The sequence below is a fragment of the Rhinatrema bivittatum genome, chromosome 17 (genome assembly GCF_901001135.1).
Source record: "Rhinatrema bivittatum chromosome 17, aRhiBiv1.1, whole genome shotgun sequence".
Classification (NCBI taxonomy): domain Eukaryota; kingdom Metazoa; phylum Chordata; class Amphibia; order Gymnophiona; family Rhinatrematidae; genus Rhinatrema; species Rhinatrema bivittatum.
This window is the reverse complement of record NC_042631.1, coordinates 20477932-20694172: the sequence shown is the minus strand read 5'-3', so window position 1 is coordinate 20694172 and position 216241 is coordinate 20477932. Positions and strand designations below refer to the sequence as shown.

General features: G+C 43.0%; 2 protein-coding genes and 1 long non-coding RNA gene across 8 annotated transcripts; 2 read left to right on the top strand and 1 right to left on the bottom strand.

Moving 5' to 3' along the window:
- Positions 1-12583: 12583 nt before the first annotated feature.
- Positions 12584-152692, bottom strand: MRVI1 (murine retrovirus integration site 1 homolog). Of its 6 annotated transcripts, none has more exons than XM_029582749.1 (24): positions 151091-152692; positions 143985-144084; positions 141827-141896; positions 122631-122808; positions 100569-100696; positions 80824-80997; positions 71932-72032; positions 68766-68845; positions 67566-67739; positions 65913-65990; positions 60408-60457; positions 54316-54912; positions 49096-49174; positions 40997-41120; positions 34927-34957; positions 29243-29383; positions 27520-27651; positions 25863-26004; positions 25464-25513; positions 24604-24711; positions 23242-23303; positions 19453-19566; positions 17471-17602; positions 12584-13406 (listed from the first exon to the last, which is right to left on the bottom strand). In XM_029582749.1, the coding sequence occupies exons 6-24, from the start codon at positions 80890-80892 to the stop codon at positions 13166-13168; spliced, it is 2505 nt and encodes an 834-aa protein (XP_029438609.1). In that variant the 5' UTR covers positions 80893-80997; positions 100569-100696; positions 122631-122808; positions 141827-141896; positions 143985-144084; positions 151091-152692; the 3' UTR covers positions 12584-13165. The 6 variants fall into 6 exon arrangements, with proteins under 6 accessions (XP_029438609.1, XP_029438611.1, XP_029438608.1 ...); XM_029582751.1 differs by having other exon boundaries at positions 152414-152692; XM_029582748.1 differs by lacking the exon at positions 141827-141896.
- On the top strand, positions 141547-145688 carry LOC115079316. Its single transcript, XR_003853253.1, has 2 exons — positions 141547-142137; positions 144007-145688. It is a non-coding gene; the product is annotated as an uncharacterized LOC115079316 (long non-coding RNA).
- On the top strand, positions 152683-190835 carry CTR9 (CTR9 homolog, Paf1/RNA polymerase II complex component). The gene is made up of 25 exons (XM_029582747.1): positions 152683-152880; positions 155489-155587; positions 157035-157274; positions 159889-160006; positions 161531-161620; positions 162777-162925; positions 164360-164467; positions 164789-164896; positions 165284-165520; positions 166185-166274; positions 166363-166491; positions 167798-167981; positions 173973-174061; positions 175295-175480; positions 175612-175699; positions 177701-177849; positions 178279-178395; positions 179943-180088; positions 180946-181017; positions 182096-182231; positions 184383-184526; positions 184954-185102; positions 186481-186575; positions 187374-187488; positions 188569-190835. Exons 1-25 carry the CDS (start codon positions 152836-152838, stop codon positions 188981-188983), a joined length of 3498 nt encoding a protein of 1165 aa, XP_029438607.1. The 5' UTR covers positions 152683-152835; the 3' UTR covers positions 188984-190835.
- The last annotated feature ends 25406 nt before the right edge of the window (positions 190836-216241 follow it).

Here is a 216241-nt window from a genome sequence, read left to right as displayed (position 1 = left end):
CTCTCGTTGTGATTCAGTGCCTGGCAAAATCCCGAGTCTGCAGACCGGTGCTCCCCAACTGGGGCCAGCTTCAAATAATCGAAAAAAAAGAGGGAGGAAGAGAAGCCCTGGAAAGAATGGAACTGTCCAATCACAGCGCAAGAACATGTGGATCAGACAAAGCTGCTGCCGCCAACCTGGGTGAGTCCCCCAATATGCCAGACACGGCTAACAGATCTGGAAGAGCACAAATATCAATGCAGGGGATTCAAATTCCAAAGAAACAAGCCCGAGACCACGAAACAGGTGAACCACGGAAGCAAGCCCTGAAGGAATCGCTGCCTCAAGGGGCGGAAACGAAAACCACACAAGGCAAAATTTCTAGTCAAACTAGGCCGGGCAGACCTAGGAAAGTGAATCGGCTCGGGGTTCTGCCGGCCAAAGGACTGCTTTCTTGCATCGAGCAGAGGTTTGGATTTCAATAAAGGGCACCAAGAAATCACCTGCAGAAAGTGAGCTAATAAAGACTGAAAGAATCGAGCCAGCCCAATAAGGGGGTGCAGAACGTTTAAATGAAAAAAAAACCCCACTATTGTTCACGGTGGACTAAGAATGACGGAAAGTTGCCACCCTGACCTCAGAGTAAACAGCGCTCAATGATTAAAAACTAAAAAAAACTTGAGCGTCTGTTACTGGATGGTGGTGATGTAGCCAATGGGAGATGAGGACATTCTAAATCAGCATGCGTAATGTTGCTACCGTATGCAAACATTAGGGTTTAATCATCCAGAGAGTCTTACTGACATACGACACGGCGTAGAGGCCAAGCTATTGCCTCCTCCTCTTGCACCCCCCACTCTCCTCGTCTGCCGCTCTCCTTTGGGCCGTTGCTCCCTCTGCCTGGCATCCCACCTCCTCTCAGCCCAGTGCTACCTCAGCCCTCCGTCCTCTCTCTCCTCCCTTCCTGCCTTTCCTAACCTCCTTATGTTCACTGCTCTCCTTTCCTCCAATCTACTGCATTACTTCCCCTTCTCTCTTTTCTCCCCTTTCTTAAATCCCTCCCTTATTGTCCCTTCTACTTTTTCCCTCTTTCTGTCCTCCATTCCTTACCTCTGCCTCTTTCTCTCCTGCCTTTCTTCTCCTCTCCTCTTTTCACATCCTCCTCTGCTACTTTCCTTACCCCTTTCCTCTCTGCTGATCTTCTTTCTGTTTCCCCCTTTGTTCACCCTTCCCTCTGCTACTTTCCATCTCCCCTACTCTCCCCGATCCCGCTGTCCTCCTCTTTGCTGGGTTACTTCCCATCCTTTCTTCTCTTTTTGTTGCATTATCTCCTCTTCCTTCCTCTCCTTCTTTCTGCTGTACATCCCTCTTCCCCTCTCTATTTGCTGTTCTCCCTCCCTTTTTCTCCATGCTTTCTCTGCGCCTTCCCCCTCTTTCCCCCTCTTTATTTGGTTTATATTCCAGATTGCATTCAGTTGTTGCTCTCCTTCCCCGCTTCTCCCCCTCCCCTTCTGTGTGCTCAAGTTACTGCCGCTTCTCCCATCTGATTGGCTTCCTTCTTCTCAGGGGAGCCAATAGGGCTGCAGGAGGCAAGAGCTAAGCAGCAGCCTGCTGTACCCACTGGTCCCCCCCATCAGCAGGAGAAGAAGAGGATGCTTGCTTTACTGGCCCTCTTCCCCTGAAGTTGCCACCCTATAAAAATGCAGAAATCTTCCAGGCTGAAATGTGTCTGCTTTGAGTTCAGCCTCACATTGTTTGCACCTTTCTACTTGCATTCTTCAAAGACACCACAAATATTTAGTGCTCGGTAACCTCCCCTCCCCCCAAGATATCTTATACTGGAAATGCTGCATCACTAGAACAACATCCTATACCCAATGAAAACAGACTGAAAAGTGCACTCCCTGTGCTTGGCTAAAAGTACCTGTGCAGTTTTACTATGGGTGGACTTGGCGGAGGTTTTCTGGTGGGGTGGGGTTAGGACAGGTATTGAAACGATGCACATACTTTTTGTAATTTCATCAACACACACGTTTTTTAGTCAGAAAAAGCACCTGCTGAAAAGGCAGATTCAAATGTGTGCGGGGACTTTTATTTTTAATCCTTAGGCAGCTTTCAAAATGAAAGTATGCATGGGTGCATAGCCCAGAGACATTGCAGCTATGTGGACAACCTGAACATTTCCCTCCAGAAGGGGTAATTTTATAACACCATGCATAAATTAGCTGACACATATGTGCAGAAGTTACAGCAATTTTCAAAGCGGACTTGGGTGCATAAATCCGCTTGGAAAATTATCCCGGCCAAACTACACGTGCACAAGTGCACCCGCTATTTGGTGCGCGTAGTTTTGCCGAGAGAATTTCCGTGCATAATTCTTTTAAAATCAAAAGGTATGGGTGTAACTCCCACCCAGTCCCAGACCCCACCGCTGAAATGCCTCTCCCCTATGCGCATGCAGGAGTAAGTTTTCAAAGGGTTTCGCGCTTATGCTTCAAAAGTAAGAAGCCCTTCCCATTTTGGGGAGGGAGGCAGAGGCTGGTGGGAGGACTGGCGAGCTCAGCATGTCCACCAGCCTCTCCTTTCGGCAGGCCTGAGTTCCCCCCCTCCCCCCTTGTGCAGCTTACCTGGGCTTCCAGCTTTCTGCCGGCAGGATAAGCCGGTCAGCAGCTCTGGAGCATTGCTTCCTGGGTGTAGCAGCCATGGTTTTGGTTTTCCTGGGACTGACATGCTGTTCCTTGAGGAGGAGGCCCCGTCTGGCTTGTGCCCCCTTTCCGGAGAGGAGGCCCATGATCCCGTGGCCATGCGACGGCGAGCTACCTTTCCCAGTACGCTTGAGCACACGTGGCTTGCGGCCTACCCTCCGGCCCCTCCGACACTCCTGGGGGCTGGTCCTTGGCGCTGCAGTGGTGGCCGTGACCTCCAGACCTGCAGGTTTCAAGGGCAAGAGCAGAGCAAGCACGGCCTTGGGGAGTGGGGAGGAGTGGTTGATCTGCCTGGCACTCTCGCTTCTGGTGCCGATTTGGCTTAAAAAAAAAAAAAAAAAGAGGAGAGCAGAGTGGATGCTGCGGTGGGCTAGAGGTCTTGCGCTGGCCTGCCGGGTAGTGAGAGGATCTTTAATGTTGTGATTGCCAGGATGGGGAGAAGTGGCCTGCAGCCCACTCTTGGTAGCCACGTGGACCTCAGGTCAGTTCTGGCAGTGTGTGGTGCGCAGTGGCTCCCACCCTGCCTTGCTCTGGTGGTGCGGCTGGTCCCGATGCGTATGTGTCAGGGGTGTCACAGCAGGCCGAGTTCTCTGGGAGCGGCACATCGTCGGAGCTTAGCGCGCCAGGGAGCGGCAGTGTGGAGTAGGCAGCATGCTTAAGCACCTGGGAAATTAATATAATTATGATTTAAAAAGAAATCTTCCTATATGGTCAGAGCAGTGCGGCTCCCATTTGGGCTGTTTCAACTGTGGGATGCATCGGGGGGTGGGACCTTCAGCTCGCAGTCCTTTGCGCTCGCTGCGTGTGTCAGGCCTGCGTTCCAAAAAAAAAAAAGAAAGACGCTGAAGGCCAGGTCAGCTTTGCTCTCCCCTTTAGATTTGGGAGACAGGTGGCAATTGCCTTGCTCCGGTGAGAGCTTGTTCCCCCTGCCCCCCTGAGGCTAATTTAGTGGGACAGAAGCACAAGACATTTTTCCATCCCCACCAATTCACAGCCTGGCTTTCCTGCCCTGTGAATTTCTCCACACTCAATCTGCTCGCCCTTTCTCTTCTCTTATTTCCCATCCCACTGCCAGCAGCAGTAATGGCAACGTTTAGTACATTACCTTCTTGTGCTGCTTTGTGGCCTGTGTCGTGATGTAAACTGCGAAAATGATGGGGATCCATGCAGCTCATACTGTGAGTCTGACATTAAGTACCACTTCACCTGGTAAGGGAGGGGTATGAGAGAGGAAAGGTCAGGATGTATTGTGAGGGCGGGAAAATAAGATCCATTGAGGTTCATGGTGGGGTGGAGGGGGTGGAGAGGGAGAGGGACTGAAAAAGGGGATGTGATGGAGAGGGAAAGAGGACCCAAGATGGAGGAATAAGGAGCAAATACTGGGTTGGGGGGAGAGGGAGAGAGCACTGGAGACTGGGGAGTGGACTAGGGATGGGGGATAGAGGCAAAGAAGGAGAGGAAAAGGGGATTGGAGACTAAGAGAGAGAAAATCCTGGATAGGAAATAAAATGGCATAAAAGGAGAGAGAGAGGACTGAGGACAAGGGAGGACCAGGTGTGGTGGGAGGAACCAGAAAAGGAGAGCAGGAGAAGAGAGCAGAATGAGCGAGGAGCAGAGGAAGGTAAGAAAAGCGATAAAGGAATGGCTCAGCTACAAGAGGCTACACAGGTTAGGGTTCTTCAACTTGGAATAGAGATGTCTGAGAGGGGGGGCATGATAAATGTTTATAAAATCATGAGTGGGGTGGAACAAAAGACAGCTATTTACCTTTACAAATAATACTAAAACAAGGGGACACTCCATGAAGCCAACAACCAGCAGATTAAAAACAAATCATAGAAAGTACTTTTTCACTCTACACACAATCAAGCTGTGGAATCTGTTGCAGAGGATGTGGTCAAGGCGATTAGCATAGTGAAGTTGGAAAGAAATTTGAACATGTTTCTGGAGGAAACGTCCATAGCATATTATTAGCCAGGTAGACTAGAGAAAGCCATTGCTCTGCCTGGGAGTGAGAAAAAAGAAATTGATCTGCTTTTTGGGATCTGCTGGCCACTTTCATAGCAGGCTGCTGTGCCTTGGCAGGGTAGCAGGAGCAGAGGCATCAACATGCCAAGACACAGCATCCTGTGTAATTGTAGTTGGGATTATTTTCTCTATGTGCATCAGTTTGTACTTTTGCACATAAATTTAATCTGCCATTCAGATGCCCAGCCTCCTAGTCTTGCAAGGTCCTTCGGCAGGTCCCTCAATCCCTGCTGTTTTAACAACCTTGAATAATTTGTATCATCTGTAAATTTGATCATCTCACTTGTTCCCTTTTCCAGATCATTTATGAATATGTTAAACAGCATTTCAGGTCCCACTTCAGATCCCTGTGGTGATCTACTAATGACCTTTCTCCATTTGGAAAACTGACCATTTAGTTCTACCCTCTGTTTCCTGTCTTTTAACCAGTTACCAATCCACAGTAGGACACTGTCTCCTGCTCCATGACTTTTGAATTTCTTGAAGAGCCTCTTATGGGGAACTTTGTCAAATGCTTTCTAAAAATTCACTACTTGCACTACAGGTAACAAGTGTTCCGAGTTCACCTTATTATTAGGTTTATCCGGCTAACTTAACTAGCTGCTCGGCACTGAATATCAACCCCAGTATAATTTACTATTAATGGTAGGGGAAATAAGAAGGAAGGCTTCAGGGATCAGTCCTAGGGTCAATTCTGATTGTGTCTTTGTGAGCAATAGTGCAAAGTTGTTTAAAGTTGTTTAAAGCCAAGAGGCTTGCCATAAAACATTTAAACGAAAACTCAAAACATGGCTTTTCACGAAGGCATTCAAATAGTACATCTCACCAAAACTCACTCATTTTGCTCACCCTTCAATCTTCTTTGCCAACAAAACACTCTCCCTGCCACACAATGCCTCTACCCTCACCACCCCTCCTCTCCCGCGTCCCTGCCCCTAACAGATCCCTCAGTTCTAACTTTTCGATCCCTCATAAAATAACTTCCTCTCTTAGTTGCTACCATCTTGGATTTTCAACTTCATGCCTTGACTTACATATCTTCAATAATGTACACTCTGTATATAGTTTTATAATCATATATGCTACTTCCTCCCCAACGCATCTATTGTAAATAGTTCCTTGCAATCTTTGCAACTCCTCCTTTCCCTCCCCCATGCAACCCTTTCAACGCTTCATTCCCCTCCCTATATGCAATATACAACCCCTATCCCCTCTATACATTCCCTCCATCTTCATCCCCTCTCTACCCCCTTTCTTTCTTTCCCCCTACTCCATCCCCCAATCATTTCTCTCAATACCATCTCAGTTATCCAACAACCTCTAAGTCTCTCTATTTAAGCCTCGTTCATTTTATAGTTTATTTATTTAATTTTATTCACTGTTTTCCTATAAGTTCTATGTAAAGCCTCTGTTTTGCTGATTTTGAAGTTATAATGTAAACCGAACTGATGTTACCCTACGAAATCCGGTGTACAAAAACCACAAATAAATAAAGGGAAAAGTTCCTTTTTTGAAAATGACACTATAGTAGAAGATCTACAACAAAGTAGATGGCATGAGAAATGATCTAAGAAAGCCCGAGGAGTGATTGAATGATTGGCAGTTAAGATTCAGGGCTGAAACGTGCGTCATGCACTTTGGGAGCAGAAATCTGTGGGAGCAGTATGTGGTAAGGTGATGAAGAGCCGATGAGCATTGACCAAGAGGTATTAGTGTCTGATGATTTCCAAGTAGAAAAACAGTGTGATAAGGCAGTGGCCAGAGCCAGAGGGGTGCGGGGATGCATAGGGAGAGGCCCAACCAGAAAAAAAATGATAATGCCTCTTTACAGGTCATTGCTGAGGCCACACTTAGAATACTGTGTTTAGTTCTGGAGGCCATACAAGGACATAGGGAGGGTAATTATCAAACAGCTCACATAGCAGTAACGTCTGCAGTAAAGTCTGTGAAGATCCTTGGGTAATTGGTAGAGTGCATGCGCAAATTATCTCTCACAAAGGTATTCCTGCTCCAGGCAGGGTGTAACTTGTGCAGAGTAACTTATGTGCACAGCTTTCTTTTATTTGAAAACGTATGCACGTGAGTCCCAACTCCAACAGACCACCCTGAACATCTCTCATTTCACTTAAAAGTACGCGTAAAATCAGGCTGCATGCATGCTTTTATGCACACTGTCTCCTGGTTGTTTTTCAAAAGGTGATTTACAGACATAAATCCTTTTTGAAAATTATCCCCAGAGAGCCTAGAACTGATCCAGAGAGGCAACCAAAATGTTATGGGTCTGCACCAAAAGCCCTATGAGATGAGATTAAAGGTCCTCCATATATAGATACAGCCTAGGGTGATATGATAGCGACATTTAAAAACGTGAAGGTTATTAATGCACAGGAAGCAAACCTTTTTCAGTAGAAATAGGGGCCATGATATGAAGCCCCAAGGGGCTAGAATCAGAAATGTTAGGAAAAATTGTTTCATGGAGAGGGTGGTGGATGGCTGAAATGCTCTGCTGGAGGAAGCGGTGGACATAAAAACAGTAATGAAATACAAAAAAAAAAAAAGAGTGGGCTAAAGCTAGAACATCCCTGGAGACTGAGGATGATGATAATAAAGCAATGAAGAACCTGCAAGGAATGGCTGCTTTGTGCTTGCACGAAAGCATCGGGCTAGCCCACACCAGAGTGACGGCTGCAACCCTAAACAGCCGGTGTTAAGATATCCTGAATGGAGCGGCAGTTACAATCCCAAACTGCAGCGCTTGTGATTGCATTGAGTATTGATTTTCTGAGAAAGAAAGTTTGACGATGGCAGGGCTCGAAATGGCCTACCAGCAGAAGAGGTGGAGGTCATCACTTTGACCCCTTTTGGGCACGCTCAAGATAATGGTGGGAAAAGGATTGAGAGAAGAAGGTACAAGACATGTGTTGGGGTGGGGGTTGAGAAGGAATTTGGTGTCTGCGTATACCTGCATTGGATGAATATCTACTGGCAGATTGGATGGACCATTTGGGTATTTATCTGCCATTAGTTACTAAGTTACTATGTAGTCTTTGATGCGTATGACTGTTGAAGTATCGATCGCGTGCTTAAAACTGCATGCTCATGTGATTCAGCCTTTTTCACATCCCCTGGCAAAATATTGGTCCGCTGTCTCTGCCAACGCTTGCGCACATTTATGGAAAAGAAAATATTCTTGGGTCACATTTCTAGTAAGCTAACACATAAAAAAGGGGGATGAATTAGCAGCATTTGAAACTTAGGACCGGTAGCGCCAATAATCAAGATTTCAGTCGTAGCTACTGTTCATTTGTGCCCCTTTTATATACGTTCATAATTCAATGATCAAAAAAATACAAGGAAATCTGTTCACTCACCATATGCTTGGATCAGAAAAGGTTGGGCACTCTGCTTCCATGAGCTTAGAAAGTTTCCTTAGGAAATCTGAATGTCAATGGGAAAATCAATAGTTGAGGAATGTGATTGCCTGGGAGGAGAGGGGGACTAGGAAGAGAAGCACTTAAAAAAAACCAAAAGAAAAACTTTAGCTGGGATGCTGGCATGGGGATTGATGCCAAGTTCACAAAAAAAATATGGCAACATTTATATGATGCCACTGATTCTGGCACAAGCCTCACCCTCTGCCTATGTCCATTTCTAAGCTTGTTGAACTCTGGTTAGGCTTTTATGTTGCCAATTTAATTAAAAGTCCTCCTGACACTTTCGTTACCAAGTGACAGTCTCAGCCATTCAGGGAATCCATTTCCTTGGTACAAATGTAAATACACCTAGCTAAAAATGTCTTGGCGTGCATCCAAAATTTTGCAGGGATCGCACCAGCATTTCAGCCAGCAGTGTTGCAGCACCTTATTTTCTTATCTTTAGCATTCTGTTTTGTTGCAATTTCCTAATTTTCCTCTCTGCTCTGCAAAATATCCTGTTGAAGATATTATCTGCCATTTCCATTGATCCGGAGATTGGACTCAGATTTTCAGCCATGGTGGAGATGTGTGTTTCTCTGATCATGTGCGGGCTTTTCAGCCTCAGCATCATTACCATGCACCAGTGCTCTCTGGCTCCACACCATTCCCAGGTGAATATGACACTGAGCAGTATTTTATTCGACTGGTGATCTAAATTGTTGTATGCATAGAAATTAGCTGTCTCTTAGAGCAAAGTGTTCACTTTCTCAGATAATTGACGAGATGACGTTTGCATGACTGGGACCTGACCGTATCTAAAGGTAGTTTATAATTCAAATATGCTTGTACCAATATTAATTTGTCGATGTTCTCTCAAACCTATTTACATCTTGCAATTCCACACTGAAGAATTGAAGTAACAAGCTTTGTCAGAAGCCCCTGATGCAGCACCGGGCGAAACATAGCGCTATGTCAGGCCAGTTCATCATCGAAGGATAACAAAGGAGGGTAAAATTCTATTTTTAACTGCATTTTTTCAAAAAAGAAACAAAAAAAAACAAGGGCATGGTGATATGGGGTGGATTATAATTAACTCGATGCCTACAATATTTAAGTGAAAGCTCGGGTGTTATGAGCAGTCCTTCCACTATATACAAATATTTCTTGTAATTTAAAAGAAATGGTCTTTCGCTTCAGTGCCAGTTTAAAAAGTTTATAAATCATTGGCTGCTGATTAGTTTATTCATTTAACTCGACTTTGCAATATAGCGACTCAAACGTATTTTTTGGGGTGATGTCCCCACTAATACCAGTATATAAAAGATTTTAAATAAAAAATAAATAAATAAAAAATAAAGTAATTTACAACATAAATGTACAATCCAGCAAAAGTGTAATGAACAAACAAACATAAATGCCTCACCTGCTTTCCACTACCAAACTCACTGGGTAAAATCCACTACTGGCCCCTCATCCCCAGAGGCAGGTTATTTGGGTTCATTCTTTGTGGTGAGGGAATTGAAGGTCTGACCATGCTTCAGCTTTGACAGCCAAGGGTTGTCTTCTCCTCTGGCAAGAGGTAAAAAAACAGAATTGTAAGGAGGTTGCCGCACCCTACTTTTTAACTGACGGGGCTAGGACCTCTGACCTGTGATGGTGCTAAATACTGATTCAGAGATAAGAAGAGTGGCTTCTGATGGCTTCTCCACATCCAGATTACAGCGAGGTTGGGCTTCTCTGGCGGAGGAGAAGTGGGATTTACAACACTAAAGCAGTAAAAAGGCAAGAATATATTCATGTAATAAATACATCACAAGCTTGGAAACCAAAGGCCTTTGAATTGTATTTTTATTTTCAAACTCAAGTAGGTGGTACTATGCAGTACAATGTGCAAAGTTTGACACTGACATTTAAACATGAAACTACACCAAACCAGTGATTTTTATTTTTAATTTTCTCTACTCAGTGCTGTGCATAAAACAAACAAAAACAGACCCTTGTGTTTGTTTAAGCTGGACAATAAATAGTGCATTTTAGAACAATTTCAGAACAACTATAAATAATTACTAATCTCTCATCTTTATTGACGGTGCATTCTGACACCATTAAAAGCTATTTTTGTTTTCTGGCTGGAGAAGGGACATTATATTCAAACTAATAAAATAATACACAAGAACTATTCTTGAACCCACCTTTTCTTGTTAGAAAGGGGTACACACCTGATAGTTTCATTTATTGAAAACACATTACTTGTAAATGTGCACCAAAAGTTTCATCCACTTTGTTACTACCGATTTATAAACACTGTTGACAGTGCAATAAATATATGAACGTCATTTTCCAGTGGTTATTATTTTTCACCTTTCTTTCTTATCTTTGTCTCTCTGTCGCAAGCAGTGAAATTGGCCGTGCTAGTAGGCGATATCATCTGATAGGTTGGACACAGCTCAGACAAACCTTGGAGGTTTTTCTGAGCATGCCCAGGATTTCCTGCGCAGCCGCTACCACACAAGTCCCCTCAGTCTATTTTTGTCTGTGCTTCGCCGGGAAGCGCTTTATGCTGTCTCCTTGTTTTTCTTCAATTGCCACTAAAGAGAATGTTTATCCATCTCTTGTCTTCCACACCGCCTTTTCAAATAACAGTCAGCTCCCTTCCACCACCACCACACCCCCTCTTCTCCCCCCAAAAAACTGAAATACCTGCCAAGTTGCCCTGAGATTCCAAAAACTGAATGAAGATGGGGAATCCTATAGCTGAGGGTTACCCTACTAGTGTGGCTGATTATATCCTGCCTGTCAATAGCGAAAGGAAAGATGTTTACCTGTAACAGGGGGTTCGCCACAGTCAGCAGGATAAATCAGACACACCCACCCACCCTGGGAGTTAACGCCTAAGGGGACTCGCAAGGTAACAGCTGTGTGGGAGAGAGCCATCCCCGTTGGCGATTGGATGATGCCACCCATTAATGTAAGATTTATCCTGCTGTCTACAGAGAACCCCTGTTACAGGTAAGCAACTTTTCTTTCCCTGTTCTGTGACCTAGGCACAGCCTAAGAGAATTAGCCGTAAGAGTGCCAAACTCATACTCTTGTCGGATAGGTAGTTTCAAAGTTACAAATGAAGAGTGTTCCATTCTGCTAGGGGAAGCTTTAGAAATTGTGCTCACAAATATCTAACCCCCCCCCTTCCCACCACTTGTACCACCACCATCTTTCTTTCTCTTCCTTTTCAAGAAACACAATAATGCACACCAGGGCAATACTTTGTCACAAATACTGTCACTGCTCTCCTTCTGCTATGTAACCTAGTAGGGCCACAGTCAGAGTTTTAGTAATTAGTACTGCAATAGTTACAGCATAGTGTTCTAGTGCTTACTTTTCCCCATCCTCTGCTTGCTAATTACTTCTTTTGGAAAGCTGGAAGCCACACTGCCACTATGAAACCTTCCTGGCAGTCAGAGTAAGGCATTATTTTCCTACGAAGAAACTCCTTCAGTATCAGATTTCTCAGTACCTATGGCATGTCTACAAGCAACGCAGCTTTTGTGCACTGCATCATACAATTGAAGGAAGTGTAATCATTTTAGATTAGTTGCCACTTTTAGTTTCAAAAGGCAATGCAATATCTCCATTTAAAAAAACAAAACAAAACAGGAAGCTAATCCCTGTGTATAGTAGGAGAATGTTAAAATGACATTTGTTTAAGTGCATTTTTAAAGAAAGCATACATTGTATCATTACTTGGGAATGTACAAGATTTTACAGATGTTTGTCAAATTCCCGTCTTTCTGTTCTTGTGACAGGAGCGCACAACAGCCCGTTGTGAATACAACCAAAGACACATTCTCGGTAGCATTACATTATCCTTACTTTCCATCTTTCACATTCGTAATCAGAGAATCGCTGAGCTCATCACTAGGTTTTAAAACTACAGAAGTGGTTAAAACAGCCCTTGCTTAGAAAGAGTGCGGTTTGCGCTGCACAAATCGCCCATGACGTCTCGCATACGGGAAGAATCTAGTGCGTACGATGCACTCGCACCGCAGGCAACAAATTGGTTGATAACAGTGTAAAAGTGAAACAGTTGGTTTGAGCAATTTCGAATCACTTTACTTTTAAATCAGCTGGCGCTCTTTGTGCTCATTCTGTGGTGTTGGAAAGATGCTGTTTCACCGCCTGCAGTTGCGATAGACCAATGTACCATACATGCCGTCCTCTCATTGACAATGCCATGAAATTATCAAGTAGCACATTTAAGACTAATCGGAGAAAATTCTTTCACTCAACGCACAATAAAGCTCTGGAATTTGTTGCCAGAGGATGTTGTTAGTGCAGTTAGTGCAGTTGGGTTCAAAAAAGGTTTGGATAAGTTCCTGGAGGAGAAGTCCATTAACAGCTATTAATCAAGTTTACTTAGGGAATAGCCACTGCTATTAATTGCATTAGTAGCTTGGGATCTTCTTAGTGTTTGGGTAATTGCCAGTTCCTTGTGGCCTGGTTTGTTGGAAACAGGATGCTGGGCTTGATGGACCTTTGGTCTGACCCAGCATGGCAATTTCTTATGCTCTTATGCCCATCTCACTGGGATGTGATACCTGAAGCTCATTTTGAATGCTGGACTGGACCATATAGAACGGGATATCTTTTGGTATTCCAGGCAAAACCCTGCAAACTTTCAGGAAGCCTATCCTCAAGCAGCATAAAATATAAAGGCATCACCCTGTCTCTTAGTGATACCATAATAGATGTCGCAGTGTCCCATTATTAACCCCTGACAGTTTGCTTTAAAAGAAAAGAATCGAAACGCCTCCTCCTGTAACATGCACCTTAGTGCATGTCAGCTGACAAACTGCATTAAGCATGATGGCTCGGAAGAAATATTTGCTGATTGGACTCACAATTTATTCCCAAGTCCTCTACTTCTGATGTTAACAACAAATAGCAACTGATTGAAACTCTGAGAATAATAGGGCACTGTGCTGTGTTAACACTGGTGCTTTTGTCTGTATGAGGACAGTTAAAATACAAGTTTGCTTCTTAGTCTGTGCGGTGCTTTTGTTGAAGTCTTGAGTTCCACCAGGAATATTTCTGGTTGGCAGAACGTGATGCTCTTCCATGAGGTCCATCTGACAGCTCCGTACAGGAATGATAGGAGCTGTACATGCTGTATACAGCAGCAAGAAGAATGATCAATGCTATTACAATCCCCAAAACATTCCAGTGCTTTAACAGCTTAGGGAACAGAAGATGCAAATAATCTACTAGTTCTTCAATTTTGCTGAAAAATAATAATAATAAAAAAAAAAAATTATTAAAGTTTCATAATTAAAAATATGATTATTTTGATCCTTGGTAAACATTTACATTTCCTGGTAAGATAAAGCAGGCAGGTTCTAGTTAGCATGCGATTTTTACAACTCAGAACTGTATCTTACACACTTCGTCACATGCCTAATTGGTACGATAGGCCTCCCTTGTTTTGATGTGACTGATTTTAGCATTGTATCCCATTCACTCATTCATTTTCCAGGCCAGGTGGCTAGGGATCCTCAACATTTCTACAGTTTCTGTACAGTATGTGCACAGGATTACATCAGCAGCATCTTTAGAATCTACTGCAGGTTAAAATGTTTGTCCCTCTTACAATGAAAAGTATGTAAACCACTGATGTAATAGTTAGGGTATTACAAATTGTTTCCTCCTCCTCCAGATCCCTGGCATCCGTTCTACAACGATGGATATTCTGGCTCTTGCCTCCAAGTGATAGCTAAAGCACCACATGTACTTGTTTTTTGCCTGCTTCCTGGATTTTTCTTGACTCATTTGTGTCCAATTCATTCCCACACTATATAACAACTTGTCACGTGCACTGCCTTGAGTAAAGTCTGCTGAAACAGTGAAAAGCTAGTTTATTATTATTATTATTATTGCTTTAGACATATGTTAGACTTCAGTTTTCTCTGGTTATTAATAAAGATGTAACTCATTTTGTCATCTACACTGAGTTGGGAAAAAATGGAAAACCCAGATAGTCACAACTGAAGAAAACAATGGAGAAAATGTGCCTGTATGAGCAAAAACCATTTATGTACAGTACCAGGACAGGGACATCCGAAGTCACTTTATGTATAGTAGCGGGACAGGGACATCTGAAGTCACTTTATGTATAGTAGCGGGACAGGGACATCTGAAGTCACTTTATGTATAGTAGCGGGACAGGGACATCCGAAGCCACTGATGTATAGTAGTGGGACAGGGACATCCGAAGCCACTGATGTATAGTAGCGGGACAGGGACATCCGAAGCCACTTTATGTATAGTAGCGGGACAGGGACATCCGAAGCCACTTTATGTATAGTAGCGGGACAGGGTCATCCGAAGCCACTTTGTGTATAGTAGCGGGACAGGGACATCTGAAGTCACTTTATGTATAGTGGCGGGACAGGGACATCCGAAGTCACTGATGTATAGTACCGGGACAGGGACATCCGAAGCCACTGATGTATAGTAGCGGGACAGGGACATCCGAAGCCACTTTATGTATAGTAGCGGGACAGGGACATCCAAAGCCACTTTATGTATAGTAGCGGGACAGGGACATCCGAAGTCACTGATGTATAGTAGCGGGACAGGGACATCCGAAGTCACTGATGTATAGTAGCGGGACAGGGACATCCGAAGTCACTGATGTATGGTAGCAGGACAGGGACATCCGAAGCTACTTTATGTATAGTAGCGGGACAGGGACATCCGAAGCCACTTTATGTATAGTAGCGGGACAGGGACATCCGAAGCCACTGATGTATGCTAGCGGGACAGGGACATCCGAAGCTACTTTATGTATGGTAGCGGGACAGGGACATCCGAAGCCACTTTATGTATAGTAGCGGGACAGGGACATCCGAAGCCACTTTATGTATAGTAGCGGGACAGGGACATCCGAAGTCACTGATGTATGGTAGCGGGACAGGGACATCCGAAGCCACTGATGTATAGTAGCAGGACAGGGACATCCGAAGCCACTTTATGTATAGTAGCGGGATAGGGACATCCGAAGTCACTTTGTGTATAGTAGCGGGACAGGGACATCTGAAGTCACTTTATGTATAGTAGCGGGACAGGGACATCCGAAGTCACTGATGTATGGTAGCGGGACAGGGACATCCGAAGCCACTGATGTATAGTAGTGGGACAGGGACATCCGAAGCCACTGATGTATAGTAGCGGGACAGGGACATCCGAAGCCACTTTATGTATAGTAGCGGGACAGGGACATCCGAAGCCACTTTATGTATAGTAGCGGGACAGGGACATCCGAAGCCACTTTATGTATAGTAGCGGGACAGGGACATCCGAAGCCACTGATGTATAGTAGCAGGACAGGGACATCCGAAGCCACTTTATGTATAGTAGCGGGATAGGACATCCGAAGTCACTTTGTGTATAGTAGCGGGACAGGGACATCTGAAGTCACTTTATGTATAGTAGCGGGACAGGGACATCCGAAGTCACTTTGTGTATAGTAGCGGGACAGGGACATCCGAAGCCACTTTATGTATAGTAGCGGGACAGGGACATCCGAAGCCACTTTATGTATAGTAGTGGGACAGGGACATCCGAAGTCACTTTGTGTATAGTAGTGGGACAGGGACATCCGAAGTCACTTTGTGTATAGTAGCGGGATAGGGACATCCGAAGTCACTTTGTGTATAGTAGCGGGACAGGGACATCTGAAGTCACTTTATGTATAGTAGCGGGACAGGGACATCCGAAGTCACTTTGTGTATAGTAGTGGGACAGGGACATCCGAAGTCACTTTGTGTATAGTGGCGGGACAGGGACATCCGAAGTCACTTTGTGTATAGTAGTGGGACAGGGACATCCGAAGTCACTTTGTGTATAGTAGTGGGACAGGGACATCTGAAGTCACTTTATGTATAGTAGCGGGACAGGGACATCCGAAGTCACTTTGTGTATAGTAGCGGGATAGGGACATCCGAAGTCACTTTGTGTATAGTAGTGGGACAGGGACATCTGAAGTCACTTTATGTATAGTAGCGGGACAGGGACATCCGAAGTCACTTTGTGTATAGTAGTGGGACAGGGACATCCGAAGTCACTTTGTGTATAGTAGTGGGACAGGGACATCCGAAGTCACTTTGTGTATAGTAGCGGGATAGGGACATCCGAAGTCACTTTGTGTATAGTAGCGGGACAGGGACATCTGAAGTCACTTTATGTATAGTAGCGGGACAGGGACATCCGAAGTCACTTTGTGTATAGTAGTGGGACAGGGACATCCGAAGTCACTTTGTGTATAGTAGCGGGATAGGGACATCCGAAGTCACTTTGTGTATAGTAGCGGGACAGGGACATCTGAAGTCACTTTATGTATAGTAGCGGGACAGGGACATCCGAAGTCACTTTGTGTATAGTAGCGGGACAGGGACATCCGAAGTCACTTTGTGTATAGTAGTGGGACAGGGACATCCGAAGTCACTTTGTGTATAGTAGCGGGACAGGGACATCCGAAGTCACTTTGTGTATAGTAGTGGGACAGGGACATCTGAAGTCACTTTATGTATAGTAGCGGGACAGGGACATCCGAAGCCTCATTAGATGGTTACAAGTTTTAGCCTGTTCCACACTCTCACTTGTGCCAGCAGGAATGATTTGGACTGGGATCAATTACAGAATAAGGCAAAGCCCTGCTGCATTCATTTCATTTTCTTCAGACCCAGCTTTACTTAATGAGCTTTGGCATTTTGTTCTGGTGCTCTCAGCTTCGGTGGGAAGCCTTGTACAAACATACATGGCTGCAAATCAAAACACACAGTTTGGCTCATGAGCCCACCTCCGCCCACTGTCCTACCTCCCACCTTTGCCCTTCTACACCATGCCCTCAGCCTCCCCACCGTCCACCTTTACACCCTCGCCCTACTTTCCCAGCTAATTCCCTCTCCCTCCAGGCCCACACTTCAGGTCCAACTTCACTCAGTCCTTGCACTTAATGCCCCCTTCCTTCCTTGTATCCTTACTGTATATAATTTGTAAATATATGCATAAATGTACTTTGAGTTACTGTATGTTCAACAAAAGACCCTGGTTACCCTCCCCTTCCCCTAGTTCTATTATCAGTTACACTGTAAAGCCCTGTTGGCTATGTTCACGTTATATGGAAACCGATGTGATGTTTTCTTAACGAATGTCGGTGTACAAAAACTTTTAAATAAATAAATAAATAAATAAATAAATAAATAAATACGTATTTTGGGAAATATTTAACCCAGCTCCTTAATCTGGCTCTAAAACTGGGTTCTTCTAGGCAGCCTGTCATCTTACCTGCTTTTCATCTCCTGAATTTCCTCTTCTTTTTCAGCCGCGGCAGCTTCATTCAGGCTTTCAGCCATCTTCTGTTCATAGTCTTCTTTCAGCTCTTGAAGTTCTTTGCTTTTCTTCATGCCTTCCTGATATCTTGAAACAAAAAAAAAATCATGTTTTTCTCTAGATAGGAAGTAGATGCTGCCATATACTCATAGAAGGGGCGGTCACCTGATCTACTTCTTGATTTTTGTAGGATTACTAACTGGCTCCATTTTGTCAGAGATCATTACTATCCTGCAAATCTGATTGCCCTAGGAAAAGCAAAACTACAAGTCCATGCATGCAGTGGGTCAATCCACAACTGGAGTGATCTGTCCTGAAAAGTGCATCCAGTTTGTAACCTTAGGTTTGAGCAGGCAATTAGCCAAACTGATGGAACAGCCCTGTGTGACCTTGTGAGCAAGTCGCTTGACTTCTTGTGAAAAACCTCGCTCCCCTTTATTGATTTATATTCTGCCTTTTGGCATTTGAAAGTGGATGACATTCAGGATCCTTTATCCTTCTTTAAAATCCAGCCTCTTTTCTGGAAAACTCCTTAGCTGCATAGGATGGTGGCGTTCTTAGTTATATGTGTCCACAGCATTTCTTTTCTCATTTTGCAAAAGATATTCAGCCTGGCTCAGAGGGTACTGGGCTGTTATTCTTTTTTTTTTTTTTATTCCATTTTACAGAGCTAAGCTTTATGTCCTACCATTAGTTTGAGAGCAGCAAGAGCCATATCTGAACTATCCCAAGTATCTAACATATAAAACCAATACTGTACATTTTTAAGTACACCATTGAGTCCTGGCAAACATTAATCTGACTCGGACTATTGAAATGGATGCCATTTCTAATATTTGAATTAAATTATTAAAAATGTGTGATTTTCATAGCTTATGAACTTTTCAAAACAGTATTCTGCATTTTGTATCTATGGGAAAATGTTTAATACATCTATCCTAACGTGTACAACGTCTAAAAGTTAGCAGACACAACTATTTTATGAAGTAGAGTAAGAACCATTTCTTGGAATATCTTTTACTGGACTTCTGCATTTTATAGAAGTATGAAGTAACAGTTTTTGCTTTCAATATCATTTCATGTATCCAGTAAAGGAAATAACCAGATGACATCTCCGTTTATTCCTCATCACAATAACAGTTTTACTTTATGGTCTATCTAAGATGATGGATTTGGAAGCCTCTGAATATCATTCAGTGTGGGCATCCTTGTGAACTGGAGTCTTGTTTGAAGTGTTTATATGATGGGATAGAGATGCTTCTCTGTTTTTGAGATTTAGAGATATCAGCTTTTAATAAATGCATGTTTGTTTTTTTGATTAGGGTGGGATAAATGCATGTGATGCATGGTGAGTGTGTACATTTGGGAGAATGTTGATTTTATCTTTATATTGATGGTATAGTGAATTGATTTACAATCATGTTTGCATCAACTCAGTATTTTGTTAGCCTTTGTACATAAGAGTTTGTTTTGTCATGTATTTAATTGTAATAAAATACTAAAGTGTTTGCTCTGAAATACATATTAAGTGCTTTGATATGTAATATTAAATAGTAGTTTACATTGATAGTCTTACCCCTTGTTTTTTGTAATGTTTTATATCCTTTTGGGGTGGTGGTTTCTATTATAGCCAGATTGTTTTCCTATGTAAGATAAGATATCTTATATTTATTTAAAGGAGGATTATATATATATATATTTTTTTTTTTTTTTAAAGTTAAACCATGAAATTAAACACAGACATATGACTGCACAGTCAAATGGTTTTGAGAGTAGATGCTCACTGTTCTGAAGGCAATCAATATATTCTCAGCATGCCAGCAAGCCATCCACGAGACATTTTGCTATGTCTGACATTTCTTAAAGGTTGTGCTCTTCTCTAGCAATAGCAACCTGAAATAACATACTTAAATTCTGAAGAAATAAAACATTCTCACCCTTTGTTATAAGCTTCTTCCTCAATCCGGGCCTTGAATTCTGGGTTGATTTCTTCTTGGCAGCCCTGCACCGAACGAAGGGCTTCATTTTCAGGATCTCCGTTGGTCTTCCCACTTCCAAGTAAAGTTAAGTTTGGGGACACTTTTTAATTTCTGGGACTCATCATGAGTTATGCAGTTAGAAGCCACTGTGACCCATTTGTAAAAATGATTGCCTCATCAGGTTAGGTACAGATTTCTATTTCAGGAACTTTTCTGCGCTTATATACACCAATAACACTCGTTTCAAAATCTGCCTCTGGTGGAGAAATATGGTAAGATCTTTGGGCTAACTACATTCAGCTGCTATTTGATCTCTAGCTCCAACCTACTCAGTTTACTGGATAAAAGTCATTATCAGTAAGAAACAATGTTTGTTCAAAAATATTATGATGATCGTTTCTGAAGCAAGAATATAGTTTCACATTGAGAGTTTCTGGAAAGGAGCTTTAGCTTCCCCAAAAGCACTTCCTTTAAAAATGCATTTCTTTAAATTGTTTGTTTGAAAAAGAATTCTCCATTAGCTGTGCTGCAGCCCAGGCAGCCTTGGTCATTCAGTGGGTGCCAGCAGAGTTGGCAGGATTAGGGTTGGCAGTATTGAGAGAGGAAGGGGCTCTTGGAATCACTGAGGGGGAAGCGTGGCCTGCATCCTTGGGCCTTTTAGCCTGACACTATGTGAACTAATTTTGGGGTGCTCTGTCGGAGTGAGGAACACGGGCCTCCTGGCCCGAACTTACATACCACTCAGCAGGGGAGAAACTCTGGTTGCTGGCCCAGACATTTTTTTTTCTTTAAATCTGTGGGTGCTTATTTGGGAGTAGCCTAGTGGTTAGAGCAGTGGGCTATGAACCAGGAGACCAGGGTTCGAGTCCTTGTGACCTTGGGCAAGTCTCAGGTACAAACTTAGACTGTAAGCCCTCTGGGGATGGGGATAGGGAAAATACTTACAATACCTGAATGTAACTGATGTGTATATAAATAAATACAAAAATAAACATATACTCTGAATATAGCTACATAAGCTTAAAGTTATCCGGGAGCATATTCCCAAATAACTTCAGACCTGCTCATGGCCATGTTTAGAGATGGCTATAGCTATACTCCAAATATTTGGCTAACAACTCTGCCCAGAATGCCCTTGAAACGCCCCTACATTACCCAGCTAAATTGTACCCGATATTCAAACATTGGCATTAACTGGATAATGCAAAAGTTAACTTGAAAGTTATCCGGATAAATGCCTTTGAATATTGGCCCTATATGTGTAGTTCTTCCCTGACCTAACCCCACCCTGGGAATGCAGGTACATGTATGCGGGATGTGGAACTGTGCACATAATTTTGGCCGCATACTGGATAGGCAATTTTCAGACAGCCGGATAAAATGCTTTTTACCTGCGGAACGTGCACATTTTCTATTTTTGTACATATCTCTTTCCTCTCTGTGCAGAAGTATGTGGTGATACACTGCTGCTAATACCATCTTCTGGCAGCAGAAAGGAAGGGGAAAAGTTATGTATAAACATAGGAACCTGATGCATTAAATCAGTTTTCATTTAAAAAATCTATTTAATCTAAAGAATATAGAGTTGTTTGGTTGGACTCAGTACTTAGCATGGCAATTCAGGCAAGCTGTATGAATTTTTTTTCTTGCATGCACTGCTGCTTTGAAAGATTTGAGTGCCTTTGAGCCCTTGGCCAGTGGGACCCTTTTCTTCTTTGCTTTGTTCAACAGTGATGCAAACGTCTCCAATGACAAGGCACACACTGTCAAGTCCATGCATATTTGTCAGCACTCCCGCTACATCAAACAGCATTGCAGTTTGATGTAGCGGGAGTGACACTGGTAAAGGGACAATGGGGGCCTGTGCCCTAAGCATATTTCCCATAGACAAACAATGAGAAGAAACCTTTTAGAGTCTTTGATCCAGTGTGTCTTATCGAAGGTTATTTAGAATAAACTTCTTATGGGTTACTTTTACTTTTCAGCTAAAGCATTAGGGAAGAAATAGCTGCAACTCACAAATTTGTGGGAAATGAGTATCCCTTTCCTTAACTTCCTCCCCCTTTCCCCTTTTTCTGTTCCCCTACCTGCTCCCCTCTTCCCTTTCCACTTCCGCACCCCTGGGCCTGACTCCAGAAAGTCACCAGTAGTCTAATGCTGTCATCACTGAAAGCCTGGGCACGATGGAGCAGGTTTTCAGTCACTCTTGCAATTGTTCCCTGTCCGCACTTGCTTTGCTGTACTGGCGCTGTGCGTAACTTTCCCATCCCTGTGTCTAGCACAGTGTTGGGGCTGAAATCTGCGAACATGCACTGCAGGGCTGCGAGCACTTTCCGCTGGCTGCAGGGGAAACAGCACTGACAGACGGGGAACCTCGTTGAGACCAGTGTTTCCCATCCCTTTCCTGGAGGCACAACCTAACCCGTCTGGTTCTCAGGATATCTGTAATGAATATGCATGAGATCTGCAGACAGTGGAGACTAGTGTATGCAAATCTTTCTTATGCGTATTCTTTGTGGCAATCCTGAAAACTCGCCTGGCCTCCAGGATTGGGAAATACTGGTCAAGGCTATTATATACAGTACACAGATGCTTTTTTTTAGTGTGTTTACAGCTATAGGAGTGAATGGAAAGGCATTTTGCCTCCCCAGAGTTACCCAGGAAACTAAAGGACATCCCTTTGACAACAGAGCTCTAGGACATTGTAGCCAATTTTTTAAATGGGCTGCATGCCCAATCTGGCTGGCTAGATTTAGGATCATTTTCAGCTAGGTTGTACGGTAGACGCTCTGAGTTAACGGCTAAAATTAGTGGCTAAAGCTGAACCTCAGCAACTAGGTCCTCCCCCAATCTCAGTCAGGGAGTGGGGGCTGCCAAGTCTGCCTAAGCCCCTCTATTTCTTTGGAGGACAAGGCAGTTAGTGCTCCCTTCTATTCCCCTCCATACAAGTTTCTGGAACCTCCGCTGATCCTGGGAATGCCCCTGGGCCTGTCCATTTCTAAAGCAGCTACATTTTGCATCTCTTGGGATCCAGTCTGCTAACTCCTTAGCTTGCCAGCTACATCCCCACTGAAAATCAGATCCTGCGTTTTTCAGAAGAGTAGCATAGGCCACATAAAAGTAGCACAGCAGTGCCAGGAAGTCCCACTGGTTCGGAAGATGGCTGGAAAACCCAGAAGAAACAAGCTAAAGTTGTTTTGACTTTCCGTATTTAACTTAGATTTTATACATTGTCCACAAACTTTACTTTCAGAATAAGAAAATTCTTTTGAAAATGATATATTTCTATTTTATCCCTAAAAGATTGCATACTAAAGCAGTTTTCTTCAGATTATTTAAACAAGCTCCTAGTTCAGCCTAATTTGGGTGGCGATGGCTCTAAAAACATACTTATTTTAATTGTTATCTTACATCCTTTCAGCAAGTTACTAATCTTTGGTTCTGTAATGTCAGCAAGTCACTTCCTTAAGAATGAGTCAAGTTTCCTGTGAGAGATAAGTGCATTGGTGTGGACGAGGTCCACCAGTGGCCGCTTCCCCCGGGCTTAAGACGCACGCAATTCCTGAGTCCAGTGCCTCCTGGGTCCCACTGGAAGTAAGAATCAAAATCTGCCAGCACTTTTTTTTCAGGCAGTCTGAAAATCTCTTGATGTTTACTGTTCAGCGTGATGCAGGGTCAGGATCTCTAAGCTCCCATTAATTGTTGCTCTGCCAGCTACCACAGAAGAAGCAAAAAGAGGAAACTTACGTTTCTGGAGATGGTGTAAGTGTGGGCACAGGGGACACGTTTCTCCCAATAGGTGTTTCAGACTGTTCGGCAAAGACATGGAAGAGAAAGTTCTTAATTTCATAGAGGGAGCACGAAGAGCACAACTAAGACAGATGGCATAGTCTTACCCCAGCTTACTTAGCTTTCGGTTTTTATATTCATTTACACGAATAATAGTTTCCCCCAATGAGTGTACGTTCTCTTTTTTGGCCTTTTTGTGCCTTCACTGTTAAACCTTCCTCCCCAGCCAACATGCCCAGTAATTCTAGGGAACCCTTGGCGGCCCAAAGACTGGATGGGCACCTCCAGCACAACTCTTCAGTCAGTGGGAGCTGCCTCAGTACTGACAACCATCTTCTCGCCTTCTCCAGCATGCCCAAGCCCAGCCGACCCTGTCAGGCAGGGGAACCAAACCCAAATCTTCCACGGCCTTTACCCAGAGAACTGGCCCCAAACGGTGTCATTTAAAGAGAGCTAACGTCAACCGAGTAATGTCTTCTTTGAAACAAATGAGCTATATAAATATGTAAAAAGTGATGGACTTTGTTCTGATGAATTATACCATGCGCAGGGCTGGAGGAACCTCTAGGCGAGCTAGGCCTGTGCCTAGCTCACCTAGGCACAGGCCTAGACTTAGGCCTAGACTAGGCACAGGCCTAGACTTAGGGGGCGCCGCTGCCGCTCGCAGCCACTTCAGGCGGCAGAATTTTGAAAGGGCAAAAAGTGCCCCTTCAAAATTCTGCCCAGCCACCGCCTCACCTTGCTTCCCCCCACCCGTCGTGCCACCCTCCCGACACCCCCCTGGTGGTCCAGCGGAGGGCCCGGGAGCGATCTGCCGCTCCTGGGACCTCAGCTGCCACTAACCAAAATGGCGCCGGTGGCCTTCAGCCCCTACCATGTGACAAGGGCTACCGGTGCCATTGGTTGGCACTTGAAACACGGCATGGGGTGGAGGGTGGGACTTGAAACACAGCATACGCTTTGGCCCACACTGGCTTCCAGCAGTGGCTGGAGATCTTGAAATGCTGCATCTGCAGCTCTGGAGCAGCTCTTTAATCAGTCTAAAATTAGGGTAAATATTGGTTTAAACTGATTGTCACCTTTGGAAAAATCTGGGAATTTATGGGGAAAAAATTGGTTTGTACTGAAGGTGGAGTACCCTATCTCTCCAGTATTTGTCACAGGGCCTCCACATGTACTAAACCCATACAGACCATTATGTGGAGTGAGGATATCTAGAGTCCATTGTAAAATCAAACTGCTAAAATGTCTTCAAGTGTTTTTCCTGAATCAGTAATAATTATGAATCTTAGTTTATAACGGATGTTATTGACTACTTACTAGAGACGACAACATAGGTAATGAGGATGTGTTAGATGACTGGCCAGGAATGTTTAGTAAGTTGAATTTGGGAACAACAGCAACACTCACTCTTCTGCGAGGCATATTCTATGAAAAGGACACACATTTTACCATTTAGCATTGCATTACGAAAGGGAATAAAATGAATGCTTGAGATTCTGAAGAGTGCTATCTCACAGAAACCCATTACACAATCAAGTACATTTTAAATGGGCTACATGCATACATTGCGGGGTTTACACGCATGGCCGGGCCTTGCGTGCACCGTGCACATTTTACAACAGGCCCGGCCACTTGCGAAAACCCGGTACGTGCCGAAGTGCCGGGCCTCTCCAAAGGGGCAGGGGTCTGGGAAGGGAGGGAGCAAGGGTGTGGCTGGGGCAGCGCCATTCGATGCTGACCTGGGGGACGCGCACGCCGGCAGCCAGCGGGCACACAGAAGAGCAGTAAGTATCGAAATAAAAAATTTGGGGATAGTTAGGTTTAGGGGATGGGGAGGAGAGGAGAAGAGGGAGGAAGGTTAGGTGGGTGCTAGGGAAGTTCCCTCCCAGTCCACTCCTTAATTGGAGCGGACTGGGAAGGAACTGGGGGAGGCCCAATTGCTTCACCGTGTGTATTTTGCGAAAATCCCCCCCTATGAGTGCCGCCCGCACATGCGCCCACGGCCATCAGATTTTATATTTCATTATTTTATATTTCATTATTGCTTTCCCCATGGTCAATTTTTAATGTTGATACTCACTCCTCAAAAGTGCAAACAAGCAGAAGAGGATTCTATATTGATCACAAAATCTCAATCCAATTTTATTGTTGAAAATGCAATAAACATCTCACTCTACCTTTCCCATTGTAAGAGACATGGATCTGGATGAACGAGATACTCCATCCTCTGTTTTACAAAAATAACATATGACATGAAGAGTTATTTACCGAAAGGATTTGGGAACAGACTATCAGCAATGCCTAAAGATTCACATTTTCCTTTGCATTCCCTACTTAATTGTATATAAGGCCTAAATAATATATTTTTTTAAATCTTGGTGATAGTCTTAATACTATTCAAAAACCAGCTCCATTTAGTCATAGGCTTTCAACATTGTGATAAATATGAGCTATACAAGTGGGCCCACACTGTGTGCTGAAAACAGACTTTTTTGAATCATACTTTAAAACTGAGATTTTCAGTCAATTAAGCATTCTTCAGAAAGGAATTGAGAGCGTTTTAGAGTTCCTATTACCAGATCCACTGTAAGTTCTGCTAGAATTCTGATTAGCCAGTTTCTTAAATTCAGTTAGTTCTGCATGATCTTTCTCATATGTTCTCTTTAAATTCTCCACATACTGCATCATGACCTCTGTTGCTTTGGACATACGTTTTTCCTACAATAAGAGAAAGGACAGAGAGACAAGAGCCAAGGAACAAAATTATGATGCTCTATGACATTTTCATTTATAATACAAGGAAAACTTTGAGTACTGATTATCCATGTTCAATATTCTTTACCATATCAATAATCAATATCTTCTAGCATGTTTTGTTTATTTTAAAAAGGAACTTGCACATCAAACTGTGTGACTGTTACATGGTGTACTTTATTCTTGTTACTGAAAGAATTTTAAATATGTTTATGATTAGAAATGAACCAGTCACAATCCTGTACTATGAACCAAAGCCCTCACCTATCTCCTGTGTTACTTATTTATACCTTAATTTTCCAGAACATTTTAATCCAGTTTTGGATCACAATCCATGATGTGGATGGGGTTTTAGTTTATGATCCACAATCACAATATGTTTCGCCCATCTCTATTGTTTTAATCTTACGAATAATACTTCTAACCTAATAACAACAGATTATTCAGATTACATGGGTGTTAGACTGACTAAAGACATTTGTTCATCTTTTTAAATCCAACTCTGAGGGTTAGACCATAATTTTGCTCTTTGCCCGCTAACTACTGACGGTTTTAACAGTCAAGAATGTTATACATAAAATCTCTATGGGAGACGACTCCGTTAGAGATGGCTTATCATCATGACTATACATATTTTTCCTCTTAATTTTCCCCGGTTTCATTCTTTTGATCATGCCATTTCAATTGATTTTCAACAGCCTGAAGCATAAATTTATGAACTGCCCTCTTACACATTGAGAAAATATTAATATATATATATCCCTTAGCCTCCTTTTTCCCACAGCAGACTTCTCCAGACTTTCTAAACTTTCCTAATTGGGTGGTAATTGCACTTTATGAACTTTGCTGCTGTTCTTTCATCTCTTTCAATATTTCTCTAGTACCGAGACAATCAAAATTCTATTATGTATTCAAGCAGGGGCCTTGCTGCAGCCTCACAGGAAGGTAGTACTTTGCCCTTTTGTTAATCACTTTTTTTGTGCACGCAAGAACTCTTTATGTTTTGCCAGCTGTCAACTGACACTGTATTATCTTATGTTTGCTACTTTACCTAGTTCTGTTATATGTTGCTGTTTCACTAATGGCACAGATATTACAAGTAATACCATATGTGCTAATAAGATATATTTAATTATACATTTAATGTATCGTTTGCATGGGAATTACATTTCTTTTTATGGGTAAAGCTATCAGCACCCGCTTTTTCAGTTATTTTAAGTCTTACAGTAGTAACAACCACCTCCTTTGTCAGTCACTTCCCGTTCTTTAATAACCAGCCGAGTTAAAGTATCTTGGTTTTAGCGCTTCCATTAGGAATATTAAGTGCCAGGAAGAGCCCTCCCTGTCAGATATTATTACTTAATAAAAAAAAGATGAAAAGGAAATAAAAGGTTTCCTTGATATATGCCAAGTAAAATCTGAACTTTCATATTATACACATTTCAAGTGGCATTTTCATATTTAGAATAATATTCTAACCTGGCGAACAGCTCCAACCATTTCAGCTCGACCAGAGAGTCTTGTCGTTAAGCGATGAAGCACAGTAATATCTTCCAGCAATTTCTGGTAAGCCTCTCTGTGTTCACTGGGCTGCCATAAGAGGGCTGAAGACTGTCAACATAAAAGAATCTTAAGTTTTTTAGGTGAAATATAAAAACCACTCATGCCAAGACCACATGAGTCAGTCAAGCTGGTAGGGAGGGATTGATAATGACAGTGGCCAGAGAGCAAGTAAAATAAAAACAGTAAGCGCCAAATTTACTAAGCAAGACTTTTAAAGATGATCTTAATAATGAATGCTTTAAAACAGATTATTTTTTTATTTAAAATACATATTAATTATTTTTTTGAGCATGGGATTTACTGCCAGCCAATAAACCAATCTTCCACTTTCCATTGCAGTCCCACAAACTTCATTAACTCCAAACTACCTAGTGTACATTTTACAGACCATTGTACATCCTGGGGTAGATTTTATAAATGTACGCGCGGGCGTACTTTTGTTCGTGCACCAGGCGCGAAACGAAGTACGCTGGATTTTATAAGATACGCGCATATCTTATAAAATCCAGGGTCGGCGCGCACAAGGGGGTGCACATTTGTGCAACCTGCGCGCGCCGAGCCCAGCGCGCACTGCCTGTTCCCTCCAAGGCCGCTCTGAAATCGGAGCGGCCTCGGAGGGAACTTTCCTTCCGCCTCCCCCTACCTAACCCACCTCCCTGGCCCTATCTAAACCCCCCCCTACCTTTGTTGACAGATTTACGCCTGCGAAAAGCAGGTGTAAATCTGAGCGCGCCAGCGGGCTGCTGGCGCGCCATCACCCGACCCAGGGGCTGGTCCGGAGGCCTCGACCATGCCCCCGGGCCGGCGCCACGCCCCCGGGCCCGCCCCGAAACGCCGCGTCACTCGCGGCACGCCCCTCCATGCAAGCCCCGGGACTTACGCGCGTCCCGGGGCTTGGGGTAGGTTTTCGGGGGGTACACGCGTATCGTACGTGTGTACCCCTTTGAAAATCTACCCCCCTTTCTAATTACTCTTGATAATTCAAGTAGTTTAAAAGATTGTGATTTTATCTTGATAAAATTGAAACCTCATGCAGAAACAGTTGCAGTTAGAAGAAAAAAAAAGGTTATACCAAAGCATGCACCAAACCTCAAACAGATTTTCTATTGCTTCAATTTACTGTTGTACCATGATTGTTAACAAATGCCCACCATACCTGACAATGATAGTAAAATCAGAATGGATGAAATTTGGTAAAATAACTTAGAAAGGAAGCTAATAAATTGTTTTTCTTTATTGTCCCTAAAAAGTAACACTTAACCATACTCCATAATTCATAATTAGATCACAAACTTACAGATTCCCATTGCTTCCTTCTGGAAAAATAGGAGTTTTATTCAGCAATGGAGCCTCCCAGCATGGCTGATAACTTTGCAAATCTTTGCTTAGAATATATACTAGAGATGTGCATTCATTTTAAACAAATTAGTCAATTTCAACGGTTCGGGAGCTCCCAAAAACGAAAGACATTTTTCTGAAATTTTGGAAAAATTCGTTTTTCGTGTTAATGCGCACTAACAGGAACCACGAAAAAAAACCAAACCCAAACCGCGGAAAAACAAAATTACCCGCAGGGGACCCAAACCGAACCACGAAAAGAAAACAAAAAACATATATACATATAGCAGTGCCTTCTTACTGTAATGGCAGCTTTAAAGTTGTCCAGTTCCTTCTCATTGTTCTCCTCAGTCAGATTTCTTTCCCGTTCTGCCTGATGAAGTCTAGATTCCAGGGTATAGCTGTCATTTCTAAAGGCCAAGGAGAGCTGCACAAATACATTCTGTGTAGGAAAATGCATGAAATATTTGCTACTAGGAGTTACTCTACTGTATAGCTTTCTACTCTGCTAAAGCTCTTCAGAAGAAAAAGTAATGCAGAAGATACATTAACAAGCAAAGTAAGTTGATTATTAGAGATGTGAATCGTGTCCTCGATCGTCTTAACGATCGATTTCGGCTGGGAGGGGGAGGGAATCGTATCGTCGCCGTTTGGGTGTTTAGAGTATCGTTAAAATCGTTAAAATCGTGAACTGGCACACTAAAACCCCCTAAAACCCACCCCCGACCCTTTAAATTAAATCCCCCACCCTCCCGAACCCCCCCCCCCCAAATGCCTTAAATGACCTGGGGGTCCAGCGGCACACTAAAACCCCCTAAAACCCACCCTGACCCTTTAAATTAAATCCCCCACCCTCCCGAACCCCCCCCCCAAATGCCTTAAATGACCTGGGGGTCCAGCGGCACACTAAAACCCCCTAAAACCCACCCCCGGCACACTAAAACCCCCTAAAACCCACCCCGACCCTTTAAATTAAATCCCCCACCCCAAATGCCTTAAATTACCTGGGGGTCCGTAGCGGCGGTCCGTAGCTTAAATTACCCCCGGGTCCGTAGCTAAATCGAGGGAAGGGCGAGCGCAGGAAATCCGGCACACTGAATCGTGCTGTCTTCAGCCGGCGCCATTTTGCAAAATGGCCGCCGCAAAATGGCGGCGGCCATAGACCAATACGATTCGGCGCAGGAGGTCGTTCCGGACCACCGCTGGACTTTTGGCAAGTCTTGTGGGGGTCAGGAGGCCCCCCCCAAGCTGGCCAAAAGTTCCTGGGGGTCCAGCGGGGGCCCTGGAGCGATCTCCTGCCGCGAATCGTTTCCGTACGGAAAATGGCGCCGGCAGGAGATCGACTGCAGGAGGTCGTTCAGCGGCCTCGCTGAACGACCTCCTGCAGTCGATCTCCTGCCGGCGCCATTTTCCGTACGGAAACGATTCGCGGCAGGAGATCGCTCCAGGGCCCCCGCTGGACCCCCAGGAACTTTTGGCCAGCTTGGGGGGGGCCTCCTGACCCCCACAAGACTTGCCAAAAGTCCAGCGGGGGTCCGGAACGACCTCCTGCGCCGAATCGTATTGGTCTATGGCCGCCGCCATTTTGCGGCGGCCATTTTGCAAAATGGCGCCGGCTGAAGACACCACGATTCAGTGTGCCGGATTTCCTGCGCTCGCCCTTCCCTCGATTTAGCTACGGACCCGGGGGTAATTTAAGCTACGGACCGCCCCTACGGACCCCCAGGTAATTTAAGGCATTTGGGGTGGGGGATTTAATTTAAAGGGTCGGGGTGGGTTTTAGGGGGTTTTAGTGTGCCGCTGGACCCCCAGGTCATTTAAGGCATTTGGGGGGGGGGTTCGGGAGGGTGGGGGATTTAATTTAAAGGGTCGGGGGTGGGTTTTAGGGGGTTTTAGTGTGCCGGTTTTCCTGCCCTCCCCCTTCCCCCGATTTACGATTTTTTGACGATAAATCGGGGGAATTGGTATTGTATCGTGGCCCTAACGATTTTTGACGATTTAAAATATATCGGACGATATTTTAAATCGTCAAAAAACGATTCACATCCCTATTGATTATACTTCAGCTTCCTTGCCAAGTTAAAAGGACTTGCTCGATCCAGCTTAGACTGAATAGAGCTTCACTGTACTTTAATAATGCCACACACTCTAGATTCCATTGTACTAATGCTGCCTACCACCATGTAAATAATGGTACTTTTGCATTCAATAGAACTGAAAATGGGATTGTGCCTGCACGATAACCAAACCAAAGTACAGATGGGCTTGCTATGGTCGACTGTGAAGGAACAATCATTAATAGTAGTAAATATATGTAGAGGCTCATCATGGAAGGGGAAGGAGCAAAAGACAGCTCTAGAAATTAAACAAATAATGTAGAAACTGAGTGGATGATGCTAGCAGAACAATTCCTACAGTGGTTGAATATGTAAATATAGGTGGGGTATGAAACAATGGTAGAAGAAGAATGTGATCCTGTTTGTCTACTAGTAGATGAGAAATATTATAGTTTCATAGCACTAAAAAAAATATTTTCTATTTTTGATGATAAGGCAGTCTCCCAACATGAGATGGGTATCTCACAGTGTCAGGAACAGCCTTGAAATGGGAGAGAAAGTAACCAGTCAGACAGAGAGGGTGCTGTAAAGAGGACTCCAGAGATAATGCTAATGATAAGAAAAAGAGGACTAGATAAAGATAATGATAAGAAAAAGAGGACTAGATTTGTAATCTGGAGGAACAGAGAATGGAAGGCTTCTGGAGTCATGGTCCTTGGGGGGAGGGGGTCAGGAGGAAAGTACTGACCACAGAGGTACATGTCACGATAGTCAATGGATGAGGCTCATTAAGGATGTAGTAGAATGAGCCAGTTTCCCTTCAGTTGGCCGACTGCTGGGAAAGCGGAGGTAGGCTACTGCTCCAAAAAAAGGAACTGGAAAACCAGCTGCTAAGGAACAGTTGCATGACAAGAGATGGCTGAGAAGAGTGTTTGGTTGCAGCATGGACTGTGTGTCGACCTGTGTTTAAAGCGCCTCAGGGATGTGGAACTGCTGTGGTCTGTGAAGGAACAGATGGTAAAAGGAAAACAAAGAAGCTGTTGCTGAAATGCTTGGCCAAGCTGTTTTGGGCAATCCTGTGGGTGTTTGAAGCTGGCCACAGACCCATGAGGCACTCAGAAGTCATGTAAAACTATCAGGTCTGCTCTTTACATCTCTGGTGATAAATCTAAAGATGCTATTTTTAAGGGGGCTTCACAATCTTTTCTTATGGGGAAATATTTTGAGAACTAAAATAACATGACTCATAGGATCAAAAGCCCCCTTATCTCTTTATAAACATGCATATAAATATGTTTTTATTGCTACTGTGTGCATCTGTCTACTACTAGTCACCGTACTTTTCAGTGCATTAGGGGAAGATACTGAAAAACGTGTACTTTGCAAAAATGAACCACGCTGGCAGAGTTGTATTTGGGAGCCAGTTTGTGTCACAAACCAGTCATGTTACGTCTGATGGATCTAAAAGAAAACGATCTGTGACACTGGACTCTGAAGGATTGACTTTTAGAAAGGTTTATGCTTTGAGTGGAAATGTCTGGCGAAATGGATCTCTAGTTAAATGCATTGTGCCAAAAGGCATTATTGTGCTTGAGTTGATTGATCAATATTTTATGGAATACTACATTTCAAACTAATGTTTCATTTTAGATATGCACTGTAATGCAAAAGGACGTAGAACAGCTTTTCCTGTGCAGTTATGGCCACACCAAGATAGCATGAGCCAGGCTGAAGGAAGCAAGCCTGACCTACACTGATATCAACAAGACAGAAAGTATGTGTCAAATAACCGGATATTCCAAAAAGGGTTCTTCAACATAAAGCCTGTGAACGTGATGGCCAGGGATGAATGTACTGCTTCCCAGAGGTACGCTTGAGAAAAGCTGTAATGCTTACAGAAGGCAGAATAAGAATGCGATCTGTACTTGCACCGCTGCCTTTTAATATATTTATAAATGATCTGGAAGGGCTACAGTGAGTGAGGTGATCACATTACAGATGACATTAAATTATGCAGACTGCATAATTATGCAAGCGGATTGTGATAAATTGCAGGAGGACCTTGGACTGGGCATCCAAATGGCAGATGAAATATAATGTGGACAAGCGCAAGGTGATGCATATAGGGAAAAACAATCGTTGCTGTAGTTACACGATGTTAGGTTCCATATTAGGAGCTACCACCCAGGAAAAAGTTCTGGGTGTCATAGTGGATAACACATTGAAATCATTGGCTCGGTGTGCTGCAGCAGTCAAAAAAGCAAACAGAATGCTAGGAATTATTAGGAAGGGAATGGCAAATAAAACGATGGATGTCTTAATGCCTCTGTATCGCTCCATGGTGAGACCACACCTTGAACACTGTGCATAATTCAAGTCACTGCATCTCAAAAAAGATATAGCTGCACTGGAGAAAGTACAGAGAAAGGCAACCAAAATGATAAAGGGCAAGGAACAGCTCCTCTATGAGGAAAGTCTAAAGAGGTTAGGGCTATTCAGATTGGAGAAGAGATGGCTGAGGGGGGATATGATAGAGATCTACAAAATCATGAAAGAATTTGAATGGGTAAATGTGAATCTGTTATTTATTCTCTTGGATAATACAAGGACTACAGGGCACTCCATTAAGTTAGCAAGTAGCACAATTAAAACAAATAAGAGAAAATTATTTTTCACTCAATGCAAAGTTAAGCTCTGGAATTCATTGCCAAAGGATGTGGCTAAAGCAGTTAGTATAGCTGGGTTTAAAAAAGGTTTGGAGAAGTTCCTGGAGGAGAAGTCCATAAACTGCTATTAATCAATATGAAAAAGCCACTACTTGTTGCCAGCTTTAGTAGCAAGGGATCTATTTAATGTTTGGGTACTTGCCAGGTACTTGTGACTTGGATTGACCTCTGTTCTTAACAGGATAATGGGGTTGATGGATTCTTGGTCTGACCCAGTATGGCATATCTTATGTTCTTATGAAAACATTTACTTTCATCTTTGTATCACTTACAAAGCATAGCATAAACCTGATAAAGATCTGATTTACAGCAGTTTTCTTTGAGTCTCAAGACTACATTAATTAATTCTAATACCAATCTCAGTGAATCTGAATTAACTCGTTAATAAAACCTATGAGTCTAAGATAAGGGCTTAAGTCCAGAGATTTTACATTATGCCTGCCCTGGAACCGATAACTTCCATTTGCACTGAAAACACAAAAGTTGTGCATCTAAGTCCGAACCCCTCCCTGGAAACGCCTCCCTTCAGTCCAGGTAAACATACACATTATAGGACGTATACGTGTAACCTTACCCACATCTTGGGCAGGCAGTTTTACAACAAGCACTGTTTTACCCACGGAAATGCCTTTGAAAATTACTCTCTGTGGGAGTAGTTTTAGAACAGGCTGCAGGCTATGTGCCCAAGTTGCAGTAAAATTTAAAAGCGAACTTACACACATATAAGTTCACTCTGAAAATTATTCCAACAAAATTATGCACTCACCTGCTATTTCATGCACACAGTTTTGGCAAGAGAATTTATGTGCATGGGGGTAATTTTCAAAAAGATTTACACGTGTAAATGTAATATACATATGCCAATTGTTTTGAAAAAGCTGAGTTTTGCTGACAAAATTATATGGAAGTGAGTTTGCCCCAAAATGTACAAATCCATTTTTTTTTAAATACTAGAAATAGGTGCAAAGGCATACACATGCCATACATTAAGCATTTCTGCTTCTTGGCATCTGAACAGGTTATTCTGTAATCATAGTACCCCTCAAATAAAATCACCGTTTGGTGGAAACCACTGGTCTACCATATATTACTGTACTACATACCACCGTTTCCACATGCAGTCAGCAGCCAGGAGTAAGAGAATGAGGAAGCATATATGCCAGCAGTGTGTATTGTGAGGTATAGCTGAAAAGCAGACTCACCTCCACTTCTTTTTCACTTAGCGGGGCTGCACTGTAATTCAAAACATTAATTTTAGTCAATTTCTGTTTTATTTAGAAAAATGTAGTTCAGTAGAGGATTATTTATCTGGTGATCTATTGAAAAATTCAATATCCATAAAAAAATTGTAATCTTGGGCCGTTATCTATTATCTGAACAAATCTTGATTATCCAAATGTTGGTTTGGCATCATATATTTGTTATCTGAAAAATCCCCATTATTCTATTCTTTTATCAGAAAACTTCTATTATCTGGAAAAAAAAATCCATTAACCAGAATGGCCTCAGTCCTAATCATTCGAGATAAGCACTGCTCTACTGTAATCTGGCTGAAACAGCAAGGGTATCACACAATCTTCAATGAGTTCACTTTGGTGCTGTACAAGAAATGCTGAATTTGGAAGCTATCTCAGGAGCCATGTCTAAAAGGCCCCTAGAGAAAATGTTTTATCTGGTTTCTGAGACCAAAACACTTGATAGTATTTGTTATCAACCCCTACTGGTCAGTCTACAGAGGAAGCCTAATAATACTCTCATGGGTATATGATGCTAATTAAGAACTGCAGTGTGGTGAAACAAGAGGCAAAGAGAAGGCAGGAAATAGGAAACTGGCAGCACCCTCCCAGCAATTATCAAACAAAAATATACTGTACAGTACGTGTCTCATTATTAAGCAGATCAAATTTAACTTTTCATTTAATTCCAATTAATCTATAATGAATTGCCAAGGTCTAGTAGCCATATTGGTCCTGGGGAAAACTGAATTTTTTTCTAGGTTGTGATATTGACTTTCCCAGTTACAAAGAAGGAGTCTGCTGGGTGCTAACAAATGTGATCAACAGATTGATTCCAGAATAATTACTAAAGCACAAATAATTAAATATGGAGGAAAAACTAGAGATGCCATATATCTAGGTAACACATGCTTTGGATAACACAGGCAGAAGCACCATCATTAGTTAAAAAACCTCCTCAGTTTATATTTTTTTTCTTCTTTTTATCCTTATTTATATTCAAAAATAAGATATACTTTTACAAAACTTGTCTTTGAATGTAACACTTCTTCAAAGTGTCCTATCCAAATGTTCTGCCAATTGCTACTGGTAATGTTCAAAAGATAATGTATATGTTCACAAAACTTGTCTTTGAATGTTATACTCCACTTTGAAGAAGTGTTACATTCAAAGACAAGTTTTATGAAAGTATATCTTATTTTTGAATATTACCATTAGCGACTTATAAAGCTGCTACTACCACTACTACTTAACATTTCTATAATGCAATATGACATATGCAAATCTGTACAAACATACAAAAAGATAGGCCCTTCTCAATAGAGCTGACAATCTAATAAGACAAACATACAGGACAAGAGACTCGGTTAAAAGAAAAGAAAGTTAGTTAACAAGACTAAAAGCAGACAATCAGGAATAAGATTTAAAAGCGGTTTAAAATGTGATTTAAACATGGCAAGAAGGGAGCATGACGCACCAGCTCAGGAAGACTATTCCAAGCACACAGCGCAGCCAGGTGGAAAGCACGGAGTCTGGAATTGGCAGTAATGGAGAAGGGCATGGATAGAAGCGACTTATCCGACGAGCGGCGTGCATGAGGAGGAATGTAGAGAGAGATAAGAGAGGAGAGGTAGTGAGGTGCTGCAGAGTGAAGGCATTTGTAGGTGAGAAGGAGGAGCTTGAACTGTATGCGGGAGTACCCCTGTGGTACTCCTGTTTGAAGGTTAATCTTTTCTGACAACAAATCAAAGACATGATGTCAGAAAAGATTAACCTTCAAACAGGAGTACCACAGGGGTCAGCCCTATCGGCCACACTCTTCAACATATATCTCTTACCATTATGTCACCTACTGGTTGGTCTGGGAATCACACACTATATTTATGCAGACGATATCCAATTAATACTACCCATTGACGACACAATTGAAAAAACACTAAAAACAGCAAACATGTATCTAGATATCATCAAACAACTTCTAAACCAAATGGACCTAGTAATTAATATTGAGAAAACAGACTTTATACATTTAGAACGAAAAAAGACGGAGATCATTCAGAACCCAATTATACTCAACAACAACCAAAAAATTGAGTTAGCAGACAAAGTAAGGAACCTTGGAGTAATAATTGACATGGAACTAAGCTTAAAACAACATATATTTCTAAAAGTAAAGGAAGGCTATGCTAAACTCATGGTGCTTAGAAGACTTAAACCACTTCTAACAACTGCCAACTTTCGATCAGTACTGCAAGCGTTGATCTTTGCAAGCACTGATTACTGTAACGCACTCCTACTAGGGCTACCATACACTTCACTAAGACCAGTTCAAATATTACAGAACACAGCTTCCAGAATCTTGACCAGCAAACGGAAAAGAGATCACATCACAGAAACACTGAAGGAATTACACTGGCTACCCATTGAACAAAGAATTCAGTACAAAACACTCTGCACCATACATAAATTAATACATAATGAAAATGCAGAATGGCTGAACACAGCCCTTCGTGTACACGTCCCAAACAGAAACCTGAGATCAGCCAACAAAGCACTTCTTACTATCCCATCAATCAAAACAGCAAGACTAACACAAGTGAGAGAAAGAGCACTATCCCTAGCAGGACCCATACTATGGAACACCATGACCTTGGAGTTAAGATTACAAAGTAACAACAAAACCTTCAAAAAAATTTTTAAAACCTGGCTCTTTAAAGTAGCCTATCAAAAAGAGAAAGGAGAATAGCACCCAGGGAAATGCAGGTACAAACAAAACAATGGAACAACAAACACATAACCAAAATCAATATGTGTATTTTATTTGTGATCCAGTTCAAGTTTCATTTGTAGTTCATCAATAAAGGTTAAAAGTACAATGAGAAAGCGAATCTCATATCCTAATCTGATATAATGAGAAATGGACATGACTCATTACACTCACCAATTAATATTATTTATAAACTATGTTACTGATCCTTAATGGCACCTGTTTAACTTAAAATACCATAGCATAATTTTTATGTGCCTTAATGTAAACCGTTGTGACGGTATCCACTGAACGACGGTATAGAAAAGTGTTAAAATAAATAAATAACTAGATAGGGAGCCAATGCAGTGACTTCAGAAGAGGAATTATGTGAGCATAGCGATTTTGGAAAAAGATAAGTCACACAGCTGAATTTAGGACAGATTGCAGAGAAGAGAGATGGCTTGCAAGGAGGCCTGTGAGGAGCAGGTTGCAATAATCTAAGTGGGAGGAGATGAGAGAGTAGATAAGGGTTCCGGTAGTGTGTTCAGAAAGGAAAGGACAGATTTTGGCAATGTTATAAAGAAAGAAATGATATGTTTTAGCAGTGTTTTGGATATGTGTAGAGAAGGAGAAAGAGGAGTCAAAGAGGACTCCAAGGTTATGAGCTGATGGGACAGGGATGACAACCATGTTATCTACAGAAACAGAGAAAGGAGGAAGAGGGGAGGAGGGCTTGGGGGAAAGATAAGGAGCTCCATCTTGGCCATGTTGTATTTAAGGTGGTGATGGGACATCCAGGCAGCAATGTCAGACAGGCAGGCCAAGATCCAGGATTGGATTTCAGGTGAAATTTCTGGTGTACATAGGTAGATCTTGAGAGTCATCAGCATAAAAATGGTATTGAAAGCCATGAGAGGAAATCAGAGCACCAAGGGAATTAGTATATAATGAGAAGAGAAGAGGGTCCAGGACGGAGCCCTGAGGCACACCAATTGCTAGTGAAATGGGAGTAGAGGAGGAATCACCAGAGGAAACGCTAAAAGTACGATGGGAGAGGTAAGAAGAGAACCAAGACTGGACACTCCTGAAATCCAAGTGAGGACAGAGTATCAAAGAGTAGGTGGTGATCAACAGTTTCAAAAGCAGCAGATAGATCAAGGAGAATAAAGACCTTTGGCTTTAGCCATAAACAAGTCATTGGAAATTTTGGCAAGGGCTGTTTCAGTTGAATGTAGAGGGCGAAAACCAGACTGGAATGGATCAAGAACTGCTTGAGATGTAGGAAAGTCAAGACAGTAGCAGTGAACAGCATGTTCAAGTAGTTTGGAGGCAAAAGGGAGAAGGGATATGGGATGATAGTTAAGGAGTGGTATGATTACAGCACGTTTGAAGGCAGGAGGAACAGTAACAATGGAGAGTGATAGATTGAGGGTGTGACAGATAGAAGGGAAGACTGCAGTGAAGATGGAGCTGAGGAATCAGGTGGGGACAGGTTCAGAGGAACAAGTAATGAATTTGGAGGAAGAGAGAAGATGAGCAGTTTCCTCCACTGTGACTTCAGGAAAAGAGGAGAGAGTGGCGTAGGCTAGGGGAAAGGTAGAGAAAGAAGTGGGGGAGAGGCATGTAAAGGTGAAATAGTTGAGAACAAGACTAATTTTGTGAATCTTGTCATGTAGGTAGTCAGCCATAGTCTGAACAGAGAGAGAAGTGAGGAGGGAGGCAAGGGAAGTTTGAGGAGGGAATTGAGAGTGGCAAAGGGATGGCGAGGGTCGGATGTAAGAGAGTTTGTCAGATGGACATAGTAGTCTTGTTTGGCAAGTGCAATAGCATACTAAAAAGTGGTCAGTGTGAATTTTAAGTGTATCAAGTCTGCATGGGCACGAGATTTTAGCCAGAGACATTCTGCAGAGTGGGCGCAGGAACGTAGGTAGTGAATCGTAGGGTTGAGCCAAGGCTAGGGTTTAGTGCGCCTTACAGGATGGGTAAAATAAACAGTAAGAGGAAGGACAAAAGTGTCTAAGACTGAAGAGAGTATAGTGTCATAAGAAGAAACTTCAACAGATTCACAAAAGATTCACCCAAAGTTGTGGAGGAAAGGAGAGATGAAACAGCAGTGGAAAAGATGCAAGGCTCATCAGCTTGGAGATTCCTAAAGGTGTAAGTGGTGACTGGACAAGTCTGTGGGGGAGGGTGGTTTAATATGAAAATGATCAGGTGATGTCTGAGATCAGAAGAACTGAGGTGGCGAAGCCTGAGAGATAGCAGTTGGAAACAAAGACTAGGTCATGGCAATGGCCATGCTGGTGAGTAGAGGTGGTAGAGCAGAGTCGGAGATAAAATGAAGGCGTTAAAGAAAGGAGTTTTGAGGCATAAGAGCTAGAGGGAGTCATCAACATGGAAGTTAAAGTCACTAAGGATAGGGGAAGGGAAAGATGGGCCAATGAAGAAGGAAAGCCTGAAATCAAAGTCAGTGAGAAAGGAGGAGGGAGATTTATCAGAGGCTTAATAGATGACAACTACCCATAGAGGTAGTTGAGAGAATAAGCGGATGGAATTGGCTTCAAAGGAAGAAAAAGAGTGGGACAGAGATGGGAGAAGAGGTTGAAATCTGCAGGAGAGGGAGAGCAGCAGTCCAACACCACCACCACGGCCAATTTACTAGGGATTAAATGCATCTAAATAATGTGAGTAAAATCTATTCATGTGTCCCTTCAAATTTCAAAGTACAAATACACGGGTATATCATTTGCACACACTTATCTGGCTAAATTCTGATTTATTTGGCTAAGTTGCGCCTTAACTGCTACCTAGATGGACAATTGTGAATGTAATCCAGACAAATAATGCAGTAGTAAATTGTGCGCTCATATACAAGTGCAAATGGGCGCACATGAGCTGTTTTTTAATGTTATCCTCCCTCTTTCTAGCTGTATGTAACCGATTATTTACCTTTTTATCTACCCATCCATGCCTCTGCTGATTAATTTTTAGAGTTACTTCCCCATTACTTTACTGCACCTGCCTTGGATACTATCCCTTCTCGTGCTGTCTCAGACTGGTTGTCTCCTAAGATATTCCTGGACACCTCACTGGGAGGAGTTTCTTTTCTTCATGCCTTATATGGAATAAGTTTGAGCACCTCTGAATTTAAGGGAAATAATCACCCAGGTTACAGGTCCCTTACTGTCATATATTGCTCAGTACTTAGCTACATTTGCTATGGGTAGTCTGTCTCCAATCTGCAACACTAACAGCCTGTGATAAGGTACACATCCATTAATATCATACCTTCCAGAGAGAGGTTTGTGCACATGGAGCCTTCGCAGTAGTAAATCTGGAATATTAGGCATAACCGCAGAGCTACCGTTTGCCTCTTCTTCCTCAGTGGATGCAGGAGTGACAGGTGAGGGACCTATGGGAAATGTTACAAGAAAAGCTTTTTGCCAATAATGTCATATTACAACATGCCCTCCTTCTTTAGATACACCTCTCTGTTTACTTTTCTCTCACATATTTGGTTTGATTTGTCTTTAGTCTTTCACTGTTATTCAGGCTCCCCTAAAGAGTCCCTCAGTCACTTTCGCCTCATTTATTTATTTATTTATTTTCACCTATCTTGCTTCCTTATATCTAACTAAGATCAACATAAGGACTTCAAAAGTTCACTGTGACTACCATTTAATTCAATTTGTATAATTGGTTTATTCTCCTGACAATGTTATTTAATGTTGTTTAAATGTTAATTGTTTCATGTAATGCCATTTGGTAAGTTATTGTTCTATGTAAACCGGTTTGATTTGCATCTAATGTAGGAAGATCGGTATATAAAAACAAAAAATAAATAAATAAATATTCCATCCAGTGTGTGCTACATACCAGCCAAGGCAATCTCAAGAGCAGAGTCTTTTAAAGAAATAAGAGAGCTCACTTCTGCCTAATCACACATCATAGCTTCTGCACTGCATTCATTCAGGAAATGTAATTTAACTGTTTAGCTACTCACCACATTAATTACTCATTAGGACTAATTCAGATAAAGTTTCAGTCCCGAATAACAAACATGGAACAAAGGCAATAGCAACAATGCTACAGACGTTCATCTACATCTCTGAATACTTTCTCCTGTTTTCAGTTAATGCTCTCCCTCCCCAAGAATGTCAAAATTATAAGCATTTCTGATAAATGCTCTCTGATCAGTGAGTACTGCCAGCGTACCTCAAAGAAGCTAGCTTATATATCATTATCACTACGTCTCGTACATCATACGGTCCCTACCAGCATGGCTATTATATCATAAGGCAAAACCTGAGGTCTCCATGCTCCACTTCATGCTGCATGACAGTTGCAAGAGGCAATCAGCAAGCCTGCTGAAAGCCCAAGTCAGTGCTGATAAGCCACCACGAAAAGAACTGAGAGAAGACGTATATCCTGTTGCAGTCACCATTCTATTGCAGCATAAAAAACCACTGATCAGTACTGATATAGGCATTCAGCCTACATGCACATGTATATATACAAACACAGAGTGACTATCAAAGGTTTGCTCCATTCAACATGTTTCACATTGTCTTGTGTCAGTGCGTCAGACTTCAATGCATTTAAATGAGTTTTTTTTTCTACTCATCAACACTCCATGCTCCACACTTTTCAGGGCCAAAAATGTTTTACTGGGGGACATAAGCATATATGCTTATCTAGAAAACAAAATTGAAATTCAACAACTGGTTAAGTCTCCATCTCACTTTGGCAGCAATAACAGCTGTGAGTTTGCTGGGACAGGTCCCCACCAACTTTGAACACCTGTATTTGTCAACATTAGACCATTCTTCATTACCAAACTGTTTAAGCTCTCTTAAGTTCTTCGGGGAGCATTCATTGATGGTTGCCAATCTTCAAGTCATATCGCATTGTGACTGGATTGAATGAAGTCTGGGAGCTATTTGATGCACATAGTTTGGGTGAGAGAAGTCTGGGAGCTAACTGAGCATTAATATTTTTGTTCCTTAGCTACATCGGTGGAGATTTGGCTGTGTGCTTTGGCTTGTTGTCAAGCTGAAAGATGAACTTCAGCTGCAAGTTTCAGTTTTCTTGCAGAGGGCAGCAGGTTTTGCTGATGGACTTTTCTGTACTTTTTCTTCATTGTCTTTTCTATCATTACAGCATCCCCATAACATGATGTTCTCACCACAATGTTTCACAGTACGCATGGCATTCTCTGTGTGATGTGCTGGGCTGGGCCAGAATCAAATGAAATTGTAATTCCCTGTGAAGGAGTCTGTAGGAAATGAATTCCCTCAGACTACCTTATGGGACCGGGCACAGCTGTCTCGCCTGGTCCTCCTTAAGATCCAGACCCACAAGGAATCCTGGGTGAAGGAAGGAGCTTCTCACCAGAGTATAAGAACTCTGAGCAGGAACCCATTCTCTGTAAAGATCTGCTATGTTTGATATCTGTGTGCTACCTGGACTCATAAGAACAAAGGATGCAGGTGAGCTGCATCCTTTGTTTAGCCGTGATATCAAATGGCTTATCTGGCTAAATTCTCACCTTCTCCCCTGCCCTCCAGGTCCTTCACACCATATCTCGACCCCTCTCTACCCTATAGCCCCCCCCCATGTCTTCATCACATCTCCACATCTTCATCTCATACCTCCTAGCCCATCTAACACGCCTACATTCATACCTCTACCCAATTGCTGAGACTCTGCTATCTCCCCAGTCCCTGCTCAGCCCCAAGTTCACATTTCCTCACTTCGCCCAATCTCTGAGGGTCTGACTTTCTCCTAATTTTCAGGACCCACTTTCCCACCCAGTCTCTGAGAGCCTGTTCTCGCCTTCCATACTCCCCACCCGAACTGGGAGTCCGTGTTCTCTGCATCCAGTCTGGAAGGCCCCAGTCTCTTCTTTCCTTCCCCACCAATCTGGGGTCCCTGCTCTTTTTCTTCATCTCTTCCTGTCCATCCACACCCATTCTACCACCCTCTCTCCCCCCCCCCCCCCCCCCCATACCTCATCCTCTGCTGTCTCCCTCCAGGAGAAAGGAACTTGATCCTGCCCTTCCTTTCCTGTCAGTGCCCCAGCTGCTGCTGTAAATCCTGAGTTTCTTTCTGCAGTGCTGGCTCTTCCTCACTTTCTGTTATAAACCTTGCTGTTTGTATCACAAGGGGCTCTGTGGAGAGCAGCTGCATGAACCGCACAGGCAGTGACAGGAAGTGAGGGGGCCAGTACTACAGGAAGAAGCTTCAGCAGGTCAAGACATGGAGGGAAGCGAGGGAGGTGAGGGTCAGGATCAGGATCAAGCTCCTGGAGGGAGAGCTGAGACTGGGTGCACTTCAAGACAATTCAGAGTGTGGGCCCTGTGTACTCAGAGCTGACAACATCCTTGGCAAAAAAACAAAATTAACTTTACTTAACCAATTAAGGAAATTCAATGATGAACAAATGCAAACAATATAATGCAATAAACCCTGGGAATTAGTCTCCCAGTTATTAATGCTCCAAAGGTTCCTCTAAACAAAACAATTCCAGTTAAGGGGGGAAAAGGGAGAAAAAAATTCCTTACAAAACATTTTCAGGTGAAAAAAGTAAAACTTGGTGAGATGCAGGATTACAGTCCTTACAGAAAGCCAAATATGAAACGAACACAGTCCTGTGCTGATACATTCTTTGGTGCAAGCCTTTACTTAACTGGTAATCTTTCTTCTCTATTCCCTCAGAGGCACGGAGGTTTCGGCTCGGTCTCATTAAGTAATAGCAATGCAGTCAGAGGTAATTAAGAGTTATTTCTTCTTCCCATGGAGTGAATCTGCCTGGACAACTTTAGCTGAGCTATTCAGCGGGACATGTTTCCCACCGAATACACCTGGTTACATTGAAAGCCATCTGAGGAAAAGTGCCTGGATAACTTTATACCTGCTCTTTACCATGACCAGAATTACCTGGCTAAATTTATTCCAGGCTACATATAAGCCTCACCCCTGGAATGCCCCGCACTGCCAGATAATGACTTGCTCAGCTAAAACTTACCCATTCGGTGGAGTGGGGAATTCAAAATGGGATTTGTCCAACTAAGTCCAAACAGCCATCCAAACCCCTTTGAATATGGACCATATATATAACTATATATTATATTCCTGTAGAATACATTCCTCATCATGGAGGCATGCTTAAAATAAATACAAAATAAAGACTGGTTTAGCATTCCCCCAGGTTTCATTTTAGGGAAATATTTAGCCATTATATATTAACTTTAGTTTTTTTACAACTGATTTCCTTTTTCTTTAAAGTCTGTTATTCAAGTACATTTCCTTTACAGGAAAACTATATCTACAGCAAGAGATAACAATATGAGGAAGAGCAGTTAGGCGTGGCACCCGGGGTTTGCTACTTCCCTAAACCATGACTGCTGGAAACTGGGAGGATGTGACAGTGGGTGGGTGACCATAGACAACCCCTGTTTCTTCTATGCTGCTACTTTGAAATAGGAAAGCTGCTGAGATATTGGATATTCAAGGTGTACAGGCAAGGGTTTGAGAAATTCGACAAGTTACTGCTGTTGCTACTGGAAAGCTAATTGAATGTCAAGAGGCTCATTATGTTCTGAAGGGTTAAGAGTAACGGCAATGCTGACTTCTAGGAGTCATTGCTTCCCTCACTTCTAACAGAATTCAGTAAATCCAGGGGATTATTGCCATTTTATTTTATTTTATTTATTTAACAGTTTTATATACCGACCTTCATAGTAAAGGTTTTGAAGTAGAGAAGACCCTTAGACTAGTATTGACAAGATAGGAGGAATTATGGTTACAGACTGCCTTTGCTCTCCATATGAGAATGTATAATAAAGGCCAGAAAATCTATGATGAGCAATAATGTGTACAAATCAGCCAAGAAACACCCAAATAGGTGTATGCCTTAGTGCATCATTTATATCTAATGACAGATAATTCAGCATTTTTAAGGTCAGTGGCAGCATGAACCCAGGAGTCAGATAGAGATGGGCTAAAGAGTTTCCCGTCTTGAGATATGGATTGCTGTGCAAAGTGGCTCCTTTTTTTAATGCTCATTATTGTCTCAGAACTATTTCAAGAAATTAAAGATCCGGAAACTGCTATTTCCACAGCTGTGCACAGCTGTAAGCTGCTGCAAGTCACGATATTCATAAACCCTCTTGCTCGTAAGTCTTATAGTTTGATTGCAGAGATGTATGCAATCTCACCAAATAAACTCCCTCAATCTATGTAATTTTCATAAATGTTTTAGGGGGTGAATGCTCCAAAGCCATTCATTCTTTTAAATACAGATCTGATGCAAACTTTGTCACTGATTTCTGACGAAAGGCATGAGACTAGAGAGGAATCCTTTTAAACACATTTAAGTAGAGACAGCAAGCACCCCGCTGTCTTCCGAGCATTTATTCTGGTACTCTGTTCTACCACACTCCAGCAGAAAATTGCTTCCAGAAATGTAAGCAGTTCATTTATATGCGTTTCTTCCTCTCTATGGGATGAAAGAGATGAGTTTTTCTTTCCCCCCTCCCCTCCTACCCCTGTGTGGTTTGCTGCTAAGGCAATTTCTATGCAGATATCTATGAACATTTTGATGGAAAGTAGCTTTAATTACAGCAATGCTGCTAATTTCAGATTGTTCCACTCTGAAGTGTGAGTATTTCAATTACCTGAGCCCTGATAATAAAGTGCATTTTTTCATGAGGTATTCCTGTCTCTACGACTTAAAAATGCCATGTTGAAAAGGACTAAGATATCATGCCAGGATCTCAGCGACAGAGCTGCCATTTACCAGATTATTGTGAACGATGAGCAAATGCTTCTAAAGATTTTCTTTTATCTTGCAAGTTAAATTATAGTAAGTAAGACAATATATTAAGCAAAAATGTGAAATGCAAGACTCTTTAGCCTCTACTTATCACTTAAATTTCACCATATGAATTCATCTGTAAGTCTATCTCATGTATAAGTTGATAGGTGATTTTGAGACCAAAGTCCATTGAAATGCATTGAACCGTGTATAAGTCCAGGTTTAAAATGAGTGATCAATCAGGAAAGCAAGCCAAAATGATAAGAATTCAAGAAAAGCCATGTCCGAATTAAAGTCACGTGGCACTCAAGATGCGATGGGGGTAATATTCAGCTGCTGGGTGGCTCAACTAGTTAGCGCTAACTAACAAGGTATATTCAGTGGTGTTGTTGCGCCGCTGAATATACCCAGCTGATTTAAAGTTAGCCGCATATGTTTATGTAGCTAAATGTAGGACAGGTCTGTGCCACGACCAGAGTTAGCCACATAAGTTAAGCGGCTAACTTCAAATAGGAATCAGCAATAAGGGGTCAGGTTTGTTGATGTATTTACTGTGAGATGCGTTAGGAAATGATTGAGTTCAGCGACATGCTGCAAGCTACGACAGTCTTGGTCTTAATTTTGGCATGACCTGTGCATAGGTTGAACTGGCTTTTTAAGGCCTATTTTGCAGCATACATTTTTCAACTTCTACACAAGTATATACAGTATAATCCCTTTTTATTTTATTGCCCCATCCTCATCGCTATGTCTGATCTCTAGAATTAGGTATGGTCTTCGTTTCATTACAAGTTTTGGAAGTAGAAATATTCAGTATATGTAAGTTTGCTTAAATTGTCAGAAATCAAAAGAGGGTGCCAAAATGTAGAGAAATAAAAAAAAAGAAAATTAGAAATCACCTACTTTCATTTACTAATAAAGTAGTGTCCCTTTTATACGGAAAGGTCAAGGCCAAGCCATTTCAAATAATAGGTTTTTCTAAACTTCACCCTTTACCTGTACCTCTCTCTTCCCCTACCGCCTTCCCACACCCTGATCTGACCATCACTCCTACCCAGGGCCCAACCCAGCACCTCCATGGCCCTACCCAGTCCATATCTTGTGTAACCTGCTGCTTTGGCCATTAACGTTGTTCCCTCTTGTGCAGCTAACAGTCTCAGATCAGCTGATGACATCCCCTCCGGAGATGTCATCAACAGAGCCCACTATTCAAACAACTGATCTGACCCTGAAATGTATGGGCGGGACGGTCAGAGCAATGCATTAGAAGAGATGCAGGTTGCTGAATTTTTCTGGATGCTGCAAGTTTTCAGACAATGGGAAGCCAGACACAGTGCTCTTCAGAAGGTGTTTTGCTTCATTTCATTTGAGGGCCCCTGAGTAGAGGCCAGCTGGACTCAGTTTTAGAACATTTTGTCTTCTGGGCTAGTGCTGTCTTGTCAGATTGATTACAGGTTCCATGTAAAAATGTCTTTTCCTCGAGTAGCAATGCCAGAGAGTGCTCTTTCCTGGAGTGGCTCACACAATGGCAAAGGCTCCAAGCTGAACTTTTGAAACTTTGGGCATTGGTTTAGATTATTTGCAGATGATGTGAATTAAGCCACAATAAAAGAGCATATTTTTGACCAAAAAGTATTAGAAATGAGTTTGCAAAAGACGACATTTTTTCCAGTGAAGTATCACAGAATGACAAACAAACAATCTTCAACAGTAAAATTTTGGTTGAATTTTAAAAAGCCTGCGCAAAAATCGGGGGGATACGCGCATGGCCTGGCCTTGCACACGCCGAGCGCATTTAAAAAATGGCCCGGCCACGCGCGTATCTCCTGATACGCGCAGAAGTGCCGGGCTCGATCAAAGGGGCAGGCTGGGAGTGGGGTATGGGCGGATTGGAGGCCGGCCAGGACAGCGGCCATTAGGCCTTGTCCCAGGGAAGCGCGCGCCAGCTGCGCGCATGTTAGAAAATAGGCGCGTCCATGTGCACGTGCCAGGAATTGCGTGCACATGGACATGCGTGTGCGTGTTTTAAAGTCAACGCCTTTGTGTTTTTTGTTTGCCTTTTAATTGTGAATCCATTTGTCTCATTTTGAGATATATTGTGGGAAAGGAGGGGGAAGAACATGTGTGCTCTTCTTAAGAAAGTTTAATTCTTTTTTGGAAATTCTGAAATTTGAAAAACACAAATTTTGCCTCCTCACTGCATTTTCAGACTTTTTAGGGGGGGTTTTTTGTTTTGTTTTTTTAAGTTTTTTAAATTTTGTAGGAAAATGCTTCATTAATCCAGAACTTCCCCTACGCTACCACATTCCCTAATGCATGTATCTTTCTGACATGGGCATTCCCTCTTACCAGTTATAGCAAACATGCATATTTGAAAGATGCCTGAACGCTGGGCTTTATTTGGAGGTACAATGCAAGAATTTGTGCTACCACCTGATTTTTAAAAACAGCACCTCCCTATCCGATTTCTTTTCCAAACAGCAGTTTCTTTGCTTTGACAGCAAACATTGTGTGTGATCAGAGTGCACACTTTCATAGCCTGTATCTGCCACGCAGAATCGTAGGATACCTCTTTCTTGCTCAGCTGCCTCACTGAGGTCTGGAAGTTTGGGTCCTCCAAGGATTTGATTTCGCATCAATATATGCTCCTGTTTAACACAAAGAAAGAAGTCTTTTCTAAACAGTATGAATGTTAGCATTTTTACTTCAACATATTGGTGGCAAAAAGCAGCTAATGTTAGCCATATCTGGAATTACGACATTTTGAACCCAATTATTCAGTCCCTGAAAATATATTCTGTTTTTACTGAAAGTTAATTTATGAGTCATCATGCATGCTTTCTTGGCATCAACAGGTAAACCTCAGGTACTGCTGTGTTCTCTCCTGTCATCCCTGCTCATGGTGGAATTCACAAATAAACCTAGAAAACCATGCGAACCTAGCAGGGAACCAACAATCTTTTTCTAGCAAAGGCCAATGTCATATTTAGGGGGATTTCAACCTTTGTAAGTATATAGCAGAGATTAAAAAAAAAACAACCTGGACAAAGAAAACTTGAAAAAACAACAAGCGACACAGTTTGCAATATAAACTTTATGAATCTAATGGGACTCGTTGATTTTGAGAGGAATTTTCAGATTGTCTGCCTAGGGATATTTTACCCCCTGGACTTTACACCAAGGTTCAAAGATGAAACTCGCGGTGGGTATAAAATACCCCTGGACCTTTGCACCTTCTTTTTGTGGGGGGAGATTTTATAAGGAGAACAATGTCCATAGACTTGAAAATACAATCTATGTTGCATTATTTTCCGATCCTGCTCACAATGCCTCCGTGAACGCCTCCTTAAATGCAGCTAAAAGTATGCGCCTTGTAGAATACTGTGTGCACTTTTAGCTGTATTAGAGGTGGACAATTTACAGAAGGCCAGTTTATGTAAGTAAATTGCTGTTTACACATGCGGAAATAACTTTAAAACTGTTCTCAAAGTCATTAAAATGATATTTTATTCCAGTGTTCTCCAGCGCTCTCCTGAAGGCACAACTGACTATTTGAGTTATCAGAATATCCATAATGAAGATGCATGCGTTAAATATGCATACATTGGAGACCCAGGATATGCAAATCTATTTCATTCATAATCTTGAATACCTTCAAATTTGCATGTCTACTGTAAAAACATGGCTTCATTATAATAAAATATTCCTAAACATGGCAAAAATTGAATTTATATCAGTCCAGAGTGCTTATTCCACCTTTTCATACTTATCTGTGACCACTGATAGTCATGCATTCTCCATCAACAAGTGTGTTTAGTCTAGAGGTTTTGTTAGAGAGTAACCTCTCATTTCATCCACATATCAGAATGGTCATTAGATCTGGGGTCTTCAAACTGGGGCAGATTTTAAAATGTATGCCCGATTTTATAACATGCGCAGCCGCGCGCATGTTATAAAATCAGGGGTTGGAGCGTGCGAAATCGGAGTGGCCTCGGAAGGAATTTTCCTTTCCCCCACACCTTCCCCTACCTGTCCCACCCCCCAGCCCAAAACCCCCCCCCTGCCATACCTTTATCTCATGCCTGCCAGCCAACTGTCAACATGCGATCCCCCGGCTCAGCAGCCGTTCAGAGGCCTCTGGCCATGCCCCCACCCTGCCCCAGACTCCCACGCCCTGCCCCTTTTTGCAAGCCCCGGGACTTACACGCATCCCGGGGCTTTACGCGCATTGCCGGGCCTTTTGAAAATAGGCCCAGCGCGCGTAACCCCCCTACGCACGTAAATCTTTTAAAATCTGCCCCATTATGAGTTTAGAAAATTCCACTCATTGTTTACTGTAATAGTTGTTATTTAGGCGTACCAGATGTCTCCTTACAGCCTTTACAGCTTCTGCTTAGTTCCACAGGGCATCTTATTTCTGGAATTAAACGCTCCAATCGCATTACTCCCATCTTAAAGAATCTTCAATGGCTTCCCATATGCCAGCGAATAGAGTACAAGATTGGGATGACTGTGTTCAAATGTATTAATTCTGGATTCTGTCCATGGTCCAAGGCTCTTCTTAAATTACACCAGCCGCTTCATCAGTTGAGATTTACACAGAGGGGCTTGCTTGATGTCCCCTCTGTGAGCTCTGCCCTCTTTATGTAACCAGAGAATGTGCATTTACTGTTGCATCTCCAGCTCTTTGGAACCCTTTTTTGCTCGACTTGCAGCTATGTGACTGTGTGAAGACCTTCAAAGGGCTTTTAAAGACCTTTTTATACAGGCAGGCTTACTTGTAAACACTATGTTCTGCACCCTCAGCTTACAACTGCTCGTTAGCTACTACTCATGTATAAGGACTAACTACTAGGCTCAGGACTCCTTTTCGCACGTGTCTTCCCAGGGCTGATTAAGCATCAGGAACTCAATTTTCCAGCATTTGTTTTTTGCAATGTCTTTGTTTTTGCTTAAAAATTTGAATTTGAATGTTTTTATTGTACATCACTTAGGCCATCTTATGTTAAGCAATTAACAAACTTTAATAAATGTAATCACAATGGCAATCCTGAAAACCCAACTGGCTACATGTGCCTCCAGGAGAGGGTGGAGAAACATTACTTTATTCAACAGGAGAGGGTGATTTTTAGAAACAGGATAATAAAGAAGCTTTTGACATCCTCCAGTAATGTTTTGTGAGCTTCAATGCCTCTAACAATTTTTTTTTAAGGAGGGTGCCACAGAAGTGGTCAAAGTTTCTGAAAAACCTAGAAACATTCTTAGAAATTAACTAAGTGTATTTTATTTTTATAAAATTGTGACTGAAATTCTAGCATTGTGTCAACTAAGCAGTTTTTGAACAAAATCTGTAGATATCTCATCAGGAAGGAAAACGAGCAATGGAGAAAACACTTTCTAGAGACTAACAGGCTGATGCAATAAGGTGCATTCAGCAGAATGCACAGAAGATATTTAAAGCCTAAACAGCTAAGAAACTTATTTATTTATTTAAAATTATGTATATCCCATACCCTCCAGAATGTTCAGGGCGGATATAACTTATCTGGCTAAGTTACATGGATATTCAGTGGCACGGCTGTCGCTATTAAGCCAGATAAGTTATATCCATCTAAGTTTATACCTGCTACGGTGCAGGTTATCTGGGTAAGTAGTGCCGCCCCTATTCACCCACTGCCAGTCCACAATGTTCTCCGGCTAAGAGATAGCTGGATAAGTCATTTATCCAGCTATCTAGCAGCCCCAACATTTTGCTGTCTGCGCACTTTCTAAAACTCCCCATGCATTAGCCTAGCATTAGCTTACGGCATCGTGTTAAGAAAAAAATGTATCTGTGTGTTAAGGAATTGTGTGCTGATTTTCAGCGTACAGTTTTAATGCACGGGTTATAGGCTGCTGTAATACTCCAAGAAGTGTAAGAAATGCACAGCAATTAATCAGCCTGGTCCTGTTTACATGCCCTGGATCAGAAAAGTGCCAGATTCTGGTGTTCCATATTCACCATTTATTAAGCAGATCAAGGTGGGGCCACTGTTTATTTTAAAATCATACACCAAGACGCTATATATGGCACTCGAGAAACTAGAATAAATGTATGCTACGGGGGGGGGGGGGGGGGGCTGTCTTAAAATTGCCCACCCTTTCTTCTGGTAAGAAAAGTACGTGCGGCGATCAACAATGGGAAAAGTAGGCAGGGTTAGGTCGGGAGAAAACAACAACATGCATAGTCTTCCGTTTTCTACACACTATGCGTCGTTCTGCAGGGGGGGGGGTGTCTGCAGGCAGAGCAGGGTGCAAATTTCTGCAATACTTTTTCCCAGGCCCGTTTCCAAAGGGGAAACTACACGGACACTTTCTCTCAGGGAAATGGTGCCACGTCCACCGGTAAAAGTGCCCTCGGACTTTGCAACTACCTGCATAGTTTTGAACTTTATTTTTATTATTTGCTGCAGTAAAGAAGACGTTTTCATGAAACCACTTAATAAGGAATTTTGCAAAGAGGGCGAGGTGTGAAATTGTATGGATGGGCGTTCTTTCTTACAAAAGACTGAGATTCTGAAGAGGATGTTATCAATGGCAAACCTTGCAAACATAAGAAGATGCAAAGCAAAACAAGAATTAGCTGAACCTACAGTTTTTGTAAAAATACACCCAACAAGGCGTTTTTCAGCCTTCACAGAAAGAATGAAATAGTAATGGAATTGGTAATTTTCTTGGAATGGAAGTTCAACCTGATTTGTAGTAAGTGGAGACAGCTCATTCTGGGTTTTAAGCCTATGAAGCAGGGAACTTCTAAAAGGTGATCTAAAGCTGTGAACTGGAAAAGAAAATGCAGTTCCTAGAAATAAGAAATAACTTGTGAAGATATTCAAACATTGTGCCGATATCAAATCCCACTTTACTATTGATAACAGGTTTTTCAAAGGGAGACAATAATATTCATCAAACAGAAGAATTCAACTCATTTTGATAACAGGGTCTGAGGTGAACAGAACTCTACAAATGTACTTTATCATTCAAATGGGCTTACCTATTTCTTACTTTGCTGACAGAAATTATAGGCATCAAATTTCAAGACCCAAGTATTCAATTTTAATGACAAGTCATTCTTCCCACTTAAATCCATCATAACTAAGGACATTATTAAAACAGCAACCATTTCCCAGTCTGTGTCTATAGAAATAATTATTTTTGAATAAGACTTTAAGGGAGTATTTTGTGGCCTTGTGCATAAGTGACACCAGTTTTTAAAAACGGACTTGTGCGCATAAATCCGCTTTGAACGTCATCCCATCAAATCTACTTGCACATGGTTGCACCTGCTAAAATGTGCACAGAATTTCAGTGAAATTTATGTACATGCTCGTCAAAATCCAACCCCCTCTCCGACCCTGCCCCTTGGAACGCCTCCAGCCAGTCTGAGGAAACGTCCACAAGAACATGGATGTAAACACATAAGTTTACCCCCATAGCAGGCAGGCAATTATAGGAAAGGCTATTTCTGCGCAGAAAACACCGTTTTCCTCCTCAGAAGTCCCTTTGAAAATGTCCCCCCCCCCCCAACAGGGTTAATAACCCAAACTGACATGTATAGTAAGACACTGGAGAAAGTGAGGAAACATTCATTGTACTTTCCTCTTTTATAAAATATTGATAAAGAAAACAAGTCCATTTTCATTCCAAGTTCTCTCTTTTTATATAAGCTACTGCCCTTGTATTTTATTCTCTCCAAAGCACATCTTAATATGACATCAGGTAGTCTAACGTAACGTAATATCTAATAACCTACCTCTCTTAGCTTTGTTAATTTCTGTAGCCGAACGGGCTGGATATGAAATTCCTTGTGCCCTGTTATTTTTTGTAGCGCGTTGCTGGAGTTGACAGTAGAGACAAAGCAGGCCTCTTCTTTGGCTGGGGACTCAGAAGCTATTCTTTCCTTATGTACAGGGTCCAAACTGTCCCAAGAGAGAGCTCGCAGCAGTGGAGGCCGTGTGACAGGTGAGTGAGATTCTGCCGTCCAGGCAACCCTGGGCTCATTATGAACCGGAGCAGATTCTTTGAAAAGTGGGCCCCTGGCACCAGCACCTGCTTTTTGAAGATGGCTTCCCGAAGGGGTGTCACATTCTCTTGACTTGTTAAGGAATGATGTCACAAATTCAGTTTCTTTAGTCTGTTTGCTGTTGTTTAGAGTCATTTTACAGCTGTCATTGTTCGCAGTAGAGAGCTTTTGTGAATTATCCATATGCTTCTGTGGATCAAAGTTTTCCTTTTGTTCAGAGAGTGTCTCTTTTGGGTTTAGAAAAGTAGGAGAACGAGGAACCAGCCTCCCTTGAGAAACCTTCCGCTGATCATTTTGCCTTCGATCTGTTAATCCTTTAGTGGCATTCTGGAAGGAAAGAGTAACCATAAAAACCATACTCGGACATTTCTAATTTTCATCACAAAAAGTCATGTCTTATTCATCCAGCTCCTACTAAAGTCTAAAACAGAAAGGGAGAGAGTGTACACAAAAACAAAGATGAAAAAAAAAAAACTGACATGGTGCATGTTACTTTGTGAATTTTGGGTTACGTTTATATTGCGCTATTGAAATAATTGTAAAAATAATGTAAAGTTGTTTTTTTTTGGGGGGGGGGGGGGGGGGGGGGGAGATGGTGGCTGTTTTGTCTTTTTGGCCCAGCAGTTTTCCTTTGCTCTTGTGGCCTTCCAGTTCAGCTGGATTCCTGGGGCTATGGTGCCACGAACCTTCGTTCACAGCTAGCCCACCTTTATCCCTCTCTCCTTCTGTCCAGCCCAAGTATCCCAGTCCTTGGCCCGGGACCACAGAGCTCTTTAGGAAAGCAGTACATGTACTCCCTTAGTCTGACCATTTGGTGTTGCCATTGTGGGAGTCATAGGCCGAAATTTCCTTTGCACCAGAGACTGACTGAAATCTGCCTCTACAGCATCCGTTGCAAGCCCAAGGAGCAGAATCCGGGTTTTGCAATTAAACCTAAGTGGCTGGCATGTGCAGTACTGCCACGGAGCCATCCGGCTGGCCCAAAATGCTACATCTGACTGAGAAAACCTAGCAGTGCCTGAATAAAACTGAACTTCAGTTCTGAGGAAAAAAATGCATGCTCTCTATAAGATCTTGAGGTTGAGACTGCCTACTTTGAACAGCACATAGTATAACAAGTATGGCAAATATAAAGTCACACAATGGCTGATGTTAACAGGTACACACTGAGAGGAGAATGGGATTTTGGGAACATGGCCACAAGCATACAATTAGAATTGAAACAGAGACCGAACATTCCTTTTTGTGTCACAAAAGGAGAAATGCACCTTGCATTTCTATAGCAATCTTCATGCAAAATATTCCATAGCCCTGCACATATTAAGTTAAACCATAAATGTCTAATACACTAAAAAAAAAGAAAGCATCCTCAAATCAAAGGCAACAATTAGTTGAAATGCTAACTTAGAGGATAACTTTCAAACAACTGCACGCCATGACATATTCGCATGTATGTGGCCACCTGCAGATATACCATAGTATTTTACAAAGTGCGAGTATGATAAATGCATGTTTTATAAGATATGCATCTATCTCCCCTGCAACATATGTATGTATATAGGCAAATGCATGCAATGCCTTGAAACTACGTATATCAATGCATTGAGCGTATATACTTTACCCAACCTATTTTTAAAATCTATGTGCATATATTTTACGTGTGCAAATAAAATAGGACTCATGTAAGCCAGCTTTTATATGCACAGGCCAGTGCATTTTTAAACATATGCATGTAAGTGAAAGTACCAGTTTTACCAATTAGTCCACCAGTTTGCTCAGCCCTTCTGCAGCTCACTGACACCCTCCTAGTTCTTCAAACTTCTCCTAAGTTCACCCAGACCTCCCACCCGGCCAGCAATACACAATAAACACATTTAGTATTACTTACACCAGATAATTAGCAGGTGTAAACTTATGTGAGTGAGTGCTCAAATGTATGCATTTGTCTTTTAAAATAGCAACTTTTGCACATAAGTGTTGGCCCCACTCAGGAATGCCCCTATCCTGCCCTTTTTTACAAGTGGATATATGATCGTATGTTCGAAGTTTATAAAATATTTGTATGCGCGTATCGTTTTGAAAATTCACCCTTTAGATAATAATGTATTACACGCGAATTTCAAAAAAGGAAATAAAAGATGTATGTTATCTATCCATTATCCCACAACATGCTGTTAGTCAGTACAATGATTAAGTTGCTTCCATGCGCCGGGTCAGGAGACCACGATGGTAGCCACGTGGCTAATCTAGACATGCTGCCAAAAGTTCAAGGGTGGAGGCCTCGAGACTATGGGGGGAGGGAGGCCAAGCAACAGGGCAGCCAGACAGGTGGGTAAAAGAGGTAAGAACTCAGCCCCTCTGATTCTTTGTTCCAGAGGACTGCAGATCTTCCCTCCCACCTTCACGGAGCACAGCTGTAGGTTGGCACGTTCGGCTATGGACAAAGATAGCAGGAAGAGGTCAAGGTGGTCTAGGGCATCAGGAAAGTAGGAGCAATTTTGGACTCAAACAAAAGTGACCCCCCTCTCAGGTGAACTTGGCCCATTAGCAAATGGCAAGTTCTGAGTGTGTGTGTGTGGGGGGGGGGTGGGTGCTAATGGCAAGCAGCCAGGTTTGTCAGGCGCGCTGTTTATGGCAAAGCAGTCAGGTCCTGTATTAGGCTGCCAAAACTGAAGGCTCAGTGATTGCTGTATCTGTCTGGCAGGCCATGGATGTATCACATCAGCTGGGTCTGTCTGGCAGATCGGCAGTAGTCTGAGATTGGACAGTATAGTCTATATGGACAAGTACTATGGTAACCGAACCTGGGATATTTAGGTAGATGGCGATGATAAAGCATGGCGATTAAGCAATACCATGATTTAACTGTATAATTGTATTAATAAAACTGCTTGTATTTATCCATTACACCTGCCTCCAGCCTGCATGTTTGTTTACAATCACTGTGATAGGGAGGAGAAAGAGTTACCAGGGGCCCACAGTGTGCACTCGTGTACAGGGAGATTCACATACTACTTTACAATGCAATGGGGCCAAAAATAGTGTGCTATGCAACAAGCCCTTATTATGCATGCCTATACATGCAAATGAAGAAGATTCATATGCAAATGAGGCTTTATCAAGGTCATACTAAACAGTGTGGTAGGCAGCCCTCCACCCAATGTTTACTGTGGGCCCAGTAAAAGGGGAAAAAAAAGTGTCTCACTTTGGGTTACTTAGCAAGGTGGATTTCCTTTCCACTCAAACCCTGGTGAAAAGCAAGTGCCCCACTCTTCAAATCTTCCCCCTCCCCCAAAAATCTATCATGGGGAGGAGGCTAATCAGCAACACCCGCCCCCTTCATAGACAGGACACGCCTTGCCTCTAACATAAGCAGGAATCAATTCCTTTCCAATGGCTAAAGAACCCATTCTGAAGGGACTGGATCTTCGCAATCGTCACTCGAGTGAAACGCCCCTCGCGGCGTCCTGCGTTGAAAATCTAGCCCCTTTGAAATGGTGAGGTGGGAGGAGGGCGAGGGGGTGTTCCTTTGCCATTGGTGGGATGATTGATGACTGCTGGGGGGGGGGGGGGGCACTTTTTCGTTGGAGTTTTGGGGCCAGAATATCCCCTGTGCTCACCAGCCCAAAGTGAAAGGGCCACTTAGGACCGGGAATTTCGGGCGACAGCTAATGTGGATATTAAACTTCTTTGTGTTAATGTCCATGTTAGAACCCAGGCCCCGCTAATGAGGGCAAGCTTTACTGTGCCCTCGGTCTAATTTGTTTGCATGGCACATTAAGTCCTGTTTCAATGTGCATGTACACGTCGTACTGAGAAAACTGACCCTTGTGTTGAACATGTGGAATATGCAATAAATGTCCACTGTCCTTTGTGACTGTTTCACCCTAGAATCATAACAGCCTGTCAATCCCCTCCTTCCTCCCCATTATACTGCATTTGTTAATCATCGCATAGAGAGCAATAATAATCCATTGCCAAAGGACAGATAGAAATAAACCTGCCTATCCAGAGGCTAGTTTTCAGAGGTCCCTGCAGAAACCCCTTCGTTTAATACTTCTATTCCTGGTCTTCCACGAAACTCTCTGCTCCCTCCCCATTTCCCAGAATAATCTACTGCTGAAGGGGGACTCGAGGAGGGGAGAATTTATCTAAGATTTGCTCCTCTTTTACCCTTTTGAAACTATTGTGATACTTGCACTGATGAACTGAACCAAAAGTTGGGCAAAAAAAAGTGTGATAATAATGCCGTCGTTCACATTTGCCGACATAGATATGTGCTAGTGGACTATTGTTCAGCTTGGCAATGACAGGAAGTTCATTTATGTATTTATTTCCATTTGATATTCTGCCTTTTTCCTAGAAAAGGCAGATTACAAAGAAAGACATGAATTGCGGTGCATGATGTCTGGGGGAGGAGGGGACATAAGAACTTAAAACTGAGACTTTGAAAGCCTTCCTGTTTAAAAAGACTTCCTACTAACTACAACAGCTTGAACATTAACAACTTTGAAGACATCTTTCTTAGCCCAGGACTTATCACACGCTATAATCTGTGTTTTGTTTTGTATAGATTTTATGTTATGTTTTATTTTGATTTTATGAATGTTTTATTTTGTACATCGCTTGGGCCTTTTTTTGCGTTAAGTGATTAATACATTTTAATAAATGTAAAAATGTAAATGTATAGATAGTAACACACGGTGTACCCTGATTTCATAGTATAAGGAGGATACCTAGCAATAAGATAAACAAGCACAGAACATAAAGGCAGAATACTGCTCTTCATTGCTTGCATACAGAAAACGCAGGCTACTTTGTTTAAGTTCAAATTGAAAATAACATATGAGAAGTTTTAGCCTGCCTGCCTGTCCTCCCTTCCCCAACCCCCATTAAATGCTTTTTTTTTCTTGAAAGAACCTGCTTGTCTGTCCCCAGCCTCTCTTAACCTGGGCAAGTGGCTACTGCCTGCCTTTTCTCTGCCCACTGTAAACCTGGTGGCATGCAGGGTGGGGGTGGGGGGAATGGAGCGGGTAGGCAGATGCCAAGATCAACCCTCGCCTCCTTAGCCTCAGCTGAGAGCTCTTTCCATAGCTGCACACAGGTTCACATATTTAAGAGGACAGTATGTACGTAATATAAAACTGGGTTGGATGACCTAGCAACGAAAGGCTCGGTTCATAAGGTAAAGGAATAACATAGCTGTACAACCTCATTTATTTATATGTTACTTCGTTATATCTGTTCGATGTAAAACGCCTTCCCAGGCGCCAATTTCAGTTACACTGTAAACCGATGTGATATCCCTGATGAACGTCGGTATATAAAAATTTTAAATAAATAAATAAATAAAATAGCTAAGATTATAATTAGTGGAGTGTTGTCCTCATTTCTCTAAATCAGGAAGCATGTGGAGAGGGCTGGGGCATTAAGTTTATATCTCCCAGTAGGAAATGAGCCATAAGCAGACCTCTCTATAGTTTATGTTATTTTTAACATTTAGAGTTTGTTGCCCCGAAGTACCTTGCTCATAGCTCATTACAACATAAAATGAAATACACCAACAGTATTGCAAAGCAAAACTTGTGTCAGGGGGAACACATTGACAATAATATTACAAAATAAATTACACTGGCAGCTTTCCTCTTAAACAGGAAGTAGCAAAACACTCTGCTAGCACTAACAGTGCCCTTAAAATAGTCTAGCAAGATGCACGACCCCTTTCTCGCTCTTTCCTCCCACAAACACGTAACGATAAGGCATGTAATATCTCTTTTAGGACCAAGACGCTAGACAAGTCCACGGAATGTAAGCACCCTTACTTGAGCTTGAGTTGCTGACCCAGCGACGCTGGCTGCAGGTACATCGGAACCTAGAGAGTTACAAATATTTGATTAGATTTACATCATCGTATCTCTTTCTGTGATATTCTGACTATTGATTTTTTTTTTTTTTCCATTCAGCTCCTGATCCGTTATTTTAAAAGTGAATCTATTTGGCTGTGGTCGAGTCTGTAGTTGCTTTACCTAAACCATGTATACACCTGTCTCAGATTAAGCGGCGCCAACAGCAGCCAAATTTCAGATTATATCCCCAGAAAAAGGCTGGGTGAGAAAAGTATTGCCTTGCATTCCAGTGTTGTAACCTAAAGTCACTTATCAATCTGTTTTCCAGTCTATATTATAGTAATTATTTTTAATTTTGTTGAGTACAAAAATATGATTAACAGACAATAACAAAGGAGTCAAGATTTCTCTAGTTTTATCACGACACTGCACATTTATTTATCATTTTATGTTGTACTTTATGAAGTCATGAGACCCATGCACAACACATGGAGCTATTTAAGCTAAGTGGGCATTATAACCTGTCTGTCCCTCATTGTCCAACAATGCTCAGTAGTGACAAAGAGAAAAAGGACCAGTGAATACATTTAAATTATTTATGTGTAAGCTAAAATATTTATATGCAAACAAAATATAATCGGCCGGATTTTAAAAGGGTTACGCGCATAAGTTATGCACGTAACCCTTAAAAAAAACCCCTGCGCGCGCCGAGCCTATTTTGCAATGGCTCGGCGGCGCGCGCAAACCCCGGGACGTGCGTAAGCCCCGGGGCTTGCAAAAAGGGGCGGTCGGGGGCATGGCCAAGGGGCGTGGTGTCGGCTTTGGGGCGTGTTCGGGGGCGTGGCCGAGTGCCCCGACACAGCGGCCTGTGTCGGGGCCTGCTGCGCCAGCAGACAGCCGGTGCGTGTAAGTTACGACTGCCCGGAGGCAGGCGTAACTTCGCTGATAAAGGTTAGTAGGGGAATTTAGGTAGGGCTGGGGGTGGGTTAGATAGGGGAAGGGAGGGGACAGTGGGGGGAGGCAGAAGGAAAGTTTCCTCTGAGGCCGCTCCGATTTCGGAGCGGCCTCAGAGGGAACGGGCAGCACGCGCAGGGCTTGGCACGCGCAAGTTGCACAAATGTGCACCCCTTTGCACGCGCCGACCCCAGATTTTATAAGATACGCGCATGTCTGATCTCTGCCAGCCCTGACCTTGGCCTGGACCTCAACACCACTTGCCTCCTGGCCCCAACCTTGGTCTGGAGCTGAAGGGAATGGTATAAAATGAGCCATTTCCCTTCAGCTCCAGAACTGGCTCATCTCTTTTTTCAGCATATTGTCCGACTCCACAGCTTTCCTGAACATATTCTGTCTGAGGAGTGCAATTTACGGGAAAGTTCTAGAGAAGCCTGTGCAAGAAGTTTGGAATTTCATTGGATTTATCTCAGTGTACCATCTACAAAGTAATGGGCAGACGGAAAGAACTAATCAAATCTTCAAGGGATTCTTAAGAACCTATGTAAACGAACCAGTCTACCATGACCCAGACAGAAGTACAACCATTAGAGAGAGGAAGGTCAGTGACAAAGTTTATGGCCACATGGGTCCATGGTTTCTTGGGGGCAGGCAATAGCTGTAACAGCCCCCAAGGTTGAGTGTGGGAGCTCTTTATAACCACACAATTAGTACAGGACTCCATGTAGTGTTGCATATCATGCTTCACTCAAGGCTACCAATAGTGGTGAAGGATCAGTTTCATTGTTTTGACTATCCCGGGGTGGCCTGCCAGGTGGGAATTATGGGTCCACTTAAGTACTTTCTCTCAGAAGCATTTGGGGATCCTCAATGGTACTGGAACTGCTGCAGCTATCACAATCCTTGCAGGATTGATAATGTGACGAGGACTTTCTGTCATGTCTTTTGTTTTGAAGGAATGTGAAAGGGCATCTGCCTACTGATTCTTCTCTATGGTTGGTCCCGGAGCTCAAATGCAAAGTGATTAAAGAATAGGGACCATTGAGCCTGAGACATATTTAACCACTGGGATTGTTGAAGATACTGCAGGTTTTTATGGTTGGTGAAGATTATGACCAGGTGTCTAAGTGGCTCCATTCCTCCAAGACCAGTTTCACCACCAGAAGTTCTCTGTTTCCAATAGTATAATTCCTTTCCATGGATGTGAATTTTTTGGGAATGAACAAACAAGGCATGAGAATTCATTTATCATTGCATTGTGCGAGGATAGCCCCTACCCCATTGGCAGATGCATGTACCTCCACAAGAAAGGGCCTAGACGGGTCCGGGTGTTGGAGACAGGGATCCTTGAGAAACTCCTACTTGAGGCAATGGAAGGCTTGGGTAGCGTCTTCAGATCAGTTTCCTTGTAAGAGAAGAGCAGCCAGTGAGGAGTACTCATGTATGAATAACCAGTAGTAATTGGCAAAGCCTAGCAATCTTTGCAGGACCTTGAGTCTCACTGGCTGAGGCCAGTTCTGAATGGACTTCACTTTTTCAGGGTCTATGCACAGGCTTCAATGGGAGTTAATACAGCCCAGGAAAGGCAGCTCATCTTGTTTGAAAGTACACTTTCAAGTTTGGCATGTAGGGATTCTCTCAGAGCCTCTGCAACACTTAATGTGCTCATGATGCTGTGCCAAGGAGTGTGAAAAAATTAGACTATCATCCAGATATACTTAGATGTGAGCATAGAGGAGCTCTCTAAAGATTTCATTCACTATGTGTTGGAAGTTCGCAGGGGCATTACAAAGGCCAAATGGCTTTACTAGGTATAATTAATGTCCATTATGGGTATTGAATGCCATCTTCCATTCATCCCCCTTCAGTATCCAGATGAGGTTGTAGGATCCTCTGAAATCCAGTTTGGTAAATATTTGTGCTCCACAAAGTTGGTCAAAAAGTTCTATAATTAGAGGCAACCAGTATCTTTTTTTGTGGGTTGAGGCCCCTGTAATCAATGCACAGCTTGATGGAGCCACCCTTTTTTCCAACAAAGAAGAAGCCTACCCCTGCTGGAAATGATGAAGGGGCGGATAAATCCTCGCTCCAGATTTTCTTTGATGTAGCTTGACATGGCTGCTGTTTCAGGAGTGGATAGCGGGTATACCTTGCCCCTAGGGGGCATATTCCCTGGGAGTAAGTCACTCAGTCATAGGATCTGTGGTGCAGCAGTGTCTCTGCATGCTTTTTATTAATGACATCTGCAAGCGCCGAGGAGGAAGATCCGGAAGGACCGATGTCTGGTTTGGGCTAGTGGCACAGGTGGGACGATCCGAGTGAGACATTGTTGCTGGCAGAAGGGCCCCCAACGGGCAATCTGCAGAGCTTGCAAATCTATAGTGGAGTTGTATAGCAGCTGCCAGGGTAAGCCAAGAATAATTCGATTAACTACCTTTGATAGTACATACAGAGATGCTCTCCATGGGCAGTCCAGTTTGAAATGTGATCAGCAGGGTAACCAAGGATAGCCATCCAGGTAGGAATTCACCATAAACTGAGGAAATGGTATCTGATTTATCCAGGGTCGCCGAGGAAAGGTTGTTTTGTTGTACCAAAGCTTTGTTCAGGAACAACTCTGTATGCACCTCAGTATCATAGGAGGTGAGGCAAATTGGCATGAGTAATTGAGGAGAGGATGAAGGCCAGCCTAGGGTTGCCTCTTGAACCAAATCTAGGCTTGGAAGTTTTCTGCCTTCTCAGAACGACAGGCAGCAAAATGCCCCTGAGCGGCACAATAGAGGCAGAGATTGATCTGCCGGCGTCTCTGCTTTGCTTCTTCAGTGAGATGGGCCCTGCCGAAGTGTCTAAGTTCTTCAGAGGAAGAAGCAGGCATGGCATCCATGGTGGAGACCAAAGGACACTGAAATTTGGGTTCCAACTGGACATGCCTTCGAGAAGCCTCTCTCTCTCTCCCAGGCCTGCTTTTGGAAGTGAAGATTCACCCAAATGGCCAGTGTGATGAGATCCTCCAGATAGGGCGACAGGTCCTAGCCAGCTAGCTCATCCTTGATGTGCTCTTCAAGACCTTGCCAAAAGATGGTGGTGAGACTGTCTTCACCCAACAGAGGCCAGTGTCTGGAATTGGATGGAATAGTCTCCAACCATGCAGGTACCCTGCCTAATGCAGAGCAACTTAATGGCAGCTGAAGACGACTGGCCAGGCTCGCTGAATTTCTACTGGAACTGTTTCAGGAAGTTGTGCAGATTCCCATAGAGATGAAGCACAGGCTATGGCAGGACTCACGAGGAGGAAAAGAATAAACATTACCTTGGTCCGGTTCAAGGAGAAGCTGGCAGCCTGTAGCTCAAAGTGCATCATGCACTGATTAATAAAGTCTCTGCAGGCCTTAGGATCTCTTTCATACTTGGATGGTGGTCTTAAGTGTGTCATGGGTCCCAGATGGAGGTGTTAGTGCAGATGTGGGTACGTGGACCTGCATGAAATCCATTCAGGCCATAAGGCTTGATGTATGCCGGCCATGTGGTTCAGCTGATCTTGCTGCTGCTGGACCTGGAGAGCCAACCCTGAGATAGTCTGAGCCAGGAATGAGTCCACTGAGCTAATGGCCTCAGCAGTCTGTCACAGATGTCAGCCCTTGGGCTGTAGCATGGTTGATGCAGCCTAGCAAGTGAACCTACTAGGCCTATGCCAACAGCACCCGGAGCACTTACTAGGACTGATTCTAGGTCTTCACCTATACCAGCCCCACTCCCTGCAGGTTTAGCCCTTGGGTTCCAGGGGCTGGCAGGGCTTAGGTGAAAGTTCTGTAAGGAGCAGTCAGATGAAGTTGAATAGCAGGCAGAGATCAGGGCAGGCAGCGAGCAAAGTGTCGAGGTCCAGGCCAAGGTTGGGACAGGTAGCAAGCAAGCAGTGTCATGGTCCAGGCTAAGGTTGCGGCAGGTGGAGATCAGGTAATGTTGTGGTCCAAGCTGAGGGCAGGCGGCAGTCCAGGAATGAAATCAGAGTGTGCAGTCAGTGTCAGAAACTGAAGTCGGGCAGAGCCGGACAGATGAGACAAAGAGAAGGTACCGGGGACCAGGGCAAGGCAACAGAGAGGCAAAACAACAACAAGGCATCACGAGTCAAGGTAACAAGGAAGAAAGACAAGGCAAAACATAGAGACAGCAAGCAACATGCACTGCAAAGCAGGAGGACCTGTTGCTGAGGCAAAGCTTGGAGCATGGCTGGGGTTTAAATAAACAGCCACATGGCATCATCAGGGGACATCAGAGGTCCTGTTTTGTGCTACGGGGCCTTTAAGTATTGGCACGCGTGCATGCCTAGAGAAGCATGGGGAGATGACAACATGGTGGTGTCTAAGCTGCATCACTAGGGGATGGGGGAAAGTGCAGCCGGTTGCAGGACTTCATGCAGCTGGCCAAAACGTTGCACATTATATTTTTCTGTGTATACTTTGGTACGTAGTACATGCATTTAATTTGCACTATATTATTTTTAATCTTTATATCTGCAGATAACTTTACCCAGCAAGGGTGGAAATGTAAGGGAGTAGCTCCGAGTTGGCACAGGTGAAACGTTTGGACTTAGTGTTGGGGAACATTCTGCGATTTAAAAAAAAAGGGAAAACAATAGCATTATTTTTGTTTTGTCCAGTGTATGAGCTTTTAAACTAAAACTAAACCATCTAGGCAGTGGGTTTGGTAGAACCTAAAAATCCCATAAACAGTTACAAATGAAGACTGTCATCTACAGTATGGTTAACAATATAATGAGCTCTGTATTAATGACACAAAAGTAAAAATATACATATACATATATATATATATATACACTTTTGGAATATGTCATTTGCTCTTTTCACAGTTTGAATCCCAGTAAGCAGTTGCTGCATCTGCATTGGGAGGCTGAAACACCCAGTTGCAGCATCTCATATAATCTTTTCTACATCATCACATAAACACGACAGGCATTTAGGTAATCTTAGAGGCTCGTGCATCTATCAGGTTGTTCTTCACACCCTTTCACGTGTTTTTTTTTTTTCTCTTTTGTTTTTTCATTTGTGAGGTTCACTTGCTTCCAATGTGAAAGGCATCGGCACTGTGGAATCTCTTGTGACCGGGACCTTCCGCCACGCTAATCGAATAGACCACGTAAGTTTGTGCTGGTCGCTATCTGTGACCGCATGAGCATTACAGCTGGTCACAATCATCAATTCATTGGTGAACTTTTAAGGGTATCAGGGTCCAGTGCGGCGCTGGGCATTTTAATGCCCTCATTCTCTAAATATCATACTTGCTTAACAGGTTCTGTCAATTGGACTTCTATTATAAATTGCTACTATTGGATGATGCTGATGGCTAATATAATTATTTTCAGTTTGGTAGGGTCTTGAAGTAACCTCAGGGCGATTCAGTTTAGTTTCAATTTTTGAATGAAATTTTCTAGTGGAATTGATTTCCACATTTTAGTTTTAAACCTCCTACACACCAGTATACATTGTCTACGGATACTTAAGATCCCATTTGGGATGAAAACATCTTGACCTCCAGAAGGATGGGGAGTTAACATCATTCCTAAGAGATACACTACACCAATTTACAAAAATTAATTAGGTACTGAATTTAAAACTTAATTTGTGTCAGGGATCTAACAGTTGATAGCCCAGTTTCTGGGATTATCAAAACTTAGGGTACATACCAGTGCTCCATGGCATTATATATTCTTCATTGATTAAAATGCGCTGTTTGTACAAATAACACGTTTTTAACTATCTAATTGCCAGTTTTCTCTTAAGTGTGCCACACATGTAACATTGTGAAAATCCTTTAATGTAAATGTTTGGTATTCTCATACATGCTTTTGTGTCATTTAAGCAGCATAACATTAATGTTTATGCTTTGAAGTTATGCGAATGGTTTCACATTTCTGTGTATACGTTCTACGCTGTTTCTGTACAGTGCTGATAGAATTTGTAACAGAAAAGTGCGCATTCATTTTATGTAATTTGTTAATAAAGAAACAACACTTTTAGAGAATATTCAACATGAGTTTTCCTTTTCCCACCTCATTTGGGATTTTTTATTCATATATATATATATATATATGTATGCAAAAAAGCAGTGATGGGAAATACCATGGGTACCTTAGCACGTGCACAATGTGAGTATACAAAATACCTGTAGGAGAGTCAGACAAGCTGCATCTTGACCTCCTTCCCCGCCGTGTTAGGAATTGCTCACTAACTTTACGAGCTTCTTCTAGTAACTCAAGGTTTCTCTTTTTATCTTCATCTGAAATTCTGACCTCTGGCAAGCGGTCATGTAGCAGATCAATAACATGGCCTAAATTATCTGGAAAGTAAAGCACATGAATTAGAACTAGCTGGTGCATCCTTCAAGCGCTTTACATGCTTGGGTGAATGTTGCATATTTTAAAAATCATATATACACTTTAGTCTGAAATTCACAGCACATACACCTTCAAAACAAGCAGAAAGAAAATGTTTGAGACAAGTAACAAATCAGTTTTCACCCTGGCTAATATACTGCCATTTAGGGGACCCTATGTTCAAAAGAAAAGCTTGCCCATTTGCCTAAGCTGCCCCATTTCCAGTGCTAAACTGCTTTCATAGTACTGGTGGGAAGGTGAGCCCTTGTGCCGCTGCTCAGTTGGCACAGCCTGAGCCATGCAAGCACAGGCTAGGCCCAAGCAGTTGTCAGCAGAGCACTGAGGCAGCGAGATCTGAAGGGCCAGCAGATGTCAGGGCAGACAGCATATAGGCAAGACTCAAGTAACAGGCACAGGTCAGGGCAGGCGGCATTCAGGCAAAATCCAGGTAACAGGCAGAGGTCAAGGCAAGCAGCGGTCGGGTGAAATCCAGGAGTGAACAGAAGTTAGAACCGGCGGCGTACAGGCAAATAGATAAGCATTGAAGGCAAGGCACAAGACGACCTGTTGCTGAGGTGCTGGCTGGGTGCAGAAAGCTTTCTTATATGTCCAGGCAGTGATGACATCATCAGCCAGCGACGCAGGAAGTCCTGGATCCAAGGCCTATATAAAGGCTCAGGAATTGCAGTGTTGCTCCCCTGGAAGCAGTGCAGTGCCCGGGAGCTAATTCAGAGGAGCCTGTGGTCCAAGGGCGCCGCTGAAGTGCTGGAGAGGTAGGGAGCAAAACAACTGCAAGCTATTCTACAAGGCATGTGTTTTGCAGTTTCAGTCAGGCCATTTTCTTCAGTGCTATTTCATTTTTTGATGTATGTAAATGTTTAAATTGTCCTTTCCTGTTATGCTTTAATGTTAGCAACCATTTTGAAGCAGATCTTTCATGCACTTTTTCGGCATAGCAAAGAGAACATCCTGTCTAAAGGGTATCTTACCAACAGAAGTAAGAGAGTTCTCGGAAGAAAAAGAATTCCTAATATGTCGGATAAGGTGCCTCGTTCCTGGACCATGAGCTCTGGCAAAAGAACAGAGGAGGTTCAGTAAATTAATATGTGCAGTATTCTCTCGGTAATATGGAAAAATTAGCACTCTATCTTTATTCCTTCCAGGTCCATTAATCACTGCAGAGAACTGTATCTCTAAAATAAAATCATTCTGGTTGCTAAGCATCTGGAGGCCATACTAGGAAAACAAATTATCAAGAAAGTCAACTGAACATCTGTGGCTGTACTGTTTCAAAGCTGTAATGAGGGTCTAACCTGCTTGCAGATCAGACTGCATATTTACGGATGCTTCTGCATATTTACTAGCTAGATGCAAGGATTTCATGTTTGTTAAGAAAAGCTGAAAAGTAGTCTGAAATAAGACAGGTAAGGGCCATTGGGAACAGAATCCCTACCTTTTTCCTGCTGCGTGTTAGTGTTTTCCCCATTAGTTTAAAGCAGGAGCATCGTTTGGGTCCTATTGTGTCATGGCGCCCCCTAGCCACCCTATGTTATTCAGGCAAGGTTAGGGAAACTCATTGTGTCTGCTAACAGGGTAAGAGTCATTTTCAAAGCCACTTATGACCATTAATTAGTTGGTCTGAAAATTGCACTCCATCAGTGCAGATTAAAGTGTGTGCGTTCTTCCACAACGTGCGAACTTCTGGCCACACTTGGAACGAGGTGTTCCCAGGGATAAGTTTAGCATGTGGGGGGAGAAAACGTGCAGACATGGAGGATAACTTTCAAACAAGTGCATGTGGCAGAACGTACATGCATATATGGCCTCACATTGATCTACACTAGTATTTTATAACCTACGCATATTACATACACACATTTTATATAATACTTGCATCTTTATCCCTCAACCTATGCACATATGTAGACTTGTGTGCAAATCCACGCAGTGCACTGAAACTGAGTATTTCAATGCATTGAACGCACACTTTTCCTACCTATTTTAAAATAATACATGCATTTATTTTACAAACAAAAGTAAAAGGGCTTACTTACGTATATCGGGATTTACATGCGTAAGTTGGCCAATTTTAAAATGCGCGTGTCATGGAAATTACCGGTTTTACAAATTAGTCCACCAGATCCCCCCCAGTCCTTCTCCAGGTCACTGAGAGCTCTTCAGCCTGAACTCCTTCCAGTTCATCTAACCCTCCCCCACTGGTCAATAGTACGCAGTAAACACATTTTAATATCACTTACGTCAGATAATTAGCAGGTGTAAAAATACACAAGTTGGCAAATGTATGTGCATAAGTGTCTTTTAAAATAGCTTATGCATGTAAGTGTTGACTCTGCCCTGGAATAACCCTAGACCGCCCCTGTTTCAGGCATGTATATGTGCACACAAAAATGAATGTACATGCATATTTTCTACTTTAATAAAGTACAGAATAGGCGAGCAGAGGCTTCTTACGCATGTAGTATGCTCACTTTTATACCCACAAATTTTTGAAAATTCGCCTGATAGATTGCACTTTCATCTATGTGCATTAATTTCTATTCATAAAGTACCTGCAGAAAATGCAGGGGGCAAAGGGTAGTTTGTAGGTGCAAAGCCAAGGTGTGCACATACTTTCACTTTGAAAAATGTTGCAAAGCTCAAGTGTAAATGCTTTGAAAATTGCTCTTGATAAAGGCTCTTCTGTGAGGCCTGCTTTTAACAACCACAATCACTTTCCAGATTTGTTAGCGACGATTTGTATAATTTCCTTCTGCTTCAGAAATATGAGGAAAGGATACATTTTGGGAATAGACTGGAGTGATAGGAACAGAGCTAAAGAGGATCAAACGTAGGACAGCCAAGTAATGGCCATTTTCAAAGCCTAGATAAACTGACTGACTGAAATTTGCCCCCCCCTCATAACAGCTAAAATGTTTGGGTGCAGTTCCATAGCTTGCATGCTTTCAGCTGGATTTCTAGGGGTGTATTTTGGGCAGAGGTGGATGGTCACACACGTGGGTTTGCATTTTCAAATCTCTGCATCTTATTTTCCATAGAAGTAGGTGCAAAGTGTAGTCTGCAAGTACGTCAGACCCGTGGCAGTTTTGAAAGGGAGTATATGCATGTACTTTCCCCTTAAAAATTAGGTACGTCTGCACCTAGGCGGGCACTCTGAAAATTGCCCCCTAGATTTCTAGTGATATTACGTAATAGAAATCCCACATATTACCATCCCGTCTGCTGTCTCCATGGCTACTTGCTTCTTAACTAAAGATTGTGTTGAACTGGAAATTACTCTTTTCAGACCTGTGCAGTTGTAATTTTGGAGGGTTGTGCGCAGAATTAAAATATTAGTCCTTGTAAGTGCTTTATGTTATACTTATATTAATAATAATATGGGAACATAAAATGTGAACTACTAGCATAGGGAACAAAGAATTTGATTATCTACGTGATACTTTTAAATTGAGGTTATTGGTGATAGAGTCACTAAGCTATGTCAGAGCAGAGCAAAGGAACGTCTGATCGCCTGTTGGGTGGGACTGCTGGTTTTATAAACCTGCTTCAGAGACAATGCAGGGACTAAGAGAGAAGGAAGAAGAAGCCTGACTGGGTATTCCCAGGAAGAGAAGATGATAAGGCCTATTTAAAGGCAGACTGTGCTACTGCCACTTCGGCTGGGACAGAATTTCTAGAATTGTGTTATGTTTTAATAAAAATCTGTTTGTGTTAGAGTGGCACAGCCTATTTTAGGAATGGCAAGCAAAGAAAGCATTGTGTATTTTTTTTTTTTTTGGTGGAAATGTCATTTTGGTTTTCCAGTGTGGCTTTGTACAAGACCTAAGAATGTTCTAGCAAAGACACAAGACCCAACTTGGCACATACCTATAAAGGTAGAAGAGACCAGCATCGGAGTTTATTATTTTATAATCTTGTTCAAAGGTTTAAAAGATATCTTAAGCAATTGGTACTGTAATATTATTGTGAACACTACTTCTGCAGTAAATACTATTAGGTACAAATCAGGAGAATATTATTTCTATACGTTTCGGATCTAAGTTTTTACCACCGAACCTGTAAATTCTAACATCATAAATAGGCTTATTACTGTACAGCTCACGGTATATATACAGGAACTGTATGTATGTATCCTACCTGTTAACTAGATTTTTATCAGATTCTGCCTCTGGACTAACTGCAGTCTCTGGAAGGACAATGCAAGGAGTATTGTTTGCTCTCACTTCAGAAGTTGAATCCTGAAATGTTTGTGACAAATATAAATGTTATTTCAACAACACAAACACCCAGGAATCTGATACTGTTTAGCAGGCATTATCTTTATTTTGCAAATGATGTTGCACTATAGAGAGGGAAAACACCCATCCTTTCTCACACACAGCTATTTCGATTTGATTACAGTAAATTATCCCCTCCACCAATTACTAGAGCTCAGATTATTATTGAAATATTGTACATAGCCACCTGCTAGCTTTTTCAAATACAGAGCCTGCGTTCAGTGAGCATCAACATGAATTTTATCTCCTTTTATTTCACCTCACTTCTAGCTGCCCTTGCAGAGTAGCTTATATACCCAGGAGCAATAATATTCCTGTTCAGCTCTTACAACTGGGCCAGCCTGCTGCCTCAGTTGTAGTGCTGTGCACTGCCGCACAGAAAGCGTGGGTTCAGTCCCCCAGACCAGGACTCGGCGGGGGATGCTGTAGAGGCTGCATGTACAGCCGGTGACAGGAAGGCAGGCCCAATAATGACGGTTAGTGGCTGAATTTAGGTCCCAAGATTGTCGGGTTCCAGAGAGGGCTCTGGAGCGTGATTGGGCTAAATGAACTGAGAAGGGCTATCAAACAGGGAAAGATCCTCCAAGTGAAAATTGCCAAAATGTATGCTATTGAATTGTCAATGGGTATTTGCCTCTCTCAAGGGCACTTAACACGTGCAGATGGGCTTCTAAATCTTTTACTGGCTCTTCCTGATCTTAACCATGCTCTTCACTATAATGAATACATTCCCTGAAACCTCTTACTTGTTTTGTCTATTTGAATTAGACTGCAGGATCCACAGAGAAGCAGCTTTCTTAGGTGTATCTTTTTAGCGAGGCATATGTCTGGTAGGGCTAGAGAAATAAATAATGGGTGGCAGCCTTGCTCCGAGAGACACTAGGAATTGTTTGTTGTTGGTACCTAACTTCCAGAAAGCATTTTCTGTTCCATGGCCTTCCTCACCACCCTGGGGAACACACAAGATAGCACAAAATAGCTACGGCGTTTTGCATAGGCACAAAAATCCTGATAGTTTTCCAACTAACCAATTCTGAATTGAGACACTGGAGAAAATGGGCAAAATGAAGTCTTTTAAGGTAATGTCCCTGATGATAAAATGTCAGATCAGGGGATAAAGGTTAAAGCTACAAACTTGTGGTTGTTTTCTTTTTTTTAGTTACGACCGTAAATAGGATTGCTCTGCGCTGCGGTGGAATTCCCTGCCATGCGGTTTGGTTGGGACAAGCTGGTACCAGTTTCAGCTCCCTCGCTTGGGCTCGTTTGCAAATCGGGATCATTATGCAAATGGACTTGGGCAGGCTCAGGCACGCTCCGCTGCTTAACAATCCTGCATTTTGTTCTCCTCCTTAGGTACCATTTAAAAAGAAATAGCTGCCCTGACCCTAGAGCTGTAGGCTTGCAAGCCCTGTGTGGAAAGGCTTAACTGGAAAGCCAAATTCTAATTTTTACACGGAGAATATTCAGTATTCTTAGAGATCCTTCAAACTCCCATTTTGACGTGGCGCATCTGACAGATCTGCAGCTTGTCTCTAGTATGCTCATCAACAGTTTCATATGGTTGAGCAAATATAACCCGCCTGACCTATGTTTCCAACTGACTGTCCTCTAAACTGATGTCCAGCGGTGGTGTTTATCGGAAGCCAGGAAACGAGCCATCAGCAGAACATGCAGTTTGGATGGAATGCATGACAAATCACTGCAAGGTTCACCGCTGACACCACTTTCCTACAGTCCGAAAGAAAAACCAGCGGATGTTTTTCACCCAGAGAATGGAAGGCCGTGTCCTAGGCCCCACAGATAATGAGACAGCACAACCGAGCGGGTGCCAGGTTATAAATCCTCTTCATTCTCAGTCTCGATCACCTTTGCCTTCTGCATTGCCAGCTGCTGTGCAAAATGAAGGTCTTGTGCTCTGCTTTCCCAGTATAAATTTCAGGAGAGAAGAAAATAAACATAATCCTATTACCTTAAAGGGAAAATAAGGCTCAAAAAAACTATTCAAAGCAAAAATAGCTTTTGCAACCCGTATCCTATCCCATCCCACTGGTGCAATGAGCAGGTTACTGTCACTGTCACATATGCCTTATTTCTTTTTACCTATGCATTCAAAAGAAACTGATTTTTTCCAGACAAAAGTTCTATCATATGCTGTCTGGCTCAGGGATTTCATATGCTGAGTTAATCTATGTATCAGTAACATATTGGGGCGGAGGCACTAAAGCTTAGCATGCAAATTATGGCCTGGGACAAAAAAAAATACGTATACTTTATGGCCTCCCCGGGCTTTGCACCAGTTTCAAAGTCAAAATGCATGTACACGTTTGCACTGAAACTTGTTGTGGGTACAGAGTGTCTATGGTTGCTTGCAGCTGCTTTTAGGGCAGGTAGGCTTTTACTGGAGAAGTATGTGCGAAGATTTGAAAATACCATCTACAAGTGCACATTTCCTTCCCCATTGTCAACAATCCCCTGGACACGCCTCCACTTGATATGGCTACGGGCTTACATGCTGTGGGCCAACACACAGACTGTTAGCTGCATTAAGGGAGGGTGATTTTTGGACAGCCAACTAACACACCTAAAGTGCCTTTTACCCATACAAATTAACTTCAAGTGCAATCAGAATAGCGTGCTCTGCACATGGAGGGCAATTTTCATAGCCATTTAAATGGGCAAACAGTGCTTTACCCCCGGAGATAGCCTTTTACAAAATTGTCCTTTATGCAAGTAAGTTTGTCCACAGTGAGTGGAGGAGTTCCTGGGGAGTAGATACTGCATTTCCGGGCATACTTTTTTCTAAAAAACTATGCACAAATTAGCAAGCGGAATTATGTGTGGGTAGATTTTGTGGGATAACTTTCAAAGGGGAAATATGCACATACTTTCCTTTTGGAAACTGGTGTAAAGTCCACAGGAGATTGCTTTTAAATTTATGCCAGATGTTACAAAATGATCCCCTAACAGGGCAATTTCAAAAAGCCATTTACCAGGTCAATTGGCCATCTGAAAATTGTACACCCTATGTGTAGGTAAAAGGGATCATCAATGCTCCTACTTTTACCTATGGAAAATTTAGGTGGACTCGGAGGCAGTGTTAGGTCAGGGAGGCAATAACCTGTGCAGTTTTGCATTCTCAAAACTATGCACATTATTTTGAAGGACAAAAATGCAGGTGCAAATCTTTGTGGGTAGGCACTTTTCAAAGGGAAAGCATGCACCTACTTTTTCTTTGAAACTCAATGCAAAGTCTGCGAGGAAAAGTGCCTGAGGACTATGCAACTTTGTGGGCTGTTTAGAAAATGATGCCCCCTAAGGCCCTAGTGTGTGCATGCTAAGCTAGCTACAGAAGATGTTGGCGCATCCGTACATGGAAATGAGGGAGCATCAGATGTAAGTTAGGCTTTAGCGCATGTGCACTAAACAGCGTGCTATGCTCTCCTCCAACTGCTGTTTAGCACGCGCTTGCTAAGGCTGAAAATGTGACACCTGTCTGGAACCAGGAGTTTACCTTTATAGCTTGCACACTATTGAAGGGGTTCAGCTGCCTGGATGAATCGTGGGTTTCAAGATGGAGGAGAGGTGGCTGCCGGAGCAGGAAGAGTGGAATAGTCCGGGGAGAGATGGAGGAGAGGGAGAAAGTGAGTGGAGGTGACAATGAGGGGAGAGACAGACAATGGAGTCAGCCAGAGAGGCTCTGGGGCAGAAGGCAGACAGGAACAGCAGTGACAGAATTTTGATATTTGGGGTGGCGATGGGGAGAAGTTAAGTCCAAGGCTATGAAGGTCTGGGGCTATTCTTTTCCAAATGAGCTTGTTTGCTGCCAGGGATTTTGTTTTTTTTTGTGGAGTTTCTCTAGAAGGCCGCATTGCAGTTTTCCAGACTTAGCTCCAAAATGAGGAATGAAGTTCAGCATCTGTTGGCAAGGTTGTGTGCCTGCCTCCAGCTGCTGGTAACGTTTCCTCTCCCAGCATCTCTACATCCTCTACCTCCTGGGCAGATGTGGGAGGCCCATGCCTTTGAGAAGCCTTGATGTCCCTTCCTTTCCCTGCTGTGCTGTCCTGCAATCCTCCACCCAGTGCCCACTGGGCCTGATCTGGGCTATGTGACCTCTGCCATATATCCCTCTGGTCTGACTGCTCTGACTTTGCCTCTGTCCTACCCCTGCCTACTTTTTCTCCCTCCTTTCTATAGTTTCCACTCTCCACATGGCACTAATACTCTTCCACCTTTCCTCTCTGCTAGACCTACGTGCACTGCTGCCTCCTGTGCTCCTGTCACACTCACCCACATCCAGGGGCGGATTGGCCTATCGAGGCTTCGGGCGTGGCCCCGGTGGGCCAGTCACCCCAATCAAGTGATAGGTGTTGGTCGCCGCAGCCACATGCCTATAGAGTCGCGGCGACCGACAGCAGCCCTGTGACATTTCTCGGTGAGCGGGAGCCTCCTCCGAGGCTCTCTGCTTAGTGCTTCCTTTGTATTTTCCCCGCAGCAGCACTCGCGGTTCCATGGGCCTACTCGCTGCACTTGTCCCCCCCCCCCCCCCCCCCCGAACATCATTCGTGCCCGCCCCGCTTCCGTTTTTGCCGGCGGGAGGCAGCCAGCACACATCCTGCTGCTGTCTCACCACCAGCCGAATGCCTGTCTCCAGCTTCCACAGCTTTCCTCTGCGGCAGGCTCCTTACATCCACATGTCACCGCAAAAAAAAAAAAAATTACTTCAGGGCTTAACCGACCTTGGGCCATCCCACACCAAATGGCCTCCCCTCTCCCTCAAAAGCCCACTCAAACTCTCCTCTCGTGGGCCCTGCCTGGATTTTCCCTGACTAGTGATGTAAGTAAAAATGTTTGTTTCACTTATTCACAGACAGAGGGAGAGAAAAGCGAACATGAGTGAGCCTGACTGAATGTATGAGGCAGTGAGGGTATGCATGTCAGCATGTGTGAGTGTTAGCATGCAAGGGCCTCAGCATGTGTGTGAGTGCAAGTGTCAGTGAGCATGTGTGCAAGGGAGAGAGCATGTGTGAGTGTGCATAAGTCTAAGCATGTGTGTGAGCGCGATTGGATGGATGAGTCATTGAGAGTTTGTGTGCCAGTAAACATTTGTGTGACAGTGCGAGTGTGTCAGCAGGTGTGTGAGTGTGATTGAGCATGTCAGTGCGAGTGAGTCAGTGAGCATGTATGTAAGGGAGAGTGATTGAGTCAGCATGTGTGTGAGAGCATGCATAAGAGCGAGAGTGAGATCATGTGTGAGTCAGTAAGCATGTGTGTCAGAGCAAGCAAGCATATCAGTGAGAAGGAGATTGTGTGTGTGCATGAGTGTGTGTGATAATGAACATGAGTGCTAGAAACAACTAATTCATGATCATCTCACGGTGACAGGAATCAAAAGTTCTCGGGTAAGGAGATTTTCTCTGTCCTTATTAGTTTTAATTATTGGATATTATTTGATATGTCTGCTCTTTTGAAATATTTTATTGGGGTTTGGAAAATTTTAAAAAATGTGTATATGAGTTAAATTACTTGATCTTCTATTCATCAGCAGTTTTGAAATATATAATTTTAGTATGATTTTCGTATTGTGATTGATGTTTTATAGTTCTTGATTTTATTGTTTGATGTTTTATGAGTAATGATGGTATTTTCTGTTTTTCCATTGCTGCACTGCATAGAGCCTGACTTAATTGTGATTTCCAGTTCAGTTTTTGTCTGCACATTTCTGTTTATATTTTATGGTCCCTTTATTCTGTATTTGGTAAGGATCTGTCTGCGTTCTGCATGTGTGGCCAAAGTGAAGAATTCTACTACTGTGTCATTTCCGTGTGGGGATCTATAAGAACATAAGAAATTGCCATGCTGGGTCAGACCAAGGGTCCCATCAAGCCCAGCATCCTGTGTATAGCAGCCTGGCTTTGTTCTGTTTTCCTAATAGGAGGTGTATTGATGTTTTAGGGCCTGGTGTCATATTTGAAGTGTTGCCTTTTCATAGATTGGGGTTGCAACAGTTTGAGTGCTGGCAGTTTGTGCTGTTTTCATATGGGAGGTTTACTCATGGCTTTCTGAGGGCTACACCCAAGCCCAACTGGCGTTACAATAGGCCTAATACCATATGGGTTCTAACTATCTTTTTTTTTTTTTGCAGGGTGTTCTGGATGGCACCAAAGCAATGTACATAAATATAATACACACATTGTTTTAAGTGATGTTTTTACCTTAGAAGACTATACTTTGAATTTCATGTAAATTATTAGAAATGCATAAATTGTAATTGTGTTTGTGGAGGGGAAGACTGAGGGGGAGAGAGGAATGAAAGGCTGCAAGACTCGCCTTTGCTTCCTAATACTCTTGCACCATCTGGAGCTGTGCTGCTGTACATCACTGATTCTCCCCAGTTTCAGCCAGGGCTTCATTTTCTTTTTTTTTTTAGTACAGGGAACAGCATGGACCACTTCTGGTGTTCCCCCACCCCGGAGAAGGTATGCAGAGTAGCAGCCTGGGAACCATAAAAGCAGCAGTGTAGTGCACGGTGAATGGGAATATGCTGGTGGGGGGGGGGGGGGGGGGGGGGGGAGACAGCAGCGGAGAGGTCTAGGTTAGCTACAGGCACAGAAAGAAAGGGGGTGAGCCAGGAGGAAGTGCATGTGCGGTGCTGGTGGGGTGACTGGGCTGAGCTCCGAGAGGGGAAGCTGGCTGTGGAACCTGGGGGTCTCCTGCAAAAATGGGGGGGTGCTGAGAAGGATTGCAAATGAGAAAAGGAGGGGCTGCTGCAGGCTGGGGAAGGGCTGGCAGCAAGCAAGAACATTAGACAGTGATGCGGGGGGGGGGGGGGGGGATTCACTGTGTGAGCACACGAGGAGCAGTACCACAACAGCAGAATGCATATATGTCTGAGAGAGAGAGACGGTGTATTGACACAAAGATGCACACTCTCTTTCTTGCTTTCAGTGTGTGGGTGTGTCTTTGTGTCTGAGAGCAAGAGAGCCCGTGTATCTTTGTGAGAGACACCCATACACTGACAGTATGTGGAAGGCCGTGTGTATGTGCCAATAAAGTTTCTTCAATCTGAAAATATGTCTGAGTAACTGAGTGTGCGTGGGCCTGATACTGGCTGGCAGTGTGGTTCATTACTTGGGAACTGGTTCAAAAGCTGATTGGTTGACAAGAGGCTTTAACACTACCAGGATATCTATCTATATATCCGAGATGTAACCAAACTTGTGGGGGGACCCAACCAACTGCTCACGGGTATCCTCTGCTTCTTGTTTAAGAAAAATGTAAAATTTTATTTTGGAGATTTTTTTGGCTCAGTTCTGTCAGGCTCCAAGTCACATGATGTCTTTCTAAAGGGTCAGCTGTTGAAGTATGTGCTGGAAGGAAAGTATACGAGAGTTTCAGATACCCCGTGGGCCGGTTTTGAAAAAACAAACCAACCCTGGGCTGTTATTTTCCCGCAATCCATCCCTGCCCACATCCTCACTTTATTCTCTCACTCCACTCTTTCAGGATCTTTAGTGACCCAAAAGACAGATGGACAGAAGCCTGCATTACTCACTTACCCTCACCCACAGACCTGGAACAATGGAGAAACCAAAGAAAGGTCACAAAAGGAAGTACAAGACACAACGTAGGCCATGCAGATGTTTGGGATTTTCTCTCTCTCCTAGAACTCTCTGCTCTCCTTTACCTGCCTCTCCTGGGGTCCAGTTCTCCCCTCAGTACTGATGACCAGCCCCATGTGCCTGGCTACCTTTCATACAAGTTTGCTTAAGAGAATTAAGCATTTTTAGTTGACCATATACTGTATGTGCGATTTTTGTAGTGGCCACATGTTGTTTAGTGCTCAGGCGGACATCTTGTGTAGACCCTAGAGTAGACTCTACACTTTTTTACTTTAATGTGAATGCGCTATCGACTCTCTCTTTTACTGGCTGTGCTACTAAACTAAAACATCATTAAGTGCCATTCATCCTGGATGCTAACCCACCTGAGATGCTACCCACCTGATGCTATTTATATATATATCAGGTGGATGCTACCCACCTGAGAGCTATTTAGATCATCTATAGAACTCACTTAATCTATGGCAGTCGAAGATCATAACCTAGTCTTATAATTAGCAACTGTTTATTTAACCTACATTAGGCACTGTATCTTTTACTTATACCTATATTAGGCAATGTATCTTTACTGGTTAACCCCATATTTACTTATCCAAGTTATATCGACCTGTTCTTTGTAAGACATTTACTTGTCAATGTTATTGTTCTGTTAAAATGTAAACCGAATTGATCAGTAATTCTGTTATTGGAAAGTCGGTATATAAAAATGCTAAATAAATAAATAAATGCTAACATTTTTACCTCATGCAAGGTAAAATATTTTGCATGTATAGATGAATAGATTAATTAATAAATAGATCCCATTCAATTTTAAACTGATTAGTGGATGTAGCATTTATCATAAACACAGACTGAAGCCTCAGAGAAAAAATATAACACATATACAGTATTAATATGCTATGAAAAATACAAATATCTTTTCCAAGACAAAGAAAGATGGGTTTTATAGCTGAAGGTACCTTTCTTTAATTTCTAAATAGAAACTGTGTCTGCACTGGAAAGATCTTGAGTTCAAAGATTATGATCAACTCTACCCAATCATTAGACATGCAAATAATAACAACTACATACACTTCACTTTTTTGTTAAATTATTTCAAATATGTCAGTATAGTGGAGAAAAGGATTGCTTACTATGAGTGGAGAAGAAATGGTGTCCTGTGCCTGTGCTGGTTGGTTCTCATCTTCGGGCTGGGTTGGCATGATGGGTGGTATGAGGCACGCTGGACTGCAGTGTGTCCTGAAGAAAGCATGCACTTCAGAGGTTGCCCGTTCCAAGCTAACCTCAAGCAGTGAGCACAGAGAGACCTTGTGATCCAAGCACAGGAGTAGATGCCAAAAATACAAGTCAAATCCACTTAAAATCTATGTTGCAACAAAAGGGATCACTCTATAAGAGCAAACAGTATTAAAATGGAAAATGATGAACCCTTTGTCTGATGTTTTTCTTAACTGTACCTTTTCAAGGTCAATTATGATATCATAATTACATTTATAGAACACTTAATTATTTTTTCTTGTTGGACCTTACTTTGCATAAACTACTTTTATAGTTTGTACTGATATTTAAAGTGAATTTATATTGTCCATCTAAAAATATTACTCTGTCTAATGTAATAAAGCCATGGGTTACCTACATCAAAGAGTTATTAGGCTAGCATTTACTTCTGAGAAAGGATTTTGTTGAGAGGGCCAACAGAGAGGTTACAGTCTTTGCATTATATGGATCACAGGCAAGTTGTTATTTCCTATTGCCTCAGGTGCCCCCTTAGACTGCAAAGTATTCCAGGCAGGGATTCATTGCACTGTAACTTGTTGTCTGGGCAAGAAGTAAAGCATCATGCTAGAACTGTTTGGGGATATTAAAATACCCTGTAATTGCCATTGCTAGTGTAGGATAACCTGCTAGAACTAAGGGTTACCCTAAGAACTTTACTACACTTCAGAATGGACCATCAGCTGAACTTAGCTGTCCCTCTGCTTTCTTATTATTTTCCATAAAGAAATTTCATTTCATGTATTAAACTTGTTACTCTCCAATATACAAAAGAACTCCTAGCAAGGTACAACCAATAATAATACACTAAGCAATAACAAATTAAAAACAATAAAAAAATAATCTTCAACCAACCTATATTACCAACTTACTCAACTGAGATTTTATTTGCAAAAACCCCCCAAATTGGCCAATAGGATCTAGTAGTGGTAAAAGTTTGAGCCAGGTGCAAAGTTAAATGAATGTGAACAGCAGCAGAAGGTACAGTTGACTACCAGTCCTAATAGCATCACAATTCTGAAAAATAATTTTTGATTAAAATAATTTTTTGCCTGTTGGAAAAATGATCCTTCCAGAACAGTGCCCTTGGCTTCTGAATGAAAAGCTACCAAAAAAAGAAATGCAACACTCCAAGGCATTAACCAAAGGATGATTCTAGTTTAATGCAGGGGTGGGCAGACTACGGCCTGCAGGCCAAATCCGGCTCAATGACAGATTTTCTCTGGCCCTTCTCCTCCTCAGTTTGCCCCATTAGATCCGGCCTGCTGGCACCTTCAATGTCCTCAGCAGTGGCCTGACATTGCAGACCTTTGTTGATGACTTCGACCTGGATGTCGGCGGCTGGAGGTGACGTCCCCCCTCAGAGGGAGCAGCGGGGCAGGAAGAGGAGGAGCACTGCCTAGCCATAGAGAGGCCCATGCAGCCACCAATGGACCCCATCCCACCGGCGGTGGCCCATCTCTTCGGTGGGTGCAGAAGCTGCACAACTGCATCGCCAGGCGAACTGAGACTGTCTTGTGGTCTGTGCAGGCCTCGCGGTATTAAAAGCTCCTGAGGGCAGCGCTTTCTCTGTGCTGATCTCATAATACACGAGGAAGTGCTACCTGTGAATTTTCAATACCGCGTGGCCTGCAGAGAGGAGGAGCACCAGAGAGGGCTTGGATGATGGATTGGCTCTTCCCTGGCATGCAGTGGCGATGAGAGCGCAGCAGAGGAGCAAGAGAGGCTCTAAGGCCACTGCATGTCTGTGTGTGTGTAAGAATGAATGGGTGCCTGCCTGGGGGGGGGGGCTGTGAGTGTAAGAATGAATGGGTGCCTGCCTGGGGGGGGGGGGGGCTGTGAGTGTAAGAATGAATGGGTGCCTGCCTGGGGGGGGGGGGGGGGGGCTGTGAGTGTAAGAATGAATGGGTGCCTGCCTGCAGGTCTGTGTGTGAGTATTAATGAGAGCATGCCTGGGAGTGTGTGTGTGTGTGTGTGTGTGTGTGTGTGTGTAAGGGAGTCAGTGAGAGTGAGTGCATGTTTGTGTGTATGTGGGTGGGTGAGAGAGCAGTGAATGTGGGTGAGTGAAAGCACATTCAGTCTGATGCACTATCTGTGTGGGAATAACAGGTGCTCATGATTGAGCGCCCGCTTTCCTAACGCGCACCCATCCACCTCTCCCCTGCACGCGGTGCAGTAGGCAAGTGAGCCGCTGCGTTAAAAAGGAGGCGCTAGGGGAAATTGTGCGTCCCTTGCACCTCCTCAGCATCAGGCGCCCTGGAGAAGTGACTGTGCGCAGGTTCGGAAAGCGGACACTCAATTTTATGAGCGTCCGTTTTTCTAAACCGTGCACAACCACAGGTTAGGAAAATGGAGACTCGTAAATTGAGTGTCCGTTTTCGTAGCCTGACCACCATCAAGATATTTTTTTAATTTTTTTCACATTGCTGTTTTCTGTGGTTCCTCCGATATAATATCGCCATGATATTAATTTAGAGGAACCACAGAAAAGCAGTATTTTCTACTTTTCTGTTCAACTTTTGGGGCTCCTCAAAACTTAACGCCAGCTCCGGAGCTGGCATTAATTCTTGAGGATTAAAAATGTGCGTGTCAGGCACACATTTATTTTATACATAAGAGGGTAGTAGCTAATAGCCTCATCAACATGGCATTTACATGTGATGAGTGCTATTAGCTATGTCCTGGTTTGTTCGCATGTTTTGGATGCCCTGATCCCCTTATTGTATCAAAACGTGCATCTAACCACGGATTAACCTGTGCGCTAGCCTGAGCTCATGGTATTGCATTGGCCTGATTGTGTGTATGGGTGGGAGAACATTATGGGGTAGATTTTCAAACGAGCGCGAACAGCCTACTTTTGTTTGCGCTCCAGGCGCAAACAAAAGTACGCTGGATTTTAGTAGATACGCGCATAGTCGCGCGTATCGGCTAAAATCCTGGATCGGCGCGCGCAAGGCTATCGATTTCGTATAGCCTGCGCGCGCCGAGCCGCGCAGCCTACCCCCGTTCCCTCCTAGGCCGCTCCGAAATCGGAGCGGCCTAGAAGGGAACTTTCCTTTGCCCTCCCCTCACCTTCCCCTCCCTTCCCCTACCTAACCCACCCGCCCGGCCCTGTCTAAACCCCGATCCTACCTTTGTCGGGGGATTTACGCCTCCCAGAGGGAGCCGTAAATCCCCGCGCGCGAGCGGGACCCCTGCGCGCCGGGCCGCGACCTGGGGGCGGGTACGGAGGGCGAGGCCACGCCCCCGGACCGCCCCGGGGCGTAGCCACGCCCCCGTACCCGCCCCCAAAACGCTGCCGGCACGCCCCCGAAACGCCGCGCAATCCGGCCCCGCCCCCCGACACGCCTCCCGACACGCCCACTCCGAAAACCCCGGGACTTACGCGAGTCCCGGGGTTGTGCGCGCGCCGGTGAGCCTATGTAAAATAGGCTCACCGGCGCGCAGGGCCCTGCTCGCGTAAATCCGCCCGGTTTTGGGCGGATTTAGGCGAGCAGGGCTCTGAAAATCTACCCCTATGTGTATGGGCAAGGGAGAGCATGTGTGTATGTGTGTGGGTGAGAGAAAGAGAGCACATGTGTGGGCAACAACCCCTACCCTTCCTCTGCCTTCTAATCCATGACAATCTCGGGCATCTGGAAATCAAAAGTTCCCAGGTATGGAGAGTGAGGAATTTTTTAAAAATCCTTGATAGTTTTAATTATTGTATATTATTTGATGTCTGTGTTGAAATATTTTATGGGTGTTTGGAACATTTTTATATGAGTTTTTAACTATTTGATGTTATTCTGTTTGTTACTGCTGTTGAATTATTCTGTTTATTGGTGTGGTTGCTGCTTTGCTCCTCTGACTTGCCAGTGTAACTGCCCTTCACTCACAGAGTCCTAAGTGGGCGCTGCTCCCCCAGCTCACAAAGTTTTAAGAGGGAATCCGGTCCTCGGCTCTGATAAGTGCCAGTAATGTAGCCCTCTTTAAAAAAAAAAAGTTTGCCCACCCCAGTTTAATGTAACCTGCATATCAAATATTTTATTTGGATCCATGCATCTTGTTGTTAAAGCTTTACCTGCTTTGTATCAGTCTTCTTTAAGACCATGACTTAGCTAATATTTTATCTTCATCTCATAAAGTGGAGGATGCCAATCATCATCATTTTATTCTCCATTCCTTTCCTAATAATTCCTAATATTCTATTTGCTTTTACGTAAGAACAATAGATATGCCATACTGGGTCAGAACAAGGGTCCATCAAGCCCAGCATCCTGTTTTCAACAGTGGCCAATCCAAGTCACAAGTATCTGGCAAATACCCAAACATCAAATAGATCTCAACCTACTATTGCTTATTGATTAACAGCAGTTTATGGAATTTTCCTCTAGAAACTTATCCAAACCTTTTTTAAACCCAGTTATACTAACTGCCATTACCAAATCCTCTGGCAATGAATTCCAGAGCTTAACTATGCGCTGAATGAAAAAGAATTTTCTCCGATTTGTTTTAAATGAGCTACATGGAAACTTCATGGAGTGCCTCCTAGTCCTTTATTATCTGAGAGAGTAAATAACTGATTTACATTAACCTGTTCAAGTCCTTTCATGATTTTGTAGACTTCTATCATATCCCCCCTTCTCCAAACTGAACAGCCCTAACCTCTTTAGCCTTTCCTCATAGGGAAGACATTCCATACCTCATATCATTTTGGTCGCCCTTCTCTGCACTTTCTCCAGTGTAACTTATCTTTTTTTAGATGTGCCACCCAGAATTGCACACAGTATTCAAGGTGCAGTCTCACCATGGAGCGATACAGAGGCATTATGACATTTTCTGTTTTATTTGCCATTCCCTTCCTAATAATTCCTAACATTCTGTTTGCTTTTTTGATTGCCACAGCACACTGAGCCGACAATTTCAATGTATTATCCACTATGACGCTTAGATCTCTTTCCTGGCTGGTAACTCCTAAAATAGAACTTAACATTGTGTAACTAGAGCAAGGGTTATTTTTTGCTATATACATCACCTTGCACTTGTCCACATCAAATTTCATCTGCCATTTGGAAGCCCAATCTTTCAGTCTCACAAGGTCCTCCTGCAATTTATCACAATCCGCTTGAGATTTAACTCTGCATAATTTTGTGTCATCCACAAATTTGATAACCTCACTTGTCGTACCTCTTTCCAGATCATTTATAAATATATTAAAAAGCACCTGTCCCAGTACAGATCCCTGAGGCACTCCACTATTTACCTTTTTCCACTTTGAAAATTGACCATTTAATCCTACTCTGTTTCCTGTCTTTTAACCAATTTGTAATCCACAAAAACATGTACCTCTTGAAACCTTAATGGCTTACTGAAAATATCATAAAATGTTAATTGTGCTGCAATCGGTTCACGTACTAAGGTGTCAAATGTTAACCCTCCATCAGGTAATTTCTAAGAGCACAGTAAGTTGACAATAAAAAAACATTTGTTGATCCCCACACTCTCCCCCAAATGACCCTTCCCCATTCAAGCACCAGCTGCTATTTTCAGTATTCCCACGCTAAATGATACACAGTATAAATAGTCTGTTTTGCTTTGTTCTGGCTTATTGTAAACTTGCTGCTTAAAATAGCAAGGTAGCACAACTGATCCCCTTAGGGCTCAGATTTGCCGTCACATGTGGATCAGGGGATACAGGGAACTTTCTTCTGCCACTGAGAAGTCTAACAGTTGGTCTGCAGGAAATGATGATATGGGGACTGCAGTCCATAAAAGGTAAAAGTATTTGAAAAAAGTTTGGCTGCACAGCAGTTCCCTTTGCAACTTTTATTACCCTAATGCCGAAAACTGAAGAGGATAAGCAATGGAACACACCCTTTCTGCTTGAGTGGCCACTGAACACCCCAGCACAAGGGGTGCAATTACACCATTTGGACTCCTAGCCCAAGAGGCTACTCTTCTATCCCTTCTTAATCACAACAAAAATATAAGAAAATGAAAACAGAAACCAAAAGCGGACAAGATTAGCAAGCATCAAAATACATCCCGGCTTTCTTTTTTTCTAACCTTAGAGGGTCATTTTCAAACAGATTTAGACACAGGTGAATTTTCAAAGGAGTTATGCATGTAAATATAACATACTGTCGTGGCAATTTTCAAAAGTCATTTACCTGTGTTAAGTACACTTAATGTGGATAAAACCTATATTGTAGCAATTTTCAAAAGCCTGCTTACATGGGTAAAGTGCATTTATGCATGTAAAACCCAGTTTAAATTGTAAATGCTTTTGAAAATTAGGTCCTTAAAAACTGAGTGAAGTTCTTTTGAGAATGGCTCTGATCTGGCATCCTGGTTGAGCCTTCAGAATTCATTTGTGATTTAAGTTTATTTTCCAGTTCTTTTTAAAGGTGATCAGAACCAAGCTTAGACCTGGATTTATCAAAATGCACTAAATATCGCATGTGATAGGAAAAGGGGCGTGTTTTATGGTAATGAGAGAGAGAGACTAGCTATAAGGCCCTCATACTAGATAGGTATTTATACCTCTATATGAGGCCCACCTAGCTACTTGAGGTGAGGTTTAGGTATTAGTGTAGGGGTTAGGAGCCACTTTGACACGCAGAGTGCGACATACGAACAGAACAGTGCTCTCTTGTGAAGATTTGATGACCTTTGGAGTGAGGAAACTCACCCAAAGATGAGATTTGTGCAATGTTCTCTCAACCTAGCAAATTGCGAAGCCAGCCCACTTGGCCAGAAATCCCGCCCCAAACTCCTCCCCTTTTCCTAATTTGCATTGCACCATGCGTTATGGTGCTTTTGCGTGCGTTAAAGGCATGTGAAAACGCCATATAGCACTTTGATAAATGACCCCCTTAGCTAGGGAGCTGTACAGCATGCTTTTCAAATTGATTAAACTGATTGACCAGTTCACACAAGCCTTACAACTATGGGAAGCACTCCATATACAGCTGACACTGCAACCACGTATTTAGCTTTGAATTAGTTTCGCAGCCAAAATATGGCCAAATTTAAATGTACGTGAGAAACAAAGCAAGCCCCAGATCAACAACAAAATGCACTGTGTACCCTGTATCAAAGCTGCACAGACAAAAATATTGTTGCATCTAGTCAAACATTGCTTTTACTTGTTTGAGCCAATATTTTCCATAACCTTTGACAGTATTAAAATAGTGATATGCATTCACTATAAATAGATGAGCTAGCATCAAAATTAATCTCTCTTGTTTTAAATGTCATTTTTTCAAGTCTTGCCAAACTAAGCTCTAAGGAACAATCTTCTAATCTTCAACTTACTTGGAGATTCCAGGAATCTTAGCAATCAAGTTTGTTTCTGTCAAATTGGTTAAACTGGTAGCAGGAAAACCTACAATACACTTTGAATCCCTCAATATCCCTTTACACTTACTGAGACTGCAGGAGAATGTCTTAAATTATTATAGTCAGGTTCATATGTTCTATCAGTTCCTTCCTGTCTCCCTATCCCTCTAAATAGCCAAAAACCTGACAATTCCCACAGTACAGCTACTTAACTAGGAGCATGTGATGAACAAAAGGTAAAAAAAAAAAAATAGAAAGCCTGGCATAAGACATAAAGAAGGTAATTTTCAAAGGAGTTACACATACTATCACAGCAATTTTCAAAAACCCACTTATGTGCTTAAAGTGCACTTACATGTGTAAAACCTATTGAGAATTCAATGGCATATATATTAGCAATTTTCAAAAGCCCACATACATGCGCAAAGTGAATTACACATGTAAAATCCAGTTTTAAGTGTGTAAATCCTTTTGAAAATTACCCCCTTAATTTTTATCTGTTTGCAATAACTAGTGACTTTATGGCTTAGCATAGTCTATCTACAAAATTCTCATATCATTTATTGTCTTATGATCCAAAATGCTATAGATTTGGTTCAAAGGGAGGATAACATTCAAATAACCATTCAGGGCCCATATATGGCCACACATAGATCTATGCTAGCATTTTATAAATCTGTGCATATTATATACGTGTGAATTACAAAATACATGTATAATCAACCCTCAAATATACATGTGCATTTGTGATAACACAAAACATGCAATGCATTGAAACCATGCATATCAATGCAATGAATGCACATATGTTTCCAGCCTATTTAAAAAATATATGCATGTATATTTTATGCACGAAAGTAAAGTACAACTTACTTGCATACGTCCCAATACACATGCAGAAGCTGGCCAATTTTAACACATGTGCATGAAAAGAACCAGTTTACCAATTAGTCCACCAGTTTGCCCAGTCCTCCTCCAGTCATCGAGGCCTTTCTGGTTCTTCAGCCTGATCTCCCCCCAGCTCATCCAGACCTCCCGCCCAGTCGGTACCACACAATAATCACGTTCAATATCACTTACACCAGATAATTAGCAGATGTAAAAATATGTAAGTTGGCAAATGTTTGCATATGGCAATAGCGACTTCCATGGGTTAAGTGTTGACTCTGCCCTGGAACGCCCCAGACCCCTCCTTTTTCACGCACGTGTGTGTGCGCACAAAAGTGAAACTGCGTGCAGATTTTTTTTATTTTTATAAACTCTGGAATATGCGAGTAAAGGCCGCTTATTCGCGTATGGTTTTGAAAATTCACTCATTCATAGGATAGCTCCTACTAATAAGCCTAACATGAACAGAAAGAATATTAGCACTTACAGTGTGTTCTGAGCATGTTTTCCATGCACCCCAGAACAGTCCTAAGTGGGCGAGGCACTGAATGCTTTGGATGCCTTTTTGGCAGGAGGGGCTATGCCTAAAAGTGCAGCATGTGCCTTCTGCTTATGGAAATCCCCAAAGTGAAAGGGGGTGGGGGTGACATTCCCCAGCCTCTCATGCAAGCATTAACCCCCTGGCATCCAGTAAGCCTTGCCGCTGGCGTCCCTCCCCCACCCCAGTGCAGTGTAAGGCCAGCTGACGCCATCATGCGTGTTACTGGTGGGAGAAGGAGGAGGGAAGCCGAGCCCTCTCCTGCCTTGCTCTTGCCTGAAAAAAGTTGAAAGATGGGGGTAAGATGTTGGGGGAGGGGGAGGTTCAAGAAGGGACAGAGTATTCCGGGGCATTTCTTGAGGGTGCTGGGGGAAGTATGCTGGGGGGGGGGAAGGGGGTGGCTACGTTGAGGCTGCCGAACCCCTTACTACCTGTGCTGGGGATTTCACTTTGGACTGGTTAACACGGAGCGGAAGGATTTTGAGGTGCAGCTTGCAGGCTAAATATTTAACACCCAGTCCATGGAAGCTGTTCGTTTTTAAACCTTAAGCCAACACACGTGGAACAGTGCCCAATTTGTGGGGACCCACTGAAGCTTCACTTAACTCGTATGTGGATATCTGCTAATTTTATGTTTAAATATGGTACATGGTAGATGAAATTTGTCAAGAAGTAACAGAAACACACATGGGAAAGCACTGGTTGACTCTTCCCAGTGCCTCCATATCTGTACACGTACCATGACACTCTGCACCATATAAACTGCCCCCCCCCCTCCCAACCTTCCTGGATGTCCCAGTCAAACAATTTAACAGACAAATGGAATAACAAACTTAACCATCATTGAGGACAAGGCTCCTTGCCCGATGCAGCAATGACTGTAAATATGCTTCCCAGATAAGTAAGAAAGTCTTTTGTTTCCTAGTCAAATCAGTTTTTTCAACATACTTCTCATTACTACACATAAGATGTATTTGATTTCTCCAATGTGTAAGATTCGGGGTGTCCTTACCAACCCAGTAACAAAAAATAGGCCCCAAAGCTATATCCCGCAGGTTATCAAAAGGCAGTACACTGGTATGTAAGGGCAACAGTCTACCTGTGACCTGGCAGATATACTGAATTACCGACCTCCAGAAAGAAGCAATATTAGAGCATCCCCAGAACTGATGTCCTAAAGTACCAGTCATTTGATTGCATTTTATACACACTGCAGAGGTCACGAGTTTCATGTGAAAAGATCGCACTTGTGGATAATAAATACCTCATAAGAAACTAATATTGAACCTCCCGTAGGTCAACATTACAAGTAAGAGATGCTATGTGCTGAAAGCAAAGAGCGTATTGGGGTTCAGTCAGCTCTATGGGAAGCTCAGACTTCCAACTGGACAAAACAGGCCCCAAACCAATGGGCGGCTCTAAATCCAAGAGATGTTTATAAAAATAAGAAATAGAACGTCTAGAGGGATCTTTAGCATCAAATATTTCCGATAGTAATGCCCTCTTTGTCTCCCTCCCAGTCCTGCACTTGGAGCGACCTAATGAAACTTTTAACTTGTAGGTGAGCAAAGTAATCTTTGTTGTCTAATCCGAATTCCTCCATTAAAGACGGGAACGGTTTAAAGCTTCCTTTCTCATCCAGAAACTGAGCAATCAGGCATAGTCCCCTGGTCGCCCAAATCTTAAAAGTCACATTTGAAACCCCCGGCAAAAATTGCGCATTAAACTGGGAGACATTACTCTTTAACTTTAAGGAAGCACAGAAATAGCGCCAAGATAAAATTAGAGGAGCAGCCAGGAGACCCTCTCTTGATATCTGCTCATTTTAAACCTGCTAACATGTTAAGGGACCCATTTTACATGCATAGGTCCCCAAAGCTGGAAAACTCTTTACTCTTGCTGCCACATTGTGTCAAAAAAGTTGACCTTTGCTTTTAAAGCACTTTCATCTTGCTAGCATGTCAACACTTTCCAGCCATAGGCTTCATACTGAAATTTTAAAATGAATAAGTTATCAGTAGTTTAAAAAAAAAATCCCATTTTCAACCTTCTTGCATTATTCTTGATGGCCACCATAGACATAGACAGACACCTACAAAACTGACTCTGCAGCCCTGACTGACAGCGGGACAAACCCCTCACTGTTCTTTAACTGGCAAAGAATGGTGCTTTTAAAAAAAGCTAAAAATGTTTTTACAAAAAAACTTTGACATACGCATTGCCCTCTACATTCTCTACATAAGACACAAAATGGGAGAATGTCCTTTGCATAGCAGGCCTTTTAAGTTGAAGATAGTAAGACATCCATGTCTTTTGGCCTTATAACTATAGAGCTTAAGCTGTGAAGGTGAGTGGATAAAAAGTGATAAGGCACATGGTCATTGTGAAGGAAGGTCTTTGGCACCTTAAATGGAAGCTTTGCATTTTAAACGGGGCAGTGACTGACTAGTAGGATCGTGGAGCAAGTTTCAATGGACCGGTCAGCTGGGAAGAAAATGTGCAGGATAACCAACATCCACTCCCTCCCCTCCTCAAAGTCAAGAACAAAAAAAAATAACCAATATTAAAAATTGGGAAAAAGTCAATCCTTTCCTTTCTGCAAAAGAAAAGTGCATATGACCTGAGAAAAAAAGCACTGCCATTGGAATGAGGCATTCAGTTTAAGCACAAAAAATGTCCTGAAATATGTTTAATGTTATATTCATTATTTCCCATGGCAACACTTGAAATTTAGATCCTCTCCAAAATTGTTTTTTCAACAGCATGATCCACATTATCTTCAATTATGCCGTCTAGATTTGCTAAGATAAACACTCGCAAATATTTAATCTTCCCCACCCCACCCCTCCCCTCTCATGGGGCCCATTTAAAGTTCCATTCATCAAAGTGAGCACGGAGACAAGCCCTGACATAGATATGGTGATGCCTGAGTTTCACAGCTCGTTCGGCTTATTTTCCAAAGTCTCTCCGGATGAAGAGTATGCACAATGGTATTTTGATGATTTATCACAAAGATAAAATTCTGGACAACGAAGCATGGAAGAGCCTTGAACCCAATTTATAAAAGAGATAAGCGATGAGAAAGAAGGCCATGCGGTGCTCCCGTGCGGCGAATGCAGTGCAAACGTATATGGGCTCTCGGCAGATCTGCAAATCATGTGGACGTGTCTATTACGGCGGAGGCATGCCCATATTTTTCTGTGACTGGTATATTATTTGCGCTCGTGTATCAATAAATTTTAAGCTCTTGTGCTTTCATTTCTTTTATTCCATGTTGTCTTCAATAGCTACAGACTTCAGGGTCACATCAAAGAAAAATAAAATAAGGGACAACCTTGGTTTGTCCCTTCCCTTTAATGGAAATGTTTGTCAATTATAAAATATATATATATATATATATATCTACTGGGTTTATTATAAAATGCACAAGTGGAATTATAGCACAAATAGAAAACCTTGAATCAGTTATATTTAACCATCTGGACCAAGACAGGTTCCATGTCATCTCAATAAAAATTATTTCTGCATCAAAGTAACTGTTTGCATTTCCAGTGCATTTGTCTTGGAATTTGTTGGGTCGACCTGCCATGTAGGACACTCAGGCTTAAGTCAGTCCCTGGTCTGGCTTGCGCTCCCCGGCCTGCAGGAGCTGGGGATGCTGTGGAAATAGTGCTCACAAGCCCCTTGGGGAAGGGAGACCCAGTCATTGCTTAAGGGTGGCACCTGCTGGCCAGACTCGGGGTGCGTGTGCACCATGGTCCAGAGGGGTGCCATGATCTGGGGCCCCAGCCTGGGACTGCAATGACTGGATTAGGTAGTGGGTTATAAAATTAGGGATCCGGCCCCCTTCCAGGTAGTGGCAAATGAAGGTTCATGGTGCCAGATGCCAGGCCTCAAGCTGGAAGAAAAGGCCCAAAGCAGCAGAGGGGCAACTGCAGCGTCAAAAAGAATAATGCAAGTTGTTTTCCTGTAGGTAGGAATGGAACTCACTGGTGATAGTACAATCAGGGCTTGCAATATGTCTTACTGTGCCAAAATGAATGTTGGATATGTTAGTTGCTCTGGACCATCTCTTTCCCCTAAATGGTACTGGTCTGGAAAAGGCCAGAAAAGGAAAAAATAAAAATATAAAAATCTATAAAATTTGCAGTACTTGAGCATTCTAGGACAAAACTAAAATTCAATAAAGATTGTTTTGATTTGCCACCTGTATGTTTTTCCTTGTTCATCCCTATAACTCTCCCCCCTCCCCCCCACCACCACCATTTTTCCTATTCTTTCAGAGCATCTTTCAGATGCTTTCAAATGTTTCATTAGGATTTGCTATTGTACCCCCTGATTGTGGCATCTAAAATAATAGAAAGGGTTTCCCTATTGGATAAGGATCTGCCTTTCCAAATTTGTTTAGTGAGTTCCTAAAACAGATGCTGCAGATGGCGGCGTTGACCACGCGGGAACACAAACTTCACGCTCCTTGTCTACTTTTCCTCTCAAGCAGCCCTAAGAGTCAATCTGAACTCTCAGCTTCTTCTCGAATTATTCCCTGTTCAAGGAATGGGGGGTTCTCTTCTTAAGTACCCATATCAAAATTCACATCCAAGAGGGGCCAAATGCAACTCTGGTTCCACAAGGTCTACCTGCTCTCTTCTGGTTCTGACCATCTCCACCGCCTTCCTCCAAGTGCAAGATTCCACGGACGACTGCACTCGAGGAACACTCTGGGATGCTCCTCCTCTCGCACATCCCGACTCCCCTGCTCCAGACTTGCTTCTTCGGAGGGAGGAATGACCTCTTCTTGTTCCCAACTTCTAGCTGCTTCCTCGGAAGGGGGAATAACGGCCTCGGGCCTCTCCCCATGAGGGGAACAGCCCCTGTAGAGATCCTCACTCCCCAAATGAGAGGGTCCCCGGGCCCAGCCAGTCCGCAGGCTGGCACTCCCCCTGGCTACATATGTGGGGGGGGGGTCCCTTTCAAACTCCCCATCCTGCAAAGGATGAGACCTGTCAAGACCTTCCCACTCTTATACCTCCTGCTAAACCTTAGTGACCCAGTCAGAAGAAACCACATATTTAAGGGGACACATATTTCCCCCCCCCAAAAAAAAACAAACCAAAACCCACCCATTGTCACACCAAAAAGCTATTGCTCACTGTTTAAAAATGTCATCCACAAAACATTAAACATTTTCCCAAACAAGGCAAACGTTAGCTCCGCAGGTCTCCCCCACCCAAGTCCTTTGGTACTGCCACAGAACTCATAAAGTGTGCAGCATGTGTGGGGGTCCCCCTACACTATAAGAGGGAGATTTTAAAAGGGTGCGCGCGCTACCTGGTGCACACACATGTTCGCCTGATTTTATAACTCGCGCGCTGGTGGGGGTGCACAATTGTGCACCTTGTGCGTGCCAAGCCCGCTCCAAGCCGTGCTGCCTTCCCCCTTCCCCACCTTCCCTTCCCTTACCTCCCCCGCCCTTCCCCCCCCCCCCCTACCTTTTTCGTCTTCTTTTTCTTTGTTTCAAAACTTACTTCAGCCCAGTCGGCCGGCGTGCGATCCCTGGCACAGCGGCAAATGGCCGCTGTGCCTGGAACCTCTGACCCCCTCCCGCCCATTCCCCACCCCCCCCCCTTCCTGCCCCTTTAGTAAAGCCCCGGGACTTACACATAGACTTTTGAGAATAGGCCCGGTGCGTGTAACCCTTTGAAAATCCATCCCTAAGTGAATAAAAGTCAAACCGGTAGATTAGGACATGTTGTCTTATTATTGAGGGCTGATATAATAATCTGGGCCTGTGCACTGGTTCTCATGCAATGATGCTAACTATCTGACAGCTTATTCTCTTCTTGCGGACTAAAATTAAGTGGTGGGGGTTTTTTTTTTCCACTGTTAAACTATCTGTCATCTCTGCCATGATGCCCTTTCCTGGTAAAATATAAAGTGTAAGAAGGACCCAGGTAGGTAACCCTTACTAGCTTGTCTTTTTTTTTTTTTTAAGTTTATTTTTATTTTTAGCATTTGTCTCAGCTGAAGAGGCTCCTGCTAGCAGATCTGTTTATAATCTGCTACTGGAAGTCTCACGAGTGATACAGAACTGGCTCCAGTGTGTTCTGGGTTGACTTTTCCTACTGCCAGGGCTCTGGCTCTGTCTCATGAATTAGAGACATTCTGCAACAGACTAAACGTAGTAGCCGGGGGGTGTGCACGGAACAGTATGGGGGATTTTTTTTTGTTTTCATTTTATTTTATGTTGGGGTTTTTTTTTCAAAGCTAACAACAAAGCAAAATTTAAAAAAAGAAACTAAAATGCAAAATAATATACAAAGGGTGGATCTGGGCAAAGTTTTAAAATAAAATGAAGCCGGACCCTCCGTACCACATCTTACCCTATCTGTTTGCCTTCCATGAGAAGCAGCAATCCTCTGTCATTCCCGATGTGGACAGCCTGTGACCCAAGGCCAGAGCCATAATGTTTTATGGTCTTATTGGCAAGCGGCATCCGTTTTGAAACCATATAACATAATGGCAGCAGCCTCCGGTCGAGCGGTGGCCATTCTGAAAACCAGGAGGATGTTTCTGCCCATTGAATACCCATGGATGCGGTAAGATGTGGGATAAGAGTCTGAAGAGGGGGGGGGGGGTTGCTAGCTTTATTTGGAGGAGGGGGCAGCAGTGGGGTTTTTGCCACAAGGGAGTGGCTGCTGGTAGCACATCCAATTTTTTTAACTAATTTTATTTATTTTTCTTTTGTTTTAAAAATGCATGAAACAAGATTGGAATTTTCAGTACAGTTTTGTTTCAAACAAATGTATTTTCCCAATGCATAGACCTACTGCCAGGACATGGCAAAGTGCTGAATGATCTTTATAAATAAATAGGAACTTCAAAAAGCTAATCCTGTAAGTTTGATGCCCACCATGGGACTCTTCCCTTTCATTGCTTTAGTGATTCAAGCAATCTGTTTGTCTATTCAGCAGCAGAATGACTTGCGTGGAATTACACTAAAGGGACTGAAGGTTGGAGGGGGGAGGAATGCCCTGGATGGGCCAGTTGGTCTTTTTCTACTGTCATGTTCTATGGTACCATGTTGAACTCTTAGTTGTTTTGATCAGGGAGGTAAGGAGTTAATAAAGCATGATCTGACCTATTATGAATGACTCAGAATTCTTAGAAGCATACTTTCCTTATTATAGATTTGTAGCTTTTGATTTTGCAGTATACAGATTTAGAAAGGGGCTTAGATTGCTATTAATATCCCTGGATATTTCCCACTACAAGTAAGCTACTTTAGGAATTCTGTGCATGGTTCCACTTAAATCCTTTCTAATAGCTACAGTATCTGTTGCATAAGCCCTTTTTGATACCACTTAGCAGCAGATTGCATGGTTCACTATGAGGGTAAAATGTACTTTATTAGAAGAAGAAAGAACGGGGCATGGTCTGCTGCATAACTATGGTTTTCTTGGAGTAAATTCAAAGTGGCTCAGTTACAAAAATAATACTAAAACACTAGTCTGCCTTTAAAGTTTTTTTTTCCCAAAATCTGTCAGCTGTGCAAGAAGGTGGGCATCCTCTTCATAGAAACCGGGCCACAGGTTCAAACTCTGGTTGCCACAGGGTCCTCGGAAGCCGGATGTTTGGGTATCGGCCATGCTTGCATAGGTTGCTATTTGGATTATAAGATGCTTTGTGGAAAGACATGGGAAGAGGCCGATGTTGGGTGTGTGCTAAGTGGGATCTTACATATTCATCTACCAAAGAGGGTGGAGTATCAAGAAAGAAGATAAGAAATGGAGAGAGATTTTACAAGCAGTCGCCACGCTCTAGGCTGGCAGCTGGAATACATCCTTGGGAGTGGGGACAGGAATAACTGGGCAGCCTGGATGGGCTGACTGGTCTTTTTCTGCTGCCATCTACTATGAAAGGATCTGATGAGCCAGTTGTATCAGCCTTTTCCTCTGCGTCTCTCCCCTCTGTGCATGAGACATGCGTCAGATGCCTGAGTTTGAATCTGAGTCCCAGAATAACGCTCTCGAAATAATGGGAACCCTTGGAAATGCTATGACAAGTGTTGGGGGTGCAGGTGGACAAGATCATCATCTTTATACTGTTGGAAATTATCCAAACTCCTGTACACATTGGTAAATTAATTTTAACATGTTCTTCATATATTGAGCAAAAAAACCCTGAAACAGGCTGTGCTAGTCCATCTGTTTATACTAAAAGCCTCATCCGTGCATATCTCCTGGTGTCCAACTCTACACTGCTCTTCTGACAGTGTCACAAAGCTGAGAACATAATGTACTTTCTTCCGCAGTCCTTTTTTTCATTCTACATCACATTTCCCATGCTACACTATAGTTGATAGAAAGTATTGTTTTTCATAAAGAAAGAGTACTTGATTGCACTGACAATGTTCATGTCTACTGCAACCAAATTGTTCTCATGTATGGCCACAACTGCCTCTTCAGTGGCAGAATATATTTTCAAAGTGTGTATTACATACAGTGCTTTGCACCAAGGCCATTGCTAAAGGGATGAAGTGGCACAGGGTACATCTTTGACAAAGTCCTAACCAGGGGTGAGGAACGCCAGTCCTCTAGAGTCACAAACAGACTGGCTTTCAGGATATCCCCAATGAGATCTAGGTGTCATAGTGGATAACACATTGAAATCGTCGGTTCAGTGTGCTGCGGCAGTCAAAAAAGCAAACAGAATGTTGGGAATTATTAGAAAAGGAATGATGAATAAAACGGAAAATGTCATAATGCCTCTGTATCGCTCCATGGTGAGACCGCACCTTGAATACTGTGTACAATTCTGGTCGCCGCATCTCAAAAAAGATATAATTGCGATGGAGAAGGTACAGAGAAGGGCTACCAAAATGATAAGGGGAATGGAACAACTCCCCTATGAGGAAAGACTAAAGAGATTAGGACTTTTCAGCTTGGAGAAGAGACGACTGAGGGGGGATATGATAGAGGTGTTTAAAATCATGAGAGGTCTAGAACGGGTAGATGTGAATCGGTTATTTACTCTTTCAGATAGTAGAAGGACTAGGGGACACTCCATGAAGTTAGCATGGGGCACATTTAAAACTAATCGGAGAAAGTTCTTTTTTACTCAACGCACAATTAAACTCTGGAATTTGTTGCCAGAGAATGTGGTTCGTGCAGGTAGTATAGCTGTGTTTAAAAAAGGATTGGATAAGTTCTTGGAGGAGAAGTCCATTACCTGCTATTAGGTTCACTTAGAGAATAGCCACTGCCATTAGCAATGGTTACATGGAATAGACTTAGTTTTTGGGTACTTGCCAGGTTCTTATGGCCTGGATTGGCCACTGTTGGAAACAGGATGCTGGGCTTGATGGACCCTTGGTCTGACCCAGTATGGCATTTTCTTATGTTCTTATGTTCTTATGACTATGCAAGAGATATATTTGCCTAGAATGAAGGCTGATTATCGGTTAAAACTGATAAACTCAAACAGAACCACCCCTATGTGAGAACTTTTGCTATCAATTTTAAGAAATAAACCCTGCCAAGAGATAAGGTTGCAAACCTGATCCTTCTCTTCCCCTCTGCAACAACCCAACATCCATCCCTCAACCTCCCCTGCCCCATGAATCTTTTCTATTGAAGCTGAGGCTTGTCCGAGGCCTGATCACATTGGCGGCGGCAGCAACACGCTCTGAAGGTGCGCAAGGTGGGGACTGAACCAGCGTGCGTTCTGCTTCCAGATCCAACTCTGATGAACTGCCATGGCGGGATGAATAGGACTCTTTCTTCCCAGGGGTCATGGGTGCTGCCTCCAGAGCCATCCCCAGCCCTGACCAACCCAGGGAGTAAAAGACGTGGGCTGGGAATGAAGCCTAGGTCCCTCCTGTATGGCAGTTCACAGTCCTGCTTCTGGGCCGATCCCTTTACAGAAATTACTAGCAGCCTAGTGTTTCTAGCCTTAAAATGTCATTTTAACTAAGACAACTTGTTGATGCTAATTCATTTGTAGCACTTACGGCATGAATAAAACAAAGTAAATAACCCAGTTTGCTGCATGCAAATTAGTAATTTGGGGCAAAATGACTCTTTCAACCTGCTTGCACCGAAGCGCTAATAGGAAGCCAAAAGCTCTCTTTGGAAGCTGAAACAGAATTTTGCTGCTGCTCACTTAAGAACTAAAAAATCACCAAACAAGAGAACAGCTAAGACATCCAAATGCTTTTATAAAAGATAAAATTACACCTTAACGCCATATTTTAACTTTTTCTGTGGCAAAAACAAAGGACCCATCTGTGCATACAACAGGTAGAAAGTATTTCCTTAATTGAAATTCAAATCCTAAAAGAGGCAGCACTCTGAGGCCTCGGGGATATTGAAGGATGCTGCCTGTATCTTGGCTTAAGTTAGTTTTTCGTTTAGGGATGTATTTTTTTCTGACTTTCAGCTGCAGGGAGCCCATCTTTTCAATGGGCTTCCCACCTTGCTGACCATGCCTAGGAGCCTGTTTTCATGATGAATTCATTTGCCTCAAGATAGAAATCTTCAACTTTTAAATGACAGGTGCAGCTACTCTGTGTGCGTAGATTGTATGTTCGAATACACAAACACCTGTTAACTTGGTGGCACAAATATAAATATAAAAGGTTTGCCCTTGAGCATGCCAGGTGGTTTGACCGGGAAATGCTCTGGCGTTTTACAAGGGCGCTAGGAAAATCAAAACCCAATGACCTGGCAAAGGCACGTTATATAGGTTGGCTGATTTAGTTAATGCCTGGTTAGAGCATCTAGCGCAGGCCCACATCACTGTCTCAAGTACAGCAAACAGTGCACAAATGTGCTGCTAGGAGAAGACGCATATTACCTAAAAACGAGCTTTCTAGCATGGCATGACCACAGTCAAGGGAGTGCCCAGTCCCACAGGATAACAGGCGATGGCATCGCAAAGCGACTCCAACTGGAGCAAAGCAGATGAGAAGGGGTTTGTCTCGCCTGTTTAAAAAGAGCAGAACATAAAAGAATCATGCTTAAAAATAAGATCAATACATCTTTTCTTATGCTAATCTGCTTTACTAATAAATCTTCTTTCTAGCCCGGGATCATACTGGTCTTTAGTTTCAAAATTTACTGAAAATAAGAATCAACGGTTTCATGTTCCACTCTTCAGAGAGATTCAGGAACAAGTTTACAGTTTAAAAAAAATATCTAAAATACAATGAATAGCAAAATACTACTTAAGACAGACATGTTAATAAATTAATGTTTTTGCAAGGTTAATATATATTTACAAAGTTTATTTCAAAGATACATGGATTACTGGATAGTCATAACAGAACCCTAAATCTATAAGAATGGGTTTGTTGTCTATTACAGGTAAAAGCAAATAAAGGGAAAAAAACACCACACAAAGTTAAATGCCAGAAAAAAGTGCTAAATACTTTAGCAAGGATCAGAATACGGCCATCATACAAAACAAATCCGTGACCTCTATCACTGTTATTGGGCCTTTTTACTAAAGCACGTTAATGCATGTCAACAGTAAGGTTTGCATTTGCATTACCACCGACACCAAAGAAATCGCCTTAATGCCAACAAACTTTCAGTGAGCTACATCACACACAAATTCATGCAAAGTAGCTCACCGATATTCAAATGAGTTACCACCAATCATGTAAAGCCATGTGATTTATGGTCACCCACCAAATCCCTTCTGCCCCCCCTGCCACAGGTGACGAAAGGTCCTCTTTGGGTCGACCCCCACCCCCCCTTTGCTTCCCCCTGAGAGATGTCGGGGGCTTCTGAGCCCCGATGTTTCCCCTTCCACTCCGCATTAGCTCCCTCCCACCTCCCTGTAATGACACGGAGAGGGCCTCGGGGGCAGGAGAAATCCGTGCTCTCTCCTGCCCTGCTCCCTCTGGTGATGAAAATGGTACTTGTTGACCTTATGCCCTCCTTGACCGTGCATGTGTGCAAGGGTTATTGTGGTCTGAAGCCCTTTGTCACCTCTTGTAGGAAGAACCAGCTGGGGGGGCTCACTTGGCCCCAGGTGGGTCCTTTCTTCACCCAGAGGAGGAGGGGGGCTGCAGAGGGCCCATCTGCTGGATTTGAGGGGATCCGGTCAATAGTACATATTCTATGTGCACTGACCACGTTTTTTCCCTTTCCTATTTTGATATTTTTGAAATAGCTTGCTCTTGGCTGTGAAGGAAGTATTTTCTTTTCCATCTCTCTGGAAACGTTCATGGGGTGTGATAATATAAGAAATTGTCACAATGATGAGACGTGATCACTACAATTTCCATCTTCGTGGTAATATTCATGGGATATAAATGGTATATGAAATAGTTCATCAGAATATCACTACAACGGCATGGCTAATGCACAGGAGCACAGATTGACTGTGTATGGTCTCAAATACATGTAAAAAAAAATGTCATGCATATAGGGGACAATGTACAAAAGTGCATTAACACTATCAGAAGTGTTAATGCACGTGAAAGGTTATTGCAAGCAATTACTGCACGTTAAAGGCATTGTTGGTGCATGTAAGCTAGTTTACGACCAATAACAGCATTTGTTAACACGTGAAAACTGACGTGAAATAGTTTTAACATGAATCTGCATTCAGGCAATGAGATGCAGACTATGACACATAGTTCATTATCTATTAGCACAGTGAAAAAGCACGAGTACAAAATACTTCACAGATGCATTCATTCCTAATACGTAACTTTCCCTCAGGGGAGGACCGTTCAGTGTTGTACACCCATTCCTTAGTGCATGTGGAAGGCGTGAACAGCCAGCATGCACGAGAAATAACGCTTTGGCATAGCACTGACAGCCACGTCAGTACATTGGCCCCTTAGTTAGAAATTGTTCACTGCCTGTGATTTTTACATTTCATGCTGGGATTCCTGTTTTATTGTAGCAGATGAAAAGTGTCAGACTCTGCTATGAGAGGCAGAAGGCAAAGAGGGCCCTCTGCGTCATGAAACCACAAAAAAAACATTCAAAACTTTTATCTAAAGCTCAAGTATGATAGTCTCTTCCCTAATATGCAACAAACTTTACTTTTTTTTTTTTTTTAATTTATAGATCCCAGGAAACCTCATATGCTTTTATAAACAGCTATACTGCTTTGAAACATAAAAAAAAGTCAGCAAATCCGGCCCAAAACCACTTATACAATATCTGGAAGCCTTCCAATGATGGAAATACCAAAACGTGTTAAGTATAACGTTCTATAGACAACTTCGGACATAACTCATGTCTCTGTTATGGTTATAAGTCAACTTTGTATACACCTCGTGAGGCCTGAAATTTGCAGTTCTTCTGACAAACCCCATTCTGACTCTGTTAAAACAGGAAATGTCAAATACATAAATAAATACCAAATCCAGGAACTGCAGCACAGCATCCGAAACTCACCTTGCAAGAATATACTGCTATAACGAAGTGGGGGAAACCTATAGGGTAGGTCACATAGTCCATGTGTTACGGCTCCCGGCCGCGGCCGGTCCCCCCCCCCCCCACCTGCTCCTCCGCCCGTCTCCGCTGCAGCCCGGCGCGGCACGACTCGCTCCGCGGCAGGCCGACCATGGCCTACCGCTTGGCTGCAAACGCCGTCCTCCTCCGTCCGGTGGGGGCTCTCCCTAGGCGTGCGCAGGAGGCCCCACCCTTTAAAGGGGACGCGGCGGGAAATCTCGGCCCGACCCCGGAAGAAGACATCACAAGGGAGGGGTATTTAAACCCCACAGCAGCCTGCAGTCCTTTGCCTTTGCCACAGGTCATCTCCTCGGAGTGCTAGTTGCTGTTCCAGACGTCTTCATTCCTGTTCCTGGTTCCGTTCCTGCTTCTCCAGTCCTTGTGTTCCTGATTCCGGTCCTGGCATTCCAGTTCCTGCCTTCCTGTCTGTGCCTTCATTCCAGCCTCCAGCCTTCTTCTTGATCCTCAGTTCCTGTGACCCCGGGCCTCGTCTTGATCTCCTGGATTGACCTCGTCTCTGCTTGTCTGCTGCCCATCTCGACCCTTAGCCTGGTACTTCGTTCTTGCCTGTCTGCTGCCTGCCCCGGATCTTCAGTTTGGACTCCGTTCCGCTCCTTCGCTGCCAGCCCAGTCCCAGACCTCCGACCCTGTCTTCATGCTCAGCTTCATCTTCTTCCTCGAGGCACCCGCACCTAAGTCCTGCCGCCCCCGGCACCCAAGGGCTCAACCTGCAGGGAACGAGGGCTGGTATAGGTGAAGGTCCAGCCGGGTTGTCCTCAACAGCTCCACCTTCTGGAGACGAGACCCATTGAGGGCAATCCCTCAGTGGTCACCACCACTCGCTCCAGACCAAGGGTCCACAACCATAACACCAGGAGCATTTTAATCTGGATTTTAGTCTACTACACCACTGCAAAGCTTGCCTGCCACTTACTGTCAAGCAGCCACAGTATGAAGGTGGAATTATTATATTATTATTTTGTTAAATGTAAAATAAATCTATGTGGACAATTAACAGGGTAATCTTTAAGGTATGTAAAAAAATGAAAGAGAGCAAAATTAAATAATAAAACAGGAACATAAAGTCCATACTATAGATCTCCAAGTTCATCAATAAAAAAGGGAGAAGTCCTATAGGAAAAATACACACTAATTTTAAAAGCCATTTTCCCAATATGCGGGAAAACTTAAACCCCTGCTGTAAGGCCTGTAATGCATGTAAATTCACCCTCAGTGAGTGGGGTTTGGAATTATGTGCAGATGTGGATTTCCCCTGAAAAATAAAACTACGTGCACAAATTAGCAGGCAATTTTTGTGGGGTAACTTTCAAAGGAAAAGTGCGTGCATACTTTCTCTCTGAAAATGAGCATGAAGTCAGCAGGTAAAAAGTAGCCACAGACTTTATAACAATGCAGGGTAGTTACAGAACTATTGCCCCTAAAGATTACCCACTGCCATGTATGTTTCAATAGAAACGGGGAAAAAAAGGCGCACTGGTGTCATCTCAAAAGAAGTCCATCATTTAAATCAGTCTTCATTTAGTACCATTTGTTCATCACAAACATATTCCTGGGCCTATTACACACTGCATATATATTAGATTTTAGGATCTCTGGAGTGCACAGGTAACAGGTGGCAGTAGTATCTATCATTCAGGCATGCAGATGCTCAATTAGTAGCAAATTCCTAGCACATTCACACAACTAATTACAGCAGAGGAAATTAATATAGTCTAACAAATGTGCCAAGAATTATTAACTTATTGAAAGAATATTTCAGCACAAATGGCCTTTGGCTGACTTGGGTTGATATGCTGCTTTAAATAAGCAAAAAATATGTGATAGCTCAGAAATCACTTTTATATTGGGGGGGGGGGTTTTCTCCTTTTCCCTGGGCCTTTAAGCATTCCAAAATGGTTTCATTTGATGCATAAGAAAGATCAATTTACTGATCTTCATCTCTTGATTGTTTTTCCAATTTCTTCCCAGTAGACCAATACAGTTGTGTCTGGGTCACTCATTGCTCGCCTTCACAGTCTCGGTTCTGACATTTTGCTTACTCCGTGTGTCACTTCATTCCCATTAGCTGCTCAGCTGGGTAAACAAAGTGAGTGCCTCCATGTGCAGGAGGAGAAGTAAGCTGGGCATGGATAAACGAGCCATGCTCAATCTTCTCCCATCTTCATTCTCGCCTTTCGTCCCAGAGAAAAAAAGCCAATGTCATTTAATTTATAAATAACTCAGTATCCTCCTCTGCAGACATTATTGGCTTGATTTTCCCCTGTTTTATGCATGTAAGTAGCATTTGGAGACTCAATCAAGGCCCAGCGTGCGTAAAAACACACGCATAAGTCAGTTTCACGCGTGCTTTCACGTGCACTGAGGAGAGGCATTCGGGGTTGGCGGGAGGGCCCCCAGAATTGTGATTTATATGCAGAGTATTTTTAATTTAAAAATATGCACGTGAGTTACCACGCACAAGATATGCCCTGCTTGGAGCAGGTGTAAGTTCGTGCTTTGCAATGTGTGAACCTGCTCGGTCAATCGGTATTTTCAAAATAAACTTACGCGTGTAATTTTGCTTTGAAAATACTCGGTAAGGTCCGCCTGTTCAATGTATATGCGGACTTTACCGTTAAGCCAGCTGTTTGAAAATTGCCCTCTCTACTTTCCTAATTTTCATTTGCAGATACCTAACAAATATGGGGGCAATTTTCAAACTGCCCACATTGTTGCAAAGTCTGTGGGTAGTTTATAGGTGTAGTCTCTGCAGCAGTTTTCAAAGGGAAAGTATTCTGTATTCCGCCTTCAAAGGAAAAATACAAGTATCAATACATTCATACTTATTCTCCATCAATTCAAAAAAACATTGCTGTTCAGTCCTTTTAAAACAATTCTTAAAGAGGGACGTTTTCAAAAGGATCTCCATAGGTAAAAAGCATTTTATCTGTGCAGATCGCCTGTCTAAAAATTGCCCACCCTGTATGCGGCTGAAGGTGTGCATGTGGTTCCCTAACACATGTACTTTTGCTTGCATTCTGGTGTAGGCATTCCAGCGGTGGAGTTAGGTTGGGGGAGAAAACTACCCATGTAGTTTTATTCGGACAAAGGAGGTACAAATCTCTGCTGGTACTTTTCTCTAGGGCAATTTTTAAAGTGAAATCACACATGTCCTTTTCCTTTGAAAATTGGTGCAAAGTCTGTGGATAGAAAGTATCCACAGACTTTGAAGCAATGCGGATAGTTTGAAAATTTGCTCCCTTGCAATTCCCCTATAGCTCAAGGGACAGCATGCAAACAAGAGCGTCCAGATTACCTCAAGGGATCTAATTGGTCCATAATAGCCATGGTATCAAAGCCTGTGAACCAATCAGATCCCATTCGAAACATGGCTGTTCTCATAGGCCTAGAAGAACTGCAGAAGGTTAGCTTTAAAAAACGATGACTCAGCAGTAAAATGCTGACTTAGTACTGGATGGGAATCGATACTTCCCATGTGTGGATTTGAAATATTATAAGAGTACGAACAAGGTGCAACTTTCTTTTATGAGCCATCACATAAACAACCGGGGCACATTGCATAAACCTTCATTTTTGGTTTTGGAACGTTAGGCAGTGCTCTGGAAACTGGAAAGCAGCTGAGATGTGGATGCGATTGTCATCACCTTGGCACTCCAGCAACTACAGACAAACTAAAATATAGTAACGTAACAAATGAAAGCAAAAATATGTCCTGCTGGCCCATCCAGCCTGCCCAGTCATTGTTGTCCACACCGCATGGATCTATTCCAGCTGCCAGCCGTACGGCTTGACCACTTGAAGGATAACCCTTCTTATCCAAGATAGTATTTCTTGTTTTCCTCCTTTGTGCTCGACTCACTTGAACAGATGAACACATTCACGATCTCTTTTGTTTTAGTTCACACCCAGCACCTCTCCTCTTCCATGCCTAAGCACGAAGCTTTGTAATCATCTAACAGGATGGATTTCAAAGCCATTTCCAGAGGTAAAAGCACTGCTGTGTGTGTGCCACTCTCCTCAGTCTTTATCATCTGCTTCTGCGAAAGGATATGTTTCTGCTCTCTCTCTTTCCTAAAGCCACTCATTAATGTTTTTGCCTTTGGGGTTTTCTTATTATTTTTTTTTTTTATCTGCAGTCATTTTGTTTTATTTTCTTCTCTTTTTCAAGATTTTCCAAAAACATTTTTTTGTCAAATGTTTTTTCAAAATTGAGTTGACCTAGTCTCATCACAATAGCATAGTGTTTCCCAACCCTCTGCTGAAGGCACATCTAACCAGTCGGGTCATCAGAATTGCCATAATGAATATACATGTCTGTATGCAAATCTACCTCATGCATGTTCATTATGGATATCCTGAAAACACTGGGGAAACACTGTAATAGCAGATGGCAAACAGTTTCAAAAGATGCCCCCGTTGCACTGTCTGACCTGCATGCTTGCTGTGTTTGGTGCTTTGGCCCTTCCTACGACTTACCTAACATGCAGTAGATCCAGGTGCTACAGACTGAGAAAGTTTCTGGAGCCTCCTTGGAATCCAAGACGAAACCATTATCAGACAAGGGACCACTTCCTAAATCAGAAAAGCTGGAGTCCTCTCATGCTAGCCACCATGACTAGCAGAAGTCTCAGCACAGGCACCACTCTGCCTCCAGCAAAGAGGGAGGTATGTTATGCTTTTTGGTGCCAGAGCATGTGGGAAGGTCCTTCTGGTGCAGACAACATGTTGATGCATCAAAAGACATCTTTAGCACAATCACTTTTTGGGGCAGACGTTTCACTGACACCATCGACAAGTAGAGGCACTACATTCTTGTCGGCTCCAGTAGCTTCTTAGTGCTAAAACACAACTGTTTGTGCTGCAGGTACGAAAAAGGCAATTCATTCTGAATCAACCCGCTACAAAACAACCTATACCAATTCTGGTTACAGAAGTGGACAGTTCTTCCGCTAGTCGTTGGACAATCACAAGGCACAGGAACTTTTTCAACTCTGTGAGCTCCATAAACAGACCTGTTTGTGATAATATTGATCAACAAAGTTCCCAGATGCTACCCTAGGAGACCAAGAATGGACACTCTAGCTACAGGTGCTTTCTCTGTCCCATGGAATCAAGGACGTCTGCGTGTGTTCACTCCAATTCCACCTATAGCCAAGACAATACAGAAATTAAGGAAGGAAAAGGTCCAATGATTTTGATAGCCCTTTCTGACCAAGTCAAATTGGGTTTCTGAGACTATGATGCCCTGTTACGCATCCGGTAAAATTACCAATATTCTCATCCCTAATCATGCAGGGCAGTGGGAACCTTCTTCACCCCTATCTTTGGTCATTGATTCTAACTGCATGGATTTTGGAAGTAAAGTGGTGCCTTCTATGCAATTGCCTACTGAGGTGAGCAAAGTTCTTCTGGACTCAAGAAAATCCTCTATCAGAAGATTTTACAACTTCAAATGGAAAAAAAGCTTTCTAACTGGTGCTCATGTTTAAGTCAAGTCCCCTTTTTGTGTCCTATGCCCCTTTTACTTCAATACCTACTAAGCTTTTCTGACTCAGAATTGAAGACTAATTCTAAGTGTCCATCTCATTACTACAGTGGCAGACCACAACCTTTTGGAAAGAGTTCCTATCTACCATTAAGATACAGTCTCTAGATTCATGAAAAGCCTACTCCATCTAAAACCTCCAAGTAAAGATCCTCTTGCCCCTTGGGATTTGGTCTTTGCTTAGCTAATGAAAACACCATTTGAGCCTTTAGCAACAGCAAAGCTAAAATTCCTCATGGAAGATTTTTTTTTGATAGCTGTCCCTTCTGCTCAGAGAGTAATCAAATTGCAAACATTAGTCTCAAATCTTCTGCCACAGAGTGGTTATGAATACTCACTCTAAATTTCTACTCAAGGTTAATCTCTCAGTCTTATAGAAAGGCTTCTCAACTATTCATTTCCTTTAATCCAGACAATCAGGGTTTTTCGGTTCCAAGTTAAGAGTTCTTTTTGTATTTCTGATTGCACTTCTTATAGTTATAATCAGCCAGGATGACATAGTCAAACTAAGGTTAAAGCCCATCAAGTCAGGGTTACAGAAGCTTCCTTAGCCTATCTTTGCGCCTCTTCCATAGAAGATATCTGCAAGGCTGCCATTTGATCTTCTGTCCATACCTTCAATGCTCATTATTGCTGAAAAAATGCCTTATGTCAAGACAGCAGTTTTGACCAAGCAGTTCTCAAAAGCTTATTTAATTAATTCAGCTCTCCCACCAACCTTTAACATTAACACTCTACTGGAAAAAAAAACATTCCCGCTTGGGAGTTCCTATTTGTGTGGCTGACTACTGTCTTGTTTGTCTATAGAGAAAGCTAAGTTGCTTATCTATAACAGGTATTCTCTGTAGACAGCAGGACAAATTGGCTACACAATCCAACCCTCCTCTCCATAGAGTTGAAGATGAACTTTCTATAAAGACTGAGGAAACTCATGTAGGGTGGTTTATCTGAGCTCTGAGAGAGCTTTTCCATTTTGGTGTCGTTTGATAACGTCACCCAGCATGAAGTCCTGCCGTCTATGGAGAACCCCTGTTACAGGTAAGCAGCTTTACCCAATATACTGTATGGGAACAGTTATGCATGCAGGGTCTGTTTGCATGTAATTTTAAACACAATGAGGCGAGGTGTTCCTGGGGGTGGGGATGGGTTTGCATTTACGTGCATAGTGTTGCATTTTCAAAAGTATGCATAGGTTTTTCCTCAAGAAAAAACTATGCACCAAAAGTAGAAGCAGTAAATATGTGTTGGTAGTTTTGGTGGGTTAATTTTCAAAGAGAAAGTTCATCTGTAGTTTCCCTTTGAGCACAGGTAATTGCCTTTAAACCTGTGCTGGCAGTTAAAAAACAAAATCCCCACAAAGCCTGAGAAAAAGTGCTTAAAAAATGGTTTAATTTACTAAAATGCACACTTTAGAAGTCTCCATAATTGAGTATGCAAAAATGGATAATAAAGGGAACCCAAAAGAGTGCCCCGGCATGGAGGGTAAATTACCCTCTTACCCTTAGGTGGTGCCTCCAGATTCGGGGTTTGAATCTGTGCAATCACGAAATGATTCCCTACATGGCTACCGACATTAGCGTGGTCGCTGGAGGACCATCTGACGTCCTGGCCTTTCTGGTTAGTAGCCCGCTACCACACCAGACAGATCCAGTTACGTGAGCCCTTGCACGTCTGCTCAGACGTCTGGGTATTACCGTATTTGTAGATTACTGCTATTTAATGGTATTATTGCAGCCTTTCAGACGGACCCGGTTACATGGCTGCCTGCATTTTTGCTAGGATTTCTAGTTACTATGGTACTTGCAGGCTGCCTCCTAGTTAACTCTGTCATTGCAGCCTGCCAGACCGACCTGACTGGAGATGCCCACATCTTCTGCTAGCCCTTCTAGCATTTCAGATTACTCACGTCAACAGTCCCAACACTAATTTTTTAATCATTCTAGCAGGGCACTTTAAAACGTGCTGGTAGGTTGTGCTTCCACCATGTCTTCATTTTTTATTCCAACTAAGGATCCTCCGAGCTTTTCCCAAGCTCACTGGAAGGCTGTTACTGCTTTAGCTTCCATCGCCTGCTCCACGTGGGCCTTCCATGCACCTACAAAGTTTCTATGAAAATATATTTCCTGAGTCCATCCCCTTGAGGCCTCAAATCATGATCCCTTGTTCTAGAATTTCCTTTCCATTCATTTCTTATGCATCATTAATACCTTTTACATGGGAGCCGACTTTTCAAAATGATTTAGGGGTGCTAAACGCAACACAGATTACTCTTCCCTGGACGCAGTGAAGGGGTTTGCTTAATATTAGGAGTCACAAAGCATTCAGTGCACCCACAGAGTCTGTTCCTATGCCTTTTAAGTATCTGAATGTCTCTATCATATCTCCCTGACTCTCCTCTACGGTATGTGTGTGTATGTATAGATAGATAGATAGATGTATAGGTCTTTAAATCTCATTTCATAGGGCTTTTGATGCAGAGCTCTGCATTATTTGGAAGTCTTCTGGACAGCCTCCAGTCTGTCTATATCCAGGGTTCCTGGTCTCCCGTGATTTTGCGGCCTTGGCAAGGGCTGCAAAATCAGTTCTGTGCCATGGAATTCCCCGGTCCCTATGGGGGAACTGTGGGAAATGAAGAGGGAGGTGAGCAGCTGACCACGCATGCACATGCACCCCCTCTCTCTTCCCCACCGATTCTGCCCTTCCTCCCCCTCCCCTCAGCAATCTGGCACTGCCGCAGGGCTGCAGCCTAACATTTTTGAAATGCCGTAAAATACGCTTGAAATCTTTTGATGCTGGGGGCTCTGCAGCCACGATTAAGCAAGACATCTCTGGGGAAGGGGGAAGCAGGGAGGAAGATGGCGTGGGAAAAGAGGTGTATCCATCTTATAGGTTATAAAGCAGCAGTTCAGGGAAGTTTTGTGTGTGTGCTTGTGTGAACCAAACGAGCTCTGGCAGACCTTGGTTCCTGGTCCCTGAATGGAGCAAGACAGCGCTTTCTGATGAATAATGTAAAATCCTTTAGAAACGGAATACCAGGCTCCTAACCGCTCAATCTACATTTCTCTTATGTGCCTTCTAAATTCACACCTCGGCTTCCAGCTGAATTGTTCCCCACTCAGTGAACACAACTGTGTTTTGAAGCCTGCTGAAAGTATGCATGCCCCTGTATCTCTGCCTGACAAACGGCTTTGTGCTTTGCGCTCTTTCATTACGGATTAGTTGCATTAGTGCACTAAAGGGGCACCAACAACAACTCTATTTTCAGAATCCTTCATAATAGACTTTTTATACCGACAATGCATTTTCAGCTCATTTCAGGACAAGCTTCAATGGCTCATCCCATGTAATGTTTTAATATTTAAACAAAAACATTTAACAAATTCTAATCTGCTGTGCACACAGGGAGACTGCCAAAAGGGATGAAACTCCAAAAGGATCAGATGTGGAGTGTCAATACCCGATCTTACTTAGCAGGCCAGCGTGTGTCACCTACCACGGTTACCACAGCTTAAGCAAAACATCATACGACAGTTGAGACAAATATACTGCTTTACCATCTTAACATGCATATCAGCAATTAAAAAAAAATCAGACTATAAAAAAACTTTGAGCCTGATTTCCAGAGTGGTCCATGTATACTGTTCCTCCATTACTGACAAATTGTCTTTTTTACCTACCGTGCTCTACCTCAAATTATCCTTTCTGACTTTCTACTGTCAAAAAAATGTTTCTGAAACTGTTTTTTAAAACTGCCAGGCTAGAGACAGGTAGTTCATACATCTATAGGACCAGACCTGTTATATTTAATGACACATGGGCATGGAGTGAAAGTATACCCATCATTACATTTAACTTGCAATAACCAAGAGGCGCTGCAGAGAAACTACAGAGGTGCAACCCTTCTACAAAGCAGTTTCTGTTGCAGTCCATGAGTTGTTACTTACCTTTATTCCAGAAGTTTCAAGTGGACACTCCAGCGTCTTTTCTTTATCATACTGTACGTTTATGTCCCAGAATGGTATGCAAACAGACTAAAGCTCAGTTAAACACAACTTCCTGCAAGACCCAGTCCTTTTCTGCTTTTGCAGAAATCTGATGCAAAATGAAAAAAAAAAAAAATCCAACCAAGAAAAAAAAAAAAACTACAGAAAACTCTCCAGCTCAATAAATCACTGTCACAGCAATGAAGTACTGTACCTTTAAGAAGGGGAAACAATTCTGTTCTGGTTCAAAGCTCAATAAGATCATTTATTCTTGTTTATAGAGATTACTAGCCTAAAACTGAGTTATTCCTTTTTTTTTTTCTTCCAAGGCCGGCCTCTCTCTCGCTCATGGGAGCTTTTACCATTTAAGGTCATTGCTACATCTGGCTCTATTAGCTCAGTCGGAGCTTTCTCAGACCTGGAGAACCAGCAGACTGTCCCAAAGAGAGAGATTTGTTTAAAGTTAAAGAAATAAACTGTTCGGAAATTGTCTTTCTTCTGTTTCAGCCAATTCAAGAACCAGAGGTTCCCCTCCCCTCTCTGTCCTGGCAGCAACTCTTTGACGACCGGCGCGGTGCAGATGCCCCACTGGCACTGAGTGAGCCCAGAAACCTGTTAATGGTTTCTGAGCTATTTATTTAAAAACAACATGAGAAACCATAGGACAGTGATTAAAGGCCCTGTTCATTAAGGACTTTTTCTCAGTCTGAGCCTATAGAAAAAAAAAATCGCCATTGAATGCCACTTTTTTCTGCAAGACTTTTAAAGCAGGAATTTCAAATGCAAGAAGTAAAGGTTTTCAACACATTTTTCTCTGTTCTGGTCGAAAACAATAAAAGTTGCAAGAGTGGCATGTGAATTTATAGTGAACTCTGGTCTTGCTTATACCATACCAATGCAAAGGTTTTATTATTTATTTGTAAAAGAAATAATCCTGATTTATGGCTTCTCTTGTTTTCTTTGGTAAACCGTCGCCCACAAAGTGCTGGGCTTTGGGGAACAGTTAGCAATCTTAGAGAATGAGCAGAGAATTCTTATTTAAAGAAGTAGACATGTCCTGTGGGAGTGGTGGTATTCTGGTAGTCACAGTGCAGTCCCATCCTGACATCAAGACCTCTATCTCCAGAGCAAAGCTGCCTGTCACTCATCTCAACAGCGGATCCACAGGGCCGACAACTTAGAAAATTGGGATGTGGGACTGTCATAGCATATTATTTTCACCCTCTATAATGCAAGTCCATTTCTCTTGTTATTTGGCCTGTGATGGTCACAGATGATGGGCACACTCTCTGCATAAGGTGTTCTTGATTTACTTCATTCAAGAATGCCTAACAACTAAGAACAATGCTGAGTAATATAGGCTCTGACACAGTCAGCAACAATGAATTTCTCTTACATGCATATCCCAAAAAGTGTCCTGCAACCTTCTATCCAGTAACACATATCTGTATTTAATAAGGTGATGGATTCTGGGAGTTATTTATTTCAGTTTTACATTGCAATCTACCATGAACAAATACACACTAAGAGAGGAATCTGGGTTTATAATTAATTTAAAACAGCTTTATGAACTGATGCTTATAAAAGAACCATAGACAATCTTGTTATTAAAAAGTTGCTATGTAGTACTGTATTGGTTGAAGGTACATACCAGAATAGATTTTGTGCCTATAGTTGAACTGAAGCTAAACAGTAATGTCAAAACAAAATGGACTAGGACAACCAGGCTATCATAGATTAAAAAAAAAATTGAAATGAACACCAATGAACTTATGACTGAATAGCTGGATTAGTAGTCACGAATGGGAAGAGTCGTATCTATATTTTTTGCCTATGATGAATGCTTTAAAGCCATAGAATGATCTCTTAATGACAAGTCACTTCCACAAAATGGACATCTTAGAGAAGGTGATATAATTATACAGCAGGATGCCTATCAGAATCTAATAATGCACATTCAGGATCTCTGTTCTGGTCGAAAACAATAAAAGTTGCAAGAGTCTCTAGGTGGCATGTGAATTTATAGTGAACTCTGGCCAGACTCTGGTCTTGATTATACCATAGTAATGCAATGGTTTTATTATTTATTTGTAAAAGAAATAATCCTGATTTATGGCTTCTCTTGTTTTCTTTGGAAGGGAATGGTGAATAAAACAGAAAATGTCATAATGCCTCTATCGCTCCATGGTGAGACCGCATCTTGAATACTGTGTACAATTCTGGTCACCGCATCTCAAAAAAGATATAGTTGCAGTGGAGAAGGTACAAAGAAAGGCGACCAAAATGATAAAGGGGATGGAATGACTCCCCTCTGAGGAAAGGCTGAAGAGGTTAGGGCTGTTCAGCTTGGAGAAGAGACGGCTGAGGGGGAATGTGATAGAGGTCTTTAAAATCATTAGAGGTCTAGAATGGGTAAATGTGAATCGGTTATTTACTCTTTTGGATAATAGAAGGACTAGGGGGCCCTCCATGAAGTTAACAAGTAGCACATTTAAAACTAATTAGAAAAAAATATTTTTCACTCAATGCACAATTAAGCTCTGGAATTCATTGCCAGAGGATGTGGTTAGTGCAGTTAGTGTAGCTGGGTTTAAAAAAGGTTTGGATGTTATTGGAGAAGTCCATTAACTGCTATTAATCAAGTTGATTTAGGGAATAGCCAGTGTTATTACTGGCATCAGTAGCATGGGATCTTCTTAGTGTTTGGGTACTTGCCAGGTACTTGTAGCCTGGATTGACCACTGTTGGAAACAGGATGCTGGGCTTGATGGACCCTTGGTCTGACCCAGTATGGCAATTTCTTATGTTCTAGGATCATCCTGAGTGTTCACCTTCATTTCTATTGGATAACAACTAAATGAAAAAATGAATTTTAATCATTAAGTTGAGCACATATAACCCAAAATTATAAACTCACACAAAAAGAATCCAACAGTGAAATTTTTACATAGTGAGTGTAATCACTGAGGCCCCACTGTAAAACAATGAGAGTGTTTATGTAACTAAAGCAGTCTCTAGGACTACAGAAAGTTTGTACTGTGTTTCTCGTTAGTTTAATAGCATTATCTTTACTGCAAGCAGATCATCATTTTACTTGTAATCTGAGGAAATTATTTATACTAAACACAAAGGCTATGGAATTTCACAAATAAATTCTCTTGAAGTAGAATGTGAGCATCTCTCAGGGATTGGCCGGTCGCCCTGAGACTCAGTTTAGAGGTTGAAGCCAGCGGCACAGAAACTTATCAAGCACTTAGGAAATATGTTAATGTGCACGAAGGCAAGCATTCTTCTTCTAAGAAGGAACTGTTGCTGAGAAGCTGGCTTCTCCCTCTTCATTTTACAAGATAACTTTGACGAGCAAGTTAAAGCTTGTGGATCATAAATGTAATGAAAACAGTTTTCCACTGCAGTGGTACTTTGCAATCCAGAGAACATGTTAAGCACCAAGTCCTGCCTGAAAAAAAGATATAGTCACAGTGTGCTTTATCTTTAAAATGCAATACCTAAGCCTTGAGGCATAAAGTCAGAGAGAGAGAGAGATAGCAAAATTTCTTACATGTAACAGATGTTCTCAATAGACAACGGGACAAATCAGCTACACAAGTGGGGTGACATCACCTGACAGCACTGAGATAGAAAAGTTCTCTCAGGACACGCACGGCTGGTCTAAAGTATTTGTAGAAAACTAACCTTCAAATCTAAGGGGAGGAAGGTGGCATTGTGTGTCTGATTTGTCCTGATGTTTATGGAGAACATCAGCTACTGGTAAGCAACTCATCTTTCTCCATGGATAAGCAGGACAGCAATCAGCCACATAAGTGAGGGCTCCTCCCAAGCTGAGAGTTGCATGAAAACATTTATCAGTAGTGATAAACAAACATGCAACCTGTAGTATGCTGAAAGAGTTGGGGGGGGGGGGAGGGGGGAGAGGGAGAGCTGAAAGAATGAATTAAATAAGCTCTTGAGAACTGCATGGCCAAAACTCTAGACAGCAATGAGCAGTGAAGGTATGGACAGAAGAGCAGGTGATAGCCTTGGAAGCAGAGCGAAAATGGGCTAAGCAAGCTTCCATAGCTTTGACATTGCTGTCCTGACTGAGTGCATGCAAAGAGTTCTTCTTGTAACTGAGAAACCCTGCTGGACTAGGTTGAAGGTGATGAATAGCTGTGAGGACTTTCTGCATGGCTTTATTGCCTCCAAGTACAATGATAAAGCTCGTCTGCAGTCCAGCTTATGAGCATGTGGTTTCAGAAGAAATGCTGGCAATTCAAGGGACTGATTTAAGTGAAATCGAGAATTCACTTTTGGTAGACATTTAGGATGTGTTTTCAAAACTGCCCTGTTGTAGAAAATGTGGGGATTATGGAAAGCATGAGACCCGTGCTTGCAGCTCGCTTACTTTTTCTGCAGAAGTTACTTCTCTCAAAATCCAAACCTTCCAAGACCCGAAGTTTTAGTACAGCTGGTACTAGAGAATCGAATGATGATTTCATGAGATGAGTCACAACTATATTCATGTCCCAAGCAGTAGAAGGATCTTTAACCAAAGGTTTAAGATGAGTTAGATCTTTCATGCAGGCTGCCGGGAGATATGAATTCTCGTGGGATGCTCCTATAATGCTATGATGAACCCATTCTGAGTTTTCAATCTTAAGTCATGCAGGCCTAAGAGATACTGAAGTATGAAGGGGAACAGACACTTGAAGGGTCCTTGATTAATCCGTGAACACCAGAGCAAGTCTTGTCCATTTAAAGTAATAAGATCTGAGCATTTTCCTGATGTTAGAATAACCGAATTCACTTCAGTAGGCAACTGCATAAAAGAGACTAGTTAACTTTCAACAACCATGGAGTCAGAGATAAACACCGAAGGTTGGGATGCACTGCATGATCAGGGATGGGAATATGCCCTATTGGCTGCTGGACAGCTAGACATTGAAGCCGAAGAAACCAACTTTGACACGGCCAAAAAGGGGCTATTATGATCAAATAAACCTTTTTTTTTTCGTCTTAATTTTTTAATTGTTTTGGCTATAAGTGGGATGAGGAAGAATGCATAGAGAAACGCTTGATTCCACTGTGGATGGGGAAAAGGTCCAGAGGCAGCGGGATTTTAAACATATTAAGAGACTCAGGGAAGGGACCCTAGAACATCATAATTTAATTTTGGAGGGATTTAGGGGTTGCATGGCCCAACATGGCCATATATTACATTTTTTGGGGGTGGGGGAGAGAGGAAGAGAATCGGGTGGAGGCCCCCTATTTTTATTGACATCGTTAAAGATATCTGGTTAAGTAGCTAAGTTATCTAGCCACACAAGGCCAGGTAACTAAAACAAATACCTAACCACTTATATTCAAACATAGCCAGTTAGGCTATGGCAGGGCAGCAGCCTTTGCAAATTATCTGGCTACATGCAACCACTTTAGGTGACTATTTTCAGCAGGATATCCAGGGCAAGATATCTGACTTACTGAATATGCCCCCTTTAATATTTAATGCCGCCCCAAAGTTGAAACATTTTGGGGAAAACTGCTGCCTATTTCTATCTCTTGCAGATTTCTTGACAATGATTGAGAGAGCCTAGTTCTCCTTATTTGTTGAAACAGAACATCGCTACTTGCTTGCCTGTTTGGATTAATAAATTCTTCCCTTTTGACCAGGGACTGAATACTCTTAAAGCATTGAAGACTGTGCTCAACTCTAGATGATTTAGGTGGAGAAATTCTCTCTCACTGAGACCAAGTTCCTTGAGGACAAAGGTTGTTCAGATGAACTCCCCGTTCTGGAACGGCAGCATCTGTAATTATCATGATAGAAAGTGACCTCTCAACAGATCTGAAGGGTGTGGTCACCATCCCAGATAATGGATCTGACTGTTGGATATATTCAATTTTGAACAAATTTGCAAAGTGGTCAAAAACACCTTTTACACATTTATGTTCAATGTATGTGCATATAGCCAATTTTCCAAACCTACCAAGTATATGTGTGCTTGGGTGTTCACACGGGAACATACGCATGAACACATTGGGCATGATTGGGGTGTTTCAAGGTGTAGCTGGATGTTTGCACATACATTGTTGTGAAGCGCTAGGAGAGCGGTTCAGCTTACCAGGGGATGTGTGTTCTTTGACCAAGGCTTGACCCCAGAGGAACTCTGAAGAGGTGCCGCGGCAGGCGAGGCATGCCCAAGCATAGGCTGGACAGGAGCGAGGCCGGACTGAAGACAGATGACTGGAGCTACTGACCCTCTTCCGGACCTGCATGCTTCGGAAGACCAGCAATGCAATGGTGGTCTTATGAACAGTCCTCCGACCATTCCAAGCCCTTTCGGACCTGCCGCAGGGTACGGCAAGAAGTGGCAGGCTGGATGGAGGCCAGGGCAGCGAATACCAGATCATGGAGATTCAGACGAAGACTCAGGAACGAGGTACTTGGAAGCACAGACGAGACTCAGGAACGAGGTACTTGGAAGCACAGACGAGACTCAGGAACGAGGTACTATAGACGTAGACAGGTATACGGACATTGGCATGGTCCCTCAGGGCACCCTACACAGCCAGTACCACTGGTCTGGTCACGGACCACCCTGTCCTACATCCGCGGGAGCAGGACCAGTTCAGGAAGGAACGAGGTACTGAAGAATCAGGAACAAGGTACTGTAGACATAGACTCGGGCTAGGTTCAAGGTAATCAGAAGACTCAGGCAAGTTTCAAGGTATTCAGAAGACTCAGGCAGGATTCAAGGTATACAGGAGATTCAGGCAGGATTCTAGGTATTCAGGAGACTCAGGCAAGTACTGGGTAGAGACTGCGACGCAGCGTGCCCTACACAGTCCACCCATGGGACTAGTCACGGACCACGCTGGACTCGAAGAGCCTCTAGACGAGATATGGAGCAATGAACGGAGCATGTCTCAGAGGCACGCCCTACACAGCTGCCAGTGGCTGGTCGCAGACCACGCTGGGACAGTACAGGTTCTGGCAGAGTCTTTGGCACGGATGGAGCAAGCGCAAGGGACTCCATAGACCAGGGATAAAGACAGAAGCGGAAGTCTCCCAGAGGCTCGTGCTGCAGAGGTGAGGAAGGCATTGTATCATGAAGCGCCCTACACAGCCCGCCCGTGGGGCTGGTCGCGGACCACGACATGGCATGCCAGGAAGAGTGGCACGAGGAACCAGGGGTTCAGGACAGCTGGACAGGATCACGGACATCAGGATCAGGAGAAACAACATCTGGACTGGATCACAGATTACAGGATCAGGAGACAGACCTCAGGACTGGAACACGAACATCAGGAACATCAGGTGATCATCTGGACTGGAACGGGGACATCAGGACAAGACGAGGAGCTCCAACAAAGAACAGGAAACACAGGACCTTGAAGAAGCTGGAACAAGGCGACTCCTGGAGCGAAGGACAGCAGGATCCCAGGAGTGTCTTACTCCTTGCGAAGGCCAAGGTGGAATGGACGCTGAGCCCTTTTGTAGGGCTGAAGAGGCCAACACCCAGGGAGGGGTCAGCAGGGGCCACACCTGGCTGGCCCTTGAAGAGCAGGAGAGAGGCGCGCGCCCACGCCTAAGGAAGTTGGAAGAAGAGAGGACAGGCTGGTGGCGTCCCCAGCCACGTGGAAGGCCCGAGGAGAAGTAGGCAGGCAGCGGGAGCAGCCCTGCCAAGAAGCTGGACGAGAGGCAGGTTGCTGGAGCGGCTCCATGCTGTGAAGAAGTCAGGCAGAGAGAGTAAGGAGGCTTCAGGCACCGGCAGGGACGGCTTCCCTGCCGGCTGAAGACCCTGGCAACGATGAGGATGACTCCCTGTCGTCCCGAGGACCCCGGGAGCGGCTGCAGAGTGTCGGGGAAGGCAGGAGCGGCAGCGGAGGTCCCAGCCGGACGGGAGAGCCCTCGGTGGCCTGACTCTGCCGTGCAAGGCTGGAGGCAGCCGGGGAGGAGCCCGGCGACGGCGGCACGCCTGCCGCGGGGAGAACAGCACCAGCGGCCCGACTGGCCGCGGCAAAATAAGGATCACAACATACATTGCTATTTTATAAAGAACATATGTATGAACGCCATTAGGAATATGCAAACACTTTTACACCTGCCATTTAATGCACCAATTCCAAACTTGCCTTGTCTTTGTGAACCTGGTATTTGGCGTGCTGGATTATTCCACTGAGTGGACAGGGCTGCTAGCTGAGAGGACAGAGATGCAACGGGGCTAACTTGGAAATCATTGCCCTTGGCTGTAATTTTTTTTTGTTGGGTTCATCCTTCTGTCTGATACTAGGTTTGCTTCGGTTTTATGGAGCAACATTGCCATGAACGGCACAGCACGGCGGAGAGAGAGGGGGTGTGTGTGTGTCTGGTGAGTGGGCCAAACTGGGAGTGGGTGGGTGGGTGTCACTGGAACTGACGGGGGGGGGGGGGGGGGGGATGTTTGTCACTGGTACTGAACGTGTGTGTGTGTCTGTGTTTGTGGGAGCTAACGCTCCTTAATTTTATCAGTGCTGACAAAACGGGGAGTTCATTAATCAGCTGTAGAAACTATTGATGTGGTGTATTTGGGCTCATTAATTACTAGTCAGGGACGGATTTAGGATTTTGCCACCCCTGGTTACTTTTTATGCTTTAACTCCCCCCCACCACGACCACCTCCTCCTGTAAGGGTCTGGAACAAAGTAGCAGAGGGCTGTTTTGAGCTTCAGAAGAGCTGGAAGGCCGCCAGCCTGCTGCCCCTAAATGTTTGCTGCCCTAGGCCTAGGCACGATGGGTGCCTATTGACCAATCCAGGGCTATTAGGAGCTCAGATTTGTCTTTTTCAAGTCTATATTTAGAGATTTGAAGCACATCACTCAAACTGTCAAAACATCTGTAGTGGGACGTCATGAGGGGGGTAAACATCTGTAGTGGGACGTCATGAGGGGGGTAAACATCTGTAGTGGGACGTCATGAGGGGGGTATTGCTCAAGGATGGGGCAGCTCACACGCTGACCTCTGTTTTCATAAGAGGCTGGTTGGTAATGAATCCAAATATGTGCCACTTAGGTATTTGCTGGGTTTACAAAACATGTGAAGGCCCTTCCCAAATCCCATTTATTTGCTTTTCAAGTTTAAGTAGCACTGAAAAATAACATTATTTTATTTTTATATAGAACTGACAGTCTTAGGTGCAAAACTTGCAGGACACATCAAGATTAGGATACAGTAATATGATTAGCATAAGGAGTGTAATGTTCGGTGTCCCCTGTACATCCAATTGTTATGAATAAAAGGGATACCTATGTTTGGCTAACAGCAGACCTTCCTCCATTTTACTTTTGTCACCATAAGCTGCTATGATTTTAGTCAAACCTGGCACAGAGGCACGTCTGCTCCAATCTTTAATAACTAAGGGTTCTCTGTTCATTTAACTGCACTGTTAAACGTTTGTCGTCATTGAGCTGATTGCTTGCATTTGTCTCAGCAAAGAAAGCTGCACTAGTATTTTTTTTTTCTTGATAAAACAAATATAGTAAACCTTGGTGGAACTTTTCCTAAACGAAGACCCATGGTCAGATCACATTCTTCCTTCACTGCCAGTTCAAAGCATCGGGCTCAAGACGTGGAAGGCTTTGTTCAAGGCCAATATTCAAAGGGTTTGTCTAACATTTGGACTTAGCTAGAAAAACCCCAAGGTTTGAAGTCCCCGTTCCCCCCCCCCCCCCAAACTAAATTTTGTCCTGACAAATTGTTGCCTTGCACAGAATTTACCCCGTTAAAAAGAGGGCAGTTCCAAGGGTGCTCCCCGGACACGGTTTCACTTTGCTCGGACGGCGCCGAACACCCAGGGATGTATATTCAGCGTCACTTTTAGCGGGAGAAGTGCTGCTGAATATCCGGGCAGCTTACCTGCTCCGCGGGTTTTGGAAGGTGGACCTCTATTTGATCGAGCAGTCTGAGGACAAAGAAAGGGTTTGCTCTCGGTGCCGGTCTTGTTAGTTTGAAAAGGGATCGCTGATGAAGCCAGGATGTCCAACGCAAAAGCACTGCAGCGTTCGATGGGAAGGAAATAGCTCCGCCGTCTAATCTGTAAGTAAAAAGTCAAATTCCTCAGAAAACTGTGGAATATTACTAGCTCCTACTGCCAAAAATAGCACGCTTCGTAGAAAAGAGAAGGCTTAAGAAAAATAAGCAGGAACGTCTTCTTTAGCAAAGGAGTTCAGGCATCTCTTGCGCTATACAGTTAATAGCTGTGACAGGAAGCAATTATCATTTACGAAGAATTAAAAAAAAAGCAACATTAGGCCTAAGTTCTTTAAAGAACAATGTAAGTTATGTGGCAAAATACAGAGCATTAAAAATAGTTAGTCTATGAACTTTCAATCCACGAAAAGCTACATGCGTAAAACTAACTCTCATTTGAAGTGAACAGGGACAGAGCCAGCTAATCTCTCTCTCTCTCTCTAATAAGAGGAAGCAATGTTTGAGTAAGAAAGATCTTTCTCTCCTGTGTCACAATCCCTTAGCCACAGGATCCAAACCAATAAGTAAACTCCATATTGCTTTCCCGGCCTCTGTTCTCCCCTTGCACTTCCCCTACACAATCCAGCACATAAGTTAGAAATGTATGGGGTAGGCCAATATAGTACAGTGCGCTCCGACGGAGCGCACTGTTAGCCTGCTCTTGGACGCGCATTTTCCCTTACCCCTTATTCAGTAAGGGGCGGAAAACGCGCGTCCAACCTGCAAATGCATGTTGATGGCCCTATTAGGTAGGCGCGTGGGATACAGAAAGTAAAACGTGCAGCCAAGCCGCATATTTTACTTTCAGAAATTAGCGCCGACCCAAAGGTAGGCGCTAATTTCTTCCGGCACCGGGAAAGTGCACAGAAAAGCAGTAAAAACCGCTTTTCTGTGCACCCTCCGACTTAATATCATGGCGATATTAAGTTGGAGGTCCCGAAGAGTAAAAAAAGTTTAAAAAAAAATAAATTTGAATTCGGCTCGCGGCTGTCGGGCCGAAAACCGGACGCTCAATTTTGCCGGCGTCCGGTTTCCGAGCCCGTGGCTTTCAGCGGGCTCGAGAACCGACGCCGGCAAAATTGAGCGTCGGCTGTCAAACCCGCTGACAGCCGCCGCTCCTGTCAAAAAGGAGGCGCTAGGGATGCGCTAGTGTCCCTAGCGCCTCCTTTTGCCCGGATCTACTGCCGGACCTAATTTAAATACTGCATCGAGCGCACCAGCGAGTGGCCAGTGCGCGCACCGGGAGAGCGCTTAGCTAGCAAATATTGTAGGCTTAAATATCCGGGCGGCGTAACGTCATATCAGGGGGACACCCCTGAGGTTCACGCCAATCTGGAAATAAAGATGAGGGCGGCGTGCGCCCTAAGGTACCTTGGAGGAGCATGGCAGGAGGCAGCACCAAAGCCGGTCCGGGGACACTGGAGAGGACGGCAAACAGACGCCGCAGAAGCCAGTAGTCCGAGGTAAGCGGGAGGAGCCGCAAGTATTGAGAGGTAGGCGGGGCGAAGCCGTCAACGACCGACGGTCGCAACAAAAATCAAAGTGCCAGTTCTAAGTATTGGTCCAGAGGAGGACAAAAAAGGGAAAGAAATTTTGCAAGTCAGTTTGCTGTACAATTCTGAAATGGTGCATCTTTTGCCCACCACTAATTTCCTACATCTACCTCAAAGCAAAATCTAAGTTAATCAGCTGCTGCGGTGCAAATTCATGCAAAGGAGCTAATTAACTACGGTATATTTGCAGCACGAAAAGGCCTTCAAGCGGCCATTTTTCACAAAGCGAGGTGCAGTTCGCTTTTATCGCGAAGTTATCCCTGCGAAACCTTCACCCCCAAGTTTTCTGCCGTGGGGAGACTTGCAGCTTCTGTGCGCAATTTGGTGCACTTTAATATATCAGCTGCAATATTTGACTCACATGCCTCAACGACGTTAAGGCACTTCATAGAAAAGTGAAAACAAACTGAATAATGAAGGGCATGACTGGTAAAGCACAGCAATAAAAACTCTCTGATAGGGATTATGGAGCAGTTTGTTAAAGAAAAAAGACAATTGTTTTCCTCAAGTGCTTTATAAAAAATCGGTCCCCAGCTCATGCCAGTCTGTTCTGCAGAGTCTGATTGTTTTACAAATGCCCACCTAGCAGGTTATAGCAGATTTATACAGGGGTATCGGTTCCGGCATTCACATTTTCACCAGCTAATTCCTTCGCAGTAGAACAGGCTATGTAGAACCAGTCTCTAATGCTAATAATATTGGGGGGCATTGTAGCCCACCTTTCCAAGTGATGCTCAAGGCGGCTCGCAGCACTATTTGAATTCACGCACCAATAAGCCCCTGCCCCAAAGAACTTACAGTCTAAGACGGTAACTTTTAAACAGTCAGGCGGGCGTACATGCACACGCGTGTGGCGGCTCAGGCGAATGGACGCAGCCCTTTTATAAAATGCACGCGCATATGCGCACATGATAAGAAATCGGCTGTACCCCCCCCCCCCCCCCCGGGCGGTTAGTTCACGCTTCCTGCGCAGCCTCTAGAGCCCCTTCTCGTACGGCTACAGGCTGCGCGTAAGCTTAATGCATGCGAACGCTTCCAGCGCTGCCTTGTCTTAGAGCAGCGCTGGAGGTGCCCGGAGCGGGACAGGGGATCCCTTGCTCCCGGCAAACATAAAGAAGGTACTGGAGGAAGAGGGGGGGGGGTATCCATGGCCATTTCTCTTGTTAGTGGGAGGGTGAGGGGGTGCTCATAAAATTAGAAAAAAAAATGGCACAGGGAAGCGTCTGCTCCCAAAAACAAGTTGTTTTTTTAGGGATACCGGCCTGACAGGGCTTTCATAACATATTGTGGGGGGAAGGAGGAGATTGCCCTGAAAGCCCCCTGTATTTGAAAGGTTTTTTGGGTTTTTTTATTGATATGACAACATAAGCACGTATGTTTTCCAGTTATCCAGATAACCTTAAGCAAGTACATTCAGCAGGACATTTATCCCGCTGAATATACGGGACAGGTTATCCGGCTAACTTTAGCCCGATAACTTGTCCACTAACTGCCCTCCTGAATATGGACCTCCAGATATTCTGCAAAAGAGATCCCGGGATAGGAGAATCCTTTCCAGTGCCCTCCGGGCAGCCTTATTATATTCCATCCACAAAAAGTAAGGGGACCCCTGGGGGAAAAAAAATCAAGGAATCACTGGCGCAGATAATTTTGGACCTTGTTATTGCTGTGATTGTTGTTTTAACAAGAAGAAAATATACTTGGTGCCAATTAATTCTCACTGAACAAGCTGGACAGTAAACTTTTTTTTTTTTCTGGAACATTCTACTTGCGTCCAGCCAGTTTGTTGGCAATGGGAAGTTAGAGAGACACAGGGTTTGAGCTTACATCCACAGGAAAAAAGAGCCTTACACTACGCCTTGGAGGCAGGACACGCAAATCTTCCTCCTGCGTATTCACTGCAGATAAGCCTAAAAACCCGACTGGCTGGGGGCTCCCCAGGAGAGGTTCGGGAACCTCCGGTTTAATGCATGCATTACTTGCCAATTTGAATGCATATTAGCAAATCGGTCCCTTTATCTCAGCCAGGAGCAGAATATTCCAGTCTGGTTTCCACAATACCGCAGTGAATATGCATGAGATATACTGACAGACAATGGAGGCAGAGCGTGCAAACATATCTCATGCATATTCATGGTGCTTATTGTGAAAAACAAATCTGTGTGTGGTACTCCAGGACCAGAATTGCCTACCTCTGCTCTAAACTTTAGTTTAATAAGTCCTATACTCCAACTTTTTTGGTTTTTTTTACTTATAAATCCACAGGAAGTCCTAATTTATATCATTTAGCTTCATCCATAATCACCCGCCTCATTGTCTAGTCTTTATTTTATATAGCTTGGCATGATAAACATGAAGAGATGAGAAATAAATCATTTTAATGACATTTATGAGAACATGAAGATCTAGGGAAACAACCACTGTGAGCTGAGTTGTAGTAGTCACTTGTTTGCAACACAGGATAATATAAGACTGGTATTAGGGAAAGACAAAACCAAGTGTCATGGGAACAATGAAAGGACCCATGTTGTAGTATAAATAATATTTTGTGAACATAGAACATAAGATATGCCACACTGGGTCAGACCAAGGGTCCCTCAAGCCCAGCATCCTATCTCCAACAGTGGCCAATCCAAGTCACAAGTACCCAAACATGAAATAAATCTCAAGCTACTATTGCTTATTAATTAATATCAGTTTATGGATTTTTCCTTTAGGAACTTATCCAAACCCCCTTTTAAAACCCAGTTACACTAACTGCTGTAACCACATCCTCTGGCATTGAATTCAAGAACTTAACTATGCGCTAAGGAAAATAATTTTCTTTGATTTGTTTTAAATGAGCTACTTGCTAACTCCTTGTGCCCTCCCGCTCCCGGCAACAACCGCTCCTCTCTCCTCCTCTGCTGGGGCTCGCGCAGCCGGCACGGCCCACTCGGGGCAAGAGCCCGCTCACCAAGAACGGTGAGCCGTGCAGAGGAGGCGCTAGCGGGAACTCAAAACAAAAAATAAAAAAAGGAAGAGGAGAGGGCAAGAATCGAAAAAAGGAAGCCTCCGACGCCTCGCGGTGAGTTTAGCCGCGCCCCCCCCCCCCGAGAGGCACTAGACCTATCAGAGGGCAGCCAGAAGCCCTTTAAATCTTCGATCCTCCCGGTGGTGTCCCTCCTTGCGCCCTCCCGCTCCCAGCAACAACTGCTCCTCTATCCTCCTCTGCTGGGGCTCGCGTGGCCCACTCGGGGCAAGAGCCCGCTCACCAAGAACGGTGAGCCGTGTAGAGGAGGCGCTAGCGGGAACTCAAAACAAAAAATACAAAAAGGAAGAGGAGAGGGCAAGAATCAAAAAAAGGAAGCCTCCGACGCCTCGCGGTGAGTTTAGCCACGGCCCCCTGAGAGGCACTAGGCCTATCAGAGGGCAGCCAGAAGCCCTTTAAATCTTTGATCCTCCCGGCAGCGTCGCGCGCTGGGCGTCGCACGTCCAAAGGAGCGCGACCTAAGGGGCTGCATGCTCCTTGGAGCGTCCCAGGACTCAGGACCAGACCATCCCCATTACCGGACGGCCCCCTCCCAGCACCGTTTCAAGCGTCCCGACTCCAGCTTTCACATTCTCATAGCTTCTTCCACCACTCAGCCAGCTTCCTCCAGCAGTCATCCAGCCTCCTCAAGCACTCATCCTGCTTCCTCCAGCAGTCATCCAGCCTCCTCAAGCACTCATCCTGCTTCCTCAAGCACTCAACCCTATCCTCTCCCTCACAATGCCGCCAGGTCTCCCAATCCCGATTCTGAGCCACAGTCTCATCACCACAAGTAAAGATACAATGCAATCGCAACCTCGCACCAGCAAAACCCTCATCCCAATCATGATTTCACCTCTTACTCAACTACTAGGTCTCGCTCTATTCTCACTTACATTATTCAATGCACAATCTCTTACCAAGAAATCTCTGATCCTTAATGACTATCTACTAGATTCCAAACCAGACATCTGCACCATAACAGAAACTTGGCTCAAACCAACAGACATAGCCTAATAAATAAACTTTACGACTTCTTTTCCCTTCCCAGACAAAAGAAAAGAGGCGGGGGAATTCTTCTAGCAGCCAAAAAAGAGCTGAGATTCTCCCAACTCCCAATAACATCTGACTCAAAACTAGAAATCGGCCTTTTCAAAACAGACCAACTCCAAATCCTCCACGTCTACGCACCGCCAGGTATTCTTGAATCTGATGCCTCCTCCATCGTAGAAATTATTGCAAAACATATGAATCTGGACTCTCCGGCGATGATCCTGGGTGACTTAAACCGACACGTCGACAGCACCACACTCACAACCAACTGTGAGGCCATTCTCACCACTCTCTCAGCTATGGGCTTCAAACAGATCATCAATAAGCCCACCCACAAAGCAGGCCACACTCTGGACCTTATTTTCATTAATGCTGGCATTACTCACTCATCCCCTCCGGAATGTACACAGGTCCCTTGGTCGGATCACTCACTAATCTCTGCCACCTTCACTATGACACAAACCCGTGCCACCCACCCCATTCAATCGTCGTTCCTTTACAAAAGACACTGTTCCTCAGAAGTCCTCAGCAACCACTTGGCTAATGAACTTCCGCAGATCGACCTTTTAGACCCCAACTCAGCCCTTCTATCTTGGAGCAACATTACAGAGACAGTAGCAAACAAATTATGTCCTCTAGCAACAAAAAAACTCAACCCCAACTCCCCAAAAAAACAACCGTGGTTCACCAACGAACTCCGAAAACTCAAACAAACCTCAGACGGAAAGAAAGCAATTGGCACAAAGCCCCGAGCTCCAGCACACTATCCACATACAAACTCGCTCTCCACCACTACAAGAACTCCAACCTAAGGGCAAAAAGAGATTTCTACGCTCACAAGATTCACGACCTTATTTTCGACGCTAAAGCATTATTTTCCTACATAGCTGATCTAACTCAAGCTAACGCCCCAACGATCCCTAACGACCAAGCACAATCCAAAGCCGACGAACTAGCACTGTACTTCCAAAACAAAATCACCAATCTCTTAACTCTGTTACCCCCAACCCCTCCTTTACTACTAGCTCCTACCATCTCCCTAACAAGAACATCTCCCTTGAAGTGTTTGAACCCACCACAGCTTCAGAGATCCAATCTCTAGTAAAGAAAATGAAACCCTCATCACATCCACTCGACCATATCCCTATAAAACTACTACTGCTAATACCCGACACCATCTCCTAAACCTTGGCTGATATCATAAACTGTTCCTTATCTCAGGGAATCTTCCCAGATGCTCTAAAACTGGCATCTCTTAAACCTCTCCTAAAGAAACTGAATCTGGATCCAAAAGATCCCAACAATTTCCACCCCATTTCCAATCTCCCTTTTGTGGCCAAGATAATGGAAAAATTAGTCAAGTCTCAACTTTCCGATTACCTAGAAGATCATAAAATACTGCACCCCACCCAATACGGGTTCCGCAAGGCATTAAATACCGAAACCCTTCTCATTTCTCTGACTGACTACCTCATCATGGGCCTGGAGAAAGGCCAATCCTTTATACTAATTCTCCTCGACCTGTCTGCGGCCTTCGACACCGTCAACCATTCCATTCTCCTTAACCGACTGGCGGACATCGGAATAACAGGAATGGCCTTTTCATGGTTCAAATCTTTCCTTAGTAACAGAGGTTACAAGGTCAAAATCAATAGCAAAGAATCCCTCCGCTGCGACTCATCATTGGGAGTTCCACAAGGTTCCTTCCTCTCCCCCACCCTCTTCAACATATACCTTCTTCCACTTTGCCAGCTGCTAACCAACCTCAAACTAAAACACTTCCTTTATGCCGATGATGTGCAAATACTGATCCCCATCAAAGCATCCATTACTAAAACACTCGAGCACTGGGGAACCTGTCGACGAGAGATTAACCTTCTTCTCTGTAGTCTAAACCTGATATTAAACGCAGCGAAGACAGAACTCCTCATCTCCCCGGAAAACAGTAATATCACACAAAGCACACCGTCTAACATCTTTGTCACCCAAGCAAGAGACCTAGGAGTTTTAATCGACAACAGGTTGAATTTAAAATCATTCATCAACCGCACCACCAAGGACGGCTTCTACAAACTGCAAGTACTAAAAAGAATCAAACCACTCCTCCACTTCCAGGACTTCAGAATGGTCCTCCAAGCCGTGATTTTCTCCAAGATAGATTACTGCAACTCTATCTTGCTAGGTCTCCCTTCCTCCTCCATTAAACCTCTTCAGATGCTCCAAAACGCGGTAGCTAGAATTCTGACAAACACCAGAAGAAGAGATCACATCTCTCCCATTCTCAAAAATCTGCACTGGCTACCAATACATTTCAGAAACCTCCATAAGTCCATTACCATCATCCATTAAACCATCCATTCCCAAGTCCCTCTTAGCCTTCAAATCCCACTCAGACTACACTCCTCATCTAGACCCATCAGAGAAGCCTACAGAGGATCGTTACATGTCCCCCATTCCAAAGTGACACACCACCTCTCCTTCAGGGAACGAGCCTTCTCCACGGCGGGACCTTCTATTTGGAATGCAATTCCCCCGGACCTCAGACAGGAACCATGCTTATTAACATTTAGAAAAAGACTTAAGACATGGTTATTTAGACAAGCCTTTCCCGAATCTCACTGACTCTCCCAAAGGGCCTAACGGACGGACTGCAACAACCATCAAGATACATTCCAGCACTATGTAAATAGTTGTTCGTGTTCTTACTCCTAAAACTATTCAGGCTTCTTTTTCTTCTCCCAGTTCCTGCTTCCCCCGTTTTATTGTAACTTTCTTGCTTCTCTCCACCTGTTAAATGTTCAAGGTTATCACTCCCCTTGTTACATGTAAACCAGCATAATGTGATTTTATCATGAATGTCGGTATAAAAAAGCTTTAAATAAAAAAAATATATATATACTAACTTCACGGAGTGTCCCCTAGTCCTTCTATTATCTGATAGAGTAAATAATCAAATTACTTTAACCTGTTCAAGGCCTTTCATTATTTTGTAGACCTCTATCATATCCCCCTCAGTCATCTCTTCTCCAAACTGAACAGCCCTAACCTCTTTAGTCTTTCCTCACGGGGGAGCCGCTCCATGCCTTTTATCATTTTGGTTGCACTTTCTCCAGTGCAACTATATCTTTCTTGAGATGCGACGACCAGAATTGTACACAGTACTCAAAAGGCATTATGACATCCTTTGTTTTATTCGCCATTCCCTTCCTAATAATTCCTAATATTGCTTGCTTTTCTGACCACCACAGCACAGCTGAGCCAATGACTTCAGCGTGAAATCAGTATTCCAAAATCACAAACAGTTCCATGCAAACACATGTGGCATGCCATGTTAAAAAGTTCACACAAATGAACAGAAGAAAATTAAAGCCCTATTAAGTGAGACAAGAAAAATGTACTTTGAAAGAGAACATGCTGCCTCAGCCAGAGTGCTGCAGCATGAGCAAACAATGACTTTCCCCCTGTGGGTTTGGCCTTTGGTTTTGAACGTCAAAGTTGACTATCAGTCAATGCAAGTATCTGTGCATGAAAGCATTTTATAAAAGTTGAAAAGTTCACATTAGTTAAAAGAAATCTATTTTCGGAGAAAATGAAGGAAAAAGAACATTGTCGAATTGCTATATTCTGCATTAAAATCAGTCTGGCATCTGTAGCCCAAACAGTCTTCATGGATCAGAGCCCCCACAGTCATCAATCTTTCTTGTGATACATTATTTTGAGATCTAGGGTATTTTGTTACATTCTGACCGAGTCTTGGAGTCCTTGTTTCTGTCCTGCTGTGGTGACTTTCCTAGGTATCCATGGAAAAAAGTGTCCGTAGCCCATTATCTGTGCCAAATACAGATAACTGTCAGCCTAAGTGTCAAAAGATCTAGGTGTCTAACTTTAAGAGTTAGGAGCCTAGATCTTCTGAAATAAATAAATAAATAAAATCCCCTCCCCCCTGCTGAGTTCTTAAATATAAGAGCCTTAAAAGGAGGTGGGAGCAAAGGTGGGGGTCAGGTCTTGGGGAATGAAGTTAGGCACTCGTCACTGATTTCCAGCACTTGGGCGAGGTCATAGCTCGCCTCACTTTCAGTGCCTCGGTTTAAGGCACCTAAACTAAAAGTTGGGCACCTATGTTCAACCCAAAATGAAGGCGGCTTGGATCCACAATGCAACAAGGTAACTTCATAATGGAATTTGTATAAGGGAGAATAATGAAGCTGAGGGGTCACTGCATCCCACTAAAACAAAGTGAGGATCATTTTCAAACAAACGCGTGTGGCAGAATATACATGGCCACAAGCAGAGCTACGCGAGTATTTTATAAACCGCATGCATAATATACAGCTAAGGCATGCGTGCTATGGAAGCCTGCACATACCTGAAGCCGGGTAGGAGGGCACATTTTAGACCGGCACTTATTTACCTGACTAATCTGCTTTGACATCTGCCCTTGGAATGCCAGCGTCAGTAATTACCAGTGGCAAAGGATGTGGCGACACTGATGAAGGATATCAAGCAACGGGAAGAAATCTACAGGCTGAAAGGAGTTTGTGCTACCAAAAGGCCGATTACATAGCAGAAAACCCTTACATACACATTTTTAAATACTGGATGTATGTTGATTTTAAGAAGACACCTGGCTTAAAACTCTTTTCTCCAACACTCATTAAATCATCTTCACAAGTCCATGGAATGATTTTGTTTGAAAATCCCATATTGTCAAATAAAAAACTGGGATGATGTACTCATCTGCTTCGTTGGGCATACTGACTACACAAATGTTAAATCTGAATTTATAGCAGCTATTTTTCCATAGGAGAATGTTATAGGAAGAAGGAATTCCTTGTCACGATCACTCACAAAGAAATATGAATATTTTTTTAAACGTTTTCTTTATTAGATTTTATCAAGGTTCACCTGGAATGCACTTATTTGTCACAGACAGGGTGGTGGATACAGAGCCAGTGAAAGGGGATTAGGAGCCCTAGGCAACTTCTGCTTTGTGCCTGCTCCCCCCTTGTCGCACCGTCTACCCCCAGTCATGCTGCACACACACCCCCCCCCCCAACCTCGGTTGCGCCACCACCCCCCATTAGGGGGCACGAGCCATGTGGGGCGGCAAAGAGATCATCCTGCCAAATCCCTGTGCTCCTGGACAGCAGCAGCGAGATGGAGGTAGGACAGGGACCTCAAGGTGGCCCGAGACTTTCACAACTCAGCACCTTCCCCCCACCCATGCCGGGAGCCCCTCTCACCTCGGCTGTGCTTAATGCAACTCAAGCAACGGCAGCTCCAAGCCCTCCCGCACCCCCCTTCCCTGTGCATCCTCAGAGCTCCACCTCAAGCCCACGTCACATCCCCAGATCCAGAGGGCACAGCCACCCTGGGGCAGCTCCTGCCAGGTGCGTGCTTAGTGCCGAGCGCTGCGGGCGGGCCGGCACTGCATGCTCACAGTGCCCGGGCAGCCCTTCTGGTTTCCACTCCTCTTTGGCGCCACCGCTCACGCCCCCTAATGGTCAGAGCCCTAGTTCTCTTAGTGCTTCCGCCGGCCCTGGGTGGACGCATCCCACAGCCTCCTGGTGGTGGAGGCCAAAACAGTAACAGAATTGAACAAAGCCTGGGATAAGCACAGACGATTCTTAGAGGCAAGAATGTGAGGGCAAAGCCTACGAACAGGAATGCTCTCTGGTTTGCATCAGGAATGGGCAGCCTTATGGTCCTCATCTATCATCATTTTCTATGTTCCTTATTATATTCACAGAAATCTTTCACACACACTCCCATATTAGATTGGTGTCATGCTATACAATGTGGGGCAGATTTTCAAAGGGTTACGGGCGTAAGATACGTGCGTAACCCCCAAAAAGCTGCCCCTTCCACCCCCTACGCGCGCCGAGCCTATCTTGCATAGGCTCGGTGGCGCGCGCAAGCCCCAGGACGCGTGCAAGCCCCGGGGCTTTCCTGGGGGGCGTGTCGGGGGTGTGTTGGGGGGGCGTGTCGTGGCTGGCATGTCATTGGGGGGCGTTCCGGGGGCGGGGCCGCGGGCATGGTTCCAGCCCAGGGGCGTTCCAGGGGTGTGGCCGTGGCCTCCGGACCAGCCCTCAGACTGGAACATGGCGCGCCGGCAGCCGGCCGGCGCGTGCAAGTTACCTGCCTCAGGCAGGCGTAACTTGTAAAATAAAGGTGGGGGGAATAAGTTAGGGCTGGGGGGTGGGTTAGATAGGGGAAGGGAGGGATAGGTGGGGGGGGGCCGGAAGGAAAGTTCCCTCCGAGGCCGCTCCGATTTCGGAGCGGCCTCGGAGGGCCTTGGAGGGAACAGAGGATGGCTGCACGACTCGGCGCGTGCAGGCTGCCGATTTTGCGCAGCCTTGCTCGCGCCTACCCTGTATTTTATAACATGCGCGCGGCAGCATGCGCATGTTATAAAATCGGGAGTAGATTTGTTTGCGCCAGGTTGCGCAATCAAATCTACTCCCGCACGCACCTTTTAAAATCTACCCATGTTTCATTATGGATGATGGCCATGCTTTAAAGCAGAGGTTCCCAAGCCTGTCCTGGAGGACCCCCAGCCAGTCGGGTTTTCAGGATATCCACAATGAATATGCATGAGATAACATCTGCATGCTTTGGAGGCAGTGCATGCAAATTTTCTCTCATGCATATTCATTGTGGATATCCTGAAAACCCGACTGGCTGGGGGTCCTCCAGGACAGATTTGGGAGCCACTGTTTTAAAGAAACCGAATAAATGTTTTCACCATTAAACTCAAAGGGGATAAAGTGGGTAGCACTGTGTTCTAACAAGTAATTTCATGTGTCACCCTCTAGATCCAAAGTGTTATTAATGGAATGGAGGAGTAGCCTAGTGGTTAAAGCAGCGGGCTGTGAATCAAGGAAGCCAGGTATCAGGGACAGCAGAGATCGAACCTGTGACCCTGGGTGTTCAAGACCAGAGGGATCTTACAGCAGAACAACAGAAACTCCGAATCAGTGAAAATCCTCTCATAAATACTAAGCAAAGCAAAGTTAGGGAGACTTGCCTCTGGAAGCTCCCTATTGAACCAGCATTAGGTGTGTCCCAAATAGACAGCTGGAATGCCAGCCTGCCACACCTTTGCGAGTCCAACAGTCAATACGCCTCCCTGTCTTCTATCTTGCGAACTTTCATCGTCCGGTTGTCCAAGATCATACAGTGGACGGCAGAGAGACTAGGGACCTGGTCACTCCCCACAGAAACAGCTGATCCCACCACAAGGTTTACCGGCGTTTCTGGTGATTCTCGAGGGCCTCCCTCCACCGCAGGATTATCGGGCGGCAGTCCCTCGGTTGGGTTCAAAGGTGACAGAGAGCCAGGGAGAGAGAGGAGCTCGAATTACCCTTCTGTTCTCTCCAGCGATTGAGTTACCCAACAAAAATCTGCTTCTCACAACGTCCATCGGGCCTGTTAGGGAAAGTGATGAAGGGGCCGTGGGGAATGGCCCTGCCCTCGGCTTTCTCTTCCTGCCCGTTGAGGAAATGAATTAGGAAGAAAAAAATTAAGAGAAGAGAAATAGCCCGAGAGAGATCCACACACCATGCTCAATCAGTCGGCCATCTTGGATCCGCCCCCTAATCCTTATTATTTTTAATTATTGGTTGTAATTTGATGTTTCTATTGTTTTGAAACATTTTATTGTTTTTTGGGGGAAATATTAGAACATTTTTAATTATTGGATATTTTATTCATCAGATGTTCTTGCAGAAAATATTCTGTTCATTCACATATTTTATTGTAACTGCTGTTAGTAGATTAGACGATTATTTTAAGGGATGGCTTTAGCTAATTTTCTGTTATGGTTGACTGGTGCTACAATTCCCTATTATATGTAAATAGTATTCTCTCCTATTCCCTTATTATTGTCCCACTAGGATTTTGCTATTCTTATCTGCTATTGACTTGCTTTCTGTAACTCGCTGTTGGATTGATGTAATTCTTTTATAATCTCCCTGTAAGATGCTTTGAACTCTAATAGTGGAAAAGCGTGATGATCAGAAATGTTGATGATGATGATGGTTGCGCACCACTTTGGGCAGACTGCAGGCTGTTGTCTGGTGGAGTAGTATATAAATAATAAATGGAATGAAATTTAGGGACCTATTGTACTATGTGTCTATGGAAAAACATGGTTAGTAAAGGATTGAAGCCCTCTAGAGCAAGAAAATAGTTGCAGTACCTGAATTGTAATCCACTTCAAAGTGGCTACCCAGTCACAAAAAAGGTAGAATTTAAAAAAATTAATACTAACTCAAAAGTATAATTTACAGGATACATTTATTTATTTATTTGGAAACTTTTATATACCAGTATTAGTGGGGACATCATACCGGTTCACATATTAACTGAAAGCTTGGAAAATACATTTCAACAGGGAGAGTGTAAAATTGGGCGGGGGGTTAACCAAAAGGCAGTAGGAAGAATAGAAAAACAAGAAGTCATAACAAGAAAATAACAATTTACAATTTACAATGATTATCTCTTTAATATAAGGAGAGGGAAGTCACCTGGAGGGGGGGGAGCGGACTACGGAGGGGAAGGGAAGAGCTATTCTATGTAGGCATGGTTGAACAGAAGTGTTTTTAGTTTCTTTTTGAATTTGATTGCACAAGGTTCAAGGCGCATGTGGACAGGTAGGGAGTTCCAGAGAGCCGGACCGGCAATGGAGATGGCACGGTCGCGGGTGGAAGAGAGATGAGCTGTTTTCAAGGAATGAACATGTTTGTTGCTAGAGGTGCTGTTGCATTATTACGCTTCCCATTCCTTTTTATTGTCACAGAATGTACTGTGCTAGGAGGCGGGCCAGTATGGGCAGCTCTGTGAGCCCGCCAGCTGACCTCTCTAGGAAGCACCACCTCCAGAAAGCTGGCTCACTAGTTAGTGCATGCTCAGAGGGCTTTCAAACCAGAACCACATTGCAAAGAAGGGGGTGAGAAATGACGCTGCTTGTGCTGTGTGAAGCTGAAGCAGTGAGGAGTTTTAAAACTTTATGAAAAGGTGTGCAATATAATAGGACTTTTTTCACTAGACAAATTCCAGTTTATCTGTCCTACAAAACAGAGTTGATGATGATGATAATTTTGGTAATCTCCACATATTAATTACCAAAATTTAATCCTTGTATTAATCATGATTAGTGGACCTGTACTGAGGTTTGCCAATGCTTTTTTAATATATTTTAATCCACACATTAACATAAAAGTGGTCCCTGACTCTTGGACGAATAATGTTTTCAGTGGAAGAGGTCAATGCTATGTTTTATCCCCTTATGGCATTTCCGTGAAGTACTAAAAGTTGCTAAGCTTCCACAGCAGTTTGCAAGCTTTAACAAACTGTTTTTATTTTTAAAATTACCTTGAGGAACAGGAGGATAGCAGAAGGAGGAGAAGGGTGGGGAGAGGGAAGCAGATGAGGAAAAAAAGTCACAGGAAAGGGAGAAAGAATGAATGGAGTAAGTAACAGCGAAAGACGAGGGAGAGGCTGACAGAGGAAGGAAAAGTGCAGGACAGAAGAGAAGAAAGTGGCAGAGGGAAGAGACAGTAGAGGAGCGAGCAGAGGATAGGATGACACAGCAAGGAGACAATAGGAGCCAGGGATAGAGCAATAGAGGGGGAGCCTGAAGGATGGGAGGGAACAATGAGACCACAGGAAGAGAAGGAAAAGAAACCTGGTGAGATAGATTGGATAAAAGTAGAAATAGGAAGTTAAAAAGAGAGGGAGAAAGAAAAAGAGATTACAGAGAGAAAAATGAAGGAAAAGACAGGAGCTTACTATAATATGAAACAAAGTGAGAGTGAGAGAATCAAGAAAGATAAACAACAAGAAAATGAAAGGAGGAAGCAGGGCAAGACGTTAAGGACCTGATTTACTAAAGTTTGGGGGGTTTTTTTAACATTCCGTGTCTATGAACATAAGAAATTGCCATGCGGGGTCAGACCAAGGGTTCATCAAGCCCAGCATCCTGTTTCCAGCAGAGGCCAAACCAAAAGAACCTGGCAATTACCCAACACTAAGAAGATCCTATGCTACTGATGCAATTAATAGCAGTGGCTATTCCCTAAGTAAAATTGATTAATAGCAGTTAATGGACTTCTCCTCCAAGAACTTATCCAAACCTTTTTTAAACCCAGCTATACTAACTGCACTAACCACATCCTCTGGCAACAAGAAGGTTAATAAAAGAGGCCCTAAATTAGAGACACAGATGTAGCATTGCAGCAGTGAGATTGGAAACCCTATGGTTCTCGAACAGGAAAGAAAATTTGAGTCACCAACTATCTGAAGGTTTTTAGTGTCAGAAAAATGTCTTCCAGATGGTGGGAAATACATATCCAGCATTACGCAAAAAAAAAGCCCTAGAAAACATTCCGTGAATGGTAGTGTGCACTGGTTAACAGAAACCTATTAGAAGTAGCAACTCTTTAGCGCCATAATCTATATCTACAGTTTGGGTGATATTCTCCCAACCTCACTTCTGCCCCGGGCGGCCGAGCAGGGACAGGATAGCGTGTGCAGTCCTGGAAACTGAATGTACCTGCACTGGTTTCCTCCCCTGAACTAAACACACCCATTAAAATCACAAGCTGTGGAGGCCTATGCATACTTTTACCCTCCTCGAGGGGGGGCAATTTCCAGCCGAGCCATTTCACCTGCACAAATGTCTTTGAAAACTGTAGGACCCTCCCTCTTCCAGAGCTATAAAGTATTAACGCACAGTAACATACAGATAGCAATTTGGAAAAAACGTTAACCTTCAATAATTGTTAGATCTGGGTTGGGTTTTTTTTGGGGGGGGAGTCCCTCTTGTTCCTCCTTTCTCCTGCAGCTTAATCGGAACCAGGGCTGGCATTTGGGTGCCACTAGCCTTCATTTGGCTCTACGTTACTAGCCCCATCCTCCCACTGTTTCTAGCCTGGGCCATGGCAGCCGCGGTCTCGAGGCTGGGAGCCATGCACCAGGGCCTCTTCTGGAACCCTGTCTCAGGGGTTCTAAATCTGGCCACCGGGTGTCGCCCGACCACAGCTCTCTCTCCCATGAATGCACTGAGCCACAAGCCCAGCCATGTTAGATCTGTTTCTCTCACCTCCTGCTTAATTTTATATATTTTGGAAAAGGAATTTTACTCAGAATTGCTGATCAACCATAAATCCGTAAGAGAGAGAAATTTTCAGACCATCATAGACATGTTGACAGACTTTATTAATTTGTTTCTATAACTGAAGTCCCAAACAGCGCGTGAGTATAATCATTGATCCTTTGAAGAATAGACTTAAGCAACGGTGTCATTAGTCTCAATTGTCCACAACAGCTGTCAAGTTTTGAGTCGTTCTAGCTGATCATCAGAGCATTATTGCTCGCTCAGCAGCACCCTTCCTCACTTATATGAGCCACGAGTCCAGCAGTGAACAGCCTATGATGAAGGACACTTTCTGGACACTCTAGCAGTGCCTGAAGCAGAGAGAGAAAATGCTCTCGAAACATAGGAGCATGGGATTTCTCGTCAACTTCAAACAACATCACAACTTTCTCTTAGTTATCATTGAACTGACAGTCTTCATCCCAGGGCTTTGTTCCCAATCTGTTTCATCGTTAGAAGTTGACTTATTCAATGTCAGGAGCTTTTTCGGAGAAGTGCCTCGTTTTTAAGCTTGGAGTGCTTTTACTTGCATATTTAAAAATTCCAAAAAAAAATTTATTATTTTTTTTGCAGCAATTATGATATGAATCTAATGACACAAAGGACCGATGATGCTGCTCCACATGCCGTTGGGACATCGGTCATTGAAAATAATGAATACAGTCAGTCAACGTGTCTATGATGGCCCACAAATGTATTTCTCGTATGTATTTACAGTTGTGCAGCAATTCTGAGTAAAATTTCCTTAATATCTCTTATTTTCCTCGTAGGTTTTCCTATGTAATTTTCTATTTTGGCAATAGAATTTATGTTATTTATTTATTTAAGAAGTTTCTAACCCACTCTGTTCTAGGCTTGCTTATTTATTTTATTTAATAAATTTGTATATACCGTCGTTCAGATGAGCCAGATTTCCAAAGAAAGCATAACCCTATTAACAGGACAGCACTGCGTGCTATTTATTAAAACACGTAGCAACTGGTGAACCTGTATTAGGCAGCCAGTCCACACTAGCAGTCAGAACTGATTTCTGCCATATTTACTTGTGCTTCATAGCAGAAAGTCACTGGAAGTTCAATGAGGTCATTGCCAGCGTTTTCTATGCTCTCTGATTGTAAGACCACTAAATATTTAAACAAAGAGGTCCATTTGTGAGGTTTGTCAAAAAAAAAAAAGAAAATCTCCCTCTGTACAGTGGGAATGGAGCAAAGTAAAATGTGTACAAAGATTTTGCTCATCTTCTATTTATTTATTTATTTATTTATTTAACAGCTTTTAATATACCGGTGTTCGTGCAAGCACATCACGCCGGTTTACAATAAACTTGAGAAAGGAGGAAATTACAAAAAACAGGGAGTGGGGGACTGGAGCAGGAGCGAGAAAAAAAGGGGGGGGGGAGAGTGGGGAGAGAGGTAAAGGAGGAAAGACAGCAGCTGAGAAAGGTACAAGGAACGTATCAGTATTTACAAAAAAGGTTGCTTAACGAGGTTAGAACATGGTTGGTTATTACAGCGGTTAATGCAGGATAAATAGATTATATAATGAAATATATTAAAGCTTAATTACAGCAGTTATGGTGGGTTATATTGAAAAGCTTATTAAACAATTAAACACATATATATAAAATATTAGCTTATTTACAGCAGTTATAGCAGGTAATAACGGTATCTTGATTTAAACATAAAGGTTGTAGGTTTTAACTGGGGTTACAGAGGAGCACGGTAGAACGGTGGGGATGGGGTGAGAGGTGGGCGGGGGTATAGGGAGAGGGTGAGGGGAGGGGGGGTGGGTATGGGTGGGTTGATGGGTGAGACTATCTTAAGAAGTTATATTTGTAGCTAAGAATTCTCCACCCAGGCAGATGCTGTTATGAATCAGGTCACTGAAGGCAAGAGGCCATGTTATTCTGTTCATTAGATGAAAATTATTCTCCAAAGAAACCAGCTTTACTGTAGGAGAAAAAAAGAATGTTTCATTCTTTTTTTCTCTTACAGTAAAGCTTGTTTCTTTAGAGAATACATCTATATTTGTCTTTCTAGACTGCCTTTCTTATACTAAGGCACAACCCAAAGTGCTTTACATAAGAAAAGCTATTTCCAAATAAGAAGACTGCCCCTAAAATGCTGCATGGAGCTGGTATTACCTTGATGCAGAAGGATCACAACCTGCAGCAGGATGCTATCACGGAATTGTATTCCTAAATGTCCTTATGACTTGTGCGTGAAACCAGAGCAGCAAATAAAGCAGACGTCACGTTGAAGCGCCTGCCAACCAGCTCTCAGTGATTCACTTTCAGAAGTTGTGTTACCTTTATCCCTCATCCTGGGCCAGCTGGTTGGGTTTTCAGGTTACCGCGGTTTGTTCCGGCCATGGAGCAGCTGAAGTACAAAACAGAACGGATTTAGGGATGCTGGAGGTGCAGGCTTCAATGGGTTGCTTCAGCTCCGACACGGTTTTCAAACGCTGAACTTCTTTCCTCTTACCTTGCCAGGTGCTCAGCTTCCCCTTTCATGGAAGGACTCCTGATGTCGGGAGCAGTCTTCCGTGGCTTGGGGCGGAGGAACAAAGAGGGCAACGATATGGTTTTGGGTATCGAGCAGAGGAGAAGCCGATTGTTAGGTGGGCATATTTGGTCACCGTCAGCGGGGAGGAAGTAAACTTTGTCAGCCCTACGCACTGCACAGGCAAGGGTGCAGGCAGCATCTGCAGAGTAGCTCAGGCAACAATAACTTGGCAACCGCATTTCAGCAGAACAAATCCCATCAATCAAAAAGCTTACACCTAGCAACAGGTCTGCCCTTTTTTTTTTTTTTTTACCTTTCTACTCAAGAGACCCCCACGCATTCATCAGAGGGGGGCGATGCTTAAGGAACTGCTGCACAAAAGTCTGCGACAAGTTGGCGGATTCCCAACCAATTGAATTCTTTGGCATACTGAGCCGTCCCAATTCTGCCTTTCATGCCCCTTTCCTAGTAAGAACTCGGGCATCACCACTGACCCTGCCCGTTCTCATTTCTTCAGCAATGCCGCTGCTCTCAAAAAATGTCATTTGGTAACCATTTGCAAAGCCGTGTGTCCCAAAAATGGGAGAGTTGGCAGGTTTCACTCTTTGGAGACAACTCTACTTTAATTAAACCAATTATTTATCCTGCGCACACATTTTTATGGGGGAAAGTCAGTGAAATAACAGTGCAGTTATTTTTGTAGCAAGAGTGAACAGTTGTACAGTGTGTAAAACATCATTACAACACTCAGACTGTTTAACTCTCAAGGACGATCTCATCAAGGTGGGCCTGCTGAATCGGAGAACATCTAGAATTGTAATATATATACAGATTTTTACACACTAGAACTTAGCATATCAGTTTTACTGATTTATGTTTTTCATGTCAAACCACACAAACAATAGGGTAGTGCAGTCAAAGTAAAGCACATGGCCCGAGATCAAGGGAATTAACCGCCAGTAAGATAATTAGCAAAATACTAACATTAGGTGCTTTAATACACTAGGTGGTTTGGTTTCCTATGATACCTTCTCTAACTGGAATCCAGCTACTTAACCTTGACTAGAAAGTGCTTTAGAACTAATATCCACGGCGTGGATTGGTAAATTCAAGAACATTTTAACATCTTTGGGGACTGGATTGCAAGGTTCGGCAGATAAACCTACCCGGCTAACTTTGGAGAGATATTCAGTACTGCACCCAAGCCACTGAACGTAGCCGGCTATCTTATAAATGTATCTGGCTAACTTTAGGACAGCTATTTGATGCACCCAGGGATAGCTGGATAAGTTACTCAGCTATCTCGGATGTAGTCCCTGTTATCTAGATTGGGGCAAAGGGTGGTTGGCACCATTTTGAAAGATGGCATCGACTGGCCCGGAGCCTAGGGGGAGCTTTGGGCCTCAAGCTATTGGGGGGGGGGGGAGTCCTGAGGGTGGGGGGCCACTAGACACCAGGGACTTATTTCAAGGAAGGAGAGGGAGGTCAGGGGTGGGGCAAGTAGGGACTACTAATTGTGCGGGGCGGGAGATTTGGAACCTGGGGGGAATATTTATTTAAAGAGGAGGGGTTTGGGGAGAGGGGGCAGGGTGTCACTGTGTGATTGCTATTTTTTCAACTTTGGCACCACCTCAATAAGCAGCAGGGGTCTCACCAGACTCCCTGGGGCATTTTTACCTCTTTGGGGGGCTTACTTTTGGGCCACATGGTCCTTTAACATAATGGCGGCCCTGGGTGAAGTGAACCGCCATTGTGCAGAGAATCGGCTGTGACATTTTACAAGAGAGAGGCCCAGTATTGTGGGAATGCACCCCCCTGAGATATTTTTCCCTCCCCCTTTATTGTAAGCCCTCTGGGGATGTAATCTGCTTTGAAGTATCCGACAAGTCACAAAAATGATGGAACAGAAATCAGAAACTAAATGAAAGTAAATAAAAAATGTACTCTAGAACCAACACTTACCTGCTTCTTGTTGCTTTAACAGGTCCTACTGGTGTCTGGAACATATGCATAACCCCAGACAGAGGTAGGAGGACTCAAAGACAGGTCAAATACAGCCACCCTGAGGAATCAAGGAAGACGTTTAGCCTCATGTTCCTGAAATATTCCCAATGCCAGGCTTGGAGCCGATTCATAGCTTCAGGCTAGCATCAACAGCAGAGATTCTGCCGTCAGAGACATCCCATACCAGGAGCCTATGGCTAACTCCATTAACACCTGGGCAGCAAGACTGTTCCCATCAATTTGAGGGCAGGGGGGCCAAGCAGAAAGAACCCAGAGGAGATCTACCAGACCTTAGACTCGGGACCTTTGCTTCCCCTTGGACATGAAATGGTTTACACTAAATGAGAAGTACTACAGAATGTTTGTTCTGGGCCTGTGAAGGTGAAGTGTTGATTTACTGTGCTACCAGACCCTGGATGAGATCATGGACTTGTGAAGTCTTCTACCTGAAAAGTGAGTGCTATAACTAAGACCTGTTTGAGCAGTCAGTTGCTGTGGTATGTAGACCAGGTCCTGTTTATGATCCTGGTACAGTATATGCCCATATAAATAAAGCCTTGTTTGGAACCTCAAACCCAAGACTGGCTAATACCTGCAGGGGCTCTCAGTCTGACATTGACCCAAAGACTGTTGGAACCATTTTAGTTGACCTTACTATAAGAGCTTTTCCTACGGGCATAGGAAGATGGGGGACAGAATGGCTGAAAGGGAGTCACTGTATGCAATCTCCATAGTTTTGAATCTACTGTGATGAAAAGCCATGACAGCTTTTTTTTTCCTGTTTACAGTCTCAGATAATTGAAGTTGTTCATTATACAAACCAAAATGCCGAATTACTAAAGAATCTCCTACAAAAGCTGTCCTACATGCGCTGACTTATAGTCACTTTGGCTGCTTCTGATGCCACCACCAGCTCTGTATTGTGCTTTCGACTTCAGACTAATAATGACTACTCCTCTGGAAGTATTTTTCCTTCTACTGGTTACCTAAAACCCATCTTAATTTGTGCAAACTTTTTCAAAGCCTGAACTCAGACCCTGCGGGCAGGCCACATTTGTGTCTCTGATTTTCAGAGATGTCCCCGGTGGCAATGGAACCCCTTTTTGGTTGGTGGGCCAAAGCCAACCAAGCTCCACCCCATCCTCACCCCATCTCCTCTCTGCGCTCTTACTCCCACCCGTCTTTCTCTCTCCCTCTCTGCCACCCTCTCTCTTCTCCTGAAGCAACCCCTCTCGCTCTATTTCTCTTTCCCACCTTCCGCACTGATCGGCGGCAGGGGGAGGACAACAGTGGTGCCTCATACCCTGTCCTTCTCCTCCTTTGCCACCTGGCCTGTCTGCCGTTTTGAGCCATGTGGCTGTACAGAGTCCTGTGTGGTTCAAAGCAGCAGTCATGCTCCGACCTGCAGCAGTGGATACAGCTGACGCATTGCTGCTCTCTTCCTGCCGCTGAACAGCTACTGCCTGCCTGACCCATCCCCAGATCTCCTGCAGTGATTCTGCAGGAAGGGCCAGATATGTGTGGGGCTATGGCCCTTGTGGCCCACCCCATTCCGACACCTATAGATGTCCCTCATATACATATTTTGTCTATCATGATATTTTCCTCTTCCGCTCCTTCAAAAAAAAAAAAGAAATGTTATATTTCTAAACTGCAGTAAAAGTATTAATATTTTTGATGGAACCTTGCTTCCCTTTCATTTGGCATAGGATTTATTTTTATGATTATATTGTTGTTAACTTTTGTATTTTCTTTATTCTGTGTGCCTGTCTGGTTTTGAAAGATCTGAATAACATTAATAAAGAATTTTTAAAAAATGCAGTAAAAGTTATGTAAATAGTTTTCCTTTGACAACAAAAGGTTTATGGTTGTCTGCCTCTTATTCTTCCTTTCCAAAGTCTATGCCTGATTTGTATGTGAGAAAAGGAAAAGGTATATTCTGAATGTAAAATCAGCCAGGAACTCATATGTAAAACAGGTTTACAGAATGAAGAGTGATGCAAGCCAGAGCTGTCCCTGCATCTGCCACAACCCGAGATTTATTTCCTCCCTTTCCAATCCCACCACAAATAAAATAAGGGATGGATTTCCCATGCTTTCATCCCCATAGACACAGAAAGGAAGAAAAGCCTTAATAAATCCAGCTCTGAGGCACTTTAATTTCTGCTCTCATTTATAACTTGGCACTGTCCTCTACTGGCTGTTGTTGGTACTACATCCAAAGAATGCCCAGTCAAAAAGTGGTCAAATTCTCTTCACTGGTACAGGGTCAGGGTCTTTGGATACAGCACCATGTACTGCACTGAGATGCATGGCATGTACTGGCTGTTCTATAACCCTCTGACTGAGAAAGGAAACACACAACTCTCTGATAAGCTCAGTGGGATATAGAGAGCTTCAATGGAAGGAATACATGACTTCCCAAACCTGTCCTGGGGACACCACAGTCAGATTTTCAGGTTATCTACCAGAAATGTGGTGGACCACACCAATGGAATGCACTCCCACCAGACCTACGACTCGAACCCAATCTACCAGAGTTCAAAAAAAGGTTAAAAACTTGGCTCTTCAGGCAAGCGTTCCAATTCCCAGAGTGTAACTAGGCACCTACTCCTGACCTTCAGACCCAACCATTGCAGGATGTCACTAACACCTTGACACTTAATTTCATTCCCGTACTTGCTTATTCGGATGTCTATTTAACAGTCTTTATTCACCTTTATATAACCGCTTACTGTAGACCATATACGCTACTAAAGTTGCTTGAAAAAAGGTGAACACACACATACTTTTCAATACAAGAATAAGGTTATTTGTTATTTGTTATTCGGTTAAATATTATTATTACTTTCTATGTTCCTTGTAATAATGTTCAATGGTTGATTGTTATTGTTTCAATGTTCTATGTAAAAAAAAACCCGGTCTAACCTCCCAGACCAGGGCAACCTTCTCGTTACATGTAAACCGGATTGATTTGCATTGCATACAGGAATTCCGGTATATAAAAATTAAAAATAAATAAATAAATAAATAAATAAATATGCATGAGATAAATTAGTGGCCCTGCCCCCTTGATAACACAACAGGGGTGCCAGTTTTAAATAGCTCTGGTCCTGATCCAGCCTACTTGCACTCTCATCGGTGCCTTAGAGGGCTGTTCCTGCTTTCCACATGTTGTCATAGTTAGCAGTGCGACTAAGTGCTGTCTAACTCTGCTGTGCCGATGCCAATGGCCCCACCCCCTTGATGACCAACAGGGATGCCAGTTTTAAGTAGCGCAGGTCAATGCTGGAGCGGCACACACCTGTATCGCAAAAGCGAAAGAGCGCGACAAAGGAACCCGCTTCTTTGTGAGCTCCTTCATGTGCATTGTGTGCGTTAAGAATGGTAGGTTGCATTTTTATTTATTTATTTATTTTATTTATTTAATAGACTTTATCCTGCAACAGAGTGGACACGCCGGAAGGAGTGGAGAGAATGAGACGGGATTTAAGGAAACTGGAAGAGTGGTCGAAGATATGGCAGCTGAGATTCAATGCCAAGAAGTGCAGAGTCATGCATATGGGGTGTGGAAATCCGGAAGAACTGTATTTGATGGGGGGGTGAAGGGCTGATGTGCACGGAGCAGGAGAGAGACCTTGGGGTGATAGTGTCTAATGATCTGAAGTCGGCGAAACAATGTGACAAGGCGATAGCTAAAGCCAGAAGAATGCTGGACTGCATAGAGAGAGGAATATCGAGTAAGAAAAGGGAAGTGATGATCCCCTTGTACAGGTCCTTGGTGAGGCTTCACCTGGAGTACTGCGCTCAGTTCTGGAGACCGTATCTCCGAAGGGACAGAGACAGGATGGAGGTGGTCCAGAGAAGGGCGACCAAAAAGGTGAATGGTCTTCATCGAATAACTTATGAGGAGAGATTGAAGAATCTAAATATGTACACCCTGGAGGAAAGGTGGAGCAGAGGTGATATGATACAGACTTTCAGATACTTGAAAGGTTTTAATGATCCAAAGATAACGACAAACCTTTTCCGTCGGAAAAAAATCAGCAGAACCAGGGGTCACGATTTAAAACTCCAGGGAGGAAGACTCAGAACCAATGTCAGGAAGTATTTCTTCACGGAGAGGGTGGTGGATGCCTGGAATGACCTTCCGGAGGAAGTGGTGAAGACCAAAACTGTAAAGGACTTCAAAGGGGCGTGGGATAAGCACTGTGGATCCATAAAGACTAGAGGATGTGAATGAACAGTCAGTGGCTCACGGGAACGACAGCTACTACCTGGTGATAATACCCTTATTCAATAAACATACACACGGTTAATGCGACTCCAACATTGCTCTAAGCTTCAGCGGCAATGAGGAAATGTGGAAAAAAGAATTTGCATTCACAAAAAAGCGGGGAGTAGCTTGCTTGTTACGGTGGTTACTACCCCAAACCAAATAAGCCTGATACTTCACTTTCAATGCATATCCAGCATAGCTTTCTGCTTCAACGGCAGGGGAGAAAGTCTGACACTTCACGCATATCCAACATAGCTCTCTGCTTCAACGGCAGGGGTGCAAGACTGATACTTCACGCATATCCAGCATAGCCTTCTGCTACAACGGCAGGGGAGAAAGTCTGACACTTCACGCATATCCAGCATGGCTCTCTGCTTCAACGGCAGGGGGGGGGATGAAGAAAGGTGGATCTATATTCAGGCAACAACCAACAAGGACTGAATTACATAGTCTGGATAAACAGATAAGCATGGGTGTAGCTTGCTTATTGCGGTGGTTAATACCCCTAACTAATTAAGCTATTTCACTTAGATGCAGTTCCAACACTGCTCTCTACATTAATGGTGGGGATGCAAGGGAAATTGAATAAAAAAGGTTACTAAGAGTCAAGAGAAACAGATAAGTATGTGAGAGAAAAAAAAAGTGCGAAAACTTGCTGGGCAGACTGGATGGGCCATTTGGTCTTCTTCTGCCGTCATTTTTATGTTTCTATATGTTTCTATGTTTCTGCCCTATGTTTGTTTATTGTAATTATATTCTACTGATTGATTGGTTTAACTTAGTTGTTAATTATTGCTTTATTATGGAAATGCTTATACATGTGATTCACATTATGGGGGTATATATTTTTGAGTTGGTAACCATATAAAACCTGTTCCAACAAACTGTCAGCTTTATAGAAATTAAATATCCACGCTGCCCCTTCTTTAACTTCATATGTTATTGCAATTAATTCATAGGAAATTGCCAGTCATGATAAATTTGTTAAAAGATGAGCAACCTGACTTGCTATGCATAACGTGGGCATTGTAGGTCCTTGCAGCTTTATTTATCAACAAAAAGAACAATAATATCTCATATATTCTGACTATCGGCTTACAACATATATAATCAGTCAAACAGTCAACCTAAATCATCACTTGCAGCCAGGCTGCTTGCCCTTGACCTGCCAGACTGACCTGGTCAAGGCAGAGATCGCATAACCTGCCAGACCGACCTGGCTATGCCAGCCTACGATTGTCTCGACTCTTTTGCGTGCAGCCTGCCAGACTGACCTGGCTGCTTTTCTGCTTGTGTTTACTGTTCCTATAACCTACCAGACAGACCCTGCTGTGTGCCTGATGGAATCGGCTCAAATTATACATCTTCCATTTGGGCCTATTTCAGGGAGGCCTTAGGGCATTGTTAAGTCCTGTACATTTGTCCATCCTGCTACCATCCTACTGAACCTGTGATCTGAATCATCTCCCCTAAGCTGTGATAAACCCGCCTATCTACTCTGTAGTCTGAGGGGACCGGACGAGTGGGTGATTCCTTCGGCCTGCCACTGGAGAAGCAGCCTTCCCTTCAAGCCAAGGCAAGGCCGATCCGCACCCTTCCCCAGCGCATCGGCAAATGCATCAGCATGTCCCGCTCCTCTGCCCTGCCTACCTTCCTCTCTCATCGCGGTGGGCCAGCCACGTGACCACATTATGGCTTCATGGCTGAGCCCAGTGAGGCGCCTTTAGTGAAACCTAATTCCTAGTTACCAATATAGTTTTAATGAACCTGTTGTTACTCCCTTCCTATTCCTATTTTTCTCAATCTAGACCTAATCAGAGAGGAGGTGGGCTTCTCATTGTTACAAAATTGTGTTGTATTCAGGTAGAACATATTCCTTATCTTGAGATGCTGACAATTTCTGTGGCAACTTGGTGGTGGTGGTGGGGGGGGGGGGGGGGGGGGGGGGGGGGAGTGTTTAAGTTATAGATCTCCCACCCCTCCAGGTTTTTAGGTATGTCTCCCTCAATGTTGGAAGATACTTTGGTATCTTTTAAGGCAATTATTTATTTATTTGTTAGCTTTTTCATACCGACATTCGTGGGTACATCATGCCGGTTTACATTGTAACTGTTCAACAAGAGGAGAAATACAAATAACAGGAGGGGGGAGCGGGAGCAGCGGAGAAGAACATAAGAACATAAGAAACTGCCATGCTGGGTCAGACCAAGGGTCCATCAAGCCCAGCATCCTGTTTCCAACAGAGGCCATACCAGGCCACAAGAACCTGGCAATTACCCAAACACTAAGAAGATCCCATGCTACTGATGCAATTAAATGCAGTGGCTATTCCCTAAAGAGAGGAGAAAGAGCAGCAGCAAGAATGAAAAATGGAAAGGTGAGAAATTGCTAGGAACAGAACTGAGAGTTGGAGAAGTATATGCGATATACATGATAAAAAACAATAAAGAACAATAAAATAACAATAAAAAAACAATATGTACAGGTTATAAGGGAACAAAATAAATACATGTTACTATGAGAAATACATGAAGGATACATGGGTACATGAAATACATGTTATACAGGTAAAATATGCATGATATAGAAGTAACATTATACATGTTATCGAAGAAGGATACACATGAGAAGCATAGATGACTGGAGACAAAAGCTGGGATCCAGGGTGGGGTCAAGTGAAACGAGTGGCAGTAAATGGAGGAGACAAAGGGTAAAAGAAATTTATACAACTTACTTTATACATTATGAGGAAGACAGAAGGATAAAAGAAATTTATACAACTTACTTTATACATTATGAGGAAGACAGAAGGGAAAGGTCCTGGAGGGAGCTGTCAGAGTAAACAGGGTCTGAACTATGTTTGGTCCACGTCAGGGTAAGCCATTTTAAAGAGCCATGTCTTGATTCCTTTTTTAAATTTGCACAGACAAGGTTCTAAGCGGAGATCAGTGGGCAAGGTATTCCAGAGGGAGGGACCGGCAATGGAGAAGGCTCTTTCTCGTGTGAAAGTAAGGTGTGCAGTTTTGAGGGTGGGAGTGTAGAGGGTTCCTGCAAGGTTGGATCTGGATGGACGGCTGGATGAGCGGAAATGTGGTGCATTCTCAAGCCAGGTGTGATTGTGGTTGTACGGTAGATTGTGGAGAATGGGGAGGGTTTTGTATCTTATGTGGGAGGAGATAGGTAACCAATGAAGGTCCTTGAGGATAGGGGTAATGTGGTCGGCTTTACGGGTATTTGTAAGAATTCTAGCCATGGCTAGAATTATAAGAATTTTAAGAATTTTATGGTCTTTGGAGACTTTAATTTGCATGTAGATGTGATTCCTCTGTCTGAAACCTGTGATACTATTTTAAATGCTATGACTGCATAAAGGTGGATTCAATCGATCCACCATAAATATACCCATACTCTGGATTTTTAAGGTCTTTAAATTCAAGTTATGGATAAACCTCTGCTGAGGTTCCATGGTCAAACCATTATTTGATTCATTTTAAAATCCAGATTCCTTTTTGGGCTGCCCAAGCCGTCTCATTCCCTATATCAAGAGAACAAGTCGGAGTCACATTGCTCCCAACTGACTTCGTGCTTTTTGGAAGCACAGGGGCAGCTATTGTTAGGGATGTTAACAACATGGCTGTACAATGCTTCTTTGGACGATGTGGCCTCAATAGAAATCACACCGTTATAAGGAAACACGGAGTGAATGCAGTGTGAGGCGGCGACATTGGGCGCCTACAAAAAAAAAAAATTGATACCGGAGGTAGTTTTCCTACCCTAAGTCCGGGCCTGGGAATCACCGAATTAAGCGCTCCTGTTCAGGACGCACGATACCTGACCTCTTAGTTTTCCTTCTATTGTTGCCTGATACGTTATCGGTTTTATGTAATGAAAACTCAGTCTGCAGCTCTAAGGCCTCCGTGTGAATCTTTTTAATCACTCTTTGCATAGGATTTTTATAGTTAAAGGAGTTATAGTATGTACTCCTGAAACCTGTTATTTATGTAAAGCCTGTGGCTGTTATTTGTTTACTTCCGGTATAACCTGTTGTATGTAAAGCCTGTTGCTAATTTGTTTACTGTAAACCGTGGTGATGTATATCTATATGTACCGCAGTATATAAGAATCTGTAAATAAACTACTTAAAACCTAAGATTTAAAAAACAAAACAAAAACGTCATTGTCAAGGACGTGACCACAAGTTCCAGTGAGGGGCGTCATTACAATGTATTGGTTTTTCTTGAAAGCAGACATTTATCCAAAACGGAAAACCGACGCTCGAATAGCGCGAAACGAAGCCGCCTGGCTCCACACAGGAGGGGGGGGGGGGGGACCTCAACCCGCGCGCCCCTCTTGCCCACACATCGAAAGGCCGGAACGGTGACGGAAGTGACACCCCGCGCTGACTTCCGCCTCCTTACCGGAAGTGGCGGGAGCAGCAGTGCGTCCTCCGCGGCTGGCTGCGGCGGCAGGTCTCTCGTTTTGCCGCGGCGCTGAGAGTGGGGGCTCTGGGCCCGGCGGAGCTGCGCCACCATGTCGCGGGGCTCCATAGAAATCCCCCTGCGGGACACGGACGAGGTGAGGCGGCAGGGCTGGGGGCGGGCAGCCGCCGCCGCCGAGAGTGAGGCCTCCGCTGAGGGCTCTCTTGGAAGGGTCCGGCGGGCGCACCGCTGTCTTCCTCTTTGGCTCCCCCCCCCTCTGCACATCGTCCTCTCTCCTTTTCTCCCTCTCTTCCCGCTGACTTCTGTTTTTTCTTCCTTTCTGTTCCTGTTTCTCTCCTTTCGCTGTTCTCTTCATGCTTAGCTGCTGGAATCGCCCAGCGCTTACTTTCAGCCGTCTCTGCACTGCCGTTTGTGATTTTGTTACAAGTGACATCTTTGGGATGTATTGCTTGTGTGGCTTTGCTAGTCAAATTTTCAACTGAGTCCTGTCATATGGGAGATAAGACACAAAGGGAACGTATAATTTCTGCTGTGATATCTAAAATTACAGGGAGGAAACTATTTTTAAAGGAATTTCGGCATCTATCTCTGCAGAGGCATCTAAACTTTTGAGTCCGCTGAATTGACATTCATTATCATCATTTGTATAGCGCACGAGTGTACGCAGCGCTGTACAGTCGCCTCTCCATGCACTGTACAACTGAAAATACACGTACCTTGTTATCCAGCTGTGTGGCAGAAAAATTACATGCATTGTATAGAGCGTGTGACCAATATAATCAACAATGAAAAAAAAATTGTGAACAGTTCTTTTGGCGTTTATAAGAAATGTACCAGAAGTTTGTTTACGATGAGTGGGGGCAGACTTGTCAGGAAGAAGTTATTTATTTATTTTGTTTATTAACTTTTATTTACCGACATTCGTGGAGCACATCATGCCGGTTTACAATGAACTCAAGCGGGAAATACAATAAACAATATAACATTAATAACAAAAACAAAAATATAAATGAACCAAAGGAGCAATAACATAAGGGATGATAGGGGAAGGAGAGGTGGGGGAGGATTGATAAGTTAGATGTAAAACTTTTGGTTTGTGAGAGGTGTGTTTATAAACTTGCTTTCACCCTCAAAAACTGTAACAGAAAAGAGTTTTTGGCACTTTGAACATTATTCTAAAATTATTTAAAGACATTTTCAAAATTATCTGAAGTGATTTTCAGGGTATGTCATAATTACAAAATTGAGAACCCACATTGCCAGGTGACTATAAGATATATTTTAGCATACTGTTTTTCACAGTTTTTTTGTTTTCATAGTTTTGTTATATTGATCAAGCTCTCTGTTTAAAGCATGCAACTTATATGAGCTCAGACTATTTTTTAATAATTCTGTCATCTATTGTTATAACAGGAAAAATTGAGTAGCATATTTTCGTACTTATTTGAAAAACATTTTTTAGATAATTGAGTTGGAAGTTAAAACAATATTCCTCTTTTGATGCTTTTCATCTATTAAAAAAAATCCATTGCCATGCATGCATGTATCTGTGATTCGCTGTATGGATGGACTTACTGGTGTTCAGCTTTGATTTCAAATTTCATTCACTTTACCTGCTGGTCCCTCTTTTCCTTTTGCCATGCTCTTCCGCCCACTCCCTCTCCCAACAGAGAATGTGGTTATGCTTGAAATTGCAGGAGTGGAAATGCACCTTAGTGCCACAAAGCAAGAGTACATATTTTCAATATTTTATTTTGATTTAATGTATAAGAACATTAGTATTTAATATTTTTGTAAACTTCTACTGTTATGAATCTGCCTGAAAGCAGGCGTGCTGACCCTTATCAGAACCATACGAACACTTCATAGTGATATATGTAAGGCAAAAAAACAATATTGAGAAGTAGATTCAAAGAAAATATTTGAAACATGGGTTACAGTCATAAGGGTGCATACCTTTTTATAAAAACAAAGCTTAAAATACTAGAAACTAAATATATTGCAAAAGACAGGGGACCTGGGAATAAATTTAAGACTAAATATAGTCAAGAATACCCAGTATGCCCGTCCCCTTATCCCTCCCCTAACTAGGTATATATCTCCTTCTCCGTTCTGCCTCAGATGTCTCACATGATGCATCATTATTTACATATCTTCAATACTTTATCTGTATTTTACTTTATCTTGTACCTCTATTCACTTTATTTTATCAAAATTGTAGCACCTTAAGCTATTGTACCCTGCTTTCAGCAAAGAATGGTATAAAAAAGGCAGTTAATAAATCCTAATAAATAATTCTGCTAGGTGCATGCATATTTACATAATGATTTTTTTTAGATGTAGGTTTAGATTTTTTATTTTGTTTTGTTTCTCCCAACTTCCTTCAGCCTCTCTTCTCTGCTGGCAGGGAGCATCCACTTCTCCTGTTGGGTCTATTACTTTGGTAGCTTCTCCCATCAGACCTGGGCCAATGATATTTGCCACGTGTCAATTTTTGGGCACTCTAGAATTTTCCACCCCTGTATATATTTAACTAGCTGACAGAATCTTACAGAGACTGATAACAGCATTTGAAAACATTGGACTAGTTTTAATTATTGTGGGCCTCACAAGAGTTATTTATGTTGGATTAATTCTGCCCAATTTTGAACAAAGAGATATTGATTTGAATAATGTTTATTTTAAAGGCAATTTAAGTAACTTAAAAGCTGAATGTTGATGAGTTGTTAAACCTTTCTTTATAGGTCATCGAACTTGACTTTGATCAGTTACCAGAGGGAGATGAAGTTATAAGTATCCTTAAACAGGAGCATACTCAGCTTCACATATGGATTGCTTTAGCGGTTAGTATTGCTAAAAATAAATCAAAATTATACTGTATTACTGATTAAATGAAATGTCAAATGCAAAATCTATATTACATTTTAGTTCTTATAAATTCTTGTTGGAAAAACTTCAGTATCCTTTGGGATGTTTTATTTCCTTAATATTTATTTTTTTAAAGTCCTGGAAAGAAAAAAGATTGCTCGAAAGTTTTATTTTCATTAGAAATTAATTTTTGTTAAATATTGGAATTTAGGAAGGATTATACATTAAGTTGCAAAAATGTGAAAAATATATCAAATGTTGGACATTGAGAACATTTTTAACTTTCCAATGAAAATATAATGGAAATTTTGTCGAAGTCAAGTTAGCAATGGCTCGTGGCCAGCATTTTCTGACCTCCTGGGCCTCTGTTTCCATCTCACATTCAGGCCGATGCAATATAGTGTGCTCAGGCTAGTGCACCGGGTAACACTCTATTGGACGCGCTAAAATAACCCCCAGTACAATACGGGGATTGCCACATCCAAAATGCACGTTCAATTGAGCTCATAGCTAATAGCGCTCGTCACATGCAAATTCCATGTAGATGAGGCTATTACCCTGTGATGTCAAATATTGTTGTGCAGCCAAGGTGCCCATTTTAATATGGCAAATTTAACGCCTGCCCTGTAGCTGGCATTAAAGCATACCGCGCTCAAGGGCTCCTTGAAAAAAAAAATTATTCATAGGGGGAACCACGGAAAGCAGCATCCTCAAGGTCTGGCCCAATTGAAACCCCTGCTTGACAGTAAATGAAGGAGCGAATAAATTAAATATTGTGTCGGTCGCTTAATATTTATTTGCTCCTTCGTTTACTGCTGATTGGTCCATTCACTGTCATTATCAGAGAGAGAACCAATCCCCTTTCAGAAGAATGTCTGTGAAAAGGATCAGTGGGGAGGGAGCTCTGGCCAGGCTGTTGTGAGCGCACAGCCACGTCTCCTGGGCGCCCGATGCAGAGCGCTAGAGGCACACAAATTTATCCATTGCGCGTCCCTTTTAACATGGCAGCTCATTTGCCTATTGCATCGAGAAGCCAGGAGAAGTAGATGTGCGCGTGTTCAAAAAATGTGCGCCCAGTTTGGACGCACGTTTTTGGAGGTTTTTTTTACTCAATATTGCATCGGCCTGCAAATAGGCTAAATTGTTTCAGTTTGTATACTGATTATAGGGCATCTGTTAAAATATGTTCAAGATGTAGGACTTTTGTTTCTGTAATTTTTCTGTGGCTCTGTAACTCATATTTGCTACTGATATTAATGAACGTACTATGTTACTATAAAACTATTTTCCAGTTCATACTTTAAAATGATACACCATGCTCGACATTGTTACTGTTGCAGAGTCAGATATACAGCTTTTGTTTAGTTAAACTAACATGCTTGGTAATAAGAGTGATAATTTTAAATTTTTCATGTTTCGTAGCTGGAATATTACAAGCAAGGAAAAACAGAGGATTTTGTAAAATTGTTGGAGGCTGCAAGAATAGATGGAAATTTGGATTATCGGGACCACGAAAAAGACCAGATGACTTGCCTGGATACATTAGCAGCCTACTATGTACAGCAGGCTCGGAAGGAAAAGAATAAGGATAATAAGAAGGAGCTTATCACGCAAGCCACCCTGTTGTACACCATGGCTGACAAAATTATCATGTATGATCAGGTAAAAACAAAAAAAACCTTTTCAACTTTGCACATTCAATACTGCCCACTGTGTAGATTAAATTCATTATGGAGCCCCAGAGAAAGTGAGTGTGCGCTCGGCCCAGTGCGCGCATGTTATAAAATCGGCGCGTGCCGGGTAGCGCGTGCACATGGATACGCACGTGCACATTTTAAAATCTACCCTACAGTGTCTATTATTTTGCATGTAAAATATGTGTATAGGTTTTTATAAATAAAGTATGCATGTTTTTTTTGCAATGGAAACATACATGTGTGCTTTTGGAGCAGAAATACACAATATTGCCCAGATGTGCAGCTTCTGCCGCACAGTTTATAAAATACCAGCATTAATCTCTGCGCATCCACTTATGCACACAATTGCTGGATTGCAAATAGCTTTGAAAATTGGGCCCTAATTGAATATTTAGGGGCTTAGTTAAAAAAAAAAAAAAAAGTCTATAGGCACAAAATGGGATAAAGTTCTTCTTTAATAAGGCCTACAAACCTCTGCAAGATAAGGCAGCAAATTGGGGGGAGAATTTTGTAACTGCCTTGCTTTATGCTAGTTTTCAAAGTCAAATTAGTGTATACTTTCACTAGGACAACTATCCCCATGCAAACTTACACCTGATAGTTTGGGTGCAGGTAGTTTTCCTGAGAAGAAGAAATATGCACACTTTAAAAAAAAAAATGTATGTATGCAGCTGTTTGTAAGTTTAAAAATCTAGCTCTCCCCCCTCCCCGGCGGTGCGAGGTTAAAAGAAATCTCAGATCAGAAAAGAAAAAAATGTTTTGCAATTGCCTGCAAGAAAGACATTTCATCATTCGCTATTGCTCAAGAAATCATTTTCAGCTCCAATGCCAGGTTTATGGAATGAATTACCAGAATTTCTGAGAGCTAAGACTGATCTGTTGAAATTTCATAAATCTTTGAAGACCTGGCTTATGTCAACTGATAGTAAGGTAGCAATATAATATTGCATTTATTGGCGATTTTGTGAATGAGGTATGGGTAAGATGCTCTGGTCATAACTGTTGTAGTGTTCATTGTTGTTTTTGTAAAATTGATGTTTTCCATGGGTAAAGCACTGCTGTGGAAATGGCTTTTAAAATTGCCCTCCCTATGTTTATGTACAAAGAGAACATTATACAATACAGTAAAGTAGAAAGTTTAACAGCTGTGAGCTTAAATTAGTTACCATATGCAACAAGTAAGAGATTCAATCACAAATAGTCCAAAAGAAGAACTGAATATTATGCTGCTTGGTTGAGCTGTCCTTCGGGCACAGTCTTAATTTTCTAGATATGTAGTACCAAGTTTCATCTAGAAACTGGAAACATAAAACCAGAAGTTATGTTTTAGTACACTAACACACTGGATTCCCTGGGTCATAGACGCATTCTGCTCACCATTCAAATCCCTAGAATATTTTGCTCGGACTCCTCACCATTACACCTGGGAGAGGTGATGTCAGAGAATCATCTATTCTATGTTTTTGGTTCATCCCCTCCCGTTATTGCATCAGACTCTTGTCCCTACCGAGAAGGTTGCTGGAGCAGAGTCTATCGGTTCTTCAGCAAAATCCAGAAAGGTGCCATAAAACCAGTCTCTCATTTTAGACTCATCAGAACACTTTCAGATAGGCAAGAGGAAATATCCTATTAAATTCAGCAGGGTTGACTGTTCTGTACCATTTCCACGTAGTCCTTTTTACATCCTTCTTAAAACAAGGAAACACTGCGTGAAACATCCAGCAAGTTTAATGATAGAAAGTTTCTTTTTCACTGAACACACAATTAAGCTGTGGAATCTGTTGCTAGAGGAGGTGGTGATTAGCACAGCGGGGTTTAAAAGAGGTTTGGACAATCTCTTGCAGGAAAAGTCTAGAAAACATTATTAGCCATCACTGTTCCTTGGGAGTGAGTAACAAGAAATGGATCTACTTTTTGGGATCTGCTGGGTTTTTGTGGCTTGGAATCAGAATACTGGGCCATGAGTGGACCTTGCTCTGGCCCAGCCAGGCACATCTTAATGGTTTTATAAAAGGGAGAAAACATCTACAAATCGAGAAGAAGGGCTCATTATACCTAAACAGAAAGGAATTAAATTCTTTAATGTCCCGTCCTATCCCTCTTCCCAGCCGTAGCAGTATGGTGGGAGAGAATTCAAGCAAAGAGCATTTCTTTATCTCTAACATTGCAGTGTCTCTTTGCAGAAAGTTCAGTTCTCAGTTTGTACACAGAAATTCATAGACCTGCTATTCTGATTGCCAGTTCAATTACTATTCATCTGTTTGGGGAGGGGGGGAGGAGGAGGATTAGGGGGAGCATGCGGGACTGAAGGGTAAAAGCTATTTGTCTTGTCCTCATCAGTAAGCGTCACTGGGGAAAAGCTTGTCTTAAGGCCCCTTAAGTGATGACAAGAACAAAACTGAATCCTTCAACAGTGAATGGAGCACTAAGTATGTTTGATAAGTATTGAAATATATCACTTACCTTTCACCAAATTTATTGTGTCCATTATCTGAATGTCATGAGACGATTTTCAGAGAGAATGTAATGTCATAGTCATTTAATGTGCTGATACCAACTTCTCTCTCTCGTCCTTGTAGAATCACTTGTTGGGAAGAGCCTGTTTCTGTTTGCTAGAGGGTGACAAAATGGATCAGGCTGATGCACAGTTTCATTTTGTACTCAATCAGTCCCCCAATAATATTCCAGCCCTTCTTGGTAAGATATCTCTGCATTCGGAGAGAAGGGAGATCTTTATGCTGTAAGCGATATACCAGGATGCTAAGACTCCAGCTACAAAGCATATGTAACTGCTTATTCTAACATGGCACCTAAGGTCAAGTGAGTGTGTACTATAGTGAAGGGATGAGATTGTTTAATGGACACGCTTTCTTTGCTAACCAAGGGGATCATTTACTAAACATTTTTCCTCTAGACACAGAATGGGAGAAAATGTTTAGTAAGTAAGCTTCTAAAATGGTAGCCCTACAGTCCAGCTAGGGGCAAGCAATGTTTCCTCTCTTATTTAATCCCTGGCATGCTTAGTGATTTTGCACTTGTGTTGATGCACAGATTTTTCACATTTATGGTGCTAATTATGGTTTTACAGCCCTAGTTGCACATTCCAAATAAAAATGTAAGCAATTTGGCACAGTAGGCATTATGTTTTAGGATCAGCAGTAATTTATTTTCAATTATTTAAATCATTTTCCTTTTAAAATAATTAGCTATCCAGTATTTTTCTAGGGGTATCTGGCCAATTTATTCTTTTATTCTGCCGCCTTCATTATTTTTTTTCCCTTTTAGTTTTCTCCCTCTTTACTGTTTCATTATTTTTCATCCAAACCTCCCCATATATACTACTCCCCGGTGGTTTCACTTCATATCCTACTGTACCTGTCCCTTGGCATGTCTCCATTCTTATTCCAGTTTGTTTCCTTCCTTCAGCCCAATCTGACTTTAGCTTCTCCCCGCCTCCTATTCTCTTACTCGGTATCTCTCACATAAGTTGCCGCCTTCCCCCTCCACTCCAGCCTATTTCGGGATATTCCCAATGCAACCTGTCTCATCTTAGCGTCTCGACCCTGAGTGGACCCATGATGTTCTCCCAGAGTCGGATGCCTTTTGCAGCTGATGCTAAAGATGTGCCAATGATTGAAGTGTGCACCAGTGCACCTTGAGCAGAATGTTGTTCCTAGCTGGATGCTGATGTACCAAATAACATTTAACATTTTACTAAGATGTGCAATATGCGCTTTACCCTCCTGTCATAGATATAATACCAGACTTAATACCATTAAATTAGTTACATTAGATAGTTTCATTTGATTTAGTTCCTTGGTGGTACTTAGCCTTTGTACCTTGTCACTATCCTATGAAGTTAAATTCTCGTAAGTGCTATAAAGTTAAATTTCTATTAAGTTAAATTTTCAATTGTAAAGCGTTGTCATTACTCTATAAAGTTAAAATATTCAATTGTAAAGCACTGTTGCTAAGCATTGTTGATTGTGAACCGATGTGATGTTACTAAACAAATGTCGGTATATAAAAGCTGCAAATAAATAAAATAAAAATATTAGTTTGCTTCCAAACCCATTTGAAAACCCTGGTCCATAGCTGCTAAGGTGCACTTTTGCACTTGGCTGGATGCTAGAGCTGCACTTGTAGGTAACCTGAAACTTGACCTTTAACGAGCCAGTGCTGTGGTAAGAGGTTTATTGTAATGTCTTCAATATATTATAGGTAAGGCTTGCATTTCTTTCAACAAAAAGGATTATCGTGGAGCCCTTGCATACTATAAGAAAGCACTGCGCACAAACCCCGGCTGCCCAGGTAAGAGGAAGGCGTGCATATCTGCAGCTTCATTAAAGATTTGTTACTCTCCTTGTTATGATGTGCACAAAGCAAAGGACAGCAATTATTTACAAATGATCAATAAACCAAAATATATCGGACACATTTCTGACAGTGTAGTCTCTCTGCCTTCCTTGTTCTGAATACAATTCTGTTTTGTTTTTTTTTGCAGTCTGTTATTTTTTTGTGGTCAGGGGTTTGTTTAAGCCTGAGGAAAAGTAACAAACACGTGACAGCAGGCCCCACTCTGCTAACTAAAATTAGTATTTTAACCTTTTTACATTTGGGAGTGTTTGAAGAATTATGGAAATATCATGAGACTTTAAAAAAAAAAAAAAAAAGTTCCGGTTTGAGGACATTAGATTGTTGTGCAGCAGCTAAAGATGTAAAATGCCAATTGCTATAATTTTTTTAGAATTAGCTAAAATTGAAGTTTAACCTTCTGAATACATCTGCCAACTTGGTCTTTCGTCAAGCTGTTTTTGATTTTTAGGTTGTTTAATGGGGTTTGACTCCTTGGCAAGTCTTCAGATACTTAGTCATGGCTACTACTATGCTACTCAGTATAATAGTAGCATTATTTAATTATATAGTGTTATTGTTTAGGCATAGTGCTGTACAACAAAAAAACTCCAGGATTTGGGGGTCCCCTTCCTGAAGAAGTTGCAATGACATGAGAGTTCTTGTAGTCGGGGCCGAGAGTTGGCAGAAGTTGGATGTCCAGAGTGAAAGGGAACATGTATTCAGAGAGATGTAAAAACAATTATATTAGCAATGATGTTCACGTCCAAAGCTACTTTTCTTTTTAGAAAATAGATTTTGAAAAAAGCTGTTCTTTTAACTCTTATTATTTTAAATTGAAGGGGATTGAGAGATCTTAACAAATCTCTCTCAGCACTTTTTTTAATCTAACAGCTGGTTTGCTTGCAGAAAATTGATTTTGTAATCAAAATGCATTATTAGAACATAGTACTTTTGACTTGCACGGACCGTAAGTGGTAAAGGTGAACTTTTGATCTTGAGTCTCCAAGTTTTTACAGCTCTTTGCTCTTAACTAATAAGTTAAAAAAAAAAAAAAGTCAACAAAATCTTTTTAATTACGCTTCCTGATAATTCCTTGCCTTTTATTTTCTAGCTGAGGTTCGGTTAGGTATGGGCCATTGTTTTGTGAAGCTGAATAAGCTGGAGAAAGCTCGCTTGGCATTCAGCAGGGCTCTGGAACTTAATTCCAAGTGTGTGGGAGCTTTGGTTGGATTGGCTGTCCTGGAGCTTAATAATAAAGAGGTGTGTACAGTACTACACAGTATTACACGGTTACCAGGTAACTTAATTTCATTAGTATTGTTTGCAACACTGCTCTACAAACTTGCATCTGACCTGTCCATCCTAACCAACCTTTTCCTGAGCTGTGCTGAAACAAAAACAGCATGAGCCATTGTGTTTGAGTTTTAACGGGTGCTATTTTCCACTTGTGATTATTTCTCGGATTGCTAATGAGCTCAAAAAGCTGCAACTCAGAAATGTTGCTGTAGCTTATGTATACGTGCAAAAAAAACGTGATTTCCTGCAAAACCTAACTGTGTGTAGGGGCCTTTGTTTTTTTTCAGTTTTTGTTTTGTTTCTGGGAATTTCAATGCTCTTAACAGAAATAAAATCATTGGAAAAATGACTGTTAAACACACAGGGGAAAAATCAATGGAGCAGTCATTTTTCCAATGATTTTATTTTTTGCTAGAACATTGTAATTCACAGGAAAAAATAAAATAAAAATGGAAAACGAAGGTCCATAACGACACCTCAGGACTTTTTCACAAGAAAATCACCCTGGGAATCATTTTGTATTTTTATGTAAATGGCCTGCACAATCTAATCTCCATTTCCCTTCTCATTCCAAGTTATTGTTTTCCTTGTTATATGTAACTGCTTTTCTGCACTATTGTTTAAATGGTAAAGTTTATTATAATTTCACCCCTGTTTCTTGTGAACCAGCATGATGGGACCACCGTCTTGAATGTTGGTATATAAAAAACTTAAATAAATAAATAAATAAGACAAATCTCACAATGTCAAGCCGATTCTACAGAGACTTTCTCTGCTTCGTACATTGGTGTCAAAGTTTTCAAACAACATTGTGACAAAAATAATTCTACGTGCACAATAATAGTTTCTAAACGAGTAACAAAAGCCAAAAACCTTATCTTGCCATGTTTGCCTCTTTGTGGGCAATTTTCAAAAGGGATCTAGCTGCCTAAGCAGGGAGTTAAGTGCGAGGTTTTTTTTTTTCCTCTGCTCAAACGTGGGGTGGTTCTGTGGAGGAGAATTGGGTTGGGGGCGCAGGCAGCGTAGCTGACCCGCACTCAAACGTCAGTGCTAATCGGCTAACTCCCCAGGCTGTTACTGACTGCGGGAGTAACAGCTGTGATCCAGCCACCTAGGCTGAAGCAGGTTTTCATGTGCAGCCTAACAAGTTGTGGTTAAAAATCTGCTTCAGTCTAGCCAGCAGTAACCTAACCAGCTACATAGCAGTTTCGCGAGGAACTGGATATTACATCCTGTTTCTGTTTAAATAGTTAGATACCTTTTAAAGACTTTATTGAAGTTTGAGCTGCAGGAAGTTTTCTGAGCCGTCTGGCAAACCCAGTGCTAGCGTGGTTAAAACTGAAGGCTTGTGTTATGGTTTTGCTGTATTGTAATGCTGCTAATCCGTATGTATTTCAGGCTGATTCCATCAAAAATGGGGTTCAGCTGCTCTCCAGAGCTTATACAATAGATCCCAGTAACCCGATGGTGTTGAATCATTTGGCTAATCACTTTTTCTTCAAAAAGGTAAGATAAATGATTATTGTACTGTATGTGTGTGGGGGGGAGGGGTCATACAGTCAGAATAAAAGTGTGATCACTTGCAGTGCCCAGTCATTCCTCATTTCCAATGGATTTTTTTTAGTTCTTTGCAGGCTGTGTTTTCCCATTCTTGGACCAACATAAGAATTATTGAAAGATAATATTGTAGAAAAAGGTTTTACATTTATCCAACTTTCAGAATGTGAAGTGATTGATAGATTCTGATTTTATTATAAAAATCAGACTCTTTATTGTGTGTGTGAATTTTATTTTCTTCTTTAAGTTTCTGTTGTATTTCTTCTTCAGGATTACAGCAAGGTGCAGCACTTGGCGCTCCATGCGTTCCATAACACAGAGGTGGAAGCTATGCAGGCTGAAAGTTGCTACCAGCTAGCCAGGTCCTTTCATGTACAGGTGAGGTGGACATAGGAAGCCTCCTTTGCCTTCCACTATTCCATGTACCAATGTGTGTGCATGTATATGCACGTCGTAGTATTCACTACTGAGTTTTTAGGTATTACATCTTTTGCTAACTTAAAATCTATAAAATGACAGAGTAACACAGTGCTTCCTAACCCCCTCCTGGATGCACAGCTATCCAGGCAGATATCTTCAGCATTGCCACAATGAGAGAGATTTGCATGCCCTGGGTTTCCGATGTATGCAAATCTGTCTCATGCATATTCATTAGAGATAGGTGTGCCTCCAGGAGAGGGCTGGGAAACCCTGGATTAACGAATCCTGCTTTCTATAACCTTACCAGTACTGTTTTGTTCTCTTGTGTCTTTCTTTAAACTCCAGGAAGATTATGATCAAGCTTTCCAGTACTACTATCAAGCCACTCAGTTTGCCTCCTCTTCCTTTGTGCTACCATTTTTTGGGTTAGGCCAGATGTACATTTACAGAGGAGACAAAGAGAATGCATCACAGTGCTTTGAGAAGGTGTTGAAAGCATATCCCAACAACTACGAAACGATGAAAATTCTTGGGTCTCTTTATGCTGCATCGGAGGACCAGGAAAAGAGAGACATTGCAAAGGTACCTTCTCTTCCTTTTGTACAACGTGCGGTGCTGTACATTATTTGTCATAAACTACATATTTAACGCATAAGTTTTTGTTTTTTTTAAGCTGATGAATTTGAGATCTTGGGGGTAAGGCAAAAGAAGCTGAGAGGTCGATTTATTCAAAAGCCATGTAGCTGGATAACTTTTTGAAAATGAGCATCCCCTAGCACAGCATTCATGCTTGGGAGCAGGTATAAATGTACGTGCAGACTTCTGAAAATCTGATGTGTGCGCGTAAACGGTTTCCCAGCCCCGAACTCCACCCCCCCCCCCCCCAGGAACTCTTTTTTTTGAGTGCACGTAAAAGTGTGCATGCACCCCCCTCCCTCTCTACCAGGAGCAAGTTTTTAAAAAGTCCATTTACATACATAAAGCACACTTTTTTTTTCTGCATGCAAATCCTCTTGGAAAAACAGTCCCCAAAACAGTCCAGGCTGCCTGTAGGCATCCCAGATTCCGGAGGTAATAAGTATCTCTAAAATACGAATGTTAACTCATGCAAGTGAAACATCAGATTTCTGGAACCTCAGCTTTTCTGTATGTTTTTTTATATCTTGATAACCTTTGGTCAGCTTTCCTTGCTTTTTGTGTATGGGGTTTTTTTTTCTGTGTGGCTATTTATTTTTGTTTGCTTCAGAGCCATTTGAAGAAAGTGACTGAGCAGTACCCAGATGATGTTGAAGCATGGATTGAAGTGGCCCAAATCTTAGAGCAAACAGATATACAGGTACCGTGCAGTTTCAGGAAATGACTATTATCAAGTAACAATGGAAGAAGGTATGCAGTGCTGTAATATTTCTTTTGTATTTGTACAGAATGCCCTCTCTGCCTATGGCACAGCAACTCGCATCCTTCAGGAAAAAGTGCAGGCGGATGTCCCACCAGAAATTCTGAATAATGTGGGTGCCCTCCATTTTCGACTTGGAAATCTAGGCGAAGCAAAGGTATTGAATTTCATTTCTATGGTATTAAATAGCTCAGGTTGACCTATTTATTATTTTTAATGCTTAATAACTTGCCCTTTTACCATCAGTATACCGAGAAGGATACATTAGATTTCATAAAGAACTAATATACTATATAAACATATTATCATTAAATAAGTTCTCACATCGAAAAATGCTCCCATTCTCATATGAAGGAAGGATTTGCAAAAGAGATTAGTTTACCACAATTTTATGTATAGAATATAGTAAGGAAAGAAGGCTTATGAGAGTGCTGGCTCACCCTATAACCTTTTTAAAGCACCATGCCCTGTGTGACTGCACAGGTCCCACATTCCTAAAACTGGCCCTGCATGACCCAGCAGGTAACCCTGTGCATTCAGACTTTGGGAATTTGAACAGGTGGGGCTGCTGTGATTTTGCAGTACCTGGCAGCACTGCATCCTCCGACTGCACAGTCCTGCTGAAGGTGTAGGAAAAAGAGACCAAGTGAGCAGGGATCTGCACCAGCGGAAGTATATTTATTTATTATTATTTTTATATACCGACATTCGATCTGAGATATCACACCGGTTTACATTCAGGTACTGTAGTTATTTCCCTATCCCCAGAGGGCTCACAATCTAAGTTTTTGTACCTGAGGCAATGGAGGGTAAAGTGACTTGCCCAAGATCACAAGGAGCGACAGCTGGACTCGAACCCTGGTCTCCTGGTTCATAGTCCACTGCTCTAACCACTAGGCTATTCCTCCTCTTGGAGCCAGTGGCATGGCAGCTCAAGGCAGCTGCAGAATTGGGGTGCATATCATTTCATGGTGCTAGAGGTATCATTGTTGTATTTAAATTAGCCAACACAAATTCAGAAATGCCCAAAAATTATAGACGCACTGATTATGGATGATATTCGACTACTGTATGTTTATGACCGTCATAATAGGCATCATCGTTTTAGCTCACGCATATCTCAACTCTGCCTTATATTTAATCATGTGGTCATTTCACAAATTTCTGAATTTGTGTTGGCTAATTTAAATACAACATAAGAGTCGCCGATACAGTCAAGCATACAATAGTCATTATTCTCACTCTGTTTTTGGTTGAGCTAGAGGTATCATGCCATTTTGGCAGAGAAGTTTGTGGTGCATATTGTTAACTATGGTATGGTGTATCTGGAAAATTACAGGCGAACGTAATGTTCATACAAGATCTCCTACATGTAGTGTGTAACCCATTAGGCTTGCATTAATTTTGTTTACAATGCACCCTACTGGCATATTTTTATATTTATTTCTTCTGTCTTCTTTCAGAAATATTTTTTGGCATCGTTAGATCGTGCTAAGGCAGAGGCTGAACATGACGAGCACTATTATAATGCTATCTCTGTCACGACATCTTATAACCTGGCCCGGCTCTACGAAGCTATGTGTGAATTTCATGAAGCTGAAAAGCTGTACAAGAACATTCTAAGAGAGCATCCTAATTACGTGGACTGTAAGACATGCTGGAATATGTTTTTAGTAAAACAATTTATGTGAACAGAGAGAGAAAATATTCTTATACAGGGATACTAATTTCTAAGTTGTAATGTTGAAATGAGTGCTGTATTGATTTTGCTGTCTGCAAACTCAGAAAACTGGAAAAGGCAGATACTGTGTAGGGGAATACCCTGTACACCACACTTTATACATATTTGAAAATGGTTTGTCTATTTTTCACCAGGCATTTTTTTTTCCCCCTTTAAATGCTATGAAAACAGAGGGGTGGTAAACTTTCAAACTGGTGCACATATGCGCGCCTTCGTCGGCCTGCGCTCAGAGATGCAGCTATTTTCTAACTTGCACATATTATGAAATAGCCTGGCTGTGCGCACGTGTGACAAATTTTAAGTGGGGGCAAGCAAATACAACTTCTACCACGTAAATCAGATTTTAAAAGTGGTGTGCGTGGATGCCATTTGAGAGAGGTTTTCCAAACTCCCTCGTTTAATAGCCTTCACTCCCCTCAGTTATCCCCAACCCTTAAAAGTCCGCCAATCTGCCTAGTTTCATTTTCCTGAATATACCCAGATCCGTCCAGACAAGTGGGTTTTGCCTCCCTACCAGCAGATGGAGTCAGAGAACAAAACTTTGAGGCACTGCTACATATATCCGAGAGCGCCACCTGTAGTCCCCTCAGTATTTCTCTGACTCCAGCAGTTGGTAGAGGTGCAAACCTGCAGTCTAGTTTAAAAAAAAAAAAAGATATTAATGAAATAAATAGGGATTGATAGATTAGGAGAAGACTGCAGAAGCTTCCTGCGTTGTTAGGCGCCTTCGTGAGCCATCCTTCAGGTGGGGTTGGATAACCCTGCCTGGGCTTTGCCCACAATATGCCGATGGTCCGATTGCCAGGGGACCCTCTCTGGTGCCAGCAGAGCTTTCAGGGAAGTATACCAAGGGTTGCCTTGGTTAATTAAGTTTAAAAAAACAAAAGTAGAAGTGCTTCTGCAGGAAAGGCTGTCATGGGCCAGATGGTGATAGGACCTTGGATGGGGGAGCTGTTGGCTACAGAAGGCCCAGGAACAGGCAGCGACTGGAGATGGCGATGCCTTGCAGGTGGCTGGCCTGGAGTCGGGAGTCGCTTATGTGGCAGATGCATTGTATGATTTGGTGTGCACCTCAGCTAGGAGCATGGTTTTGGGGATGGCGGCTCATAGGCTTCTATGGGTGCGCAATTGGACGGCGGATATATGCTCCAAGTCCCAGCTCTGTAATCTCCCGTTCAAGAGGAAAGTCCTCTTCGGGGAGGATTTGGATCAGCTAATGAAGACGTTAGGGGAGTCAAAAAGGAACAGGTTGCCTGGTGATAAGAGGCCCAGTAAGAAGGCTTTTCCAGCTCATTCCCGTTTTTGGGATTCGTGCAGGTATTGGCCAGGAAAGACCTCTGCTGCTGTGTCTCCCAGAGATGGGTCGGTCAAGGGACCAATGGCGGAAATTCAGCACAATGAAGCCAGGATTCCCCACTCCTGTGTAGAAGGGGGCAGATTGTCTAGTGTTTACAAGGAGTGGGCAAAGATTACCTCGGACTGTTCGGTGCTAGAGGTTGCTAGATTTCCCGTTCTGTTGGAGGAACAAGGGCAGGGAAGGTGCTTCATTTTCTTTGTGGTTCCCAGGAAAAAAAAAAAAATGGAGGGCATGTTTCGTCCCGTTCTCAATTTGCATAAGGTGAACAAAACCCTTCAGGTTCTACGTTTACAAATGCCCATGGTGGGCAAGAGAGACTTCCTGGCATCCCTGGACCTGTCAGAAGCGTACCTGCATATTCCTAATCGGAAAGAGAATAAGAGGTTTCTTTGGTTTATGATGCTGGGACAGCATTAGCAATTCTGGGCATTACCTTTTGGCCTGGTGACGGCACGATACACTTTCACCAAGGTAATGGTGGTGGTGGCGGCAGAGGCCCATTGCAAGGAAGGAATTTTGGTGCATCCGTACCTGGACAATTGGCTCATTCGAGCAAAGTCTGAGGCGGAATGGGAGCGGTCTCTTCAGAGAGTAATGAACACCATGCTGTCACTGGGTTGGATCATAAATATGACAGAGTCACCTGGAGCCGACCGAATCTTTTTGGTATATCTGGGGGCCCTCTTCGATACTCAGAAGGGCAGGGTAGACATTTCGACAGGCCATGTGGTAAAACTACAGGCGCAGGTGATGTCATCTGAGGCTTTCGGTTCCAATAGCGTGGGACTGTTTGCAAGTTCTGGGGTCCATGGTGTCCACATTGGATTTGGTGCCATGGGTATTCACACATATACAATCTCTTCAATGCATGCTTCTGTTGAGGTGGAATCCAGTGTCGGAAGAGCATCATCTGCATTTACCCCTGCTACGAGAATCCAGGTCCAGTCTATCGTGGTGGCTGTCATGTCGCAATTTGGAAACGGGGTAGATCTGGAGCCCCTGGACTGGGTGATGGTTGCCACGGATGCCAGCCTCAAAGGTTGAGGGGGCAGTGTGCTTGGATCAAGGGCTTTGATCTTCAGAGAAAAAGTCCTGGTTCATCAATCATCTCAAGACGAGGGTGGGCCGAAGAGCCATGGAAGCCTTCCTTCCACTGGTCAGGGGATGGATGGCTCATGTATTTTCAGACAATTCGATAGCGGTGACGTACACCAGTCACCAAGGCAGAACGAAGAATCAGGTGGTGGAGCTGGAAGCTGGACAGTTGTTTGCTTGGGTGGACCACCATCTCTAGGGCATAGCAGCCTCGCATGTGGCAGAAGTCAACAAAGTGCAGGCAGATTTCCTCAGCAGGCAACAACTGGACCCAGGGGAATGGGAGTTCTCAGGAATCTTGGAATCACATATGTGCTAGGTGGGGCATTCCCCAGCTGGATCTCATGGCAACTTGAAGCATTGCGAAGACAATGAGATTTTTCAGTTGCCGAAGGGAGGTAGGTTCGGTGGCCTAGATGCTCTGGTGTGTTCTTGGCCGACAGGGGTTCTTATGTATATGTTCTCTCCTTAGCCCCTTGTCGGTCATGTTCTGAGGCTCATGGAGGTGCATCCCGGAATGGTGGTGCTGGTGGCTATCTGTTCTGCTAGACGGATTTCGCAGTTGCAGGCTTTGTCCTGCAGGGATACGTTTGTCAAGGATTTACAATGACAAGGTCACATTGCGGACGGTTCCCTCCTTTTTGCTGAAGGTGGTGTCCTCTTTTCATCTTAATCGGTCGGAGCTTCCGGGGGTTCTGGAATGGTTAAGAGATTCCCCGCAGGACAGGGAGCTACACCTTCTGGACGTGCGAAGGATCCTGTTGCGGTATTTGGAAGTATTTTGCTGGTCCGATCACCTTTTTGTACTTTTTGGGTGGCATAAAGAAAGGAGACAAGGCCGTGGAGGCTACCATCTCTCTGTGGCTTAAGGAGGCAATTTGCTTGGCTTATAGTTGTAGAGGTCACCAGTTGCCTGTAGGGCTTAGGGTGCATTCCACAGGAGCGCTGTCAGCTGCTGTCACCCCAGGAGGTTTGTAGGTGTGGTCCTCGAGACATTGCCTGTTGGATGTGAGAGCACAAGACAAGGTGTTCTTTAGTGAGAATGTTCTGCGTGTTGGTCTTTGTTCCTGCCCAGTTTAGGGGTGCTTGGGTACATCCCACTTGTCTGGACTGATCTGGGTATGTTCAGGAAAGGAAAATTGGTTCTTTCCTGCTAATTTTCATTCCTGTAATAACAGAGATCAGTCCAGAGACTCACCCCGTCGATGCCGAAAGACTGATTTTCCTGCCACATTTCCTGCACAAGTTTTTCTTTTTCAGTGCTGTTTGGCAGTGTACATTGGTTTGGATGTGTTAGTTGAGGGGGTTTAGAAGCCCAACTGTTACTCTCGCCCACTAGAGGGGTTTAAAGATTAATCTTGGCTTGGGTACAAGTCAATACTTGAGGAACTGCAGGAGGCGCTCTTGGATATGTAGCAGTGCCTCAAAGTTTTGTTCTCTGCTGCCATCTGCTGGCAGGGAGGCATAAACCCACTTGTCTGCACTGATCTTTGGTATTCCAGAAATGAAAATTAGCAGATAACCAATTTTCCTTTATAACTTACACGGCATCCATAGCAGAAGTAAAGTTATGTGTCGGGGGCCATCGGCGCGTGCTGGAGCTTGCTTAAAAAAAGACTACGTCTCCATAAATAAAAGTTTCTAATCGGACATTTTTTGGCTTCTAATTCAATATACTTTTGGGTATATGGGGGGCTATTTGTGCATTTATTCAGCCCAGGTGCTCTGTTGCTTTATATTAACCTATGTTGAGATTAGGTGTAACGTTTCTGCATGGGAGTAACCTGCACGGAGCAGCAGTTGCCACCTTTAACCAAACACGTAGTGACTGCCGCGCCGTGCAGGTTAATTCTATCGTGAGCCATTTCATGGACAGACTGGATGGACCGTTTTGGTCTTTATGTGCTATCATTGCTATTTTACTATGTATATATTAACCACTTGCTGTGAATCCATGGGCTACTTGGAGCCCAACCATGATCATGAGAGAAATTGGCTGTCCAACCTTCCTTCTAGCCGAAGAAAAGATTAGACAGCTGTTTCCTAGTTACTCCACTTGAGATCGCAGAATTGCTTTAAAGCACATGGTACAGGTGGATGGCCTCGGTGTCATCCTGGGATTACCCACAGGCCAGCCAGACACCGGGGACCTCTAATCTGCTTCTGGCCAGCACTGTATTATCTTTCACAGCAGCTCTGCAATTTGAATCTGAGCTGCTAGGCTACATGATGGAGGAAACTGTGAGGATCAGCTGTTTGCCTGGTAAAAACCTTTTCTTCTGGGTTTGGAGGTGATAGGTGGAGCCCCAGATTATAATTGAGTTGGTGTGGAGGGGAAGGATGGCGAGATGGGATGGGAGAAAGTGACTAGGGAGCGTGGATCATATTTTTGAAGGGGGACAGAGGGCCATGTGGCCCATCATACAATATCCCTACCCCAAGGTGGTCCTCAGGTTTGCCCATTCCTGTTTTAGGAGGTTTATTTTGTTGGATATTGTTTTACTTTTTTATCTGAATTGTCGGGTGAGTAAGTGCCTGACTCACTTGTTTGACTTTTGGTTCAGTCTGCCAGTTGGAGGAGAGAATTTTGGAGGTCAGTGTGATTAGAAAATGTATGGAATGGTAAAAAAATATTGTTGTATGTGACTCTGTTCCCCGTTTTGTTTTGTTTTTTGGTTATTTTTTAATTCTCCTTACCTGAGTTTACCTTTCAGTTCATGCCACAGCAATGCTAGAGGAAAGTGACTTAGGATGTAGGGGAGTGAAGTCAATTTGGCTATGATTGACAGTAGCCTGAGGCCTTCTAGTTGTGAGGCTCTTGCCTTTTTTAAATGACTATTTATAGCTTATGTACAGCACCCAGCTGCAAAATAACTTGTAAAAAGTTTAGCATTTTACCTTGAGCTTAATTAAGCATGCTAGAGTTTACCTGTAAAAGTTTACAGATAGACGTTTTTAACATCATTTTTGTTATTAGATGGAAATTCATTAGGCATTTGGGTTTTTTGTAATGTAGTAATATGTTTACTGTTTTTATTTTGATCTGGCTGATTATCAGTGTGCGTTTCCTCTTTATCCAGCCAGACCAGTCCAAACGCATGGGTTATATCCACCAAACCAGCAGATGGCGGCAGAGTAACAGGCTTGCTGATGTCTCCTTTCATAGGCTCCCGTGCTGTCTTCAGCTTGCCAGAATCCTGTCTCCAACATGTGGTTTGGGGGAGGGGAAAGTTTGTTTTTAGTATGTTTGTTTTTCTTAGCTTGTTACAGGATGCTAACAGGCAGAGGACAGCACGGGAGCCTATGTAAGGTGACATCAGCAAGCCTGTTACTCTGCTGCCATCTGCTGGTTTGGTGGATATAACCCATGCATTTGGCCTGGTCTGACTGGACTCAAGGAAAGGAAATTATCAGGTAAGAACTAATTTCTCCTTTTTCCCCTCAGGCTATTTGCGTTTAGGAGCTATGGCTCGAGATAAAGGAAATTTTTATGAAGCTTCTGATTGGTTTAAAGAAGCTTTGCAGATCAATCAGGTTGGTAGGAATTTGGGCGATTTTCATTGTGGGGATGAACCTTGATATCAAGTCATTTTAAACAGAAAATATTTACAGACTTTGTAAAGTAGCTTAGACTCTTTCATTTCTAGCATTATTTGTACATATACATTTGATTTTGATAGATATGTAGAAAGGTCAGATGTTCATGGTCTGAATACTGGGCAAGAAATTTTAAAAGAACACTAAACCCCTCTTTTACTTTGTAACATTTCAGAAGTCCATACCAGCAAGCAGGAATTTCTTGCTGTTAATATTTATAGATAGACGTTGTCTTTGAAGTTCCTTAAGCTGCGGCCTTCCAAATCTTCTACTCTACAAGGGGCAGCTATGGTTTGACCAACGTGGCAAACTTCATCACACATGCCGTTAACTGACTGGTTGGGGCAGTGATGTTTGTGATGGCCACAAACGGATTCAGTAAACATCAGCATGTCGGACACTCATAGAATACATAACAAAGAGGGGTTTTATGGCCCAGCAGCGTTTTTCCTTCTTAGCTTTGAGGTTCCAGCTTTTAACGGCTCCTGCTGATCTTGAGCTAAAGTACTGGGAGCCTTCAAACACAGCTTCACTGGGTTTTGGTTTTTTTTGGGGGGGTTTTTGGGGAGGGGGTTCCCCCTTTTTATCTTAAGGTTGTATCAGATTTAATTCCAATTTAATAGGGCTGCATGTACTAAGTTCCCCCTTCCCCAAATACAGAATGGGAAAACTCTTTAGAACATCTTGCCCATAGTTTCTAAGTTCTGTGATATTTCCCAGCCTAGAAAAAGAAGAGGGGAGAAGAGGGAAGAGGGTTGGTGAATCAAAAAAAGCCAAAGACGTTTATGCGCATCATTAGGTCGTACCTTTCACTTCATAACAACTTTGCATCTTAAAGTCTTCGCATTGAAAGGCCTTTTGTGGAAACAGACCGTGTGTGTGCTGTGTGCCCACGTGCATCCAAGCAGGAAGGTAGACCAGTGGTGATCTATAGTGAAACTATTGCCTAACCCATACTATATTGATTAAAACATTTATAAATGTTACATGTTTACTGAGAGCAGAGGTTGAAGCTTTGGTGCCACTGCCCTCACGTATCACTCATTCCCTGTGTTTGCATTACTTGGTGTCCAACAAATGCTTATATTTTTTCTGGGCAATTCGGGTAAAGGAAACCTTGATGCTGAAACAAGTACTTTTGACGGTTGAGACCTTTTTTTTTTATTTCAGGATCACCCGGATGCGTGGTCCTTAATTGGCAACCTTCACTTGGCAAAGCAAGAATGGGGACCAGGGCAAAAGAAATTTGAACGCATCTTGAAGCAGCCGTCCACGCAGAACGACACTTACTCCATGCTTGCCTTGGGCAACGTCTGGTTGCAGACTTTGCATCAGCCGACCAGGGACCGAGAAAAGGTAATTGGCATTCCTGTAGTGCGGTGTTTCGTTGTACGTGTTACCGGAACGGTTTTTTTTTTTTTAATTTTTTATTTATTAAATTTTTTTTATTATTTTCTATTCCAATTCTGTGTCTTTTCTTCCTTTAGGAAAAGCGCCACCAAGACCGTGCCCTGGCCATTTACAAACAAGTGCTGCGAAATGACTCGAAGAACCTGTACGCTGCGAATGGCATAGGTGAGTGTGAGACTTGCGCCCCCTTCAGGGTTCAGCACGGTGGAACGTCTTAGTCTTTCGGTGCACACGGATGTGAAGTGTCGTTGGTTTGTAGTAGAGAAGATTTAAATAGCAAGGGCTATTTTTTTGTTGTTGTTAGGTTGCAGTGTTAATTAGGCTCGAAGTTGGAAGCTATCTCTTCAGCAATCTCGCTTTGACTCCTGTATACAGAATTTTTCTTAGCATTTCAAAACTACGTGGACCTAGAAATTGAAACCCGAGAATGTGGCTTATTTTGGTGCTCATAGGACTCTGAGTGATAATTATTGGGTAACTTTTCTCTCGTCTCTGCACTGAAGTTGTGGTGCCGATGTCCTTTTGTTTACATTGTTAATATAAACTCCTAGAATCTCTTACTCTTGGATATACGAACTGTTTTCTCTCTGTCAGAATGAATGGGAACTATTAAGAATCAGATATTCTTTATCTACTGTGTAATAACAATAATATGAGAATCAAACTAGTTCGGGTTTTCAATTTTTATTCACAATCCTATATGTAAACCTTTGAAAACCTCTGCACTAATTTAAATCCCTGATATTGTATCAAGTGTAGGACAAGTATTTTTATTTTGGTATGAAGCTATAGCTTTGAAATTGTATTCTTTTGATCTATGTATTAGGTGTCTTGAATCATTTATACAAAATGGATATTTCTGACGTGGCTTTATACGATATAGCATCTAAAAATCTGAAATCACTAGGACATTTTCTTCTTACCTCTCCTTTTGTACTTATACAGTGTTCTCTGGTTGGTTCTTCCTCCACCCCTATCTGCTGTTGGTTGTGTCCCTCAAGGCTGTGTCTTGGACTCTCTTCTTTCTACACTTTCCCCCCCCCATACTTTGATCTTTTTTCATGGTTTTCAGAAGCATATTTTTTTTTTTTGCTGATGACTCCAAGTTCTACCTCTCTGTACCAGAAATTTAATTGAGTCAATTCCCAAATTTCAGCCTCCTGGATGATGTTCTCCTGCTCTAAACTTAATATGGTTAAGATGGAATGTCTTCCCTCTTTTTCTGTTTCTACCGATGGAACTTTGATCCTCCCAGTTCCTTCTACATGTAACTTTGTGGTTATTTTTGATTCCCCTCTCTCCTCTGAACTCCACCAAAACATTGCTAAATCATGTTTCTTCCTCTGTAGCATCACTAAAATCCATCCCTTCCTTTTTGAGCATGCTGCCAAAATGCTAATCCATGCTTTTATTGCCTCCTGATTAAGCCACTGCAACTTGCTCTTTGTAGGCCTCCCAATAAACCATCTATTTCCACTGCAGTGTATTCAAAATTCTGCCGCTTGATTTATCTTCCTTTAGTGTTGTGATGACCATGTAATAATCCCTCTTCTCAATTAGCTACCGTTAGCTGCCTGTCCACTTCTGCTTACTGTTCAGGCTTCTCTTACTCGCCTACAAATGCATTCACTCTGCAGCTCCTCATTACCGATCTTCTCTTTCCCTCAACCTTCCTTGTAATCTCTGTTCATCAGGCAAGTTGTCCTTATCTGTGCCCTTCTCATCCTTTCCACCAGCTCTGCACTTTCCACCTTGCTTCGCCGAATGGCTGGAAAGACTTCTTGATTGCTCTCCCTTTCTGGCCATATTGAAATCTAATCTAACCTTTTCGAAGCAGCTTTTAACTTCCAGCCACTTCTCTATAATACCTTTCACATAGACTCTTGTTTGTCTTAACTAGATTGGAGGCTCCATAGAGCAGGGACTGTCTGATGTGTATCTGCCTGTATCTAGTAGCGCTTTAGAAATGATAAATAGTAATAATGGCAAATAAGAAAATGATACAGTTCTGAGTGAGAAACCTCAAGAGCTATAGAGCGGAATATGAGGAAATGTTGAATCATATTGGACTCTGTTTTATAGGCTGCATGCAGGAAATGCCGACCAAAGGGAAGGCCAGTTTCTCACTGCTTAAATTGTGCATGTTCTGTCTCTTTTCTCCCTAAGGAGCTGTTTTGGCGCACAAAGGATATTTCCGAGAGGCTCGTGATGTGTTTGCTCAAGTGAGAGAGGCGACAGCCGATATCAGTGACGTATGGCTAAACCTCGCTCATATCTACGTGGAGCAGAAACAGTACATCAGTGCTGTCCAGATGGTAACTCTACCCTTTAAGAAGTCTTCAAACTGCTAACGAGAGCATTTGGAACTCCTCATGGCCCACTTGTGAAAGTAGCGAGCTCTTTTGGGGGGTCACTCTTTGTGAAGGTTATCTTCCCCTTTCAGTCCACCCCTGTGGTAGCTGAGAATCCAGACGACTGCCCTCCCCTTGCCCCCAGACGTTGGAACTGTAGTTAGTAGAGAGCCTGACCGCTGTGCCGCAGTGTGCTTGATTATGATGGAGTAGGGAGTTGCTTGAGATTGTATGCATGGACTGTTTTTTTGCAAGGTGACAAGAAGTCTCCGATTGACGTAGAAATAAAAAATAATAAGTTGACCCTATAGACTTATGAACAATTACCGAATCTATAGAAATGGAGGTTTTTAAATTGTACTTGTGTGTTCAATTCATTCACTCCCCGTACAGTATGAAAACTGCCTCAGAAAGTTTTACAAGCACCAGAACACAGAGGTACTGCTGTATTTGGCCCGTGCCCTCTTCAAATGTGGCAAGTTACAGGAGTGCAAGCAAACCTTGCTGAAGGTAATTTTATTAAACTTTGGTTTTCGTTCCTCCTTTTGCCCACACACACATTGGGAGTGGAGAATCGAACTTACCTGCATTTTGGAAAACCCCCATGGGCAGTTTTAACCCATGGCATTTGCTGGAATATTCAAAAGAAATCCATGCGAGTGCTTTTTGCTTTGATTTCTTGCCTACGGAAAAGTGTCTGCAGAAAGCTGTGCCTGTTTTTTGTGTGGGTCCTTTTTCCTCCCCACCAAAAGTATTCCAGACCCATGTCGGTGCCTTCCCTGACCAGACACTACCCTGGGAACAGCTCAGAGCATGTACAGCTGAAAGTACCCACGTTGCTGACACATGTGGGTTCTTTTAGGACGGGCAAGCGTCAAAACACCCATTTACACAGGTAAAACAGTGTTTATACGAGGCAAGGGCTTGGATTATTGCTCTATTTAGGTGACTTCTTTATAAAAGGCTGCATAAATTTGCGGTCTCTTGTGTGGCCTAGTTGTGCCAGTTTACCTGTGCAGGTTTGCTCTAAACATTATCCAGATAAAACTGCACACACACACAATTACATATGGTGCCTATAGTTTTGCTGAGAAAATTTCTACGCCTACGTTTTTGAAATTAAAAAAAAAAAAAGTGACTTCAGTCCTGTCCAGACCCTGTCCTCCTGGACTACCTCTTGCCTACGAAAGTACATGCATACAGGGACCGTTGTAATACAGTGGGCTGGCCTTAAAGAGGGTTTTAACCTGCATTTTAGCATGCATCTTTCCGCACAGATTAACCCTGGTATTTTGTGTGGAAAAAAACACGTGCTAAAATGCAGGTGAGAACCTACCCCAGCCTTAGCGCATCTAAACGCAAACTGCAGGGGCGTTAGCTTATTACTTATCTTGTAACCCAGGGAAGGACGGCTTCAGCAGCGTGTTTTTACCTGGGTTCAGAGCAGCATTTGCCTTCGAAATTCCTGCTGCCTTTTGGCTTGATTTTACTGACCCGAGCCAAGGCAAAAGTAATACAAATCTGTAGTTTCTTAACGAGGACAATGTCTATTAAACTGCACATGGATTTGCCAAATCTGCATGGTCGTTGAAATCCCAGAACAATTATAGTGATACGGGCTGGCTGATCGAGCTGGACTGCTGCCATCAAAGGCAGTCAGAATCAATTCGCATTTCTCATGAATTTCTCTGTCCAAAGCTTTCTCTTGGACTAGTTCTGGTAAAAGTTTACTTTCGTTACAATTTTTTATGTTCACTAAAACGAATGAATTCGGATTCAGGCTGTACGAGCTGCCAGTATTGGTTCCCGATATTGCTCCAGTTTTAGTGTGGGTTTTATTACATCAGCTTCACAGTGTGTGTGGGCATTATTTTGCGCTCACATCAGATGCCCCGTTTTCCAAAGGACCATTCCTGTGGGTAAAGTTCCTTTTGAAAATTATCCTCGTGTGTTTCATAAAGAGATTTTCTGGTCTGCAGTGGTTTCAGTAAGTCCATTACAGATTGTTTTAAAGCTGTGTTCCCCACTCCTCCTCCTTTTGTTTGCTGTTCTTCCAGGCTCGGCACGTGGCACCCAGTGATACAGTCCTTATGTTTAACGTGGCCCTGGTGCTGCAGCGCTTGGCAACCTCTGTCCTGAAAGACGAGAAAAGTAACCTGAGAGAAGTACTGAATGCCGTAAAAGAACTGGAGCTAGCCCATAGGTAAAGACGAGCTGTAAAACTTTGCATCCTGGCACAAGGTGGTCGGCGATCTCTAAATGCGTAATAGGAAAAGGCTGCCATCTAGAGGCTACCCCTTGTAATAGGACTTAGAATTAGTTATGCACTGTTATGTTTCTCCCGTTTTATTTCTGTGTATTAGTTCTATGATAACTAACTCATGCTTCTATTCCCTTTCCACTATGCATATTACTTTCGTATCTCCCGGTTTGCTGTTCCCTGTTGTTCTCCCTTGTTCGATGTAAACCGGCATGATGTCGCTGATGAATGTCTGTATAGAAAAGCCTTAAATAAATAAATAGATTGTATGTTGAGCATGCACATGGTTAAACTAAGTTTTACTTCAAGAGTGACTTGTCCTTTTATCCCCTGTTTTGTTTTTTTTGTGTTTTACGTGCTGCATTTGCAGTTCTCATGGGTCTAATTCATATGGAAATTTCACGTCAGGCAGGGTGTTAGATATACAGAAAGAATCCCAAGTCATTCAGTCCCATTCGGCCACTAATGGGTTCCCCCATGCCTTGTGTAACCTAAAACACCAGGCTCGTTTCAACTGTAAATTCTTTTTTTTCATAGAGTATTCTAGGAAATTATTTTAGAATGGAAATGCCAAAGGAAGTCTCATTTACTTATATTGTTTAAAACACTTTCAGGGACTTAGCGGGTATCACTGAGTGCTTTCCTATAGAAAGCCTGGGTGGTGCCCATGTCGGCAGCAGTAGCAGGAAAATGATTCTTTACTTTGCAGCTCAGAACTTGACAGATATTGTAGGCGAGCAGGTTGAACTCCATCTCAAGTGCCCTTCATACTTACCTTTGCTTTCATGTGCTTTCTTTAGATACTTTAGTTACTTGAGTAAAGTAGGAGACAAGATGAGATTTGATCTGGCTCTTGCTGCTACTGAGGCCAGGTAAGAATTAGCCTTTCATGCTCTCAAGTTTCCAAGCATTATTGGCATCTCTTGCTTTCCTCTTGCACGCCTCACTTTAGATTATTCTCTTTAGTGCCCTACAATAAATATTTGTTCGGATGTTTTAGGTTTTCAGTTTTTGGTTGTTTTTTTTTTTATTGCTGTAAGGCAATTACTTCCAATAATAAAGTCCTTTCATTTAATAGTTAAGAGAGGTTTGGGCACAACCTCAGCAGGAGGTGTGATTTGAATGAAAACGTGAGTGGCCGGATCTCCTTCTGGCCATTCCTATTCCTCACATACTTTTGGATTCAGGAGGCTTTTTACGCTTGCTTTACTGTCTTCCTTTCTGAGTTAGAAGGATTCCTGTACAGTCGTTTAGTTGGTATTTAAACAGAATTAAGATTTTCCCGTTTTGATTTTCCTTCTTGAGGTAGTATTGGTGTTTAGAGTTTTTAATGGGGAAGTGGATGATTTGAGCAATGTAATTAGGTTTGTTGCTTCATAGCTATGACCGAAAGGAAACAGCGTCATGCTTTCTGTCTACATCTTGGTTGAACTTTTAAAGAACAAGGGGATTTATTTGCATGGAGCCCTCTGAGTACAGTCTTTATTTATTTTTTTATTTACTTTATGCTGCAGACAAACTTTGATTACCATAAAATCAAATGTTATTGGCGCATATATTTTTTTTAATCTCACTTCTGTGATCAGCTTGTAACTGGAATCTTACATCTCTTGATATGTGAACAGGCTGGTAGAGCTGATGCAAACTTTTGCTTCCTGCTGTAATGAATTTCGCTGCCTGCTCCTATCCACCAGCAGTGAATGGGGAAAGAAACCCCATGATTTCTCAGCTGGTGGCCTGTATCAGAAGGCTGTGGAAACAAATGCATGGTTATAGAGTTTACTTTTACCCTCCCTTCTAAACGAATTTCCTTGCTGCTTGTGTTTTGTTAGCTTGTCATGGTGTATGAATCCAGTTTTGGATAAGAACACTTTGAATATATTTACATTGAAGAAATGCATTTTATATTGTGATGTAACGGGCCTTCTCCCTTGAAACAAATGTGTGCAGGCAGTGCTCGGATTTATTGAGCCAGGCGCAGTATCACGTGGCTCGTGCACGCAAGCAGGATGAGGAAGAGAAGGAACTGCGAGCCAAGCAAGAGCAAGAAAAGGAGATGCTGCGGCAGAAGCTCATGAAAGAACAGGTGCCTTGTCAGCTTCTTGATATGGGGGTGTTTTCTACAAACTTTCTTTAGACCTTCTAAGGGATTCTGGGCGAAGAGAAAAGTTTATTTCACTCCAGAGAGGGCCAGTCAGTCTTATGCCAGTGCATTCCATTTCGTACTATGGACAGTGCTCTAAACACCAGAATCAAAGACGTTAGAAACGATAGTCTGGGTAGAAGAGCGATCTGGAGAAGCAATGGCTTTAAAAACAAATTTCTGTGGTGATGTGTGCCTGCTGCCCACTTTATATTAAAACTTCTTGTGCAGTGGCATGCGGTGACATATATAGCAGGGGATTCTGTCTCATCCCCTTTCCCCTCCCACATGCACTGCCATCTTGCCCTCCTTCCCTTGCAGTCTCACTCCCTCACCCTTTCTCCCCTAGAATCAAAAGACACGTGGAACCCATTAGGCATTAGGCCTGTTGTAACATGTAATGGGTATGGGTTTGGCCCTCAGAGACCCATGAATAAATAATTGCAATAAAACTAAATTTCCTGTGCCAAAAACAGCACTCACTGCCAGCACTCAATCTATCTTACCTACGAAAAGGCAACACTGCAAATGTTACATGAGGCTCTAAAACACCAATATACCTATTTAGAAAACAAAACAAAAGCCAGGCTGCCTAAAATACCTGTAAAATAAAAGAAATACATGTATCTAAAAAATATTGTACAAAAGTTTTTAAAACTACTCCTGTTTACCCCAAGAGACAAATCTGCCATTTCAACACAACATTAACTCCCAGGACTCAACAGCACTGCAAATATTACATAAGGCCCTAGAAGACCAATACACCTTCTTTTTGACAAAAGAACGACTGACTGCTATAGACCCCTAGAAACTAGAAACTAGCAGAACACAGACATACCCTTACCAAAGGCAAAATAAGAGACCAATGAACACAAAATAATAAATATAAAACATCAATCATAAAAATAAAACCATACTAATAAAAAATATTTAAAACGTGATGAATAGAACATCCAGTAATTAAAACCTCATAAAAAAATGTTTATAAAATTTCCAAAAATACCAATATAATATTTCAAAACAGCAAACATATCCAATAATAAAACTCCTCTCACACACGCACGCATCCAAACAGTCTCTCGCTTTCACGCACACACATACACACACGCTATCGCCCACCTCCACACACATACAGGCTCTCAGCCTCCCACACACAGCCTCTTGTCCACAAGCATGCACCCAGGCTCGTAGTCATCCAGACACACACACACACACTGGCTCTCACCCAGACATACACGGCCTCTCTCCCACACATACACAGATCTCATCCACCCACCTAGGTGGACATACACACACAATTGATCGGATCGAGCAGAGCGATCCAATGTATATCCGATGCCTATGGGCTGGGTATTCACTGACTCCCTTGAAGGCCCTGTCCGCATGTGAAACCAGTATATGATCAAATGTCATCTCGCTCTCCCAACCTCCCACTTTCCTGTCAAAGCTCAGAGGTAAATTCTGTGGCATCTTCTGTGCCATATTTGCATACATTTACATAGGACTGCTTTACTTTAATGTGTTGGAAAGGTTAATTTTATCGAAAATCCTACCTTTATCAAAGAGTTCTCTAGTTTTTGTTGCCTGAATCGAAATGTTTTTCCTTTTTCTTTCCCCATTTCAGCTCTCATATTTGCTTTCCTTTTCCACTTTTTCCTTTTCTACGCTGCCTCTCTTCTCTTCCCACAGCTCTCTCTCGCTGCAGCCTCTTTCTCCCTTTCCAGACTCTTCCCATTGTATTTTGCCTCCAACTTTTTCCTTCCTTTTCCGTTCACTCTTATCATCCCTTCCCCATGAGCTGCTGCTGCCGCCCTCATTACCTCTTATCACCCTCTCTGAACCCAGCTTCCAGCCGCCACCTCTATCTCCTTAGCTGTATTAAGGCGAGCTTTATTAAAACGATGATCAAATGGTCCGTGTCGGAGGATACTGGTGCTTAGTAAACAGTTGCTGAAGTGTTGTGGAATACGGATATCGGAGATCACGTAATTGCATGGTAACCTACCCAGATAGTGTAATGCTGGAGCTCACAAGCCCCAGCCCAGCAGAAACGTTTCACAGCTGATGTCTGCTCGTGTGCTCTATTGTGTTTAGGAAGAGAAGCGGCTGAAAGAACAGGAGGAGCAGAAGAAGCTGTTAGAACAGAGAGCCCAATACGTGGAGAAGACCAAGAGCCTCCTGTCGTTCACAGGAGAAGTGGAAGGACCCAAGGAGAAGAAGAGGGGAGCCGGAGGAAGGGTAATGCGCAGAGACTCGTGCGGTCATGCTTTTTATTAAATTATTAATTGCATGATGCTTCTTTCCCCCAACGGGTACAAACCAGGCCCTGGGGGAATAACACTCTTCAGCTTGTCAGAGGTATGAGCAAGCAAAGTTATAGGTGGAACTTGTTTTTGTTTTTTTAAATTTTACTAGCTCGTAGCTGTTTTTAGATAAACTTTTTTTTTTCCCCGGACTGCACCGTTTTGAATGGAGATACATCGGTGTAACGGAAGTTTATTTTAGAGAATTGAACAGAGACAATGCCTTTAATACGGTTGAACAAGGTTTTAAAGATGCAGACTTCCGTGAAGGTCTCTTCCTCTGGCGATTCCTGTAACTGAGAGTTGAGCGCTCCAGTTGGGCTGCTTGGTTAATAATTAAGCAATTGTGTATTTTGTTGCAGCGTTCCAAAAAAACAGGGGAATTTGATGAGTTTGTTAACGATGAGACTGATGATGATTTGCCGAAAAAGAAGAGGAGGCGGAAGGGGAGCGGGAGTGAGCAAGAGGGTGACGAAGAAGGTGGGGAGAGAAAGAAGAAAAAGAGAAGAAGGTGATGTTGCCTCTCTTAATTTTTGTGCCTTGAGATGTAACGTGGGCTGAGCAGGCTGATGATTCTTACCCAACCTTGAGTCTTAAGGCTTTCCCTGTGGAAGAGCATGAGTTGTTGGTTTTATGGAAGTATACTTGGGAGATTTTTTTTTAATCTAATTTATTGCTATCAAAAATATCTTAGAGATGACCAGCGTCTTTATTAATTGAGCTTAGGTATTTAATAACATGCACCTCCCAAAACTGTTACCTTATTTCTAAGAAAAGCAGCAGCGCTTGATCTACCTTAACAGCTGATAAAGCTGCTGTGTATTTTTCCCCATTGTGCTAATCAATTTTAGCTTTAAATGGATTGGAACATTGTGTATCATGGTGTCACAGTCAGCACATACTAATCAATTATGTAAGTTTATTTATTTATTTTGTTTTATATACAGATATTCTGAATCAGTCATACCAGTTCACAACATTTATTTATTTTATTATTAATTTTTATATACCAAAGTTTCATGAGAACATATCACATCGGTTTACATTAGTTAACAAATATTCATTTAAAAATATTTGCATTTCCAAAATTAAATGAAGAGAAGTAAATACAAAGTTTCATAATAAACTAATAAAAACAAATAAAATAGTAAAATAATAAAACTTAAAATTTAAACAGTTAAAGAAGCAGAACAGTAAGAGCAGAGATAATACAATTAACTAGATATTTATATTAAAGGGGGTATATAATCCTTAGGTTAAAACTCTTGGAAGGCTTGTTTGAATAGCCATGTTTTAATACATGAAAATAAATCATATTTAAACATACATAGCATAAAAAGATAATATCAAATGCATATAAAACTAAAAAATAAAGTACATAAAATCAAAGTACATAAAATTCACATAATAAAAAATAAAGCCTCATTTTCACTATATCAGATATTAGAAAAACTTCTCCTAACATCGTATATAAAATTGCTTCTCCTAAAATCTATTTAAGAATAAGATTGGCATGCATACTCTCCGAACTCCTGTTTAAATAACCAGGTTAACTTCTAATCTTAGTTCAATCAGTAGCGAATTCCACAGTTTTGGTCCAGCCAAAGATAAAGCTCTCTCTCTCTCTCACTCTGTTCAATTGTGCTGATCTGGGAGCTGGGATAGTTAGTAAGCCTTTATTACCTGACCACAGGTTACGCTGTGGAGTATGAATGTGAAGCGATGCGTTTAGCCATTCTATTTTATCATAACTCAATGGTTTGTGAATTGGACATAAAACTTTGTACTGAATTCTGTATGTATGTTACTGATTTTATACCCTTAAAAACAGGCAAGATGTAGAGTATGGCTTTTTATCTCCCACAAGTCTTATTTTGCTATTTTATCAGACCTCAGAAAGCAGACAACGGATCCGATGATGATGAGGAAAATGCTCCGAGACCGAAAAAACGCCAGACCAAAGTTGAACGCAAGAAGAAAGAAAGGTAAACGTCATGACCTTGGTTGTACAGGGAGCTGCTGAGAGTAGGCTTTTGTTAAGGTTTAGGTTTTCCCTATAAACAGGAGATCTCCACAGTGTAGATGTCAAACAGATAATAACTGTCTCAATCTCTACTTATTGAAATAGCAGCAATGAATTTTCCAGTCATTCACTCTTTTTTTTAAATTATTTTTATTTTTTACATTAATTATAAATTGTATGATGCCTGTTGGTCGTACAATCCATGAAATGAAATGGTTTGAAGGTTTCCCATGCCCTCTACTGTTCAACCCTTTTTTTTTTTTGGCCAAGTCCTGTTTATTTAAAAATGCTACATAAAGGAGTTTAATTACCTCAGAGAGTGCATCTGTGTCTTCTCAAGGTTTTTGCTACTTTTTTTCCCCACAGCGTTTGACATTTTTTTTTTATCATGAGTATTCCATAAGACGACGGCGCCATCACTGGGTCAGGTTTTCAGGACCCCGGTAAACCTGATAGCAACTAATTTCTACCTCCTGCAAATTTAGTGAATTTTAGCTTGCATATTGGCTGAAGCAGTGAGGTTGGGCTTACAAAAGATTTTTATTTTCCATTTCGAACTGGCGCTCTTGTTTGCTGGAAGTGCGTTCTAGCTATAATTCAGCTGAATTTAATACCGACAAATGCAACTTTCTGAGTACTGGGAGAATACTCTGTGCACAACATGAGAGATTAACAGAAGGAATGGAAGCATACGCAGCTTACACCTTTCATTGCCTTTGTGATTATTGGAGATCAAGATATAGTTTTTAATTTCTTTTTAGCGTAAGCCAGAACGCCAGCAGAATGCAAAAGGTAAATTCAAATCAAAGGCTATCATTTCTTCAAGTGATGACTCTTCTTCTGATGACGACAAACTCAAAATTGCTGATGATGGGTAGGTGCTGGTTGGTTTTTTTTTTTTTTGTTTGTTTGTTTTTTTATATTATAGTTTTATGTCTGTGCAAAGTATTTAGAAGTTTAAAAACGGTGAGTGGATTATATGAGCCAAAAATGTATACAGTAAAGCTAAGGATTACGTATTTGATCAGCCTGGATGGAAGGTGGGAAATTGGATGGACGAGGATTAAAGAGGAGAACAGTCGGGGAGTCTTGGCAATGTCAAACAAAATGTGAGAGAAGGGAAAAAGCTAGCGAAAAAAAACAAAAAAAGGTAAAAGAATTTTGATGAAGGAGGTAATGCAAGCAGAAAAATAATCAAGCAAACACATAGAGTAAAGGTTAGAACACGTTATTTTAATTCTGAAAGGAAACGACTAAAATGTCCTGATACGGATGACGTAAAACCAGGCTAAGTAAGGTTGCTGAATTTTGCTCTTGCAAGAAAGTGCCCCTAGGTGCCTGAAAGAGGTACAGGCTGACAAAATTACCCCTCGCACTGGAAGGAGACATTATACCAGCCCTCCAGCCAGGATGTGGTGCAGAGCACACTGTGAAATAAGCATGGCCTGACCTGGAATGCATGTCTGCATTACAAGGAGAATTTGATGATCACCAAAACTGTTTTTACAGCATTGTTTTAGTCTGGGTTTGAGGACTGGTAGTTTTCTTGTAAGTGGTGCTTTCATAGATTTATGTTGGGGGAAGCACAATTAAGATAGCACGTGGTGATTTTAATAAATGGGCATTATGATTAAAGGAAATGAGCAAATTTAGCAGATAAACATCCCCCCCTCCCTTTTTAACAAAAACAAAAAATAAGAATATTAGACAGACGTGACTCATATCTGATTAATAAAATGTCCCTCTAAACCTCCATGGAAAATTATGCCCACTTAGGAAGAAGTGGAAAATATTGTCTCAGAAATTGTGATCCGACCACAGACACATTTTGAAACTGTCAGTTTTACCAAATTTGTATTTGCCTTTTGCAGTTTCTCTATGCCAAGATGTGACGCAGCTTCAAAATTGTTCAGGTCGCAAGAGTTGGTTTTTTTAATTTATTTTTTTTTTTCAGGATTGCGAAGAACAGCAATAGTGACTCTGAGAACGACAATGAACAGCAGCCCAAGAAGCACGTGATGTCGGACAGCGACTCCGACGACAACAGGAACAAATCGGGCAGCGAGGGGGCCAGCCCTCAGAGATCCAGCGCCCGCCCCTCAGATGAGGATTCGGACAACCAGGGCTGGGCCAGTAAGAGGCAGCGCTCAGATTCGGAGCAATCTGACAATCCCTCCGTGCGATCAGAAAGAAGCCGCTCCGTGGGGTCTGAGAATGCATCCCCTCCCAGGTCCCCCGCTCTTGGCTCTGAAGGAGAATCCGACAGGGAGTCTGATAACGAGGGCTCCGGCAGAGGCTCTGGCAACGAATCCGAACAGGAGCTGTCCAACAACGAACGGTCGGAGCACGGCTCTGACGATAGCGATTAGATGTGGGAGATTGCGGGTCTTGTATTTTATTGTAAATAATCATCATTCTCGTGCTTTAAAAATAGGATCCAACATTTATAATCAGAAACTGTGAACAGAATGCCTGTGATGTTGTAGGGAAGTTTTGTAACTTGTAAAACAGAGGGAAATTTCACTATGACAGAAGTTAGGCTGGTCTCTACGCAGCATAGGCTCTGGTCCAAGCAGTAAAACTCTGTCACGAAAAACAGCTGAAATAGTTCAAGACAGAAAGCTACACACGCTTGGTGCCAGATTAAAGTTCTATTGTAAAAGACGGTCACCATGGATTGTTTTTATGTATTAAAAAAAAAGATGTCATCTGTTACGTAATCCTTAAATGTTGCCAGCAAACACACTTTTTTTTTTGTGCAAGTAGGAAGTTTGTGTTATGAGTGCTTTTTTTTACATGCTTGTAGATAAACTGCAAAAGAAAGAAATAAAAATGCCAGAAAGCTATCAATTGTCTGTTAAAAAAAAAAAAAAAAAATCTGTGTGCGCTATCCGTGCTTTCTTACGGTTCTGCATCTACTTTGCGAATCGAATTTTGGAAAGAGGTTTTACCATTGTGAAATGATTTTTGTGATCTCGTCGTTCCTTTGGTGGAGCTTTGATCCCTAGGCTTTTGGACTGTTAACACCTCAGTGGCAGAGGTTTGATGCTTATCATCCTCTGACCATAAATGCTGGTTTAATCCGGTGCCATATTTTATAGGAGCCCATTGCAGCCTTGGTAGAGACGTCAGCTGCATTGTAAGAGAACATGTTCACATTAATTGGTTTGTTTGTTTTTTTAAAGTAAATTAATATAAAAAATGGAATAACTATCCACGTGTGCAAAATAACTAAACAGTTTGTATTACCAGGTTTTTATTTCTGTAATGTATTTATTTTGAAACTTATTCCATAAACCATGGTACTGTCTAACAAATGATGTGGCGTTATGATGAATCCCTCCCTCGATACCTTGGCCTTAAATGGATACCTGAGTTTAAAAGAGATGAAGTGAGCTCGCAGTGAATGTCACTTGTAGAGATAGGCCTTGAATTAGTCTGTCAATTCCCAGCCTGTTAACTTGTAATCCCCCTTTTTCAACACATTAAAAGTACTCCAACTCGGGGGACTTCCAGCTATTTAAAAAAATAGCTATCGCAATAATACCTCAATAGAATTAGATTTCCAGTTCACTGCTGCTAAAATAAGAATCCAGATAGTAAAAGTATTTATTTTCTGGAAGTGGCATTTTGAGCCATAGAAACGTGACGGCAGAAAAAGACCATATGGCCTATCCAGTCTGCCCGTCCAACTAATTTTAGCTACGCAATTCCATCCCTTCCTCACAGGTCCCCTGTGTTTATCCCAGGCTTTCTTGAATTTCAGGTCCTGTTTTTGTCTCCCACCACCTCCAGTGGGAGGCTGTTTCATGCATCCTCTTCCCTCTCTGTAAAGAAATATTTCCGAAGATTACTCCTTTCACCCTCATCCCATGACCCCTCATTCCCATTGAAAAAGGCTTGCCTCCTATGCATGGAAACCTTGGAGCTGTTTAAATGTCTCTACCATATCAAGTGATGCCTATGGTTTAATACCAGCTCCTATTCTACATGTAATGTGTTCTGTTCTGGGACCAGCGTGTTACTAGGCTTTTCTGCTCTCATGGGATTAGTTTTCTTCTAGTGTAAACTATTTTCTCTTGTAATTGTGACAGCGATACAGGTCTGCAAGTTTTTCATCCAAATCTATAATGTACATTAACTACAATTATTCACAGTCTTGTATGGCATCACGTGTACAGGTTTTCTTTCCTGAGCAATAAATGTCTTCCATGTAGGATTGTTCTTGGTCTGGGCAAGACCTGATATTGGAATGATGTGACGCCATAGTTGGTATCGTATGAATAGGATGTAGCTTTTTTTTTTTTGCAAGGTTGATTATGGATGGTCACAAATATGAATTCTATTGCATCAAGATTCTAGTATCATCTCCAAACCATGTTACCAATTGGTCACCAATGTGTATAAGTTGTTATCCTGTAAACCGGAGTGAAGGCATCCCGCTATACTTCGGTATAAAAAAGCCTCGAAATAAATAAAATAAATAAATGTACCCTACAAACCAGCTTCCCTGTGACACAACGTGTGACAGTGTTACCCAGCCCTGTCCTGGGGGAACACCTAGCCAGACAGGTTTTCAGGATCACCACAATGAATGTGTATGAGAGAGGTCTGCATACGCTGGGTGGTGATATAAAACAGGGGGAAATATCCCAGGACGGTTGCAGAGCTGTAGCTAGCTTATGGGCCAATGTGGCCTCTGCCATAGGCACCGTCCACCAGTGGTGCCACGGCATGAGAACTGTCATTCTTCTCCCTGCACCTGCAATAAGGAGCACAGCATGCTGCGGGGCTGCAAAAAACTTCAGTATCCTCCTCCCCCCCAGTTGTGAAGATCAGCAGGCCCATGGCTGCCTCCTTCCTCTCCCTGCACCGGCAATTAAAAAAAAAAACCAAAAACAGGCAGGATTGCAAAAAGCATTGGCTGCCTTCTTTCTTTCACAGCCCTAGCAGAAGATCAGCGCGGTCCACGGGGCCCAAAAGGCATCAGTTTCCTTCTCCCTCTCCCTGCTCCAAGAATGAGAAGCAGCTCAGCCTGTGGGGCCTCATTGGCTTCTCCATCCCCCTCCCCGCCCAGCTGTGAGGAACAGTGCGGTCCATAAGATCTCTCCTTGCCCCCACAGTGAGGAGCAGCACCGCCCACGGGGCCCAAAAGCATTGATGTCTTCTCGTGTGCCAGCCCCCCCTCCCCACAGAAGTAGGAGTGGCAAAGAGGCTATAGAATAAATCTGGTGGGTCCTAAAGGATGGAGGAGGAGGCTGCTGCCCCTTTGTTTACAGAGGTGAAAATGAACTGTGTGCATGACCGCTTGAGAGAGAGCATATGAGTATGTGCATGACTGCGCGTGTGAGAGAGAGCATATGAGTAAGTGCAAGACTGCGCGTATGAGAGCATATGAACATAAGAACATAAGAAAATGCCATACCTGGTCAGACAAAGGGTCCATCAAGCCCAGCATCCTGTTTCCAACAGTGGCCAATCCAGGCCATAAGAACCTGGCAAGTACACGCAGTCATGCACATGAGTATGTGCATGACTGTGCGTGTGAGAGAGCATATGAGTATGTGCATGACTGTGCATGTGAGAGAGCATATGAGTATGTGCATGACCGCGCGTGTGAGAGACAGCATATGAGTATATGTGTGCATATGTATGAGCATGTGAGAAAACAAGCAAGTAAGCATTATTGAACATGCAAGAGAGAACAAATGACTGTGTATAACTGAGCATATGAGAGTGCACAACTGAGCATTTGTGTGTGGGTCTGTGTATGATTGAGCATGTGTGTATGGTTGACCATGAACATAACCCCCTCCCCTCTCCCTGTTAATCCATGACCATCTCAGGACAACTTGAACTCAAAATTCCCAAGGTATGGACCGAGGGAGATTTATTTTATCCTTAGTTTTAATTATTGGATGTTTGATGTATCAGCTGTTTTGAAATATTTTTGTCATTTGGGAAAGTTCAATATGAATGTTTAATTACTGGCTGTTCTATTTATCAGTTTATTTGAAATATTTTTATTAGTATGGTTTTACAATTATGATTTATATTTCTTGATTTTGTTTGATTTATGAAGAATGATGATTCTGTTTTGCCATAGTTGTACTGCATACAGAGTCTGGCTTGTTGCAGTTTCTAGTTCATTTTTTGTCTGCATGTTTCTGTTTACACTATATGGTCTCTTTATTTAGTCTTTGGTGAGGGTCTGTCTGTGTTCTGCTAACATGTAGTTTCTGTGTTAGTGTAGCTGAGTTTAAAAAAGTTTTGGATAAGTTCCTGGAGGAGAAGTCCATAAACTACTATGAATCAGGGAATAGCCACTGCTCATTACCAGCAATAGAGATCTATTTCATGTTTGGGTACTTGCCAGGTACTTGTACCCTGGATTGGCCATGTTTGGATTCTGAGATTGATGGACCCTCAGTCTGTTCTTAGGCTCTATAGCAGCCTGGCTTGTTCTGTTTTTCTAATAGGAAGTGTATTTATGTTTTAGGGCCTGGTGTAATATTTACAATATTGTCTTTTCATAGGTAAATTGTTACTGTTTGAGTGCTAGCAGTCAGTAGTCTTTTGATATGAGAGGTTTATTATATTGTAATTCAGTTTACTCATGGCTTTCTGAAGGCAAGTTGACACCCAATATATGTTGCTATAGGCCTTATACCATATGGCAGGGGTGGCTGACTCTAGTCCTTGAGAGCCACAAGTGTGGTTTTCAGGATATCCGCAATGAACGTGCATGAGATTGATTTTACATGCACTGCCTTCATTGTATGCAAATCTGTCTCATGCACATTCATTGTGGATATCCTGAAAACCTGGCCTGTTTGTGTCTGTCGAGGACTGGAGTTTTGCCGCCCCTGCCATATGGGATCCAAATGCCTTTTTTTTTTTTTTTTACTTTTCTTGCAGGATTTTCTGGTTGGCACCACATGTTGGAAGTGCTGGTTTTTTTCCTCAGAATGTCCTTGTTCATGTAAAATCTGGTATTATAAATGCATAACATTTAATTGTTTGTGGGAGGGGGTGACACCTAGTGGTTGGATTTAGGGGCCCATGGTTGCAGGGTTCTGAAGAGAGCCCCGGAGCATAGCCCCCAGCCCAGGACTGTTGCTGCAATGCCTGGGGTAAATAAAGTTGGGAGGGGCTATAAAATAAGAGGGAGAAAGATCCCCGGGAGCTGTGAATGAAGGCTCATGGGTCCAGGCTCTCTGTACTGGCTCAGATTGAGTTGGAAGCCCAAAGGAGCAGAATGAAACTGCTGGATCAAAATAAAAATCAACCCCCCCATGTAACAAGAGTCTTCCAGCCCCTTGGCATTGTATGTTGTGTTAAGGGAGAGTGCGCGCTTTTTCACTTGGCCGGAGGTGCCAAATGGCCTGGCGATGGCTCTGGATGGTTGTGAATGAAGGCTCGTGATGCCAGATTCCCAGCTCTGGATCCGACTGAACTGGAAGTACAGAGAAGCAGGAGAAAGCGGCCAGCTCAAAAATAATGAACCTGCTGTATTCATACTTCTAGGTTAACATTTTGAAGGATCCCAGCACCTTTTATCAGGCCAAGTTAAGAATTGTGGACAAACATTTGCATTGCTGTGTCTGAGGAAGGACGATGCTAAGCAACACCTTTTTTTTTTTTTTGTACCGTAGGTAGGTGACGTCCCTGCACTGTGCTGCTTTATTCTCTAATGCCCCCACGCTGACTCATTAGCTCGTTCGTGTTTCTGGACTGCAGCTTGGATTTCGGCTTCCTTTGGTCTAGTATCAGATAACATTTCCATAATTGATGTCAAGAGGCGGCATCTCTTGTTTGGTGCGCTGGTGTTTCAGCCTTCAGTGTCTTTGGAGATTGCAGATGAAACTGGAGGTACTCTCCAGTTATAAAGAAAAATCAATTGAGTGATTCCTTTTCAGTTTGAGTAATGCATTTTTCCTGGTAATGGAGCGCGCATACTTTTGTGCGTAGAAGCCAATTTACGTCATGTCGCTAAAGGCGGTTTCGCAAGGTGATCTTCAAGCTGCCGCCTCGATACCAAAATTGACTGCACTCGAGAATGGGTCAATTCGCAAGTGTTTTTCTGTCAGGAATGTTAATGGAGCGGCAGATCTCCAGACTGGACTATGGAGCCCTAGTGGATCTCTTTCCGGCCCAGTGAAATGCTCCACTGTTTCTCCTGGATCTTGCCCGGCTGATCAGTGCCGCCGACTCAGGCCTGTCCGTCTGGTCCGGCCGGTCAGTGCCGTGAGCCAGGGAGGATTAGTCATCCAGATCAATCGACTCCAGGGAGAGCTAGTGCGAAAGAGGAAGGTCGGTTACGTACGTCCATAAGCTTAAAGATTAGCCATCCTAAATGAGCTATTAAATTGCTAATGAGAACATGGTGGGATTTTCTTTATTGATTTCCTATTCTCCAGCAAATAGATGTGGCAACGTTTTCCTTTTTCAGGTTGACTGGGTGTTGTGATATAGTTTTATTGCTGTTTGAGAAAAGACTGAAAAGGTCTGGTAGGGATTAAGCAATCAGAAAAATACCCTGTGAAATTAACCTGTGAACTTCAGCAAAGCAGTGAGGGGACTTCTCTGGAATGGTGACATCTTATTTGGTGACGGGCATGGCGTACAGACGCCATCCATCTTGGCACACCTTGTGATGCTATGTGGGGGGAGGGGGGGTAGAAGAGAAAGGGGCTTAAACATACTTCGGGGTGATATCTGACCATTTTTGTTTTTATTTTGCTAGTCCAATATGAGAGAAATCCTGTTAAAAGTTAATACCCCTCAGCATTATTGATTTGAAGCAGTAATAGCAATAAATTATTTAAGTACTTCTTGTGCCAGTTAATTAAAATCTATTTTCTCTCAGAGCTTATTGCATTCTGGAGAAGATATTAGTGTTATTTTTTGATAGTACTTCCTACTTTGGCTAATGTTGATCCTATCCGTGTTCTTGTCAAATTTCTTGACTAGAAAAATGAAAGTAATAAACTTTACATCAGAGCCTTTCATATTAAATAGGCCTTAATTCTGTCCTATAGATTGATGAACTCTGCTATTAGCCTGTGAACTGCAATACATATGTTAACATCCCACAGCAAATGTGATGGAGCTGCTTATGGTCCATTAGTGGTTTTACCAAGTCATTAGTAAGCAAAAGTTAGTTTCTTATGGTCTCAAATGACAAATTGGAAATGAGCTGCCAATAGAATACACCTCCCTTAGAGAACCTGTAAAAGATGTTGGCCTGGTCGCATTCATGAAAAATTTCACAGAGCAGTGAGTAGTATTCCAATACATGGGATGTTGACTATTTTTAACAAATTGCTGTGCTATTTTCTTAACAATTGAGTAGATATAAGTCTTTTTGAGAGTAATTTTCAAAGGTATTTCTTTGGGTAGAATGTCATTTTAGTCGGGGAACTGGCCTGCTATAAAATGACCTGCTCAATAGAGGAATGCAGAGTAAAAAAAATTTATTTTAACATATAGAAACATAGAAATGACGGCAGAAGAAGACCAAATGGCCCATCCAGTCTGCCCAGCAAGCCTTCACACTTTTTTATTTTTTACACTCATACTTATCATGTTACTCTTGGCCTTTAGTAACCTTTTAGTTCTATTTCCCTTCCACCCCCGCCATTAATGTAGAGAGCAGTGCTGGAACTGCTTCTAAGTGTATCAGGCTTAATTGATTCAGGGTAATAACCACCATAACAAGCAAGCTACAACCATGCATATTTGTTTACCCAGCCTGTGCAATTTAGTCCTTGTTGGTTGTTATCTGAATATAAATCCACTTTTCTTCATTCCCCCTTGCCATTGAAGCAGAGAGCTACACTGGATATGCATTGAAGGTGAAGTATCAGGCTTGTTTGGTTTGGGGTAGTAACTGCCGTAACAAGCAAGCTACTCCCCATTTTTTTGTGAATGCAAATCCTTTTTTCCACATTTCCTCCAGGTGGGGCCTCACCAAGGACCTGTGCAAGGGGATAATCACTTCCCTTTTCTTACTCTATATTCCTCTCTCTATGCAGCCCAGCATTCTTCTGGCTTTAGCTATCGCTTTGTCACATTGTTTCCCTGACTTCAGATCATTTGACACTATCACGCCAAGGTCTCTCTCCTGCTCCGTGCACATCAGCCCTTCACCCCCCCCCCCCCCACACTTTTTTTTTTTAAATTAAATTAGTCAAATTTGAAAATAGCCAAAAGTTTTTATGGATTTTTGTCCAAGGCTATTTTTGGTTCATTTTATTTAGAACGAACCAAAAAAAATGGTTTCAATCATCACATTTTATTCATTTGTTTAAAATGAATGCATATTCCTACTGCCCAGTATGTGAATAACCTTGCTCACGTGTGCATACAGGACATACGTGTACCTGACCTGAGCAGAGGCAGTTTGTATTTACACATATACGTTTGCCTTTTCAACAACACCAGTGTAAATGTTCCTTTCTGTTTAGAAATCAGCAGGTGTAATTGTGTGCAGGTAGCTTTGAAAATTGGGCAAGTTGACTTTTTTCTGTTATCACCAGTCACCCAGATGTTAACATCAAATCTTCTGTTCCACACTGTGTTATTAACTTTACCTTTGCCCGTTCCTGCCGGAACTGACATTACTGCTTCTTCTGCTTTCACGTCTGCATTAATTTACCAGCAAAGAATTGCCAATAATGGGGCAAGAGATTAAAGGCAGCAGAAGCCTAGGGAGCCCCATTGGACCTGACTTATCACAGTGCATGTGTAAGTGCAGCAAGGGAACGTTTTGGGAGTCAGTGGTGGGCTGAACGCTGGTGGCACCTATGCAGACTGTTGGGGGTGTGAGGGAGGAAGACCCCCTTTGCCATCCTGAGGGTGTCGAGAGGGCAGACACTGATTGTTCTCTGCTGTGTACTCGGACGTGCTGAAGATGAGATGCTGAATTGGATGGCTTCTATTTATGATCAAAGAGGGATGGGGAGGGTGGGGGGGAAATAAAGGTTCAGTACCCCAATCTAAGAATTGGTCCAAAGCTTCTGTACCGAAGGTGGCTCGCCCTTGCTCTGTACATACCCGCATGTTTTAGAAGTAGGTAGTAAACATAATTTGGTCAGGTCCTCTTCCAACTATCTTTCCACTACTCCCTCCCCTATGGTCCTATCCCAAATGATGCATCGTCTTCCCTTCTCCCTCATCCCCCCTTCCCTCCCCTCTCCTCATTTGGCTGGGCCTGGGTTTAGCAGAGATCTTCAGTCAGATGCCAAGCAGCTGGCAGTGTGACTGTGACTCCACCACCCCTGATTTTGGCACCTCTGGTAGCCACAGGGCACAGGTTGCAACACCTTTAGGGGTCAGCCCTGGCTAGAATTCTGCTGGGCCCCTGACTAGGGCAAAACAAGAGATCACATCAAACTAAGGCTGATACCATTCATTTTTGCCAATCAAAATGGTGCCCGTCTGGGCCTAAGCCAGTGCCATTTTGTACAGCAAAACAACGGTGCTGGTCCTAGTCTGTTGGCACTATTTGGAATAGCCACAACAGCAGGGCCAACCAGAACGACCAGAGTTTACTGCTGCCCCATGAAGACATTTTCAAGAAATGAGGATTTAAGGAGACCCTGGGATTTTATTTTATTTTTTTACAGTATTGATGGACTTTTTTAAGGGAAAGCAAAAGAAATTTTGTTCGGTTGTCTTTTGTTTTGCTTTAAAAACAAATTGAAACGAAACCAGAACTTTTGTTAACATTTGCTGTTCCCTTTCAAACAAATGCACATCCCCTCCCTGGCCTGCAGTTTGACTGATTTTATTTAAGCCTGGTGGAGAAGAATAATTTCCCAAGTATTTCTATTGTCAGGAGTGCGAAGACCTGAAGCGAGAGAACAAGTGCTTGTCCAATGATCTGCACCTGGAGAGGGTTTTTATGAAGTCCGAAAGTGAAATGGGAATGAGAAACCTCAGGAATTTAAATCAAGAGCTGCAAGGCACAGTCAAGGAAGTACGGTGCACAAAACCCTATTTCTAGTGTGTGCTGTTGTACAAATAAACTTCCCCTTCTAACATTGCTTGGTTTTTGAGATATAACAGTGATGTGCATGGAAGAAACTTTTCTTTTGTTTCGTTTACTTTTTTTTTTTGTTTCTGCATTTTAGCATCTGCTAACAAAACAAAAAGTTTTTTTTTCTGTCATTACAGATGGGAAATGACAGGAAAGAAACCCAAAAGCGTTTGCGCTTTCCATATTGTTTTCAACGACTCCACATCCCTACCATATAATATTTTTCCAAGCGTTAGGCGTGCGCAGGTGCCATCTGCTAAAAGCAGAGATTGTAACACACCGTTCTGTATTTTGTACCCTTGTTGGGTGACTTACAAACTTAAAGGTTATGCTAAAAGTGACCGACTGTAAGGTATGAGCTCGTCGTTTCCAGCAAATCCTAGATTCAGGTCAAGCCTTGTGATGGACGTTAAATGAGTTTGGTGACCTTCCCTGAAGGTGTTCATCACCAGACCTTCATGCAATTGCCAGTTTGGGCAGAACAGTTTGGAGGGGTTATCGGGAGGGAGCTGAGATGTAGAATGGGGTGGAGGGGATGCACCAGCAGCTTCCTCTCCCCCCCCCTCCCCCCATAGCTCCTCCTCTGGATTTTCTTTCTGGGAGAGTGACAGCGGGGGCTGCAGCTTTGCTGTTTCGAGACATTGCACAGTTTTTGTGCTAAATCATAGCCGTGGTGCTTTTGTAGTGCTCTCTCAGAATCATTCTAGGTCTGCATATTTCGCCCCCTAGGAAGGAAACCACCTTAAAATCTTTTTTTTTTTTTTTTATTCTCCACAATGTAAAACTCTTAACAGCTGCTTTCAGTTTTGGATGTTTATGTACTGGATGTGGACTCTGTCAGCCCTAAGGTACAATGACATTGACAGAAGGACATTAAAGTAGGAACAGAAAGCTGCTTGTCTTTGTAAGGTCTGAGTAGTCAGTCTGTTTGGCACCAAAGGTAATTGGGCTAGGGCAGACTACAGACTAACTGGCACATACCATCTGCTTCCACCAATGCAGATTTCCTTCAGGGGAAGCAGTTGGAAAAAAATCCCTTATAGACATAGAACAGGCTAACACGATGTGTGTTACATGCTACCTACAAATGTCACCGTAGAAGACTGTTCTCCAAATAGCAGATTGATGAAAGTAAAATATATTTTTAAGACAGACTTGGAAAAATGATCAACTTATCCAAAGATTTTTTTTGGTCTGGATATTTTGCTTTCTAGCTGACTCTGGGCCAGTGTCGCTGTAGTTGTTTCCTGTAGTATGATCTCGCTGCCATATATTTTTACATTGCACGTTCTGATTTCCTAAACCCCTATTTCAGTGTATGCTAGTATCAGAATATGCTCGTACGCGTCTGGACACACTGCAAGATATTCTAGGATAGGACCTTAAGCAAGATGCCGTCCTTGGACAGCTATAGTTGTACAATAATACTGGCAGAGAAGATAAATACGTGTGTGTACGCTTTAATCTATTTGTCTGAATTAGTTCAGAAATAGCATCTAGCGATAAGCAATGTCTTATTTCAAATGCTGATACTTACAGATAGTTAAAAAAAAAAAAAGTCCTACCTTTCAACAGATCCCATGCTATCTCAATAATACTTTTTTTTTTTTTTCATTTGAAATTGTGGGATTTTACAGCTAAGCTTAAAAGAAAATTGATTTCCAATATCAAGTTGCTACAACTCCTGTTCACGTTTGTGAGTTTTCCCTTGCAGTTGAAACAGAAACTACTCACCTCCCAGCAGAGGGCGACACAGTGCTCTCGACTGGCGGAAGACGAGGCTCAAGCTCGGGCGGAGGCCGAGCAGCTTACGAATGAGGTTCAAGTTCGGGAGCAGCAGTTCCGAGAGCAGAAGGAGGCTGCTCAGCTTGAGAACAGCTCCTTGAGAGAAGAGATCCAGCAGCTGAAGAAACGGGTATTTTACTATTTACTCCATGGTGAAATCTGCAAATTACAGAGTTGTTTTGTACAGCATATGACCATCAAAGTTATTTAATCATGCTCAGGAAACGATTAGATGTTACATTTTGTCTTATGAAAGGGAAGCGAGTATCTACCTTCCCTGTTTTGGGAGTGATAGAACATGGCATGTTTTAAATGATTCGGTTTGCTACAATCCCAGTAGTAGAAGTCATGCCTTGCTTACTCACTATAAGTGATTTAGAAGACTTTGGCAGGCCTAGTGCCAACTAACTTCAAGTCATTGGCCACTTTTGAGTTAGTTCTTGATTTCAGACTCCCGTCTCGAAGCATTGAGAGAATATTGTCCTGCAGAACGAAATTCAAGACTACAAATTCCAGAATGCTTAGCGACGGGAGTTTAAATCACCACCACCAGCACCATTAGTGGTGTTGCAGGATGTTGCCTGTGTCTTGGCGGTGTGTGTTGCTTTTTATAGGGCTATCGGATATCTCAAGCTTATCAGCAAGAGGGTTGAATCAAACCCTAGTTTTAGTCCTCGTCATCTTTGGACTTGTAAGTAGGGTTTGGTTTTTTTTGTAGTTGATGATGAATACTCTTGTAGCGGCCCTGCCACAGCAGCAGCAGCCTCCTCCTTTGGCCTGTACCACTATGGGACTCCCTTTCTTCCAGCAGGATCCTGTCGTGCGCCTCTTCCTCTCTTCTGGGAAGGTGGGGGGGCGAGGGTGGGCCAACACTACGACCTTTTTCTTTTAACCCCCATGGGCCCACCAATACTGCTGCTGCTGCTGCTCCTTCCAGCTGCCTAAGAGGTCGACGCTGCTCATTTCTTCTTTGCCCACCCATGCCCTCCGCTCTTTCAGGCTGGCCATGGGTGTTGTACCTTCTTCTGAGCTGCTCGGCAGGAAAAAACAAGGGGGCAGAGTTGCCACAGTCCTGCCAATGCACTCTGAAGCAAGGGTGACCAAGTCTTCTGTGTGGCAACACTAATTTGTATTTGTTAGGGCTTGAAATGACTGTAGACAACTCAAAAAACTGTGATTTCAAAACTGGTCTGACTTTTTTTTATTTACAAAAGACAATATTTACACGCTAATCCACTGGCACGATATGAGAGCACCCAGTTTTTACTCCTCTGTGCTGAGCAAAGTTAATTCATTTTCAGTTTCAATACAGAGATCTGGTAGGTCAGACAGGTTTTTTTCCTATTGTTGGTTTAACTTGGAGATTAGGGGTAATGGTCTTTAATTAAATAAAAAAAAATCAGTGGTACATCTTACTCATACTTGAGCTATGCTACTCAGGCTAAAGCTGCAAGGTTTGAAAGTGTGCGTCGCCTTCCCAGCTTTTCCAAGAAAAGGACCTGTCTTCTTCACCCTCCTTTTTAGAAGGCACTACGTACGGTATGAGCGTTGGGAGGGTCCACGTCTGCACTGACTGGAAACTCTCACGAGTGGGGCCGCTCACACTCCTCGCAGGAGCTCAGGGCTTCCCCGGGAAAAGTAGCAATTTCTTTCTCCAGCCGCTCCTAACTGTAAATTTGCTGCCTCGCAGCTCCCCCCCCCCCCATCTCTGCAGCTGCGCACACGAACGCTGCCTCGCAAACCGAGATCCAGCTCAGGGCTGACGCACGCTCCCTCTGGAGAGAGCATGCTCACAACATTTCTCAGGGGCACTACCACCAGGGCACAAAATTACAATCTTTCTGGGCTATACAATATGGCACGGCTGCTATACTTACTATCTAAAATTTTCTTTTTTTTTTTTTTTTGCATTTTAAAATAAGGTTTGATTGATTGATTGATTGATTGATTGATTGATTTATTTATTTATTTTTCAGCTAACAGAAGTGCAGCAGCTTTTAGTCCAGGTGGAAAAGAATTATTTTGAAAGCAAGATAAAGTTAGACCGAATAACCATGGAGCGAGACGTAATCATGGAAGAAAACAAAACTGTGGAGCATGAACACCTTGAGTTAAAGCAGAGATTTAAAGTACTGATGGAGGAGAATTCAAAGCTTACAGAGAAGTGAGTTACTCTGCCTTGTGATTCCATTCACTAAAGTCTTGATTCGCAGCTGGGTCATCCCGGCTCTGCATTCATCAGGGGAACTTGAATTGTCAATCAGATCGGCTGATTGTTTATAAAGTGACAATGTAAAGCCCGAATCTAGCCTTAAGGAAAACATCCTCCTGGGACCTTCACAATGGTGGTGGGCACCCTAGTAGGGAAGTGCATCCGTGTCTGGTATGGGCCCTGAATGAAGCGTCGTTCCAGGATTGCTGTGCCCGTGACCTCTTTCCTTTCTCTCGATAGGCTGGGTCCTGAGGCCTTCCAGCCCCTCAGCTCTTGCACACATAGGGTAGCTATGTCAAGGCACTCAGTTATAAGGACACCCTATTGATCCACTAATCATACAGTACAACAGAATCTTGCTTGTTTTTGATACAATGATAATGAGAGGCTATTAGTTAAAAAAAATCAAATAATAACAAAGTAAACAGAAGGGGTCGATTTTTAAAAACCCTCGCGTGCGGGTCCGTGTACATGATTTTTTTGTTTTGTTTTGTTAACTTCCGCGGGCTGGCCAGCTGCCGGCGCGCTTCCCCGGGACAGTGTCTAATGGCGCCGTCCCGGCCTGCCCCTGCTTCCCACCCAGACCCCGCTCCCTGGCCCGGCACTTCTGCACACACCAGGAGATACGCGTGTGGCCGGGTCATTTCTAAAATGCGCTCGGTCCGGCCAGGTGCACGTCTCCCGGATTTTACGCGCTCCGGGCTTTGAAAATTCAGGAGAAAGTGAACATTTGAGATTTGGCAAAGTTGTTCTACTTCAAAAGCAGATAGAAAATAGTTGTAGCTTCTCGAGTGTGCGCTGGTATGGATTTAATACTAGGCTTGCTGTGGCCTCGCAGGAGCTAGAACAAGTTCTAGGTCCAAGTTATATTTTGTAGGGATGTGCATCGGAAACATTTTATTTCTTTTGTTTTGTTCTTTTTTTTTTCTTGTATTTTTTTCTTGCGTTTTTTAAATTTTGTTTATGTGCATAAAATGTATTCATGCATAAAATCAATTCTATGCTGTAAACATTTCATACACATAAAAAACAAGTAACAAAAGAACATCCCTGATATTTTGTAAACCTTTTCACTATTTATTGTTGGACATAGATGCGTATGGCCCGAGTAAATAAATACACTGTATTACATATTTAACAACTTTGTAAATGACCATGATAAGGACCCAGGCTTCTGTTCTGTGCCATTGTCATTGGCCCAGGCATTCAACGCGGAAGGAGTCTTTAGCTGGTAGACCGCTACCACTATGGGTCTTATACTGAAAATGGATGTGAATCCATCCATGTATTTAAGTTTTAATTTGTTTCTATGTAGGAATTATTGGCGAGCCATCCTGTGTCCAAGATGAGAACCTCACGGATCTCGGAATCATTTTGCTGTGCACTTTTGTGTTTTGGAGAAACCGCAGGATAGCTGTCCCTATTTAGACAGACAATTTTCAAGTAGCGCGAGTAGTTGCAAGCTCTGCGGGCACTTTTAACCTGCACCATTTATGCAGATTTTCTAAAGACGAGCTTAACCACGTTATTTCACTTTGGAAAATTAAGAATCGTGCCAACTGTGAGCACTCCACCTGCTATTGGTGTGGGCAGTGGAGGTAGGCGGGGCAAAGTAGGGCACGTAGCGCTGAAAATCAGATGGGCGCGTGCAGTTTTCCCTGTCACCGGGCATGCCTCACTTGCTCTACGAACATGTAGCCGCGTTTGAGGAAGACACTTCTCAGTTGGGTCTTTTTACCCCCTGGGCGGGTCATTTTCCGCAGTCTGGGTAAGTCGGCAGAGAAAACGCGCAAGTCGGAAACATCTAAACTTATGCCTGGATTTTTATAAAACGCAGCACATCTCCGGGGTCGTATGTTTCAGTACGCACACGTTTTTGTAACATGGGGGGGTTCTAATTCTTTTTACGTTTATTTTAGAAAAGTACAGGCACGTATTTTCTGCCCCAAATAGTTGTCACAGGTGCACGTAATTCCTGCAGTTACTTTATGAAGCCTGCGTGTACCGTGCTTATGAAAATACAAGCTTGTGCGTGCACGTGTGATCACCAAATCGCCAGCACTTTCACCAGACCTCCCGTACCAGCCCTGCAGACAAAAGGAAAAGCGCAATCTCCGTTCTGTGAACGAGCGAGCAGGCGAGCCTGTTTGGTAATGTGTGCACGTTCCCCGCTTGCTAAATGCTAACTTGTGCGCAGACTTCTCAACCCTGCCTCAGAGCAACCCTAAACCCTCCCTTTTAACGCAGACCTGCAGCTCTGCTTGCACACGCACACTGTTGCAAAATAACACGCAACACCCTGTCATTTGCGCACACAGGGGTCGATTTTAAAAGGCACGCACACATGGACATGCCGATTTTATAACACGCGCGCACGTATTATAAAATCTGATGGCTGCGAGCACACGCGCGCTGGATTTTAAAATCCACGCGCTCGTGTGTGGGCGGTGTGTGCGGGGTGTCAAATTTTCTCTAAATACACGCGGCGACGCAATCGGGCCTCCCCCAGTTCCCTCCCAGTCCGCTCCAATTAAGGAGTGGACAGGAAGGGAAACTTCCCTAACCCCCCTGCCTAATCTTCCTCTCCCTTCCCCTCTCCGCTCCGACCCCTAACACCTACCTTGCTACTGCAATTTTTTTTTTTATTTTTGTACTCCCTGCTCCTCTGGAGCAGAAGCAAGTCATGCACGCCAGCCAGCGGCCGGTGCGCGCTTCCCCGGAACAGCGTAAAATGGTGCAGTCCCGCCCCTCCCCCGAGAGGCCCGGCACTTGTGACAAGGCGGGGTTTACACGCGTGGCTGGGGCTCATTTTTAAAATGCGCCCGGCGCATGCAAGGCCCGACCACGCGCGTGGGCCTTTGAAAAACCCCGGGCAATAGCTTCCAACGTTCCACGCCGAAACCTTTTTGAAAGTCACCCCCCCCCTTTTAATGTTTTTGGTCTCCTGCAGGGAAGGAGCTCAGAGGCAGAAAGCCGTAGCGGCTGACGCGGCCTTGGAGAAAGCCACCAAGCTTCGGTACGAGGCGGAAAGGGAAAAACGGGTGACGGAGCATTGCAGGGAGGAGAAGAGCAAAGAGTGCGAGCTGTGGATGAAGAAACACGACGCCCTGGCCAAGCTCCTACGATCGCTGGAAGAAGAGAAATCGCAAAGGCAAAACAAATCCGTATGCAAAAAGTTTATTTTTAAACACGCTTTAGCATCGCATTGAATGATTTCCACTGATGCAGGCTACGGCTCATTAGCCTTTGGGGGCAGCCTAGTATTGGTTTTTTTAACCCTGATCTATGATGTTATGGGCCAAATGTTTGCAGAGCTGAAGAATTCCAGAGAACAGAGGCCACGGAGGTTGTGTAATGCGTGGACAAGACAGATGAGATTCCCTTTTCCAGTGGGTCCATATGCAGAGCTGCCAACACGCCCTCTTTGGCTGAGTTACCCTTTTTATCTACTGTTCACCACCTCAGACGTAATCTTCGTTGCTTTGTAATGAGAGGCCTAGGACATTTCCACTTTTCTCTCTCGCCAATTCACCTTTTTAAGGTTTTTTAATTATTGGCACTTGCTCGCTTGTTCCCCGATGGAAACTCGTGACGCGAGTACAGTTGGTCACTCGTCTTCACTAATGAAATCACACGCAGATTTTCAGCTTACAAAACACTAGTGCAAGCTTACTTAAAAAGGACCTTAAACTCTTACTGTATTTCCAAGGGGCAATGGTGCAGTTTGATTTAGTGCTCCTCTTCTGCCTTTCACAGCTGACATTGCAAGGCTGCTTCAAGGTGGATTACAGTGTGGTAGGTTAGGGGTATACATGATGGTGAGGGGGGCATTACATTACAATTAGGTAGGAAGGCACATTACAGGAAAGGACAAGAGTTGGGGGTATTATATTAGAAGGCATTTCATTGCTAGACAAATTGCATACAGTGCAGTGTATTGTGTTTCTACCTCCTACATTTGGAGAGTGACGGTTTCTTTGTGACTAGCCAACGTCAAACAGAGGGGCAGATTACAGTGGGCAACAGCCATGTTTTTGTTGGCCCTGGAATTCTAACTAGTCGCGGTCTCCTTTCAGGTAGGGGGGAGTGCATGCCACAGATCCCACCCTGCACCTCTGAAAGCACCGGTCCTAGGTTTTTGTTTGTTTTTTTTAATTGTTTTATTGGGTGGGGCTATTCAGCAGTTTTTGTTGATTTGAGTGAAGGTTTCTTGTTGGGCAATATCCTTTTATGTTTTTGGACAGATATAAGGGACTAATGTTTTTCAGCGCACTGAATTTGATACATAATGAAACGGGGAGCCAATGTAGGGTGATTAAGAGCTGGGAGGTGAGTTGCCTTTTTTATTCTGCCTGTGATTTTTCTGGCAGTGACATTTTGGAGTACCTGCACTTTGCTGATTGTTTTTTTATTTTATTTTTTTTAATGTTGGGAAGGACTGTGTAGATAACGTTGCAATAGCCTTAAGTCCAGAGGGAGCCGTGAATGGTTCCAAAGGCGGACAATCCAGCTGGCTGATCATATAGGCAGCAAAGTTGGGCTGGCCATAGCCCTATCAACTATTTGCACCTTACAGCATCAGCAACTGTGGCACTTGATGGGGCAGGAGCAGAAGTTGCATTTTTGGCCCACGTCAACCAAAACGGTGTTCCGTTGCCCTGGCTGATCGAGAGAGAAAAATGTGGCTGCGCTGTAAGTTCAGATAGGAGAGAGCGGACTGGTGTCAGCATTAGCATGCCGTGGCTCAGCCACGTGTCTCGTTCAGCGGGCCCAGGAAAGGAGCCTCTGCCGTCTGGCGGGGAGTGGCTGTGGTACTCCACAACCAGGAAGAGCTGCCACCCTCAGGCCCCAGCTCAGGAGGACTTCCTGTTGTCACCGGGTCCCTACCTGGGGAGAGAGATCACAGCTGTGGCTGCCAGGGAGAAGAGAAGTGGTGAGACGGGGGAGGGGGATGGTCAGGCCGGTGAAAGGGATGGGGGGAGGAGGGTAATTAGGGAGAGAGAATAAAGGCAAAAAGTGTGTTTAAAAAGTTAAATAGGCAAAACGAAACATGACTAAAAATGATAAGCAAATTAAGAAAAAAAAAAAATTAAGAGATAAAATAGGTGACAGCCAAAGTTTTTAGATGCTGTGCAAAACTATCCCATTTTCACTAACTGTTCCTAAGTTTTTGTTTTTTTTAATTGTTCCTCCTCATACCATTTACCTTTGGTATTTTGATCTGTGTCTGGACATGGTGTCTCTCTGTGGATCTGGGTCTATCTGGGTGTGAGGTATCTGTCTGTCTGGGTGTGGGGTGTCTGGTTCCATCTGTCTCTGTCTGGGTGTGGGGTGTCTGTCTGTCTGTGTCAGTGTTTGTATGTTTTTATGACTGCTCTTTTCAACAATTTGAAGAGAAACAAAGCAGGGACTTTCAGCCACTCATTACCAGTATGGCTTCCTGATGGCTTGCCAGCTGGTTTAGGAGCTGATTGGTTGGCAACAGAATTTGACCCTGGCCAGAAATCCAGGATTGTGTGTGTGTGTGTGTAGGAAAAGGCTTAATATCAAATACTTGGAGGAGCCACCACTGATTGCATGGATGGAAGTGTGCTAGTACTATGGCTTGCATTCCTATGTTGAGGTCAGGTGGTAGCAGAAAGGAGCTTAGTGGAGTGGAGACGTAGCCCAGTGGTCAGAGAAGCAGGGAAGGCAAGGTTCAAATCTCACTGACCCTACATGTGACCTTGGGCAAGCCCTGTCACCCTTCATTGCCTCAGGTACAAACCTTCGGGCCTGCTTTACTAAGGCTTTTTCACCATCCTGTTCCTATGGGAATAATACTTAGGAAATCAGGTCTTGTAAACCCTCTGTGCTACCACTGAAAAGGTGAGCTGGATATAAATAAATAGTTGCTTTACCATTGGGAGGTGCCAGACTGCCTTCTCTGGCACTGGCACTGCTGTAATTTGGCTCTCTATGGTCAGCCGTGGGTAGAGGGAGAAATCCTGTAAGGCAACCAGGGGGAGAGCGGACATTGTCAGGGCACGGTGAATTGCTCATCCAAAGGATCTCTGGCTTGTTCATTTGGTTTTAGCCATCCAAATGATTAGCTCCTTCAGAAAATGTTTGAGGACCACTGCGGCTTCATCCCAGGAGGCTAATGTTGGCACGAGGATTTGAACGCTGCCCACGCCTAGCTGTATACTTTTAAGTCCCGAACTCCTGCCGATGGCCGAGAGGGGTGTGAGGGCAAATGTTTTACATCACATCGCACAACATGAAGTAAATGTTTACCTTGTCAAAGGAACAGTCAGCGACCCCCCCCCTAATCTTAAATTAAAAATCTGAAGTCAGCACACGCAGGATTTCAACCAGTCAAATAGTTGACTTTATTAAACATAGCCATTTTGCTTATGGACTGATGGAATTGCCACACCCACTTCAATGGTATTACCAAATGATAATCCAGCGATGGCAAACCCTTTTTACGTCCGGTATCAAAATTTAGTGTCATTACTGCAATGTATATTTCAGGCTGCCTTAAACTTCGTTCTGTAAGAAACTTTATATTTTTCTGACATTTAAGACACACAGACAGAGGCAGTTTAAAGTCGACCATGATGTGAAATTCTGAGCCAATGCTGTTGTTGGCTAGTCAGATGAGAGAATTAAAGTATAATCCTTAAGAATCACCAAGCTTATTCAGCACACAGAAAATACATCAGATATTGTGAAATGCATAAAAAATACTAGTAAAAAAACCCAACCATGTTTGGTGGCTAGGAGTTTGAAGAGGTCTTTGCAGATCTTCAAGGTAAAAGAAAAACAACTTAGAAAATCCATCTCCACTAAGAACAGTTAATTTGTGAATGTTAATTTAAAAAGTAAAGCAGGAACATGAGTAATTTAAGATTAACTTTTATTTTTTACCTATTAATCCATAACATTTTATTATTTTGTTGGTAAATGCTTGTACTCTAATTAAATGGCAAGAAACTTGAACAAATTCAGTCAACACAGATGTTCTTTTGTTTTTCAGTGCCAAGTTAAATTTAAGAATTTTTTCTTGTGCATCAGTGAAAATGACCAAAGAATTAGCATCTTGAAAAATCAAGATGGCTCACCAAGGAGTTTTATGGTAAATAGGAGTTTTAAATATATTTCTTTCTGTTACCTTGATGTGAGAATCATTTTGCTTGCTTCCAGGATAAATGTGTCTTGCCATTTTGTTTTAAGAACATAAGAATTGGTCCAACAAGCCCAGGAGCCTGTCTCCACCAGTGGCCAATCCAGGTCACCAGTAGCTTGTAGGTCCCATAAAGTAGATCTGATTCCTGTTACTCTCAGGGATAGCAATAGCTTTCTGTAGTCTACCTGACTAATAATGTTTAGTGGACTTTCGAAATCAAAACAGAAGACTAAATGGTCAGTTTTCCAAATGGAGAAAGATTAATAATGGAGTACCACAGGGATGGGTACTGCGGCTCAAACTTATTCAGATCATCAGTGACTTGCAAGGAACTACAGAAAGACCTTGTGAGACTTGGCATCTGAATGGCAGATGAAATTTAATGTGGAAAAAGTGCATAGGGAAAAATAATCCTAACTATAGGTGCACACATTGTTGAGTTCTTTATTGGGAGTCTGTACCCGGAAAAAGGACTTCAGGGTCCTTGTGCACAAATCGTTAAAATCTTCTGCTCAGTGCACTGTGGACGTAAAAAAAAAAACCCAAAAACAAAAGGAATGTTAGGAATGATCCAAAATGAACAGAGAATAACACGGAAAATGTCATAATGCCTCTGTATCGCGTCATGATGCGACTGCACCTTGACTATTGTGTGCAGTTCTGGTCACCCCCATCTCAAGAAAGCCATAGCAGAACTAGAAAAGGTGCAGAGGAAGGTGACAGGAATGATAAAGGTGGCGGAAGATCTCTCCTGTGATGAGAGGCTACGTAGGCGAGGACTCTTCAGCTGGAAAAGAGACGGCTGAGAGGGGGACATGATGGAAGTTTATAAAATCACGAGTGGGGTGGGACAAGTAAACAAAAGACGGTTATTTACCCTTTCAAATAATACTAAAACAAGGGCACACCCCATGAAACTGACCAGCAGTTTCAAAACAGCACGTAGAAAGTACATTTTCACTCGGCACACTATCAAGCCGTGGAATCTGTGGCCAGAGGACATGATCAAGGTGACTGGCATAATGAAGTTTAAAAGAAGTCTGGCTAAGTTCCTATAAGCAAAGTCCATAATATATTATTAGCCAGATATACTAAGGAAAGCCACTGCTGTCCCTGGGAGTGAGTAACAGGAATTCGATCCTCTTTATGGGATCTGTCAGGTACTTGCGACCTGGAGAGGCCACCATCAGAGACAGGATGCTGGGCTCGATGGACCTTGCTCTGACCCATCCTGGCAGTCCTTATGTCCTTGTGATGTATGGGTCAGTCTCAGATGCAGGATTAGAGAAGGATTTCTCATTGTTCTTAACAATGGATTGAGGGTGTTCACTGAAATTATCTTTTTTTATGTTTTAGGTTAGTTTATGTTTAATTTGTGGTTTATTTTGTTTCACAGCCCCAACTGCAGACACCGAAGACACCTCACATCATTTATTTGAAACAGAATAAACAAAAAAAAAAAAAAAGGGCTTGGATCTGGGCTTCCTTCGTGCACCAACCTTACTCCAAAGCCCTGCGATGCAAAAGGAGCAAAGGTGATCCCCGGCCGCTGCTGGCCCACTGGTGCCGTAGTCCAAAATGGCGCCATCAAAGCAGGAGCAACGGGGCACTGCCTTCTGCCTCATGTGCTCTGCAGAATTTTGGAGTAAGGTCTGGGAAGAGAAGTCAAAGGCAGCAAAGCACAAGTAAACAGAAAAGAGAGAGAAAAAACCGGACCTTTTCCCTTTCTGTTCTGTTTACAAAATGAAATAGGTTTCATCCGAAGCTAAAGCACATCCTTACCCCATTCCCCAGTCAGTCCAAGTCAAAAGATATCATTGTTTGGGTTTTAGAGAGGAGGGGGTGTTTCTCCCCCTGCATTTCCAGCAAAGATTGGAAGCCACTTTCAAGCAAAATCTAGAAAACAATTATTTTCTTGAATATGTGCAGCGCAAAGTTCAAATCTATAGCACTATATCGAATTCTCTGTTTCTAAACAGGGAAAATGACCCAAGACCTTAAACCTGCACAGCCTTCTTAATGATTCCTGTTTTTCAGGAAGGAGAACAGGTGTCTCTTACATTCCCTGCTTCCGACTGCGACGAGAGGAGTCTGGCCAGGTAATCTTCAAATGTTATTCCGATTGCTCACGGCTTAACTTGGTGACTCGTGCACTGCTAGTGCCGCACTGTGCCACCTGCATGCTCCTTTGACTGTTCAGTCATTACTACTCGTTCATGACCTGAATATTACTTTTGTAAGCAATCAAGAAGCAGCTTTAACTCCTCCCAGCTGAAGCCTTTGCAATAAGGGAAAGGGGGGAAGTTATTAGTCACCAGTTCGTAATTCTTTCTTCTCACCCACTCACCAAAGCATTTTTTGTCCAAGCTGCCTAGCACTCGCTTCTGTCTGGTGTTCTGTTTGGTTGCAATCTGCACACCTTCGAGTAATTTTGTTTTTAACTGGACGAGGATGGATGCTGTCTTTAAAAGGCATGAAAGTGTGTGGCAGCAGCAATAATTTTCCATTTTATTTAAAGGTTTTTTTTCCAGTTCTCGTCACCCATTTTTATTTTATAGCTCTGCTGTATTCACTCCCATTTTTTCAATTCGGCTTTAGTGATCTAATCCATCCCAATGCTAAATACTTTACAAGAAATGAAGCATAGAATATTAGGATATTCTCTTTAACCCAAGGTAGATTTCTAATTTAGAGTAGCTTCACTTAAAATGTCAGCACTGATCTAATGTTATGTATCTCAGGTTTTGAGAGAGCGAGAGTGTGTGTGTGTATATATATATATATATATATATATATATATATATGTATTATATATATATATATATATGTATTATATATACATACACATATACCGGTATATACACACATGTATACAAACATACATATATATATATATATATATATATAAAACAATGAGCAAACCATGCTTGTATATGTATGTACACGCACACACTAAGATGGTAACTTTCAGCCGGGTGCACATATGCATGTATTTTGGCCCATGCCCAGATATGCGGCCATTTTATAACATACACGCACGTGTGTTATAAAATAGCCTAGGTGCAAATATCTGTGCGCACCCAGCAGCATAAAATCGGTTTTGAGCCGGGTGCAGGAATTTTATAACAGGGTCCCAGCCATGCCATGACCAGTTTGCCCAGTCTACAGCTAGGGCCTATACTTGCCCCTTCAACCCCCTCACGCATGCCTGTAACTTGATTTTTTTTGTTTCACGTACACCTCCTCCAGTGCAGAAGTAAAGTGAGGGAGCACTGGCCCTGGGGGCCTGCCCACCCTAGAACACGCAGGCCTCATGCCCTTTTCCTCCGATGCAAAATAAATATTTGCGCATTTGCACGCCTCTGGCTTCCTTCCACAATCAGGTGGACGCGCACACGTGCTAGATATGCTATCTCCCGCATTTGGCATGCTTTCATAATTCACCTTTGACTCTGTATAACTTACAGGATAATCTACAGAATCACAGCCCCAACTGCAGGCACTGAAGACGCATCACAAGTTCACCTCAAGGAACTTTCCTCTGTGGCACAACCGACAGTGACGACCCGGAAAGAGAAGAGAGTAGTTGAATACTTTTGGTTTCCAGATGACGACATGAACTAAGAGAGGAGAAACCATCCTTCTAGGGCTAAGGAGACTAACACAGTAAGCCCCTGCTTCAGGGAGAATTTAAAAGACAACAAAAAAGCCTCAAGGAAGTATATCATATGAAAGGCAAGGGGAGCACGGAAAGAAAGCAAAACGCAGTCCCCTTAACGTACTCCTCAGGTTGACTACTGTATAATGAGGGGTGAGCTTAAGACGTTCAATAGTCAATTCTAAAATCCAGCATTCTCTCTTTCCTCATTACACGCCTCTGTATAGGAAGGATGTGGAAGAGAGGGTGAACGTTTTGTGATACAGCAGGGTGACAGGTATGTACTAACAGACAAGGGGCCCTATTTTAAGAGGGTTTCTCCTTTGCCAAGTCTTGAAAGCATTCTGTAGACGTGCATGTCTTGCCCTTTCAAAATGAGCTACAAGGTCCACGCCTACTGAAGTGGGTGTAGGCCTCACAGCTTAAGCTCATGGGCTAAGATGGCTCCTGAACCACTACCCCATTTCTATGAGCATTTTTTGGTTTATTTAAGGGCAGTTGTGGTATATTTTCCAGTCAAATTTTGCTTTTTATTTTTTTTTAAATGCTTCTTGGATCATTGAAATAACACAAGGAATTTTCAGAATAACTTTTAAAAAGCTAAAGCTATATCCATCTACCTTTTTATGGTGCAGAGTAGCCTAATGGTTTTAGTAGCAGACCGAGACCGAGAGCCCATGGTTTGAATCCGGCTTCTCCCACTGCTGCTCCTCCACCGGCCATAGCCTTAGGAAACGATGATAAGATATGTAAGCTCGCTGAAGAACACAACTACTGATTGTAACTTACCTTGAACTTGGATTTAGACAGGCAAGAATCTAACATCCACATAACACAGCACCTTCCATTTATTCTGTTTGAAACGGCTCAGCCAAAGTCAGGAAAATTGCTCACCACTGAGGAAAATGAAAGCAGGAAAAAGTACTGTGAGCTCTGTCACTCTGAAGTATAAATGACCATTATTTTGCTTTGTATACGCTAAGCAAATGAAGGAATTTACTGTTTCAACACTTTAACCTAGATCTTCTCCTCGTAACTTAGCCTTTCTGAAAACCAAGTATAAAATAACCAGGAGGAATCATGATCCTAAGCCACACCTCAAATAAGCACTACTTGAATTGCAATCGGTGCTGGAGTGAGACCAGATCCAGCAGAGGCTGCAGTGCTCATTAAAGCAGGCTGAGCACAACATCTGTCAGTTAGTTGGTATGAACGTGAACTCCAAAAACCAAATGGGGAAAAAAAGAAAGGATGCACATATAAGAGGAGTTTCAACAACAGACACCAGAGAAAAAGCACTTACCATATCGCTGCTGTGTGTAGTGCAAGTTAAATTAGCCACAAAAGGGCATTGTAGGCACACGAGACAAGAATTTGCAACTTCACGAGCCCATGGCAGTGGATGGCTTGAATGCAGGAGCAGGAACGTAGGCTTCAGTTATGGTAGACTGGGTCAAAGTTGTAGCACTTTAGCTGCCAGTAGGAGTACAACGCAGGAAAGGTACTGGAGATTTTGTATGTACTCGAGGTACGGTTTAGGCCATATTTACAAGTGTTCCCTCAGGGTGACCGAATCCCATCAGGTTGAAGGGCTCGGAGCAGTTTCCAGGTGTGCCCCAGCTCTTGCATGCCTTATCCTCATCAGCACGCTGGCGTTCAGTTTCACAGTCCTCACACCGTAGCGCAGCATGGGCCATTCCTCTTACAGAAACCATGCTTGCTAGCAGTGTCCATGCACGTTTTCATCACTTCCTATTAGATTTGCAAGTGGTTGTAATTCCATGTCTGTTATGCACTGATCTTACATATGTTGAGTGACTTGAAGAATGGTTGTAGGTAAATAAAAAAAATGAATAACCAATTTTTAAAAAAGGCACATCCTATCAGTGAAATTCAGTAAAAATTGGATAAAACACACTAAGTATATAGTAGATCATGGCCACCTTGGGAAATATCTAAGCCAAGCTACTGCTATAATTTCAGCAGTAAAGAACAGCTGGTTGGTATATTAAAGGCATAAATATACAGATTTTATCATGCTTAGATATAACATAGATCTTTTTCCTTGAAGTGACTCAGCACAAGATCATACCAATATTAATAAGGTCTGATTGTATATCAAATCATTCATGACAGCCCTAATTAAATCCTAGGAGCATTCTAGTGCTGGTCTTGGGCTAGAAATATCCTAGCTATAAACTAGACCTCTGACACAGCTATGAATTAAAGCAGCTTCTAAATGCTAAAGTCAAGCATCCCATGCCCTCCTGTAACGTGCTCTGAATTGAGCAAGGAGGGATTTCGTTTATGCCAAGAATAAAAAGCAACCGTGTAGCGAGAGCCCAAACCTGTTCCCCATATTTTTTTTTTTTTGTTGATCTTTGCTACAAAAGATGTAATATACATACACCAGGAAAAAACCAAAACTTTATACTGCATCTGCTTCTCCTTAACAAAATGGTGCACAGCATAGATTAACCATACATGAGCAATAGTCCATATATCCAAAATCCCTGCATCAGTTCAGAATGTCATGATACTTGAATGTTAGCATCACAGAGCAGCAAACCTTATTCAAGTCTTGTGATAGAGAATCAATAATGCACCCTACTCCTTTAATTTCCCCATATATGATTCACCTTTGACTTCAATGGATTTATGTTCTAAAAATAGCAGCTCAACCATATCCATCTTCCACCAAGCCAGCTATGGAGATCTGATAAGGTGTGTTCAGGTCTTAATTTTATTTGAAGCTCAG

Bases quoted from the DNA above. Each gene is read 5' to 3' on its own strand.
- MRVI1 (XM_029582749.1), bottom strand. From the start codon at position 80,892: ATGCCAACCCAGCCCGAAGATGAGAACCAACCAGCACAGGCACAGGAC. The intron at 49,175-54,315 runs GTAGGTTATTAG...TGTGTTAAACAG, and splicing joins AATTAACAAAGCTAAGAGAG to GAGCATATATTGATGCGAAA. The intron at 13,407-17,470 runs GTAAGATGACAG...ATTATTTTTCAG, and splicing joins ATTCAGGAGATGAAAAGCAG to CAAAATTGAAGAACTAGTAG.
- CTR9 (XM_029582747.1), top strand. From the start codon at position 152,836: ATGTCGCGGGGCTCCATAGAAATCCCCCTGCGGGACACGGACGAG. The intron at 160,007-161,530 runs GTAAGATATCTC...AATATATTATAG, and splicing joins TAATATTCCAGCCCTTCTTG to GTAAGGCTTGCATTTCTTTC. The intron at 174,062-175,294 runs GTTGGTAGGAAT...TTTTTATTTCAG, and splicing joins AAGCTTTGCAGATCAATCAG to GATCACCCGGATGCGTGGTC.